Source organism: Moschus berezovskii, chromosome 12, assembly GCF_049115385.1.
Source record: "Moschus berezovskii isolate FMDL1 chromosome 12, NW_MosBer_1.0, whole genome shotgun sequence".
NCBI lineage: Eukaryota > Metazoa > Chordata > Mammalia > Artiodactyla > Moschidae > Moschus > Moschus berezovskii.
In genome coordinates, this window is record NC_142471.1 from 25,490,149 (window position 1) to 25,778,506 (window position 288,358).

Here is a 288,358-nt window from a genome sequence, read left to right on the forward strand (position 1 = left end):
TTTCTTCTGTTTGGGTAGATACCTCATGTTATTGTTTAGTTTCACACAATTTATTCAACCTTTATTTTCTGTTATAATTATCAGACCCCTTTTCTAACAGGTTCAAATGAACCAGATGTTTCTAGGGCTATGTTTTAAGTCTCAGATACCAAGGTGACTTTCATTGTCATCTATATGCTGATGACTTTCAAATTTGCTTTTCCAAGCTAAACCTCTTTTCCAAACTCAAAATTATCTCAGACTTGGTCATTGGAAGCTATCTATCCTGTTTTTTCCTTTGTTTTTAATGGACTCTTACTCAATTTCTGGTTTTTTAATTTAATTTTATTTTTTGGACATGGCATGTGGAATTTTAGTTCCCTGACTAGGGATCAAACATGCATTCCCTGCAGTGGAGTCTTAACCACTGGGCCACCAGGAAGTTCCAGTTTCCAATTTTCTACCATTGTGAAATACTGTGAAATTGTTTTGTCACCACAGATACAAACCCACCTTCAGGGCCTTTGCATTTGCTCCTTCCTAAGCATAAAATCCCCTCCAGCTTCCTCCCTAATCTCTTTCAGATCTATTCCATGAGCTGATTGCTGGATTTAAAATTGCAGCTTTCCCCAGGATTCAGTGTCCCCTACCCTCCTTCTCCCCCTTCCCACTCTCACCATCACCATCTGACACACTGTGTGTATTTGCTTTCCAGCTTTTATTTTCCTTGCCCCCACTCCATTATCGAATGCAAGCACCACTGAAGAAGAGGTTTCAGTTTGCTTCCTGCTGTTTCCCCAAAGTACGAAACTGTGCCTGGCACATGGTATGGACTCAGATAATGTTTATGAAACGAAGAGAATAAGCATTGCCTTGGCCATTTCTCTATATCTTTGTGTGATTTTTCCATCTCAATAGCTTTTTTTCCTTTTTCTTTTTTAAATAATTTATTTGGCTGCGACATGTGGGATATTTGATCTTTGTAATAGTACAGGGAATCTAGTTCCCTGACCAGGGATCGAACCCTAGCCCCTGCAATGGAAGCGCGGAGTCTTAGCCACTGGACCAGCAGGGAAGCCCCTCAATACCTTTTTAAGTAAATCATTTCAATTAATTGACAAAAGCCAGGATATTGCTAGTTCATGATAGCCTTTCTCCCTTTGTTCTTTAAAAAAATTAAGTTTTGAGTCAAACTCTCCCAACATTCTTTTCATTTCAGTCCTAGGAGATTGTTTCTGACAAGATACTGACAATTAGGCTTTTGGAAACATTGAGAAGAGTGGCATTTTTGCAGGTAAGTTTTATTTTAAAAACCACATTTCTTTCTCCAATCAAGGTATTTATCTGACTGCAGCCCTGAAAATACTGCAGTGGAGCCATTAGTTTGCTCTGCTTGCAAACCTGGAATGTGTGCTCCTCCTGGGTAGGAAGCAAATTGCATTAAACTCTATGCCCAGCTCCTAGCTCAAGAATAAATTTGAATGAATCAATCAGTGAGAAAGGTTAGGAATCTTTCTCAAAAGAACAGTCTGGTTATGTTTATTAAAGCAGGTATAACAAAGAATAAAAATTATGTGCAGGATAAGGATAGAATGGTGTGGAAGGCAATAGAAGTAGTCTTTTCCCTTCCATTGAAATTTGATCTGGGAGGAATGATTTCTATGTTTCTTACCACTGTGACTCCATTAAAGATCTAGATTCCCATGTCTGTTTAATAACTGTCTGCTGGAAGCCCCATTCAGTCTTAGTTTTGGTATATTGCTACTGGTTATGCCTCTTAATGATGAAAACTTATTTATTCCTGTGCCTTCTTCATCCCTAAAGTGAATACCGCCAAGGTACAAAGGCAAATAACTAACAAAAATGTTATGATGACCCTTGCAGACATCAAGCTCTGAGTCAAGGGAACACAACCCTTCTCTGGCTTCTCTCTAAGGTACTGAGGGCGGTTTTCCATTGTTGGCGACCCAAATATTGCTCAATGGTGGCATCTCTGACCTCACATCCCCATTAACGTATCTATAAACATTCAATTCAGAGACCCCAAAACTTTTTTCTCAGCCCGAGAGTACGTCGTTAAAAAAAAAAAAAAAAAGGTCACGACAAGATCTTGATAACGTTTTCCCTCTCCAATACTCTCCTTTGACCTTTAAAAAAAAATGATTGGGAGAGAAGAGGGCCAAGGGGAGGGATAAGGGTCCAGAGGGGAGTCCTGCTCCAGTTTGGGGAAATCCAGCTCGCGTTTTGCCTCTCGCTCAGCAGAGCAGGGTCCAGGGAAGGCAGAGCCCCAGCTTCACTCCCTGAGGTCTGTCCTGGGGAGACAGTGCTGCTCCGGGGGGCTGACCTGGCGGGGAGTGGCAGCGCAGTCCGCTCCCGCGCCGCTTTGTGCGCGCAGCCGCTGGGCCCTCTGCTCCCGGGTCTGCCCCCCCGGACGCCCCCCTGCCCCGCCCCAGTCATGCAGCTCTACCTGCCTCTGCGCTGTGGACCTTTGGGAAGCAGCCGCCCACCCCGGGGGCTCGGGCCCTGACCCTGCCAGGCAGCCGGTAGGTGTCCTCCCGGGGCCCTCCCGCGCCCCTCGCGCCCGCCGGGGCCCTTGACTCCGAAGTTGTGGGGACAATCGCAAGTTGGAAAGTTTCCCCGAGGGCTGGTGCGGGCTTGGAGCCGGGGGGACGCGCGCAGCCCTCGGAGCCTGAGGGGGCCAGTGGTGAGCTGGGAGAGGGACAGAGGGCAGGGGTCTGGGGAGCCACACGCGGAGGCCGGAAGGGGTTGCGAAGGGCAGTGCGCGGCTGGGGCTGGACGTGGGCCGGGGTTCCGAGTCCGCGGGGTCGCGGGGGTCGCAGGGATGGGCCCACTCCCCGCGGCGACCCCCCACCCAGGGCCGCTTGGGGCGCTTTTGTTGCGGGTGGTAAACAATGCTCCCGGCCGGAGGACGCGGCCGCCAGCCCCGAGGCCGGGCTGGGACGCCGGGTGGGGAGAGTCGAGCGCCCCGGGCTAGGACCCCGGGCTCCGCTGGAACCTGGAGGATTGGGGGAGGGCAAGCGTGGCTTTGGGAGGGGGGTCCCCCGACTGTGCCCGTGACCGACGCCCCTCAGAGGAGAAACGGAGGTCCGAGCGCCTCGGGCGGAGGAGAGCGAAGAGTTCGGGCAAGTTTCGGGTGTGGAACCCGGGCTGTCCCACACTCAAGTGTACCCCCAAACGAAGTTTTCTTCCTCCCCCGTGCTAACACAGCGGGCCAGTTCGTTGGGAGAACATTTGGCACTTGCCTTCCCTGAGCTTTTCGGGGAGGAGGCTTCGGGGACGAAACTTTTGGAGTGGAGGTAGTAGGAGAGGCTTGCCAGAGGTTGACCCGGAGTTCCGCGGGTCGGGGAGGAAGGGAGTAGGGAATAGAATAGTGTTCTGTCAAAATGGCCTTCTAAAAACCCTCACGGGCGCCACTCGGCCGCCGAAAGCGCCGGCTTGCCGTCGCATCCCTAGCGCGGAATACTGGCGTGGGGCCCGAGGGTGGGAGACGTGCGGAGCTGGGTGCCGGGACACTTCGGACGGCACGTGAGGGGCCGGGTCTGGGGGTGCCAGGGACCGCCGCCACTTCACGTGTCGGGAAGAGACTGGGCTGGGTCTCTCTCCCTCTCCTCTCCCGTCCCTCCCTCTCACCCACACTCCCAAAGCGATTCAGCTGCTAAGGGCTGCGCGCAGTCCCTACGGAAAGCGGCCGGGAGGTTGCTGGCCCGTCACGGTACACCTCCCACTGAAATGGGGAACACAAATTGGGCATTCCTGACCCAAGAAAAATTAATGTATCAACAAGAGAATAAATATTACTTGAACTGGGAGTCTTTCCCCAGCCCCAACTCGCGCACGGCTTCTTCCTACTCCCCGGCTCCACTCTTGAGCACAAAATGAACTGCATAATACAGTAATGATCAGTTTATGAATACATGTTTGAAAAGTGTTTCAAGACTTTGAGCGAGGAGTCGATTAGGTGCACAGTCTAGTGCCGGCGGAGTGCGCTGAGCGCTGCACCCAGCCCTGTTAAGGGCGGCGCTGCAGGGCAGCAACCTCAGGTCCGCTCTGAACCTAAAAGTGCCCATCCTTTCCACCTCCCCCTCTCCTCAGTGTTATAAAGTGAAATAAAAAATGTCGGCCTCCTTAGGCCTCACTCAGGATGCCAAAATGAGTTTGGAAAATGTGCTGGTGAACCGGTTAGGGCGAGAGCTTTTTAAGACATATTAGGAATTTATGCGTACAATTAAACAAGGCGGGTATGCAGATAAGGAGAGGTTTGGGGATTAGTCAGCGTTGTTTCTAAGAACTAAAAGCCTCAGGTAACGTTGATTTTGAGTGAATTTCCTGATTTTACTGGTTTGCGTTGGTTACACAGGTTGAAACCCAAGTGCCCTCACTCCCCAGTTAAGAGATCTTAATTAGCTTAGTTGTCAATGTATGACACTGTTTAAAACCATGTTATGATTTCAACTAAACTTCAGAATCAAGCATGAGAGTTATTAGTATCCACTGCCCCTATCTCTTTGCAAAGACTAGTAGTTCACATTAAGCACTCCTGGATCGCCGCTTGCCGTTTAACCGAGGGCTGACTGTGGCTCCCAGCCCTAGTCTTCTGGAAGTGATGGGTTGGGGTTTTGGATCACCTCTCCCTGCCCTTTGTTCCCTTCCTCCTCCAGTCTTCTTTATCTTGTTGGTCCCTCCCCTCCCCCCACCTTCTTCTTTGCCTCTGTCTTTTTCCTTCCCTCTACTCTTCAAGTTTCTCTTTTCCCACCCCTCCATCTTTCTAACTTTAGTCTTGTGTTTTGATCCAGTTGTCTTTTATATTCTAGCTTTATTGCTACATGTTTCTTCCCCCTTCCTCTACTTTTTTGCTTTTTTTCCCCCCTCCTTTTTAGACATTTTCTTCCTTCTGCTTTTCCCTCTGCTTCTCAACATGTTTTATGCTTTTCTTGTTATTGGCGGGGTCATTCTCTTTCCATTTTAACTTATCCCTTTCCTTTCTGTGGCCCTTTTTGGCTTTTTCCCCCCTTGCTCTCTGCAGGGCAGCAAGGGTGTTTTACATATGGAAGGAGCCTTTGACTAAATCTGCTGGCATTCTAGTGAGTTTCCCTCCAGAGTCTTTCCATGTGCGGAGAGCTCTCACACTTCCTGTGGTGGAAAACTATCTAGGAACTACAAGCAGCCCGCCCACCTCCTCTTCCTTCAGAACTTAGTTACTGGAGGAAACTAATCGAAGTGGTGCCCTTTAAAAAGAAATGCTGTTTTTTTAAGTCTTGTATTTCTCAGTCAAGTGCAGTAGCCTTTAAATTCTAAGACGCTGAATGGAGTGACTATGAAATCAGTTTCTTTCAAAACTAGCTCTATGCAAATACTCACCACTTTTTTGGCCACTGCTGGTGGTGGGAAGGATTGCAGTATAATTTTAAATTGACATGTGGGCTGGATGGTTACATCAGTTCAGCCACTTCCTGCCCAGGGGACTGGGAGATCCAGAAGGAGGAGGGATGTAGGTGGGAGAAGATTTTTCTATCACAGTACTGTCAATATTGTCCTTTACAGACAACTGATACAGTTTCGGAAGACAGCTTTTCAGTTTCTAGGCAAGGTGATTGCATCAGAAATTGTTTTTGCTTCTCCCTCCCCCACTTTTTAAGGCTGTTTAGGGAAAGACTACTTAGTAAACTCAAATAATACTGAGGCAGAAGTCTGATCCTGTTTATTGATCAATTTGGTTAGATATGTTTAAATTATGTGTGAATAATTAACAGATACATACATAGGCCCTGGGACCTGATCTAGCCTCTTTTCCACTTTCTCTGTAACCTTCGATTTTCTATTTGGGGGTAGAATCTCTTTTCATGTTTCAAATTATAAGTTGACCCTTATCTCCTGGGCAGTAATGTTTAGATCTCATGTACTACTCCAACTCCAGTCCCTTATGTCACAAGAACACTTTGGGGGGGGGGGAATTATTATGGATTGGGGAATCTTGATGACCTCTGGTGAAAATACTAGTTAACCAAGTGATGCTTTGCATCCTACAGTTGTTGGAAGTTTTGCTTGTTTGTTTCATTTTGCTTTATTTTCTCCTCCAGGAAAATAAGGGCTCACCAGATAGTATCAATTAATTGCATGTAGGCCCCCTCTGGGACCTACTATATATGTTTGATAACAAGGACATTATTCTCTTATTTTCTGTTCCATTCATGTTATCCTGTAGCTACCTCCATGCACTCAGACTCTTGAATATACTTTACAATAAAGTGGATTTTTGAGAAATACTGAAATGTCAGTTTTCGTCAGAAATGAAAAACGGAAGTGGAATTAGTATTCAATTGTAAATGTATTTTTCTATGACTTAAATACTCTATAAAAAATAAAGCACCCAAAAAAGGAAATAAAGCATTTAATGTTTATAAATTAATAAGGAAAATAAGATGTGTAGAAAATTCCATATTTAAATATGAATCTATATAATAGAATAGGTTCCCTCCCTTTCCCCCACCCCCCAAATTTCAGAAAAAGCTTACTGCCTCTTTTCTCAGAGTTCAGCCCTGGGGATAACTTAGTTTATCACAAAAGGGGTTACACTTCAACAGTGGAGCCAAGGGTGATAAAATTAAGATCTTGTGGGAGTCCTTATTTTGTTTCTGATTGTTTCTCTGGCTGAGTGGTACCCAGTGGTTTCTTTCCTGCAGTTGGGTTTTTAGGGGTCATTGGCCTCTTTCAGGATCTCATAAAAAGGCTGTTACCATTTAAAGAGGCCACATCTTTACAGTCCATGTTGCTCATACCTTTTCCATTTCCTTGACAGGCTCTTTTTCAGGAGATAAGGTTTGAATGGTAAACATTATCTTAATTACAAGTCTGAATTTCTAAAGCACTTCCATTAAAAAAATATAAAAGAATATATAAGACAGAGATCAAGTTATAAACTGCTTTCAAAAGCAGATCCCATGACACCCTCTGGCATATACAGATTACTTGCCTCAGCATAAAAATTTTAATTTTCATGACTGATTGCAGTACTTAGATTATATGTCCCTAATAATTTTTAACCATGTAATCCTGATATAAGACATAAAGTATGCTTATACCGATATCGTTGAATTTCTGAATTTCTAGTGAATGGGGTGGATTGCTTTTTGTTATCTGAAAATACATCCTTATAAAGATTGCTGACTTTCTAGAGATTAGAATTGGAATGTCTTTGTTTTCTAAAAATGGTGGTGTGAAAACCAGTGGTCTTTGGGGAAAATATCCTATAGCTTTTCACAGCAAAAGAGCTAGTGTAGCCAAACTTTTTTTTTTTAAGAAAAGAGGAAAAACTGTAAGCTTAAATGCCAGAAATTCAAGTGGATTTGTATTTAGCCTAGTATTTGTATTTAGCACAGATTTATCAAAATGCTGTTTTTATTGTGGTTAATGTTATCGCTAATGTCTATTTTAAAAATCTTTCTTAAAGGCTCAGTGCTTTGACTCTAAATGTTGTGCTCTGAGATCTTTTATTATAGTGTGAGGCCTACAGTGTGTTAGTTGAAGACAGAAAAAAAGAATTAGATATTGTTTTGCAGGATATGGCAGACTGAGGATTAAATTGGTTCTATAATAATGATAACTACTATTAAACTTATTTTCTCTCTCTTTTTTTTTTTTTGTATGTTGGAGTGTAGGCAGACTTTTTTTTTAAAGCTCTCATTTATAAAACATTTGTTGTATGCAAGCTCTGTGCTAAGCCTTTACATATATCATCTCATTTTATTCTCTTAGTAACCCAGTAAAGTCAGTACTGTTATGCTTTTGTTTCCTCCTCTACCCCAAGGCATGTGGAATCTTATTTCCCTGATCAGGAATCAGACCCATGACCCCTGCATTGAATGTGTGCAGTCTTAACCACTGGACCACTAGGAAAGTTCTTATTATGCTTCTTATTCTAATATACATAAGTAAACTGAGGAATAGAGAGACCAAGGAATTTGTCAAAATCACATGGCTGATAATGTTTTTGATCTAGAAACTGAACCCACATCTACTTTCAAAGTCTTTGTTCTTACCTCAGATATCAAAAGGATGAAACCATTACCACTAGGTTTTCCCCAGAGAAGCCCATTGGTCCCCCCAAACAACCTCGTTTCAAACACAGGAAACTTGACTCCTGTTAAATGAAGGACACAGCTGGTGATCACAGCTTAAAACTGAGGGTTTTCTAATGCAACACCATCTCTAGCCACAAAACCAAACAGTGTACCCCAGGATTACCTGGATCAAAAAAGTACAACCAAAACAAAACCAAAATTTGAGGATGGTAGAGGACTGTCAAATTTTTACTGTGCCAGATAATAATTTTAAAAGAAAACAAAAAACCTATATCCACCTTTTCACAAAAAAAGGACTTTTATTACTTTTTAAAATTTTTATTTTGGCCATGCAACTTGCAGGATCTTACCTCCCAGACTAGGGATGCAACCTCTTCCCTTTGCAATGGAAGTACATAGTCCTAACCACTGGACCACCAGGGAATTCTCTACTTTTTAAATAAATTTTACTTATTTAAGAATAAACTTTAAATTTTAAAAATTTATTTATTTAAATAAATTTTATTTATTTAGGAATTTAAGAATGGGTCTTCATTGCTGTTTGGCTTTTTCTCTAGTTGTAGGAAGGGGGGCTACTCTCTAGCTGTGGTGCTAGGAATTCTCATTATTGTGGCTTCTCTTGTCGGGAACCCAGGCTCTAGGGTGAGCAGGCTTCAGTAGCTGCTGCTCATGGGCTCAGTAGTTGTGACTCTTGGGCCCTAGATCACAGGCTCAATAGTTGTGGCAACAGGCTCAGTTGCTGCGAGACATGTGGGATCCTATCAGACCAGGGATCGAACCCATGTCTCCTGCATTGGCCGCCACCACTGAGATACCAGGGAAGCACTCTATATATTTAGAAAGGAAATTTTAATGAGAGAAAAAGGAAGACATTAATTAAATTAATTCAGACTTAGGAAAAACTTTACATGCCTTTTTTTACTTCTTTATTTTTAAAATTGAAGTATAGTTGATTTGGGTTTCCCTGGTGGCTTAGATAGGAAAGAATCTGCCTGCAATGCAGGAGATCCGGGTTCAGTCCTTGGGTGGGGGAAGATCCCCTGGAGAAGGAAATGGCAACTCACTCAAGTATTATTGCCTGAAGAATTTCATGGACAGAGGAGCCTGGCAGGCTACAGTCCACGGGATCGCAGAGTCGGGACATGACAAAGAGACCAACACTTTCACTTTTTCACTGGTTGATTTACAATGTTGTGTTAGTTTCAGGTGTACTCAGCCTCTCTTTTTTTTCTCATTTCGCCACAGACTGATGATCACTTGGTTCGGTTCAGTTCAGTTCAGTGGCTCAGTCGTGTCCGACTTTTTGCGACCCTATGAACCGCAGCACTCCAGGCCTCCCTGTCCAACATCAACTCCCAGAGTTTACCCAAACCCATGTCTGTTGAGTCAGTGATGCCATTTAACCATCCCATCCTTTGTCGTCCCGTTCTCCTCCTGCCCTCAATCTTTCCCAGCATCAGGGTCTTTTCAAATGAGTCAGCATCAGGTGGCCAAAGTGTTGGAGTTTCAGCTTCAACATCAATCCTTCCAATGGACACCCAGGACTGATCTCCTTTAGGGTGGACTGGTTGGATCTCCTTGCTGTCCAAGGGACTCTCAAGAGTCTTCTCCAACACCACAGTTCAAAGGCATCAATTCTTCTGTGCTCAGCTTTCTTTATAGTCCAACTCTCACATCCATACATGCTGCTGCTAAGTCACTTCAGTCGTGTCTGACTCTGTGTGACCCCATACATGGCAGCCCACCAGGCAGCCCTGTCCCTGGGATTCTCCAGGCAAGAACACTGGAGTGGGTTGCCATTTCCTTCTCCAATGTGTGAAAGTGAAAAGTGAAAGTGAAGTTGCTCAGTCGTGTCCGACCCTTAGCGACCCCATGGACTGCAGCCTACCAGGCTCCTCCATCCATGGGATTTTCTAGGCAAGAGTACTGGAGTGGCTTGCCATTGCCTTCTCCATACATGACCACTGGAAAAACCATAGCCTTGACTAGACGGACCTTTGTTGGCAAAGTAATGTCTCTGCTTTTTAATATGCTGTCTAGGTTGGTCATAACTTTCCTTCCAAGGAGTAACGGTCTTTTAATTTCATGGCTGCAATCACCATCTGCAGTGATTTTGGAGCCCAGAAAAATAAAGTCAGCCACTGTTTCCATTGTTTCCCCATCTATTTCCCATGAAGTGATGGGACTAGATGCCATAATCTTTGTTTTCTGAATGTTGAGCTTTAAGCCAACTTTTTCACTCTCCTCTTTCACTTTCATCAAGAGGCTCTTTAGTTCCTCTTCACTTTCTGCCATAAGGGTGGTGTCATCTGCATATCTGAGGTTATTGATATTTCTCCCAGCAATCTTGATTCCAGCTTGTGCTTTCTCCAGCCCACTGTTTCTCATAATGTACTCTGCATATAAGTTAAATAAGCAGGGTGACAATATACAGCCTTGATGTACTCCTTTTCCTATTTGGAACCAGTCTGTTGTTCCATGTCCAGTTCTAACTGTTGCTTCCTGACCTGCATACAGATTTCTCAAGAGGCAGGTCAGGTGGTCTGGTATTCCCATCTCTTTGAGGTCAGGGTCGGGCCATTTGAGGAGACAAAAGTGCAATTTGATGATGGCTCTTGGCCAGTCCCCTTTCATTTTCTCTTTTCTGAACTTTCAAATAACAGTTGCTTGATTTATTGTTCTTTATTGTTGTATTATCTCATTTTCTCTTTATTTCCAATTTCTTTGCTTAGATATTCAGCATGAAAATTTTGGAACCCTTGGTAGAAGAGCTTTAGAACCAGCCATCTTTGTTTCTTTGGAATTTTAATATTTATCTACTTATTTGGCTGCACTGGGTCTTACTTGCAGCATGTGGGATCTTTAGTTGTAGCTTTCAGACTCTTAGTTACAGCATGTGGGATCTAGTTCTCTGACTAGGGATCAAATGTTGGCCCCCTGCATTGACAGTGCAGAGTCTTAGCTACTGGACCACCAAGGAGAACCTAGAACCAGCAGTCTTTGGATTAAGTTGGGTGAAGGAAGAAAGAGGGACATCATTTCTGGATGTGGACAGTCCCCATGACAATGCCTTCCTTATACTGAGGAGGTACTCAGATATTTGTGGACCCATGAGTTCTATTTGTAACCTAATCTGGTGATACTAACTCCCCAGATTTTATGCTGTTTTTGTGTGCATGTATACAACTCAAAATTTGTAGATTCTTAATTAAATGTATTTATTTTTAAATGAATATTTTTAATGATAAAAAGTACAATTCACAAAGAAGATAAACTTCGTAAGCCACTAGACACCTAACAACAAAGAAACAAAGATAAATAAAGCTAAATAAGAAGAAAAACAAGGGAAAATAAATATATGTATAATCATAATGAAACATATTAACATTTCTCTGAGAATATTTTTATCAGTTGTAGAAAAAAATGAGAAGAGGAGTATCTTGAATGATGTCATTAATAATTTAAATATAATAGATTTCTATTTATATTAATCTTATATCCTACACAAATATATTTAAAATTTTGTATCTCATATGTTGCTATTAGATGTCCATAGAACATTTAGAAAAACTGGCAAAAATATAAACATTACTAACTTTCAAAAAGTAGAATTCTTTTTTCATGGTTCAGTTATATGTATACACATTATTTTTGAAGTTATTTTCCATTACAGATTATTATATGATATTGGCTATAGTTTCCTATGCTATACAGTAAACTTTTGTTGTTTGCTGCGTGTCTATTTTAAATTAGAAATCTAGCATTCTATTTATGCTAAGTCAAACAACTGGACTCAAAATGTTATAAATTTATTAGGTAAAAATTCATAAGTTTTCTAAAAGATATACATGTATAATTTATATATATATACATATATATATACACAAGAGCTTTTCTACTATGCTTGTTAAAGGCTTGAAAAAGAATATTAAAAAAAAGAAGAGATGGAGAAATTGGAAAACATAAACCAAGTGAAATGGGAGCTGCTGCTGCTGCTAAGTTGCTTCAGTTGTGTCCGACTCTGTGCGACCCCATAGATGGCAGCCCACCAGGCTCCCCTGTCCCTGGGATTCTCCAGGCAAGAACACTGGAGTGGGCTGCCATTGCCTTCTCCAATGCATGAAAGTGAAAAGTAAAAGTGAAGTCTCTCAGTCGTGGCTGACTCTTTGCGACCCCATGGACTGCAGCCTTCCAGGCTCCTCCGTCCATGGGATTTTCCAGGCAAGAGTACTGGAGTGGGGTACTATTGGAGCACCAAATATGAAATAGAAAAAGTGCAACAAGCTAGATAAAAGATCCTCATATAGTCAACTTGTTTTTTATTTTTTATTTTTTTTTCAATTTGTTTTTTAAACATGACTGCTTATTAGAAACATATCTGAAAATTTAGGTTGTTAATTGAAATATGTTATTAATACTATTGGATCTCCAAGGAGTAGAGTTTCTTGGATAATGTAAGCCTCTTCTTCCTCTGGCTTTAGCAGCTTTACTGTCCAAAAGATTTACCCTGCTTGGGTAATGATGAGCTGAGAAAAGGGTATAAGAGATAACTTTTGGGGAATTCCCTGGTGGTCCAGTAGTTAGGATTTTGTGCTTTCACTGCTGTGGCCCTGGTTCCTCCCCTCGCCACCTGGTTGGGGAACTAAGAGACAGAGAGGTAACTTTCCAGTATTCACATTTGTAAAGATTAGATTTGAGCTTTAAACTACTTGTAACTACAGTAGTTGTGGCTTCTAATTTAAAGAAACCCCCATGCTTAGCTTATTCAAAGAATTTCATTAACCTAATCGTCACAGAAATTAAAGGAGCTTTATTTGTGAATCCAAGGTTTAAAGGGTACTTTAGTATGTTTTGTGTCTATTATACTTTTGTTTTGTAGCAAATATGATCAGTTTCTTAAGTTTAATTAATAATTGCTAGTGATGGCAAGCCACTCCAGTACTCTTGCCTAGAAAATCCCATGGACAGAGGAGCCTGGTGGGCTACAGTCCATGGGGTCGCTACTAGTCGGACAAGACTGAGCGACTTCAGTTTCACTTTTCACTTTCACACATTGGAGAAGGAAATGGCAACCCACTCCAGTGTTCTTGCCTGGAGAATCCCGGGGACTGGGGAGCCTGGTGGGCTGCCGTCTATGGGGTCACACAGAGTTGGACACGACTGAAGCGACTTAGCAGCAGCAGCAGCAGCAGTGAATATTCCATTTCTTTTTTAAACATTCTTTTGGTTGTGCTGGATCTTTGTTGCTACTCACAAGCTCTCTCTAGTTTCAGCAAGCAGGGACTACTCTTCTCGAAGTGCACAGACTTCTCAATGGGTGTCTTCTTTTATTTTGGATCATGGGCTCTAGGCACACAGGCTCAATAGTTGCAGCATATGGATTCTAGAATTTGGGCTCAGTAGTTGTGGTACATAGGATTAGTTGCTCCAAAGCATGTGGAATCTTACCAGACCAGGGATCAAACCTGTGTCCCTTGCACTGGCAGCCAGATTCTTATCTACTATAACTCCAGGGAAGTTTAAATATTCTATTTCAAATGAGAGACTGCATAGAAAAAAGACTCATTGCCAATGTTTTTTTATTTCAGACCAAAACCTCGTGCAACTGAGCACAACCATGGTGCATGAAGATTCTCCTCTGAAGTGAGACTTTCCAAAGGACCAATGACTCTGTCCCTCGTGCCCTTTCAGATTTTCCTACTTCGTAGTTATGTCTCGATCTCGCCACGCAAGACCTTCCAAATTAGTCAGGAGGGAAGATCTAAACAAAAGGAAAAACAACCAACTGAAGAAGGGATCTAAGCCAGCCAACAAAAATGTGGCAACTGTCAAGACTGTGAGCCCTGGAAAATTGAAGCAATTCGTGCAAGAAAGAGATGTTAAGAAAAAAACAGAACCCAAACTGACTGTGCCAGTCAGAAGCCTTCTGACAAGAGCTGGAGCAGCACGAATGAATTTGGATAGGACCGAGGTTCTTTTTCAGAACCCAGAGTCCTTAACTTGCAATGGGTTTACAATGGCTCTGCGAAGCACCTCTCTTAGTAGACGACTCTCCCAGCCCCCAGTGGTCATAGCCAGACCCAAGAAAGTTCCACCACCTAAGAATCTAGGAAAGCAACTTGAGTGTGATCATAAGGTACTTACAGACATGGGAGTAAAACACTCAGAAAATGATTCAGTCCCAATGCAAGACCCCCCAGTACCCCCTGATATAGAGAAGCTAATTGGCATAAAAAATGCATCTTTCATTAAAGACAAGAGCCAAGAGACAGCCCAGTATTGGTCCCAAGGAGTCAAGGATTCCAAAATAATTTGCTCTCCTCCTAGTGACCCTGCAGCAGAGATTCTTTCTGGGTCACTGGAAGGGATATGTGGTGGAGAAGGACTATTCTCTAGAGAGACATTGAATAATATCAGTGATTCCCCTAGAATGTTTGCTCAGGACACTGTCTGTGTTCCTTTGCTCCAAAGAGCAGCCCTCAAGGTTACCTCTGAAGGAAACCCCAGCATTCAGTTAGAAGATTTGGGTTCACGAGTAGAATCTCTTAAGCTGTCTGATTCTTACCTGGATCCCATCAAAAGTGAACATGATTGCTGCCCCACCTCCAGCTTTAATAAGGTTGTACCTGCATTGGACCTTAGAAACTGTTTGTCTATTGGTGGGTCAATATATCCTACCTCATTAATAAAACTCCTTTTGGCAGGTTCAGAACAAGAAACCCTTGGTGCTAAACCAGATCATCAAGAGGTACTCAAAGCTACCCCAGGTCAACAGGAAGTTCCTGATACCACCCCTGTCCTAGGACAGGCCTTTAGTGCTGTCCCACATCAATGGGAAGTTCCTGGTGCTAACCCAGTTCATGGAGAGCCTTTGGGTGAGACTCCAGACCCACCAGAGATTCCTGGTGCTATTCCAGTCCAAGGAGAGGTCTTTGGTGCTATCTTAAATCAACAGGTCCTTGGTATGGGTGGTGGTACTGCCTCAGACCCACCTATCTTTCTTCCTGCCCCTCTTAACCCAGTTGCTACCTGTAATGCTCTCCCAGCATGGCCCAAGCCCCAGGGCATCGTTTCATCTGGGCTTGAGGTCCCGGACACTATGCAGATTTTGCCTTTGGGCTCAGGTCACACTCCTCAACCATCATCAAACTCAGAGATAATTTTAGTACCTCCTGTAATACCTATGAACGATATGGAAAATGAGAAGAAGGTTCATATAAGCTTTCTGCCAGCTCACACTCAGGGCTTCACATTAGCCCCTGAGAAAGGACTCCAGCCAGCTCCACAGGGCATTGCCCAACTCTCCCTGGTGAGTCCCAGCACATTGGAAGGAGGGAGCTCCCAGATCAGCACCACCAGCATGGTTGACGTCAACACCACAGTGGTGTCTAGGCCAGTGCCACTTGCTAGTACCTCTTCTCCTTCCTACACAACTCTGCTACCTACCTTGGAAAAGAAGAAACGAAAACGATGTGGGGTCTGTGAGCCCTGCCAGCAGAAGACCAATTGTGGTGAATGTACTTACTGTAAGAATAGAAAGAACAGCCATCAGATCTGTAAGAAGAGGAAATGTGAGGAACTGAAAAAGAAGCCATCCGTCATTGTGTCTTTGGAGGTAAGCAAATACCCAAAGGGCTGGGGACACCTGTGAAGACTGGTAGAATGATCTGTGGAGACTATTTTTTAAAATAAATTTTTAAAAATTTGTTCTGTTTTGGTGTGCTGGGTATTCGTTGCTGCATGCAGGCTTTTTCTAGTTGCAGTGAGCAGGGACTATAGAGTGCGCCAGCTTCAGTAGTTGTAGCACTTAGCCTTAATTGCTGCATGGCATGTGGAATCTTCCTGGACCAAGGATTGAACCCTTGTCACATCCACTGGCAAGTGGATTCTCAACCACTGGACCACCAGGGAAATCCATGTGGAGATAGTGTGCTTCAGTATCACTTTCTTTTGCTTTGGTAAAATGTTGCTTTGAGTTATCTATAGGAATTTGAGGAACAACCTGAAGCATGTCTTGCACACTGAGTGATACATTAGCTTATTTTTAGAATTTGTCTCAGAAAGCTAGAACATAAAGTTTTTCCATCATAGGTTTTGATGGAGAATAGGGAAATTGTATGAAATGTCGTTTTGGAAAGATTTCCACTGTGCCTTATTTTAGTGTGTCTTATTTTGAAAGCTACATTTTTAAAAACTAGGAGTGGAACAAAGTCACTAAATGCCTTGCATCCTGAGGAACCAGAGGAAATAAACTTCTTTTCTTTTGAGAGAATAAAACTGTCTCTATCTTTTATCTTGAAAGTTTGCCTTGGAGGTAGAATGATAATAGAATTTTCACTTCAACTTTTGGCAGGTGATTTCCACTTGCTCTACATATCTCACAGGATTGTTGGGATTCAATGGTAATCAAAAATTGAAAATGTAAAGTCCAAAGTGATATATACATAAAAACACTCATTATTACAGTTACAAAACTAAGGTAGTCAAAGTATTCATTGACTTAGACTTTGTTTAAAGGAATTTTATGGAGCTTGGTTAATACTCAAACTTGCTTAAATTAAAATACCTGTCAACTATGGTGTTTTATGATTTTTAGATTACTCACTTGAAATTTTTTGAGTCTACTATGAATATGAGTATAGTAGAACAGATTAAAATATTATGAACTTAAATTCAGTCAACCTTTTCTATTTCATTCTGGACTTACATTATCTGTTCAAAAATGCTGACTTCCTGTTTGACTAAGCCATTATAAACAAGAGATCAGACATTTAAACCCTTGTGTATCAATGAAATTTAAGGTATTTTGTTTTAAATATTTATTTATTTATTATTTATCTGGCTTTGATGGGTCTTAGTTGTGGCAAGCAGGATCTTTAGCTGCAGCATGCAAACAGTTGTGTCAGGTGAGATCTAGTTCTCTGACCAGGGATTGAACCCAGACCCCCTGTATTGGGAGTGAGAAGTCTTTACCACTGGACCACCAGGGAAGTCACACATTTAAGGTGTTTTTAAAATACTTTGTTATTACAAACCTTACTGCAATGAATAATCTTTACTTCTCACTTCACACATGTGGGAGCAGATCAAAATGTGGCCAGTAACTTAATAGCTTACAAACTTATCTTTAAAACACTTTGTAGCAATAATTTTGTAACAGAAAGATCTCACTTGTAAGCTCCTGATTTGTAACATTGCCAAATTTCATTGTTGCCAAAGGTTCAGTTCAGTTCAGTTCAGTTCAGTCGCTCAGTCGTGTCCGACTCTCCGCGACCCCAAGAATCACAGCACGCCAGGCCTCCCTGTCTATCACCAACTCCCGGAGTTCACTCAAACTCATGTCCATCGAGTCGGTGATGCCATCCAGCCATCTCATTCTCTGTCGTCCCCTTCTCCTCCCGCCCCCAACCTTTCCCAGCATCAGAGTCTTTTCCAGTGAGTCAACTGGTCGCATGAGGTGGCCAAAGTATTGCAGTTTCAGTTTTAGCATCACTCCTTCCAATGCACACCCAGGATTGATCTCCTTTAGGTGTAAACACATTTGCTCATTTCTAAACTTGCTCCTCTTCTGGCATTACACATTTGGTTCAATTGTTTAAATCTACATGGTCACCCCAAATGGAAAATTCAGTCATCTTTAATGGCCTTTCTCTCATTCTTCTAGTTATCTCTTATCTACAAGATAGGCGCACTCCTATCTCTCCATTTGCTTTGCTCCAGCTGTTGAGGCATTTATCTCTTACTGGGACAATTTCAACTTTCTCTTTATTATTGGCAAGTATTTATGGCATTTCTATTCTGGGATGAACATACCAGCCAGCTGGGAAGTCAGGATGTTGAACAACAAGCTCTCCTTAGGTGCAACTCAAGTTTTCTTTCTTAATCCAATTAGTGCTTTTCTGTATATGGGATTCATCTCACTCAAAACAATGGAAAATGCTGCTGCTGCTAAGTTGCTTCAGTTGTGTCCGACCCTGTGCGACCCCATAGATGGCAGCCCACCAGGCTCCCCCGTTCCTGGGATTCTCCAGGCAAGAACGCTGGAGTGGGTTGCCATTTCCTTCTCCAATGCATGAAAGTGAAAAGGGAAAGTGAAGTCGCTCAGTCATGTTCAGCTCTTAGCGACGCCATGGACTGCAGTCTACCAGGCTCCTCCACCCATGGGATTTTCCAGGCAAGAGTACCGGAGTGGGTTGCCATTGCCTTCTCCAATGGAAAATAGCGTCTTCCAATTATAGGTGAAGCCTAGATTCCTTAGCATGGAATATGGAATCTTTAGGATCCTGACATCACTGACCGCTTCTGTCTTGTTGTATGTCACTTCTTACATTATACTTGAACTTTCAGCTGTATCCAGCTGCTTCTGCTTCCCCAGGCTCACTGTGCATGGTCCTGTCTCCATATTCATGCTCATGGTACCTATTCTTCCTTTTCCCTGCCTGACAAAACCCTACCCGTTCACTCACCCTTTCCTGCGCAACACCTGTATCTGTCCACGTTCCTCAGGTTTACTTCCAGGGAACTTTTTCTTGTGCATTCTAGCCTTGTTACAGTGATGGGTACAAAGTAAATACTTTTTAATTGAATGAAAAGAATATATTTGTAACTTAAATAATCAGGTTTAGAAATTTAGACAGTGTGTGTTTTATTTCTGTAGACTTGCTCTGACAAGCAAGTGTGGCCACTGTGGTCAAGGTCTGTCAGGGTGGAAATACTAGTATTTGTTAAGGAATGAATGAATATATTGGCTATTGCTCACACTCTCCTAAGCACCACATTCTTTATTTCTAAAAACATAAAAATCTTTTCAGTTCAGTTCAGTCACTCAGTCATGTCCAGCTCTTTGCGACCCCATGGACTGCAGCACACCAGGCCTCCCTGTCCATCACAAACTTCCAGAGCTTGCTTAAACTCATGTCCATCGAGTCAGTGATGCCATCCAACCATCTCATCCTCTGTCATCCCCTTCTCCTCCTGCCTTCAATCTTTCCCAGGGTTTTTTCCATTGAATCAGTTATTTTCATCAGGTGGTCCAATACTGGATCTTCAGCCTCAGCATCAGTCCTTCCAGTGATATTCAGGACTGATTTCCTCTAGCATTGACTGGTTTGATTTCCTTGCAGTCCAAGGGATTCTCAAGAGTCTTCTCCAATACCACGTTCAAAAGCATCAATTCTTCAACGCTCAGGTTTCTTTAGAGTCCAACTCTCACATTCATACATGACTACTGGAGAAACCATACCTTTGACTATATCGGCCTTTGTCAGCAATGTAATGTCTCTGCTTTGTGATATGCTGTCTAGCTTTGTCATAGCTTTTCTTCCAAGGAGCAAACATCTTTTAATTTCATGGCTGCAGGCACCATCTGCAGTGATTTTGGAGCTTAAGAAAAGAAAATCTTGTCATTGTTTCCATTTCCATTGTTTTCCCATCTATTTGCCATGAAGTGATGGGACCGGATGCCATGATCTTAGTTTTTTGAATGCTGAGTTTTAAGCCAACTATTTGCCAATAAAACTGACTTTGGCAGTATTTTCTCACAAATCATTAACAATGCTATTTTGCTTCCACAGTCAAACCTCTATCTTTCCTCTCAAATGCTCTTTTCAACTACTGGTCTTTAGCAGGTCAGTAACATGAATGGCAGGATGCTTTATGTGATCCACTCAGCAAGCAGTAAGACACCAAGAAAGAGAAGATGAGGAACTATGAACCTGAAAATCTATGAAAAATGTAGCTCTCACTAAAGCTACCAATCACCAAAATCTCAGTAGTTTCAGCTAACTTCTCAAAACAGATTTTGTACCTTTGTTTCATAAAGAAGCCACCCATGAAAGCACAGCACTCTCTCATCTTGGAATTTAGCCTCCAGGTCCTGCTTCAGAGTCATTTATAAGTGATTCACCGCTGCCTCCTACTTCTCCCCCAACTACCTAGACACCACTAACTCTACATCCTGGGTGAGATTTGCTAGCACCTGTAAACCTCCCAGCACCACAACCCACACCAACTGCTGGTCCAGCTGAGGGCTGCCCACCCATGGTCTTCATTTTTTTAGTGTTGAGTTTTAAGCCAGCTTTTTTACTCTCCTCTTTCACTTTCGTCAGGAGCCTCTTTAGTTCTTGGCTTTCTGCCATAAGGATGGTATCATGTGCATTTCTGAGGTTATTGATATTTCTCCTGGCAATCTTGATTCCAGCTTGTGCTTCATGCAGCCTGGGATTTTAAATGATGTACTCTGCATGTAAGTTAAATAAGCAGGGTGACAGTATACAGCGTTGATGTATTCCTTTCCCAATTTGGAACCAGTCCATTGTTCCATGTGCGGTTCTGTTGCTTCTTGACCTGCATAACAAACTTTTACTTTGCATAATTCAGATTTATAGAAAGATTACAGTACTGAGCATTTAGTTTATCTTTCAGCCAAATGATAACATTTCCTGAAACTGGAGGATGATTGCTTTACAGTGTTGTGTGGTTTCTGCTGTGCATCGACCTGAGTCAGCTATAAATAAATATGTATTTCCTCCCTCTTGAGCCTCTCTGCACCCCACCTGCTATTACACCCCTCTAGGACATCACAGAGAGCACTGAGCTGAGCTCCCTGTGTTGTACAGCAGCTTCCCACTAGCTATCTGCTTTACACATTTGATTCTTTTAGCATTTTATTGTATTACTTTAATTTTTTAAAAATAATTTTTATTGGAGTATAGTTGATTTAAAATGGGTTAGTTTCTGGTGTATAGTAAAGTGAATCAGGTATACATCTATCTACTCTTTTTTTTTCTTTTTAACTTTTTTTAAATTTAATTTTTTGGCTTGCCCCATGCAGCTTGTGAGTTCTTATTTCCCCAAACAGAGATCCAACCCATGTGTTTTGCAGTGAAAGCACACGGTCTTAACCACTGGACCACCAGAGAAGTCCTTCCATTCTCTTTTAGATTCTTTTACCATTTAGGTTATTAGAAAGTACTGAAAAGATTTCCCTGTGCTATCTCTTTTTGTCTCCTCCATGATGGTAGTTTAGTTGCTAAGTCATGTCTGACTCCTGCGACCCCATGAGCTGTAGCCTGCCAGGCTCCTCTGTCCATGGGATTCTCTAGGCAAGAATACTGGAGTGGGTTGCCATTTTGTTCTCCAGGGGATCTTCCTGACCCAGCAATCAAACCAAGGTCTCCTGCGTTACAGACAGATGATTTACCAACTGAGCTATGAGGGAAGCCCTGTCTCTTCCAGATATGTCTCCTCCATACACATAAATAGTTTTTCTGAATTAATTGAGACTAAGTTTTTCATAGACATGATATTCCTTTATTCTGACATACCAGAGAATAAATTTCCTGAAAACGAGTATATTCTCACATATTATTATCAAAATTATGAAATTAACAATGAACCATTGTTATTATCTAACCCACGGACTTTATTTGGCCTATAAAAAATATCATTTTGGCCTCTGTTAATTTGTAGTAATTCCTTAGACTTATAAAACAACTTTCAGTTCAGTTCAGTTCAGTCGCTCAGTCGTGTCCGACTCTTTGCGACGAGTGAATCACAGCACGCCAGGCCTCCCTGTCCATCACCAACTCCAGGAGTTCACTCAAACTCACCTCCATCGAGCTGGTGATGCCATCCAGCCATCTCATTCTCTGTCGTCCCCTTCTCCTCCTGCCCCCAATCCCTCCCAGCATCAGAGTCTTTTCCAGTGAGTCGTCGCATGAGGTGACCAAAGTATTGGAGTTTCAGCTTTAGCATCAGTCCTTCCAATGAACACTCAGGACTGATCTCCTTTAGAATGGGCTGGTTGGATCTCCTTGCAGTCCAAGGGACTCTCAAGAGTCTTCTCCAACACCACAGTTCAAAAGCATCAATTCTTCGGCGATCAGCTTTCTTCACAGTCCAACTCTCACATCCATACATGACCACGGGAAAAACCATAGCCTTGACTAGACGGACCTTTGTTGGCAAAGTAATGTCTTTGCTTTTTAATATGCTATCTAGGTTGGTCATAACTTTCCTTCCAAGGAGAAAGCGTCTTTTAATTTCATGGCTGCAATCAGCATCTGCAGTGATTTTGGAGCCCCCAAAAATAAAGTCTGACACTGTTTCCACTGTTTCCTCATCTATTTCCCATGAAGTGATGGGACCAGATGCCATGATCTTTGTTTTCTGAATGTTGAGCTTCAAAACAGCTTTGTTGATGCTGCTGCTAAGTCACTTCAGTCATGTCCGACTCTGTGTGACCCCATAGACGGAAGCCCACCAGGCTTCCCGTCCCTGGGATTCTCCAGGCAAGAACACCGGAGCGGGCTGCCATTTCCTTCTCCAACGTGTGAAAGTGAAAAGTGAAAGTGAAGTCCCTCAGTTGTGTCCGACCCTTAGCGACCCCACAGACTGCAGCCTACCAGGCTCCTCCATCCATGGGATTTTCTTTTAATTGACATATAATAAACTGCACATATTCAAAGTATACAATTTGATAAGTATGATGTACATAAACTGTGTGACCATTACCACAGTCAAAATCCATCACTCCCCAAAATTCCTTCATAGTCTCTACAACCCTACCTGCATCCATTTTCTTCAGGCAAATATCTTTCCATCATTGTACATTTGCTTGTATTTTCCAGGGTTTGATATAAATGGAATAGTATAATACAAAGGTTTTGGGGGGAGTTAGAATATTTTTCATTTTTTTATGATATTACTATTTTTACAAAGTGCAGATTACTTATTTTGTCCCTCACTTTGGGTTTGCCTAATGCTTCCTCATGACTTCATCTGGATTATGCATTTTTGTTTGAATACCTTCTTGTGAAAAGGGCATGATGTCCTTTGTCCCACTATTTATTGTCTTAATTTTTATCACTTGGTTAAAGGTAGTGTCTCCATGGTATAGTCAGTAATTTTCACTTTGTATTTAATAAATATCTTGCAGGGACATTGAGGCTTGTAAATATACAGCTATCCCTCAAATTTTCACTCTTCAGTTTTAGTATTCACTGCTGATTTTTTCCTGATAGTTGTCAAAAGCTGATTCTGTTTTCATCATTTCTTCTAAATCTATTAATTAGCTTTAAACTCCAAGGAAGCAACAGTCAGAACTGTACATGGAACAACAGACTGGTTCCAAATAGGAAAAGGAGTACGTAAAGGCTGTATATTGTCATCTTGCTTATTTAACTTATATGCAGAGTACATCATGAGGAACGTTGGGCTGGAAGAAGCACAAGCTGGAATCAAGATTGCCGGGAAAAATATCAATAACCTCAGATATGCAGATGACACTACCCTTATGGCAGAAAGTGAAGAGGAACTCAAAAGCCTCTTGATGAAAGTGAAAGAGGAGAGTGAAAATGTTGGCTTGAAGCTCAACATTCAGAAAACAAAGATCATGGCATCTGGTCCCATCACTTCATGGGAAATAGATGGAAAAACAGTGGAAACAGTGTCAGACTTTATTTTTGAGGCTCCAAAATCACTGCAGATGGTGATTGCAGCCATGAAATTAAAAGACGCTTGCTCCTTGGAAGGAAAGTTATGACCAACCTTGATAGTATATTAAAAAGCAGAGACATTACTTTTCCAACAAAGGTCCGTCTAGTCAAGGCTATGGTTTTTCCCGTGGTCATGTATGGATGTGAGAGTTGGACTGTGAAGAAAGCTGATCACCGAAGAATTGATGCTTTTGAACTGTGGTGTTGGAGAAGACTCTTGAAAGTCCTGTGGACTGCAAGGAGATCCAACCAGTCCATTCTAAAGGAGATCAGTCCTGGGTGTTCATTGGAAGGACTGATGCTAAAGCTGAAACTGCAATACTTTGGCCACCTCATGCGATGAGTTGACTCACTGGAAAAGACTCTGATGCTGGGAGGGATTGGGGGCAGGAGGAGAAAGGGATGACAGAGAATGAGATGGCTGGATGGCATCACCGACTCTGTGGACATGAGTTTGAGTGAACTCCGGGAGTTGGTGATGGATAGGGAGGCCTGGTGTGCTGTGATTCATGGGGTCGCGGAGAGTCGGACAAGACTGAACTACTGAAATGAACTGAACTGAACTGAAACTCCAAGGAAGAGCTTTTTCTTCTTACTTTATTTATGTATTTATTTCAGTGTGAATTTGTAGATTTTTGTTATATTCAGTAGATTATACTTCTATATTATCATTACTTATTTTGATGCTCAAATTTCCTCAAATTTGGCCAGGGAGCACCTTCAACCATTGACAGAATAATTATTTTCTGTCACAAATGGAACATTCGATGGAAAATGATGGGAAATTTCTATTTCTCATCCTGCCCCAGATGAAATGACAGCTATCCAAGAAAACTTGGTTCTTTTTGGTAGAGAATGGTAATTAGAAACCAAGATCTTGGTGACAGGAAGTATTGCTGTTACTGAAATGTCAGTGGTGTGTTCAAAAGTTAGACTATGCATTTGTTGAATTAGTTGTGTTGAATTAGTGTTTCTTTCTCTCACACACAGTACTCTCACCCTTCAACATGGTTATATTGCTCATTTGAAATATAATTTTAATTAATTTATTGCTGTTCATATCTTATTTCAAAGTTTCCCTATCTTAGATGATATTCACATATCATCACTTGCTGTTTCTTGCCAAAATATCACCGTTTTCCAGACAAAGCTGATTCTGAAGATGTGTTGTGTTGTCCTTATACTGAACTCTCAACACTATGATAGACCTGCTCATCCAACAGTGCATGGAGAGGCAGAGAAGAAAATAGGGAACACTTCTCTGAGGGAAGTTCATTCTAACAGAGCAGGGAACAGTTGTACACTCTTGTTTATGGTCTCCTTTTCTTAATATTATGTTTATGAGACTCATCAATAGTCTTGCTTATAGTTATTCATCCTCATTGTAGTGTTGTTTTCCAGTGTATGTATATATCGCAATACAGAAATTCTATTGTTAAAATTATATATTAACAATATCTGTTCTATTGTTTTGTCATATATCATATTGCCTATCCATTCTATTGTTAATGGGCAGTGGAATGTTACAGTATAGAACTGAACAGGAGAATAAATGTAGTGCTACTATGGACATTTTTATGAAAGCCTTTTGGTGAATATATGCATGCATTCTATTGACTATATTCCTAGGAGTGAATTGCTTTGTCATAAAATATGCATATGTTTAACTTTTATTGATTCTGCCAAACTGCTGTCCCATCATGACTCTTTATAGTAGTGTATGAGAGTTCCACTTGCTCCCTATCCAACAGTTGGTATTTTCTGTCTTATTTTGTCTTAATAATTTCATTGGCTGTATAGTGGCATCACTACACTGCATTTCCTTGATGACTAATGAAATCGAGCTCTTTTTTTTTTTTGCCTCACTGTGCAGTTTGCAGGACCTTAGTTCCCTGACCCTAACCCCTGCAGTGGAAACATGAAGTCTTAACCTCTGGAACACCAGGAAAGTCCTAGTTTTATTCACTTTTAAATAGGCTTTTTACTATTAATTCATTAGTTTATTATGTTTTGTTGAAACAAATTCTTTGCTGAATAAATAATTGCTGATATCTTTATCTGTTTTATGACAATGTTTCCCTTAATTGTGCTTCATATTTTTTGGCCACACTTCAAGACTTGCAGGATCTTAATTCTCCAACCAGGGATCCAACCCAGGCCTGGCAGTCAAAGCCCAGAGTCTTAAACATTGGACCACAAGGGAACTCCCTGTACTTTTTAATGAACAGAAATTCTTTTCTTTTTTTCTAAAAACTGTTTATATATTTGGTTGCACCAGGTCTTAGTTGCAGCCTGTGGGTTCTAGCTCCCTGTTGTTCAGTCACTCAGACCTGTCCAACTCTTTGCAACCCCATGGACTACAGCATGCCAGGCTTCCCTGTCTTTCACCACCATCTCCTGGAGCTTGCTCAAACTCATGTCCATTGAGTCGGTGATGTCATTCTCATCCTGTCTTGCCCTTCTCCTGCCTTCAAACTTTCCCATCATCAGGGACTTTTCTAATGAGTCAGTTCTTTGCATCAAGTGGCCAAAGTATTGGAACTTCTGTTTCAACATCAGGCCTTCCAATGAATATTTAGAATTGATATCCGTTAGGATTGACTAGTTTCATCTCTTTGGTAGTTCCCTGACTGGGGATCAAACATGGGCCCCCTGCATTCAGAGCTCGGAGTCTTAGCCACTGGACCACCAGGGAAGTCCCGAATGAACAGAAATTCTTATCTTTAATGTAGTCCAGTTTACCACTCTTCTTCTTTATGGTAACTTTTTAATAACTTTTTATTTCCTGTTTAAGAAAATGTTGTCTATTTTTTGCAAATTCCAAGGTCATGAAGTTGTTCTCTTTTGTTTTCTTCTTTAAAAGCTACTTTTTTAAACCATTCACATTCAGCTGTATGAATATATGGAATTGACTTTTGCTTGTTGTGTGAGAGATAGGAGTCAAGATTCATTCTTCTTCATCTGGGTATCTACTTGACCAGCACCATTACTGAAATGACTGTACTTTCCCCACTACAGCATCAACTTTGTGACAAATCAGGTGATGGATTAATTCTGACTCTGTTTATAGACTGTTTTCATTGGCTTTTTTTTCTATCTTTGTATCTAAACTTGCATCATTATTAGGCTTTACCACTAGTCTTGCTGACTGGTAATATAAGTCCTTCAGTATTTTTTTTTTAATATTTATTTAGGCTATTTTGTTGTTGTTCTTTCATGACTTTTTTTTCTTTTTGGGGGACTGGGCATGCTTGCTTTGTCAGATCTTAATTCCCGGACCAGAAATCCAACCCGCCCTCGGCAGTGAGAGTTCAGAGTTCTATTCACTGGACCACCAGGGAATACCCAAATTTTTGAATCCACTTGTAAATTTCCACCAAAAGCCATGCTGAAATTTTTATTGTGTTTGTGTTGAATCTGTGTATCAGTTTTGAGAGACTGACATTTTTTACAATATTGAATCTTCCACTTCATGACCATAGTATATTTATGTCTTACTGTTTTTCAATATTTTATAGTTTCCAATATAGAGTTATTTAATTTGCTTTATTTTTAATGATCTGATACCAGACTTTTGATACTTCATATGCTTATCAATGATTTAAGTCCATTTACTTTGATAACTAAGAATATTGTTAAACAAATATATTTCATATGTTTGTTTGTTCCTCACATCAGAATTATTTTACTTATTATTAAGGGTTGGAGTGAGAGAGAGAATATACATTTATAGTTTTTAAATTTTAATATTGTTATTAGTGCTTATATGAAATAAATATGAATTTTAAAAACAGAATTATTTTTTCTTCTAAAATACACTTAGCCCCGAAAGGTATATGCCAGTTCCCAAGATGTTAACTAATAATGTCTGGGAGAAATAAAAGCAATTTTGATTTACTTTTTTTTTATCAGAAATTGCATTTTTGCCTCACAATGATTTATTTTAATTGTACAACAAGGTGTAAGACTAGATAGTCTTACCAGTGATATCTTTGGCCAAGAGATAAAGTGTTATTCTTCTACCTAATTTTGTTCAGTTCTCCATATTAAGAAATACAGATAATTAAAGCCACTAACTTTTAACTCATAGTCATCTAGGAATTTGCCCTTGGCTAGGTATTCCTTATATGTATTTGTGATTTAGCATATTGACACATATGCGTTATTCTATTTATTGAATAGTGAAAGAAGTTTACAAGTAGCGAGGGTGCTTTTTAGTATCAGATCTTTATTGTTCAGTTGCTAAGTTGTGTCTGAAGCTTTGTGACTCCATGGATGCAGCATGCCAGGCTTCTCTGTCCTTCACTGTCTTCCGGAGTTCACTTGAATTCATGTCTGTTGAGTTGGTGATGTTATCTCAACCTTTGTCACCCTCTTCTCCTATTCTCAATTTTTCTCAGTATCAGTGTCTTTTCCAATGAGTCTGCTCTTCCCATCAGGTTGCCAAAGTACTGGAACTTCAGCTTCAACATCAGTCTTTCCAGTGAATATTCAGGGTTGATGTCCTTTAGGATTGACTGGTTTGATCTGCTGTCCAAGGGACTCTCAAGAGTCTTCTCCAGCACCACAATTTGAAAGCATTAATTCTTCATCACTCAGCCTTTATGGTCCAGCTCTCATATCCATATGTGACTACTGGAAAAACCATAGCTTTGCCTATACAGACATTTGTCAGCAAAGTAATAATGGCTCTGCTTTTTAATATGCTGTCTAGGTTGGTCATAACTTTTCTTCCAAGGAGCAAGCAACTTTTAATTTCATGGCTACAGTTACCATCCGCAGTGATTTTGGAGCCCAAGAAAAGAAAATCTGTCACTATTTGCCAAATCCATCTATTTGCCATAAAGTTATGGGACTGGATGCTGTGATCTTCATTTTTTGAATGTTGAGTTTTAAGCCAGCTTTTTCACTCTCCTCTTTCACTTTCATCAATAGGCTCTTTAGTTCTTCTCTTTCTGCCATAAGGATGGTGTCATCTGCGTATCTGAGGTTATTGATATTTCTCCTGGCAATCTTGATTCCACCTTGTGCTTCATTCAGCTGGCCTTTTGCATGATGTACTCTGAATAGAAGTTAAATAAGCAAGGTGACAATATACAGCCTTGACGTACTCCTTTCCCAACTTTGTACCAGTCCATTGTTCCATGTTTGATTCTAACCATTGCTTCTTGACCCACATACAGGTTTCTCAGGAGATAGGTAAGGTGGTCTTGTATTACCATCTCTTTTTGCATAGTTTGTTGCGATCCACAGTCAAAGGCTTTAGTGTAGTCAATGAAGCAGAGATAGATGTTTTTCTGGAATTCATTTGCTTTCTCTTTGATCCAGTGGATGGTGGCAATTTAATCTCTGGTTCTCTGCCTTTTGTAAATCCAGCTTGAACATCTGGAAGTTCTCAGTTCATGTACTGCTGAAGCCTAGCTTGAAGGATTTTGAGCATTACCTTCCTAGCATGTGAAATGAGCACATTTGTATGGTAGTTTGAACATTCTTTGGCATTGCCTTTCTTTGGGATCGGAATGAAAACTGACCTTTTAATTACATGAATTGAATAATTGAATGACTAAGCACTTTGTGAATTGGTTGCCAAGGTGAAATAGTCTCAATATTTATTCCAGTTTTTTGTGTGTGATTGCATGTGTGTGTGTGTGTGCAGGGTTGTTGTTTTTTTTGCCATACCAGGCAGTTTGTGGGATCTTTGTTCCCAGACCAGGGATTGAACCCTGGCTACCATGGTGAAAGTTCTATGTTTTAACCACTGGACTGCCAGGAAATTCCCTACTCCAGTTAACATTGATTCCCCCCCCCCCCAAATATTAAAAGGTTATTCTATGCTTGGTTAAATTAATAGCTACTAGATAACACCATAAATGTGCTATTTGTTACCATGCTACCTTCTTAGCTAATAGAAAGTACACCTGGAAAAATAGCAATACCTGTATAGGTTGCACTTGAAAAGCTAAAAGTTAATATGATACAAATGGAGTGGATAGTGTGCTAACAGTGTGGTTCTGGAGATGTCTCTTCAGAATTGGTTGACATACTTGTTTAATTTTATTTTATCCATGTTAGTGGGAGTGGAGTGGGACAGGCCTCTCCTGGCCACTGCTTTTCTTACTGTTTTCAAACAGCCGGATTTCATTTTGGCATGTGTTATATATGGCATATGGAACAAATTTTTGCTACCAAGTTTTGCAATTGAGGGCAGATGTTATATGTCCTTAAATATGCCTTTAAGGAATCTCTTTGGATCACTGCTGAGTCTTCAGTAGCATACCTCACCACAGAGCTGACCATAGGAAAAAGAACCTTTGGTGTCTAGGAACCTTGCATGTTTAGAATATGTATATATACACATAAACTGAATCACTCTGCTGTACACCAGAAACTAACACTACATTGTATATTAAGTATACTTCAATAAAAAAAAAGATGTCTACAAAACCATGCTGATCTTGACTGATTCTGATCAGTGTATGCTAATTTCTGGAATCTTGTTAATATGGTTCAAATCTTACCTTGCCACTTTGTGTAGACCATCTTATCCAGAAAAAAAATGTGAAACTGACTTAACACTTTCATCTAATATCCATATTATCCAAGTTATACTATCACTTACTGGTGAACATTGTAGTTTGGTATGTTTATTTTGCTATAGAGCTTGTCTCGCCAGATCTTTCTGGTCAGCTTCTTGATTTTTATTTATTTTTTATTATTCCAGATTAGTGTTTCAAGAGTTGATTGTTTCAAAGCTTCAAAAGTCATTCTCTTTATAAAGTAGGCTGTCATTGTGATACTACAATGGATGTGGCACAAGTAAAACCAGGAATCACATATTTTTGCATGTGTGCGTGTGTGCTAAGTTGCTTTAGTCATGTCCAACTGTTCATGACCCCATGAATTGTAGCCTGCCAGGCTCCTTTGTCCATGGATTCTCCAGGCAAGAATACTGGAGTGGATTGCTCTGCACTCCTCCATGGAATCTTCCTGATGCAGGGATTGAATTATCATCTCTTCTATCTCCTGTATTGGCAGATGGGTTCTTTACCACTAAGTAACACCTGGGAATCAAATATTTTTGCATTAATTTCATATTAAAATAAAACGTGACTAACGAATCAAATTAATGTAAGCAATTCAAATCATTACCTTGATAATGAGACTAGGTGCTCAAGTCATGATTATCCAGAAAGTCTATGCTAATTAGCATCAGCTCATGTCTGCAAAAGAGTAAGCAACAAGAGAAATCTCGTTCTTTTCTGATTTATTTATGGCCCATTAATACTGATTGAACCCAGATCTCCCACATTGCTGACCGTTTCTTTATCATCTGAGCCATCAGGGAAACCCAAGAATACTAGAGTGGGTAGCCCATCCCTTCTCCAGGGGATCTTTCTGACCCAGGAATCAAACTGGGATCTCCTGCATTGCAGGAGGATTCTTTACCAGCTTAGCTACCAGGGAAGCCTTAAAAAGAAGGGGATCATGAGAAAGCAATGATTAGAGGTGAGATGTGTACTTCTAAAGCCAAAGCCCAGGCTAGGGAAGGTGCCAACACATAATAGGTGCTCAACAAATGTTTGTTGAACAAATGACTCAATGAATGAATGAAATCTCATTAAAAAATGTAAGATTCATTCACATACTAGTGTCTCTTTAAAAAAATGCACTGTAAACCATCATATTCCATATATACTTAATATATCATCTTAGCAACTAGTACTCCAAAATATTTTGGAGTTTGTCCTATATATGTCATTTTCAAGTACCAAAGATATTAGGATCATGACATATCTATAATAGAAATTTAAGAAGAAGACTTGAGAAAAATGTTTTTAGAAAGATAAACAGTGCTTTACAAATATGTTAAAAAAAAAAAAAGAGCAGCTGCTTGTTTTGTTTAAAATTACAGCCATGTTCATTTGCAGTTTGAGTTATACCAAGATGCAAAGTTTAGACAACTCAAAATTCTGAAGGAAAAAAGACCATGAAAACTCAAAATTGCATTTTTCTAATTGTAAATGGAATTTTGGAAAACAATTCTAGAAGGATACATACCTACCAAACAAAATGTTGGAACCATTTACCTCTGAGGACTCGAATTTTTGGATGTAGGAGGGATGTATTAAAAAATATGTGACTTTAAATTTTTGACTAATTTTTTCTAAAATGGTTTGAGTTTCTACATAAAGAACTTATGTTTTATTTAAAAAGTAATAAAACATACTAAATCAAAGTGATGTAATTTGCATTTAGAAAGTTTAGAAGAGGCAGTGCAGTGGTTAGAACTAATGCTTTCACTGCGAAGGGCACAGTTCCAATCCCTGGTTCCAGGAACTAAGATCCTGCAGGCCATGCAGCAAAAAAGAAAGTAAAAAGAAACAAATATGAAAAGATAAACTTTAATTCTATTATCTAGAGGCAATCGCTATGAGTATATAGTATTTTTTCTACCTTTGAAAAATACCATTGTTTTTAAATTTCTTTTTTTGTTTCACTGGCAAGGAAAGATGATGCTCAGTTTGAAATGTTAAAGGTATACAAATTGCCTTGTTGCAATAAAGCTAAACGTGTGCGCACACACACAGAAAAAATAAATAACATCGTTAAAGTTGATTGGGGCAAAATTTTTTCACCTTTTTATTTTTACTTAGTATATCATTAGCATTTCCCTTGTAAGTAAAAATCTGTAAAGGTTTTAAAAATATGTGTATAATATTCCTTTGGGATAATGAACATAACCCACTAAATCATTTTTCATTACTGGATGAATTATTTTATATTTAGTGAACTTTTTTATCTGTATAAATCTTGGTTCCCATTTCAAATTGTGTTCTTGACACTGGAATCTACTAGTCCTTTATGTCAAGCTAGAAGTATTAGTGTAACTGAAATTTTGGTATTTTGCTAATAATTTATGATTTATTATTGCCTAAATAAGGAAGCCTATTGGAGCTTCCCTGGAAGCTCAGATGGTAAAAAATCTGCTTGCAATGTGGGAGACCTGGGTTCAGTCCCTGAGTTGATAAGGTCCCCTGGAGAAGGAAATGGCAACCCACTCCAATATTTTTGCCTGATGAATCCCAAGGGCAGAGGAGCCTGGCGAGCTAAAGTACATGGGGTGGCAAAGAGTCTGACACAGCTGAGTGACTAACATACACAAACAGTTTCTTAAACCTTTATCACCTTTGGAAACCTGACATTTGTAGTACAGGTTTTTGTTTCTTTGTTTGTTTTTGGAAAATCAAGTGCATTTCCTTCTCAAAAAATGAGAAACTAAAGTTTCTGTTACATTCGTTTTGGTAAATACATCTTCATGCCCTCTCAAAGATGGAGCTTGAGCCAGCATTTCAGCATACCTCCTCACTAATGACTGGATACTAGCCAGATCAGACTAGGTACTTGGTGTATTTTTATCTACTATGGAAAAAACAGAATTTTTAAATTTATTATTATATTAGTGCTTTAGTCCTGCTAAAATTTCCACATATTTTTGGTTGCTAGACAAGAATTCCTGAGACTAATTTGATCCTAATTTCAATGATCCCAACACTTGTCTTTCATATAATGTTTCAAAAACGATAAAGTTAAAACTACAGCAGAGGTTTTTAATCTGGATGGACTTCAGTGCTCTGTGATTCCATCCCCTCAAAATTATATGCTTTCTATGCGTTTTTCTGGAAAGATGATCTTTAACTTTCATTAGATTGCACAGAAATGTAAATCATGTTTCCTACCCTCCAAGATATAAACAAGTAAGAGAACCACTCTAATCTTTTTTTAAAAAATTTTAAATTTTAATTGGAAGCTAGTTACTTTACATTATTGTGTTGATTTTGCCATACATTGACATGAATCTGCCACGGGTGTACATATGTTCCCCATCCTGAACCCCCCTCCCACCTCCATCCCCATATCATCCCTCTGGTTCATCCCAGTGCACCAGCCCCGAGCATCCAGTATCATGCATAGAACCTGGACTGCCGATTCATTTCACATATGATAATATACATGTTTCAATGGCATTCTCCCAAATTATCCTCTCCCACAGAGTCCAAAAGACTGTTCTATATATGTGTGTCTCTTTTGCTGCCTCACATACATGGTTATCATTACCATCTTTCTAAATTCCACATATAAAAAACAGTGGTTAGATGACATGAAATCGGTGGCAATGCCTTAACTGTATACATGTTGTCAGGCCCGAGAGCCTCTTCCGTCCTTGTCAAGGGGAGTGCTGATCTTCTCTCCTTACATACAACACCACATTAATCTTTTAAGGCTTGGAAAGAAGGAAATTGACAACTGTTACTATGATTAAATTATACTAAGAGTTCTGATGTTCCTCCATTGTGAAAATGGATCTATTTGTAACATTGTGATAGTCAGACCGGTGAAGCAAGGATGTCCCGAGGAGCAGTGCTGAAGTCTACAAAGGGTCTGGAAGAGTTCCTGCCACATATGGATGCTTAAACATGGTGGTTATTGTTTTATCCTTGTGGAGATTTGCCTATTCATTTCATTACTTTCACCCATTTCCCTCTTGCTATTTGACTCCGATTTTTTAGAGAAAAGTAGCTAAAGTCTGCAGAAGTAGACAATACATGCCATTTCACAGTATCTGCAAATGCATTTTTCCTGCTAGAGGATTAAGATACATTATGAATGAATTGATTTCACCATTCCCATGTGATACGGAATTATAGTTGTGGTTTCCGGCGAGGCAATGATGCCACAGTTATTTTCTTGTCTTTGGATAATGAAAGGGTTTTGGTGTTTCTGCTGTATTCTAGACATTCACACTATACAGCTTATTTTCATATCATATTTCATATGGAACACCATTTTGTGGTGAGTTTTCTGTTAAAGTGCAAAAGTAGGATCAAGGTAGGAGGAAGTAGGAGGTTAAGATAGTGGAAAAACACAGTTGATTCAAGTCATGGACTTTTTTTCTTTTTGGAGTATAGCTGCTTTACAGTGCTATGTCAATTGAATAGAGTTCCCTGTGACACACAGTAGGTTCTCATTACTTATCTGTTTTATACATAGTAATGCATATATATACTGAGAAGGCAATGGCAACCCACTCCAGTACTCTTGCCTGGAAAATCCCATGGACAGAGGAGCCTGGTAGGTTACAGTCCATGCGATCGTGAAGAGTCCAACACGACTGAGCGACTTCACTTTCACTTTTCACTTCCATGCATTGGAGAAGGAAATGGCAACCCACTCCAGTGTTCTTGCCTGGAGAATCCCAGGGACGGCGGAGCCTGGTGGGCTGCCGTCTATGGGGTTGCACAGAGTCGGACACGACTGAAGCGACTTAGCAGCAGCAGCAGCAGCAGTGCATATGTATCAATCTGAATCTCTCAATTCACCACCCCCCGCCCCGACTCCTTTCACCCACTTGGTGTCTATATGTTTTTCTCTATGTCTGTGTCTTTATTTCTGTTTTGCAAATAGGATCTTCTATACCATTTTCCTAGTTTCCACATATATATGTGAATATGTATTTGTTTTTCTCTTTCTGACTTAACTGCATTCTGTGTGATCCTCTCTAGGTCCACCCACATGACACCATTTTGTTCTTTTTTATAGCTGAGTAATATTCCCTTATACATATGTACCACATCTTCTTTACCCCTTCCTCTATTGATGGACAGTTAGGTTGCTTCCATGCAAGCCATGGATTTTTGGAGGGAGCTCATCCAGTTTAGGTTTAGAGAGAAAAGTGTGTATGTGTTTGTGTGTGTGTGTGTTAGTTTCCTCAGTTCTTGGCAGAGTAAGTGACTTGTTTAGGAGTTGATGCAGAATTTCAGGGAGAGTTGTCTACTAGGCAACATAAAATTAAATTACATTCTTTATTCACCTAATTTTATTTTCTAGGGACATTTCTGGTGTTTTTTTTTTTTTTTTGGTGTTTTATATATATATTTAAATACATATTATATTTATATAATATTTTGTATTTTTTATCTATTTTTGGCCACATGACTTTCAAGATCTTAGTTCCTTGACCAGAGATTGAACCCATGCCCTCTGCCATGGAACTTTGGTGTCCTAACCACTGGACCACCAAGGAATTCTTGGTCTTTAGTATATTTACAAGATTGTGCAACCATTACCACAATCTATTTCTTGAATGTGTTCATCACTCCCAAAAAGAAACCCAGTATAATTAAGCAGTGACTCCTCATTTTTCCCTCTGTCAGCTCCTGGTAACCACTAATCTGCTTTTTTGTCTTTATGAATTTGTCTATTCTGGGTATTTCTTATAAATGGAATCATACAATATTTGGTCTTTTGTATCTGGCTTCTTTCACTTTAGCCTAATGTTTTCAAGTTTTGTCCTTTTCATTGCATTTATCAGTACTTCCATGACTGAATATTTTTTCATTGCATGAATAAGCCACATTTTGTATAAACATTCATCAGTTGATGAACTTCTGAGTTGTTTCTACTTTTTAGCTATTATGAATAATGCATTTATGAACAAATGTGTACAGGTTTTTGTGTGAAAATATGTGTGGAAAGGCTAGGGAAATCTTTGAGTTGAAGAGGCTAGGGATCTCTCTGGAGCTGTCTATATTCTGAGGAGTGTAACTTTTGGGTCCTATGGCAACTGTATGTTGCCAAACTGTTTTCCAAAGCAGCCATATCATTTTAGATTCAACCAGCCATGTATGAGGGTTCTAATTTCTCCACATCCTCATCATAGCTTATTATCTGACTTTTTTGTTTTTAGTGGGTGTGAAGTGATACTCCAGGATGGTTTTGGTTTGCATTTCTCTCATTAATGATGTCAAGCATCCTTTCATGTGTTTATTGACCACTTGTGGACCTTTGGAGAAGTGTCTATTTCAAGTCTGTCCATTGGGCTGCTACAACAAAATACTGCAGCCTGGGTGGCTTATAAACAACAGAAATTTATTGCTCATAGTTCTAGTGAAGGCCCACTTCCTGGTTTATAACTGGTGCCTTCTCACTGTGTCCTCACATGGTGGAAGAGGCTAGGGATCTCTCTGGAGCTTCTTCTAGAATGTGCTGCTGCTGCTGCTGCTGCTGCTACTGCTGCTAAGTCACGTCAGTCGTTTCCAACTCTGTGCGACCCATAGACGGCAGCCCACCAGGCTCCCGTTTCTGGGATTCTCCAGGCAAGATCACTGGAGTGGGTTGCCATTTCCTTCTCCAATGCATGAAAGTGAAAAGTGAAAGTGAAGTCGCTCAGTCGTGTCCGACTCTTCGCGACCCCATGGACTGTAGCCTACCAGGTTCCTCCGTCCATGGGATTTTCCAGGCAAGAGTACTGGAGTGGGTTGCCATTGCCTTCTCCCTAGAATGCCCTAATCTCATTCAATTCAACGGGTATAACTTAAGTATCTTCCAAAGGCCCAACTTTCGAATTCATTATATTAGGCATTAGGATTAAAACAAATTAATTTTGAGGGGCACAAAAATTGTTTGGTGCTTGTCATTTGATATGCATCAAGCAAATGTTGGTCGAATTGAATGATACTAGTCATGGCTGTGAAAATGGTGTGTAGTAAACGTTGACATCCAAAGGGTTTAATAACAACTATTATGTATTGAGAACATACTAAGTGCTTTTAACTGTATTAAGAACTGAAATGCTCATTGTCTCATTTCATCTTTACAATAGTCCTATGAAATGAACATTCTTCCCCCAATGTATAAAATAAGACAATGAGGCTTAGATTGGCCAAGTAACTTGCCTAAGACTACACAGTTGATCTTGGATTAGGGCCCTTGGCTCATATGCTAAGGACTCATTTTAACCACCACGTCCTTGAGCAAGGGCAACAATCAAAATGTGAAGAACCTGGAGGGTTCAGAGAAGTGGGACCAAAATGTGGACTGGTTGAAGATAGCCATGCTGTTTATTGCTGCTATCTTAGGCCTGTGAAACTTCAAAAGAGATGTTGTATAAGAATCTTATAGGATTTTAACAAGAAGCTACTGTATAGCACAGGGAATTATATTCAATATCATGTAATAGCCTATAATGGAAAAGAAAAAATATATATAAAAAACCGAATCACTTTAATACGTACCAGAAACTAGCACAACATTGTAAGTCGACTATACTTCAATAAAAATTTTAACAAAAGAATTCTATAAGCTCATTTTACAAAAATATAATTTTTTGAGCGAAATCAAATATTTAAACTCTTTGAGTTTGCCAGTCCCACTGCTTCTATATTTTAATTTCAAGGTTAGTCTTTTTAATCATCTTTCTAGCTCTTTTTTTTTTTTTTCTTTCCATTTTTAGTTTCTACTTAAGAAACTTTTACTCCCCCCTGGACCTCATTCCTTTCTAAATCCTGGTCTGGTAATTCATTCTATACTATCATGGTAATTTTTCACTCTTCTCTGCCTCATGCAAATGTTTTTATATTTTGTATATTTTTCCTTTGTCTTCAGCAGTTGTTCCAAATTACCAATTCTATTACAACTGGAAGTGACAGTTTCACATTCTCTTCCCCACTCCCCACCACCCCAACACAGATTTTAGTGTCCTGAGCAGGGATTGATCCCAGGCCATAGCAGTGAAAATGCGCCAAATCCCAACCACTTGACGGCTAGGGGACTCCCTCATTTTCTTTTAAACTAATAAATGTAAGATTAGGTTATATTCTATGGTGAAATTAGCATGCCCTAACTCTATCAGAAATCTTGTTAGTATTAGACTTATCTGGGAGAGGTTCCAGTGTCCTGAAATACTGTTTGCTTAAATATTTCCATTTTTATATTAAATGAGTTTTTATTGCTCAATACCTTGTTTATTTGTACTTGTTTTCTTAATTAATGACAGACATTGTTCTCTCTTGCTGCAGAGGAATACCTAGAAGTCAGCTGCCATACCACAAGCTTTTTCATAGCCATTATAGCATTTAACCCTAATGTCAGCTTTGACCCTCATGGGGACGAAGTCTACGGGAGACTAACTTGATCAAGGTGACACAGTTAATAAGCATCATTGGGATCTGGATCCCATCAGAGGATGAGATGGTTAGATAGTATCACTGACTCAATGGACATGCATTTGAGCAAACTCTGGGAGATGATGAAGGACAGGGGAGTCTGGCGTGCTGCAGTCCATGGGGTCACAAAGAGTTGGATACAACTGAACAACCAAACAGCAACAACAACAGGGGCATATTGATCTTGTATAGTATCATATTTTAATAATATGTGTAAAATATATTATACTTTATAGATATTTTATTTATTATTATATTTTATTATATTATATAAATAAATTATATTTATGTGTAATATAACATCTTAAGGTGAACAGGGGGCCTGGAGGAAAGAATACTTTTGTTTCAAAAATATCTAACATAATTTCTGTCATCACATGCATAGCTACTATTAGGGAATTGTTAGGTATACTGGTCATTCCCCCCACCAAGTCACTAAGGCTTCATTATGATTATTAGCAAAAGTAGCCCTATAAAAATATGGGTATGTATTTCATAAAGTTAGAAACAATCACAGTAACGGTGAATGCAGTTTGACTTAGTCTCAAGTGGTGCACATGAAAGAATTGTTATGAGCAAGGAAAATATCAATTCATAGATTATAAATATCTAGTAAAGACATTAAGGACCATTTATTTTAAACAACAAGAGTTACTGTGCCTTTTGAATAATATTTTGAAATCAGGTAAATCAAACAGATTTGGGGGGAAATTGCATTTTCTCAACTGGCCGTTAAGAGTATCTATGGAAACTCCATTATAATCAGGTTAAAACATTCCTGAAAAACATAGGCAAGTTTTTCATTTAAACTTGCACAATTAACACAGGTAGAAGTTTGTGCTTCATACCTGTTATCTAAGGTGCACTGTAGTGAAAAATAATATTTTGTTTTCCTGTTACGATAAATATGTCTCCTTCTGATCCCACAAAGTATCCCTAAAGGGCTTTACATTGCAAAAGCTCAAAAGGATCCCCTCAGACAGTGAAATGGTACTCGCAAGTTAGAAAAAATATCTCTATTAAGAATATTGAGAATCATTTATTTTAAACAAGAATTGATGTGCCCAGTATTTGGGTATCAAGAAAGTCAAACAGACTTCAGAAAAATATTAATTTTAGGCATTCTATAATTGTAGATATTATAGGCTCCATGGCAAGTTTTCTGTGTTTTCTCTCTACCTGAGTTAAGTTCAATGGAAAAGTTATTCACTGAGTCAGAGATTCCACAGGTGTTAAGCAGTGTCTCTAATATAGTTGATGTTCTCTGTTCTATTTCTGGAATGAACAAAGGAAGGACTTCCCTTTCTCCAACCATCAGAAGCATCTGTCTAGTACAACCAGTTACCCAGATGAAAGAATGACATTTCTAGGCAAACAAATCTTTCTTCTCCATATGTTGTGTGGGACTCTAGTCAATTAGCTAAAAAGCTAAAGACATTAACCCTTCTGGAGTAACTGGCCTCATCTCAACAAAAACCTACATACACTTATTTTCAAAATATTGCTTTTCTTTGATTAGGACACTTAGTTATATGTGGGAGTTTTAGATAGGTAAAATACAAGGGTTTCACATCTGCGATAAACCAGGCATTTCTCCTTGTGCATGCTCAGTCATTCAGTTGTGTCCACCTCTTTGTAACCCCTTGAACTATAGCCCATCAGGGTCCTCTGTCTGCAGAATTTTCTAGGCAAATACGGGAGTGGGTTGCCATTTCCTCCTCCAAGGATCTTCCCCACCTAGGGCTTGAACCCATGTCTCCTGAATTGACAGGGGTATTGTGTATCACTGAGCCAGCTGGGAAGTCCTTGGTTCTCTCGAAAAGGTAGCTGATATTTGTAATGAACAACTTAACAGGAGTATCATTGTTGGCTTTTGAAGGGACCAATAATGGAAAGTTGAAGGTTGAAATAGAAACATTTCAAACTCAAATGGTATAGAATTAAAGGTTGATTACATCTCTTCATATGCACGCTTAATGACCAGCCGAAGATGGAGAAGCTCTAAACAGTCAGCAAAATCAAGACTAGGGGGCTCAGACCAGGAACTCCTTATTGCAAACTTTAGACTTAAAGAACGTAGGGAAAACCACTAGGCCACTCAGATACGACCTAAATCAAATCCCTTACGATTATACAGTAGAAGTGACAAATAGATTCAAGGGATTTAGATCTGATAAACAGAATGCCTAAAGAACTGTGGATGGAGGTTCGTAACATTGTACAAGAGAGTCAGACACGATCCAGCGGCTGAACAACAACATGCCCAAGTAGTAGTGTGTCTATTTACATACATTTGTCCCCACAGTGTGCCTGTCAAGAGCCACAGTGGGACTGTCAAGAGCCACAGTGTGACTGTCAAGAGCCACAGTGCTCCCAGGGTCCTTGAACATGTTACCCTCATCTGGGGCACACATCTTTCTTCTATGTTTAACCAACTTCTTACCTATCCTTTGGTCTCAGTGGAAATAAATGTCCCTCCTCTGGGGAGACTTCTCTAGTCTTGTATAGCTTTCTGGGCTCATCTCCATTCTATACTACTTTATAATTATCTGTTTATGTCTCTCCTGAGATGGTACATTCTGAGGGGCTGAGTGTCCAATGGTTGTTTTAAAAACAACACTATTCTTTTAAGGATTTTTGGTTATTAAATGGCGGAATTTCATTGTAAAAACATGAATTAACAAATGAACTTTATTTTCTTAAATTTAGGAGACACCTAGGTCTGACTTTTTAAAAAACAAGTTGTATGTGCGTAAATGCTTTGAGTTTCTCAGTGAAACAAAATATTTTTAAGATTTTGCTGTTAGGTAAAAAACTGAGGGTACAATGTTCTCTAGAGTCAACTTTCAGCTTTCTTGCATGATGTAGAGAAGGAGCCCAAAGGTACAGAACTTCCTTTAAAAACAAAGAAAGAAAAAAAGATTTCCAGAGTGTTGAGTTCAGTTCAGGGCAGCTTCCCTGTTCTATTAATTAAACTTTGGGACATTGAAACACAGGCTAGGAGGGATGGAAAGCATTACTCTATTCATATACTGCCTAGCCTACAGATACACTGCAAAAAATAAATAAATAATATTAATTATAAAATATAGGACAGACTAGCAATAATAAGAAGGAAACTTCAATGTATCACTCACAAAGAGGGAAATTTTTTTCTAAATCACAGCATCCTTTGTGATTTGATTTTGACAAAGAACATAGATGATGTTATTGGATTTCTCTGTTCAAATTATGGATCTAGACTGTAATAGAGGGAGTACAATAGTCAGTTTTAAGTTAGTGTGAAGAACTGTTGAGAAGAAATTGGGGTGAGGTGATATTTCAGCCCCATTGAGTCTTGGGCATTATGGTCCCCTTCATTGTCAACTGCCCTCGCTTGGCAACTGCAGAAGATCATTTTTTGTTCACTTGTTCCTTAGTTCTGGCTATTGAAGAGAAGTTATTTTTACCAGCACTAAGCAGGACTGCTAGAGAGAATGGGGTTGGATACTAGGCAGACCTGGTCCCTTAGAGAAGAAAAGGGCTACTGTAGATAAGCCTCAGAGAAGGAACTGGGGGAGGAAAGCACAGGGAAAGACTGTGCCCAGGGGGTTGACTCAATAATCCAGGAAGATCTCCAGTGTTAGCTGTTCAGGTTCTTACATTGCACATGAAATAAAATCAAACTGATTTTAAGATCTCCATTAGAATTGTTAAAGTATGAGTTGCACCAAGGTTCTGCTGCAAAAGCCATGAGTCTCCAACAGTACATAAGAAAAGAAATATAAAATGATTTCATGGGAGATGAGACAATGGCTTATATTAGAAGGATTTTGTGCTGCAGAGGTGTCAATATTGAGGAATAGTGAATAACTCTTGAGATTAATTTAGAAGACTCCTCCTAGTCAGTATTTGTATGTCTAGTTTCTTGTGGGTGCAGAATTGCTTATATTTAGAAATAGAAGTAGGATTTTGAAAATATACATAGATTTATCTCTGAGGGCAAAAAATACATTTTTTAAAAAGTACACCTGATGTAATGTTAATTTAAAATACTAATTAAAAATTTTTTAAATTATTTATTTGTTTGGCTGCACTGGGTCTTCATTGCTGCGTGGGCTTTTCTCCACTTGCTGTGCACAGGCTTCTCATTGAAGTGGTTTCTCTTGTTGTAGAGCAGGAGCTTTAGGGCACAGGGGCTTCAATACTTGCAGCTCCGGGACTCTAGAGCACAAGCTCAGTAGTTATGGCACATGGGCTTACTTGCTCCATGGCATGTGGGATCCTCCTGGACTAGGGATTGAACCCATGTCTCCTGCGTTGGCAGAAGGATTCTTTATCACTGAGCCCATAAGGAGAGCCCCTAAAATACTAGCCTTATTGAACTGCTGTTCTATGCTAGAAATGATGCATTTTTTAAAAAATATAATTGATTTAAAAAAATAGTTTATTTACAGTATTAGTTTTAGGTGTACAACATAATGATTCAATATTTTTATACTGAAGGGTATGGTTTCGAAGACAGTTCCTTTAAGGTTATTTTGAGATATTTATAAATGTCTATTGTTGAGTACTGACAATGAGAAGTTATAGAGAGAGCTGTATAAGATGGTTAGATTCAGGCTCAAGTTCTAACTTGCTACATAACCTGAGTTAAGTAATTTCACTTCTCTGGGTCTCACCCCTTAGATTTATCTATGACCTAAATTTTCTCCGATTTTGTTTGTTTATTTATTTGGCTGTGTTGAGTCTTAGTTGCTGTACGTGTGGTCTTTCTTCACTGGCGCGCATGGGGCCTCTTGAGTTGTGGTGCACAGGCTTAGTTCCCCCCTGGCATGTGGGACCTATGTCCCCTGCATTGTAAGGCAGACTCTTAACCACTGGACCACCATGAAAGTCCATTATATTCTTTTTTAATCTCTGTAATCGTGTGATTTTGGGGGGTGGGGGAGAAGGGTTTAAATATTTATTATTTGACTGCTCCGGGTCTTAGTTGCAGCATACAGGATCTAGTTCCCAGACCAGGGGTTGAATCCAGGCACCTGGCATTGAGAGCGCAGAGTTTTAACCACTGGACCCCAAGGGAAGTCCCAATTATGTGATTTTTTAAGAGATAGAACAATTTTGTAACATTTGAAAGAAACTAGTGCACTTGAGTTAGTTACAAAATTAAGTATCAACTCATGCAATGAGTTCCTTGTGATCAGGGTTAAGTTGGAATAAAAAATAGACTTAAGTAACAAAAATCAGTTCTGAATAAGTAGGACTACAACATCATGTTTCTTAGTTTCTGAATTTATCATTCAGTAAGATCTAATTGTGTGCATTTTGCTCTGAATAACAAGAGTGAAAATGGCTCTCTTGACCTCCACTTTCTCTGCTAGTAATTTCTGACTATTTTCTCCATCAAAGCTCACTATCACCTAAGCCTTGAGCTGAGACGGATAAATCGCTAAGTGTAGGATTTAGAACAGATGGTCATAACCAATAGAGGCTACCAATGCATTCTGTATTCAAACAAGTACAGATTTTCATGGTGTAGTATCGGTTGGATATTTGGAGTTAATGTTAGTTGTGATCACTTCCATTAACTCTCATTAGCTGGGATGAACTTTGGCTTTATTTATTAATTCATTTTACAGAACACTGCACATAGACCTTTGATGTTTATTTTGCTTAGGTTACCAAGTGCAGTATTATGCATTTTCACGAGTATCCCATGCAGTGAAAATGCCTGCCCATGGGGCTTTAAAAAAAACGAACTTCTCATCAGTGTGGATATTTAGTAGACCTAACACCCTGATCCTGATTTTATTTTATTGAGGCAAACATAATGGATCACACAGGTAATGAAATCATTTAAAATACATAATTATGGGAATTCCCTGGTAATACAGTGGTTAGGACTCTGTTTTCACTGCCCAGGTTCAATCCCTGGTCAGGGAACTAAGATCCCATAAGCCATATGATGGGGGGGCGGGAAATATATATATATATATATATATATATATCTCATGCTTACTCCTTGGAAGGAAATTTATGACCAACCTAGATAGCATATTAAAAAGCAGAGACATTACTTTGCCAACCAAGGTCCGTCTAGTCAAGGCTATGCTTTTTCCAGTGGTCATGTATGGATGTGAGAGTTGAACTATGAAGAAAGCTGATCGCCGAAGAATTGATGCTTTTGAACTGCGGTGTTGGAGAAGACTCTTGAGAGTCCCTTGGACTGCAAGGAGATCCAACCAGTCCATCCTAAAGGAGATCAGTCCTGGGTGTTCACTGGAAGGACTGATGTTGAAGCTGAAACTCCAATACTTTGGCCACCTCATGCGAAGAGTTGACTCATTGGAAAAGACCCAGATGCTGGGAGGGATTGGGGGCAGGAGGAGAAGGGGACGACAGAGGATGAGATGGTTGAATAGCATCACCAACTCGATGGACATGAGTTTGAGTGAACTCCGGGAGTTGGTGATAGACAGGGAGGCCTGTTGTGCTGCGATTGATGGGGTCGCAAAGAGTTGGACACGACTGAGAGACTGAACTGAACTGAATTGAATATATCATGGCCACTTTACTAAACAGTGAGCAATCAACCTGGGAAAATGTTCATGCCTTTAAAAATTTTTATTCAAGTATTCAAGGGGAAAGACACAATCTTTAATGGAAATAGAAAACACTTTAAGAAATAAATGTAGGGCTATCCTTGCATGCATTGTTGATGGGAATATAACATGGCAAAAAAAAAAAAAAGTGGCTTGGCTATAGAAAATGGTTTGGTGTTTCCTCACCCAAAAATTAATCAAAATTTTCATATGATCCACCATTTCTACTCCTAGGTATATACTCGAAAGAATTGAGAGCAGGGACTCAAACAGATACTTGCATAGCCAGTGTTATTCACAACAGAACAAATATTGCTTGATACTACTTATATGAGGTACCTAGAGCAGGCAAATGTGTAGAGACAAAATAGAACAGAAAGTTAACAGAAGTTAGGGAGTAGGGAGTAACTTCATGCATATAGAGTTTCTGCTTGGGATGATGAAAAAGTTCTGGAAATGAAAAGTGGTGATACTTGCATAATATTGTGAATATAATTAATGCTACTAAATTATACACTTTAAAATGGTAAAAAATGTAAAATTTTTGGTTTTGTATATTTTACCACACACACACAAGCCTCCAAAGAGAAAGAAACATAGGGCTAAAAGTTTTGCACCCATTTTCAAATACTGTTGTATTTGGTCCTGTTTTTGACCCATTTCATGTTTGCTTCATTCCCCACAGAGAGCTTTTTAGTGTGGGCTCAGTGTGCTTGAAGTTGCCGTGGTGAACGTGGTTAGGTCACAATCCACTGGTTTTGCTTGCTTCTTACATTTGTTAAAATTTTTGAGGGTGGATGGGTGGGGGAGAAGTAGTTTAAAGCGGGAAAACAATGCATGTTGGATTTCCCATTCCAACAAGAAAAGCGTGCTTTTGTGGCAAACCGAAAGGCTAGGAATCAAGGGTGATGAAATACAGGCTTTCCGGCCCTCACTCTGTTCCTGATTTCTGGTTGTGGGAATCTGTTCCGAATCCAACTGCAAGTGGAAAACCCATCTTTGGCTGAGCAGCTAGAGAGGCCCTCCTGCCAATCCCCCAAATGTGCTGCTGAGACTTTGGCCCTGTGAGGGTGGAGCTGAAGCTGTCTTCCCAAGATCTGTGCAGCTGTCAAGGTGGCTGTGATGGCACTGTGACTGGCCTCTGCACCGAATTTTGGCAATGACCTTGAGACCTGCCAGCTCAAACAGCTGTACTGGTTCTTTGTCTATTGCCATTATTACTTGTCCACGGGGCTGAAGGGAGGGGCTAGATTGCTCTGGCTCTGTCATTCCCAGAGTCTGGCAAGTTCCAACTGTGGTGCCTTGCTCTCCCAGTGCCTGCCACCCACTGGGCATGGGGCGGGGGGAGCGGGGGGTGACGAGTCCAGGTGTGCTGAGTGTGGGTGGCTGCTTTTTCCACCTCTGGCTCAGCTCCCAGTCCCTGGGAACCAAGTGGCCGTGTCTGATCATCAGCCCGTGCACAGACAGGCTCCACGTGGGGACCTGCTTGGCAGCTTTGCGGAGAGATGCTCGGTGACAGTTGAAGATCTTGGAAGGTAGAGGAGCCAAAGGTGCTTCTTATGTCCCAGAAGTATGAGTCCACTTTCTGGAAGCGATTAATTTCTTGAGGGAAATGAAGGTCATCAGAAACATCCAGAGCAAGAGAGAGAAAGCTTTTTGAAATCGCCAGCCACTCAGAGTGGCAAGTGTATTCTGAAAACTCCTCCCCCTTTCCTTGTCCTCATCCTGTCCTTTTCCTTTTAAGCGGCTTTATTATTATTTTTTAATCTGCCTTTGTCATTGGACATTTATTGACAGAAATCAAATTGCTGTGTTTCTGGGCAAAGCGCCGGCTGCAGAGAGGTGTGGTTCCCGAGGAATGAGACACGCAGCCCAACAGCTGAGCCTACAGTGTCCTCACATAACCTCCCTGCCTTAAATATCGCCAATATTTAGCCTTGCCTTATAAAGTAAAAATGCACAATACCTTCCAGAGTTTCAGCAAGCCCAAATGCCCCCCTCAGCTCAGTTATATCTCCTGTATGTTGGAGGCAGGGCCATGCACCCCCCCAACCCTAACCCACCCCCACCCCCACCCCCCCGCGCAGACCTGCCCTCGGAGCCTCCAAGAGGTTACTAATCAGGGAGACTCCGCCATCGATCCGATGGTGGAGACCTGGGGATTTGTGTGCATTGTTTTTGCTGAAGCCTCCTGTGATTTCGGCGCGACCAGATCCTCTGCAGCGAACTCCATGTCGCAGCTTGTGGCTGCCTGTGTCCTGTGGTGAGAGCGGAGCCGCACAGGAGATCCTTTGTCTAGGAAGGCTAGGCAGAGAAGATCACTTTGGAGTTGCTAAGCTCTGCATTGCCATTGGCTGCACTCTTTGTGGGGCTGTTTTTGCAAAAGGCATGCCCAGCACGTCTACAGTGCTGGCAGGCCAGGGCTGCCTTTAAACACCATGATAATAATACCAAAAAGCAGTTTGCAGAACTGTTCCACTGTAGAGGCTTCCTCTGCAGAAGCAAGCAAGATGGCTACCTCGTGGGCTTCGCTGTGAAGAATGCAGAGGCTAATTAAGACAGACTTTAAGGGGAAAAAAGGGTATTTCCCTACTTCATCTTTATGCAAGGCTTTTTTTTCAGTGACTTTTAAAGTATACATTTTACATAAGCTCTTTAGGTTCTGCCTAGCAAACATGTTGATGATTTTAGATGGGATAAGTAGTTTTATAGAGAAATAGCCAAAAAAATTTGGGAGGGGGTGGGAGCTAATTTTTTTTTTCTTCTCTTAAACGGAGGCTCATTTTGCAATTTGATTTTTTTTAGGTTGTAAAGGAAAACAAGAGGCCCCAGAGGGAAAAGAAGCCCAAAGTTTTAAAGGTAATCAGCTATTGATTAAATCATATTTAATTTTTTTTCAATTTCATATAGTATTTTTCTGTCACTGAGGGGTAAATTTGGAGTACAGTGGATATGAGTTCTCCCAGATTTTCAGTAGATAAATGAATTTTCACTCAACTAAAGTGTCTTCTCTCTTGTTCTCTTTCTTTCTCTCTTTTTATATGCTACATAATATGCATATTAGCATCCTTTATTTTCAACTCCACACAAGTCTGCAGAAGGAAAACTTCATATTCAAAGTATTGTGAATAAAATGTGTGGCTTTTCTGGTAGCTCTCTTTGTAGCATCTGCATTTGTGGTGTTGCACCAGTGTATAAACTTCAGCTCTTAAGGAGAAAGACACTATTTAAAGTTGACAGCTATGAACCATTGTAGTTTTAATAGACCTTCCATTAGACACTATTTTAAAATGTGTGATTTTTCTAAAGGAAAAGATGCTTAGAGGTTTTATTTCCATTTCCAATGTGTAAGCCATTGAGATTTTTACAGCCAAATTACAATTGCTTCATCCCAAATTCTCATTATATCATCTTTAATTTTGGCATTCATGAAGCTGTAGGAATGAGTATGTTTCCTTTATTTTCTGTAATTTGCCTAATGAGTATTTAGTAGTTACCTAATTCAGTTATAAGCTAGCAGTCTGTGTTATGAGCTTTGTCTGGTATTTAGCAGGGTTAATTTAAAATCATATACATTACTAAAAGTTCAAGGCTAGCTTTAGTCTAGTAAATAGGTGCTTATGTGTTAAAGGTTATGTGTTCAGGTAGTATGTTGCTGTTCTGAATGTGAGTATCTTGAGCAGGCAACCTTTTTAATTCAAGAAGACATATTAAGCAATGAAATGACTGGTCTTTAAGATTATATTGTGTATATATAATTAAAACGATCTTATCCTAATCTTAGTTTTTCTTTTGCAAATAAAGTGTTGGCATTCAAACAGGAAGAACATGTTTGAACTATGGATGTGGCACATTTTTTTTTCTCATCTGTTTCCTCAGTTGTGTACCTTGAAAATGCTATCGACATGCAGAACCAAACCTTGCATTGCTTTCTAATTTGTCTGACCACTTCAAGTTTCTGTTTCCTGTGTGTACACAGCATTGTCACATACATTTTTCATCAACCAACAAGTATTTATTTAATATTTACCACACAGTCAGTTGTGTGCTAGGCACTGTGAAATGAATGAAATTGCTTGCTACAAATTCTCACTGGGCTTAGACAAATAGAATACTGGTTATTTTCAAGGTAAATTAAACCCTTCTCTGTTTTTCTTCTGCATATTGATCCACCTGCCTCCTTTTAATTTTTTCTCCTCCCCAAATTATAGAAGAATATCATTAAAATCCCTAAATGTATACCTTATTCTCTTTTCACACTTGCTGTATTGGGTATATCCATCTATTTTGTCTTAAAATCTTCAAGTGAGAAATAATTTTAGTCTTGCTGTTATAAATGGCTCTCAGATTTGTGTGTGTGTGTGGGTTGGGGGGTGAGGTGGGGAGGCAGGTGAGGGCGGGCAGGTTGAGGGTGGGTGGGAAGGGGGCATAGAAGAAAAGGAAGGAAACTGCATGGTCAAACTAATATGGTCTAATCCTGGTAGCTAAGTCATTACCTCCCTTTGCTATGAGGTAGAATTGGGCCTTGGGAATACTCTTGAATTCTGTTTATTTTGTTAGTCTGTGGGTGTCCTGTTACCTGAAGTAAATTCCAGAAGTAAATATACTGTGTATTGCTTTTTTGAATCGTGGCAATGAACTCTGACTTTTAAAAAGAAATAAGTGCCTGTGTGTGGCTGATAATTCATGTGCCATAACAAGCAGAACCAAATTGTGGCTCACTTCCTCTCTAGTTATCAGTTGTTGTACAAGAATAAGGAAATGCTCTAAAAAGAAAAAAATTAATGATTTTCTGATGTTGACATTTTAAAATGTTTTCTTTAATTTTCTGTTGGGCATACTTTTTTGTTCTTCTCCAAAGAAAGCTTTGTTTCTCTGAACCACAGAAGAAATGCTAAGATACTTTCAGATTTCAGCTTGATATGTGTAAAATACAGTTGAGCAAGTGTAGAAATTTCTTTTTTTTTTTGGTAATGGCAAATTATTTAATGTCTGTAAGTGTGCCTCACCCTCCCATTCCTGTTTTGATTCAATAGCCTCTCCAAACTGGATGTACCAGAGAAAACATGGGCACTTTTTCCCAGCAGAGTTCGAAAGCCATTAAGGCCCTGGTCCACTGGACTCTGAAATGATTGCAGGTGCAGTCTTTCCACAGCAGGCCTTGGGCCTCTCTGCTCAAGGAAAAAAGCCCACCCATTCTACAGGGCTCCCGTGGTCTTCTGTTCTTCTGCAGCCTGTCGCTGGGAGCTGTGCCGCTAGAAATAGTGGTAGGCTCAGACACTGCAGAAGTAGCCCCCGTACACAATGAGGACCATCATGGAGGCGAAGAAGGTCTTGCAACCAATGTCAGCTAGTTGCTTGGCAGTTGGCATGTTGTTCCCTGGATGCTGCTGCTCCCTCCTGTCAACTGAGGGCTCCAGCCTGCCTCAACCTCCTAGCGCAGCTGGAAGCAGCACCTGGACTGGACCAGTTCAAGCATAGAATATTATGTAACCCTTACGAAGAAGGCAATGGCAAGCCACTCCAGTACTCTTGCCTGGAAACTCCCATGGACAGAGGAGCCTGGTAGGCTGCAGTCCATGGGGTCGCTAAGGGTCGGACACGACTGAGCAACTTCACTTTCACTTTCCACTTTCATGCATTGGAGAAGGAAATGGCAACCCACTCCAGTGTTCTTGCCTGGAGAATCCCAGGGATGGGGGAGCCTGGTGGGCTGCTGTCTGTGGGGTCGCACAGAGTCAGACATGGCTGAAGTGACTTAGCAGCAGCAGCAGCAAAGGAGATGTTAAGAAAACTAAATCTGAATTTTGGGAGAGAGGGTGGAGGAAAAGTAAAACTTTCCATTTAGGATTTTATGGGTGAGGACTTAACATTACAGTCAGCTGCTACTCAGGGATCAGTGATGGGAATCTTCAGGTTACAGTTTTGCTTTTGGCCTTATGCCTGAGTGCTACTTTTCTTCCTTGGACTCTGGCCTCTAAAGTCTTCAGATCTCTTCAGTCCCTTGCTCTTGGTCAGGGTGGCTGCTACCTATAAGCATCCTGACTGATTTTCATCTTCATTATCTATTAGGAAATAGTTGGATAAGTGAAGAGTCTGACTAAGGAAACTGGGAAGCCTGTCTCATCCTCCTGTGAACCTGCTAACTAAATCCTGAATCCAGTTATGGGTTAAAATTGCCTGATGTGTCTCACACCTCTAATCTTTAAACAATCTGTTTGAATTGGTAATCTGTATTGTTGTTATAATTCAATAGTTAGAATTATAAATAGTGATCTCACATTCCTGATTAAAGAGAGCATTTTCCTCTAGCTGAAAGCACAGTTTCTGTCCAGAGTACTCTCATGGCCAGAATGGTTATCAAATGACTGGGGGGTGAGGTTGGGGTACTTAGCACAAACTCCTTTCCTACTGGTACTGGGGGACCACGTTTCTGCCTTAACTCACTGGAGTTGTAGATGACAGCTTATTAGCTGTGCTTTAATTGTTCGCTTTATTCTTGAGAAAGGTAAATGTATGAGATGATTTCAGGCCATGTTTCATGAATGTGTACTTATGAGTGGCATGGTTTGGAACTCCTCTTGGCAGAAACATTTATGTAAATAATCATTACTTTATGTTTTGGGGTAGAAGGATATATACCCTTAGAGAAAGTCAATTCAAGGTAACATCACTTTGGTTAGGTTGTCAGTCATTGTCTCTGGAGAAAATCAGATTGCACAGTTAGTTGGAAATATTGGGGAGAATTTAAGAAAGGAATTTTTCTTTTTTAAGGGTGAGGGCAGGGTTTGGAAAAATCTAGGGATGACAAAGCATCCTAGGGCTAAGGACAGCAGACATATTGCCACTCCTAGGCCTGAAGGGATAAGAGCTTGGGAGCAGAAAGTCAGGTAGAATAGCTGTCGCTAAATAGAACAGGACTATTCTATTGTGTGGCCTATGGTAGTGGGATCTTTCTTCAGCAAGAAAGTCATGGGGCAGTGGGTATGGAAATAAATACTCTGCCCTCCAGTTTCTTGCTGCTTTCATTGGTTTATCCCAACCAGAACCCAAGAGGAGAAAGGGAGTTTACTTATGAGATATATCTTGGTCAGCCACCTGTGTCTTATAAGAGGGTGCAGAAGATGGAGTGGGGACCTGAAGGGACAAACAAAATATATTCAGCATCACTAAATGACCACAGGGACAGTATGGTAGGGTCAAAACAGAACCATGATTATGTAAGAAAGTAACACTGACAGGGTTGGGTAAAGTTTATATAAGAACTCTATACTATTTTTGCAACTTAACTGAAAACCTAAAATCATGTCAGCATTGAAAAGTGTGGGTATCCCTGAGAGTGAACTGCATTTATACATTCTGTAATTTCTTGACTGGTAAGAAAGATTTTCTAGCTATTTGGTTATAAAATATCATCAAAGTATTATATTTTGAACAAATACGAAGAAATATCAGGGGATATTAAACCAGGAAATTGTCTACAAATGATTTAGAAAAGGAAAAAAAAAAAGAAAAGAAAACCAAGTGATCTTCCTGCTAGCTTCTGTGCTGGCAGCCCAGCTCTTCACTGTTTCCTTCCTTCCTTGATGATGCTGATAAAAGAAGAAGTGGTTGAGGGGGCAGGGAGGTATGGAATGAGGGGAAATAAGACATGTCTCGCTAAGAGAAGGACAAGATAATGACGTGTAGCTATACTGATTAGTCTTTTTGAAACATGTTTTAAAAGGAGAATCAAATCATAAATGAATCATGTTTCATATGTGATCTTGATTTACTTGACAGTGATATTCAAAATATTTAGTACCATCATTGCCTGTCACACAGTTAATGCTCAATGAGTCTTCTTTCTTGAAAAACAGTATTATTAACATTCAGTCAATACTATTTTCGCCCATACTAAATGCTGGGTTACAATGGTGTATAAATCCAAAGTGATCTCTGCCCTCAAATAGATTGAGGGGGGGGAAAAAAGACAAATTAATAAATTACAAATTGTGGTATATACTTTGAGGGAAAAAAACAAACCAAAAAAATTTCCAAGAGAGAGCGAAACACCCCCTAGGGAAATTTACCTCGTACCTTTGGAAACTATTTCCTTCATTTGTAAATTGTTACATATACTAGGGAGGGTTCAAAAGTACCAAATTACATACAATTGAGTTACCTTGTTTATCTTAAAAACTCATTAAGCTACTAGAAATGAAAGATAACAAGGTTACTAAAGCTTTGTCTCTGCACATTTACCTACAACTTTGTTTCAGTTGGTTAAATCATTGGTAAAGTGATAAACTTTTCTTAAGTCCAGTTATAGAGTAACTTTCCATGACTTATAGCAGCAACATGCTGCAAATTTTAGTGACATCCTATAGACTCTTGAGAGTCCCTTATACTGCAAGGAGATCCAACCAGTCCATTCTAAAGATCAATCCTGGGTGTTCATTGGAAGGACTGATGCTAAAGCTGAAACTCCAATACTTTGGCCACCTCATGGGACGAGTTGACTCACTGGAAAAGACTCTGATGCTGGGAAAGGTTGGGGGCGGGAGGAGACGGGGACGACAGAGAATGAGATGGCTGGATGGCATCACCGACTCTGTGGACATGAGTTTGAGTGAACTCCGGGAGTTGGTGGTGGACAGGGAGGCCTGGCATGCTGTGATTGGTGGGGTCGCGGAGAGTCGGACACAACTGAGCGACTAAACTGAACTGAACTAATAGTGATCTTGATGGTTATTGGGTGCAGGGAGAGGCATAGTGATAGGTTTTTTGTGTTTTGTTTCTGTTTTAAATTTTTTGGCCATACCACATGGCATGTGAAATCTTAGTTTTCTGAACAGGGAACTGAACCTTTACCCTGTGCAGTTGAAGCTTGGAATTCTAACTACTAGACCACTGGAAAGTCCTATGATAGTCTTACATAGTCCCAGGCAAGGAATCCCAGATATCTGAATATAGCAGACCATCGGGGGGAAAAATTCAGAGTGAGTGATAAGTGTATCCAAAAAGGGATACCAGCTTTAAAAACAACAACAAAAGAAAACCCCACAAACATATATATATATTAGAAGAAGATAATCTTAGCATATAAGGTGATCATATAAAACTTAAGAATGTAGCTTTATGATTCAACAACACATGGTCCTTATTTTCCTCCTTATGTCATGTGCTGGCAAAAACTATCAAAGATGTGTGCTCATTCATCAATGTTTATTCACACGCTCAAAGGCACACATGGGGCTTCTGGTTTGCATATCCAGAAATTGTAACATAGCATTTTGCCCAGGGATGATGAGACTGGTTTCAGGGCTGAATTCTCACTAAGCCAACTCACACACAGTCAAATCATTCATTTATCACTGGAACATGAGCATTTCCAGTGATTCAAGACTCATGTCCATTTTGTAATTTCTAGGAATGATCCCAAACAGAATGAGAGTGAATAGAAGCCAAGTAGGGTAAATAGGCTTGAAGAAAATCTCATTCAGGCTACAAAAAAAGTCTGTTGAATTCTTCTGAGCTCAGAAAAGAACATATGCTTTGTGTCTTGAATCCTTATGCTCATTTGATAATGTGTTTGTGTTTTGATAGTGCTAGATTCATACTGTTTTCTGATGTCTGCCTTCTTTACCATATAACTCTCCGTGTATTGGCTAGAATATCATCTCAACAGATAGGGGAAAAGAGCCAAAATAGGAACTGTTAGTTAAATTTTTGTTAAAACCTTACTAGTGTCTGAAATCATCTTCAAGTCGTAATTAATTTGATAATGGAATGCCTTTCAGTAGTCAAAGTGTGTCATAAAAATATGTTTTTAAAGAAGTGATGGCAAGATTTGCCCACTGTAGTGGCTTGTTCAATAGAAAGATTACAGTGTCACTCTTTAACCTGTTCTTGTGCTTCATAGCTTTAAATACCAACTTTTATTCCTCTTTGAACTAAACACAGGACTTTCTGCACTTGAAAAATTTTAAGGGAAGAGATGGTACGGTTTTATTATGTCTATAATTTAGTGATATATGAATTTGATCAAAGCATAGGTTCTTTTCATGGTTTTAGAGAACCAGATGTTAAATAATAAAACTTATTTTAGGAAATTAGTTATTTTTAAGTAGCAAAACTATTTATTTTAAACATTACATTGTGTGTTGTTTAATTTTAAATTTAGTACTCAAAAATACACATAGGATCATAAGATAGTTACAGACACAAGCAAATTATTTAATACATGTTACATTGCTTAGGATAGCTGGACACATAGAAATTTCTCAATTAGTGGTATTATTATTAAACCTAAAAATATAATTTATCCTACTAAAAATATTAAGTGAGCCTTTAAGAAAATGTGTATTTTTTTTACCAATGTATTCATTTTCTTTATATCCCCCAAAGCCTTTCCTTTCTTTTTAAAAATATCATTTCTGCTTTTTGTAAATGAGAAGTATCAGAAAGAAGACTTTAAACCTTGAAAATATTAAATTTCTCTTTCCCCCTTTTTTATATGTATATATTCTATAGAATCAATAATTCTATAATAAAGACTAGAATATCATCAGTATGAAAAATAATCTCACAGTTGGTGATTAGTTTCTATTACAGAATTCATCTGTGCAATGGAGATAAACATAGAGAATAGACTTGTAGACACGGTGTGGCAGGGAGGAGACGGTGGTATGCATGGAGAGAGTAACATGGAAACATACATTATCATATGTAATATAGCCAATGGGAATTTGTTGTATGATTCAGGCAAAGTTCTGTAACAGCTTAGAGGGGTGGGATGGGGAGGGAGGTGGCGGGAGGTTCAAAAGGGAGGGCACATATATATACTTATGACTGATTGATGTTGATGTTTGGCAGAAGTCAACAGAGTATTGTAAAACAATTATCCATCAATTAAAAATAAACAGATTCAAAAGACTAGGATGAGCACTTGAAACAATATATAAGTTATAGTGTTGTTTACAAGTTATGTACCTTAAGCATGATTTCTTCTAGATAAGAATCACATGAGAACATTCTCACTCAATTGTCACAAAGTTTAAATATCTTAAATATCTGAATACATTTTTTTCTTGGAAAAATATTTTTATTCATACTTATTATCTTGGGTATTCATTCTACTTTAGAAAGGGGGAAATCTAATAACTGTTTATTCTACTTCTTGAAATCAGTTTAACTACTGTTATTTTAGATGTCACTTCTCTGATAGTAGAAAACACAAATCTGAAATTTTCTTGAGGTTTATTTTTTTTATTTTTTGCCACGTGGCTTCTGGGATCTTAGTTCCACTACTAAGATGTAGTAACTCCACTACCACAGTACTGTTCCTCTACAGTAGTTCATTGCTAAGGATGCAGCCTGTGCTCCCTGCGTTGGAAGCATGGAGGCGTCACCACTGGACTTCCAGGAAGTCCCTGAGTATTTATATTTTGATATGGTAAGGTATTTAGTGCTTTCGATTGCTTTTCATTTTAAAATTTAAACTGTGTTTTTTTTTGTGGTATCAGCAGTACCCAAAGCAAGGTGCTTGACTGAAGGAAAGTTAATTGAACTCTCTGAGAACTGTTTTCATTGTCTTTAAAGGGGGAGCAATAACTAATCCACAGGGTTGTCTAACAGATTACATAATTTTAATTTTACTAAATTTATCCCATACAGAGTGAATGTTCATTAAATGATAGCTATCAACATCATGACTGTTTTTGTTATGACTGTTAACATAAAATATTAATCCTTTATAGAGTATTGATGTGTTTAGATTTTTAGTTGCTTTTATTATTCTTTAAGCTAGATTGCAAAACTCTTAAGTTTAGAGCAGCATTCAACTTTGTGTTCTGCAGTCATAGGGTAATATCTTCTACCTACAACTCAATAAGTGTTGGTTAAATGAATGATTGAATTAATGCATTTTATGGTCTAACTTTAGTCAGTTAGGTCTGAACTGCTGAAATTATTATAGTGACATCTAGGTATGTAAGGGAAACCACTTTCTGAAATCATCAGGCCAGTCTTGGATAGTATTGATAATTAATTGCTATGGAAATCAGGAGATATATATATATATATATATATATATAATATTTTAAAATTTGATTAATTCTTTTTTTGAAAAAAATCAGACCTACAAAAAATGAAAGAGTAGCACATTGTGCATCAGTACTCTTTCTTTTTTTTGCTGAGCCATGTGACATTTTACCTATAAATACCGCAGCATGCCTCTCCTTAACTACAATACAATGATCATACCGAAGACTTTTAATGATTCAGAGGATACTTTCCCTTTAAAAATCTTCTCAATTGTTCCTCCCCTCCTCCCAAATTCTTTTTAGCTCTTTCCTCCTGATCCAGCCTGTAATCTTAGATCATGTCTTAGATTTGTTTGTCTTGCCTCTTTGCACTCCTTTATCTCCTCTTCCTACCATTGTGTGTTTCTTCATTGGTGATTTTGAACACTACTTCTCTTTCTTTACACTTTTGTAAAATGTTTTGATTTGAGGATCAAGTCATCTGGGTAAATTACAATAAATTTCAGGTTTCAGCTAGGTTATCCAATCTACATTAACTACTGGGGCCTTTGTTGGAGACTGTCCAGTGCTTCCTGGATTGGATCCTAAATTCTTAATTAGAGGAGATTAGCAGATTGGAAAACTAAATGTGGTTGGCTAAACTCAGAGATTAAATTGACCTGCCACATCTATACCAAGTGGTAGCAGGGAGTGGAAGAGAAAGGGATGCCTTAATTATTGGCTAACTGAAATAAAGAAATGAAAAAAAAAAAAAAGTAGCAGTATTTATAGAGCCGGGGGAAGCACTTGTAAAAGTACTATTATTGGCTTGAAGTCAGGGTATTGATGAAACTTATAAAATTCTGAATGTTATTTGCAGATTAAAATAAAAGGAAGCTATTTCAAAAGGATGATTTTTGTCACTCTACACACTTGAAATCTAGTTTATGTCTCACTTAATGGACAGTATAAAATAGCTGCACTGTAGGTTAAAACATTTCATCAGAAATTTAATCCAGGTATCCAGGGTTTATTTAAAGCCTCTGATATTTGATCACTTCATTAAAACAAGTTGGAACCATCAGAAAGCTGAGTTACCTGGGCCACATTTTCTAAGATACTGTGCAGCATGACATATCATAGTTATATAAGGGTCAGTCTAACTTCTGCTCAGTATAATTTCTAGTGAAAAATTGTCAAGACTAACTTATGGGCTTGGGCTCAACATTCAGAAAACAAAGATCATGGCATCTGGTCCCATCACTTCATGGGAAATAGATGGAAAAACAGTGGAAACAGTGTCAGACTTTGTTTTTTTGGGCTCCAAAATCACTGCAGATGCTGATTGCAGCCATGAAATTAAAAGACGCTTGCTCCTTGGAAGGAAAGTTATGACCAACCTTGATAGTATATTAAAAAGCAGAGACATTACTTTGCCAACCAAGGTCCGTCTAGTCAAGGCAATGGTTTTTCCCGTGGTCATGTATGGATGTGAGAGTTGGACTGTGAAGAAGGCTGACCGCCGAAGAATCGATGCTTTTGAACTGTGGTGTTGGAGAAGACTCTTGAGAGTCCCTTATACTGCAAGGAGATCCAACCAGTCCATTCTAGAGGAGATCAATCCTGGATGTTCATTGGAGGGACTGATGCTAAAGCTGAAACTGCAATACTTTGGCCACCTCATGCGACGAGTTGACTCACTGGAAAAGACTCTGATGCTGGGAAAGGTTGGGGGCGGGAGGAGAAGGGGACGACGGAGAATGAGATGGCTGGATGGCATCACCGACTCTGTGGACATGAGTTTGAGTGAACTTCGGGAGTTGGTGATGGACAGGGAGGCCTGGCGTGCTGTGATTCATGGGGTCGCGGAGAGTCGGACACGACTGAGCGACTGAACTGAACTGAACTGAACTGAACTTATGGGCTGCCCATGGCCAGAATAAAAGACAATCTAAACAATGTATTTTCTATTTTGATTTTCAACTAAGAAAATTCAGTAGTATTTGTTGGTCAAACCATGTAATATGCTCAACTCCAAAATGAGAAAGCATCTCATCTTCCTACTTCATTCTTGTTAGCTTCATTAAAATTAAAAAAATACCTTGACATAATTTCAAACAACAGAAAAGCTGTAAGAATACTACAAAGTAGTCTCATATACCATTCACCTAGTTTACTCATGTTAACATTTTATCTTATTTGCTTTATGTTTTCTTATGTAGATTTTCCCCCTTGAGCTATTTGAGAGTAATTTCAGGTGTGAGGTCTCTTTACCCCTAAATACTAAAGTGTGTATTTCCTATAAACAAGGACCTCTTCTTGCATAGCTATAGTACAATGATCAAAATTGGGAATTAACATTGATACAATACTATTACCATCTACTGATCAAAATTCACCATCTGTCCTTAATGCAGTCCATATCAAAAGATAATCTCAGATTATGAATTGCATTCAGTTGTTCTATCTCTTTAGTCTTGTCAGCCTGACATTTTCAAAGAGTATACCTCAGTTAGAATGTCTCTTAATTTGGGTTTATTTGATGTTTGCTCAAATGCAGTGCTTGGATGCAATCTCAAAAACGACAGAAAGATCTCTGTTCATTTCCAAGGCAAACTATTCAATAATCACAATAATCCAAGTCTATGCCCCGACCAGTAATCCTGAAGAAGCTGAACAGTTCTATGAAGACCTACAAAGACCTTCTAGAAATAACACCCCAAAAAAGATATCCTTTCATTATAGGGGATGGAAGTGCAAAAATAGGAAGTCAAGAAATACCTGGAATAACAGGCAAATTTGGCATTGGAGTACAGAATGAAGCAGGGCAACAGCTAATAGAGTTCTGCCAAGAGAATGCATTGGTCATAGCAAATACCCTCTTCCAACAACACATGAGAAGACTCTACACGTAGACATCACCGGATGGTCAATACCAATATCAGATTGACTATATTCTTTTCAGCCAAAGATGGAGAAGCTCTATACAGACTGGGAGCTGACTATGGCTCAGATCATGAACTCCTTATTGCCAAATTCACTTACACTGAAGAAAGTAGGGGAAACCTCTTCAGTTCAGTTCAGTTCTGTTTAGTCACTCAGTCGTGTCCGACTCTTTGCGGCCCCATGAGTCACAACACGCCAGGCCTCCCTGTCCATCACCAACTCCCGGAGTTCACGCAAACTCATGTCCATCGAGTCTGTGCTGCCATCCAGCCATCTCATTCTCTGTCGTCCCCTTCTCCTCCTGCCCCCAATCCCTCCCAGCATCAGAGTCTTTTCCAGTGAGTCAACTCTTCGCATGAGGTGGCCAAAGATTTGGAGTTTCATCCTTAGCATCAGTCCTTCCAGTGAACACCCAGGATTGATCTCCTTTAGAATGGACTGGTTGGATCTCCTTGCAGTCCAAGGGACTCTCAAGAGTCTTCTCCAGCACCACAGTTCAAAAGCATCAATTCTTCGGCGATCAGCTTTCTTCACAGTCCAACTCTCACATCCATACATGACCACGGGAAAAACCATAGCCTGACTAGTCAGACCTTTGTTGGCAAAGTAATGTCTCTGCTTTTTAATATACTATCAAGGTTGGTCATAACTTTCCTTCCAAGGAGTAAGCATCTTTTAATTTCATGGCTGCAATCAGCATCCTCAGTGATTTTGAAGCCCCCCAAAATAAAGCCTGACACTGTTTTCCACTGTTTCCCCATCTATTTCCCATGAAGTGAGGGGACCAGATGTCATGATCTTTGTTTTCTGAATGTTGAGCTTCAAGCCAACCTTTTCACTCTCCTCTTTCACTTTCATCAAGAGGCTTTTGAGTTCCTCTTCACTTTCTGCCATAAGGGTGGTGTCATCTGCATATCTGAGGTTATTGATATTTCTCCCAGCAATCTTGATTCCAGCTTGTGCTTCTTCCTGCCCAACGTTCCTCATGATGTACTCTGCATAGAAGTTAAATAAGCAGGGTGACAATATACAGCCTTGACATACTCCTTTTCCTATTTGGAACCAGTCTGTTGTTCCATGCAGGTATGACCTAAATCAAATCCTTTATGATTATACAGTGGAAGTGACAAATAGATTCAAGGGATTAGGTCTGATAGACAGAGTGCCTGAAGAACTATGGACTGAGGTTAATGACATTGTACAGGAGGCAGGGATCAAGACCATCCCCAAGAGAAAGAAATGCAAAAAGGCAAAATGGTTGTCTGAGGAAGCCTTACAATTAGCTGAGAAAAGAAGAGAAGGCAAAGGAGAAAAGGAAAGATATACCCATTTGAATGCAGAGTTCCAAAGAATAGCAAGGAGAGATAAGAAAGCCTTCCTCAGTGATTAATACAGAGAAATAGAGGAAAATAATAGAATGGGAAAAACTAGAGATCTCTTCAAGAAAATTAGAGATACCAAGGGAACATTTCATGCAAAGATGGGCTTAATAAAGGACAGAAATGGTATGGACCTAAAACAGAAGCAGAAGATATTAAGAAGAGGTGGCAAGAATACACAGAAGAACTATCCAAAAAAGATCTTCATGACCCAGATAATCACAATGGTGTGATCACTCACCTTAGAGCCAGACATCCTGGAATGAGAAGTCAAGTGGGCCTTAGGAAGCATTACTACGAACAAGCTAGTGGAGGTGATGGAATTCCAATTGAACTATTTCAAATCCTAAAAGATGATGCTGTGAAAGTGCTGCACTCAATATGTCAGCAAATTTGGAAAATTCAGCAGTGGCCACAGGACTGGAAAAGGTCAGTTTTCATTCCAATCCCAAAGAAAGGCAATAATAAAGAATGCTCCAACTACTGCACAATTGCACTCATCTCACACGCTAGCAAAGTAATGCTCAAAATTCTCCAAACCAGACTTCAGCAGTAAGTGAACTTCCAGAAGTTCAAGCTGGATTTAGAAAAGGCAGAGGAGCCAGAGATCAGATTGCCAACATCCACTGGATCATCAAAAAAGCAAGAGAGTTCCAGAAAAACTTCTACTTCTGCTTTATTGACTATGCCAAAGCCTTTGACTGTGTGGATCACAACAAACTGTGGAAAATTCTTAAAGACATGGGCATGCCAGGCCATCTGATCTGTCTCCTGAGAAATCTGTATGCAGGTCAGGAAGCAACAGTTAGAATTGGACATGAAACAACAGACTGGTTCCAAATTGGGAAAGGAGTATGTCATGTCTGTATATTGTCGCCCTGCTTATTTAACTTATGCAGAGTACCTCATGTAAAATGCCAGGCTGAATGAAGCACAAGCTGGAATCAAGACTGCTATGAGAAATATCAGTAACCTCAGATATTCGGTTGATACCACACTTATGGCAGAAAGCAAAGACGAACTTAAGAACCTTTGATGAAAGTGAAAGAGGAGAGTGAAAAAGTTGGCTTAAAGCTCAACATTCAGAAAAGTAAGATCATGGCATCTGATCCCATCACTTCATGGGGAATAGATGGGGAAACTATGGAAACAGTGAGAGACTTTATTTTGGGGGGCTCCAAAATCATTGCGGATGGTGACTGCAGCCATGAGATTAAAAGACGCTTACCCCTCAGAAGAAAAGCTATGACAAAGCTAGGCAGTATATCACAAACCAGAGACATTACTTTCCCAACAAAAGTCCATCTAGTTAAAGTTTGGTTTTTTTCCAGTATTCATGTATGGATGTGAGAGTTGGACTATAAAGAAAGCTGAGTGCCAAAGAATGGATGCTTTTGAACTGTGGTATTGGAGAAGACTCTTTGAGAATCCCTTGGACTGCAAGGAGATCCAACCAGTCCATCCTAAAGGAAATCAGTCCTGGGTGTTCATTGGAAGGACTGATGCTGAAGCTGAAACTCCATTACTTTGGCCACCTGATGCGATGAACTAGCTCACTGGAAAAGATCCTGATGCTGTGACAGAGTGAAGGCGGGAGGAGAAGGGGATGACAGAGGATGAGATGGTTGGATGGCATCACTGACTCAATGGACATGAGTTTGAGCAAGCTCCAGGGGTTGGTGATGGACAGGGAAGCCTGGCGTACTGCAGTCCATGTGGTCGCAAAGAGTCAGACATGACTGAGTGACTGAACTGAACTGATGTTTGCTCATAATTAGATTCAGACTATGCATTTTTAACAAGAATGCCACAGAAGTGAGTTAGTGGTGTTTTGGTTTTTATTGTTGTTGGTTGTTTTGTTTTTGCCTGTGCTATGTCTTCACTGTAGTACACATATGGGCTCATGCTTAAACCTGGGTTCCCTGCATTGGAAGGCAGAATCTTTTTTCTTTTTTAAATTTATTTATTTTTAATTAGGGGATAATTGGTTTACAATGTTTTGTTGGTTTTTGCCATGCATCAACATGGAAGGCAGATTCTTAACCAGTGGAACATCAGCAAAGTTCTTTGTTTTCCTGTTTTTTTTCAGTGAATCATATCTGAAAGCACATAATGTCAGTATTCCATTACTGTGTTCTTAACATTGATCTCTAGGTTAAGGTGGCATCTGCCAAGTTTCTCCTAAGTTACCCTTTTTCCTTTTGTAATAAATTTCTCCTGTAGAGATGCTTTAGGACTGTGTCAGCATTGTTACTTCTTCGTTTTTAGTGTCCATTCATGTTTCTTGTCTGATATAATTATGATGGACTTCATTTTAAGCTGAACATTTTATTTTGTATTTTGTTATCTTTAAGTCATCTTAACTTTTCTTTGGACATAGAAATGGCACATATTTTAAGTTTTGGAGGTTAAATGAAAGAAGCTTTTCAGTAATATTGAAAAATGCCTATGACTATTTAATGTCCTATTGCACAGTGTAACCAAACGGTTCATTTTGATTGATAAAGTTGGATTCAGGTCACTATATGATCAAATACGGGTATAGTAAGTATCTGGGAAATAGATGGAAAAACAGTGGAAACAGTGTCAGACTTTATTTTTTGGGGCTCCAAAATCACTGCAGATGCTGATTGCAGCCATGAAATTAAAAGACGCTTGCTCCTTGGAAGGAAACTTATGACCAACCTAGATAGTATATTAAAAAGCAGAGACATTACTTTGCCAACAAAGGTCCGTCTAGTCAAAGCTATGGTTTTTCCCGTGGTCATGTATGGATGTGAGAGTTGGACTGTGAAGAAAGCTGATCACCGAAGAATTGATGCTTTTGAACTGTGGTGCTGGAGAAGACTCTTGAGAGTCCCTTGGACTGCAAGGAGATCCAACCAGTCCATTCTAAAGGAGATCAGTCCTGGGTGTTCATTGGAAGGACTGATGCTAAAGCTGAAACTCCAATACTGTGGCCACCTCATGCGACGAGTTGACTCACTGGAAAAGACTCTGATGCTGGGAAAGGTTGGGGGCGGGAGGAGAAGGGGACGACAGAGAATGAGATGGCTGGATGGCATCACCGACTCTGTGGACATGAGTTTGAGTGAACTCCGGGAGTTGCTGATGGACAGGGAGGCCTGGCGTGCTGTGATTCATGGGGTCGTGGAGAGTGGACACGACTGAGCGACTGAACTGAACTGAACTGAAGTATCTGGGATGTTGAAAAACTCAAGTGAGAAGATGATGAGGCTAAGTAGGCTTAGGATTGGAAGAGAATGTGACTCAGACTTCATTCCTTCTTTATATTGGCCTTTCCACTCTTACCTTCTACACAACCCTATCTTACAAAAAAACTCAATACAAAAGAAGTCTAACTCAGAGGAACTCAGTGGAGACAAAGTAAAATAGAAGATAACCAGTCAATCAGTAACAGCTTATTCCCTCAATCTAAGACAAAGTAGCATTAAAAAAATTTTTTTTTGTTTTTGAGCTAGATAGGAAATAAATGACATTAATCATCTTTAAGGGTGTGTTTAAATTATAAAACTTACAAAATTAACTCTAGGTGACATTTATAGATTATCAGAATAGCAGCCGGAGAAGGCAATGGCAAGCAACTCCAGTACTCTTGCCTAGAAAATCGCATGGATGGAGGAGCCTGATAGGCTGCAGTCCGTGGGGTCACTAAGGGTCGGACACGACTGAGCGACTTCACTTTCACTTTTCACTTTCACACATTGGAGAAGGAAATGGCAACCCACTCCAGTGTTCTTGCCTGGACAATCCCAGGGACGGGGGAGCCTGGTGGGCTTCTGTCTCTGGGGTCGCACAGAGTCGGACACGACTGAGATGACACAGCAGCAGCAGCAGAATAGCAACAAAAGTATACTAGCACCCGAGGTACAATTAATGATCTGAGCCAAATATTAAAGTGTAGTCAAAATTTTGTTGAGCAAGAAAATACAAACATCAGTATGATTTAAAAGGAAATCCAATGAACTCATTTAAACTAGTTTTAAATTACAAAAAAAGAATAATCGTGAAGGAAATGTATTAAGAAGCAGAGGATAGGCCCCCTCAATCTATGGGAGACGTGAGCAGAGGACAGGCTTCCCAGAGACACCAACAGAGGACAGGCCCCCCTCAACCTGTGGGGGACTTGAGCAGAGGACAGGACCCCCAACGGGAGACTCTATCAGAGGTCAGGGCCCCCTCCATCTGCAGGGGACCCAAGAAGAGCACAGGCCTCTGGGTCCTGGGGCTGCATGCCACGCCTGGTGCTCCATTCCACCCCTGTTGCTCAGCTACTGCCCCTACAGCTGAGTGACCACACCTTGCTTATGACGTGGTTGTGGCCATACAAGATCTGTCACATGCTTTTTAACCATCTCCCTGGCTTTAGGACTCTGAGATACTAGAGAAATCTAGCCACACTACAGCTGTCATCTCTGCGTCCAGGTGACCCCACTTGGAAGAAGTCTCTGGGCCCCTGGCCATCCCCAGGGACTTATAGCCTGCCGGCAACCCCCAGCCTCTGCAGGTTCAAAGCCTCAGCCCTCTGGGCCATACTCACCTCCCATGCCAGGAGTGGCTGGGATTCCGTGAAACATCCTGCCGGTTCTGAGTCAGGTGACTGGGAGAGAGAGCTGCAGCCACTAGAGGGGTGACCTGGGGAAGAGAACATACAACGTAAGCTCTTAAGAAAAAAAGCCCCAGCATGTCTTCGCACAAAGAATAAATTTGGAGGAACAGAAAAAAAAAAAAAGAAATGTATGAAGAAAATGAAAAATGTTCTTTATATTCATTGTCCCTCCCTTCTTTAATCATCCTTACTCTCACATCTGAAGGGTAGATCCTCTTAGTAGTTTTGTGGGTATTAAATAACAGCCTTATTTATTTAAATGGCTGTGCCAGATCTTAGTTGCAGCATGTAGATTCTTTAGTTGTGTCATGTGAGATCTAGTTCCCTGACCAGGGATCAAACCCAGGCCTCCTGCATTGGGATCATGAAGTTTTAATCACTGGACCACCAGCTTCCCTGGTGGCTCAGATGGTAGAGAATCTGCCTGCAATTCAGGAGACCCAGGTTTGATCCCTGAGTTGGGGAGATCCCCTGAGGAAGGGAATGGTGACCCACTTCCCTGGAGAATTCCATGGACTGAGAAGACTGGCAGGCTACAGTCCATGGGATTGCATGAGTGAGGGAATAAAACTTTGATTTTCACTGGGAAAGTCCCTAGCCTTATTTTTTGAAATGTATTTTATATACAGTGAAATAGCCAGGTCTTAAAAATATTACTCAACCAGTTTTGGTGAATGCACAGTAAGACATCCATCTTCTCTGTCATCTTAGCACCTCTTCCTAGGTAATCTGCTCCCCCTTCAAGCAACTGCTGGGTTTATTTCTATCACCATAGGTTGATTTTGCCTTTTCTATAGTTTTTTCACATATGGAATTTTATAGAATATATTTTTCTGGGAGTATTTAGTGTACTCACAGTTGTGCATGGATCACCACAATCAATTTTAGAACCTTTACCTTATCCCCCCAAATAATCTGTTTCACAGAAAAAGAATCATGCTTTATAAGTGGTTTCTTTCATTTAGCATAATGCTTTCAAGATTCACTCATGTTGTAGCATGTACCCTTCCTCCCTTCCAGCATAATATTCCATTGTATGTATGCAGTATGTTTTACTTACCCAGTCATCAGCTGAGATCCATTTGAGTTATTTCCACTTTTTGGCTCTTCTGAACAATGCTGCTATATGCATTCACTACAAGTTTTTATGTAGACATGTTTTTATTTCTCATGGATACATACCTAGGAATGGAATTGCTCAGTCATATTAATTTTATGTTTAACTCTTAGAGGAACTGCCAGTGTATGAGAGATCCAATTTCTCTACATTCAAGCCAATGCATTCTTATGCAAGGGCTTTTTTTGTGTGTGAACATATATTTTCATTTATCTTGCATAAGGAAAATTTGAATTGCTTGTAGGGTAGGTGTATATTTAATATTTTATGACTTTCACTGAAATTATGAGAATATTAATTGTTCTGCATCTTCTCCAGCATTTGGTGTGTCAGTTGTTTCATTTAACCATTCTAGTTATAGCTATGTTCTTGTCAATTGTTACCCATTAAATGGTTCTATAATAGCTGCTTTAATTATAACGATGTATTCATTTTAAACATTTTATTATTTATTTTTGGTGCACTGGGTCTTTGTTGCTGCATTTGGGCTATTTTCTAGTTGTGGTTCATGGGCTTCTCCTTTGGCAGCTTCTTTTGTTGGGGAGAATGGGCTCTAGGTGCATGAGTTCAGTAGTTGCAGTGTGCAGGCTTAGTTGCCCCCTGAGGCATGTGGAATCTTCCTGCATCAGGGATTGATCCTGCGTCCCCTGCATTGGCAGGCAGATTCCTAGCCTCTGGACCACCAGGAAAGTCTTGCTGTAGTTTATTTTTGAATAATAGTCTATATAATACCTAAAATAGTAGCATTATCAAATTACAATAGCATTGTCAGGAAAATATTATTGTTCAGGAGAAATAATTGGCTTCTGCTTTTTCATCATTATAATATTGCTAAAGTAAACATATTTGATTGAACAAAGATTTTTAAAGATGTTATGTAATTATCTTTTTAAAGATGTTATATAGATTATAAAGATGTTGTAATGTCAGATAACATTAAGCCTATAATAACAATATAAAAAAAAATAAAGTTAAAGGTGACATAAGTTTTTTTGGTAAGAGTTTGAGTCTAGTTTTGTTAACTGTAAAGAGGAGACAATTTATCCTGTAGCTTTGCTGTTTATTGGCCTTTATTCTTTAGATTAAAACATAGATAGACCATATAAAAGAGGAATTGAAGTTCAAGATGTTTCCTGATAGCATGAAAACCTCATGCTTGGTCTAAAAAGAGTTGAAATTTCTAATTAAAGTAGATTACATCAGATAATACTGACAGTAGTTGTAAATAAGAGCACTTACAAATAACATCAGTAAGATTTATGATGTTATGGGGAACGAAAGAGGTTCCTGAAAGTTTAAAATAAAGGAGAAAAAAACTTAGTAAGTTGTCAGCTTCACAAAAGAAGAAATATAAATGTCCAAGAAATAAGTTTTAAATGGTCAGCCTTTATAATAAGTTGAAAAGCATACATTATTCTTTTTTCTTTCCATATGAATTTGGAAAGCTAAAAGAACATGATTAGAAAATATGGAAAATTTGACTTAAAATGGGACAATCTAGGCACTCTGTGAGAAAATACATTGGTACTATCTTCCTTCTTCTCAGGTGCTGAAATGGTAAAGAATCTGCCGGCCAATGCAGGAGACATCGGTTTGATCCTTCGGTCAGCAAGATCCCCTAGAGTAGGAAATAGCAAGCCACTTCAGTCTCCTTGCTTGGAAAATTCCATGGATAGAGAAGCCTGGCAGGTTACAGTCATGGGTTTTCAAAGAATCAGACACTGAGCCACTGAGCACTACCACTGTCTTTCTGGAGATCTATTTGCATAGTCTTGACAGTGTATGGCTACTTCGGTCTAAAGAAAGGACTCATAGCCCTTTGTTTTATTCTATGGAGTATAATCCGTAACTGATATATAACTAAAGGGTTAAGGGAGACTTGCCATATCAGGTTCCCAGGATAAAGTAGGACTGATGGATGAAGGGTGGGACGAAACAGCCTACTGGACAGTTTCTTGTTACTGTGAGCACTTAAGCAGAGCTTGGTGGATTGCTTGATGAAGTATTGCAGATAGTTCGTGCCTGGCTTCACTAGATGGACCCTGTGCCCTTGAAAGTCTCTTCTGACCTTGAGATCCTCTCAGCAGCTTAAGCAGAAAACACAGATGGCCACTTCATAACTTACTTAGCCACTAAGCTTGTGTAGTAAGGGTTTTATATCAGAGCATGGTTAGCCTCTGGTGTATCTGTCCCATAATTAGTAAAACCCAGCTGGCACTGCAGGCAAAGGGTAAGATGCATAGAACTTCAATGTAAATAATCTAAAAATGACAGATGTGAAAGATTCCACTATTTTTATGTACTGGGTTCTCACTTCTTAGAACTAAATATAATGATGTGTAAGTTTAGCTCACGGTAACCCACTCCAGTATTCTTGCCTGGAGAATCCCATGGACGGAGAAGCCTGGTAGGCTATAGTCCACGGGGTCGCATAGAGTCGGACACGACTGAGCGACGGAACGGAACGGAAGTTTAGCTCAAGGTGAATTTTTCTTGGGATGTGTAAAGGAGATTATTGCATTTGCTGGTATCATTGTGTTTCCTACTACCAAGTACATTGTTTTATGATTTGTTGCCTACTGCCACTGCAAATCCTTTTTTATTACTTCTTCAGAATTTCAGCTTTGGATTTATTCCCGCCAGACATTTTCATATTTTTCAGATGAATTCTATACTTGTCTTTATTCCCATGATAATTCCATGAAGCAATATAATAGTTTTAACAAACTTATTTTTCTTGTTTTGTGTTTATTTATTTTACTATACAAAAATATCAAACTTTATTTTTTTTTAATTAATTTTTTCCACCCTGCATTGAGATATAATTGACATAACACTATACAAGGTTAAGGTGTGTAATGTGATAATTTGATATATGTGTATGTTTTGAAATAATTATCACATTTTTATGTTCTTTTGAAATCAGTGAACTTTTCTTCCGTTTTAGTAGTTTGTAGCATTAGCCTCATTTATTACCGGCTAAAATTTTGCTCTTTGCTGTGTTTTTAAATTAATTGTTAGTTAAAAGGTCTTAGATATCATTTGATATCTATCTGTACTAGACAAGTATTGCTTGTCCCTGGCAAAAGTCCTTTGTTTACCATATTTAATCTAGTCTTTAGTCCCTCTGATTGCTTATCCCCAAGCTGGTTTGTCTGAATCACTTTTGCAAGTAGAATACCAAGAGACCTTGTTGGAATTGCTTCATTATCAATGTGCAAATGTATAACATCTGCTGAAGTTTCTTCCTGCCTGGAGCCTTGTGTTCTCAAAACTCCCATTAGTTTCCATGGATGTCATCTCATTTGTTAGCAAGCATCAAACTGGTTTAAGAACAGACCACTAAAGGCTAGCTGGAAGCTTTCCAGAGAGGTAAATTTAGGGTCAAGTTGTGACTTTGTAATCCTTAAAAGAGAGGTGAGAAAAATTCAGCAGTAACAAAAAACCATCAGTGTTCACAGACTAGGAAATCATTTTCTGGTGCTCTTTTTGTTTACTTTTATTAAAAGCCTTATATTTGATTGTCATTCTTTACAACCATACTTAGTGGATGATATTAAAACTTAAGGATTTCCCATTTCATCATGTAATACCAGTCTTTTGGAAACTGTAAAATTCAGAATCTTTTTTCTGATTTATGATTTTATTCTTGTGTTCCTTTTCCTTTATTTGATTTATATTCTATGTTTAAGATGTTTATGAGGATTTAAAAAGTAATGGAGTTGTAGATTTGAATTTGCCTGTTTATAATTATTAAAGAAATACTTAAAAGGAAAGGGGAAAATGCAGTGCCTTCCTCTATGTGATTAAATGACTTCTAAATTATTATTATTATTATTTGTAAAGTCCACATTTCCTTTGTAATGCCTTCATTTTTACCTATGACATTTTGTTTGCCCTATGAAGTACTTGAAATAATGATGGCAATGCCAGTGCTAATGTTTTATTTCAAATAATATGTGTCCAAGCAGACACTTAAGTATATTTTCCTTTAATTGTAAATGTATTTGCTGTGGACTATGAGCCTCCTTCAACTTACCCAGATGGACAGTATTAACATTTGTCTCATACTCTTTCAAATCACTTTTGTTACATATAATAGCATACATACAGAGAGTGGTATCATATAACATTTTGCCATAAGCTTTTTCAATTTCATTTCTGAAATAATACATGCAGAGTTCATGTAAGACATTTGTGTACTTCAGAATTATTGCAAGAACAGTCAATCACCAGTCAAGTGGTTAAGAAATAGAATATTGCCAATACTGCAACCATCTGTGCATATCCTTCTACCATCGCATCATCTTCCCAACCCCCAGGAGGAAATTTCTTTTCTGCCCTTAGGATAATCATCTCTTTACTCATCTATATAAAGTTTTGTCATTCCTGTATGCATCTTCAATACTATAGTTCTTAAGGGTAAATTTCTACAGAATAAATACCTAGGAAGGAGATGAGAATGTAGTTAAAGGAAAATTTTTTCTCTTGAATAAAATTATTTTTTTCTCATTACAAGAATGTTTCCCCAGTCACTAATTCCATAGCAACTAATAAACATTTGGTTTATGTCCTATAACTACACTAACATTATTTATGATTTTATAAAAACTAGATTGTATTATATTACTTTTTTGAGACTTCATTCTTGTAATATTAAATTTATGTAATTCTTGTTGGGTCAGAGTAAGTAGATCTCTATCATGATTTTAATAAATTGAGAAATATGAATTTAAGAGTACTATTTAAAGACATAAAGGGAGTCAGTCATAAAATCAAAATAGTGTATCTTTTAAATTAATGGAGTAAAAGAAAGAAAAATAACCCATTTACCAAATATAGACCCAACCTAAAAAAAATCCCACAGACTGAATAAATAAAACAAAATCTAAATGATCTATTGTTCACAAGACACAATCCTAAAAACAATGTGAGTTGAAATGCAATGAATGGGCAAAAGATTTTCCAGAAAAGTGTAAACAAAAATAATGTACTTCAGGTGTAAATTGAAATTTTTTGATAGTTATTTTACTCTAAATTTAAACTTAAACCAAGAGCAACAAGTTTATCACCTCTAGATTTTATCAATCCTTATTCTTTATAGTCTCACATTTTTAAGTGATTACATTATTTTCATTTTTAAAATTATTACTGAGTTTTTTTCAGCCTTATTGAGGTATAATTGACAAATAAAGGGAATTTCCTGGTAGTACAGTGGTTAGGACTCTGAGCTTTCACTGCTGAGGGCGTAGATTCAATTCCTGGTCAGGAAACTAGGTAGGATCCCACAGATTACCTAGTGTACCTTTCCCCCTCCACCACCACAAAAAAATTGACAAATAGATTTGCAAACTATTTAAAGTGCACAATGTGAAGGGTATTCCCTCCATTGAGTTAATTAGTATGGGTTTATCTTTCCCTTTCTCATAGATGTACATTTCTTTTTCATTTTTCTTACTGAAAACATGTAAATCCTACTCTCTTGTTGTTATTCTTTTAATTACTAAATCGTTCTGATTTGTTTGATACTCCATGGACCATATCCCCCCAGGCTTATCTGTCCATGGGATTTTCTAGGCAAGAATACTGGAGTGGGTTGCCATTTCCATCTCAGGATCTTCCCAACCCAGGGATTGAACCCAAGTGTCCTGCATTGGCAGGCACATTCTTTACCACTGAGCCACCTGGCAAGCCTTCTATTCTTTTAGCAAATTTCAGTTATATAGTACATTGTTATCAACTATAGTTACTAAATTATAAAGTTAGGACCTCAGACCTTATTCATTGTATAACTGAAAGCTTGTACCCTTTTACCAACCTCTCTCTGTTTCTCATGCCCAAGCTCCTAGCAATCAATTTTTACTCTGTTTCTGTGAGTTTGATTTTTTTTCTTAAATTCCATATATATATGATACCATGCAATATTTATCTTTCTCTGTGTAACGTATTTCTCTTAGCATAATGCCCAATAGTCTCATCCATGTTGTTGCAAATGATAGGATTTCTTTCCTTTTAAAGACAATATGTGGGGGCCACCCAAGATGGAAGGGTCAGGGTGGCGAGGACCCAAGATGGAAGGGTCAGGGTGGCGAGGTCTGACAGAATGTGGTCCACTGGAGAAGGGAATGGCAAACCACTTCAGTATTCTTGCCTTGAGATCCCCATGAAAAGTATGACAAGGCAATAAGATAGGACACTGAAAGATGAACTCCCTAGGTCGGTAGGTGCCCAATATGATACTGGAGATCAGTGGAGAAATAACGCCAGAAAGAATGAAAGGATGGAGCCAAAGCAAAAACAACAACCAGTTGTGGATGGGATTGGTGATAGAAGCAAGGTTCCGTGCTGTGAAGAGCAATATTGCATAGGAACCTGGAATGTTAGGTCCACGAATCAAGGCAAATTGTAAGTGGTCAAACAGGAGATGGCAAGAGTGAACATCAACATTCTAGGAATCAGCAGACTAAGATAGATCGGAATGGGTGAATTTAACTCAGATGACCATTATATCTACTAGTGTGGGCAGGAATCCCTTTGAAGAAATGGAGTAGCTGTCATAATCAACAAAAGAGTCCAAAATACAGTATTTGGATACAATCTCAAAAATGACAGAATGATCTCTCTTCGTTTCCAAGGCAAAATATTCAATATCACGGTAATCCAAGTCTATGCCCTGACCAGTAACGCTGAAGAAATTGAACAGTTCTATGAAGACCTACAAGACCTTCTCGAACTAACACCCAAAAAAGATGTCCTTTTCATTATAGGGGACTGGAATGCAAAAGTAGGAAGTCAGGAAACACCTGGGGTAGCAGGCAAATTTGGCCTTGCAGCACGAAATGAAGCAGGGCAAAGGCTCATAGAGTTCTGCCAAGAGAACTCACTAGTCATAACAAACACCCTCTTCCAACAACATAAGAGAAGACTCTACACATGGACATCACCAAATGGTCAACACCGAAATCAGATTGATTATATTCTTTGCAGCCAAAGATGGAGAAGCTCTATACAGTCAGCAAAAACAAGACTGGGAGCTGACTATGGCTCAGATCATTAAATCCTTACTGCCAAATTCAGACCTAAATTGAAGAAAGTGGGGAAAACCACTAGACCATTCAGGTATGATCTAAATCAAATTCTTTATGACTGTACAGTGGAAGTGAGAAATAGATTTAAGGGACTAGATCTGACAGAGTGCCTGATGAACTACGGATGGACGTTCATGACACTATACAAGAGACAGGGATCAAGACCATCCCCAAGAAAAAGAAATGCAAAAGAGCAAAATGGCTGTCTGAGGAGGCCTTACAAATAGCTGTAAAAAGAAGAGAAGTGAAAAGCAAAGGAGAAAAGGGAAGATATACCCGTTTGAATGCAGAGTTCCAAAGAATAGTAAGAAAGGTAATGCAAAAGAATGCTCAAACTGCCACACAATTGCACTCATCTCACATGCTAGTAAAGTCATGCTTAAAATTCTCTAAGCCAGACTTCAGCAATACGTGAACTGTGAAATTCCAGATGTTCAAGCTGGTTTTAGAAAAGGCAGAGAAACCAGAGATCTAATTGCCAACATCCGCTGGATCATCGAAAAAGCAAGAGAGTTCCAGAAAAACATCTATTTCTGCTTCATTGACTATGCCAAAACCTTTGACTGTGTGGATCACAATAAACTGTGGAAAATTCTGAAAGAGGTGGGAATACCAGACCACCTGACCTGCCTCTTGAGAAACCTGTCAGGAAGCAACAGTTAGAACGAGACCTGGAACAATGGACTGGTTCAAATTGGGAAAGGAGTACATCAACGCTGTATATTGTCACCCTGCTTATTTAACTTATATGCAGAGTACATCATGTGATATGCTGGGCTGGATGAAGCAAAAGCTGGAATCAAGATTTTGGGAGAAGTATCAGTAACCTCAGATAAACTAATGACACCATTCTCATGGCAGAAAGCAAAGAGCCTCTTGATGAAAGTGAAAGAGGAGTGAAAAAGCTGGCGTAAAACTCAACATTCAAAAAACTAAGATCATGGCATATGATCCCATCACTTCATGGCAAATAGAAGGGGAAATAATGGAAACAGTGGCAGACTTTATTTTTGGGGGCTCCAAAATCACTGCAGATGGTGACTGCAGCCATGAAATTAAAAGATGGTTGCTACTTGGAAGAAAAGCTACGACCAACCTAGACAGCATATTAAAAAGCAGAGCATTACTTTGCCAACAAAGTTCCATCAAATCTATGCTTTTTCCAGTAGTCATGTATGGATGTGAGAGTTGGACCATAAAGAAGGCTGAGGACCAAAGAATTGATGTTTTCAAACTGTGATGTTGGCGAAGAGTCTTGAGAGTCCCTTGGACTGCAAGAAGATCAAACGAGCCAATGCTAAAGGAAATCAACCCTGAATATTCACGGGAAGGACTATTGCCAAAGCTGAAGCTCCAATACTTTGGCCACCTGATTCGAAGAGCAGAGTCATTGGAAAAGACCCTGATGCTGGGAAAGATTGAAGGCAGGAGGAGAACAGGACAACAGAGGACAAGATGGTTGGATGGTATCACTGACTCAGTGGACATGGCTGAGGAAACTCCAGGAGATAATGAAGGACAGGGAAGCCTGGCTTGCTACAGTCCATGGGGTCTCAAAGAGTCAGACATGATGGAGTGACTGAACAACAACAAAACAAGTAAGTGCAATCAGTTGATGTGTTAAATATGTGTGCAGAGATAGTAAAGAAAGGAGTGTTCAGTTTTATCTGAGGGCATTAGTCCCTCAGTCATGTCCGACTCTTTGCAACCCCATGGACTGTACCCTGCCAGGCTCCTCTGTCCATGGGATTCTCCAGGCAAGAATACTGGCATGGGTTACCATTTCCTTCTCCAGGGGATCTTCCCAACCCAGGGACTGAACCTGGGTCTCCTGCATTGTAGACAGATTCTTTACCATCTGAACCACCAGGGAAGCCCCTTTTATCTGAGTGAGGCAGGAGGATAAGAAATAATTGATTCGGAAAAAAAAAAAATATTTGATCCGGGATTTCCTTGGCAGTCCAGTGTTGAATCTGGGCTTCCAGTTCCGGGGGAAAGTGTTTCATCCCTGTCTGAAAGATCAGATCCCTCGTGACTTGTGATGTGGCCAAAAAAATAAAAACACCACCACCAACAGCAACAAGAAAACATAAAAAGCTGGGGAATTAAGAAATACTTGATTCCACAGTGTCACATTTCCTCTAGTTCTTTATTAGAGGCAAATTGGAGGACCAAAGAGCTTTCTATGTTAAGTTCTACTTGAAGATAGAGCTGCTTAAAATAGCCTAGAGGAAGCAAGACTGGGGGTAGGGCTGGGTAGGGGAGTATGGTTGGTTTAAGAGACATTCTGTAAAATATGGCCCAAAGGTAGGAACTTGGAGGCCTTGCTTGCTGGACTGAAAAATGTGAATTTTGCTCTGAGGAATCTTGGTTCCCTCTTTCCTTTACCAAGCTGTTTTTGAGTCTTTATGGCTTTTTAGCTTCAGATCTAAGGGAACCAGGCAGGGGTTAGTTTAGAATGTGTGGTTTCTAGAACCCCCTTGGGTGATATTGTTGTTTAGCCAGGTGCAGTGTGGAATATAGCCTAAAGCAATTCGATTTGCATTTCAAATGAATTCCATAAATAACTGCATTGTCTAATAATTTGAAATTTGGGTAGGACAACTGAGAAACCAATTTTTATTTTATTTTAATTTAAAAATTTTAAATACAACTTTATTTTGGTACCACTACATTTTCCTTCAGTCACTGAATATTTAGCATTGAATTGTGATTCATTAAGTATAAAATATACACTAAATTTCATAGGTTTTATGTAAAAACCTATGGAAACTATCTGATAATTTTTATAATAATTCCATGCTGAAATAATATGCTTGCTATGGTGACTTAAATAGAAATAAATTTTATTTTACCTGCTTCTTTTTACCTAAAGAAAATACCTCCTACAAGCTTTGAAATGATTTCTGTAGCTCACATTGTGTTTACATTGGACAGTGTTTCCTTAGAACAGCATGAAGGTTTGGGAGTGCTATATTCTGCAAGCCAATCCGAATTCTGAGATTAATCCACTCAGGGTAGCTTAGGTTCTGACAATGTTTGCTATCTAACACTCATTAAAAGGTGAGCTCCATAAGAACTGGTCCTTTTACTTTTGATTGATACATGCCTTGTCGTTGATCTCTATAAGCATTTGAATGCATGTACCAAGGCAAAGAAGTAGGAATGGGAAACACAGGGATAAACAGAAGGGTCTACTCAATGGCTTCTCAGAAGACTCATGGGTCATTAGATGGATTTGGGGGTTAAAGCAAGCCCAAAGAATGAGGTAATTCATTAACTTTTAGACATGAAAGTTTTAACCACTTAGTTCTGTCTGACACTCTGCGACCCTATTGACTATAGCCCACCAAGCTCCTTTGTTCATGGAATTCTCCAGGCAATAATACAGGAGTTGCCAGCCATACCCTTCTCCAGGGGATCTTCCTGACCAAGGGTTAGAATTTGGGTCTACTATATTGCAGGCAAATTCCTTACCATCTGAGCCATCAGGGTAGCCCTTTTAGACTTGGTTCAGTTGTAATTGCCAGGTGAAGATGTCCAGTTAGTGGATAAATGAATTTCACATTCAGGAGAAATATCTTTTCTTGATGTGAGAATCAACAGCAAGCAATCATAGACTGAAGGGCAAGTGTGCCAATAAATGGGGCAAATGGAGAGGAGACAAAGGGAAACATATCCTTTATATGTGGGCAAAGAAGCCAACCAGGAAGACTGAAATGATGGACTCAGAACTGAAAAGAAGATCTTAAGTGAGCAATTGGACTTCAGTGGTGAATCTTGGGTAGTTTCACTGGGGTAGTGGGAGCAGAAGCCTAATTATAATGGGTTGAAGGTACATGATAGGTGATTGCAGTTTGGATGACATTCTTTGTGGACAGGGCAGTAAGGTAGGGTGGGAGCTAAATATTTCTGGAGGCTTTTGTTTTCTCAAGACAAAGGTTTCAGTTTGTCCTAGGCTGTGGGGAAGAAGGTAGCTGGGGAAGATTTACAGATCTTTGACTCCAGAATGCTCTCTGATTTTTCTGTTCAGTTCAGTTCAGTTCAGTCGCTCAGTCGTGTCCGACTCTCCGCGACCCCATGAATCACAGCACGCCAGGCCTCCCTGTCCATCACCAACTCCCGGAGTACACTCAAACTCATGTCCACAGAGTCGGTGATGCCATCCAGCCATCTCATTCTCCGTCGTCCCCTTCTCCTCCCGCCCCCAACCTTTCCCAGCATCAGAGTCTTTTCCAGTGAGTCAACTCGTCTCATGAGGTGGCCAAAGTATTGGAGTTTCAGCTTTAGCATCAGTCCCTCCAATGAACATCCAGGATTGATCTCCTTTAGAATGGACTGGTTGGATCTCCTTGCAGTATAAGGGACTCTCAAGAGTCTTCTCCAACACCACAGTTCAAAAGCATCGATTCTTCGGCGATCAGCTTTCTTCACAGTCCAACTCTCACATCCATACATGACCACAGGAAAAACCATTGCCTTGACTAGACGGACCTTGGTCGGCAAAGTAATGTCTCTGCTTTTTAATATACTATCAAGGTTGGTCATAACTTTCCTTCCAAGGAGCAAGCGTCTTTTAATTTCATGGCTGCAATCAGCATCTGCAGTGATTTTGGAGCCCAAAAAAACAAAGTCTGACACTGTTTCCACTGTTTTTCCATCTATTTCCCATGAAGTGATGGGACCAGATGCCATGATCTTTGTTTTCTGAATGTTGAGCTTCAAGCCAACCTTTTCACTCTCCTCTTTCACTTTCATCAAGAGGCTTTTGAGTTCCTCTTCACTTTCTGCCATAAGGGTAGTGTCATCTGCATATCTGAGGTTATTGATATTTCTCCCAGCAATCTTGATTCCAGCTTGTGCTTCTTCCAGCCCAGCGTTCCTCATGATGTACTCTGCATATAAGTTAAATAAGCAAGGTGACAATATACAACCTTGACGCACTCCTTTTCCTATTTGGAACCAGTCTGTTGTTCCATGACCGGTTCTAACTGTTGCTTCCTGACCTGCATAAATACCTCTGTGCATACCATCACCAGCTAAGTGCTGAATAAATAGTCAGTATTCTTGGAGGTTATGTTATTATTCTTAGAAAGTCTAAACTGAAATAGACATATTTTCTTCAAAGGAAAATGTTGGAAGAAGGGAGCAGAGACCCAAGGCATGTGGGCCATGAGCCTGGATGTGTGTGCATGGCTAGCCATATCTGACTTTGGGACCACCAGACTCCTCTGTCCATGGCATTTTCCAGGCAAGAATACTGGAGTGGATTGCCATTTCCTTCTTCAGGGGATCTTCCTGACCCAGGGATTGAACCTGTATCTCCTGCATTGGCAGTAGAGTTCTTTACCACTGTGCCACCACTGCATGCATGCACATGGGCGATGTGGAAAGCATCAAAACTAAAACCTTTCTTGGTTCCTCATAGGATCAGGAATTAGCTAGTTATCTGATGGCCTATGGAGGGAGTTGGGTGAGGCAAGGTCTTTGAATATTATCTTTGATCATGAGGGAACATTCCAGATGGAATGACTTGACAGGGGTTAAACCCTAGTGGAATACAGGATTACTAATCTCCTGAAATCTTGAGGAGAGTTTAAGTGCCATTAGCATACAAACCCAAAAAAGTGCGTGTAAACTGCATTTGCAAAAACTCGTGTGGTTGGATTAAATAATCTGCAATTTATATGTTCTTTTGTTTTTAGAATTAACATGGCAATTCATATTATGGTATTACTTAATACCAGGAAGTTTTCACCGTATCTTTTTCTCCTAATTATATGAAACTAACAAATTTGAAGAAAAAGTTATACTAGAAAGTAAAACATACCAGGGTTATTCTGAAGAAGATTTATAGGCCAAGGAATATTTGTGGGAGAAATAGACGGTGACCTCTGACTGCTTCCTTAAGAACTAGCCTCTAAATTGGGTCCCAGTTTCACTCCTTTCCTTAATAATTTGTGAGAACCTGGTGTGAAAAGTCAAAGTGTTAGTCTCTCAGTCTTGTTTGACTCTTGATTCCATGGACTATAGCCCTCCACGCTCCTCTGTCCATGGAATTCTCCAGGCAAGAATACTGGAGTGGATTGCTATTCCCTTCTCCAGGGGATCTTCCTGGCCCAGGTACTGAATCTGGGTTTCCTGCAAAGCAGGCAGATTCTTTACTATCTGAGACACCAGGGAAGCCCTGTGTGAAACCTATGTGCATATACTGAATTTGGAGATTAAGTTATGATATTTTATTTAAAGAGCAATGCTGTTCTGCTATAACTCACAGACAGATGAATAGATGTAGTATGTACTGTGCTATACAGTAGTTATTTATCTTTTTAAAATTATTTTATAAATCCTGAGAAATTATTATTTTTTTATTTTAAGTATAGTTGTTTTGAACTGTGAAGTTGGAGAATACTCTTGAGAGTCCTTTGGGCTCCTAGGAGATCAAACCAGTCAATCCTAAAAGAAATCAATAGTGAATATTCATTGGAAGGACTGATGCTGAAGCTGAAACTCCAATACTTTGGCCACCTGATGAGAAGAGCTGACTCATTAGAAAAGACTGATTCTGGGAAAGAGTGAAGGCAGGAGGAGAAAGGGACGACAGAGGATGAGATGGTTGGATGGCATCACTGACTCAAGGAACATGAGTTTGAGCATGCTCCTGAATATGATGAAGGACAGGGAAGCCTGGCGTGCTGCAGTCCATGGGGTCGCAAAGAGTTGGACAGCAACACCAATAGTTGATTTACAATATCATGTTAATTTCAGGTACAATTCTTTTTTAGATTCTTTTCCCTTATATGTTGTTATAAATTATTGAGTATAGTTCCCTGCGCTATACAGTAGGTCCTATTTTACTGTGTGTGTAGCTGAGTTATCGTAAGGAAATTTTTTTTTTTTTTTATCGTAAGGAAATTGAGATGCAAAGGGGATCTAGAGAGCTTTATGCTATGTGGTTGGTAAGCAATAGAATGGGAAGTTACCAGTTTCATTCTGGGAAAGCTTACATTATTAAAAATATATGAAACAGTTAAGGTATGTAAAAAAGCATAAAGAATAATACACTGAACATCAGAGTTCGTTATTAATTTTAAGCTTGGATAGGGTTCACGAAAAGTGTGAAGAACAAAAAGGCAGTGGATTTAGAATCTTCTAAGGAATAGGCTTGGGGGACACTCCTACAGCCAAGGGACAGACATTCAAGAGTGAGGCTCCAGGGGAGAGCTAGATTTTAGTTTCATTGGAGAATCCCCTTGGAGATCTACAAAAGAGCAGAGTAGGTGTGTAATATCTAAGGAATGTTTGGATTTGGCAGTTCAGAAGTCATTTATAACCTTGAGGGGTAACCCCTGAAGATACTTGAATGAGGAGGGAATTTAGTGGGTTGATAGCCTGAGGCAGATTTGGAGTCTGGGTTTTTTTGTTTTTGTTTTTTGTCTTTTGTTGTTTTTACATGAATTAACACATTTATTATAGGCTAGCAATACTTTGGCCACCTCATGCGACGAGTTGACTCACTGGAAAAGACTCTGATGCTGGGAAAGGTTGGGGGCGGGAGGAGAAGGGGACGACAGAGAATGAGATGGCTGGATGGCATCACCGACTCTGTGGACATGAGTTTGAGTGTACTCTGGGAGTTGGTGATGGACAGGGAGGCCTGGCGTGCTGTGATTCATGGGGTCGCGGAGAGTCGGACATGACTGAGTGACTGAACTGAACTGAGCAATGTTACAAATGGTAGACCTTCAGTTACTTCAGTCAAACTATAGCATGATAGAAGTGGTGCTGTAGGTTCGGGAATTACCTGCCACCTTTTCAGGAACAACAGAACCAGATCCCCAAATTTTATTTTGTTTTTGCCACCAGAAAAGCAAGTGTACTTGGCGGGCTGGCTGATTTCGATTTTCTTCATTTACCTGAGGGAGGTACCATAATGGGCTCTTATTGACTGACTGACAGTGCTGGCCTTGGTGCTTTTATTTATTTATTTATTTTTTTTGCCTTTGTGCTTTTAGCCTTGCCACCAGAGAGGAGGTTTTATCTTTCTTTCCTTTTTTTTTTTATGTCTTACATACTTTTCTTTTTTTGCTATGCCGCAAGGCATGTGGGAACTTTGTTTCCTGACTAGGGATTGAACTTGAGCCCTGTGGACTGCCAAGGAAGTTCTGGGTTTTTATCTTTTTGACTAGGAATAAATTATACTGGCTCTTAGCTTCTGAGGAGGTGGTCTAAGACAAGGTCATCTATGACTAGAGAGATTTAGCTCTCAGGTCAGTTTTATACTTTTGGAACTCATTTGCAATTAACTTGGTTTTTGACTAAATAGAAGTTGTCCCTCCCTTTAGCTAAGTCTCCTCCTTTGCCCCACCCCCAAGTAAAGGATTTACTGTGGATTCTAAAACCCTGTGGCCAAATGAGGGTGGAGTTTTGGGGGGTGAGAATGAAAACTTTAGGAAAGCTTTTAGATCCGGCTTCTGGATCTGAAGGAGAGAATTGAGAAACATCTGTAGTTTCTTCCATGGCTCCTATTCGGCACAAGCTTGGAAAAACCATAAGGCCCTGTGGCACCAAGGTAGGACAGGTTGGGGTGTATAGTCATCCAGTCTCTATGCTCCCCCTCTTCTGGCTGACCCAGCCCTGCCTATCTGTGGCCTTTGCAACCCCTCATTGGGTAGCTGTAGGCAAACTGGAGAAACAGATAAGAGGCAAAACTAAAAAATAATTTAAGGTTACAAATCTTGGTAGGGCAGGTATTCCTTTTTTATGCCTAAAAAAGGAAAAGGGGAAATTAATGGCTGGGATTCTGGAGTAGATAATTTCACTGCTCTCCAGTGTTCTTGCCTGGAGAATCCCAGGGACGGGGGAGCCTGGTGGGCTGCCGTCTATGGGGTCGCACAGAGTCGGACACGACTGAAGTGACTTAGCAGCAGCAGCAGCAACAGTAAAATAAATTAGATCCCCTTTGAAGGAGGATATTTTTGATATATGTGTGTGTTAAATGCTTATTTTAGAATTTCCTTAGGTGGATCTTTGGTGAGTCACTGGTTCATCTTTACTTTTGACTTAAATTTGATTTTGTTAGCAAGCAGTTGTGGTGAGCATTGTTTGGTGATAGGTTGGAAAGCAGGACTGACCTCTGTGAGTCTGTTCCAGAAGGGAATGTGAGAGGGGGAAATACAGTATCAGGAATGATTGTGTCTTCTTAAAATCAAACTTAAAGGAGGCCTCAGTGGTTTTCCTTTGGATTTTTCTTCACATGCTCAATTTTCAGGTTGAGAAAGCAGACTTGGAAGATATCACTTCTGATTAGGGATAAATACACTGTGGGCTGCTCCTGCTGCTCTACTTGTTGGTTTTTAAAATTGCTTTTTCCTCTAAGGAGGTGAAAAAAATTGGTTCTTGGTAGGGGAGGGGTTGAAAAAACTTAAGATATCACAATGAGGTCTTCGTATGTAAACAGATACACACTGTATCTATGATATTACGATCTTCCGGGGAGGTATTAAGATCTTCTGGGGAAGAATATTAGGGAAAAAATGTTTTAAAAGACTTTTGTAATAAGGGGTGGGAAAAAAATGAAAAGTAGGTTAAGAAACAAACATCTACCTTTGTAGTAAAGGTCATAGTCTTGTTGGACCAAAGCTCTGAAAATGCTTTGAAAGTTTTCATTTTTTCATGTAGTCTGGGTACCTGTTTCTGGATGTAGGAAATGCAGCATGTATGGAATGTGAGCCTGTGTTGGGAGGGCTACAATCAGATCCTGTTCAAAGGGCAGAGTCAAAATTTTCAGAATAGAAGGCCTCTTTCCTACTTCCCTGGTGGCTCAGATAGTAAAGCGTCTGCCCCCAATACGGGAGACCCTGGTTCCATCCCTGGGTTGGGAAGATCCCCTGGAGAAGGAAATGGCAACCTACTCCAGTATTCTTGCCTGGAAAATCACATGGACAGAGGAGCCTGGTGGGCTACAGTCCACGGGGTCGCAAAGAGTGGGACACGACTGAGCGTCTTTACTTCACTTCCTCAGTACCATTTGGCTCCTGCAAGAGTAGGTGTAAGAGTGTCCTGAGGACAGGAATGTGGAAAAATGAGAACATGGCAGTAGCTTGGGAACTATTGGATCCAGATCATCTAAGGAGGTCAACATTCCTGTTAGTTCAGAGTGTGTGCAACCTGTAATCTTGGGATGGGTATTGAATGGAAGACAGACAAGTAGGGGACTTGGAAATAATTTACTGTCCTTTAAACTGTGCCCTTGGGTCTTTTTGGAGTAGTAGAGTACAAGAATGGAACTGGGGGGGAGGGGCTTGGGTAGGAGGAGAAGAGATACAAACACAGAGTTATTTGGGTTTTGCTGCAACAGACGGCTTCCAGAAAAACCCAAAGGAAATTTTTGTCCAACCCAATAATTTGCACTTCAAGGTGGATGTTCAGGAAATAAACTATACTTAGGCAGATTAAATGCCAATAAAATCATCATTAAAAAATTGTAGCCACTGGGGCCTATTTCAAGTAGCTGGATTCACGCTCTCAGTAACGTCATGGAAACAGGTCCTTCCAGCTGATCAGGTGTGTGCATTTCTTCCCAACTCTTGCTTAGTTGGGCAGTTTGATAGTGGATTGGCACCACAAAAATTGGCCAACCCTACAAAATAGGGCTTCCTCCCCACCACTTCCCAAGTTGATTGTTAAATGTTTATCAGAATACCACTGAGTAGTTTGTAAAAGACAAATGTTGACTGTTTTATGTAGCCTTCCTAAAATATCTTAAACAAGTATTATAAAAAAATATGTACTCCGCACTCTTCCTCATGCTCTAATTTTTTTGTAATTTGATACTACATAAACTATTCTGCATTTAGAGTTCTTTCACTTATTATACCTAGAAGTCTGCATAGAGTGCTTTGTCAATTTTGGTTTACTTTTAAGGGAAATATATCAAAAAGTCAAAACAGCTTTTAATCATATCTGTCCTAAATAAACCTTTGCTGTTTCCTCACTATAAAGTATTGCTCCTAAACTCTTTCTATTCACCATTAGTTTCTTCTGTATTCTTCGAGTAACTTTATGCAAATATGAATGTGTATATTATTTCTTTTTATACAAAATGTATTTCACATATAATCTTTTCTTGTTAGCTATGGAATTTTTTATCCTTTTTTGTGGTTGCAAGGCATTATATAGCTATGTCACAATTGAATTATCCTGCTACAGATGGACACTGGAATCTTTTCAGCTATTTGTTTAAATATACAAAGCTGTCAAAACATGTAGTTATATGCAGGTATAACTGGGATAAATTTCAAACTGCTGTATTAAAGTTGCACTTAATTTTGATAATTATTGCCAAATTGCCTTCCATAGGGATTGCACCATTTTGTACTTCCACCAGCAATATGTGAGTTTATTTCCCCACAGCCTGCCCAAGGGTCTAGGTAGTCAAACTTTTTAACTGCTATTCTAACAAATGAAAAATGTCATTTTAATTTGCATTTCTTTTAATGTTGAGCATCTTTCCACAGTGCCTATGTCAGGGTTGTATGAAGATTAGTTGAGTTATTGCAAGTAATGACTATATTAGAATACAGCTAATGGCTGTGGAATTATAACTGTGGTGATGAAGTTGTACTCTCTCTGAGTGATAGCTCATTGTCACTGTGCTCTTGAGTCAGTTATTATCTGACGTAGTTATCTCACTTAATTACCATCACAATCGTATATGATCTCTTAAAAAGAGAAAACTATAGTTAAGGTTAAGTAAATGGCAACCCACTCCAGTGTTCTTGCCTGGAGAATCCCAGGGACGGGGGAGCCTGGTGGGCTTCCGTCTAAGGGGTCACACAGAGTCGGACACGACTGAAGTGACTCAGCAGCAGCAGCAGCATATCCTGGGTTGTACAATTCCTAAGGATTGCTCTCTTTCCTTCCCCATGTTAGTATTAAGATTAAATAGTAATGGCAAATAAATTGGTTTCTTTTCAACACTTCTTTTTAGAAACAAACCTATATATACTTTATTTAGGTTTTATCTATTTAAATGCATTGATTTTATGTATTTTTTAAATTGAGGAATAGTTTATTTAAAGTAATAGTTTCAGGTATATGATATAGGATTCAAAAATTTTATATAGATTATTTGCTTCATTTAAAGTTACTATAAAATATTGGTTACAAAAGAAGAAAAAAAAAACAAAAAATACTGGTTACATTTCCTCTGCTGTATACTAGGTCCTTTTAACTTATTTATTTTTATACATAGTAGTACCTCTTAATTCCCTACCCCAGCTTGACCTTCCCCCATTCTTCTCCCCACTAGTAACCACTAGTTCTCTATATCTATGATTCTGTTTCTGTTTTGTTAAATTCATTCATTTTATCTTTTAGATTCCAGATATAAGTGATATCATATAATATTTGCCTGTCTGACTTATTTCACTAAGCATAATGTTCTCCAAGTTCATCGATGTTGTTGCAAATGGCAAAATTTCATCCCTTTTTATGGCTGAGTACATTCCAGTTTATATAATAAACCAACATCTTTATCCATTTGTCTGTTGATGGACATGTAGGTTGTGTCCATATCTTGGTTATTTAAATAATTTCTGCTATACATTTAAACTGCAAGAACGGGCTGCTTCAGCAGGCAGCTTTCTTCATTTCTGAGGCGTCCTTGCCCCTCCAGGCCTGGCAGTGCTTGCCTCCGCCTTTAGCAACCTCGTTGGTCCCACACGGTCCTGCTGGGTGGGCGGGCAGGCTGGCTCAGGCTGCCTCGGGCGGGTATGTTTGCAGAGTTCCTCAGGGGGTCTGCGGGATGCAGTGTAAGCTGCTTGGCGCAGGGCTGAACCACCGCGCCCCGGTGATGGTGGGCAGCTCCGCGCCCCGGCCACTGGCCCGCTAGGCGGGTTCGGCGCTAACACTGCAGCGGATAGTGTTCCAGGAGGACTAGGAGAACATCACCCCTGAGAAGGAGGCACCCGCCCAGCAGTCCCCGACCGGGTGGGCTGGTGGTACTGAAGGCCGGAAACTCGCGGGGTCCAGCACCCCAGAGGCCTAACACCTGACGGGTTGCACCTCTTAAGGATCTTCCTATAAATGATGAGCATATCACTGTTCCTCCCTGGGAATTAAACAGTAAACAGCCTGCCTTTACCATTCATGTGGATGAAGCAGAAGAATGCAAAAGAGGCCAACTGAATCTAAAAAAGCAGAAAGTGCAGATGTCTTGGCTGTTACTTTACCAGGTCCAAGAAAACCACCAGTACCTCTTGATTACCCAACGGATGATAGTTTGGAGTCACCACATACTATGGACACATCAATTGTATTGGAAGATGAAAAGCCAGGGAGTATTAATGAAGTCCCACACTACCATGAGGACATTCACACATACCTTAGGGAAATGGAGGTTAAATGTAAACCCAACATGGGTTACATGAAGAAACAGCCAGACGTTGCTAACAGTATGAAGGCTATCCTCGCAGACTGGTTAGTTGATATAGGAGAAGAATTCTGTTCTGTTCCATCGCTCAGTCGTGTCCGACTCTTTGAGACCCCGTGGACTGTAGCCTACCAGGCTTCTCCGTCCATGGGATTCTCCAGGCAAGAATACTGGAGTGGGTCACCGTTTCCTTCTCCAGGGATCTTCCCGACCCAGGGATTGAACCCGGATCTCCCGCATTGGAGGCAAACGCTTTAACCTCTGAGCCACCAGGGAAGCCCAGAAGAATATAAACTACAAAATGAGACCCTGCATTTGACTGTGAACTACCTTGATAGGTTTCTTCCATCGATGTCTGTGTTGAGAGGAAAACTTCAACCTGTGGGCACTGCTGTTAGCCTCAAAGTGTGAAGAAATAAGACCCCCCCAGAAGGAGCACAATTTGTATACAGATGACACTTATACCAAGAAACAAGTTCTGAGAATGGAGCACCTAGTCTTGAAAGTCCTTGCTTTGGACTAAGCTGTACAAACAATAAATCAGTTTCTTACCCAGTACTTTCTGCGTCAGCCGCCTGCAAAAGGCAAAGCTGAAAGTTTAGCAGTGCTTTTGCGAGAGTGAAGTTTGATAGACGCTGCTGTTGCAAAGTTGCGTCAGTCGTGTCCGACTCTGTGCGACCCCATAGACAGCAGCCCACCAGGCTCCCCTGTCCCTGGGATTCTCCAGGCAAGAACACTGGAGTGGGCTGCCATTGCCTTCTCCGGATAGACTGACTCGTAGCTAAAATATTTGGCATCGGTTATCTCCGCTGTGGTCTTTTGTTTAGCAGTCTGCACAATCATAAGGCAAAGCTGGCCTGACTCATTCGTATAAAAGACTGGATATCCCCTGGAAATTCTAAAGCCTTGTCTCATGGACCTTCACCAGACCTACCTCAGAGCACCACAGCAGGCACGACAGTCAAGAAGAGAAAAGTACAAAAATTCGAAGTTTCATGGTGTTTCTCTCCTTAACTCACCAAAGATACTAAAGGTGTAACAGTGAGAGACTACCTTTGTTTTCTAAGATGTAAAGACTACACATGGCCATCACCAGATGGTCAACACCGAAATCAGATTGATTATATTCTTTGCAGCCAAAGATGGAGAAGCTCTATACAGTCAGCAAAAACAAGACCAGGAGCTGACTGTGGCTCAGATCATGAACTCCTTATGGCCAAATTCAGACTTAAATGGAAGAAAGTAGGGAAAACCACTGGACCATTCAGATATGACCTAAATCAAATCCCTTATGATTATACAGTGGAATTGAGAAATAGATTTAAGGGACTAGATCTGATAGACGGAGTGCCAGATGAACTCTGGACGGAGGTTCGTGACATTGTACACGAGACCGGGACCAAGACGATCCCCATGGAAAACAAATGCAAAAAAGCAAAGTGGCTGTCTGAGGAGGCCTTACAAATAGCTGTGAAAAGAAGAGAAGCGAAAAGCAAAGGAAAAAGGAAAGATGTAAGCATCTGAATGCAGAGTTCCAAAGAATAGCAAGGAGAGATAAGAAAGCCTTCCTCAGCGATAAATGCAAAGAAATAGAGGAAAACAACAGAATAGGAAAAACAAGAGATCTTTTCAAGAAAATTAGAGATATCAAGGGAACATTTCGTGCAAAGCTGGGCTCGATAAAGGACAGAAATGGTATGGACCTAACAGAAGAACAACATATTAAGAAGAGGTGGCAAGAATACACAGAATAACTGTACAAAAAAGATCTTCACGATGAAGATAATCACGATGGCGTGATCACTCACCTGGAACCAGACATCTTAGAATGTGAAGTCAAGTGGGCCTTAGAAAGCATCACGACGAACAAAGCTAGTGGAGGTAATGGAATTCCAATTGAGCTATTTCAAATCCTGAAAGATGATGCTGTGAAAGTGCTGCACTCAATATGCCAGCAAATTTGAAAAACTCAGCAGTGGCCACAGGACTGGAAAAGGTCAGTCTTCATTCCAATCCCAAAGAAAGGCAATGCCAAAGAATGCTCAAACTACCGCACAATTGCACTCATCTCACACGCTAGTAAAGTCATGCTCAAAATTCTCCAAGCTAGGCTTCAGCAATATGTGAACCATGAACTCCCAGATGTTCAAGCAGGTTTTAGAAAAGGCAGAGGCACCAGAGATCAAATTGCCAACATCCGCTGGATCATGGAGAAAGCAAGAGAGTTCCAGAAAAACATCTATTTCTGCTTCATTGACTATGCCAAAGCCTTTGACTGTGTGGATCACAGTAAACTGTGGAACACTCTGAAAGAGATGGGAATACCAGACCACCTGACCTACCTCTTGAGAAACCTGTATGCAGGTCAGGAAGCAACAGTTAGAACTGGACATGGAACAACAGACTGGTTCCAAATAAGAAAAGGAGTACGTCAAGGTTGTATATTGTCACCCTGCTTATTTAATTTATATGCAGCGTACATCATGATGAACGCTGGGCTGGAGGAAGCACAAGCTGGAATCAAGATTGCCGGGAAAAATATCAATAACCTCAGATATGCAGATGACACCACCCTTATGGCAGAAAGTGAAGAGGAACTCAAAGGCCTCTTGATGAAAGTGAAAGAGGAGAGTGAAAAGGTTGGCTTGAAGCTCAACATTCAGAAAACAAAGATCATGGCATCTGGTCCCATCACTTCATGGGAAATAGCTGGGGAAACAGTGGAAACAGTGTCAGACTTTATTTTTTTGGGCTCCAAAATCACTGCAGATGCTAATTGCAGCCAGAAAATTAAAAGACGTTTACTCCTTAGAAGGAAATTTATGACCAACCTAGATAACATATTAAAAAGCAGAGACATTACTTTGCCAACCAAGGTCCGTCTAGTCAAGGCTATGGTTTTTCCAGTGGTCACGTATGGATGTGAGAGTTGGACTGTGAAGAAAGCTGATCACCGAAGAATTGATGCTTTTGAACTGTGGTGCTGGAGAAGACTCTTGAGAGTCCCTTGGACTGCAAGGAGATCCAAGCAGTCCATTCTAAAGGAGATCAATCCTGGGTGTTCATTGGAAAGAGTGATGCTAAAGCTGAAACTCCAGTACTTTGGCCACCTCATGCGACGAGTTGACTCACTGGAAAAGAGTCTGATGCTAGGAGGGATTGTGGGTGGGAGGAGACTGGGACAACGGAGAATGAGATGGCTGGATGGCATCACCGACTCTATGGATATGAGTTTGAGCGAACTCCGGGAGTTGGTGATGGACAGGGAGGCCTGGCGTGCTGTGATTCATGGGGTCACAAAGAGTCGGACACGACTGAGCGACTGAACTGAACTGAACTGAAAGCACTCAAAGTATATGGTATACAGATTTTATCTTAGATTTTAATTTTACAATCATTTCTGAATACAGAAGTTATGGTCAAGTACAAATTATGGTATCTATTACTTTTTAAATGGTTATACTTTGTATATCTTTTGTGCATGTAATTATCTTAGATATTTGGCTAATTTTAAGTGGTTTCTATTTAAGTATTAATGATGCCAGCTGTCAGGATAATAATAAGTTGATTTGAAAAAAAAATTCTACTATAAACATTGAGGGTATATGTATCTTTTTGAATTCAGTTCAGTCATTCAGTTCAGTCGCTCAGTCGTGTCCGACTCTTTGCGACCCCATGAATCACAGCACGCCAGGCCTCCCTGTCCATCACCAACTCCCGGAGTTCACACAAACTCATGTCCATCGAATCGGTGATGCCATACAGCCATCTCATCCTCTGTCGTCCCCTTCTCCTCCCGCCCCCAACCTTTCCCAGCATCAGAGTCTTTTCCAGTGAGTCAACTTGTCGCATGAGGTGGCCAAAGATTTGCAGTTTCAGCTTTAACATCAGTCCTTCCAATGAACACCCAGGATTGATCTCCTTTAGAATGGACTGGCTGATCTCCTTGCAGTCCAAGGGACTCTCAAGAGTCTTCTCCAGCACCACAGTTCAAAAGCATCAATTCTTCGGCGATCAGCTTTCTTCACAGTCCAACTCTCACATCCATACATGACCACTGGAAAAACCATAGCCTTGACTAGACGGACCTTTGTTGGCAAAGTAATGTCTCTGCTTTTTAATATGTTATCTAGGTTGGTCATAACTTTCCTTCCAAGGAGTAAGTGTCTTTTAATTTCCTGGCTGCAATCAGCATCTGCAGTGATTTTGGAGCCCCCCCAAAAAATAAAGTCTGACACTGTTTTCCACTGTTTCCCCATCTATTTCCCATGAAGTGATGGGACCAGATGCCATGATCTTTGTTTTCTAAATGTTGAGCTTCAAGCCAACCTTTTCACTCTCCTCTTTCACTTTCATCAAGAGGCCTTTGAGTTCCTCTTCACTTTCTGCCATAAGGGTAGTGTCATCTGCATATCTGAGGTTGTTGATATTTCTCCCAGCAATCTTGATTCCAGCTTGTGCTTCCTCCAGCCCAGCGTTCCTCATGATGTACTCTACATATAAGTTAAATAAGCAAGGTGACAATATACAGCCTTGATGTACTCCTTTTCCTATTTGGAACCAGTCTGTTGTTCCATGTACAGTTCTGACTGTTGCTTCCTGACCTGTATACAGGTTTGTCAAGAGGCAGGTCAGGTGGTCTGGTATTCCCATCTCTTTCAGAATTTTCCACAGTTTATTGTGATCCACACAGTCAAAGGCTTTGGCATAGTCAATGAAGCAGAAATAGATGTTTTTCTGGAACTCTCTTGCTTTCTCCATGATCCAGCGGATGTTGGCAATTTGATCTCTGGTGCCTCTGCCTTTTCTAAAACCTGGTTGAACATCTAGAAGTTCACGGTTCACATATTGCTGAAGCCTGGCTTGGAGAATTTTGAGCATGACTTTACTAGCGTGTGAGATGAGTGCAGTTGTTCAGTAGTTTGAGCATTCTTTGGCATTGCCTTTCTTTGGGATTGGAATGAAGACTGACCTTTTCCAGTCCTGTGGCAACTGCTGAGTTTTCCAAATTCTTTAGATAAATATCTAGGAGTGGAATTGCTGGATCACGTGGTAATTCTATTTTTACTTTGTTGAGGAAACCTCAATACTGTTCTCCATAGTGGCTGCACCAATTTATATCCCTACCAACAATGTATAAGAGTTCCCTTTTCTCCACATCTTCACCAACATTTGCTATTTGTGGTCTTCTTGATGATAGACATTCTGATGTGAAGTGATATCTCGTTGTGGTTTTGATTTGCATTTCTCTGATTAGTGATGCTGAACATCTTTCATGTGATATCTTTAGCCATCTTTTATTTCTTCTTTCTGTCTGATTGCCATGTCTAGGACTACCAATACTATGAAGAAAAGTAGTAAGAGCAAGTATCCTTGTCTTGTTTCTGATCTTACAGGGTATGCTTTCAGCTTTTCACTGTTGAATATGATGTTAGCTATGGCTTATGGCTTATTATAATGGTCTTTATTATGTTGAGGTATGTTCCCTCTATATCCACTTTGTGATGAATACATTATTTGGATGTATCTTTTGTTTTACCATGCCAGCAAAGCTTGTGAGATCTTAGTTCCCTGACCAGGGATTGAACCTGGGCCAAGGCAGTGATAGTGCTGAGTCCTAAGCATTGGACTGCCAGGGAATTCCTACTGTTTGTATATTTTAAATTAAAAGAGATATTTTAATTTATCATGTTATCACATGTTATTTTGGGTTAATGATATATTATGAATATCTTGCCATGCAATCACTGGATTGATACATAGAATAATGACTACACATTAATTCACAGTGTGAATATATGAGGGTTTATTTCATACTTTCTCTAAATGTTATATTGTATTATGATTTGCTTACATTTTATTTTTGCAATTTGGATTGCATTTATTTTCATTTTCTTCTGGTAAGAAGTTGGATAGATTTTCATCCTTTTGATTTCCACCTAAGTGAATTACTTATGCCTCTTCTTTCCTCAGTATTCTGTTGAGTCATTTTCCTTTTTAATTTCTCAGGAATTTTTTTTCATTAAGAACAGTAACTATATATCTTATATTTTTCCAGTCGATTTTTTAAAAATTTCAATATAAAAATTTTTCAATAAAATTTTCACTTTAATTGTGACAATGTTTCTCCTACCTTTGTAAGTAACTATGCATATCAGGCAGTGAATACAGTTTACATCATTATTCAGTACTTGGACAAAAAAACCATACATAAAAGATTTTTATGATAATACTTATCTTTACTAAACATAGTATACTTGTTTTTCTTTAATATTCTATTAAAAACCATTTGTTACAAAGCATGAAGTTGGTATTGGGACTCAGGTTGTGATCAGCAATTTAAAAAGCAAATTATGATGTCTTTGCCTTTCAGAGTGTTAATATTATATGTAATCAAAGGAGTCTGTCTTTTTTATGCCTTGCCACTTTTTGTTCTTGCTTTGGAAGATTTTTCCTACTTTCTAAATTTTCTTCTATTTAAATTATTAATATATCTGGAATTTTTGTTGTATGTTATAAGGATCAAACTTCTTTCTTGTCATTATTAAGAAATTGATAATTTTCTCTGCTGCTTACAAATGCCAGCATTTTAACAATAATATTAAATGTTATTGAACTTAGTCTCTTAATTTGTTTATTTACCTGGAATGCTTAACTTATTATTCCTTTTAATATTAAAATTTTATATACTGCTTTTTTTAAAAAATTGACTATCTTTTTTTTACAAAGTTGTTATGTGTATGTAATATACATATAGGATAATGTATATATGATATTGCATTTTTAAAATGAATTTTGACATGTTAAACATTGCCTATGTAACCTGTACCCTGACAGGAAATTAGATACGGCCCTTCTGAACTCTGAATCTTTTTTTCTTTTTAGTCAATACTCTTGGTTTTTCTATTAGAGTCAATTATATCATAATTTTTTCAGTATTTTTATAATTAGATTTTACTGTCTTTCAGGCATTGACTAAAACATCTATCACCATGTTAAATATAAAGATTATTTTCCATTTGCTCCTGACAGAAATGTCCCCTCTTGTGTCATCCTGTGGTATAACTTTGGATGAGCACTGTGCAGCAGTCGGGATCTTAGTTTTCTGACCAGGGATCAAACCTGTGCCCCCTTGCATTGAGAGTGCAGAGTCTTAACCACTGGGCTGCCAGGGAAATCCTTGTTTCAAGGTTTACAAAAAATAGAGATTAGAGAGGGTAATCGGAGAAGGCAATGGTACCCCACTCCAGTACTCTTGCCTGGAAAATCCCATGGACGGAGGAGCCTGGTGGGGTCGATAAGAGTTGGACATGAATTCACTTTCACTTTTCACTTTCATGCATTGGAGAAGGAAATGGCAACCCACTCCAGTGTTCTTGCCTGGAGAATCCCAGGGACGGGGGTGCCTGGTGGGCTACTGTCTATTGGTTCGCACAAAGTCGGACAAGACTGAACCGACTTAGCAGGAGCAGAGAGGGAAATACTGATTCCTTAATGAGTTCAATGTTTCACTCAGAAACAATGGCAGTGTTCGGGAATTAAAGGTGATTTTTGCAAAATATTGTGAATACAATCATAGAATTATACAACTTTAAATGGTAAAATGATGAATTTTATCTTACGTGAAGTTCATCTCAAAAAAATTTTAAAAATTGATATCACTATCCACTCACCAGAATGGTTAATTTGTTAAGACAGAAAATGCTAAGTTTTGATAAGAATGTGAACTAATTGTTAACAAAAATGGAAACATATTAACAATTCTTGTGGGAGTATATATCGATAATCACTGTAGAAAATTCTTTGGCCTGTCTCCTAAAACTGAAGGTGTACGTACATATATATTAATACACACACTGAATGATCCAGCACTTCCGTCCACCCCATGTATATATAAGTTCACCAGAAGATAACAGTAATATGTTATAATGTACTTTGTTGTAGCCAAAAACAAAAATGAATGTCCATCTACAGTAGAATTGAAAAATACATTGAAAAAATAGAAAAAAGTAGAAAAAAATATATTCAATCAATGAATTACTGTATAGCAGGAGGAATCAATGGGTTAGAATTATACTTTACAACATGGATGACTACCACAAATATAATTTTGAGTAAAAGAAAATCAGTGGTATAAAATATGGAAATAAGCAAAAGAAATCTAAGATGTCAAATCAGTGGTGTGATGGAGTGATGATGATAAGTTTTTTTAAATTAACTTTTAAATTTTTAAATCAAAATATAGTTGATTTGCAGTGTAACTGCTGTACAGCAAAGTGTTTGTTATATGTATATAAATTCTTTTTTATATTCTTTTCCATTATGGTTTATCATAGGATATTAAATATATATGTGCAATGATGTAGGACCTTTTTTATTAGATGTAAATTTCTTGGTGGGATTTGGGTACATAGCAGTTTTGTGAAAATTCAGCAAGCTATATAATTATTTATGAGTTCAGTTCAGTCGCTCAGTCGTGTCCGACTCTTTGCGACCCCATGAATCACAGCACACCAGGCCTCCCTGTCCATCACCAACTCCCAGAGTTCACTCAAACTCATGTCCATCGAGTCGGTGATGCCATCCAGCCATCTCATTCTCTGTCATCCCCTTCTCCTCCCGCCCCCAATCCTTCCCAGCATCAGAATCTTTTCCAGTGAGTCAACTCGATATATTTTTAAATTTATTTAATTGAAGGATAATTGCTTTACAGTATTGTTTGTTTCTACCAAACACCAACATGAATCAGCCATAGATTTACCTATGATGATGTATGATTTTTTGTATGTGAGTGTCTCATTACAGTTTACATTGAAATAGTAGGTATTGCTCATTGAATGACACCAATTGTGAAAATATTTTACAATTTTTTTTAATTGTAAAAAAATTTTATTTTGGAAAAAATGAATATACCAAAATATTAACAGGCATGGGATTAAGATGGTTCCTACCTTTCTTTTTTCTTTTCCCCTTATTGATTCTTTATAACTTATTGGAAAATATAAAAAGTGAAAATAAAATGTTTTCAAGGATTTCACATTTAGTTGCTTTTAAGTTGTAGAGTTCTTATGACTCTTCCTCAGATATTGGAGTAGATTATATGAGTAATTTCTGTGTTTATTTTATAGGCAAATTTTGACAACAAACTAGTAAATGGCCCCAAGTCAGAATCCATGGAATACAGTAGTTGTGCTCATGAGGAAGAACAGAGATTGGAAGTGAATTCATGTCCCTTAGAAAATGTAACTAAAAATGAAGAAAGTATGACAGGAATTGAAGTGGAGAATTGGACACAAAACAAGAAGTCACACTTAACTGATCATGTCAAAGGAGAATTTAGTACAATTAAAACAGAAGTTGAAAATTTGAAAAACTCTGAAGATGACAGGAAAAAAATTCTACTTACTGACCTCCTTGAACCTCAAAAATTGTTTGCACAAACTGTAAGAAATGGCATTAAAAATGTACACTATTTACCAACTGAAACAAATGTGTCTTTTAAAAAAATCAACATTGAAGAACTTGGCAAGGCATTTGAAAACAATCCTTATAAATTCCTGAAAGACACCGCAAACCATAACAATGTCATGAGCACCATTGCTACCAGTGCGAGCTGTGATCATCTCAAGGGGAAGAGTAATGTTCTGGTTATTCAGAAGCCTGGCTTTAATTGTAAGTCTTTCCCGGATCCTGTGAACTGCAACTTAAATAGTCATACTAGTATACACAATGAAAGTGATCAACCAAAATCCCTAGAAATTATAGCAAATAGAGAAGTAAAAGGAGGATCTACACTTCAACCAAGTCTCCTATCCCTAATGAAAGATAGGAGATTAACACTAGAACAAGTAGTGGCCATAGAAGCTCTCACACAACTTTCAGAAGCCCCATCAGAAAATTCCTCTCCATCAAAGTCAGAGAAGGATGAAGAAACAGAACAGAGAACAGCTAGTTTGCTTAACAGCTGTAAAGCTATTCTGTATTCTGTGAGAAAAGATCTCCAAGACCCAAACTTAAAAGGGGAGCCACAGAGCCTTCATCACTGTCCGTCTTTGGAAAAACAAAGCTCATGCAATGCTGTAGTGTTCAATGGCCAAAATATCATTTCTAAGTCACACAACAGCTCACCTAGTGACCAACCATCCACAAAGGCACAGCAAAATTCAACGGTCACAAATTCAATATCACTTTTTATATCAAATTCATCTAAAACTGATACCAATAAAAATATTGCTCAAGGTAGGATTACTCTTGACAGTTCTAGGAATTTGCAGCAGTTGACCACAATAACTAGCAAATCAGAGTATTGTAACCAGTCACTGGACAACAGCATCAAGTTGGATTCAAAGGATGATTCATCATGTCAAGATTCAGTTCATAGTAAAATAGAAGAAGATGTTGCCGCACAGTTAACACAACTTGCATCAATGATTAAATTCAATTATGTGAAACCAGAGGACAAAAAAGTTGAAAATACACCAACAAGCCTTGTTGCATATAATGTACAGCAAAAGTATAACCAGGAGATGGGCACAACACCACAGAAACCAACTTCCAGTGTACAAACTAATCAAGGCTCATCAGTAACAAAGCAAAAGAACACAATCCAGAAAAAGACAAAATCTACTCCATCAAGAGATAGACGGAAAAAAAAGCACATGATCATAAGTTGTCAAGCAAATGACCAGAAAAAGCAGGAACAGTTGTCATATGAGTATAGTAAATTACATGACATTTGGATAGCATCTAAATTTCAAAGATTTGGTCAATTTGGTCCACATGATTTTCCCATTCTATTGGGAAAAATTCCTCCCCTAACTAAAGTATGGAAACCACTAACTCAAACAAGTTCAGCATTAGAACACAAAAAATTATTTCCTCCACTCGCTCAGATAAAATTTGAGAGATATTATCCTGAATTAGCACAGGAAAAGATGAAGGTTGAACCCTTGGATTCTATCCCCATAATCCAGTTAAAAACAGAATCCAGTGGGCAGGCGTTTACAGAAAATGCATATACTCAGGTACAGTCAACAGTGAATGTCAATCAGAAAGCTCATCCTTTACTCCAGCCAGCCTCTCCAACCAACCAGTGTGCTAATGTCCTGGATGGCAGTGACCAAAGACAGTTCCAAGAGGATGTTAAAGACCAACCCATGCATCAGAGACTGCCAACATTTCCTGGTATCTCTCATGAGACCCCTTTACCAGATCCAGCACAAATTCTCAGGAACCTAAACGTAGTATGTTCAGGTGGAATTACAGTGGTTTCTACCAAAAGTGAAGAGGATGTCTGTTCATCTAGTGTTGGAACATCAGAATTTTCCCCAATAAACAGTGCACAGAAAAGTTTTAATGATTATGCGATGAACTTCTTTACCAATCCTACAAAAACCCTGGTGTCCACAACGAAAGATTCTGAATTGCCTACTTGCAACTGTCTTGGTAAGTGCATGAATGTGTGTTTCATTTTTTTCTTGCCTTAATTGCCTCAAGTCATGATCAAATAAAGTTTGATTTATGTTTTTATATGTGACATTTTGGCCCCATTCATATTCTAGCTAGGATGGACTAAGTAATTCTATACCCATTTTTCTGTGGGACCTTATTGACACGGGTCAGATAAATGGATCATGCAACTGGTAATTCAGAAAGTTTCTTAAGTGGAAAATTTGATTTCGCTCAAGCTAGATGTCTCTCAAGTTGTTTATTGTGCACATCATAAGAATGAATTCCATTAATACTTTATCAGTTTATTCTTCCTATATTCAGAAAAATTTCAACCCTTAGGCCTTTTGTTTAAAAATATGTATTTAAAAAATAATAAACAAAAACATGTATTTTTAAATTGTATTTTTTAAATACGTATGCAGAGAACACAAAATATATGTATAACTTAAATAACCATAAGAAAAGTATCTGTGTAATTGCTAACCCAATCAAGAAGAAAATGATTCATTGGTATATTCCAGAATGGGCAGTTAAAGGATTGACTGGAAGGATGGAGTAAGTATATCATTCTGATATACTTTTTTAACCACAATAGAAAAAATAGTGAAGTATAACAATTACTTTCAGTTCTTGATTATTCAAAGTGCATTTAATATTCTGAAATGAATCCTTCCATTTTTCTGTCCATCATTCAGCACTGTTTTGACAACCTACCTCATGCCAGGCACCAAAGATAGGTTCCTCTCAGAATGAAGAGCCTTTTAGAAGGGTCGGACAGTCTGAAGGGGTGACAGTGCTGTCTGAGTGGGGTTGAACTGAGAAAGAGAGATTCTCAGACCAAGGACAGAAGAGTGTAGTAATGATAATGGCTCCAATTCCAAAGCTTTTCCTGCAAGTCTCATAACTGCTGCATCCTTGACTTGTGATATTAACAAAAACCCACCAAAGGGAAGGCTCATTATCCCCATTTTACAAGTGAAGAGATTGAATCAGAGAAGTTCATAGTTAGTAAATGATTAAACTGGAATTCAAAGACAGACATTCCCAGCTCCAGAGGCTGTATTTGTAACTTCCACCCTCTGTTGCATCAAAAATCTGGAAAAGAGACCTTTTTTCAAAAAAATGTCATTGAACATGGAAAAGAAGTCTTTATTTTTATTTTTTGAAAAGAAGTCTTTAAAATGCCATAAATTTATATAGACCTGAGCTAGTCTAATTTAACCCTATACATAGTTTCGATAAGATGATTAGCTAGTTTGAAAACTCTTTCCTTATACATACTATCTTGTAACATTGTAGAAACTGAGACAGCCAGGCTTTCAAAGTTTATTCAGTACCTGCAGTGGATCTGGAACTATGTAATAACGCACTGTCAGTTACATGTTTTCCTATAATTGTTCCATTTGAGATTATTGTGTTCATTGTGTAGAGATGGGAATTTAAAAAGAAAAACAAAAGAGCAGACTCGGAAATCATCCCAAGTGAGGGTAAAGTATCCCAATCATATACAAGGGTGTAAAGGATTTCTAAGAAAGTGTTATGCCCTAGCAAAACTAGAGTAGTTAGTGTTCCTCAAATTTATTGGCATTTTAGGTGGGGTTTGAATGAATTCCGGGAGTTGGTGATGGACAGGGAGGCCTGGCGTGCTGTGATTCATGGGGTCGCGGAGAGTCGGACACAACTGAGCGACTGAACTGAACTGAACTGAATTATTTGCTATCTGTGTGTTTGTTATCTATTGCTTTATCTGTTGTAGGCTGTTTAGTGGCATCCCTGGACTCTTCACTAGCTAGCAATAACACACACACATACATGCATACAGTTGTCACAATTCAAAATATTGCTAAATATCCCCTTTGGCAAAACCATCCCTGATTAAGAACCATTGCTCTAGATTTTTGTGTTATTTAATCGCAAAGTCATGTCCAACTCTTTTGCAACCCCATGGACTGTAGCCTGTCAGGCTCCTCTGTCCATGGGATTTCCCAGGCAAGAATGCTAGAGTTGGTTGCTGCTTCCTTATCCAGGGTATCTTCCCGACCTAGGCATCGAACCCATGTCTCCTGTATTGGCAGGCAGATTCTTTACCACTAAGACACCTGGGAAGTCCTGCTTTAGATCACCAATAAATTAAAAATTATTCACTGCTATCTTGCTTAAGTAGCCACAAAAATAATCCTATGTTGTATTGGATATCCAATTTAAATGGTAAGTAATAACCTTTTATTGGAGAAGGAAATGGCAGCCCATTCCAGTGTTCTTGCCTGGAGAATCCCAGGGACGGGGGAGCCTGGTGGGCTGCCATCTATGGGGTCGCACAGAGTCGGACACGACTGAAGCGACTTAGCAGCAGCAATAACCTTTTGGTGTAGGGAGACATGCATTCCCCATTGATTCTAGTTAGACATGATTCTCAGAGGCCAAATTAAAAATAACATTTTCTAAGAAGTACTTAATTCATATTCACAAAAACTCAAATGATACAGAAATATGGTGCAAGTATCTTTTTCTAGAGGAAAACGGCTGCTACAGTTTTTCTATTAATATTGTTAGTGGTTTTAATTTTTGCAAAATTTTTTTGTAAAAATTTTTACAAGTTTTACAAAATTTAAAACTTTTAAAACATACTCCATTTGCAGCTTACTTTTTAAATTGGATTTTTCAGTGTCTGTAAATGCTATTTTTTTAATAGCTGTATCATATTCTACTGTACAAATAACCTCAAATTTAAACTATTACTTAATTGAAAGATTCAGTGTTTCTCTCTTTTGACCTTACATATTGTAACAATGAAGATTCTTGTGTACATGTGCATTATAAATAGTTAGGCATGTGTGTAATAAAATAAATTAGCAGTGCAATTGTTGGGCTCAATTTGGGGGGAAGGCTCAATTTTAATAGAATTCTGAGGCAATGCTTTTAAGATGTATTGCTCTAGGATAAATTAATTTCGTACCTCAATTTTTAAAGATCTTTTTTTAAAGCAGAAGATCTGAGAATAAATGCTACCCAGAACTTAAAATATGTTTTTCCTTCTCTGATTCTTAGAGAAAGAATGGATTAATTAGAAGCAGAAAAAAGGGATAAGTTACACTCCAGGGCCTATTGACATAGTTTTTAATTACTAAAGCTTACCAAAATCTTGTCAAGATTCATTGTTCTGAATTAAAAAAAAAAAAAAGTAAAAATAGCTCTTCCGTGCCCCTATGCAATTCTGTAAAGCTTTGGGTCTAATAATCTTGTTCCTTCCACAGATCGAGTTATACAAAAAGACAAAGGCCCATATTATACACACCTTGGGGCAGGACCAAGTGTTGCTGCTGTCAGGGAAATCATGGAGAATAGGTGAGGAAATATGTTTCCCTGTTAAAATCATTCATTATTGGGGACCTAACTCAATGCAGAGATATGATCTCTGGGAACAAACAGGAGGTTAATGGAAAAACTTCAGGAATATGAGTTGGATGTTTCTTAGGACCCAGGAAAAGCCCAGTGTCATGGTGTCCCTGCCAAGTCATTCACACGAGCCACTGGGAACTCAATAAAGACCCTCATGAAGCAAGGCTGTCTTTGTTAAATGCAGACATACTTATTTTTATATTATTGTATAATCGTAGAAATAGTTAAAATTACCTTTGTCAACACTACATTCACATTGGTTTTGCTTGTCTTGGAGCCAGGCCATTTTTTTAAAAAGAGTGATCCTTAAGGACAAGTAAATAGAACTGGACAACCAAAATATCTGCCACACACAAGTAAATTTTTAACAAAGTTATTATTATGAGGAGTGTTTGATTTTTGTGCTTCTGTAAATCTTTATCTTATGCCCATAAAGATGTTAAAAGTTTATTTCAATGATTTTCCCTTCACTGTGTTTCATACTTAGGTATGGTCAAAAAGGAAATGCAATAAGGATAGAAATAGTAGTGTATACGGGGAAAGAAGGAAAAAGTTCTAATGGGTGTCCAGTTGCTAAGTGGGTAAGTATTTTGTACTTACACATTTTCCAAAATGTATTTACTCTACATAAAAACTAAGTTAGTTAATTTTTTCCATGAAACATTGACTAGGAAAATACCCACCTCCGTTATTCCCAGGGAAATAAGGAAGCTATTTGTCTTAGCCTGGGCTTTTTATGTTAATGAACAAAAGGGTATGGCATTCCTAGTCTGTATATAGTGATCTAGAGTCATCATTCTTACCAGTTTTTTTTTGTTTGTTTGTTATTGTTGTTACTTTTTAGAGAGTATAGAGTGTGCTTCTAATTAGACAGCATAAATAAATAGTAAATAAATATATATGTATGTGCTTTACTTGCTCAGTCATGTCTGACTCATTGCAACCCCATGGACTATAGCTTGCCAGGCTTCTCTGTCCATGGAAATCTCCAGGCAAGAATTCTGGAATGGGTTGCCATTCCCTTTTCCAGGGGATCTTCCCAACCCAGGGACTGAACCCAGGTCTCCTGCATTGCAGGTGGATTCTTTACTATCTGAGCCACCAGGGAAGCCCAAGAGCACTGGAGTGGGTAGCCTATCCCTTCTCCAGGGGATCTTCCCAACCCAGGAATCGAACCAGGGTCTCCTACATTGCAGCCGGATTCTTTCCCAGCTGAGCTACCAGGAAAGCCCATTTGTTTCATGGGGCCACCTTAATGAAGGTCATGCAATATTGAAAGCAAAATAAAAAATTTACAACATATTTCCAAAATTATTTCTATAACTACTTTGAGTTTTCTAAAACTGTGGTGCTATCAGAGGTAAGAACTGGACTTAGCTTCTTTTGAAAGTTCTCAACAGAGAAACAGTGTCATTACTTGCCTAGCCAAATGTATATTTTCAGGAGGAAATTCACATTCACAAGTATGTTGACCAGTTTCTTTGGAAATTTTCACTAAAGGATCAGTTGAGACCGTCTCCTATTTGTTTGTAATGATGACTATCATGATGATAATAAATAATAACAGTAACGACTACCTTTCATTAAATATCAGGCACCATGTTAAGTACTTGACATACATTGCCTCATAAATCCCCACAGAGGGACTCTTAAGATTTTGGAAAAGGAAAAGTCATTATTTTTATGCCCAATTCAGAAGAGCAAAAAAAATTAAAAAAAAAAAAAACAACCAAAAAACAGAGGGTTTGAACCTGGCTATTCCTGAAGCAAGACGATTGGTGTACTTTCTTTTGTTCTAGCAAACTCTATGTCTTTGTTTGTTTTGTTTTTATTTTTGATCTGGCATGTGGGATCTTAGTTCTCTGACCAAGGATCGAACCTACACTCCCTACAGTGGGAGCACAGGGAATCCTAACCACTGCACTGCCAGGGAAATCTCTATTTTGGTTATTTTTCAACCAACCTCTGGAAGGTGACAGCAGTGATAAGCACAAGAACTGGGCATGAACACTAAATGTGTCAGAATACTTTCAGTTTCTTCAGTCTATTTGGAGTGCATAGTCTTATCAAAATATCAAGTGATTCTCCACACATATAACACTACCCCAGACAGCGAAGTAAATCTTTGTAGCTCCCCTGAAGGCTCCTTTGCCTGCTCCCCATTGGTAACTCCATGTATAATAACCACTATTTTAACCTCCATGTCTATAAAGATCTTTTAGATAATTTCTATATCATTAGAACCATACAGAATGTACTCTTTTGTATCTGTCTCCTCCCTCATCATCTATAGAACATGGGTTCAATAGTTGGAGATACAGAAAACATGTGAAACTATGAATTGACTTGATAATAGAAGATATGTGTTAAGATGAGGAGATGAAAGGAGCCTGCATCTCTGATACCAGTAGAATTGCTGTACGATCTAGTTTCCTGATCAGGGATTGAACCTGGGCCCCCTGTTTTGGGAGCTTGGAATCAACCTCTGGGCCACCAGGGAAGTCCCATCCTCAGGCCTCTTAAACCTGGATTTCTCTAACATAACAGAATTTTTTTTCATTTCTTTAAAACCTATTAGGTAGTTTTCTGTTTTGTGCAATAGAATCGAGTCCCAAATAAGATACCTGCCTTTAATTTGTTCAGTGTGAGTGAATTTGGAAGATAAATAGAATTTTAGGATGAGAAAGGTAAGTGAAGGAACTTGTGTTTATTGAGAATTTTTCATTGGCAGGCTCTGGGCTAGATACTGGGGATACAAGTGTGAATTAAAGTTTATCAGTCATTTCATTGTGTAGAAGGGAAAAAACTGGCCCTGAGTCATATCAGCTATCACAAACGCATTTTAGACTAAAGTTCGCTTACTCTATAATAGTCACATGAATGTTTCCTGGTGTCATCTTGCTTCTCAAGAACTAAAATTTTCTGAAATGTTCCCTAGAAGCATAAAATTTTCCCTGAAGTTTCCTTCATTTTAGTATTTGAGGTGACACTTGGATCGGGGTGGTGTCAGTGCTTGTGAAGTACTGTTTCCCAAGGATCAACTTCTTGTCTTACTGTGTACAGTCCTGTCAACTCAACTGTGAAAGTTACACGGTTTCTCAATTTCCACAACATAAACCCAAACAAGCCAATCACCACATGTAAGAGTTTTGGTGAAGATAAACCTAAACACTGTTTAGTGATCTTTATTTTTATATTTTATTCACTCTTGAAAAAGTTGTTTCAAAACATTTTAAAGTAAGAAATAATACACATTATCCATTTTTTTCTGTTGGGTTTTTTGGCTTCTATTGATTTTTATAGAAGGTTCTTTAGAAAATTAATCATTTGTGATAAGTTGCAAATGTTTTCTGTTTGCTTTTTTTGTTGCTGTTTTTTAATTTAGGGGATCTTAGTTCCCCAACAAGCGATGAAACTCATGCCCCTTTCAGTGGAAGCATAGTCTTAACCACTGAACAGTCACAGGAGTCCTTCATTGTCATATTTTTTAACATTCTGATTTTTTTTAATGAGATGAAAATTTAAGTTAAATTTTTAATGAAAAGCTTTGCTTTTATGGCTTTCAGTTCAGTTCAGTCGCTCAGTTGTGTCCGATTCTTTGCGACCCCATGAATCACAGCACGCCAGGACTCCCTGTCCATCACCAACTACCTGAGTTCACTCAAACTTACCTCCATCAAGTCGGTGATGCCATCTAGCCATCTCATTCTCTGTCATCCCCTTCTCCTCCTGCCCCCAATCCCTCCCAGCATCAGAGTCTTTTCCAGTGAGTCGCATGAGGTGGCCAAAGTATTGGGAATTTCAGCTTTAGCATCAGTCCTTCAAACGAACACCCAGGACTGATCTCCTTTAGAATGGACTGGTTATATCTCCTCACAGTCCAAGGGACTCTCAAGAATCTTCTCCAACACCACAGTTCAAAAGCATCAATTCTTCGGCACTCAGCTTTCTCCACAGTCTAACTTTCACATCCATACATGACCACTGGAAAAACCATAGCCTTGACTAGATGGACCTTTGTTGGCAAAGTAATGTCTCTGCTTTTTAATATGCTGTCTAGGTTGGTCATAAATTTCCTTCCAAGGAGTAAGCTTCTTTTAATTTCATGGCTGCAATCAGCATCCGCAGTGATTTTGGAGCCCCAAAAAATAAAGTCTGATACTGTTTCCACTGTTTCCCCATCTATTTCCCATGAAGTGATGGGACCAGATGCCATGATCTTAGTTTTCTGAATGTTGAGCTTCAAGCCAACTTTTTCACTCTCTTGAGGTGGCCAAAGTATTGGAGTTTCATCTTGAGCATCAGTCCTTCCTATGAACACCCAGGACTGCTTTGCTGCTGCTGCTGCTGCATCACTTCAGTCATGTCCGACTCTATGTGACCCCATAGACAGAAGCCCACCAGGGTCCCCCATCCCTGGGACTGCTTTAGTGTATCTTAATTAGAAAAAATTTTACAACTTCTAGCTTATAAATATTTTGCAAATTTTCTTTTTATAATATTTGAATGGTTTCATTTTTCTTTTTTTATTTCATTTTCTTACACTTACCTATTTTATTCCTCTTGTATGTAAAATGTTAGTCACAACTTATAGTTTTTCAACGGACTACCCTACTTACGTAGGGTAAACAACACTACTTAGTAAATAATTGTTCGTCTTTTTCCTATTTATATATATTTTCAAATTTAGATTTTATATTCTACCACATTGTTATGTTTCTCCTGCATCATAATCAGCTTACTCTGATTATTTGGGTTTAAAAATGTATTTCATATCTGATAGAGTTAATCCTTCAGCAATTTCCTGACTCTTCTTGCCTTGTTTATTTTTCCATATGAGTTTATAATCACCAGTATCTTTGTAAGAATAAATTTCTTTTGATATTTTGATTGAAATCTTTAGAGTTTGGAGAATTTACAGTTTTGATATTTAGTCTTCTTATCCTACATGCTATCCTTTTCCGTTTGTTGATGTCTTTCTTTGTCCTTCTGTAGTGTTTTTTTCCTATAGTTTACATGCTTCCTGTTTTTCAATTTATTTCTCTTTATACCTCAGGTGTACAATCATATAATATATAATGACAAATTTATATTCCCCTTTAAAATTTAAACTAGTAAATTCTTTTTTTCATTTAATACAGTTATTCTAATAAAGTAATTCCAAATTTAAATTTCTTTAAACATGGTCTACTTATCTTTTTCCTCTCTTTGGGAGAGAACTTTTAAGCTGAGAAGTGAGTGACAAGAAGGAGCCTTGTATGCAAAGAATACCCCTAAGAGCACAAGGAAGAACATTCCTAGGCAGAGAGAAAAGCAAGTACAAAGGTCGAGGAAGAGAGTGCATTCTTTAATAATCAGAAATCTAGTGAAGTAGAGGAGGTAGAGAATGGAAGCAAGTGAATATAAAATGGCAGAATGTAAATTGGCAGAAACAGTAGCCTAAGTGGTTTTATTAGGCCATCATGAGTTTTAGTCCATGAATATGAAATCTTTGAAGTATTTTAACTTGGGATATATTAAAATCCCTATGACTTCCCTCATGTTTCAGAGGTAAAGAATCTACCTAAAATGCAGGTGTTGCAGGAGACCCGGGTGATTCGGTGGAGAGCATGGCAACCCAATCCAGTATTCTCTTTTTTTTTAACTGTTTATTTATTTATTTGGCCGTACCAAGTCTTAGTTGGGGCATTTGGGATCTAGTTCTCTAACCAGATATTGAAACTGGGCCCCCTGATTTGGGAGCATGGAGTCTTAGCCACTGGTCCACCAGGGAAGTCTCCACTCCAGTATTCTTGCCCGCATAATCCCATGGCCAGAGGAGCCTGGTGGGCTACAGTCCATGGGGTCTCAAAGATTGGGACACAACTTAATGGACTGAGCATGCATGCACACGCACACACACACACATACACATGTTATCTATCTGGTTTATGTTTTATAAACAGCAATCTGAGGAGAAGGAAATGGCAACCCACTCCAGTACTCTTGCCTGGAGAATCCCATGGACAGAGGAGCCTGGTAGGCTACAGTCCACGAGGTCACAAAGAGTCAGACATGACTTCACTTTCACTTTCAAGCTTATCTAATTATTATTCTTGATGAGCTCTATTGTTGATGTTTTACAGATTACTCAGATTTAGTAGCTTTGAGCAACAAACATTTATTATCTCATCAATTTTGTGAGTCAGAAATCTGGGTAACTTAGGAGGGTGCTTCCAGAAGAGATCTTTATCATTTCAGAACTTGACGGGAGCGGGAGTTGCTAGAGAGTCTATGTCCCATGTCATGTGCAGGAGGCTTTAGTTACTTTTTTAATTTGGATATGTTGGGTCTTAGTTGTGGCACTTGGGATACTCGTTCATGTGGAATATTTCGTTGCAGCGCTCAGACTCTCTAGTTGTGGCATGAGGGCTTAGTTGTCCTGTAGCATGTGGGATCTTAGTTCCCTGACCTTTGATGGAACCCAGGTCTCCTGTACTGCAAGGTGGATTCTTTTTTTTTCCCCCAAACTTTGAACTTTTTATTTTGTATTGGCATATAGCTGATTAACAATGTGCTAGTTTCAGGTGAACAGCAAAGGGACTATGCCATACCTATGTGTGTATTTGTTCTCCCCCAAACCCCTCTCCCTTCCAGGCTGGTGCATGACTTCGAGCAGAGTACCATGTGTTATGCAATAGGTGGCTAGAAGGATTCTTAACTACTGAATTGCCAGGGAAGTCCCAAGACTCACTTTCTTATCATGGGACTTCTTAAAGTGTTTTCTCAGTCATAGCAGCTTATTTTTCCCCAGGGTGAGTCAGTCAAAATATAACAAGGAAGCCACAATGTCATTTATGACATTTAACCTCAGAAGTTGCTACATAGCTGACCCTTATTTAGTGTAGGACGGGACTATGCAAAGACAAAAATATTAGGTGGTGGTGATGATGGGGGGCATTTTGGAGACAGGCTATTCATAAAATTCAGTATCTCTTTTTCACTAAAAATATCAATATGCTAAGTGAAAATGTTAGTCACTCACTTGTTTCTGACTCTGCAACCCCATGGACTGTAGCCCGCGAGGCTCCTCTGTTCATGGAATTCTCCAGGCAAGAATACTGGAGTGGGTAACTATTCCCTTCTCCTGGGTATCTTCCCAACCCAGGAATAGAACCCAAGTCTCCCTCATTGCAGGCAGATTCTTTAGCGTCTCAGCTATCAGGGAAACCCACATCAATATGTTAAAGATACTATATTGACATTATAAAATGTAACTATCTTCCTTATCTCTAGCTTCTCTAAAGGCAGAAAAACACATTAATTTGTAGATCTTAATTCACAAAATAATGCTGTTAAACATCAACATTCTTCATTATGAAATATTTCAAGAAAAAAGATCATAAAGTTAGAGTTTGCCTATAATTATAAATTGAATACTCATCAAGCTACTACCTGGAGAAGGAAATGGCAACCCATTTTCTAGTATTCTTGTCTTAAAAATCCCGCGGACAGAAGGGCCTGGTGGGCTACAGTTTACAGGGTTGCAAAGAGTCAGACACAACTGAGCAGCTGAGCACACAAGCTACTACCTACGTGAAAAATACAACATTGCTAGGTTCTCAGGGACCCTAAGAACCATCTCCCCACCTTATATATTTCCTTAGGATATGGTTACTGTTCTTTTGTGTTTTGCCCCTACATAGTACCTTGCACATTGGTAGAAATAAGTGGTAGGGATTGGTTCCCAATATTTGACACTGATAATTTACATAGGTTTGTTAATCTATATCTGTTTGATATTTCCTACTCTTTTACTTATTTGCCTTTAAGTAACAAAGCATGGGACCAGATGCCATGATCTTTGTTTTCTGAATGCTGAGCTTCAAGCCAACTTTTTCACTCTCCTCTTTCGCTTTCATCAAGAGGCTTTTGAGTTCCTCTTCACTTTCTGCCATAAGGGTAGTGTCATCTGCATATCTGAGGTTATTGATATTTCTCCCAGCAATCTTGATTCCAGCTTGTGCTTCTTCCAGCCCAGCGTTCCTCATGATGTACTCTGCATATAAGTTAAATAAGCAATATACAACCTTGACGTACATCACTTCATGGGAAATAGATGGAAAAACAGTGGAAACAGTGTCAGACTTTATTTTTTTGGGCTCCAAAATCACTGCAGATGCTGATTGCAGCCATGAAATTAAAAGACACTTGCTCCTTGGAAGGAAAGTTATGACCAACCTTGATAGTACATTAAAAAGCAGAGACATTACTTTGCCAACAAAGGTCCGTCTAGTCAAGGCAATGGTTTTTCCCGTGGTCATGTATGGATGTGAGAGTTGGACTGTGAAGAAGGCTGATCGCCAAAGAATCGATGCTTTTGAACTGTGGTGTTGGAGAAGACTCTTGAGAGTCCCTTATACTGCAAGGAGATCCAACCAGTCCATTCTAAAGGAGATCAATCCTGGATGTTCATTGGAGGGACTGATGCTAAAGCTGAAACTGCAATACTTTGGCCACCTCATGCGACGGGTTGACTCACTGGAAAAGACTCTGATGCTGGGAAAGGTTGGGGGCGGGAGGAGAAGCGGACGACGGAGAATGAGATGGCTGGATGGCATCACTGACTCTGTGGACATGGGTTTGAATGAACTCCAGGAGTTGGTGATGGACAGGGAGGCCTGGCGTGCTGTGATTCATGGGGTCGCGGAGAGTTGGACATGACTGAGCGACTGAACTGAACTGAACTGAACTGAACAAAGCATGAGGAGAAGGAAATGGCAACCCACTCAAACTCCTTTATTTTTGCCTGGGAAATCCCATGGACAGAGGAACCTGGTAGGCTACAGTCTATGGGATCTCAAGAGTCAGACAAGATGTAGCAACTAAACCACCACCACCAGCAAAAGCATGAATGTCTACTCATGGCAGCTGGCTTCCCCTTGACTAAGTGATCCAAAAGAGCAAGGTGGCTGGCTAAAGTGGTAGGATTTTGGATGATTCTTCCTTTCTTTCATCCCTTCTCTAGCATAACAGTAATTCAGTTCAGTTCAGTCACTCAGTCGTGTCTGACCCTTTGCGACCCCATGAACTGCAGCACACCAGGCCTCCCTGTCCATCACCAACTCCCGGAGTTCACCTAAACCCATGTCCATCAAGTTGGTGATGCCATCCCACCATCTCATCCTCTGTTGTCCCCTTCTCCTCCTGCCCTCAATCTTTCCCAGCATCAGGGTCTTTTCCAATGAGTCAGCTCTTTGCATCAGGTGGCCAGAGTATTGGACTTTCAGCTTCAACATCAGTCCTTCCAATGATCACCTGGGACTGATCTCCTTTAGGATGGACTGGTTGGATCTCCTTGCAGTCCAAGGGAGAATATATATATATATTCTGCAAAGCAACCTAAAAATTCTATCAGTGATGTTGGAGAAGACTTTTGAGAGTCCCTTGGAATATATATAGTATTGCTTTAAACTTACTTTTCATTTTGCATAGTTTACATTTGTCCTGTATTTGATATTAAACATTAACCTAAATCAAGCATTTTGTGATTTGATGTATATTTTCTCATGTGTGTGTGCAGACCTATGTGTGGTAATAGTGGTTGAATTCTTTTTTAGATTATTTATTTGTTTATTTTTTATTTGGCTTCACTGGTCTTAGTTGCAGCATGTGGGATCTAGTTCCCCAACCAGGGATCCAACCCAGTCCCCCTGCATTGGGAGCATGGAGTTTTAGCCACTGAACCACCAGGGAAGTCCCTAGTGGTTCAATTCTATTCTACTTTTATCATGCTGTACTTGCCTTCTTTTCTTGAAGGTAGTTGTTAAGGTTAGGTCACACATAGGAAGCCTAACAACATATTCTGACTGGGAGCAGAACGTTCTAAGCCAGTCTGACTATGTTTTGCCTTTGTTCTTAAAACAGTTTTAATCTTTTCTCCAAAATCTTTCTTCTTTACCGGGTGGTCTTTAACACTTTCCCATAATTGTTAATTTTTGACAGACATTTCTAACTCTTCCTGTTATTTTGTGTCTTGGCAGGGGATTGTTATATCTTGTTATTCAGTAAATTTTGATGGAAAGGGCAATATAGTTTCTTTAATACACTAAGCTCTGTTAACTCCCTTTACTACAGATGACTCCAATGCTGAGAAATTCACACCAGGCCCAAGTTCATGAGTTGCCCTACCTAGGATTGTTATTAGTCGGTAGAGCAGGTGTGACAATGTGTACAATTGAATGTTTTATTGCCTACTTTGGTGTGAAGTGACCAGAGTTTTTAGGGTGTTTTGTAAATGAAGCTGATGTATCTAAAGGTTTTAAACCATCTTGCCTTGATTTATACACATATCTTCTAAGACTTCCCATTTTATGAATTTCTTTCTTCTAAGGAATTTGACTCTTACCTTCCTTGATTGTCTTCAAGCTGCACCATAGTGCTGCTTATGTCTGTGCCCAGATCAGGCACTCTATGTGTATAACATGTCAGAATAATAAACGCGCAGTTATGGGCTGGATTCCTGTCTGCAAAATCTTGCTAATGTGAAAAAAACATTTAATACTTCAGTGATTAAAATTGGACAAAAACCAGAGGGGTTGGTACTGACTTACCTTTTCACTGTTCTTTCTTTTTTTGTTTTAAAAATTTTTTCTTCACTACTGTTTACCAATGTACCATTAGAACTACTTTTATGTTTGCTTACTTGCTTATAGTATAGTAAGATCAAATTACCAATGTCTGTTGGATCAAAGAAAATGCAAGAGAGTTCCAGAAAAACATCTACTTCTGCTTTATTTACTATGCCAAAGCCTTTGACTATGTAGATCACAGCATACTGTGGGAAATTCTTAAAGAGATGGGAATACCGGACCACCTGACCTGCCTCCTAAGAAATCTGTATGTAGGTCAAGAAGCAACAGTTAGAACCAGACCTGAAACAATGGACTGGTTCAAAATCGGGAAAGGAGTACGTCAAGGCTGTATATTGTCACCTTGCTTATTTAATTTATATGCAGAATACATGATTGGAAATGCCTGGCTGAATGAAGCAGAGAGAAATATCAAGAATCTCAGATATGCAGATGACCCCTTCCTTATGGCAGAAAGCAAAGAAGAAGTAAAGAGCTTCTTGATGAAAGTGAAAGAGGAGAGTGAAAAAGTTGGCTTAAAACTCAACACTCAGAAAACTAAGATCATGTCATTTGGTCTCGTCACTTCATGGCAAATAGATGGGGAAACAATGGAAACAGTGACTGAGTTTATTTTTTGGGGCTCCAAAATTACTGCAGATGGTGACTACAGCCATGAAATGAAAAGATGGTTGCTCCTTGGAAGAAAAGCTATGACCAACCTAGATAGCATATTAAAAATCAGAGACATTACTTTGCCAACCAAGGTCCGTCTAGTCAAGGCTATGGTTTTTCCAGTGGTCATGTATGGATGTGAGAGTTGGTCTGTAAAGAAAGCTGAGTACCGAAGAATTGATGCTTTTGAACTGTGGTATTGGAGAAGACTCTTGAGAGTCCCTTGGACTGCAAGGAGACCAAACCAGTAAATCCTAAAGGAAATCAGTCCTGAATATTCATTGGAAGAACTGATGTTGAAGCTGAAACTCCAATACTTTGGCCACCTGATGCAAAGAATTGACTCATTGGAAATGACCCTGATGATGGGAAAGTTTAAAGGCGGGAGGAGAAGGGGATGACAGAGGATGAGATGGTTGGATGGCATCACTAACTCGATGGACATGAGTTTCAGCAAGCTCTGGGAGTTGGTGATGGACAGGGAAGGCTGGCATGCTACAGTCCATGGGGTCACAAAGAGTGGGACACAACTGAGTGACTGAATTGAACTAATTGACTTGCCTTATAGAGTTCAGTTTTTAAGGAAAGTTTTTATTGAACTATCATAAGTGTGCAGGCTACTGAAGTTTTACAAAATCAAACCATCCAGATTAAGTAATAAATCATCATACCAACCCAACACCCCTCATGTATCCAATCACCACCACCCCTCCAAAAATGGGGTTGAAGTTCATTAGCTATAATATATAGGACATATTTAAATTATTATTTTTTTTAACTTCTTACTTTGTACTGGGCCTTCCCTGGTAGCTCAGACTTTAAAGAGTCTGCCTGCAATGCAAGAGACCCGGTTTCAATCCATGGGTTGGGAAGATCCCTGGGAGAGGGGAATGGCAACCCACTCCAGTATTCTTGTCTGGAGAATTCCATGGACAGAGGAGCCTGGTGGGCTGCAGTCCATGGGATTGCAAAGAGTAGAACACAACTGAGCAACTAAGTATAGCACATGGCCAGTTAACAATGTTGTCGTGGTTTCAGGTGAACAGTGAAGGGAAGGAAGCGAAGAAGGATTTAGATGGTCTTAATCAGTGGATGATTTTGGGTTTTGAGAGGTAGGGATGGCCTGTATCATTTTGTATTGAAATTTTAACTAATTTTCTCTCATGGTTACAGATAAACTCAAAAAGTGATCTCTCTTGGGTAATATAAGCCACACTTGACATAAATGTTCCTCCTAGCTTTAGCTGTAGTCTATTCTTCTGCGGAGCGCCGATTTTTGTTGGAGCTAATGCAGGAGCCTAGTTACCTTCGCATCTTTACTGCTAAGGTTAATATTACAAGGACTGTTTAATTTCCTTTTTTTAAATTGTAAAATAAAAATAGGGGGACATAACGTATTCTTATCGCTTATTCACATTGTTTGCTGGAAGCCAACACAATATTGTAAGGCAATTATCCTCCAATTAAAATTTTTAAGAAATTTAAAAAGAACAATAAAATAAAAGTAAAATTAAATGCAGTGTTAATTTGTATCCATGTAGAAAATTAAAACTCCATATTAAATTTCAAAACAATTAAAATTTTTAAAACACATCTTAGTTTTCCCCTTTAGAGATAATGATCTTTAGCAATTTTGAGTATACCCAAATGAAGAGTTAGGATGTTAAAAATCGGGTACCTGCTGAAGCATGTTAAGCAGAAGATTGAAGTCAGTATATTAATAATTCTCCAACTTCCTAAATTTCAAGAATGTTTGATTAAGTGAACATAGGATTTTTTTTTTTTTAGCAGAACCTACTCATGAGATTTTGCTTCTCTGAATACTGAAATTGAATATAAAGCTAAATTCTTCAGGAGTGGTTTGAATTCACTATTAGAAATTATTTTTTTAAAAAGGCATCAAAGAACTAGTTTAATGTAAGAAAATTGCTGTAAATGGATAAATTTTTCCCCATTAAAAAAAAATTTTAATTGGAGGATAATTGTTATACAAGGTTGTGTTGGTTTTCACCATCACCAAATTCTTAATTCATGATAAAGAATAAATCTCTTTATTATTGTTGAAAGATTTAAATAGAAAAAATAAATTAATCTACTGGTGAAAATCTATTTTGTCATTGTTAACTAGCAATTAAAAATAACTACCTTGATTAAATTTGCATTTTAACTAGTAAAATTAGGTTTCTTCATATATTTTTTAGCCATTTTTATTTCTTCTATGAATTCACTCTTCATAGCCTTTTTTTGTTGATGTTATTTTTGTATTTTTGTAAATAACACTTTATCATATATTTGCTGTTATCTCATCCTAGATTTTCTTTTAGTTTTAGTGATTTGACTGTTATCTTAGTATGAAAGTAAAAGTGTTAGCCGCTTAGTTATGTCCTATTCTTTTGGGCTGTAGCCTGCCCGGCTACTCTGTCCATGGAGTTCTCAGGCAAGAATGCTGGAGTGGTAGCCATTCCCTTCTCCAGGGAAATCTTCTCAACTCAGGAATCGAACCCATGTCTCCTGCATTTCAGGCGGATTCTTTACCCTCTGAGCCACCAGGGAAGAGTATTTCATAGGAGCTTGAAATACTTAGCAGGTCAAACTTGCGTCACTTAATACGTGCCTTAAAGATTTTCATCTTGCTGTGGAAACTTTTTCCAGCCTAATGCTATAAAAATAGTGTCTCCTGTATTCTTATAATTTTATGTATTGACTTAGTATTTGGTTAAAAAATTTTGTGGGTTTTTTTTTTTTTTAATTTGGTTGCACCTCACTGCATGTAGAATCTTAGTTCCCAGACCAGGGATTGATCTGGTGTCCTCTGCAGTGGAAACTTGGAATCCTAACCACTGGACCACCAGGGAATTTGCCCCAGTTTTCTGTTGTTGGTCATTGGCCCATTAGGGAAGACCATTCCAAGGCTGGTACTATGTTTTTTGTTATAGCTTTGCAGAAAACTTTTAAATTTAAAAGGACATTTATCTTTAATATGTAAAAAGTCTTTTTCATGACTTAATATTCATTTATTCTTTCATATGAACTTTTAGAACTAAGTATATGTAGAATGGGGAATAGATTGGTGACTAAAATAAAATCTTTTAATGTCTGACCTTCCAACTAGGAACAACTTAAGATTTACTCACATGCATTTCCGTTAAGGTAATCCTCACAGCTATATTTAATTTAATGTTTAATTTAAGCTGTAAACCAAATTTCTATTTGATTATTGAGTGTATATATTAAACCTTTGAGTCTTCAAACTTGATAAGTAGCCACCTGTGTTATTCTCTTTAAAAATCCAGTAAAGTTTTGCTTCTCTTGAGTTTCCTAGGAGGACTCAAATCTATAAAAAGTAATTTTCTCTCAATTATAATAATACTTGTTTTAAAAGTCACCTTTAATTCTAGTTTTCAGAAACAATAGTTTGATTAGCCTTTGTTCAGATATCTGCAGGTACCAGGAAATGTAGTAATTCTGACCCAACAAACACAATGCTATGTTTCCAAAAGAACAGTTATATAATTATTAGTCTATACTGTAAGGTAAATTAATGATTATAATGGAAGGTAATTAAATGCAAACATACTATTAATCAACATTATGATTATTTTATTGTTTGTGCAAAGCAAGAGTGTGTATATCTAGAATTCTCTGGATTTTGGAGTCAGGGGGATAAAAATCTACTTAGGTAATTCCATTACCCATTTAAATGTACTGGGGCTAGAAGTCAAACTTTACTCCTATGTAGAAAGTGCCCTCCATTTTTTAGATTCTTCTTTCCATATATTTTTTTCTTCTATGTCTTAAGAATATAAAAAAATTGTTACCTACAGCTGCTTCCTCATAAATTACAACATTAACTTTGTTTCTCAGAGCAGTCTTCTCTCTCCAGAGTGGCCTTAAACCCACTAGATGGTCAGAGGTTATATAGACTATCTGAGATTATCTTGTTGATCATAGTCTATCATGCCTCAAGAGCTCCCAGTTTAGAATTTAAATAGGTTATCCCATCCAGACCAAGTTAACAGAAATAGTTTAGAATGTACAATGTACATAGATAGGCTGTTGAAGCAGAACAATTGATATTCCAGAATAAGGGGACTCCATCAGAGGAATAGGAAATCTTTTCCTAATGATCATCAGACTGGTCTTTTATCACCACTTCTGGAGATATTCAGTAATATCCCAATGATTACTACTGATAACTTTAACTGCCAAAGAAAGTCTAGATCCTCAAAACCTTTCCGAAGGTTCAAAGTACTGGTTCTACTCCCTCTTCTGGGAAGTTTCGCCTGGTTTTTAGGGGAAAAACAGGTTTCCTCCATCACTGTTCACCAACTCAAGTCAGGCTGTCTATAATATACCCTCCTAGGTGATCTTGTTCATGACTACAAGCATCATCTATGTGCTCGGTAATCCCCTATCACTCGCCTGCTTGAGGATGGCTTTTAGAGGGAGCAGAGAGGGAGGAAACAAGAGCACCTTTTGGTGGGTTCAGGAAGGACTTTAATGAGCTGTTGACCTTTGAGCTACATCTTAAAAACTGAACAAGAAGTTATCTGAGAAATTAAACCAATTATGTATATTAATTTAATGAAGGGAGTTTTATAATCACAGGGTCCATTTGATATGACTGCAGGTGGCAGAATTCTTCCTTAAATAACACCTTTACTTTGTAGACTAGTTTTCCAAAAACATTAGAATTGCCATTGTATTGGCTTGGCCAAAAAGTGCTTTCAGGTTTTTCCATGTGATCTTACAGATAAACCTAAATGATTTTCTTTTTTTTAAAATGCCAGTCCGATACTAGCTTGTTTCTGGTGGCAAACTATTTTTTCAGTTTTTTAGGAAGGGTAATATCCATGAGGGCTTTCCCTGAGGGCTTTTCCGTAAAGAATCCGCCTGCCAATACAGGAGATTCAAGAGTCGTTGGTTCGATCCCTGGGTCAGGAAGATCCCCTGGAGTAGGAAATGGATACCACTGCAGTATTCAGTATGGGGTATGTGTTTAGCACAAGTATTAAAAGAATGTATGATGTTTCATATGATATAACCATTGCATGTCATGTAATATAAGACTATTAACAAGTGACAGGACAGTAGTCATGAACATTACATTACTCAGATTTTGGACATATCATTTACCATCTAAAGTGATTCTGGGGACTCCCTTGGAGGTCCAGTCATTAAGGTTCCATGCTTCTAATGCAGGTGGCACAGGATTCCATCCCTAGACAAGGAACTAAGATCCCACAAGGTGCTTGGCCACGGTAAATAAATAAAAAGTAAAGTGAATCTGTTGTGAGACCCTGGCTTCAACCACTTACCAATTAATATTTTGTTCCAGTTACCCAAAAATGTGATTTTTGCCAAATGTTTTAAAATTTGGACTGTTCGTTGGACTGTTTCTGAAATGAGAGATTCTGTCTTATTAATAGCATAACTTGTTTTTGAAATTTTTATAAAATCCAACCACATTGGGTTTTTGTGGGTTTTAACCATTCGCTCAACAAATATTTAATGAGAGTCTTCCATGAGCCGAGTTCTGTTCTCAGGAGCCAAGTATGCATTAAAAAAGCAAAAAAACTTAGTGGCTAATATTTATTAGATCCTAGGTCTGTGCTGCTATAGAAAAGTTAAGAAACTTGCTACAGTGTCATGAGCCAGTAAGTGACTAAGCAGTTTCTGGTTTTTGTTTTAAATTTAGATTAAAGTACACTATTTTAGTATGTACAGAAGACTTCAAAAATTCTTCGATCACAAGTTTTCTAAAGTGCACACACTTGTGTAACCAGCAGTCAGTTTTACTTGCTCCTCTGAATCACTCTCCTGCCCTCTACTGTTATTGATTGTGAGTGAAGTGAAGTGAAGTCGCTCAGTCCTGTCTGACTCTTTGTGACCCCATGGACTGTAGCCTACCAGGCTCCTCCGTCCGTGGGATTCTTCAGGCAAGAGTACTGGAGTGTGTTGCCCTTTCCTTCTCCACTGTTATTGATTAATCCCGTCTAATTTGAACCTTATGTAAATACAGTCTTGCAGTATGTAGTCTTCTGCATACATCGGCTATCTGATAGCATTATAATTGTGAGACTAAGCAATGTTTTTTGTAAGTGTAGATCATTCTCATCTCATTGAGCTGTTCTCTGGTGATTAATGTTTGGGTTGTTACCAGTTTGAGGTAGTCATGAATAGTGGTGCTGTCTTTGGGAAATACAAAAATATATTTGTTTGTTTTATACCTATAAGTGGAATTGCTAGGAGATGGTGGGGGGTCGCATATGTGCAGCTTGGGTCAATACAGTTTTCCAAAATGGTTATGTTTTTGCATTCTCGTGGATAATGTACAAGTTGCTCTACATCTTTCTCAACATGACATTTTCTTTTTCATTTCTTTCCTTCCTTTTTTTTTTTTAAAAAAAATTGTGGTAAAATAGCAATAATAAAAAATTCACCATCTTAACCATTTTTGAGTGTACAGTTCAGTGTTATATATTCACATTGTTTTGAAACAGATCTCCCAAACATTTTCTTGCAAATAAGAAATTCTATCCCCATTAAACAATTCTCTATTTTTCTATCACCCTTGCCCCTAACACCATTCTAGTTTATGTTTCTATGAATTTGACTACTTTAGATAACTCATAAAATGTTTGTTTTATTCATGACTGTTTTATTTCATTTTGAATTATGTCCTCAAGGTTCATTCATTTGCAGTGTGTGACAGGATTTCCTTCCTTTTTGTGTCTGTTCCTTTGTGTGCATATACAATATTTTGTTTATCCTTTCATTTGTTGATGACCATTTGGGTCACTTTTACCTCAGGGCTCTTGTGAATAGTGATGAAATGGACATGGGAATGCAAAGATTTGTTTCACACTTTATTTTCATTTCTTTCTGATATATATTCAGAAGTGGGATTACTGGGTCATTTGATTGCTGGTTCTATTTTTAATTTTTTGAGGAACTTCATACTGTTTTGCATGGCAGTTAAGCCATTTTAAAACCCCATTCACATATGTAGTGCTTTTGAATTTTTTTATTTTGCTAGATGACTAGTAATGTTGAGCATATTTTCATATGCTAATCATCTGTTTGGATGTTGTCTTGTATTTGTTTAACTTTTTTGGCCAATTTTCTGTTTTGCTTTTCTTACTCATTTGAGGAAGTTCTTTATATATTTTGGGTAAGAATAGTTTGTTGTTTATATATATTGCAGATATGTCTCCCATTGTATTGATTTCTTATATGCTTTCTTAATCTTTTACTAGTTAATATTTATCATAAATGAGTTCTCAATATATTCTAATTTCTTAACATTTTCCTTTAGAATTATTAAATTTGGTGATCTGTTTTAAAATATTATATCCACTCCAAGGTCATGAAGGTATTTTCTTCTAAAAACTTAATGTTTTGTCTTTTATAGTTGGATCTACAGTATAATTTGTTACTGGTGTGAATTAGGCATCAAGATTCATTTTTTACCCCCCATATGGATGTCTGTCCACTACAATTTATGGAAAAAATTACTTTTGCATTGGACTGCAGTGTCCATTGATCTCCTTATCTGTCATTGCACCAATACTAAACTGTCTTAATTATCATATCTTTGCAATCAGTCTTGATACCTGATTTATCATTTTTTCTGTCTTTGTTCCTTTTTTCCCACTTCTTGGTCCTTTGCATTTCCATATAAACTTTGCAGAACGTTTGTCCATTTCCATGCCCAAACATTCTAGTAGGGCTTTGATTGGAATTGTATCAAATCTAGCAACAAACTTTGGGGAAATTAACATCATTATAATAATTGCTATTCCATGAAAATAGTATGTCCATTTATTTAGGTCTTCTTTAATTTCTTTTAATAATATTTCTATAATTTTCAAACGTCTCATACAAGTTTAATATTTGTCTTACTCTGATTAGACTACTATGGGAAAATACCAGAATGGATGGGTTATAAACAGCAAATTCATTTCTCACAGTTCTGTGGTTTTTAAGTTGAGGATCAGGGTGCCAGCATGATTGGTGGGTCCTTTTTCTCCCTGAGTCTTCACATGGTGGAAGGAGCTAAAGAGACAAAGGGGTCTCTTTTATAAGAACACTGATGCCATTAGTGAGGGCTTTCTCCTCATGACCTAATCATCTCCATCTCCCAAAGGCTCTATTAATACCATTGTTTGGATTTAGGATTCATTATATGAATTCTGAGTGAACATAAATATCCATAACATGTTATGGATATAACATGCTTAGTGATACTTAAGCAGCTTATTGAAACTTTTAGAGAATCGTTATGCTTAATTTTCTTTCATTCACTGAAAGAGCTATGGAAGATCTAGAAAAGGCACAAATACAATGAATAAATAGCATTTTAGCATTTCCTACATAAAGACTCTATCACTATAACTTTGTTGATTTGACAGCATGAAGATTATCTGGTGTGACTTTGTTTGATACAATATCATTTTGTATTTGAGCTTATTTGGAAGTAATGTATTTTTTGGCTGTAAAAGGGCATAAAAACATAGAAAAAAATTTTAATGTAAATAATTGTGTTTAGGGGGAAGGTCCTAAAGCCAACTCTACTCAAGGGATGCCTTGGTAGCAATGATTGTTAACCATCTGGAGTGACAGAAGAAAGTGATATTGGGTAACTAACATCTTAAGAAGTTTCATCTCAAGTTTTTGTAATATTATAGCAACAAAAATGGAATATTAATTATGCTATTGGATGCTCCATTGTTGTCACAGGGGTGGGCAGTTTCATCACTTACTGATTACATACTGATTGATCTAATTAGTCTCTCTGTAATTTGTGATATATGGAAGGAGTTTTAAGCATAGTAATTAAATGTAATTAACAAAAATAAACACTAGGACCACTGGACAGTATTTTAAATACTTAGGAATCTTTTTTAAGCTACCCATGTGTATGATGCAGTGTAAGATAAATGGTTAAATATTCAAAATTACTTATAATTTGTATTCTCTGTCAGCTGGAACATATTAATCTTAAGATGGGTATGATAACTATATGTGGCAGCATGGAAAAAATTGCAGGAATATTGCTTTCTGTACGTATGAATTGTTTTTTATATGGCAGAACCATTTGCCCAAGGAAAATATCCATAATTTTTGTCAGATGCTAAATATCAGTGCTCAGAGTTTATTTTTAATGTTGGGAGTACTAGGTTATTTCCATTTAACTAGATTTGTCCTATTGTGGCAATTATGGAAGAGCAGATGAGTTAAATAGGCTCTTTTCCATGGGATTCTCTGTTGTCTGTTTTGCAATACTGTGTCAACAGTGAAATAAAACACAAACTGTTTCCACAGATTTCTGTTCAGCCTGTTGTTTGTTAGTCAAGTAACCTTGGATACTCTGTGATGAGTTATATGGAGGCAGCTAGTCTAACAACTAAAGGTCTTATAGGCGTCAATTCTTTAAGAAATAGTAGATTTAAAAAAGTAGAATGTAGTGATAAAGAACTTTAAAAGCAATATCCACTGTGTTTGACATTAGGTTGCTTGTTTTCCATAAATGTATGCATTCTATTTTGGCAGGTTTTAAGAAGAAGCAGTGATGAAGAGAAAGTTCTTTGTCTGGTTCGACAGCGTACAGGCCACCACTGTCCAACAGCTGTGATGGTGGTGCTCATCATGGTATGGGATGGCATTCCTCTCCCGATGGCTGACAAATTGTACTCACAGCTTACCGAGAGTCTCAAGTCATACAATGGTCATCCCACAGACCGAAGATGCACGCTTAATGAAAAGTAATCAAATCTGTTTTGTACTGTTTTAACATCAGTTTTATATCTTATTAAATTGACTACCAAATAATAGACATATATGTATTATAGGTGAGGACAGAATTTTAGAATTATGCGACTGAAAAGAATGAACATAGCTTAAAAGAGAGACTTTATTTCATAGCTAGTTAAGGCCATTTTAGGATATTCTCCTTAATTCTTTCCTTGTTTCCGTTTTGATACCTTTTCCTTCTCAGCCCTGGAGTCCGAAAGAGAGATTTTTCTGTAAAGGATCAGCTCCTCCATAGGAATTGTACCATTTTCCATTTTCTCTAGCAATATAAGAGAATATCCGTTTTTCTATAGCTTTCATTGTAGTCAAACTTGAATTTTGCCCATTTAATAGGGGATATATGTCTTCAATTTCCTTTGATTTGCATTTTTTCTATTATGACTGAATATTTTTTCATATGGTTAAGAGCATCTGCCATTAGTTTTTTAGTTTTTTAATTTCATTGAAGTATGGTTGATTCACAGTACGTGTTAATTTCAACTGTACAGCAAATTGACTTAATTTTATATGTTCAGATCAGTTCAGTTGCTCAGTTGTGTCTTACTCTTTGTAACACCATGGACTGCAGCACGCCAGGCCCCCCCTGTCTTCCAGCAACTCCCGGAGTTGACTCAAAACTCATGTCTATTGAGTTGGTGATGCCTTCCAACCATCTCATCCTCTGTTGTCCCCTTCTCCTCCCACCTTCAATCTTTCCCAGCATCAGGGTCTTTTCAAATGAGTCAGTTCTTTGCATCAGGTGGCCAAAGTATTGGAGTTTCAGCTTCAGTCCTTCCAATGAATATTCAGGACTGATTTCCTTTAGGACTGACAGGTTGGATCTCCTTGCAGTCCTGGGGACTTTTTTTAATGTAATTTATTATATCTCTTTTCCCTTACTTGGAAGGAAAGTTATGACCAACCTAGATAGTATATTGACGAGCAGAGACATTACTTTGCCAACAAAGGTGCGTCTAGTCAAGGCTATGGTTTTTCCAGTGGTCATGTATGGATGTGAGAGTTGGACTGTGAAGAAAGCTGATCGCTGAAGAATTGATGCTTTTGAACTGTGGTGCTGGAGAAGACTCTTGAGAGTCCCTGGGACTGCAAGGAGATCCAACCAGTCCATTCTAGAGGAGATCAATCCTGGGTGTTCATTGGAAGGACTGATGCTAAAGCTGAAACTCCAATACTTTGACCACCTCATGTAATGAGTTGACTCACTGGAAAAGACTCTGATATTGGGAAGGATTGGGGGGGGGGAGGAGAAGGGGATGACAGAGAATGAGATGGCTGGATGGCATCACCGACTCTGTGGACATGAGTTTGAGTGAACTCTGGGAGTTGGTGATAGACAGGGAGGCCTGGCGTGCTGTGATTCATGGGGTCGCAAAGAGTCGGTCACGACTGAGTGACTGAACTGAACTGAAGACCATTTTTCTTTCACATGAGCTCTAGAATAATTCACCCATGTTTTCTTTTATTTCTTGTTGAAATCAGAAATTTTTAAAACAGATATCATTTAAGATTTATGCTGGACAGAAGTGAGAAGAAGGGATCCATTTCTATTCTTTTTTCCGTTTATCATAACCCTACTTACTAAAGAATTCTTTCCCCCTTGACTTGAAATACTAACTTTATACAAAACTCAAATCCTCTCTCTTATGAATTCTGTATATTATAGAGCCATTATACATTTTAATATTTAGTAAGACTAGCTTACCATTCTTGTTTTTTCAAGGCTTTTTAAAAAATGTTTCTGCTTTCAAATGAACTTCATAATCAATTTGTCTAGTTTTAAGATAAATCTAATGGTATTTTTAATGGGATTACATTAAATTAGAATAAACTGACATTACTCTGATGTTGAATTTTACAATCCCATTAAAAGATTTTTCTTTTCATTTATTCAAGTGTTTGTGTTCTTCAACAGTGTTTTGTATGGTTTTCCTCAAAAAGATCTATTTTTTTTAAAAAAAGAAATGTTGTTACACAAATTATAAAATATCCCCTCTCTAACTTCCTCACAGGATTGTTTGTGTATATTCCAGAGTATTTTTTTATGCTTAAAATCATTTCATTATATTTTTATTATTTTTTTAATGCCAGTAAATGTATATACATAATTTTAATATCTATTTTATTATGTGGCTTCATAATAACAATAATAATACCTCTAATATAAAGAAACTGTTGTAAATTGTTTACATATAAGCTTGTTTTTCCCAATAATTCATAAATAAGTTTTATGCTATTTCACTCAATGTAGATCCAGCCTATTTTTTTAAATTTATATTTACAGAAATGATGCAAGAATACTTCAGTGAGCTCTTACCCCTTCAGTTCTGTTCAGTCGCTCAATCATGACCGACTCTTTGCGACCCCATGAATCACAGCACTCCAGGCCTCCCTGTCCATCACCAACTCCCTGAGTTCACTCAAACTCATGTCCATCGAGTCGGTGATGCCATCCAGCCATCTCATTCTCTGTCATCCCCTTCTCCTCCTGCCCCCAATCCCTCCCAGCATCAGAGTCTTTTCCAGTGAGTCAACTCTTCCCATGAGGTGGCCAAAGTATTGGAGTTTCAGCTTTAGCATCAGTCCTTCCAATGAATACCCAAGATCGATCTCCTTTAGAATGGACTGGTTGGATCTCCTTGCAGTCCAAGGGACTCTCGAGAGTCTTCTCCAGCACCACAGTTCAAAAGCATCAATTCTTCAGCGATCAGCTTTCTTCACAGTCCAACTCTCACATCTATCCTTACCTATTTGTGGCATCATTATTTCTGATTCCACAAATAATCACACAATACACATAAGCTTACATGTCATTATCATTACTGCTTTTTTCTATACTTTCTTCTGGATAATTTGTGAAGTAGTTGCAAACTTTTACTTCTAAATAATACTTCAGGTAATGAGGACATTCCCAGTACAATTATCAAAACCAGTCTATTTCATTTGGATAAAATGCTATTCTCTAATTCAAATATCATCTACTTTCCTGTAATGTACTGCATACTAATTTTCTCCCACCCAGGATTTGATGGAATAATTTATTTTGTTTTTTGGGTTTCTTAGTACTTTAACTATCTTTTTTTCAGTGTTTCATAGCACTGTGTTTTTGAAAGGGACAAGCTAATTTTGCAAACTGTTGCTAAATTTTATTGTCTTACTGATTCAATTCAATTAAGGAATTATTGGCAAGAATACACACTCAGTTCATAATATTAAGAGCTATGTTAAAGTCTTTTTGTCTCATCATCGGTGATGTTGACCGTTTAGGAGAAAATTTTAGGTCTCATAGTTAGTAGCTAAACTACATTCTCAGTTTGGGAAGATCCCCTGGAGAAGATCCCCAGGGAAGCCAGTATTCTTGTGTTTCCCTGGTGATTCAGACATAAAGAATCCACCTGCAGTGTGGGAGACCTGGGTTTGATTGCTGAGTTAGGAAGATTCCCTGGAAGAAGGAATGGCAACCCACTCCAGTATTGTTGCCTGGAGAATCCCAATGGACAGGGGAGCCTGATTGCCTGCAGTCCATGGGGTCGCAGAGAGTTGGGCACAACTGAGTGACTAAACACAGTACATTTTTCTACTTTTTTTACTTCTTTGAAATTCTTCAATTTAAAGTTTGTCTTTTTTGATACTCTTTGGATCTTATTTTTTTTCTTTTCAAGTAATTGTAATATTTTGCTCCCTTTAAAGTATATGTTTTATCTTAGTGAAAGTTAGAATAATTGAACTATCCCTCCTTCATATTTGGCATTTTCCTGACTTTCACAACTAAATATAGTTTTTATTTCAAATTTCTATATTCTTTTATTTATCATTTTTCAAAAATGTACTTTTTAATTGCTTGTATTTTTAAGTCCAATGAGGTGCTAAAATTTTCAACTTCTGATAGGAAACTGATCTATGATTAAAATCCAGGCCCTTTCTTTCCTTCCCTTGGATATCTCCAAATCAAACAAGGTTATATATATTTCAGATCTGTATAGTTTCTTGCCTTTTATTGGATTTACAATCTTGAACAAACATTTTAATTGAAGCTTTAGTTACATTCAAGTATTATTAGCTTTGTGTTGTTAACACTACCTTAGATAAAATAAGTAATGAAATAGGTATGTTAAAATAATTTCATTATCCATTCTTGCTTATATATATATATATATATGAAACCTGAAATGTTCTGTTTGAAGTATTATCCTACTTTATCAGTTCATTCCCGTACAATTATCATCTTACAGTCGTACCTGTACATGTCAAGGAATTGATCCAGAGACTTGTGGAGCTTCCTTCTCTTTTGGCTGTTCATGGAGTATGTATTTCAATGGCTGCAAATTTGGTAGAAGCCCAAGTCCTAGAAGATTTAGAATTGATCCAAGTTCTCCCTTACACGTAAGTGTCCCTATGAATTACACTTTTTAATATATAAGTACGTTTGTTTAAAAATTTTTTAAATTGTAAAAAATTAATATTAGAACATAGTGACAAAATAGTAACTATATGTGTGTGTGTATATATATGTATATATATATAAGAAAATAGTTTAAAATTCTAAATAATGTAGGTAAAATCTTTAATTATCAACCCAAATTCCAATTGTCCCTGACTCCCTCCTTCCCTCACCCTAAAGAGAATCACTGTTAAAAAAAACCTAGAATTTTATACCCAGCAAAAGTAGGAACAATGAATAAAGCTATTTGCCAACATTTCAAAGACTCAGTAAGTTTACTACCCACAGCACTACTATGAAAGAATTACTAAAGGACGTAATCCAGAAAGAAGATATATGAAACCGGAACCAATCTGTCCGGAACACGAGGCCATGGTGAGCAAAGAAATTAGTCAACCTTATTGTTAAGTTTAAATTAAATAAGTTAAGTACTTACATTTTTTAATTGAAATAACAACCTATAAGTATAATTCAATACTCTTCTCAAATCAGGGGTGGGTAGGCAGTGGGAGGGGGTGGGGGACCTATATCAATTAAGTGTGGCAATGTTTTATGATTTGTTTGGAGTGGGGAGAATTTAGATAGTGATTAACTCCAAGATCAGTGTTTTTCAAGCTTTGTGCTGTGACCAAGAGTATAAAAACATTTTATACTACAAATAAATATTTGGGAAAATATATCTTCAAATGAATAGATAAAACTATCACAAAATAACATTTAGCTTTATTACATATAACAAAGATAATATTTAAATATTAAAAAGTTAATATCTGATAGTTATTGCTGAGGATCACTATAGTGCAGCAAAACATTTTTTTTAATAAAATTTCATTTATTTAAATTCTAGTTTTGACCTACCAAACTGAATTCTTAGCCCACTAAAGAGTCATGACCCACAGCTTGGAAAATACTGCTCTAAATATTGTCAGAAAAACGTATTTGAGAAGTGTATATTTAAAAATTTTTAGATGAATACAAATATAATTTAATAACCTTTGAACTAGTTGTGGAAAAAAATCTATTCATCAGTCAGCAAGTTTAGTTTAAAAAATCTAACTGAGATATAAGATAATATCTAATTGGGATATAAGATAAATAGGAAACACAAAATAAAGCAGCAGAAATTAATCTAATTGTATCTGTAATACAAGGAATGTAACATCTTTCAGGAAAGCTCAGAATAAGTAAACGATCCCTTTAAAGAGTAATCAAAATTATTTGTTTTCTCTAGAGTTCCCATCTACTGTAATAAAAGAGGGAAATCACTCTAGAGAGCACTGTCTTTTGCAGATAAAATAACTTAGAAGAAATCTAACAAGAAGTTTATCAGACCTTTAGGGAGAAAAATATACTAAAAAGACATATAAAATACCTGATAATGAGAAGGCAGCATGTTCAAAGATCAGAATATTGGATAATGAGATGTGAATTCTTCCTTAAAATAAATTTTTTTTCTAAATAATTATCTGATGAAGCTGCTATATTCTATGACACTCATATAATAAATGGACGATCAGTTTTTGCTTATGGTTATTATTAACAATGAATAATGTTTATGTAGTGTTTATAATACAGGAAGAAGCATTCCTCTTTTCAGGAACTGAGAAAAGACCAGTGTGTAGCTCAGCAGGCTAGGGAAAGTGAGGTGCATATAGTGGCCTTTAAGAATATTGGATGATCATTGAAGAATGTTAAAGCAGAGAGTAATATAATGGTACTTTTTTTTTTTTAAATGGGATGTCTCTGGCTGCTCTGTGGACTGGAGTTGAACAAGAGTTCATTTAGCAAGATAGTCTAGCTATGAGAATAGTCCAAAGAAGGGATAGTAGTGACTTAGAATATGGTTGTGAGGGAAGAAATAACTAGTAGCTCTGGACAGGTTGTTAAAACTAGGTGCTATTCCTTGACAAAGGGTGTGGTGAAACAACACTAGGTTTACAGAAGACAGATTATCGATTCAGTTTGGATGCATTGGCTTGGAGATTCTTAAATCCAAATGAGGCTGTCTGGCCATTAATAAGAACCTCAGGGTTAATATCTGATCCAGGTGGTAGTTGTAGGCATTGATGTGGAGACGATGACCCAAGAGATAAGGTATAGGGTGAGAAGGGCAGAGGGATGTAGGGCGTGAGCCCCATTATGTAAAGATCTAATAAGAGATCTCCAATATACCCACTGATTCTAGTGAAACAGTTAGAAAGTAAGGATTCTTATAATATGGATAAAGAACCTGCATTCAATAATAATCATCTATTTAAGTTTTAATTTTTTCTATTTACCTGCTTTATTTCATTTGTTTACAAGAAATGTTACTTCATAAGATAAAAAATTGCTCAATCTGACTAGTGACACTGAATGATTCATAACATTCTTCTAGCAGTAAAACACAATTTACGCACACAATTTACGCTACCCAATATCTCAAGTGCGATAAAATATAATAAAGTCTTTTAACTAGGCATTTAAATAGTAATTCTGAAGTTTTCCTCAAATTATATGTCAGTATAGCCAGGAAGGATTTTTGTTGTTGTTAGTGGTCTGACCTCCGTGACTATATTTATGAAACTACATTAAGTAACAGATATATAAGGAGACAGATGAAGAGAAGAGAACAATTTAGATATAGACCCTATGTATATGAATTTCCTTTTCAATGAACATACCAACTGAAATGAGTAGGAAACCAAAAGGATTATCACTGGTGCTTTGCAATTGCCAAGACTGAGTCTTGTCATAAAGCACTCAAGAATTAACTTCCTATGTCTACATTGCTATGTGGCTTTGGTTTTTATAATAGTTTGTTGCATACCAGAGGTGAACTGATCCACAAGAAGGTTTTCCTTCCTCATCTACCAGATCACAAATGAGACAGAAACCTCCAAACCTCTGAAGTCCTTCATTGCTGTTAGTTCTTCATCACTTGTCTTTTGTGACTGATCATTTGATTTAGGATTCAATCATCTCTGAAAAACTATCACAGTGTTTTTCCAGCTATTGTTACTAAAGGCTCCTTTCTCTCCTCCATACCTCATACTGTCATCAGTGGCGTTTTTACTACTCTTGTCATGACAGTTTTTCTTCAAAAAAGCCTTACATGTTTCTACTATCATTAGACCCCAGAATCTTGATAAAGTGTTAAGGCTTCTCCACAGTTCTATCAAATCTTCCTCATTTGGTAGACATTACTGTGTAGAAAAGAAAACACTGGATTTAGAAAGCCTGTTGCCTACTTACTATATCTGAAGCTCTTAGCATGGGGATCTGACACACAGTTTGTGCCTTCTATGTGTTGCTCTACCATCTCTGTTTATAGAACCTTGTTTCACTGTGAGAGTTCTTCCTCATCTCCACTTGCCACCAGGAAAGTTGTCTTGACTTACTTCAAGTGCCCTCTTCAGTTCAGTCCGGTTCAGTTCAGTCGCTCAATCGTGTCTGACTCTCTGCGACTCCATGAATCACAGCACGCCAGGCCTCCCTGTCCATCACCAACTCCCGGAGTTCACTCAAACTCATGTCCATCGAGTCAGTGATGCCATCCAGCCATCTCATTATCTGTCGTCCCCGTCTCCTCCCCCAGTCCTTCGTAGCATCAGACTCTTTTCCAGTGAATCAACTCGACGCACATTGAATAAATATAAAATATGGTTCTTGTTTTGACATGAGTAGCTTTGTAACTTACCTCTAACACCAGTTAGATGTCTCATTAGCTGATAACATAGACTTCTAATTTCAAAAGACTAAATCTAAGCATAACAATGACTAATAATTTAGATTTTGTGATAGCAGTCATGTCATTTTCTATGGTAGCTTATCAGGGTAAGTATGAACTGTGCACCAACAACGAACATATCAGCAATGAGGTATAATTCATTTTCCTATGTTGTATAAATTCATCACTTATATGTAATTATGAAACAACTTTTATGGACTGTCTTTTCCTATAGGAAAAAAACCTTGAAGATAATTTACAGAGTTTGGCTACAGAATTAGCTCCAATTTATAAGCAGTATGCTCCAGTTGCTTATCAAAACCAGGTATGTTTTGGGACCTTATATAGAACCTTTAAACATGGTTGAAATTTACATCTAAACAATGTCTTCAGTTCAGTCGTTCAGTCGTGTCCGACTCTCTGCGACCCCATGAATCACAGCACGCCAGGCCTCCCTGTCCATCACCAACTCCCGGAGTTCACTCAAACTCATGTCCACAGAGTCGGTGATGCCATCCAGCCATCTCATTCTCTGTCATCCCCTTCTCCTCCTGCCCCCAATCCCTCCCAGCATCAGAGTCTTTTCCAGTGAGTCAACTCTTCTCATGAGGTGGCCAAGTATTGGAGTTTCAGGCTTTAGCATCAGTCCTTCCAATGAACACCCAGGATTGATCTCCTTGCAGTACATGGGACTCTCAAGAGTCTTCTCCAACACCACAGTTCAAAAGCATCAATTCTTCAGCGATCAGCTTTCTTCACAGTCCAACTCTCACATCCATACATGACCACGGGAAAAACAATGTCTTAGTTAACAGAAATTGTTTTTCAAATTTTACCTCAACATAGATCTTTTATTGACAGTTTAAAAAATTATCTAGTGTTTTTTTTAAAAAACAGTATTATGGCAATTGAGGACTTCCCTGATGGCTCAGATGGTAAAGGGTCTACCTGCAAGGAAAGAGATCCGGGTTTGATCCATGGGTTGAGAAGATCCCCTGGAGAAGGAAATGGCAACCCACTCCAGTACTCTTGCCTGGAAAATCCCATGGCTGGAGAAATCTGGTAGGCTATGGTCCTTGGGGATCACAAAGAGTAGGAAAGGACTGAGCGACTTCACTTTCTTTTCATGGCAATTGAATTAAATATCCACAATGAGATTTAATTCATTTGGGAAGTGGGGGAGATCAGGAGATATCAGCCAAGGGGTACAAACTCCCAGCAATAAGATAAATAAGACCTGGTGCACAGCTTGTTGGCTATATTTAATAATATTGTATTATATTTAAAAGTTTTAATTATGTCTTAAATGTTACCTCTACACACCAAAAATTGTAATTATGTTTAACTAACCTTATTGTGGTAATCATTTTGTAATATATACATGTATCTAGTGACCACATTGTACACCTTAATCTTACATATGTTATGTATGTCAGTAATATCTCAATAAAACTGAGGTGGGAAAATACATTTTTTAAAGAAAAGAAAAGGATAACCATACATTGGGAGAAAATAATAATAAATCGTATAGCAGACAAAGTAGAAGTAAGTGTAAAATACCTTTTAAATGTAACCAGGGAATTCCCTGGTGGTCCAGTGGTTACGATTCCTCACTTTCACTACTGAGAGCGAAGGTTCTATCTCTGGTCAGGGAAATAAGCTCCTGCAACTAGAGCAACTAGGCCAAAAACAAACAAAAATGGAAAAGATAACCAGGGGTGCATATTTTTAAAATATATGATAAAAACTAAAATATTTATTTGTATTATCATGAATGAGAAGGTCTCTGTTAAATTCCATTTAATTTTTCATTTTATTTATTTGTTTGTTTCTTTATTTATTTGGCTAGGCTGGGTCCCGGTTGCAGCACATGGGATCTTTGATCTTAGTTGCAGCATGTAGGATATAGTTCCCTGACCAGGGATCAAAGCTGGTCTCCCTGCACTGGGAGCTGGAGTCTTAGCCACTGGACCACCAGGGTGTTTCTCCAACCTTTCATTTTAAACAGTTACAAATTGACTTTCTATACTGGTTTTATAGACCTTGAAAACTGGATGCATGATCAAAGCACTATACTAGTCTTTTCTCCGAATGAAATATTTCAGGCTACTCTTCTTATTTATCCACCACCAAGTACTAATGTGCTCCTATTACCTTCAGTGATTGTCATTTTAATTCATGTAGTCTCAAATTCTTTACCCTGAATAAACTACACAATCACTATGATAATCTAAATCTCTGAAATAATAAGTGTAATTAAGTTATAAACTTGTCATAAAGTGATCTTTATTGAAGGTGATTCTCTTTGTCTCTTAAAACGGTAATTCATTACTCTTCAGGTGGCGCTTGAACGTATTGCCCGAGAATGTCGGCTTGGGAAGAAAGAAGGTCGTCCTTTCTCTGGGGTCACTGCTTGCCTAGACTTCTGTGCCCATCCCCACAGGGACATTCACAACATGAATAATGGGAGCACAGTGGTATGTACCTGGGTACCTTAATTCTAAAGACTCTGTCAACATATTCTCAAGCTGACATCCTGATATCAACAGTGCTCCCCAAAAGTTATAGAACCAGCCTGAAATATTTTGTTGAATATCTCAAATTATATATTGTGGTAGGTTTGTTGGGATGGATGGACATGGTTATTCAAAGCTACCATTCTGTGCTATCAAACTGATATGTAGGAAGTTAAGCAATTTAATGTTTCTTTTTTTGCCGTCTGTACTTCGTGGGTTTTTTGTTTGTTTCGGCCCCACATCACGGGCTGCAGGACCTTAGTTCACTGACCAGGGATAGGACCCCATCTCTCTTGCACTGGAAACGTGGAGTCTTAACCACTGGACCACCAAGGAATTCCCCTGCATTTCAGGGTTTTTGTGAGGGAACTGTGTGCCAAAATTTTAATGTTGGTTCTTAATACTAGTTTGTAGGAATATTTAGAAGAAATATTTGCACATATATGTGCTTGTTATGTTTACAGCCATGGAAAACAATCACATTCTTATAGCATGAAATCAATTAAAATATATTTAAAGTAAGGAGGAGACCTCAGGAAAGATCATGCAATAGTCCTTTTATAAGGGAAATGAGTTTGCTTCAAGTAGATGTCTTCTTACCCAGTAAAACAGAGTGGTTGCCTTTATATCTGAACTATACCAGTTTGGCCTCTTTGAAGACAAGAGCTATGATTGTTCCACTTTGATTGAAAGTGTACCGTCTGATATATCAAAATGCAGCCTTCCTTCCTTATTTGGTCTATGCGGTCTGTCAGCAATAGATTAAGGAGCAAAAATAACTTTTTTTTGGTCTATCATGCCTTTTCACTGATTTTGACTCTGGCCTCTGAGACTAATGTTATTTTCAAATGTTGAAATTTTACAAATCCATCCAGATGAATCTTAGCTGAAGAGTAGTTCAACATCTTGCTTAGCTAGTACATTTTCCATGAGTTCCTTCATTAGAGATAATTTTAAGTGATCAGGTTGGATTAGGTTGAGAATCAAGCTACATTTTGGTTCCCCTTCTCTTCTTATGTATCATTCAGTGCTTTTTCTTTGCACTCCTCTTATTGGTCATGCAATGAGGTGCATACCTAGAACTTGGCATGACGCTAGATTTCCCTATCTCTGAAAATGTGAACTCCTGAAAGTTTTCTGCCAACTCTTCTTCTTCCTTGTTTCCCTGCTGCTGCTGCTAAGTCGCTTCAGTCGTGTCCGACTCTGTGACCCCAAAGACGTCAGCCCACCCGACTCCTCCGTCCCTCGTTTCCCTGGTCTTTGTAATTATGTTCCTGCCTTGTCTTTGTCCCCTTCGTAGCCTCCCTGTGACTAAATAAATTGAAGTAAACATTTATAAGTGAAATATTCTAATTTTAAAGATGATTATTTTAAAATTATTAACAAACTACACCAAAAAGAGTTCAGTGTTTCAGGCCTTGATGGTAAATGTGACTGTAGATGTTTAGAAACAAATGTGACTTTAAAAACCTTTAACATACTTTATCATCTGTATCCATCAAGTTCTATCAACTTGGAGAAATCAAATCTTGCAGTTTCCAGTCTTACAACATCTTGCTGTCTTAGAAAGAGATCTTAGTTGTGGAAGAAATGTTTTAATGAAAAAGAATGAGATCATTGGATATATTTTTGATGGATCTTTAATGACATTTGAAGATTAATTTAAAATATTAATTTATGATAAATATAATTTTATGTGTCAAAGTCAGGAATTTCCTACATTTCCCTGTATTTTCATTTCTCTACAATGAATAGAAATAACTTAGAAAAAACTTTATTTTCAATTGGAGAATAATTGCTTTACAATATTATGTTGGTTTCTGCCATACAGCAACATGAATCAGCCATAAGTAAACATATGTCCTTTTCCTGTTGAACCTCCCTCCCACCTCAAAAATAACTTATAAAGTAAAGAGAAGGCTGAGATTGGCTATATTCAAGACAAAATTTTTGTTTTTTAAATTTGACTTTTGGTTGTGCTGGTCTTCCTTGCTTTGTGCTGGCTCTCTAGTTATGGTGATTGGGAGCTACTCTTGATTGCAGTGTGTGGGCTTCCCATTGCAGTGGCTTTTCTTGTTGTGGAGCACAGGCTCTAAGCACAGAGGCTTAGTTTCTGCTTGGCGTCTGGAATCTTCCTGGACCAGGGATTGAAGGTGGTGGCCTCTGCATTGGCAGGTGGCTTCTTATCCACTGCACCACTGGGCAAGTCCAAGGCAAAATTTTCTTAAGAAGTCCTATATTACATATAAGAAAAAGACAGACTTACTGTTATACTCCTAACTAAAAGCAAAATGGAGCAGAACAATTCTTTATCCAGATACAATATTTTAGCTAATTTTTAAAAGTATTGGGGTATATAAGTCCTGCTAGAAAATGAAATTTCTTGGGCTTCTTTTACTTCATTAATATCTGTCAATTTTTTTAATGAAGAAGAGAAAAACTCACCTTGACAAACAGGGCAGGGTAAAATATGTGTAAATAAATTTCACTTACAAGCAGAAGTGAAAAAATCATAGAGGATATCACAGCAAATTAGAAAATTCTTCATGATTTAGCCACCTCTAACCAAGGAATGTGACATTATTCAAACAGTAAGAAATAGTGTGATTTGTAGCTGGAAGTAGTATCTTTTATTCGTTGCTTTTAATATGATGATAGTGAACAATTCAGTAACTATTAACTGTGGAACAAGATGGAATATAACAAAGAAGCCTTAATATTGAAAATATCATAAAATGCATAAACATGTATAATATGTACTTAGAAAATCAACTAAAAATTAACACTGGTCTGCTTAAAAACAATTGATAAGTTACTCATATTGAATAGCGTTGAGTAACTTGATATATAAAATATTTTTCCAAAATGAATTAACATATCACAGTAACCAATTGAAAAGAGTTCCCTTTCACAATGGCAACAATAAATAGGCAGGAATAACTAAGGCGGTAGGAATAACCGATGAATGTGCAGGATCTCTAGTTCCCATTTCATGTTTTCTTCCTATCAGGTCTGCACTTTAACACGAGAAGATAACCGCTCATTTGGTGTTATTCCTCAAGATGAGCAGCTGCATGTGCTTCCTCTTTATAAACTTTCAGACACAGATGAGTTTGGATCAAGGGAAGGAATGGAAGCCAAGATCAAATCTGGGGCCATCATGGTCCTTGCGCCCCGCCGGAGAAAAAGAATGCGGTTCACTCAGCCCATTCCTCGATCTGGGAAGAAGAGAGCAGCGATGATGACAGAGGTTCTGGCGCACAAGATAAGGGCTGTGGAAAAGAAATTTATTCCTCGAATCAAGCGGAAGACTAATTCAATGACAAACAGTAGTAAGGCTTCATCACTGCCCCTTTTAGGTAAGATTTATGAACTCTGATAATTTTCTGTGCACAACTTTCCTTGGCAGTTGCGTTTGCACTTGGCCTTCGCATCTTCATATTTGCTACTCTTTTGAGAGTGAGGCATTATGAAAAGAAAACTTTAGATCAGATACCAGTCAATCCAATTAGCTAATTATTTTTATATAGTTCATTTAGAATCCAAAGGAAGATACAGTATATTTCCATATTCTTGCCAGAATTATAAGTCAACCAGAAAGTGACCTATCAGTATTTTTTGGTATTTTTTCCCCCTCTATTTATACTTTTTTTAAAAAGGTACAAAACCAAAGCATGTTCTTATTGTTTGTTCCCCAGCTATTGTGAACCAATAGGCTGTCTCAACACAGATAAAATGACATCACTTCCTTGAAGTCTTACTTTGTCAGCTTCAGCATCAGTTTAAGTAGTTCATTCAATAAATATTACTGAGCACTACTTCAGACTGCTCTAGGAACTGTAGCAGTGAATACGAGGAGAGTTGGTGCTCTGAAAGGATTCCATTTGAACAGGGTTGTCATAAAAGGATTGACTGAGGAATCTGTGTAAAGTCCTAAAGAATATGAGAATCAGCATGTTTTTATTTGGAGAAATAGCATTCCAGGGAGCAGCAGTGGCAAATGCAAAGTTTAGGAGAGAGGAATTTACCTTGAATACTTGATATAAGCAAAAAAGCCAGTATGATTGGAGCACAGAGGGCTTCCCAGGTACCTCAGTGGTAAGAAATCCACTTGCCAATGCAGGAGACTCAACAGATGTGGTTCAGTCCCTGGGGCAAGAAGTCCCCTGGAGTAGGAAATGGCAACCTGCTCCAGTATTCTTTCTTGGAAAATTTCATGGGCAGAGGAGCCTGGCAGGATACAGTCCATGAGGTTGCAAAGAGTCAGACACGACTGAGCACATGTATGGTTGGAGCAGGGTGTGAAATGGGTAGAATAGCAGGATATGAGATCAGAGAGGTAAGAGGGACATCTGAGCAGTTCACCTTGAGCTTTGTAGATTGCTGTAAAACTTTGGCCTGTATTGTGAGGAAGAGGAAGGTTTCTGGATATTTCATCATAGAGAAGGGGCTATGATCCAATTCAAAAATAACATTCCAGTTACTGCATTGTAGCTAGAATCAGATGGGGCAGAGAAATATTAAGGTGTTGATAAACAAGCTATCCTAACAACTTAAGAAAGAGACAATGAGGGCTTGGATCAGAGTGGCTAATGAGGAGGACACAAGAAATGTCTAATTCTCGATGTTTTGAGGTAGAGTCAATGGGATTTCTGATAGATTTAAATCTGGAGTGTGGACCAAAAAGGTGTAAAGGTTTACCCTGATGAAACCTGAAGCTCACTTTTGGACATGGTGAAAGTTCAAGATACCTGTCAGACATTCAAGTTGAGGTGTTAGGAAAGCAGTTGAAAAAGAGTATAATTCAGAGAAGATGATTCTTTTGTCATGACCCTGATTGTCTTTGATAACTTCCTTCATTTTCTGTGCTGACAAGATGTTCCAGGCTCCTCTTATATAATCCTGCCCCATATCTAAAATCTGCCATTCCTCTAGGGAGCCTAAAAAAAAATACTATGAATTTAAACTGATACTCAAAGTCGGAGCTTCAAGGTATTCTTTAACTTCTTCGATTTTTTATTTTTAAGAAAAGTCATTTGTTTTTTTTAAGATGAGAGAACCGATAGTGCAGACTTTATATAACACTGGGAAAGAGTCAACAGAGTTAGGGAAGAGGCGAGGAAGAATTATCATTCCTTTATGCTTGTAGCTCCACTTTACAGATACTTAGATTTATTTTAAGATTCACATATCTGGTTCCATGCTGCTTGTTTATTACAATCATAACATTTTCATCTTTGTGTCATTTCCCAATTGCATCTTTACATGTTATTCTTTTAAAATATATACTCTATTAGTAGCCAAATGCATAATATTTGCCCTATAACTTCTTGTTCTTTTGTAATATTACCCATGAGAGCTTTTTCTTCTTTTTTTATTGTTTTAAAATAACACCACTTTACTTTTGCTATTTTTTTATTCTTAAGATCTACTGCTTTTGCCTTTCAAACTTTTTTTTTTTTTCCTTTTGCGACCCCATGAACTATAGCCCACCAGGCTCCTCTGTCCATGGGATTTCCCAGGCCAGAATACTCGAGTGGGTTTCCATTTCTTTCTCCAAGGGATCTTCCTGACCCATGGATAGGAACAGGCAGGTTCTTTACCACTGAGCCACCAGGGAAGCCCCACCTTTCAAGCATTTTGCTAGAACTTCTGAAAGGGAGAATGTCCTCAAGAAAAATGTTTCCATTTGATATGAGATTTGCATGGATATGTCAGTGGATGGCCCACATTTTGGCCAATATCATAATAATAGTATATTGCTACCTACTTTGTGAGCAAGAAATGCAGCTTAAATACACTTGTTTTGAGGTTACAAATAGCTTATTTATGTTACTTCCCTTTGCCTAATAATAAACTTTGCCAGTTATGATGCTTTTGCTATCCAGAAATCTTTATCAATTGTTACCTTACTTTAACTTTTTCAAAAATTTGATCATGCAATATCCAAAATGTATCTAAACAGTTCTTTGGGTAGTGAAATGCTGCTGTCCCCATTTTATCATCTGCACTGCATTCTGATGTATTAATATTTACTTCATAGCCAATTAGGGTCATTTCTAGTATTGTATCATTTTAGACAATGGACATCCTGCTAAATTTGTGAACTTTTTAAATGATTATTTCCAAAGTAATCAATTCTAAGTAAAAATATATTGAATGAAGAAGCATACCCAAACCACCTACAATTTTTAATGTGTGCATATGTCGGACTTAAAGTAAATAGAACAAAACTGGCCATCATTGCCATCATCTGGTTTTATTCTATTCATCTTTGTAAAAAGACAACAACTACCAAATTAGTTTATCTTTACATTTGGTGTCCTTTTCTCTGTTTAGGAAATAAAACAGAGACTGCACAACCTGAAATAAAAAGTGAAACTGAACCCCATCTTATCTTCAAAGGTTCGGACAACACTAAAAGCTACTCACCAACCCCGTGTATTCCTCACCCGGTGAAAGAGGCAAACCTAGCTCCAGCCTTCTCCTGGTCCTCTAAGACTGCTTTGGTCACAACAGCTCCTTTTAAGAATGATGCATCACTTTCGTACGGGTTTTCAGAAAGAGGTAGCAATCCCCACTGCATAATGCCTTCTGTAAGACACAGTGGTGCTAACGTACCTGCTGGGGAATGCGCTGAAATTGCACAGCCTGGTGAAATGGTTCCTCTTCCCATCTTGTCTACTCCTATGACCAATTCCCTGGGTTATTCTGAGCCTCCCATTGGCCCATCTGAGCAGCTAACTTCCAATCAGCCAAACCAGCAACCTCCATTCATCACTTCTCCTCATGAGCTTGCTTCCTCTCTGGTGGAAGAAGATGAGCAGCCTTCTGAAGCAGATGAGCCTCCATCAGACGACCCCCTGTCGGACGACCTCTTGTCACCTGCTGAGGAGAAACTCCCCCACATCGTTGAGTATTGGTCAGACAGTGAGCACATCTTCCTGGATGCCAATGTTGGTGGCGTGGCCATAGCGCCTTCCCATGGCTCGGTTCTGATCGAGTGCGCCCGCCGAGAGCTTCACGCCACGACTCCTGTCGAACACCCCAACCGAAATCACCCCACGCGCCTCTCTCTTGTCTTCTACCAGCACAAAAACCTGAATAAGCCCCAACACGGTTTCGAACTAAACAAGATTAAGTTTGAGGCGAAAGAAGCTAAGAATAAGAAAACTAAAGCCTCCGAGCAGAAAGACCAGGCAGCTAACGAGGGTATTGAACTGTCCACAGAAGTTAATGAATTTAGCCAGATTCCTTCTCACAAAGCGTTAACATTAACCCACGACAATGTTGTCACTGTGTCCCCTTATGCTCTCACACATGTTGCGGGGCCCTACAACCATTGGGTCTGAAGGCTTTTCTCCCCTTCTTAATGCCTTTGCGAGTGCAGTGTATTTTTTCAAGGTGCTCTTAAAAGAAAGTCATGTTGTCGTTTACTATAGCTTCATCTCACCCATTTGAAGGCTGAGGTTAAAAAAAAATTGGGGGTGGGTATTTCTTAACTGTGACTATATTTTGACAATTGGTAGAAGGTGCACATTTTAAGCAAAAATTAAAGTTTTATAGTTTTAAATACATAAAGAAATGTTTTGGTTAGGTGTTAACCTTGATAGAATCACTCAGTTTGGTGCTTTAAATTGTTTACTATGAAACGAGTCATTTTTAGAGGATTTTAACAGGTTCATGTGCTATGATGTAAAATTAAGACACACAGTGTTAACTCTACACAGCTCCTGGTGCTTAACCACATCGACACAAAAATAAGCTGATTTATTATTTCATGGTGCCATTGTTCCAACATCTTCCAATCATTGCTAGGAAATCGGCATATTCCTTTGAATAAAACCAATGAAGTGTTTTCTCTCTTAAAATATTTCTCCTGTATAAAATAATTCATTATTGTTAGTAATGGTTGGAGGCTGTTCATAAATTGTAAATATATATTTTAAAAGCACTTTCTATTTTTAAAAGTAACTTGAAATAGTATAGTATAAGAATCCTATTGTTTATTGTTTGTGCATACTTGCATACAAGAGAAATCATTTATTCTTGCTGTGTAGAGTTCCATCTTGTTAACTGCAATGTGTATCCTAATCATGTGTATGGTTTGTGTTTTTTAAATGTGTTCTTTCTCATTCAAAGGTTAGCTACTTATATAAAATAGTTAGATCATGCAAAAATTGTTAATTCTCTGTAAAATTGGAATTAGGAAGCATATCACCAATATTGATTAACTTTTCTTTGGAACTAAGTAAGAGTGGTCTCTTCTGATTGAGCAACAATGGCCCTGATTTACTTTTACCCCAGCTTTGCAATATAATCCATAGAAGATGTTTCCAAAAGGAGATGAGACATAAGATGATTCTGAAGAGTCAAATGCTTCTAAAGTTTCAAGGTGATAAAGTTAAAAAATTAAGTGGCAAGAACCTTATCTACCCCTTATTCATTCTGAAAGTCATTCTGGTTCAGAAGACAAATAAAATTCCTGTAGAAATTTTTTTGATAGTTAATTTCCTATCATCATCATCACACACCACCCCCCTCAAACACACACTAAATAAACAGTAGGGATGGTATCCTAAATATGGTTTGTCCGTTAACAGCTAATCCAAAGTAGTTTATCTAAGTATATTGTTTTGGGGAAATGTTAACTCATCTTTTTCTAGGTAACAGGAAAATAGGCATTCCAGTTATTTTAGCCCTCCCATTATTTTTCCCATTGTTTTATTGACTCAATTTATAGCAAAGCAAAAGTGATTTCCCAATCAAAATGTTTAGAACAAGAGGAAATTTCAATGAAATACTTGATTCTGTTAAAATGCAGAGGTGCTATAATATTCAAAGTGTCAGATTCCTTGGGAGTATGGAAAACCTACTGGTGCTTCTCCCTTGGAAATGCCATAGGAAGCTCACAACCGCTAACACTCAAACATTTCTGGTGCAAAAGCAAACAGTTCCAACAAGCTATCTAAAGGAAAACTCATTGTAACTTATATTAAAATAATATATGGTGCAAAGTATCAGTTTCAAGCTTTTGACTAATTTTGACTAAAGGAATATGAAGGGATTGTAAATAACAAAATGTCCGTTGATAGACCATCACCTTGTCAAGTAGATTTCTGCTTCCTGAATATGTAAAATAGAGTAAATCATTGACTTGTTTTAGTATTTTGTGTGCCTTAGATTTCTGTTTTAAAACATGTATATTTTTGTGAGCCTAAGGTTTCTTATACATATAAGTATATAAATAAGTGATTGTTTATTGTTTCCGCTGCTTCAATAAGATATTACTAGTATTAGACTATCAGGAATACACCCTTGTGATATTTTGTTTTAGACTTTAGGCCTTAGCTCCCACTAGAAATTATTTCCTCAACAGATTTAATGGATAAAGTTGTGAGAACCTTTATCCATCCATCCATCTATCCATTCTCTATTCAGTTCTCATTGAATGTCTGCCAAATTTAAGTATTAGCTTTTGTTTTTCTTTAAGTCACCACCCTGACATAGTAAACTTGAAGAATTAAAATCCCAAAAGGTACTGTTTTTTTCAAAAACAGATTTCCTTCAAAACAATCCACTGTAATACATCTGCAGCTATTCAAATCAGTTTGTCACTAAGTTTGAATAAATTCCTTAACAATCTAAACTTGAAACACCATTGTTGACTTAGGGGAACATTCAGATCTGTGAAGTTAGTTGCAATTTACCAAAACGAATACATGAAAATACCCTATCTCAACTAAAATATTTCCATTCTCTTATTGTAAGTAGCACCATGAATGGCTTGCCTCAACTGACAACCCCTTGGTGGGAACCACATATGATTCCTATCTTGTTGAACTCTTTATTTCCCAAGTTTCACAGTGTACCATCCCATTGTGTGCCCTGTGATTTTTTTTTTTTTCAAAGCTCATGCTTATTATATGTCCTGCAGCATTGTGATTGTATGCTGGCTCTACTGTTTTTAGAATGCTCTTTATCATGAAGCAAGGAAATAAATTTGTTTGAAATGACATTTTCACTCAGAAAACTGGTCATCTAACATTATTTCTACACTTCTGTTATGTTTTACTGTAAAACCTTTTGTTTTACCTCTTATAGCCTTATGCTTAATCTTCTGCCTTTGTTCATGGTATGATAAATGATTTCATTTATACTTGGCCCTTCAGTTAGCCCAACCTGTTCATCATAGTTACAAAGTTACCAATTACAATGAGAGAATAACTCCTGCTTGTTGTAGAATCCTACAAAATGTCATGCTGCCCTTCAGTGTCTCTTTAATGGCTCTCAGGCCATTGATGAAAACAGTTTTCTCTTGTGCCTGTCAGCCTCACCATCATCTTTACAATTCATCCACGAAGTACCAAATACTTCATACCATAAACCTGATTGAAACATATTCTTATTGAAAATTGAGGCTAGCTGAAAATGAATAGCTTATAGGTAAAGTTTTGCAAAATGTTTGCATCTTAAATATCCTTCCACATCTTTATTAAGCAATCTGCATGTGGATGAAATAATTTCATTTGTTAAATATAGAATTTCAACTAGATGAGATTCATAAGCAATTTACTTAAGACATAACCCCAATACATCATTAATTGAATGCATACCCCTGTGTAAATGAGGTACCGAATTCATATGAAGTAACCTACTTTCTAATGTTACTACTTCAGTGGATTCCTACTGATTATCATTTATTTCATGACAGCATGTATGAAAATAACCCCAATCTATTTAAATTTAGTATTCTTAAAACAAATTATATCTTTTATCTCAAATGAACTTGACATTGCATGACAACTTCCACCAATAATGGGCACAGCATTTCCTTTGAATGTGCCCAGTAAATGAGTAGCTGTATGTGACCTTTAATATATAGCTACCTTCTATTTCACAACTTCCTGATGCATGGAAATCCTTTTTGTCTAGATTTAGTACAACTGGGAATTTTGATCTTTTGTAGAAATTTATGATTAGAATTGTGAAATAAGGTAATATAGTGGCCTCTCACAGCCCTGGAAGATATCCTAGAAGTCATATCCAAGTCACCGGGGCCTAGACAGATGTCAGTGTCGGTGTTCAATTACGTTTGGAAATAAAATTTAAACAGTCAAATGAAGGCCACTTTTTGGTTAAGAGGACTGTAGGAAAACTTGATCTGCTCACCCACAGGGGACTTTATCACTGTAAAGTAATCTTATTTTTGGTACAAGTCAAAATAAAATGGCTTTTGGGTTCTTTTTCTGAGCAATTCAGGGTAAAACGTGAAATTGAATCAAGATTTCCCTGCCCGTAGAGTTTTGTGGGCCTTTTGTGGGAAATCTAGCTGACTTTTACCTATGAAGCTGTCCTGTTAATTCATCTCACAAAATGTGGCAATTGTCCTATTTGCTATTTCAATAAATGAAAATCAAGTACTGATAGAGTACAGGTTTTTATTTCCCCTGGAACAAGTGTTTGGCATATAAAGGGAGTTATAAAAGACTGAATGGTTGGAATAATTGGGGAAAGTATATTTCCATTGTATATATTCCCTAGCCATAGTTGTACAGTCTATTCACATTCTTGCATAGTTGGCCTCACAACTGAGTCCTAGACTAGTTATTTTGATGGGACTGTCTGTGTGTTAGAATACTGTTTTGTTGTGCACAGCTCCTAAACTTGCCTGTAAATGTACTGAACTTGTGTAACTTCGGTATCAGTGATATGGCACACTTAACCAAAATAGAATTCAGTGCCCTGATTTCTGAAGAAGTCTGGATTTATTTAAACCAAATTAGGCTCCATGTTGAGCTTTCTTCTAATGGTTTACAAAATGATGCCAGGAACTGTCCCTCAGAACTATCTGAGAGACTGCCTCCTGGGCTTGAAGTCCTTAGAAATTTTGCTGAATAAAACATAATTCTCAACTTAGCAAGCGGAAAAAGAATAAAAAAAAAAAGATGCCATCCATGGCTCTGAAATACAATTTGGAAAGAATCAGTATGTTCTTTATCAGAAGTGGAATTTGTGTATATTCTTGGAATATATTGAGAATCATTGGAATCTTTGCTTTTCTCTAGTGTATAAAATAAGAGTGTGAGTTCTTATGTTAATTTTGGAGATGGTGGAGCTGGTTTTAATGCACTACATCACTCTTCTTGTCCACAATGAACTTGACAAACTAATTCTCTGTATTCCAGTATCTGGACGACTTCCCTTCAATGCCTGTTTCTTCTCACTATCGAATTAAATACCATTGTTCGCTTCAAAGGGCATGTGTTTTGTTCCGTCAGGCAATCCAGGTGTATTTGTCACTGCTTATTTTCCCTTCTGTGAGGGTCTCTCTCTGTGTTTCTCTTCTGCTAGTATGCACTAGTATGTTTAATATCTCTTGCTGTAAAAGTCTAACATTAATCATTTCTCTGTTGGTTGTACTCCTTTCCCATCCCTACTGTGATGTTCATGATCTTCCTTGGGTCATAAATTTTCTTCTAGTTTGCTCAGCCATAGATGTCCCTTAAAGTAAAATAAATCTTAGTCTAATGTAAATGTTATATATAATTGGATTTAACCCCTTTATGTTTGAGTGCAACTTTGGAAACCCTTGGTTAAGAGTATAAACCTAGTTTTCCTTAAAAAAAAAGTCCTAGTAACTTAACGAAAAGCATTCTCTCAATCACCAGAAAAAAAAAAAACCAACAACAACAAACAACACATCAAAAAAGAAAACAAAAAAATCTCAACTCTCAGAAACAGTTTCATTTTTGGAGAAATAATATTGGAAAGTAATTTGGTTTCTTCTCCATCTGGCTAGGTATAAACTTACATCTTTGAGAAGAAACTCTGGTATTATTTTTCTTTTCTCATTTTACTGAAGCTACATTGTCACTAAGTGTACTTTCATTCTTTTTGCAGTTTTTAATCCTTTAGGACTCTTGCTTCCACCCTCTCTGTTCTATCTTCATTCCCCCATGTATGTCCCTTACACAAATACACATGGTTCATTTTAAGAATAGCAGTGAACTTGATCACTTGTCTTTTCCTGCCCTTTAAAATCACTTCATCAATCCTTTTTGGGATGATACCAAAAAGGATTAAAAGCTTTTAGTCAGCCCTTTTGGTTAGAGGCAAATTCAGTGTTTAGGAACCCCAGATTAGCATCAGGTGCGCTTTACCTATCCCAGTGATGTTTGACCTTCAATTCATTTGTTAGTGCTTGAATGTTTTACAAAAAGTTGTATGAGAAGTTATATATTCTAGCACTCTGGCTTTGCTGTTTCTGTGTAACACATCATACTAATTATCAATTTTCTGACCAGTGACTTTGAATCAGTGGGTGTGATCTATAGACTAGATTGTATTTTCTTTTTCTGCCTGTTTTCTTCCTTATCTCCCAGCTCAATTTTGTGGATTGTTTCTGTTTTCTAAGGTAGACTTATTCCTTTGGAATTTGGTTGTTGGCAATAATAGGAACTCTTTTATAACCTGGATGAGAAAAGTTTTTTTAAAAATGGACTGAAAGTAATCCAAAGAGTTCTTAATTCAATCATCAGAAGTGCTTTCTTCTGAGCACAGGTGGAGGAAGTTAAGGGGCAGAAAGGAAGAATTGTGTTCCTATAAGCAGCCTGTGGGTTCACCTACCAGCTCAAAACCACGCTTTAATGTTTCTACTCCTCACTACATACCAGTTTCTTTCCAAAAAATAGCAACTCAAAAATGAGGAACCCTTTTGAAAGAAAATATGGAAATAAGAATTATAATACTTTATAATGTTTTAGGCTATCAAACTCTTTCCTATCTGCCACTTTTTTCTCCATAATGCTGTTTGGACAGAGAACAATGTTCCCTCCTTATTGGTGATAAAGCTGCAGATTTGGCAAGAAAAGCAAATGACTTTCTCCAAATCACAAAGCAAGTCAACTCATTTGAGATTAAGGTAATAATGGCAGACTGCTGAACAGATTTCTTTGCCATAAACTATGACTTAGAGAGTGTTACTGAGTGGATATTTTGACAGATCTAAGAATAATACAAAGTCTACTTATTGTACAGAAAATATGCTTCTGAAGTATTTTGTTTCCACTATTTATTTTAGCCAGCTATTTTCTTATGCATTTATTGGAAGGTCTGGTCAGATTCATAGGACTTCTGTATTAGGGCTTAGATTAATGAAGGTTTATTTTTACCCGTACAAAAAATTTTTTGTATTGGTTTGTTTAAAGAATGTCCCCATACTACTGAAACAAAGGGAAACAAGGTCAACAACTCATAATCAAAATGTAATGGTTTTGTAATTTGAAATGCTTGAAGGGAATGTTCTGGGTAAGCTGATTATTTTAGTTCCCAGGCACTCATGGTAAACATGTAAAATTGTTGACATCTCTAAGAGATAGCTCTGTCTCCCACTTATTTGAATTTTTTTTTGTTCCACTTTTCCAGCCATGTAAAATCTCTGTGTCAAAGGGTAAATATACCTTTGTTCAGAGAGTTAAGAAAAATAATAAGATGTACTAGTTTTTAGTAAGCTCTTTATAAAGAGAAAAGTTGGGCTACTTCATCAGTATATTATGGGCTACTAACAAAAAACATAGTCCAGACTTCTAAAAATAGTCAAATGACATTTTTGGTGATTCAGTTCAGTAACTGCCTACCCTAATGCTCCTCTGTGATATTGCTAAATAAATCCCTGATGACGTAAGACTTTACAAAAAGAGCTCTTTAAAAAAAAACAGATATATGGGTTTTTTTTTTAACTTTTATGAGCTAACATTGTGATAGGTGCTTTAAGAGAAATATTTTTCCAGAATGATTTTGTAGTAAAAATAAAGGGCATCTTTTGTATTGTGATGTCTGGGTGGATAGTCATCTTTGGGTTACTAAGAAATCATGAAGTGTTCCCTATAGAGAAGCTCAAAAATCTGCTTAGCAGAAAGAAAAGTATTGATTACCGGTTTCTTCATTTTCTCTTATGCTATGTGGTGACCTACCAAATAGATTCACAGGCGTATCAATATCTGTTTGAAGGAGACCAATCATGCTTATCATTAGTGGGAACAAAATATTCAGATTCTTCACCATGGTGAAGTAGAGAAGTACTAAATTCCCAATAGAGAATTATCAATTTTACAAAATAATATTTCTGTCTCCAGCTGACTTTTTCCTCTCTTTGGAGTGTATTTACTATTTATTTTGTATCTTTGATTTCTTTCTTTGGAAGATTTTACCTATTGCTGTCCTACTGTATTAAATATCCCATACAATGAAATAGGTTAGTAAAGATTTTTAACACCCTACAAATATCCATTTTTGGTTCTTAACACATGGGGGGAACAGTTTTTATAAAAGCACTTCAACATGTAGAAGGGAAAGATAATTATGATGATTTCAATTCAGGATCAATAGGTAGTGGCTCTGCAAACAAGGGAACACTTACTAGCAGTACTTGAAGACTTGTGAGTTGGAATTGCATGTTACTTGAAAGACCTAATTAAGCTAAATTTTGGTGCACAGCAGTTGTACATGATTTCATGTTTATGTAGCAAAATGCTTTGAAATGTACTAGTTTTGAAAAATACATGTAAAGATAGTTGTGAAAATTGTCTATTATATTTTCCTGTGTGTCTCATTTATTTAGAGCATAAAGTTTCTTTTTTAGTTGTTCTAACTGAATAAGGCTAAATGAATACTGTAATTGAAATTATATTTTAAATCTTTGTCATGAGTTTTTAAAAAAAAAACTATTGCAAATTGTATCATTCCTGATTACACAGAACTTTGTGGGTGGTTTTAAATAAATTTTATACTTCTATTTTGCACCTGGTGGTCTAATTTTTCTTTCCTCTTCAAAATAATATTTTTTACATTTACTATCCAATAAAAATCATATATTTTTAAGTACACAGGACTATACAATTTACTTGGAGATGACCAAATATATGCTTTGGGTTCAAAACCAAATCAGGATGGCTGTAGCAGAACCCTTGCATTTTAAACTATTTAATCCCCAAAGTGATGATATTAAGTAAGGGCTCTTACCAACTCCACTTTACAGATCAATTCAGGAACTTAAACTGGTTAAACTCACACCCCTAGTAATTAGCAAAGCTGTTAATCAACCTTGTTCTATATTGACTCATGCCCTCTCTTGGATTTATCATTATTTTAATAAAACTTAATCCTGAACACAGAATGCTAACACTAAAGTTGACAACCTAAAAAGTAGCTCAGTCATGTCTGACTCTCTGCAACCCATGGACTGTAGCCTGCCGCTCCTCTATCCAAGGAATTCTCCAAGCAAGAATGCTGGAGTAGGTAGCCATTCTCTTCTCCAGGCCATCTTCCTGACCCAGGGAAGGATCCCGGGTCTCCCTCATTGCAGACAAATTCTCTACCTTCTGAAATGAAAAAAAGAAAAAAAAACCACCAAATAGGTTTTTAGTGATATTCCAACAAATATAGAAAAACGTTACTTTAAATTCATCTAGTTTGAAACCCCGGAGAAGGCAATGGCAAGCCACTCCAGTACTCTTGCCTAGAAAATCCCATGGATGGAGGAGCCTGGTAGGCTGCAGTCTGTGGGGTCGCTAAGGGTCGGACACGACTGAGCGACTTCACTTTCACTTTTCACTTTCCACTTTCACACATTGGAGAAGGAAATGGCAACCCACTCCAGTATTCTTGCCTGGAGAATCCCAGGGACGGGGGAGCCTGGTGGGCTTCCGTCTATGGGGTCACACAGAGTTGGACACGACTGAAGTGACTTAGCAGCAGCAGCAGTTTGAAACCCATCTCTCTGCAGCATCCCAATAGTCTTCCTTCTAGTGACAGAAACTACTCCACTGGCGCCCACCTCCCCTTCCCCACCTCCTCTCCAGGTTTAGCTGGGTAGCTAGAGATTACATTTTTTACATCCTTCCTGACTAGTTAAAAGGGAGACATTAGAGATGCTGAACGTACAAACACACCTTAGCAACTCTCTAGGGGATGGGAGAATAAATAGCTCAGCTAATATCCTAACTCGACAAGGTACCCTACAATACAACTATCAGAAGTTTTTTTGAGTTTTCTCTAGGCCAAATAGACACTTCCTTCACTATTCCTTCAGTGAAACGGTTTCTAGATCTTTCATCTTAGTTCCCTGACCAGTGACCAGGGATTGAAATCTGGGCAGTGAAAGCACTAATTCTTAACCACTGGACTGCCGAGAATGCCCTCCTTTATTGATGCTCTTTTAGACAACAACCTGAATAATCCTTTAAAACAGTTATCTTTTAATAACAGATCTTGTGGGTAATTCCTTGACTGTCCAGTTTTAGGGTGCCATACTTCTACATCAGGGTTCATGGGTTTTATCCCTGGTAGGGGGACAGATCCCATAAGCTGCACAGTGCGGCCAGAAAACAGAAAACAAACAAAACACACATGTTGGGTCATGACGTTCCCCAGCTTAAAACATCCCAGTGCAGTGACTTCCCTCTGTACTTAGTATGAAACCACACTCCTTACTTGGTCATTTACCAAGTGTGAAGAACAATGAAATAGTTGGTGAATAACTTTTATTTACTCAAGGAGATGCAAGGGAATTTCCTGGTGGTCCAGTGGTTAGGACTCTTACGCCTCCACCGCTGGTTGATCTCTGGTTGGGGGAAGAAGCTCCATCAAGCTGCAGAGTGCAGTTAAAAAGGGGGAAAAAGTGTGAGAAATTGAACTGTGATATCTGTAATACATGCTGAAATAAGACATAAATAATTGGAAAGATATTTCATATTCATAAAATGGATACTTAATGTTGTTCAGTTCAGTCGCTCAGTCGTGTCCGACTCTTTGCGACCCCATGAATCACAGCACGCCAGGCCTCCCTGTCCATCACTAACTCCCGGAGTTCACTCAAACTCATGTCCACAGAGTCGGTGATGCCATCCAGCCATCTCATTCTTGGTCGTCCCCTTCTCCTCCTGCCCTCAACCCTTCCCAGCATCACAGTCTTTTCCAGTGACTCAACTAGTCGCATGAGGTGGCCAAAGTATTGCAGTTTCAGCTTTAGCATCAGTCCTTCCAATGAACACCCAGGCCTGATCTCCTTTCGAATGGACTGGTTGGATCTCCTTGCAGTCCAAGGGACTCTCAAGAGTCTTCTCCAACACCACAGTTCAAAAGCATCAATTCTTCGGCGATCAGCTTTCTTCACAGTCTAACTCTCACATCCATACATGACCACGGGAAAAACCATAGCTTTTAATCGTGGGAATTTAAACTCGTGTAGAGTTGGACACGACTTAAGTGACTTAGCAGCAGCAGCAGCAGTTACTGTGAAAACAAGTTCTCAATTCCTTAACAAGTTAAGCATAGAATTTCCCAGAATCGCACTACTAGGTATAATCTAAGAGAACTGAAAACAGGAGTTTAAACAAACACTCGTATATGAATGTTCACAGCAGCATTATTCATAGTAGCCCCAAAGTGGAGGCAACCCCAAAGATCAACTGACAAATGGATAAACAAAATATGGTATTATTCATTTAAAGTAATCGTTTTAGCTATAAAATGAAATACTAAGGCACGCTACAAGAGGAAACTTGTACACCATACAGTAATCACACAAAAAGCCTGTATAATTCTTCTTTTTTAAAAATATTTATTTGATTGTGCTGGGTCTTACTTCTGGCCTGTAAGCTCCATTTCTCTCACCTGGGATCAAACCCCAGGACCCCAGCATGGGTAGCTCGGAATGTTAGCCACTGAACCACCAGGCAAGTCCCAGTATAATTCTATTAACAGGAAAAGTCTAGGCCATGCTAATCCACAGAAAGAAAGCTGATTAGTAGTTGCCTGGAGCTGGAGGGCGCCGGGATTAAGGAGGGACTGCGTAACCAGTAGTTCTTTTCAAGGGTTGGAGGCATGGTGGTTGCACAGCTTTATGCAAATGCTAAAAGCCTCTGAATTGTACAATAAAATACTTAAACGACGGAATTATATGTTAAGTGAATCTCATTTCAATTTTTTCAAAAAGTTAGGAAGATGACACTGGATATAGTCATTCTCCCACGTACCTGAACTACAAAAAAAAAAAAAAAGGAGGACCCCCCCCCCACAAAATGGCGGCGAGCTAATGGATCACATGACCCCCGATTCTTTCCTTCCCACACTTTCCTTTGAGCGTGCGCAGATACAGACAGTTGGCTCATTGTTATATAACGAGCAAGGTACTCGGACACAACTGAGCGACTGAACTGAACTGAAGCCGTCTTAGGCAAGCGCCGATTCCAGCTGCGCAGTGAAAGGAGTGAGCGCATTGCCAGCCGCCTCGGGAGCGCGCACGTAGAACGTAATCCCGTCTGCGCCGTTCCTCAGAGAGATTGGGGAGGGGGGGAGAGGCGCGGAGGAAGAGGGGGAGGTTGACGCATGCGCTTAAGCGCTATGGGGTTGAAATGGCTTCGGTGTTAACTGGGACCGGATTCAGGTGAAGGTTTGGTCGTCGCAGTCGGAGCGGTGGGCGGCCCAGCCGGGATTCCTAGCGTCCTGTCGGATCCGCCGGAGCGCCGGGAGCGGCCGTTCTGGTAGCACGGCGTCCGTAGGCCGGCGACGGTGGGGCTCTCGGGGGACTGAGACGGGAGGGACACGGTCCCTTTTGTGCGGGTCTGAGCAGGCCCGGCGCGGCCGGCCCCTCCCCCACCGCCTCGGTGGTTTTTTGTTTTTTTTTTCTCCGGCGGCCCCTCCGGCGCCCCCGGCAACCCTCGGCCTCAGCCTCTGCCTGGCAGGCTCGAAGGGGCTGCGGGCCGCCGTTCCTCGCTCTCCAGCCGGTGAGGCTTTATCCTCCTGGCTTCGGGTGGGGGACGTCGGAGCCATTGCACGTCGGCACGGGCTTTGGGGAATGGAGGGTTCTCCTCACCGCTGGGGGCTTAAGGGTACCGGAGCTCTCGGTATCCCCTTCTTTGCATTTCGTCTAGTCTCCGGCACGGAGGATTCCCTCTCCCCTGGTCTGCGGCTCGCGAGGAGCTGGGGCTGGAGGAAGATGGATGGCACAGCTCCGGCCCCTCCGAGGTGTGGGGGGAAGGGAGTGCGCGGGCTGAGATCTTCGCCTCTTCTGGCTGGGTTTGGGGGGGAGGGGTCTTCGCGATGGTTCTTTAAGGGGCATCCGTTGTTTCAACTGTCATTCCCCTCGAGGAAGGGGAGAGAAAAGGAGCCCCCAGTTTCTTCCCTAGTCTGGAAAGTAAGGAGATGTTCGTTATTTAAATGATATTCTTGAATACCTTTCTTCGATGTCTCGGCTCAATTTCCGATATTGGTTTTTCCACTTTTAGCCCCCAGCCCATTGACAAAAGAAACAAGCAGGCTATTTTTCTGTTGAATGTAAAGCTGTGTGTTTTTTCCTGTTAAGAATTGGGTAGAAAACGGCAGATGGTCTTCTGTTTAAATGTGACAGTTTGTAGTCGATGAAGGAAGTGCGTTTCTTGTAAGTCGACCTCTAATGCCATGTATTGAAATTGGCTGCTTTTGTGAACTATTTGATGTAAAATGTTTTTGCTGCATATCGGACATTCACGTGCCCCTTGTTATTTATAGTTGGTCTGCGAAGATGTCCTTGACAAGCATTTCTTTAAAATAAGACTTTTGTGATGGTTGTAGTTTGGTTGAACTTTAAACTGTGGATCCTTTCTTAATAGATCGCTGCTGTAGAAGACAAACAAGCGAAGGTCCCTGCCTCCCCTTTTGTCATGGCTCAGTTTGGAGGACAGAAGAATCCGCCATGGGCTACTCAGTTTACAGCCACTGCGGTATCTCAGCCAGGTCAGGCTTCCTCTGAACACATGTGCTATAGATGCCGGATTTGGGATATCTTTTAACTGTGTGCATTAATCTATGCGTGATATTGTTAATATAAATTTGCAAATTAGCCTATGCATAATATTGTGAATATAACTTTGCAAATGATGTATCTTTTAAGATTATCTGTGAAGCTGCTTTTAAAAATTCATAGACCAGCTAGCGAAATACCTGCTTTACACAGCAGTTTGGACGGTTATATGTAGTCTTTTAAACGTTAAATTGGTTTAGTTATGTTAGAGTTTAGCAGCCACTCATTCATCCTAGTTTACCTCATTTGGCATGTTAAGGTGTCAGTATTCATAAGTTATATTTAAAATTAAGTGTATTCATACTTTATGAAAAATTATAAGACTGGTTTTCAGGTATTTGAATTTAAAGTGGAAAAACCAACTCTAAAGAATTTATGAAGCAAAGGAAAAGAATAAATAGATGTAAAGGAAAGGAGCAAATATTTACGTATTCAAAATAAAGCCTACAAAATGTCATTTTCAAAGTAAGGTAACAAAATATGTCATTAGAAGTGTTTATTTCAGCGTTTCTTCCTATTGCTCTTGGGAAGACTTTTACCTTTTTTGTCATTTCTTGACAGGGTTTGAATCTTCAGTTTACAAAATGAAATTTTGAGTTTCTCTGAATACCCAGAAAAGTTGCAACTTATCCTGCTAATTTGAATATATTTTATTTATGATATACTTGATATTAGTTTTTGCTGCATTTTACTTAAATTTTTGTTATTTGAGGTCAGTTGCAGAGACACTGTGATCTTCTAACTCTGATGTTCTAAATTTGATAGACATGATTATCTTGTTATGTAGGTGACTTTTCTCTTTAAGGAAATGAGTATATTAGTGTTTTTATTTTAGTTAATTTTGATTTGAGGTATTAAATGAGCAACAGTTGATTGATCTAAGGGATTAAATGAACAACTGAATATAATATGAAATAATAGCTATAATTGGTATCCAAGTATTTCTTCTCTGTGTTAAATAGTGGGGAACCTGATAATGACTTAATTTTGATAAAACAGGAATTATTAGCAAATACTGTGTATCCAGAAACAAGTGATGTGTACTGGTATTTTGGTAAAGAACATGTTTACCTGATTTCCTGTGTACAATTTGCTTTAATTTCTTATCTGTATTGTTCCTATAGAATAGCTGTTACGGTGAATTTCTGTTGTCTATAGTTCTTAACATCTGTATTGTAATTACTTAAATATGCACTGTACTTTTGTTTTTATTTTGAACCTGAGCAAAGGAGACACTATAAAGGTTTTAAAACTTGTCAAAGTCAGTAGTAATTGTAGACCTCCTTTTCCATATTTGACAATAGAGATTCCAAATGTAAATAATGGGATTAATGTAAACAGTTTGTGCTGTAGGAAATTATGGATTTTTCTGGGACCTGTCATTAATAGTTTTTCAAAGTCTGATATTTTATTGATGCATCATGATTTCAGTAACTAGGCAAGTATTTTGTTAGCATCTATGTTTAGTTTTCCTACAAAAATCCTGGAGTAGCTTCTCTAGTAAGGGTTTTTATTAAAATGTTGAAATTTTTATGTTCTATAGTTGGTAAAGAATATGCCTGCAATGCAGGAGACCCCGGTTTGATTCCTGGGTCGGGAAGATCCCCTGGAGAAGGGACAAGCTACCTACTCCAGTGTTCTTGGCCTTCCCTTATGGGTCAGTTGTAAAGAATCCACCTGCAATGCGGGAGACCTGAGTTCGATCTCTGGGTTGGGAAGATCCCCTGGAGAAGGGAAAAGCTACCCACTCCAGCATTCTGGCTTGAAGAATTCCATGGACAGTCCATGAGGTCGCAAAGAATCGGATAGGATTGAGTGACTTTCACTTTCATATTTTGAGCTATTTCCTGAAAGCTTGATATTTTCTAGCTTTCATTTTCAAGCCTTTGTGACTAATCATTATCTTATTAGAATTGATTCTCAGAGCTAAGCTAATTTCTTGTCAAATTTGAATTTTTTTCAACTATAAGGCAATTATGATTTGTTTTATTTACACCTCATTTCAATGGAGAATTTCAGCATAGTGTATATATATATATATAAGGCTTTACATTTTCTCCTGCAAGCTTCAAATGCAATTTGATCTAAAAAAATTTCAGCAGAGGGCATCAGAAGAACTTAATCAGGATAGTAGTGTAGGTGCCTATTTCTAGCAAAAAAAAAAAATGCATGCATTGAAATGTGCCAGATATATTAGTATCAGAGGTCAATGTCAATCAAATGGTGATCACACACAGAAAAAGGTTAACTGAAAATTCAATTCAAATGAAAATATTTTGATCTTTGTGCCTTAGTATCTGACTCATTTTCTCCTGAAAGCAATATAAAAAATTACTGCTATTTCCTTTAGTATATGACTTCAGGTTATGTTCAGTTAATGGCTATTTCATTTCCTAGCAAGATTGTCTTGCATTTGTACTTAACTCTGGAATCAGCTAACAGTGATTTGAACATTTCAGTACATTAACACAGATGACATATGTAAGATTAAAAACTTCAGTAAAAGTAGCACTAAGTACACTAGCACTTAATTGCTGAAATCTGTCATACAGTTGAAGATCAGTATTTGAATTATTTCTGATTAATTTTAATGCTGTTTTTCAATTGTGTCTGTGCTATTCGCTCAATCGTGTATGACTGTCTGCAACCCCATGTAGTGTAGCCACTCCTCTGTCCATGAGATTTCCTAGGCAAGAATACTGGAGTGGCTTGCCATCCCCTTCTCCCATGGATCTTCCAATCATCTGGGATTGAACCCTGCTCTCCTGCGTTGCAGGCAGATTCTTTACCATCTGAGCCACCTGGGAAGCTGTTCAGTTAAGGAGTTAATAATTTCGAGTTTGTCATCTTTATTCTTTTCCTTTACTCCCCATATTCAAACATATATCAAACTTTGACTTTCTTCTCCAATGAAAATGCTTCAAATGTATTCCTCTCGTTTACTTTGTACTTCTGTACTTCACATTTGGCTGACTGCATCCATAACAGCTTTCTCTTGCTTATATAAGCTGTGCCAAAGTCTCTCACCTAACTTTCAGGCTCTTCCATACCCTTCCCAAAACTTTATACCCTGACCTGTAATGTGGGCTTCCCAGGTGGCATTAGTGGTAAAGAACCTGCCCGCCAATATAGGAGACTTGAGATGCAGGTTCGATCCCTGGGTTGGGAAGATCCCCTGAAGAAGGAAATGGCTAGCCACTCCAGTATTCTTGCCTGGAGAATCTCATGGATGGAAGAGTCTAGAGGGCCCCTGTCCATAGAGTCTTAAAGAGTCAGATACGACTGAGTGACTAAGCACATGATTTACCATAACATTCACTTAAGTAAGGATGCTCTTTTCCCCATCTGTCATTTGGTCATACTCTATATTTATGATTCTTCATTAAGTTCTAACTGCTTTAATTTGCTTTCCTCTTTTACTCGATATGATACTTACTATTTCCCCATACCTCCAATGTGTCTGTCAGATGTGATAATTATTCCTAAAGCATGATTTCTATCTAAATTACAGAATTTTCGAAAGCTGAATGGGCCCTGAATTAGAGTCTGCCTCAGCATCTTTCTTTAACAGATAAAGAATTTGAGGCCCAGAAAAGTGATGAAGTTTATAAAGAGAAAGTCACAGAAGAGTCTATTGTTAGGACCTCAGAATTGTGGTTCGTTGCTTCTTCCATTACTGTGTTCTTTTCAGTTCAGTCGCTCAGTTGTGTCCGCCAGGCCTTCCTGTCCATCACCAACTCCCGGAATCTACCCAAACCCATGTCCATCGAGTCGGTGATGCTATCCAACCATCTCATCCTCTGTCGTCCCCTTCTCCTCCTGCCCTCAATCTTTCCCAGCATCAGGGTCTTTTCCAATGAGTCAGCTCTTCTCATCAGGTGGCCAAAGTGTTGGAGTTTCAGCATCAACATCAGTCCTTCCAATGAACACTCAGGACTGATCTCCTTTAAGATGGACTGGTTGGATCTCCTTGCAGTCCAAGGGACTCTCGAGTATTCTCCAGCACCACAGTTCAAAAGCATCAATTCTTCGGCGCTCAGCTTTCTTTATAGTCCAACTCTCACATCCATACATGACCACTGGAAAAACCATAGCGTTGACTAGATGGATTCATCCTCAAAAATGTCTTCAAGAACTTTAGAATACAGTTCAAACTACTTGAGATGGTATTTAGGGTCTGTATTTCCAGCCTCGTTTCTATATTTCCTGTACTGAAATACTTGTTTTTTAATATTTACCCTTGTCTTTAAAATTTACCCTATTTTCCACTTCCTGGCTGAAGTGCTGTGTTATATATTCAGTGACAGTTATAACTGGGACCAGAGCTTTGAGATATGAAAGTTTAACAATTTCTATCGTGTAAAGATACATTGAGAGGGATAGCTGGTAAATCACTGATTGAATCTTTAAATATCCTTTAGATAAATTATAGTGTAGACGGGTATCTTCAGTATATTTGACTCAAAATATTTGCATATGTATATGCATATAATTGCAACAGTGTTAAGATGTTTGGGTGGATTTAGCCAATTCCAGGACATATTTTCTCACCATTTCTTTGACCATTTGTAAGGTGGTGACATTCTGGCTATAGACAAAGAAATGAACTAGTTCAGGAGTTAAAGTCATGGTGATTATGTGATGCTCTAACAGGTGAAGCTAATACAGTTGTTTTAAGTGTGACTTTTTTTTATACAAACTATTTATTTATGCTGTGCCACACAGATTGTGGGATCTTAGTTCCCCAACCTGGGATTGAACCCATGCATTGGAATCATGAGTCTTAACCACTGGACCCTCAGGAAGTCCCCCCTATACAAATTTTATTAAGATCACACTCCATTTAAAGTTACTTCAAAATACTGACTTTATTTCTTGTGCTGTAGTGTGTTAGCTTATCTTACACCCAGTAGTTTGTATCTCCCACTCCCCTCCCCTGTCTTGCCCCTCCCTCCCTCTCCTCAGAACTAGATACTAGTCTCTGTATCTGTGACTCTGCTTTTTTGTTACATTCACTAGTTTGTTTTATTTTTTAGATTCCAGGTATATGTGATACACAGTATTTTTTCTTCTGCCTTTTTTTCACTTAGCATAATACCTTTCAAGTCCGTCCATACTGCTGAAATGGCAAGATTCTGGATTTTTTTTTTTATGGCTAAGTAATATTCTGTTGTGTATATATATGTATCACACATCTTTATCCATTCATTTGTTAATAAACACTTAGGATGCTGTCATAAATATGACCCCTTTTTAATCTGTCCCAGTGGTTGTCTTAAAATCCCCTTCTCTTGAGTCAGGAGCTCACATTGTTAAATTACAAGATTCATGGTCTTTTTCAAACAAATAATGTGCTATGTACACTTGCATTAGTTATCTCTTGATAGAGTTGGACATATCCAACTCATTTGGTAGAAATCGAAGATTGCAGGAATTCCCTGGCTGTCCAGTGGTTAGAACTCAGTGATTTCACTGCCCGGCTCCCCGGTTTGATCCCTGGCTGGGGAACTAAGATTCTACAAGCCAGCATGCCTTCCCCCCACCCCCTGAAAAAAAGGTGAGATTGCTGCTGGTGTGGGCTGCTGCTGCTGCTAAGTTACTTCAGTTGTGTCTGACTCTGTGACCCCATGGACAGCAGCCCACCAGGCTCCCCCGTCCCTAGGATTCTCCAGGCAAGAACACTAATGCTATGTAATAGGAAATTGTCTCTAAAACATTGTTCTAAGAGTAAAAAAAAATGTACATAAAATCTTACGCTCTTTAGTATGTATTTTTTCCTTCGTCTCTGAGCATGACTTGTGCTCTCATCCAGTGAGTGTTTTTATTAACATACTGTAAGCTACTCACCAGTGAGGGCTCCATCCTTCTATCCTAAATTGAGTGGGCAACTCATGTTTATGAATTAGTGACTTTCCTTGAACTATTTGTTTTATGATCTGGGAAATAATTTTGGTCTCTTACAGCTGAAAATGTTTTGGAAGTGACTTTGAAAGTTTGAGTACTAACTTTGGGTAATAGAAAACTCATTGAAAGAAATGGAGTTGAAAACTAAATTTCAGAGTCATTCAAGGATGGAAGAAATCATGTGACATTACAGATAGTGTCTTTAACTTCCTGAGAGGGTTGAGTAGTAGCTAAAAGAGACTGTGGCCAGGATCATTAAGCATCACTTCATGGGACTTCAAGAGAGTGAAGAGCTGTTGTCTGCTAGAGTATTAATCTTAATAGAGACTCCAAGAACCCCATATAACTCTGACTTATTTAAGGGTTTTACCTCTTCCTTGTAGAACAGGTTTTTTTCACTAAGTATAACTTTCTGTGATGGTGGACATATTCTGTGTCGTCGTTATCTAATATGGTGGGCACTAACCACATGTAGTTGTTGAGCCCTTGGTGCTTGAAATGTGGTTAATGTGACTGAGAGATTGAATTTCTCATTTTGTTTAATTTTCACTAATTTAAATTGAAATAGACATGTATGGCTGGTGGCTGCTTATTGAAAATGTGATTAGTATAGAAGACTACAACATTTAGAATTTAAAATACTATTTTATGCCTCAGTTTTTTATATATGCTCATGGCTTATTTATAACTGGAAGTTTGTACCTTTCACTGTCTTAATTTCTTATTCTTAATGCCTTCTGATTCTTTAAAGATAATGAAGGGGAGAAAAGGTAATGAATATTTCCAGTTACTTGCGTATGTTATGGGCTTAGAATAGAGTCTCAAAAGCAACAGCAATACATCGACCAGTGAGTATCTGTGCATGGAGACATCAGAAAGGTTTTTGATTTCTGTGAGCATTACTTTTTAGGAAGGATGTTGAGTTGAAGATGACATTTAGCAGCCTTGTTCACTTGATTTAAAATTTGGGTTTATATTGTTTTAGTAAATCCAGAAGTTATAAGGGGAATCTTCCATGTCTTCTCCCACATTGCTTTTTCTCTCCATAAGGTGTAAGATCGCTTTTGAACATATATTGATATATGGTAATTTCAAAGGATGAAGCATTGCTTGACCAGAGCCTTAAATAATTTTGTAGAAGGTGAGAGAAAATGAAGCTTCTTGGATCAGTTTGAAGTTTTTTGTTCCTTTAATGCAATTTATTAAGGGTGTTTTTTTGTTTTTTTTTGCCTGAGGTTACTTCTAAGTTATTTTATTTGACCTGTAGTTAATATACAGTGTTGTGTTTGTTTCAGATATATAGCAAAGTAATTCCATTATGTGTATATTTATATATGAAGTTTTGAACTTTATTATTTCGGAAGGGTGACTCATTTTAGTCAAGATAGGTATAAAGATAATAAGAATTTTTAAATTTGTGAGTTTGATAAGATAAAGGGACAGCAAACAGGACAGGTTTCTCTTACGTGTTTTAATGGTGTGTTCCCTGGAATTCAATATGTGATAACTACTGGTATGTCATAAAGTGAATACTTCAGTCATATGAAACTGATTTTACATGAAAAAAAATAATATATTTTACATTTGTTCTGTTATTAACCTCTGGTAACCTTTGGTCATTTAGGGCTTATTTCATAGGTCTGTGGAAGTATTGATACATGGTTTTAAGTGTATCTGTTTCAGATGTATCATGAGACCTTCAGCAGTCATAATGAATCAGGTACAGATAAATGAACAGACTGTTCCAATGTGGATAATTGGAAAAAATCTTCAACTGATAAGTGTTAGGCCACTTATGGAGAGAGAAAGATTAAGTCAGAGAGTCATACCTTTGTTCTTTGCAAACTATAGAATTATCATGCAGAATATTGATTTTACTCAGTTCAGAAGAGTAGAGAATGCTATATACAAATATTTAAGGATAGCTTCTTAGATCTAGCTACAAAAAAGAGAAGTATTAATAAATTTTAATGAAATATACTTTATTGAGCTTAAAATCTCACACAATTTTAAAAAGAGCTATATTATATAGACATATAAAAGCCACAACCTACGCACAATGATTTCACAAAGTTTGAATTAACTAGCTAGTAGTGTGCAGCAACTACTAGAAGGTAAATTGCCTTCCCATAAATTTCTCCTAGCATTTGAGCCTTTCAGTACCTGTCAGTCTGCATTGTAGTTTCTAATTCATCACATTGACTGTCAACAGTGGAAAAGAGATTACCGATATCAGCTATCATCCCACCTACTTAATGCGGGGCTGCTATATGTTTTCAGAGTCTAGAACTCCTAGAAAAGCTGTAGGAAAAAGAGCAGTTTGTGAGATACTGGCTGTGAGCACTTTTACTATGACAGCTAATGATACTTTCTTGTGTTTTGGAAATTGGTACTAGCAGAGTGAAACAGCAGATCAGAGGTCAGAGTTCACGTAGGGGAAGGAGATGCAGGCATGATTTGAATCACAAGAGGTTACTTTTGTCAAATGCAGAACATCCAATTAAATTTTAAATGCTAGTAATTTTTCCTAGGTTCTTTACCTGTCTTGTGTTTACATGAGAATTTTGCTTCTGTTATCCTAGAAAAGGGGTTCTTAAGCTTGTTGGGATTTCTTACCCTTTTGAAAATCTGATGAAAACTTTAAACTTTCTTATCTGTAACTTTATGTACAGTTCCAGAAGTTAACAGGATCTACTGGTTAGAACCTGTGCTGTAGTGTTGTACGTTTTTTTCCATTCTCAGTGTAGTTAACCTCATTTTGAATTTGCATTGGTGTTAAGACATTCCCCACTTCTATTTAAATTAATTTTGTTAGTCTTGGTTTCTCCTTTTTACCCATCTATGGCATCTGAGTTATCTTAAAAACAGAATAAAATATTAATGTTGTAAGGGTTTAGAATTGTATATTCAGGAAATCCAGTAGGTTTTCCCCCCCACCTTAGATTCTCTTTTTTTCCCCCTCATTCTTTTTTAATTTTTAAAAATCATGTTTTGTCAGGGAGTAATTTGTAATTTATATGAATTCCAAACATGATTTCTGGGATTTGCTTGTTTTTGCCTCAATTTGTTGTTGGTTTGCTTTATTTTTAAGTAGAATTAATCTGGACTCTTAAACAAGATTGATGATTAACTTCACACTTCTAAAGATTCTTTGGTAGATTCTAGACTAGGTGCTTTGGTTAATTCATAATTGGTCTCTGTTCTGTTCCTGTAAGACACAGTATTTTTCTTTCTGTATGGTTATTAACTAATAGCTGTTGAGCAGCATTTTTTCAGGTTACTCTAAGATACAAGCAAGATGCTTTGGAAAAGGGAGTGTTACATGAGCAAATACTGTTTTATGGTGACCTCTTTTGAGATTCACAGTGCTTAGTGGCATATTAAATGTTTTGAGGATCCTTGCATTAAAAATATATACTTAATTTGCTGTTGTGTTAACTTTTAAAACCTTGGACCCCTTTTTCCAAACTTGATGTCCTGGGGAGCTAGTCATCATTCTAGGAGATAAAGTTTTGGAAAGTGTAGTGCTAGACTGCAGTTTAGCTTTGTATTTAAACTGTTCCTATCGTCTGTTTGCTAGTTTTACAGTTTTTTAATACAGAGTAGAAGTACAAGAAATACATGAAAACATCCTTGATAGTAGGATGTTTTAAGGGTGGATCACTTCCAGCAACACTATATTTAATGTATGATTTTAATCTGCTTGAGGGTAAAACAATACATTCTAGATGAGTAGAATAAGATAATATATTTTCTGCTCTTCCTGAAAATATTTTTTGAGGGTACTTTAGCCTCTTGGTCTAGCTGGGGTTGGTTGGGTTCATTCTGTAGTTTAATTTTATAGATTAATGTTTTCTTGTATTTATCATGACTTGAACAAATATTTAAAGCCATTGGAATCTGAGATGAGGCATTACTGAAATTTTTCTTCAGGTTTTTTTTTTCCCTTCACTAAGCAGTGGCAGACTGTAATGTATAACTAAGCACTCACTGAAAATTCCTATAAAGGATTCAAATAATCTTGATTATCTTTTTTTTCCTTCCCCTCCTTTTTAATCTCATTTTAGCTGCATTGGGTGTTCAGCAGCCATCTCTCCTTGGAGCATCTCCTACCATTTATACACAGCAAACTGCCTTGGCAGCAGCAGGCCTTACGACACAAACCCCAGCAAACTATCAGTTAACTCAAACTGCAGCATTGCAGCAACAAGCCGCAGCTGCAGCAGCTGCGTTGCAACAGGTGAATGTTTAGGTTTTAATATGTGACATAGAAAACTTACAAATCTGAGTAGCCAAGGGTAGGTACCTGTACATTTTAAGGAATGAGTAATTGTGGAGTTGGATTATGCTAATTTTTTTCTGATGATAAGAATTATTTATGCCCAGGACATAACAGAAGTGTAGCTGCAGAGTCAATATTCTAAAGTCCTTATATCTTAGTTATTTGAATAAAATTTCATTCTTGACGAATCCGAAAGTATAAATAATCACTGTTTTATTTTAGATGAAGTGTAGCTGTTTAGAAAATTCCTTTTTAGTGTAATGCTGGTTATGTATTTGAATGTATATGTGTGTATATTGTTTTTTGAGAATGACTAAAACTAACATCCATTTTTTTCTTTAAAAAATCTTTTTTCCAGCAATATTCACAACCTCAGCAGGCCTTGTATAGTGTGCAACAACAGGTTAGTTTATATTTTTCTTGTTAAAAACTGATTTTTTAAAAGTCATTTGTTCCAACTAAACTTATATAGATTTTAGTTCCCCTCAGTAACCTTAATGTGTGATTTGAATTCTTCTGGAGTGGAAGAAATGTGATAGGTATAAAGAAATGTCTCCAAGGGAGAGGAGGATAGGAGAGAGGTCCTGAAAACTCAAATCCTCAACCAGCAGCCAGTCTTTGTCACATGTTTTTATGAAAGCATGTAGAAGATAATCTGGAAAGAATCACTCTAAATGAATCTTTGGCCCAATACTCCTGTTTGAAACCTTCAGGCCTTCTGTCCTGTACTAGACTACATGTCAAAATGAAGAGCTCCTTTTTCCCATTAGAAGCCTAAACCCTAGACACACTATTGAATTTCAGGCTTTATTTATTTAAAGCAACGGAGCCCTACTTTTTTTTTCCTCCCTAATCAAATTGTATATTGAAATCCAGTATGTAAAATATAAAAATAGTGTTGAAAATGGGAGGAAGCCTCCCGTTGTAGTTCCCCTATTCCCAGGGCACAGTTGAACAATTTGAAAGCTCCATACTTGGACTAAAATAAGTTTCTTTGGCTCCTTTTCCCCAAGCTCATACTCTAATCATCATCTTCAAGGGTATTATATCTGTGCTGGTAAGAAAAACAGAACCCAAGGAGAAACATATCAAGCAAAGTAGAAAGTCTGCCTTTAGACTTACTTTAGTACTGTTAGGAAATACATTATCAAAGCCTATGTGTTGTTTTGAGCCACATCAAAATGGCAATACTCAAATGTTTTTGCCCTAAAAACTGTCATTACACATCCATTCTTAACTTTCAGAAAAAGAAATTTGATAGATTTAACATTTATACTGTTTTGAGTTAAAATGTCAAATAGATTGTTTTATCATAGCTTTTTAAGTCTAGTAAGGATTTATTGGGAAGTTTATTAGTCACAGTGAATAAAAAGTCATGAACAGAAGAACTGAGATCTTCAGGTTCTACCATTGGGCTTAAAACACTGGTTAGAAGCTAATAAACATTAATGATGTCCCAAGAGAAATCTTACTTAATCCCAAATCTTACCCTGCTCAGGATATCCACAGCTCAGAAATGATGCCCATGCCTTCCTCAGACTGCTTACCTAGCCAGTAGGAAAAAAGACCTTTCCCTCAAGCTATTAAGCATCATCAGGAGATACCTGCTCTTCTAGCTATATACTCTTTAGTAATGTTGGGGCACTAGTGCATGATAAGACAACTCCAGGCTGGGCAGCTTATTAAGAATGTTGAAAAATGACAGGGAGAAGGAGCACCAAGGATAGGTATTTCTTTGGAGACCCTCCTGATGGTGAATAAAAAACACAGTGCTGAGGCTTCATAAGGTTACTTCTCTTCCACAGAAGAAAAATTTTAAATTTCTCCCTTCCCACCAATTCCTTTTGCTTTCTGGTAATGTTATACTTTGTTATTGCCGTCAAAACTCTATGTCAAAATGTGTGGTCCTTTATGGTCCCCATGCCTTTGGCAAATCTGACTGTGAGGAGGTGCTTCTCATTTTATGGAGATACATCTATATATTAATTAGACATCTTGCCAGTAATATTTTTGATAGAGATAGAATATTGATGATATTGAATCATTTCTGTAGCATGGTAATTAATGTGGGGCAGGACCAGAAGTTTTCCCCACTAGGGACTTGTGGGTTTTTTTCTGGGTGTTATTCCCAAGAAATAGCAAAAATAATGTCTTGATCCTTGTTGAATGAGTTAGTTATATTTAAGGTTTTCTGCAGTTGTTACAAATACTTATAGGAAAACTTACCTTCTGTTACTTTTTATCTGTTTCTTAGTTAGAAATTAATCATTTAATAGAAATTTTTCCTTTTGTAAAGCATCTGTGAAGCAGCAATTCCAATTGATCCTTATCTTTTTTTCTTTCCTGTTTTTGTTTTTGTTTTATTTTTAGTTACAGCAACCTCAGCAGACCCTTTTAACACAGGTTAGTTTGGTATTACTTTATTTCTTTTGAATATCTGAATGCAGAGTAGACTAAAGTTTTATTCCTATTCTGGGTTTTCTTTCAGCGCTTAAAAATGAATATTTGTTGGATTCACATAATAGTTTAGCAATATAATGTTCAATAAAGCATGTTTTTGCTTTTTCTTTTATGCTGTTTGATTGCTGATCCTATTGTGATCTCGTTTGAATAAATATGAGGCCTTATTTTAAATTTACTACTGATTTTTTGGCTTTCACATTTTCTTTGTAGCTTAAATTTTTAGGGATTTTTTTTTTTGTATATGTTATATCTTTTCATTTGACTTTAGTATAGGAAAGTTATTGTAATGCATTATCAACTTAATTTTTCAGCAGCATTAAAAAGTTTGTGAACTTTTGATACATAATGCTACTTTAGGCTTTGTGGACCACTTATACTCTATGTTGCATATTTTTTTCCTTTTATATAATTCTTTAAAAGTGCAAAACCAGGAATTCCCTTTTTCCAGTGGTTAGGACTCCGTGCTTTCACTGTTGAGAACTCAGGTTTCAATCAGTGTTCGAGGAACTACAATCCCACAAACTGCATGACGCAGTTTTGAAAAAAAATTAAAAATGTAAAAACCATCTTTGGCTAATAAGTTGTATAAAAATCATAAGCTGTGGGCTGGATTTGGTACTTGAATTGTACTTCAGTGGCCCCTGGTGTATGCAGCTGTTAAGCAAGCAGAACCTGTAATAATTGAGGACAAGGATTGCCCCATGGATAGGGAACTAGATGGCAAAGGAACTGGAATAGAGAAACTTTTTACCCTGTAACCTTTTGTACCTTTCACATGTTGAATCTGTTAGTTACTTTTAAGAAAGTACACTTCAATTGAGAAATTAGCCTCACTTTGTTTTTATAAAGAAGCTAAAATTGGGACTTCCCTGTTGGTCCAGTGGTTAAGCTGAGCTTCCACTTCAGAGGTCACGAGTTTGATCCCTGGTCTGGGAACTAAGATCCCATTTGCCCTGCAGTGCAGTCAAAAAAAAGAAAAAACACAGCTAAAATTGATTAACACGTATGTCCTATTTTCGGTCTTCAGTAGTAGAATTTCCAGACTAAATAGAAAAGGTGTAAAAGTTAGCTTCTTCTTAGAGTGCTGTGCTTACTCGCTAAGTTGTGTCCAACTCTTTGTGACCCCAGGGACTGTAGCCCACCAGTCTCCTTAAAAGTGCAAAAACCCAGGAATTCCCTTTGTCCAGTGGTTAGGACTCCGTGCTTTCACTGTTGAGAGCTCAGTTTTCAATCCTTGTTCGAGGAACTACAATCCCACAAACTGCATGGCGCAGTTTTGAAAGAAAAAAAAAATGTCTTAGAATGTTAAAGAAACGTCATAAGAATTTTGTGGGTGTAGTTTTAAGAGATGCTGAGTTCCTTTACTAATTTTAGGACTAGACTCACCTTTTATTTTTTTAATTATAGAACATCAAGACTTGCTTTATTGGGAACGTGTAAAATGAATTATGGAATTTGAGTTGAATCATGATTATTCCTTTATTTTTAATGATTTTATTTCTGTTTCTATATAGAAATTTTAGTCAATAATATGTTGTTATTCATGCTTGATTATGCCAGGAAAGACCAATGAAACTGTTACCTTGTCCCTCGAGTTTTATTGAATTATAATTGACATATGACATTGTATTAGTGTAAGATGTACAGCATAACCTAATATCATATATATGTACAGTGAGATGATCTTCGCAATCAGTTAACATGTATCACCTCACATAAGTGAATTTTTCTTTTTCTTATGATGAGAACTTTCAAAATCTACTCTCTTAACAAGTTTCAAATGTATGATACAGTATTGTTAACCATAGTTACCATTCTATACATCTCCAGAATTTATGTTTAACTGGAAGTTTGTTCTTATTGATCACTACCGGTCGTTTTCCCCCAGCAGACTCGCGTCTGGCAGCTACCAATCTGTTCTCTGTTTTTATGAGTGCTGTGATGCATGGGGTCGCGGAGAGTCGGACACGACTGAGCGACTGAACTGAACTGAACTGAACTTGTTTTTCTAGATTCCATGTATAAAAGTGAGATCATACATAATTGTATTTCTCTCTCTGCCTCATTTCACTTATGTAGGACTTTCCTGAGTCTTTGTTATGCTATTATGGATTTTGAATTTCTAAGAGGGGGCTAGAATATGCAGTGTTTTTTGAAACTCATTACACTATGGTGGCTTTTTCCCCTGAAACTTCCCTGTAAAAGCATTCATCTAAGGGAACTTAATCATGAAATTGATTTTACAAAGTTTTTTTTCAAACTTGAGTTGCGTCTTCAAGGTGTACCTATGTATTAAATTGTTCTTAGAATTTTGAGTTTTAAGTAGTCAGTTTTTATTTCTAGACTACTTGTAATCCTTACCTTAATTTGATGTTGATTTTGTTTTATAGCCAGCCGTTGGACTGCCTACAAGCCTTAGCTTGTCAACTCCTCAACCTGCAGCTCAGATAACTGTATCATATCCAACACCAAGGTCCAGTCAGCAACAAACACAACCTCAGAAACAGCGTGTTTTTACAGGGGCGGTCACAAAACTACACGATACATTTGGATTTGTGGATGAAGATGTATTCTTTCAGCTTAGGTAAACTTAATTAGTTGTTGGCAGATGGCTGCTTGTATTTAGCATTAAGTATTTTGATAAGACACCTGCTTAACTGTGGCATGGAATTGTGGTTTAGCTATAATTTTCTGCTTTAATAATTTAACCTGTACCTGTGACGTTTTTTGATGGAGAATGTGATGGAAGATAACTTTTGATTATTGAACACTAGTCATTGTGAATTCTTTATAAATGTTTTATAGGGATGAGTTTACATTTCTAGTTATTAATGAACAGACTTACAGTAAGGTTTAAGATTAAAATAGTCATATACTTTTTAAAATTTAATCTTCTGTTTGACATACCTAATGATAATATATATGTAAAATGTTTTAGCTTTCCTGGTGGCTCAGACGGTAAAGCGTCTGCCTGCAATGCAGGAGACCTGGGTTTGATCCCTGGGTTTGGAAGATCCCATGGAGAAGAAAATGGCAACCCACTCCAGTATTCTTGCCTGGAAAATCCCATTGGATGGAGGAGCCTGGTGGGCTACAGCCCATTCGGTCGCAAAGAGTCGGACATGACTGAGCGACTTCACTTTCACTTCACTTAGTTGAAAAAAATAATAGGATTAAATGACTGATAAACTAATGGATTTGAAATAGTATTTTTGTTCATGTAGTGGTGGTTGCAGGGAATATGTATTTCCTTTGATATTTCAAATGTATTTCTAATGAACTTCCTTAGAAGTACTTTGAAATATTAAGTTTAATTACTATGTAAGATTTTTCTGTTTAAATGGGTCTCCTGTTTTCTATATTTTCTGCTTAAGTCTCAGAGGTGTATCTACTTTTTAAAAGAGATTTTCAGGTTTCCTATTTCTGAAGTACTTTACAGTGTTTAGTATTAACATGTAAATCTTTTTTAGAAGAATTTCTTCTAATAGTGTTTGTATTTAATTTTTTTTTCAGTGCTGTCAAAGGGAAAACCCCCCAAGTGGGTGACAGAGTGTTGGTTGAAGCTACATATAATCCCAATATGCCTTTTAAATGGAATGCACAAAGGATTCAAACACTACCAAATCAGGTATATAAAATAGTATTAGGTTTTATAAAAACTTGGTGATTGGGTCTTCCAATATACAAAGATTTTTCTTTGTTTTTTAAAATGTCATTTCTTTTTGTTAAGAATCAATCCCAAACTCAGCCTTTACTGAAGACTCCTCCTGCCGTACTTCAGCCAATTGCACCACAGACAACATTTGGTGTTCAGGCTCAGCCCCAGCCCCAGTCACTGCTGCAGGCACAGATTTCAGCAGCTTCTATTACACCACTATTGCAGACTCAGCCACAGCCTTTATTACAGCAGCCACAGCAGAAAGGTATTACAGACTAAAACATAACTGTTCAATTATTAAAATAATGAGAGTATGCTATTAATTTTAAAAAAAGTAGGGACTTGCAGAATACCTGAAAAGAAAGTTAAATATCTTTTGTAGAGAATTTCTACTTGTATAGCGATCAGGAAGTGTTTTTATTTTATTTATAGAGGAAAATGTATTGAGACTTCTTATGAACATGACTTACATACATACATGAATATGTATGTAGAATCTGGTGGCAGCACCTCACTCACTGAACCACAGTGCATCAAATAAATGAACTGTTTTAAATTTTCTGAAGCCAATTGATAATTTGTACATTTTTCTTACCCCAAAATACTAAAAATGATAGTGTTAACTTTTGCAGACGTCTACTTAATTGGTATTTTTTTAAATGTAATTGTGGCATTTTCTGCTTTATTGTAAATTGGCACAAACATAACATTTATTAAACAGATTACAGTGAATTAATTATTATTAAATAAACACCCATGTAATCATTACTTGGGTAAAAAAGTACATTATTAGTTAACTCCTTTTCTTTTTTAACAGATTTTGTTCATTATATTTTAAAGTTTTTCATACTTACTTGTTTCATGTGGCTCTAATTTCTTTGTTTTCATTGTTGCATAATGTTCCATTGTATAAATATTGTACAGTTATGGTTTTCTTTGGTAAATGTACTATTTCTAGTTTTTCTTTTCTGACAACATTGCAGTGAATGTTCATGATGGTAGGCATTTTGACATTTCACCCATTAACGTAAGTGTGCCTTTCCTTAAAGAGAATCTTTTCCTATTATTACCACAGTCTATTGTCACTTCTAAGAAAAAGCATTTAAATACTTTATTTATATTTACACACCCCCAGTTGTCTCCCAGATGTCTTTTAAAAAGGTTTTTTGTTTCCTGAACGAAAAGGTAGTCAAGTTTCATGTGTTGTATCTGGTTATGTTACTTTGGGCTTCCCAGGTGGCTCAGTAATTAAAGAATCCTCCTGCAATGCAGGAGACAGCGGGTTCGATCCCTGAATCAGGACGGTTCCCTTGAGAAAGAAATGGCAACCCACTCCAGTATTCTTGCCTGGAAAATCCCGTGGATAAAGGAGCCTGGCAGGCTATAATCCATGGGGTTGCAAAAGAATAACTAAACAATAGCAAGAACTATTATTTAGTCTTTTTATTCCAAAATAGTTTTCCATTTTTTCTTTCTTCCTTTATAGCATTGACTTTTTAAAATATTGGTCTAGTTGACTTGTAAATTCTTTTGTAATGTTATATTCTGGATTGTGTGAATTCCTTATGGTATTTTTACCTTGTTCCTTTTTCTGCCATGTAAACTATAAAGTAAAAGTTAAGTTTAAAGACTTTTGGCACATTTTAGGTGATGTTTTCTAATTCGTATTGCATCATACTAGGAGGCACATGTTGTTAGATTCTTCCAGTATTATAGGTGGTAGATTACTTTGTCAAAGTGATGGCCATAGATCTCTTTTTATAAAGGTTTTTCTCTGTGTAGAAAATGTCTGGATGATACTCTGGTGCTGTGACAATGTCTTGTGTAGCCAACAGCAAGGGTTTGTTGTATTTTAATGTCTTTGGTTTAATCTGTAGGTCAGAGATTGGCACATTGTAGCTCTAGGATTTGATCTGTGGCCTGGTTTTGTGTGGTCCCTGAGCTAAAAATGGTTTTTACACTTTAAAATGATTGTTTAAAAATATACAAATATGCAAATAATCCCTGACATTTACCATATATGGGTTACAAAACCTAAAAGCCAAATTTTTCTATATAAAATTTAACCGAATGATGCTTTTAAACTTCATTTAAATAAGTTAAAATATATTTTTCTGTATCTTTTAAAGCTGGTTTATTGCAGCCTCCTGTCCGTATAGTTTCACAGCCACAACCAGCAAGAAGGTTAGATCCACCATCCAGATTTTCAGGAAGAAATGACAGAGGGGATCAAGTGCCCAACAGAAAAGATGACCGAAGGTATGTTTTTAGAAGTATACTTTTGATGGTGGTGATGGTTGTACAGTGTGAATGAATGCACCTAATGCCACTGAACTGTAAACCTCAAAATTGTTAAAATAGTGAGATTATTATATTGTGTGTATTTTACCACAGTGTTCAAGAACTTATTTAAAAATGTACACCGTGGAATGTTGCTTATATTTATATATATGTTTATACATATTAAATTTACTTCATTAAAGAACCCTTTGATAATGCTAGAAAAAGTAATTTTAGAAAAACTTGCTTTAAGTCGTGAAAGAGAGAGAGAAAGACGTAGATCCAGAGAACGATCTCCACAGAGAAAACGTTCCCGAGAGAGATCTCCTCGGAGAGAGCGAGAACGGTCACCTCGGAGAGTCCGACGTGTTGTCCCACGTTACACAGTTCAGTTTTCAAAGTTTTCTTTAGATTGGTAAGTTCTTTTTTTCCCCATTGTTTTCTTAAATTACTAATTTTGTACTTTTTGTAATTTGGAGGAATATGTTACATTGAGAGAGGTTTTTTTTTTTTTTTTTTTTTACAATTTTGATTTCATAACATTTAGTTCTTAGTTATATAAGAGCAGAAAGGCAATTTGAATTAGCATTTATGTTCTTTTCAGGATTGCATTATTTTCATACACTCATTACAGGTGCTAGCTATTGAAAAAGGCAGCCCCTCTGTAATGAAGTTGTTCCTTAAAAGTAAAATTAAATATTTAAGATTCTAGTTTATTGATGACTTTATTAAGGTCAGAAGTAACTGGAAAGTTACCAAGAATTTTTGAGCTTCACTTGTGAAATGGAAATTATATTAACTATCAGAACTAATTGTGAGGTTGTGTTGATTTCATATAAGTAAAGCACTTAATCCAGCGTATGGCAGTTGTAGATAGTGATGGTTGGGATGTGGTGGCCAACTAGGTAATAGGTGCAAAATTGTAATTCATAAAGAGGCATATTGATAAATGACTACTCTAAAGGAAAGGAAGAATCCTCTAAAAGCCTTGGAGCTGGTAGTTGTGTATAAGATAAATTAACAGGTGGTAAAAGCAAATTTACAGTAAAATGAGAAAAGTGAATCAGCGAAAGTGTTTAAAACTGTTTGACATAGGAACAAATAACTGTGCAGTTCAGTGTCTTGAGAGGGTATTGCTCCATTCGACAAAGTATTCCTAATACTGACCTATAAAAATTACAATTTCTATTCAGTTTTATATTGAGTAAACCAGTGTACTGTTCACACTACTCCATGCCCCCCAAAATCTTGCTTGATGAGTTTGCATGGTTGTAAGGTAGTTGTTGTTCATTTACTCTTGCATGTGGTAAAATCACTAACGATTCTTAATTTTTATTAGTTTTCTTGTTACTCCTGTTTACTTGTATATTTAAAAAATATCTGTCTGCGTATTTCAGAGGAATTCATTTGAAATAAAACCACATCTCCAGATATTAACTAGAGCAGCTCTGCTCTGCTCTGTTCTAGTCTCAATTGCTATTCTGGGAGGAATTGATACTTAGGATGTAATTTGAGCACCTGTCTTTATCCTTCCAAGTTAAATCTTCACGGTATCACTTCATCAGTCTGAAGTGAATTCCCAGATATCAGAGAAACACATTACAAATAAAAGTTATTTTAAAGTTTCCATATTTCTTCTCATCGGTAGTTGTGGAAATCAAGATTTTCTTGTAGCAGTGTGATTATAATAGGGAATATATGCCAAGAAGTGGTGATGTTTTATTCATTTATAGATTTTATTCCTATGGGATAAAACATGACTTCAGAAATTCTAGTGATGGAAAACTAAAACTATTATTGTTTGTAACACTTCTTTTAAAAAACAATAACAACACTCAAATAACCAAATTTTATCCATATTTTATCCAAATATGTCAGCAACTGTAATGACAAGCTTATAATTCTATATTTTAAGTTTCAAATGAAAAGACATCTCTGTGGATACATAGAGCTCACAATTTGTACTTTTTGTTTTTTAAAAGGACAGTGTAATTAATCTTTTTATCTTATACACTATTGGTATTTTCCACTTTTCATTATGTTTTTAACATATCTCTCAGCCTTTTTGCTAGATTGATTTACTTTTGAGTGTCTCTCCTTTAAATGTTCTGTTTCTTAGGAAAAAGGAAATCATCCTTTAAAAATAAATTCAGTATGTCACACTTAAAAGACAAGAAACTTATCCTCTCTTTACATAATAAATCGGGTATGGATCTTAATCATTAAATAGAGAGGTATAGAGATGCGAAGAAATAAAGGTTTTATTTTTTTCTACACTGTATAAGCCTGATGGAGGAGCTGTCATACTCATTGGTACTATTCTTATCCCTGCTTTGTATTCATTCTGTATGAACCATAATTTTCTCAAAAATACAGCTTCAACTGAAGCAGAATTGATTTTGTTCAGATCTTCTCTGGAACTTGGAAGTTATTTCAGAGGGTCTTCTCTAAGTGAATTTTAAGCTGCACACAAATAATAAAGAAGGTAACACGTAGGTGTTGTTTATTCAAAACTGTAAATCAACATATTTGAAAACGACATTTTCATATGCTTCTATGTAAATGTAAAGCTCGTTAATAGTTGACTATTCATTTTCAGCTGGCTTTTAACTGTGTCAGATTATACATTTATAGCTTTAGAATTGAGTGAATCTTTGCATAATCTTTGGTGTTAGGGTACTTTATTGACTACTTATGTCTGTTTTTCAGTCCTAGTTGTGACATGATGGAACTGAGGCGCCGTTATCAGAATTTATATATACCTAGTGACTTTTTTGATGCTCAGTTTACATGGGTGGATGCTTTCCCTTTGTCAAGACCATTTCAGCTGGGAAATTACTGCAATTTCTATGTAATGCACAGAGAAGTAGAGTCCTTAGAAAAAAATATGGCCATTCTTGATCCACCAGATGCTGATCATTTATACAGTGCAAAGGTTTGTATTCTATGATACACAGCTAAAATTTCTGAGCACTTACTCGTATTAAGAGTGTATGTGAAGTTAATCTTCAGAAAGTATTCATTATGTTTAAGACCTGAAATCCTGTGTTTTCTTGTCTGCTTGATTCTGTTTGGTTGTTTGGTAATTTAACCTCTTTTTTGCCTTAACTCTTGAGCTGTAAAACTGATATTGCTTCAATATTTTGAACCTTATAAAATGTGAAGATGAAGTTCATTTTATTGAGCTTTTTGAAGTGTTCTATGGCTTCTGATAGATCCAGATAAAATGTTTTGTTGGGTAAATGCACCATATTTTGGTCTTCAGGATAACATTGAATATATTGCTTATGGTCCATAGTTTTCTGCTATTTGATAAACATGGATCAAAATGCCTTTCTTCCAAAGTTAAAACTATATAATTATAAGGTATCCAATACCATTTCTGCTGTAGCATTTTCCATTTTTACAAAAAAAAAAAGAAAAACTTCAGATAACTGTTTTGGAAGGATTATTAGTAGTGCTTCTCATTTTTTTACATTACTTTAGACTTTTGACAGGATTGAATTATTTGACTATAATAGGTAATGCTGATGGCTAGCCCTAGTATGGAAGATTTGTATCATAAGTCATGTGCTCTTGCTGAAGACCCACAAGAACTTCGAGATGGATTTCAGCATCCTGCTAGACTTGTTAAGGTAAACTGAAAGATTTATTTTAACTTTAGGTGTATGTTTACTTTGCTTAGTCTGTCCATATATAAAATTTAAAAATACTACCTTTAAAATTTTGTTGATTTGTTTTATAACTTATTTTAATATAGCAGTCAATGATGTAGGTGTTTTTCTCATTGCAGATTATGGCTGTATCTTATTTATATGTCGCTAGTTCATCTGTCGTTTTGATGGTATATATTTGAAGCATAATAAAATCTTAGTGGATTTAGTGTATCTGGATGCTCTTAAAGTTTGAATTATGGCTTGTTTCTTTAAAATAACTTTTTATCTGAGGAAATATTTTAGAAGGATGAGTTATGATGTGTAAATCCTATTCCATTGCTGAAATGCAGTGTGGAACATGATGAACTGAACTCTTCCTTGACTGACTGATACCAGAGGTAGTAAAAGTGGTATTGGAAAGGTTCGTTCCTTTCCTTTTCGAGTATTTAATTTGTAATTTGACAGGCTACATAATACATGTAAATGATTCTTTGTTTTAAATTAGTTTTTAGTGGGCATGAAAGGCAAGGATGAAGCCATGGCCATTGGAGGCCATTGGTCTCCTTCGTTGGATGGACCAGACCCAGAAAAAGACCCCTTTGTGTTGATTAAGACTGCTATTCGTTGTTGTAAGGCTCTGACAGGCATTGATCTAAGTGTATGCACGCAATGGTAAGTACTAATTCATTTCTTGATTAGAAATGTTTTTCTAATAGTTTATGTAGATGTTCTTGTCCATCAGCCTTCTCCCACCCCCACCCCCCATATTTTAGCAATCTTGATCATGCAGATAATCTCAAAGGAGAATGCTCATTTGTAGTAAAAGTTTATTTGGTGCCAAAAATGTTTGGGGGAAAAGGATTAAGAACTAATCAAAGTAAACTGAAAATATTAATGTTTTGTTACGCTGTGCTTTGGAAGTTGGATGTATGTTGAAAATATTTTTCATTTCATGCATAGCTGGAGAAGATCGTCAAGAGAGAACTTCATTTCATTATAATTCTTTTGTTATAAAATGATGTAGTTGCTGATTATTTTTGTTCAGCCATATTTTCTCTTGAGGCTTATTTGTCTTGTGTATTTTAGTGTATTTCTTGTGATTTAATTGAGAACATTCTTTTTTTAGCACATGAAATCTGAACAGCTATCCAGCTTCTTCAGGTATTCTCTAAAATATGGGTAGCTCTGTAATCAAACTTGACAATGCCTTGGGGAACATATTCTTCTTTTAACCATAAAATATTTTACAAATGTACCAAAAGAGGAACTATGGCTTCTATAATTTTTTTTTCTTTAGACCAACCTCAAGTTCTTGCAGCAAAATTTCTTTACTTGATGTGCTACAAGTGAACTAGGGTCTTTAAAATGTATTTTAGAATTTTTTTTCCAACATGCTTCTTCCCTTGCAACAGGTACCGTTTTGCAGAGATTCGCTACCATCGCCCTGAGGAGACCCACAAGGGGCGTACAGTTCCAGCTCATGTGGAGACAGTGGTTTTATTTTTCCCGGATGTTTGGCATTGCCTTCCCACCCGCTCAGAGTGGGAAACCCTCTCCCGAGGATACAAGCAGCAGCTGGTCGAGAAGCTTCAGGGTGAACGCAAGGAGGCTGATGGAGAACAGGCACTGAACGCTAATCCCTTTTTCTATTTCCGCTTCTCACAGGCACAGGAACACAGGCACAAATGCACACCACACACTACATAACAAACACACATGGAGGAACATAACTGGTAACAGCGACTGGTAATCCAGCTTTCAGCAGTATAGTTGTATGTTCTTTTCTCTTTAAAAAAATTTGTCTATTACGCTAACTTTAAGAGTGCTGAGACCTCAAAGGTAAATAAGTTGTGCTTAAATTGCACAGAATTTTGTTTTTATCATAGGTCTAGTTGCTGGAATCTGGGACCAGTTGTTGAGCAAGATTCAGTATTAAGCCATTTTAAACATTTTGCCATTTTCTAAAATTTAAAAAATTTTCTCTTTCACGGTCATCATTTCTAGTCATGGATATTTGAAATTGGACAACCACAAGTCTGAGAGATTTGAAATTTCAGGCTATGTGGCGGCATCTTTGGTACATTTGAAAGGTCTGACTAAATCAGTCTTAACTTTGGGTGGTTTGAAAATTGGGGCAAGATCACACACTGTGTGGTTAGTGGAGAACCGGCAGTGTTTGTGCATCCCTGATATCCTTTGTGTTGTAATTTATCACCCTTTTGTGTTTCACAGATCTGGCTTTGATTGGCTGATGAGTGTCTTTGTGATCAGTTAAAAGTGGTAGAATGTATGTACGTGGACTTGCCTAAATAATAACTTTAGGAGAAGACAATCTGAAACATTTGTGACCTTGCACAGATCAGCAACAGACTTTTAAAAATAAATTAACCTTTATTTTAAGGTTTCAGAATAGTAATTCTGTTCTTAACTTTGTATGTCAGGATGAAGAAGAGAAGGATGATGGTGAAGCTAAAGAAATTTCTACTCCTACCCATTGGTCTAAACTTGACCCAAAGACAATGAAGGTAACTTTGAAAGTAATGATATTTAATAGAAATCTATGGACAGGAATAGAAGATATTGTAGACAGTAGTTTTTCAGATATAAGTCATTAAAAATTAAGTCCGCTGGTTATATATAAAATTCTGTGTTGTGTTTGTGTGTGCAAAAATTAAATAGTTCAGCCAGTATCTGTTGAATGTAATATGCATATGTGTATGGTGTGAGCAATATTGTTTTCTGATTTGGGAACTGACCAACAGTTGGAATTTCTGCACTTAATTAACTTAAATTCCAGGAGAAGGAATGAAACATAGAAAAAGATTATCCAGTTTTTAAATGAATTTAAAAGTAAAATGTGGATTCATAATACATCTGAACTAGGAGGAAGGTAATATAAGACCCTGTTTTGAAAATCTTTGATTAATACTAAACTAGTTTTTCTTTGCTTCCCAAGGTCTTTGTACCTATTCTCTTTTGACAGTTTTGCATCTCTGGGTCTATACTGTGAATGTAGATTTAGAGAGTCACATACATAAATTCTATGTAGATTAGAAACTTGCTTGCTTTTGCAGTTTTCTGTTTATTAACACATAAAAACTGACCTTTTGGTTAACTTCTGTCCTTAGCAAAATCAGAGTTTTTCTTATTGAAACTATAGTTTTTAAGCCAACATTGGTTTTTAGTAAGTAGAGCATATATATCATAATTTTGACACTCTTGCACTACTCCTCAACATCAGTTTTCTTCAACATCAGGTTTAATATAGAATCCTATAGATTCAGAAGATTAGACTAAGCCTGCAGCCCCAAGAAATTTTTGTCTAACTGATGGCTTCTCTATTGTTTCTTAGTTTAAAACTTTTGTATTTCTTTGACTATAAATATTATGTATGCTTATTTTAAAAATTCGTGTATACATAAAATATTGAAGAAAAAATGACTCAAGCCTGTCACTCAAACACAGCAACCTTTCTTAAAAATTAGATGTATTATCTTCTGTTATTTTTCCTGGGTATAAAGTGTTTGCTTGGTTGGTTCTAATGTTGTATAAAAAAGTTGCCATCTCATCCTTTTCAATTAATAATAGTCTTTCCCATGTAATTTGTTTTTAAATGTTTTATACTGTTCCATTCAAATGATGTACTGTTTTTTTCTTAGGTATTAATATTACTCTTTTATTGGATATTTTGATTCTTCACATTTTTGGATGGAAGGATTATGACAAAGCGTGTATAAAAAGTTTACTTTCTTGTGTATAAGTTATTTTCTTAGGGTAAATTCCTGGAGACTAGAATTTCTAGGTCAAAGCATTAACTTCTTTGAAAGCATCTTAAAACATGTTGCAAATTACTTTAAAAATAATTCTGTCAGTTTGCATTTTTACAAAGATTTTATGAGCTGTACAGGGGTCCCTTTCACCAAAATCATACAGAAGATAATTGCATGATTCCTTATTTCATGATCCTGTTTCCATTTTCTGTGTTTTTATGCTGTGTTTATTTAGGTGAATGATCTCCGAAAAGAATTAGAAAGTCGAGCTCTTAGTTCCAAAGGCTTAAAATCCCAGTTAATAGCCCGACTGACAAAACAGCTTAAAGTAGAAGAGCAAAAAGAAGAACAAAAGGAATTAGAGAAATCTGAGAAAGAAGAGGAAGAGGAGGATGATAGGAAATCTGAAGACGATAAAGAGGTATATACGAAATCATTTCAATACTATTAAACTTAATATTGGTTTATAGGGTTCTTTGAATATGTATGTGTATATACTTCTATTAAGATATAATTTACATAATAGTGAAATTGATCCTTTTAGTGAACAAGTACAAGTTTTGACACATACATATGGCCGTTTAACCACCACTACAGTTATCATATATATAAAAAAGGTCTGTCTTCCTCTAAAAATAACTTATATTAATACCTCTTTGTAAGCATTTTCTTCTCCTACCTGGTCAGCCTACCTGTTTTCCTATAGTTTTGCCTTTTCAAGTATATCATGTAAATGGAATTATATAACCTTTTGAGTCTGACCTCTTTAACATAATGCATTAGAGAGTCACCCATTTTTACTGTGTTTCTGTAGTTCTTTTTAGTTGCTAAATAATATTCCACAGCATCAGTGTATCAGTGTTTATTCATTCTTCACTTGAGAGACATTTGAATGATTTCTATAAGTCAAGTGTTTTCAGTCCTTCCTCTTAAAAATGAATAATGTTTTAGATATTAAAAAATCAAAGAAAATTTGCTTGACAGAGCTATTAAGTTCAGAGATTGAGGTGTAGTGAAGCACTTGTCTGAGAATTTTGCTGCTTTAAAGCTGTGTGCTTGATTGCATCGTGGTTCTTAAGACTCAGAGGCCGTTTATTCACTCTTGTTTGTGCCTCAGTCTTATTTGCCCAGAAGAATAACTCCTGGGTGTTTTCTGAATTTGAAACATGGGGATGTCAGAGTGTGTTACACCAACAGTAATTGGATAAACCAACATTATGTGGGTACTAATGGAATGTATTGTGGAAGTACACATCATTATTAAGCTTTCCTACCATTTACCTTAATCTAATTGTAAGAAAACGGATTTAGAATGTATGAAATTTTGCAAAGCAGCTTGTCTGAACTTTTCATAAATGTTCATGTGATGAAAGTAGAAAAATGGTTTAAAGAAGGTTACTAATGACAACTGAATGCATTGAGTAAAACTTGACTGGACCCTGGATCAGGGTGGCAGGGGGGAAGCCATTAATAGTATTTTTGAGATAACTGGAGAAATTTGATTATGGATGTAATAGTAGATTTGATAGTGGAATTACTCAGAGTTGGCCAGCAGGAGGCATTTCAAGTTGACTTCTGTGTTCTTCGAAATAGCCCTGTGTCATCTTTTGAGGACTTTGCTTATTTTGCATTATGATATAAATTGTTTTAGTCTCATTGATTACTATCCCTGCCCTGTTTCTGAAGTCAGCCATTTCCCCAGGAAGCTTTGGTACCTTTTAGTGAAGAATGGTACATTGTATTTACTGTGGTTTGTACGTTGAAAGCGAAGAGTTTACACTGGAACTCCAGTTCTACTCCAGCATCACAGACTTCATTCTGGTTTTCTCTTTCCATGTATCTTAACTCCTTTCCCCAATAATGAGAAACATTCCTTCTGTTATGCTTCATGGACTTGCTTACTTCCTCAGTTATACATCACACTCCCTCTCCAGTCTGTATATCCTTATTCCACTTTAGTCTTATTTCCTGTCCTATGCTTTCTCTGTATGGATGCACTCCTTGCTTCATTTGGATATCAGTGCCTGATAACTGGGCAGCTCTTCTACTCTGGGCCATTGTGGCTCTAAACTTTTCTCATCAACCTCAATCCTGTGTAGACACCTACTTGCTTGTAGGAATTGCTTTAGAATTGAATTGTTCAGAACAGCAACAAAAGAAAGCAGATTTTCACTTTTTGATGTTCGTGGGCAGTCGTGCTCAAATCCTAAATCTGTTGATTTATTGAGGTTAAAAATGGTGGTATAATTCTTACTTTGTTTTCACATGTTCCTCTCATCTGCTGTTTCAGTTACACAGTGGTACAGGTTTGCCTTTTAGTAAATTCATGTAGAAGAAGGCAGGATCAATACTTGATTGCTTTCTTTCTTTTTAAAATATAGAATGTTGGGATTTCTCTGGTGGTTCAAAGGTTAAGATCTTGCTCTTCCACTGCCCAGGGCACGGGTTCAATCCCTAGTTGGAGAACTAAGATCCCATATATGGCACAGTGGCAAAAAAAAAAGGTTTCAGGAATTTGCATCATTCCTCTACCATAGTAATGTATATATGCTGCTCCATCAAGCATTATTTTGTTGTTGTTGTTTATTCAGTTTTCACAATAGTGAATTGGTTCCCTGCATCTTCACATGGTTACCTGTTTGTTTTTAAGCATTATGAATACATGGATTTGAACATTTTTAATGGGTTTCAGTTCCTTGTGATTCTTCTCCTTATTGAAGCTCAGTGGCAACTTTTTTTTTTTGGCCAGTGCTTGTATCTGCTTGTACAGATACACAATACAAATATAATATTAGTAGCCCCACCACCAGTATTAAAGTCTTGCTTACTTTAAGTATATTTTTGAATTTCCTGTTCCTGTACCTGCTTTCTCCCCATTTTTAAAATGTCCTATAAATACATTGTCCTAGCATGTAGCATACATACTGTACTGTCTTTTAATGCTCACTTAATTTTGGTTTTACTGCTATATACCTAATGCTTACAACTAATCTTTTGTCATTGTACCTGAAACTCATCTCTAGTAGATACCTCAGAGCTCATGGTAGCAAAAATACTTGTTTTTGCCTCTTGACTATTGTGAATAATGATGCTATGAACAAACAAGTTGTGTCAAGTAATAATTTTTTATTTGTTCTGTTGATTTTTGTTTTCTTTAAGAAATTTTAATGTCTTGTGTTTACCTTTTTTGCTTCCTCAATATTGGCCACTTTTTAATTTCTCTTTGATTTTTAACATTTCCATAGTAACTCCCTTTCTCTTTAAGGCATTATCTTTTTTTGGTTTTTTGGTTAATTTATTTTAATTGGAGGCTAATTACTTTGTAATATTGTGGTGGTTTTTGCCATACATTGATATGAATCAGCCACGGGTGTACATGTGTCCCCCCATCTGAACCCCCCCCTCACACCTCTCTCCCCACCCCATCTCTCTGGGTTGTCCCAGAGCACCGACTGTGAGTGCCCTGCTTCATGCATCACACTTGCACTGGTCATCTATTTTACATGTGGTAATACATGTGTTTTAGTGCTATTTTCTCAAATCATCCCACCCTCACTTTCTCTCACACAGTCTGAAAGTCTGTTCTTTATATCTGTGTCTCTTTTGCTGTCTTGCATATAGGGTTATCATTACTGTCTTTCTAAATTCCACATATATGTGTTAATAACTGTATTGGTGTTTCTCTTCCTGACTTATTTCACCCTGTTTACTAGGCTCCAGTTTCATCCCCCTCAGAACTGACTCAGATGAGTTCTTTTTTATAACTGAGTAATATTCCTTTGTGTATGTATACCACAACTTCTTATCCGTTCATCTGCTGATGGACATCTAGGTTGCTTCCATGTCCTGGCTATTATAAACAGTGCTGCAATGAACATTGGGGTACATGTATTTCTTTCAGTTCTGGTTTCCTCGGTGTGTATGCCCAGCAGTGGGATTGCTAGGTCATATGGCAGTTCTATTTACAGTTTTTAAAGGAATCTCCACGCTGTTCTCCATAGTGGCTGTGCTAGTTTCATTCCCACTAACAGTGTAAGAGTGTTCCCTTTTCTGTACACCCTCTCCAGCATTTATTGTTTGTAGACTAGTTGATGGCAGCCATTCTGACTGGCATGAAATGGTACCTCATTGTGGTTTTGATTTGCATTTCTGTGATAATGAGTTATGTTGAGCATCTTTTCATGTGTTTGTTAGCCATCTATATGTCTTCTTGGGAGAAATGTCTGTTTAGTTCTTCAGCCCACTTTTTGATTGGGTTGTTTCTTTTTCTGGTATTGAGCTGCATGATCTGCTTGTATATTTTTTACATTAATTCTTTGTCAGTTGCTTCATTTGCTATTTTCTCCCATTCTGAAGGCTATATTTTCACCTTGCTTATTGTTTCCTTTGTTGTGCAAAAGCTTTTAAGTTTAATTAGGTCCCATTTGTTTATTTTCATTTTTATTTCCATTACTCTGAGAGGTGGGTCATAGAGGATCTTCTGATTTATGTCAGAGAATGTTCTGCCTATGTTTTCCTCTAGGCGTTTTATAGTTTCTCGTCTTACATTTAGATCTTTAATCCATTTTGGGTTTATTTTTGTGTATGGTGTTAGAAAGTGTTCTAGTTTCATTCTTTTATAGGTGGTTGACCAGTTTTCCCAGCACTGCTTCTTAAAGAGATTGTCTTTTCTCCATTGGATATTCAAGGGTTTTTTTTGTTTTTCCATACAAATTGTGAAATTATTTGTTCTAGTTCTGTGAAAAATACCATTGGTAGCTTGGTAGGGATTGCGTTGAATCTGTAGTTCTGTTTGGGTAGTATACTCATTTTCACTATATTTATTCTTCCAATCCGGGAACATGGGATCTTTCTCCATCTGTTTGTGTCATTTTGATTTCTTTCATCAGTGTTTTATAGTTTTCTACATATAGGTCTTTTGTTTCTTTAGGTAAGTTTATTCCTAAGTATTTTATTCTTTCCCTTGAAATGGGATTGTTTTCTTAATTTCTTTTTGTTTTCTCATTGTTAGTGTATAGGAATGCAAGGGATTTCTGTGTATTGATTTTATATCCTGCAACTTTACTATATTCATTGATTAGCTCTAGTAATTTTCTGGTGGTGTCTTTGGGTTTTTCTTTGTAGAGGATCATGTCATCTTCTAACAGTGAGAGTTTTACTTCTTTTCCAATCTGGATTCCTTTAATTTTTCTCTGATTGCTGTGGCTAGGACTCCCAAAACTATGTTGAATAGTGGTGGTGAAAGTGGGCACCCTTGTCTTGTTCCTGATTTTAGAGGAAATAAGTCATTACCTGTTGAGGTCATTTGCTTTTTTATTCCTTTACTTTATTCTTAAATTTCTGGAACTATCTTTTCTGATTGTTCCCTAAATTCTGTCACCTCGTTTTCTACTTTTAAAATATTTACTCATGTTGTTCTTTCATATCTTGTAATATTTTCTTTATGTCTTTTAGCACACTTTAAAACAGTAAGTTAAGCTTCCCTGGTGGCTCAGAGGTTAAAGCGTCTGCCCCCAGTGCAGGAGACCCGGGTTCGATCCCTGGGTCAGGAAGATCCCCTGGAGAAGGAAATGGTAACCCACTCCAGTATTTCTGCCTGGAGAATCCCATGGACAGAGAAGCCTAGTAGGCTACAGTCCACGGGGTCGCAAAGAGTCGGACACGACTGAGCAACTGAATGGAACGGAATGGAAGGTTTTTTTATCTATCTTTTGGCCATGTCTTCTGGTCCTCTTTCTTTCATTGTCTGCTAGAGACGTGATTCTGCTCTTTATTGTCTCTCCCTTTTTTTTTTCCCCAATAATAACTTTGCATGGAATTTGACCAAAGTACCTTTGTGTTGCTCATTTTTATGTGAATGTGGTTTTTCTAAAGTTTTTTAGAAGGAGGTTGCTTCAGATAGCTTTTCTGACTTTATAGAGTTCTGTGTTCTGTTATTTTCTTGTTCTGCCAAAAAATACAGTGGCTTGCTGAGATTTCTATCTTTACTGCCATCTGTCACTTTTTATCTGGACCTTCTCCTCCCACATCTCTATTCTCTCTGTTATTCTTGCCCTGTTCACTATGGATTCTGCTCCCAGAAGTTTTTCCTCAGTTTGGCCTGTGCTGAAAGGATGCCCTGATAAATCAGCTTTGCAAGTTCATAGGTAGGCCTAGAACACCTTGGCCATTTTAGATCTTAACACTGACCGCTTGTACTCACTCACCTTTTCCTAGTTTCAGCTACTATTCTTAAATTTACCTGCTGTTCTTCCTGTTGCCTGTTTTATGGTTTTCCTATTCTTAGATTCAGCAGGTAACCTCATTGCTTCCTTCTGCTTCCCCTGTACACAGATGTCAGTAACACATAGGTGTTTTAGATCTTGTGACTTTCCCCCTCCTACTTGTATATTGGGGTTTGTGGAAATACCTTGTCATTTCATTTTATTGTGACTATACATGGATTTTGGTTTTGGTATCTAGATTATACTGTCTCTTTTTTAAATGTGGGGATTGCCACCATTTTCCCAGAATATCCTGATTTATATGATGGTAATAGAGGTTTGTGGGGTCTTTTCCCTCTTTAGAAGGCAGCAGCTTACCCTGGAAAATTAAAAAGAGAATTAGGAACCATAAAAGTGGCTATCTTCTTTAGTAAATTTGAACTTCGCCTCTTCTTAGCCCTTAAAGTTGGTATTATCATTGTTAGAAATTCACCCTTTTTCTTTTGGTATGATACATAATGTACGTGCAAGTTTAACCATTATTTAAAATTTCAAATATGTAGGAAGAAGAAAGAAAACGTCAAGAGGAACTGGAACGCCAGCGTCGGGAAAGAAGATATATTTTGCCTGATGAGCCGGCTATCGTTGTACATCCAAACTGGGCTGCAAAAAGTGGCAAGTTTGATTGTAGCATCATGTCTTTGAGTGTACTTTTGGACTACAGATTAGAGGATAATAAAGAACATTCATTTGAGGTAATGTTTTACGTTTGAATTGGGGTCCAAATAAGGCTCATATATTTTGATTGGTCAGTATATCTCAAATCTCTTTTGAGTGCCTCCTTCATTGTTTCTGTTTTTAAAATTTTCCTTGCAGTGTATTTTTTTATGGCAAAAACAACCAATTGATGTTTCCTGCAATCCCACTTTTGCTGATTGCATTCCTGTGGTATGGTTTAAATGTTTGGCTTCTCTGTTTTCCATAAATTGATCCGTGGATCTAAAATCTCAGTCCAGTTCCCATAAATTGATACTTGAATCTAAAATCTCAGTCCAGTTCAGGTTCAGTCATTGTTTTTCTTCGACTGCTTCACAAGTAGTGGTGTGCTTTTCGTTTTTTATCAGGATATCAGGAGTCATATAATACAATAATGTCTAACTACCACTCTTGGGAATGTAGCAGCACTTTATTATTTACTGTAGAATTTAAAATAACATTTAGTGGGATTGGAACTTTTACATCTGACTGATTTAGGTGTAAGATAAAATAATTGATATTTATCTTTTCAGTGTGAATCTGTTACTTTGTATCATTACTCTAGAGCAGTTTTACAGCATAATTTGTCATTTTCAAAATAGTTGAAATGCACTTCTGTTTCTGTGTTAGTGACTGGTTCATTCTTTAAACAAAATGGTGTAAAATATGAGTTTTGTAAATAGCCTATATGAAATTATAGTTGTGTACAATTATTGTATCTTATCAATCAACATATTTCACATTGTTTCATTTGATAAATTATATTGTAAAACTCAGTCATACCTACTCAGAAGGTCATTCATTGTCCACCAGATGGTAAGATAAAAATGATGTTTGCAAACAAGTATAGAGGGCTACTGAGCTTATTAAACATGAAGTGCATTCCTATTCATCTTGATGCAAAGTATGTTAAAAATATTAAAGTGTTTACAGTTTTTGAAACATTGAAAATTCCGGTAAATCAGTGTCCTTAAACATCATACACTATATGATTTTATTTTTATTACCAGTTGCCATAAATGTAACTCTTAATAGTTCCTCTCATGCAGTAGTCATTTAAAAAATAAATTAATGAAAAAAATAGTCTTTGATATCTCTACTTATAATGAATATACTGTATATTTAATGGATGCTGTAAGAGGATATCAAATTAATGCGAAACAGTGATTTGAGAAACAGACATCTGCTAGCAAAATGTTGCTTAATTTTTTTCTTCTCCATCTAACATATCCCCTTAGTTAATTTGCTTTTAATCTATCATTAGAATGTAAGTCATTTTTGTACGTGAATTTAACATCACTTTTGAAATGTCACTTGATCAGGAAGGCCATCTCTGGCTGTACTCCTATTACTCTATTACCTTGCTTGTTTTTATTATAATTTGATACTGATTTTGTTACCTCATACTTTGTCCCCCTAGATTAGTTATTTTATGAGAGATGGGATTTTTAATCTGCTTTGTTCACTTCTGTATCCACATTGCTAAGAACAGTCTTGATACATAGTAGGCATTTCATAAAAACTTTTAGAGTACATTTTGTTGATACACATGATAAAGTCATGCAGTTATTTTTTATACTATTTGGTCAAAAGTATACTAAACACAGTATTTATATCTTCAGAAGAGTTTTTGAGGATTTTGAGGCTTCTTGGCATCATTGACATTAATTATTATAATTTATTGTTAGTACACATTAATTGTTGGATATGACAAGTCATCGTATGATAAATTACTGATTTGCTGAATTTGTTCACTGTTTCTATCTAAGTTGGCTGGGTTACTGTTTGTCTTTTTATAGGTTTCATTATTTGCAGAGCTTTTCAATGAAATGCTTCAAAGAGATTTTGGTGTCAGAATATACAAATCATTATTGTCTCTTCCTGAGAAAGAGGATAAAAAAGAAAAGGAAAAGAAAAGCAAAAAAGATGAGAGAAAAGATAAAAAAGAAGAAAGAGATGATGAAACCGATGAGCCAAAACCGAAACGGAGAAAATCAGGCGATGATAAAGATAAAAAAGAAGATAGGGATGAAAGGAAGGTCTGTAATTATTTCTATGACCAGCAACTTGATTTAGTTTTCTAATTAGTCTTCTGTAGTGAGCGGAGAAGGCAATGGCAAGCCACTCCAGTACTCTTGCCTGGAAAATCCCATGGATGGAGGAGCCTGGTGGGCTGCAGTCCGTGGGGTCGCTAAGGGTCGGACACGACTGAGCGACTTCACTTTTCACTTTCACACATTGGAGAAGGAAATGGCAACCCACTCCAGTGTTCTTGCCTGGAGAATCCCAGGGACGGGGGAGTCTGGTGGGCTTCCGTCTATGGGGTCACACAGAGTCGGACACGACTGAAGTGACTTAGCAGCAGCAGCAGCAGCAGTGTAACATAGAACAATAAATTTCATCAGAATAGTGAAATATAAAAGTCAAACTAAAAAGTTTTAGTGTATTATAAGAAATTTAAGTCTTTTGAATTAAGCCTATATAAGCATGTATAACTAGTTTTGTTTATTCTATTTTTAAGTTTGAGGTGTATAGCATGATGGCTTATTTATGTAGGTTGTGAATGATAAAAGTATATTATTATAAGATATTTATAATGTGATACTATTTCAAGTAAATTCGGTGAATTTAATTTTTTTGAGATCTTGCTTAATTTTAAGACATTTTAAATTATAGAAAGAAGATAAAAGAAAAGATGATTCTAAAGATGATGATGAAACTGAAGAAGATAATAATCAAGATGAATATGATCCAATGGAAGCAGAAGAAGCTGAGGATGAAGAAGATGGTATGATTCATTTATTTCCCAAAAGGATGAAAACTACAATTTTTGTTTGGTGACCTCATATCACTGAAATGTATAATTATAGTAATTTTTAGAATAGGGAAGGTAAAATATTCTCTGGTGAAAGTATGTTATATTAAGTACTGTTAATATATTAACTACTATTTTACTAATTTTCAGAGCATTGTTTAAGAAATGTTTAGTTTTGACGGTCATATGTTCCACATATAATTAATGTTTATTCAACTTGAGTAAAAATTTCCCTAAAAACAGTGTTAAAGTGTGCCATGAAAAAGTTATAATCTTCCTTTGAAAACTAACTCTAGTATTTTTTTTAATTATGAAGGCTATCATCTAAGCAAAAGAGTATATCTAACATTCACATTGAGTTTAAAGACTAATAATAAACACTTGCATATCTATTACCCAAGTTTTAAGCAATAGACTTTTACCAGTAGTAATGATACTCAAAATGCTTTATAGTAGGTGTCTTGACTAATCATATATGCCAGCTCTATGGTACATATGGAGTACCACTGAATACTGGTTTCTATGTAGATTTGGGGCTTTAAAAAAAAATTTTTTTTTTCTCAAATCAGAAAATCATAAGTTTTCTTTGTAATACCTATCTCTGAGAATTATTACTACTTAAGGTATTTTTGGTTTGCCTCTCCATTTTTTTCTTGTTGCCCTAGCATTTTAACTTTCTTTTAATTGATGAAAATATTCAAACATACAAGAAGCTGAAAGAATGGAACACAAAAGAAGTTGAACACCTTATACCCAATAGTTGATTCATTAGTTAATAATTTATCTTATTTATGTTATCTTTGTATTTGTATGTGTTTCTGATCCATTTGAAAGTAGAAATTCTTCAAGTTGCCTCAGAAAAAAATTCAACTGAGTAGCAGTGATATACATTTATCAGTTTCTTTTATCTTCATTACCTGCTTTGCTCAGTGAAGATTAACCCTTTTTACAATCCCATTTTTTTCTCCCCCATTCTCCCAGTATTGTTTTAATCACTGCTTTACTTAAATCACTGAACACTGTTCTCATTTTCTTTTGTGTCAGAATTCCCTGACTCTCTTTAGTTGTTTTCTTTATTCCTTTTCTACTGTGTAACTCCCTTTGTGGTGTTCTTTTCTATTCTCCTGACTTTAAATATTATCTACCTGTATTGACAGTTCTCAAATTTATATCTCAAATCAGGCGTCTCTTATTCTTCCATATCAACTGCCTATTTGTCATTTCCACTTACCTGACATTTAAAAATAAACATGTTTAATACTGAACTTCTGCTTTTCCTCTTCACCATAAAGAAAACATACAAATCCTCTGACCTCTGACTCTTGATGGCTGTCTCATCCTTATAGTTGCTTAAGCTAAAATCTAGGAGTCATCCTTGTTGTTTTTTTTTTTTGGTCATATTCCATTTCTGTTCTATCAGGAGGTCATATTGCCTCTGTCTTCAAAATATACCCAGAATCAGACCATTTGTCCAACTTAATAGGCTTTCCTGATGAATCAGATAGTAAAGAATCCCATCTGCAGTGCAGGAAGCCTCGGTTTAATCCCTGAATTGGGAAGATCCCCTGGAGAAAGGAATGGCTACCACTCCAGTATTCTTGCTTGGAGAATTCCATGAACAGAGGAGCCTAGCGGGCTACAGTCACTGGGGTCACAAAGAATCGTACATGACTGAGTGACTAATATTGTCACTTTCACTTCTGTTTTTTTCACTGGTGTAGTGCTAAGGCAGCCCATGCCTGGATTATTTTAATAGCCCCCTACCCGGTTTCCCTTCCTATACCCTTTAAAGTCTCTTTTCAGTACAGTTGCTAGAATAACTTTTGTGTAAAACAATAGGGAGTTATTTAAATGCATTTTGACATAGACATGCAGTTAAATTCTGTGCAGTCATTGAAAAAGTAGGTAGGGGATAGTGATGTGGAAAAGATTACCAAATAGTTTTTATATGCAGCATGTTCTAAGAGTTGAGCAGTGAATACTTGGAATTTTTAAAAATGTTATAAAATTAGATTTCTGGAGAGATGGTTTTGAAAGTCACACCTTTCAAGTTAAACACTCAAAATAGGTCATGTCTGTAAAATGTGAATAAGTGAAAGAGAATACTTAACCATTTCATAATTGAGGAAACTGCAGCTCTTAGCAGAAAATTAATTTATCCATGGTAATAAAACAAGCAATTAAACCACTCTGTACTTTACATGAAATAATTAGGTTCAAAACACATAGTGTTTCTCTTTTTTAATACTGCCTATTGCTGTTCTAATATATTTCACAAACTCAGGCATTTTAAATGTATGTAATTTAGTTTAATAATTTAACAATATAATAATTCCTAGTAACTATATGGAATTGTGAAACCATCACCACAAGCCAGTAGTTTTAGAACATTTGTCTATTTCCCTTTATTTTTTAAGATTTATTCATTTGTTTTTATTTTTTGCCTATGGTGTGTTTTTGTTGCTACACATGGGCTTTGTCTAGTGAGCAGTGTGTGGTCTTATCGTGGTGGCTTCTCTTGTTGCGGAGCACAGGGTCTTTGCACACAGGCTTTAGTAGTTGCAGTGTGTCAGGTTAATAGTTGTGGCTCACACAGGTTAGTAGTTGTGGCTCACAGGCCTAATTGCTCCACTGAACATGGGATCTTCCCTGAACCAGGGATTGAACCGGTATCCCTGTGTTGCAAGGTGGATTCTTAACCACTAGACCATCAGAGAAGCCCACTGTTTTTTTTTTTTTTAATAACAACTTAAGATGTAATTTATCTATCAATCATTTCACCCACTTACAAACATGCAGCTCACTGGTTTTTTATATATCCATGATTTTGGATAGCATTTTGTATAAATAGAATCATGCAATGTGATTTTTTTTTTTTTTTTTTGGTGACTGGCTTCTTTTCACTTACCATAATGTTATCAAGGTTCATGTGTGTTTTAGCATGTATATTCTGTTTAATACAAAGTTTTCTCTACATTGCTACTGTTTGCATACAACTCACTTAAGACAGTCCTTCCCAGAGTGTTTCAAAATATTAACTGGTATTAAGGTTAGTAAAATATTCTAGGGTCAGATAAATTTGGGAAACTTGGGCTAAAAGCAAAGGTTTACATGTTTTACTACAGAATTTCTTAGCTGCTTATTTACATTGTGTATGTTCAAGAAGAGAATATAGTGTGAAATTATTTATGAATATATGCTCTGTAATATCTCAAGGACTAATCAACTTCTCGTGTTTACTGTATCTTGTATTTTACCAACAAACCCTTTGTTACTCTGGGCTTTCTGATGGAGATCCGTTTGAAAGATCCAGAAACCTCTAGAACTAAAATTTCTCTTTTAAAATTGATCATTAAATATCTGCAAAAAAAACCCTTTAATTTTGAAGGCTAAATCTAAGATGAAAGAATTAGTTGGCTGGGTTGGTTTCTTATGAGGACTGTGAGGAAAGGTTCTATACCAGGCAGCTCTGATCAGCTTCTAGATAGCTATCTTTTCCGCATATTCTCATATTGCCTTCTGTCTGCATGTGTCTGCATACAAATTTCTCCTTTCTGTAAGGCCACCAGTCATTGAATTAGAGCCCTCTCTGATAATCTCATTTTGATTATCTCTGCATAGTAATAAGGCAACATTCTGAAGTATTAGGGGCTTAGTACTTCAGCTTAGGCATTTTAGGAGGTAAGGACTGAATCCATAAGTAGATTTATTCTTTATATTACCTGGATATCAAGCTGGTAATGGTATTTACCTGAGGGTGGTGGCCAAGGTCTTCAAGAACCGGGTAGCCTATGGATAGGTAAGAGAAAAGAGTTTACTTTTTTGTCACTTTTGTTTGTTTATTTATTAAGAAGAATTTATTCAATTTCCTGGGCTTCCCTGGTAGCTCAGATGGTCAAGAATCTGCCTGCAGTGTGGAGCCCAGGTTTGATCCCTGGGTGAGGAAGATCCCCTGAAGAAGGAAGGGAATTGCAACCCTCTCCAGTGTTTTTGCCTGGAGAATTTCATGGACCGAGGAGTCCGGCAGGCTACATCCATGGGTTCGCAAAGAATTGGACACAACTGAGCTTTAACTTTCATCTGATTTCCTGTCTTTTATCATGCAAATCTGGATATTAACATTGTTCAGTTCAGTCGCTCAGTCGTGTCCAACTCTTTGCAACCCCATGAATCACAGCACGCCAGGCCTCCCTGTCCATCACCAACTCCCAGAGTTCACTCAAATTCATGTCCATCGAGTCGGTGATGCCATCCTGCCATCTCATCCTCTGTCGTCCCCTTCTCCTCCCGCCCCCAATCCTTCCCAATATCAGAGTCTTTTCCAGTGAGTCAACTCTTCGCATGAGGTGGCCAAAGTATTGGAGTTTTAGCTTTAGCATCAGTCCTTCCAATGAACACCCAGGATCGATCTCCTTTAGAATGGACTGGTTGGATCTCCTCACAGTCCAAGGGACTCTCAAGAGTCTTCTCCAGCACCACAGTTCAAAAGCATCAATTCTTCGGCGATCAACCTTCTTCACAGTCCAACTCTCACATCCATACCTGACCACTGTCTTCTTAATTATGAAAAAACATTTCAATTCTCACGTACACTTTTATTTTGCAATTATGCATCTGCAGTTAGAATTCCTATATTGGCTGTTTCTCCTTTAAGAAAATATACTTGCTCTTTTTAAAAAAAAATTTTAAGTTTCAATCTTTTAGTATTAAATCCATTCATTTTTGGAAACTAATTCCCTCAAATACTTACTGAATTAAGTCCTTGTATTTAAATCAGTAAAGTCCGCTTTCTTCTTCCCTCTGGTCTCCTTATAAGTTTCTTCCTGTTCAAGTCTATTTTATAATTGTTTCTTATAAAATCCGAACTATTTTTCTTCATTTATTTCTTTGCTGTTGTATCTTATGAAAAGTGATCAGTAATAGAAAAATATTTTCAATCTGTGTGGTAGTTGGGAATTTATCCACTAAATGAGTCTTTTGCTCTTGTATTTACTGTATAGATCGAGATGAGGAAGAAAACAAACGAGATGACAAAAGAGATATTAATAGGTACTGCAAGGAGAGGCCCTCTAAAGATAAGGTATGTATTAAATACTGAAGTATGTTTGACATACATTATTAGTTTCTTATGTACAACACAATAATTTCCATTTCTTACATAAAACATACTTATTATTAAATGTAACACAGGATGAACTTTATTGATCCTTGTATATCTATATAGTACCACTCAGCAGAATTCAGTCAGTTGTATTTTGGTATTAGTGGTTATGTCAGATAATCAGTGGGCTTCCTAGGTGGCTCAATGGTAAAAAAATCTGCCTGCCAATGCAGGAGATGTGGGTTTGATCCCTGGGTTGGGAAGATTCCCTGGAGAAGGAAATGGCAGCCCATTCCAGTATTCTTGCCTGGAAAATCCCATGGACAGAGGAGACTGTTGGGTTATAGTCCTTGGGATCTCAAAAAAGTCACACAACTTAGTGAGTAAACGGCAACAACACAACAACAGATAATCAGTATGTTTTATTTATTTCTTCATACACGTAACTAGATCAACTCACTTTAGCGAAGATGAGACAAAGATCTTTTCATATTTTTGGTATATTATGGACACAGTCTAATTTTGTCACTTTCAGGGGTTAAAATTATGTACTACATCTTCTTCATTTTCTTTAGGAAAAAGAGAAGACTCAGATGATCACGATTAACAGAGATCTATTAATGGCATTTGTTTACTTTGATCAAAGCCATTGTGGTTACCTTCTTGAAAAGGATTTGGAAGAAATATTTTATACTCTTGGACTACATCTTTCTCGGGCTCAGGTAATCTATCTTACAAATATTTGAAATGAAAAGCATTTTTAAATTACTCTCTTTTTAGTATCTTTGACTTTTTGAAATATAAAACCAAATACAGGCTCATAGTAATACAGTTAAACAATATTGAAATAAAGTGTAAGAAGTTAAAAGTCTCCTCTCCCTCTGTCTAATTCTACTCCTTTGACCTAGTTTATAAACTTCTAGATCTTTTGTAAGCAAATCATATGTGTTTATATATGATAGCTCCAGTTTTATAAACAATACATGAAATCATTCTAGCGATATCTGAGACTTTTTTAAATTTAATAATGTATCATCAGCATTCTGCCATGGAAATAGAGACCCATTTTGTTCTTTTTATTACTGCATAGTATTCCATGGTATAGGTATGCCTTTATTGCCTTAACTAGGCCCCAGTTGCTGAATGGCTCTCATTTTTTAGAACCACAGACTATGCTGTAATATGTGTGTTTGTACATAAACTTTAATGTATGTGTTAGCGTTTCTTTCAATGTTGCTTTTTTTTTTTAGAAATTTTTTTTCAAGTGATAATTTGAAATTTAGGTCTCTAGAGAAGACAGTTAAAAACGTAAGTGCTCTAATTGAATGGTAGTGGATACCTGAGAAATGCTATTGATGTTCATCATATGTGAAAATTAGACCACAGATGTTCAAGGAGAATCAAAAACTTATTTTTATCTTTTTAATTTGTTTACTTTCTTGCATGACAGGTAAAGAAGCTTCTTAATAAAGTAGTACTCCGTGAATCTTGCTTTTACCGGAAATTAACAGACACCTCAAAAGATGAAGAAAACCATGAAGAATCTGAAGCTTTGCAGGAAGATATGCTAGGTTTGAGTATATTATTTTAAGATCATGACATTTTATAACTGTATTATTAATTTGAAAAGAAAATAATAAACTATGATATCTTTTTAAGTATGGTATCTTTTAGGGATTTCTTGGAGGTCAAGTGGTTGGCACTTCATGCTTCCACTGCAGGGGGTATGGTTTCAATCCCTGGTCGGAGAACTATGACCCCACATGCTGTAAAATAAAAGTATCTTTTATATTACAGGAAACCGATTGTTACTTCCAACGCCAATAGTAAAACAGGAGTCAAAGGACGTAGAAGAAAATGTTGGCCTTATTGTGTACAATGGTGCAATGGTTGATGTAGGAAGCCTCTTGCAAAAATTGGAAAAGAGTGAAAAAGTACGAGCTGAAGTGGAACAGAAGCTGCAATTACTAGAAGAAAAGACAGGTAAGGAAAAGCATTGTTATGTTGGTATTTTTAACACTCTACTGGGGTATATATGTGCACACATATATACATACCTATCCACATGCATATCCATACTTTATAGTGTGGATGCATAATGTAACTTTACATTTGGCTATTTCTGTTAAAGGTTGTAAAATTGCTTAGCTTAATAATGAGAATTAGTCTTAGATCTTCATGTGTATTTTCAGGTTTGATTGTTCTGTTGTATCCTTTAATTCCTCCCATAGTTCTGCTTAGTTTTCACCAGTTCCTGCTACTTTCTCTAGTCTGTGCAATCATCTAAAAAATGGAACTTGGTTTTAGAAGTAATACTTAGGTAAAGCTTAATTTAACTGAGTATTGTGAGTGAAAGTGAAAGTCATTCAATCATGTCTCACTCTTTGTGACCCCATGGACTATACAGTCTATGGAATTCTCTAGGCAAGAATACTGGAGTGGGTAGCCATTCTTTTCACCAGGGGATCTTCCCAACCCAGAGGTCGAACCCAGGTCTCCTACATTGCAGCTGGATTCTTTACAAAGAAGCATTGGCATTGTGCTTTTTAACTATTGAAATAGACACTTATGGCCAGTTTAAGGAATTATATACACTTAAGTCTAATAATAAGTCTATATACACTTATTAAGCCTAATAATACACTTAGTATTATTTAAGTCTCCTAACTTAAATATTTTGAACCTCAAGGTTAAATTGGAAATATTAAGTGGTAAGATGGTGAATTTTGAATTTGATTTTGTTTTGTTTTTTTTCTTTTGACAGATAAAGATGAAAAAACCATATTAAACTTGGAGATTTCTAACAAAAACCTCTCTGGTGAACTTAGAGAAGTTAAAAAGGACCTTAGTCAGTTACAAGAAAACTTAAAGATTTCAGAAAACATGAATTTGCAATTTGAAAACCAACTGAATAAGACAATCAGAAACTTATCCACAGTAATGGATGAAATCCACACTGTTCTTAAGAAGGTTAGCTATTTTTTACCTTCAACATTTTCATAGTTTATTCTTTTTCGAAAAGCCTATCTCTGGAAAATTTAATATTATTAAGCTCTTAGTGGCTTTTCTAACAGAAACTAGTGGTAGCATTCTGTCCTTTTCTCCAAAGATAGTATTTTCCTAGCGCTTACTTCAGATGTCAACATGATTTATGTTTGCAGACTTCTTTATAAACAAGATTTACTCATCTAGTAACTTAGTGCCATTGTAAACTAACTTTAGTAATTGAGAGACCTTTAACCTGGGTCTCACTCAGAGAACAAGGGAAGAAAAAAATCTCCACTTCAAGGACTGTATTATTGTTAGTAATGTATTCCTAAGAACCTCTGAGTTCTTAAGACTTATATGGCTTTCTCAAATACTAAAAGTCATTCTGCACAGAACTGAGAGATTTCTTTTCCATAGATGGTGAAATGGGCTATCTGGAGTATCTCTTGTTTATTGATGGTATTATTTTTAAAGTTACATCTAAGAGAATCTAATAAAATATACTTTTTCTTTGTATATTTTATAGGATAATGGGAAGAATGAAGATAAAGATCAGAAATCTAAGGAGAATGGTGCAAGTGTATGATAAAATACGTGTAGTGACAAAGAATGGTGATAAATAATGTAATATATAAAATCATGATACAAGAATGAAAGTGATGCACGTTTGATCCTAGTAGTATAAATATCTGTTAGTTCAAATGATGTATAAAGTTTCATGAATGTGAGTCTTTGCTTTTGAAAATTGCTTGTAATTCCTGGCATCCAAATTATTAAACACTCCTTGAGTGAGATAATTTTGCATTGCAAAATGTTTTAGGATGAACTTTGTTATAGTTTTAACCCCAATAAAGTTCATCAGTTTAATTGACAATAGTATTTAGTTACAGATGTCATTTATTAAAAACCTGGAAAGATGTGATTTTATTTATAGCATTATCATTACTAGTTTTTAAGAAAGATACTAGCCTTTTAAAAACCTCAATATAAATCATAAAATAGCATGACACTTCAATTTTTCAAGTTTTTTGGAACACACTTTTTTTTTTACTTGTTCTAAAATCCTAACTAGTCTCTAAAACCATTTATTAAAAATGTAATTCATCCAAAAGACAGTACATCAAAAACTAAGAAAATAATAGATAATTATCAGTGTTATTATATATGTTAGGCTTTACATAAAACATAGTTTTGATGTTAATGTTAACTGTTTTAGTTTCCCAGAGTAGCATGTATATTACTTTTAATTTTGAGGGTCTCTTTTTTTTTTTTAATGTAGTATATGTCACATGTACAGTTTAGTACCAAGCCAGTGGATGTCAGTATGATACCTTAAGTCTTATTTAATTAAAAATATTATTTTTATTAGTCTGTGTACCTCCTTCGGAATTTTAGATACATAAGAGTTTATTAACTAATTCAGTGAAAAGGTTGGAAATGTGGTGATACACTCTAAAGCAATGGTACTCAACAGGGGGTTAATTTGCCCCAAAAAGGTATTTAACAATGTCTGGAGACATTTGTACCTGGCCCAGCTGGGTGAGTGCTATTGGCATCTACTTGTTAGAGGCCAAGAATTTTGATGAATATCCTACTTTGCATATCCTGCCTGCTGCTGCTGCCCACTCCCCCTCACCACCCACTCCCCAGCAAAGACTATCCAGCCCAAAATGTCAGTAGTTGAAAAACTCTGGTCTAAAGGAATGTAGGAATAAATTCTGGTCTTTTGCTTGCCAGAGGGCATGCCATACAGTGTGTGGGATCTTAGTTCCCTGAACAGGGATCAAACCCTTTACCCCCTGCATTGGGAGTGCAGAGTCTTAACCACTGGACTGCCAGGGAAGTCCCCAAAATGACATGTCTTTGCAGTAACACTAAAAGCTGAATTGCAGTTTTAGCAAATAATCAAGTTTATTTGTATATGAATAACCGTTCCTGGAATGTTTCACTGGCATAGAAATATATACTAGAGTTTTTTTTTTTTTTCTAGAATAATGATTTGGTGTTACTACAGTTTAATATGAGAATGTAAGTGCCTTGTTACATATTAAGCTAAATGTAATCCACATAGCTCTTACTAAGAAATAGATTAAAATACCTGAAATTCTTTCAAACCAATTTTTTTTTAACCATAAATTACTCTTTCCGCTCCTAATGGTTTGTTGAACTTCTGTGAAGTTGAATCACTGATTGATCTGTAACTGTACAGTTATTTTATAAGGGTTTCTTTATGGTAAGATAAATCATTATAGAATAGCTAGAAAGTTTTTCTCAGGTGGAAATCTTGGAGATAATTTTTAACTAAAAGACAGTGAAGAATATAGTTCTTTCATTCATAAAGTCTACTTATCAGACTTATTTTTTTCAGAGATAGTTAAATGAGAATAATAATGGGAGAATGGAGAAAAAAATATAAATCTTTCCATTATATTATTGCTTAAAGGTAAGTTGGAAATGGAAAGTGAGAAATTGTCTTTAGTGAAAATGAGGTAAAAGGAACTTGTTTTTGTCTTTCTAAACTCTTTTGGGTTTTTATTCAGAAGGAAACATGCAATCTATTCTTAAATTCTACCAACTGACATTGACCAAACCAGAAAAATTAATCAGGTAACAAAATAAGTCTGTGATAACATTTAATTTTGTTTTCCCATCTTTTTTATGTTCTTGGATACGTTTTTGCATTTGTAATGCTTGGTTCAGTCATTTTAAGACACTGCAATTTTAAGATGTTAATTTTTTTTTTCTGAATTTTCCCCTAAGTCCTAGAAATTACTCTTCAAAATGTAACAGCACAAAAAATGCTTTTTAAAGATAATTATAGCAATAGTTAGACTTTATACACTTCTCACTCTCAAACATGTAAAGACCCTGAACTGGGTAGGCTGCAATAGGTGGGACAGATTAGCTGATGTCCTTTTCATGTCCCATGCTGTGCACCCTAAGGGCTTCTCTGTAGCATTTCATCTGTTACCATACATCTGCACCTCACCCCTTGACTTGCAGAGAACAGTTCATCAATTGTGTACCCCTGGTCAATTCATCCTCTTTTAAAACCTCAAGAGTGGACAGGATATGGAGTTATACCTTTGCTAAGGGACCAAGCTTTGGGGACTTTGGTCAAAAGTAGACTCAGGAGGAAAGACATTTGAAGATGCTTTTACATTTCTGGTAAATCTTAGGATCTGTTTTCAGCACCAGTGAAGACATGAACTTTTACACAGGAGCAAAGAACATGACAATCTGAAGAGTTGTAGCTCTCGGGTACCTTGCCTATGCTTCAGGTGAGAGTAAAATATTACGTGCCTGTGTTTTATGAGCCACAGAATCTTAGCTGAGAAAAGGAGGAAAAACAGGGATTTCTGTCAGTGACAATTGTGTTGTGCTGTAATACAGAGGCAGTCACTTCTTTCTTGTCAGAAAAGCAGCATTTGTTTAGAGAACAAAAAAAAAGTTGGGAAATTTCTAATTTTCTGCTAAAGAAAGACATTTGAAATACATTAAAACATGGATGAGTTTGCTTATTAAAATATGGGTGAAATTTATTGTAACTGTATTAGGGGATTTACGTGTGGATATCTCTTCTCACAAGGCATTAAAGAATTTGGTGGCAACAGATAATTTTAATTGTACATAGCAAATAATAAAGACATTTTGTTTAGGTACCTAAATAGAATAGCTGACAAGTCCAACAGAAAAGCTATATCTTCAGTGGTTGGAAGAGACCAGGCTAACCTTAGTGAGTTCTCTCTCATCCAGGTGATAATTGACCCTTGAGAGGCTACTAAGAACCTGAATTGTCTTAGCTGCTTGGATCTGTAAGTGGTGACTAGAATTCATCAGAAATATTACTGTGGAAACTATGGGGTTTGACATAATACTGAAGGGCTTTCATAGCATTCTGCTAGTCATATTAATAGTGTAGAAGGGGCACTTGTTCCTGCTTCCTCCTATATGGCCCTTCTAGCCCAGCATACTCATACCACATCCGACCTTTGCAAGTCCACCAGTTAACGCTGGGATGGCATTGAATGAATCTTTTTGTGGGTCTGAGATAGCCTGAAGTTGTTTTCATTGGTAGAAGCCATGTAGGTTTGTTTGCAGTGATGTGAAGTCAAAGTAGGTACAAAAAGTAAGTCTTGATTTTAGGCAAAAGATTGAAGTGAGCATGACTGGAGGCACCAAAAAAGGCCCCTAAGTAGGACATGTGGGCAGCAAACTTCCCAGTGTAATTGCACTGCAGTTGCTATGTCTGGGTTCTAGGAAAGAAATTTGTTCCACTATAGTTTTGTATTTGGACTTTTGGAAGTTAATAAAAACTAATATCTAAGAACATCTTTACAAATTGTTTTTGTCTAATGAAGCTTACTGTATTGATGAGAACTTTTTAGATATCATTATTAACACATTTTACTGCTTCTATGTTTTATTAACATTCTGTCACTAAGAATAGGTGATACTTAGATCCTAAACGGGGAACGTTTTGCAAGAAGAGCAGAGTGCCAAGAATAATTATTAATGTATAAAGACAAACTGTAAACCAGTCTAAGACAAACTGTTAACTTATTTATTATTCACCTTATGGGTAAAATTGGCCTGCTTTTAGTGTTCACTAGTTTTGGGTTTTTTTGTTTTGTTTTGGCCACAGCTTGTGGGATCTTACTTCCCCAACCAGACATTGAACCCAGGCTCCCCTGTAGTGGAAGCACAGAGTCCTAACCACTAGACTGTCAAGGAATTCCTTGCTGCTCACTAGTTTTACAAGCCTCAGGCTTATACATATATGAAGGTTAAGTCCCAAAATACTTTTGACCATAAATTAATACACTTGGTTTTTCCTATTATAGAGAGGACATATAGGGTACTACTTAAGTCACTGAGTCACCTCTTTGTTTAGTCCTATTAAGGATAGAATCTGAATGTGATCACTGGGCCTAAACTAAGGCAATGGTTCTAAAACTGGTGAGTATCAGAATCAACTGGGATTCTTGTTAAAACAGATGGCTGGGTCCCATCCCCAGAATTTCTGATGGAGACAGTCTGGTAGGGCTCAAGAATTTGCATTTCTGACAAGTTCCCTGGGTTAGTACTGCTGCTTTTCTAGGTTAACATGCTTGGAAAACCTGTAACCCAAAATATACACAGCAGTTTTTTCTACCAATACATGATTTTTAAAACTCCAAGAAAAGCAGCAGTTGTTGTGGAGATATCTCTTGAGGATTTTGGTCTTTTTGTAGGGGTAAATTACTTCTACATTGGATATAGTAGATACTGAAATATTTGTTGAATGAGTAAATGCAGGTCTGATAACCTGCAGGATAGTCACTTTGAGAAGCTACTTTGAAAAATCCCTTATGGGAATGGTCACAGTCGCTTATACAACTGAATCTTTATCATTTTACTTTTTCGTCTTTATCATTACATTAGTCTTCATCATTTTACTTTTTTCTTTTCCACTTCTCATCCTCAAGCTGACGTGACTGTAATTCTTTTGTGAGCTATCAAATACTGAATGTAATCTAAGTAGTGTGGAATGACACTGATTTGTCCAAAGGTCTGTCTTTTGGGTAGAAAGAGTAAAGAGGGTGAAAAGATGATAATCTTTTAGGCTGTGTTAGTATTACTGAAAATCAGGCAAATTATAATCTTAGTTCCAGGGAAAACTGATCAGTTAGAATTAGACCTCAACCAGTGTCAAGCTCATGAAGACAGAGCTTGTTCATCCAGCCCTGAAAGAAGAGATTTTGCAGACTGTCAGGATCCCAACCAACCACAGAGGCAGGATTCAGAGCGGGGGCCCCATGTTCTGTGAACGAAGTAGAAGCCAGGAAACATCTACACATATTTTAATTGAAGACGAGTTTTGTGAGGGTGGCGGCATTTGCATTCACACTGTATTTACGGATTAAGGTAATAAATCCTATCTAGTGGTGTTATTAATCAAAAATATCTAACCATTTTCATATATTTAATATATTTTGTTAGTGTGAACCATCCTAATTTCAAATTGAGTGGAATCAAATCCAAGGTAAATCTGGATTTGAAATGAAAAAAGAACCCTTCTAAAGCTCAACCTTCAGCTCCACAGCTAATTTTTCTGTTTCAGAACTTGATCATGCTTAGCTCTTTGTTGCCTGGGACCGCAGTCTGCAAATAAAGATCACCTTAGGAAACAAGCCTCTGGAAGTAAAAGGTGTGATCCACAAATTTCTTGCTATCCCAGGCTTTCATCATTGCTCCAGCAGTACTCTTGCTTTAAAAGTAAACTCAAGATCAGAGGCAAAACCGATGCTTTTAAAGAGATACTGAGTTGTTGTGAAACGATGTATGAAGAGATTTTGTGCATGTAAAGTGTATAAATCAGGAGAACTTAAGTAGATATTTAAAAACATCTATATTTTACTAAGTTATTTAAACTTTAAAATATTTTGAAGTCTAGGTCTAGATATTTCAATCACCTTTTAAATATTTGGATCTTGGCATTGTTTTACAGTGTCTTGAGAGTAGATGGCATTCCACTTCACCAGTTTTAGAACCCATGTGCCCTGGACCTAACATCAAAGAATGCCATATAATCACTTTAATTTTTATCCTTTATTGCAATACTGCAGTTTCATTATTGTTAACATGTGGTTAAGATGGTACCTCTTTATATGAAGTTTGTTCTAGATTCTCAAATTTGGATTAATTTAACTTTAGAATTGAACTTTCTCAAACATTTCTTTTAAAATTAGCATTTATTTGTGTTCATAGCCTCTGCCCTAAAAATTCTCTGGGGCTACTAATAAGGTGCAAGTTTTACCTTTGGTCCAACAACAGTTGATACTTTGCTGTTGCTATAGCAGTTCAGGCAAATGAAGCATCATAAAGAGCAGGTAACAATTTTAGTGATCTTTAGGAAGCCATCATATAGAGGTTATTACAACGCTGATCAAAACTTTCTCACATCTAAAAAGACAAAATATGAGGAATTTGCATGCTGTGTGGTTCATGGTCATTCTAAATTTTCAGATTCAAGATAAACGAAAAACAAACTTGGCTTGGGTTTAGTTTGCTAGGATAGATTCTTCTTTGCAAGGGTCATATAAGGGTTTGAAAAGTCAATACAGCAGTTATTAGCCTGTGAAAGTGTTAGTCGTTCAGTCATATACAACTCTTTGTGACCCTATGGACTATAGCCTCCAGGTTCCTCTGTCCAGGAATTCTCCAGCGAGAATACTGGAATGGGTAAGCCATTCCTTTCTCCAGGGAATCTTCCTGACCCAGGGATCAGACTCCTGTTTCCTGCATTGCATGCAGATTCTTCACTGTCTGAGCCACTAGGGAAATCCCAGTTAGTAGCCTATGCTTCAGCAAAGAAATTGATTGTTATTTTTCCCATTCTAAAAGTTAGAAAATTCAACCAAAAACAATGTAAAGTTATTTCTTTGTGGTCCCTAGATAAATAATAAAGGGTTTAATATTTCACATTATCTGGCCTCATATAACCCTCATATTCACTTAAATTGAACCTAGCCTCTTAGTATTTCCAGATTCAGCTCACTGGTTATCTTTAGCCTTTTTATCTTCCTTCAGGCAGGGAAAGAACAGAATCTACTTCCAACATATAAATATTTAATGTTCATTCATTTTCTTTCTTAGACCTTTTGAAAGCCAGTCCCTAACTGCACAAAGACCACTTGCTGTTTCTGGCTATAACATAAATATTTAATTAAAACCTACTTTGAACCATTCTTCCTTAAGGTATAAATCAAGTACACTAGCCTTGGGCTGCACTTCTGCCGTTTCCCAAATCCATCTGTTATTTAATCACAGGGTTTTTACCAGCTTTGCAAGTTCAGGAGGCATTCACCTGGCTGTTGGAAATGTTTCTAGGAGGTGAGTTTTCAACCTTTCAGCTAGTGCTTTCAAAATAGAACCAGTCAGTCTGGCTATTATGAATAATGCTCCTATGAACATTGATGTACCAAGTTTTTTATTTATCTTGGGTATATACCTGGGAGTAGAATTGCTGGGTAATCCATTGAGTTTTTTTTCCTTTTAATATATATATTTAAAAACTTGCCCCCGGTTCTATTAAGATGATGTACACCACTGTATTTAAGGTGACTTACAAGTATTGTGAAATGATTACCAAAATTATTTTTATTAATTTAAAATTTTTGACTGTACTGTGGGGCTTGTGGGATCTTAGTGCCCTGACTGAACCCATGTCCTCTGCAGTGGAAGCAGTCTTAACTACTGGATCGCCAGGGAAGTCCCATCTCAATAATTTCAGTTAATTTCATCTCATAAATACAAAAAGAAAAAGATTTTTTCCTTGTGACGAGAACTTGTAGGATTTACTCTTTTTAACAACTTTCCTACTGTTACAACTAATATAGATAATGTGATTAACGTGGGGGTTGAAGATATCCCCCAAGGTTTAATAGTTATTATTAAATGGGAAGAATACAGAAAAATTTGTCTTGTCCATCTTCTTGATACTAATATTTTTAATCTAAAATGTGATATATAGTATGATTCCATTTTTCTAAACTTGTTTCTTTCTGTCTATATTTACCTGAAACAATGTTTGCCCTGTTGTTAAAGATGATCATTTCTGGATGATAGAATTTCAAGTTAATGTTTTTCTTTTTGTACTTAAAATCTTTAATTAGGAGGTATGTCATTTTTCAGAAAAAATAGAGGCATTCTTTAAAAAATAAAAAGTATGGGATTTGGAGGAATATTGGGAGATATTAATGTCCCCAAAGAAATGTCTGCAACCTAGTGTGTGTGTGTATGTTAGTCGCTCACTTGTGTCCTACTCTTTGCGACCCCACGGATTGTAGCCCACCAAGCTCCTCTGTCCATGGAATTCTCCAGGCAAGAATACTGGGGTGGGTTGCCATTCCCTTCTCTAGGGGATCTTCCCGACCCAGGGATCAAACCCTTGAAAACCTAATAAATCCCCTTTTTGAGTGGTTATAATCAGTTTAAAAGAATTTTTATTTTTCTCTTATCCTCTAGTGTGATTTACCTCTCTCTCTTCACCATTTGACAATTTGAATGTCCAAGAGGGACAGCTTATTGGTTTAAAAAACAATTCTTGGCTTCAAATTCATTTGAGGAACATGGACAGTATGGGTATATGTGCCCTCTTAACAGTCAAAATGTTAATATAATAGTATTATAAATATTATAAAAGGCTACATTGACAAAAGAAACCATGACATTGTAAATGTAGTGATTGCCACTGAATTGTTCATTTTAAAATAAACAGTATTGATTTATTTAAACAATTTATATTATGTGAATAGCACATCACTTTTTGAAAATTAGGAATTCTTTCGAGTAACTATGTAGTCTCCAGAAACAAGTTGTTTTTTTTAAATGAAGTGATCCATCAAAAGGTTTTAAGAAGTAAGCTCTGCTCATCTTATTAAAATATTACAATGTGCACATAAAAATTTATTCACAGTAAAGGTTTAGGCAATCTAGTACAAAACAAAGTTGCCTATAAAAGAATATTTTCACTTGTAAGAAATGCATTTTGAACACTCACTGGCCCCTGGAGGTGGGTCAAGTGGAAAACCTAATGCTCTTGAATTCCAAGGAAGCTGATCACTACACATGGCTCTAATAAAGTTTTGTCATAAACATCTGTGGGAAATCTGAGAGTAATCTTGTGGAGGGATATTAAATTTGCAGGGCCTATTGGCTGTTTACCCCTGTAGTGTTAGGTCCTTTTGTGATAAATGAGGTAAATTCTTGGACACTTTTTCCTAAGGCGTCAAGAGAGCTCTAGGGCTTTGTAAGAAAGGCTGCCTTTCACTTTTTAAGCCCTGGTTTGACTCTAACCAGGTTAACCTTGTGACCTTGAATTGTTGTGTGAAATGAGGTGGAGATCTCAGTTCTGCCTTAAGGAAATGCCTTTCACAGAGAAATTGGCACTAATTGGTTTCCCTGTTGACAGGGTTAGCTGAGAGGCTCATGATTAAATGGGCAGTGAGAACAGAAACTAAATCCCCCCACCTCAGCTCAGCATGTCAGCTTGCCAGAGGACAAGCAGGGGCAGCTACCAATTCCCCCTTCTTCCAGCAGCATCCAACATGCAGAGCAACTGGGTTGAACCAGGAGGCCTACCATTTGTGCACTAAGAATACTTTCCATATGTCTGGCCCTGTTCTGTGAAGCAATCTTGACGAATAGAGCTCTAAACCAGGATTCTGCAGTCTTCTGTAAAGGGCTGGAGAGGAAATATTTTAGGTCTTGCAGACCATACAGTTTGTTGCAACCACTTAACTCTGCTGACAAGAGCAGCCATAGAGAATGCATAAATGAAAGAGTGTGCTGGTGTTCCAGTAAAACAGTGGACAACCCAACATTGTAAGTCAACTATGCTCCAGTAAAATTTAATTTAGAAAAGCGTAGTGGCCAGAAATTTGAATTTCATTTAATTTTCCTGTCAAGAAATATTATTTTTCTTTTGATTTTCTTCAGATTATGAAGTGTTTTGACAGAACAGATGAAACAAAATTCCTTTTTAGCTATATTATTAGATTTCCTGATTCTATTACAGGAGAAGTCAACCCAAGCAATGTTATTTTATGTATGTGGAATGGAAATTAGTTTATTTTTGGGAAACAAATCTTAATATATCCTCAGTGTGAATCTTTGTCCTAATTTGAGGAGCAAAGTCACAGCTCTGATAGTAAGATAAAAATTTGTAGCCTCCTAACTCTGTCCAAAGGCTTATTCATACCACTTCTATTTTTCCAGTGCTATTCTTTCCTTTTGTTGTTTTTTTGGTTTGTTTGGTTTGTTTTGGTGAGTGAAAAGAATACAATGCCATTAGAAAGTAGACATTTTTCTCCTTTAAAGATGTTACTTAAAAATACTAATTTTTTTTTTTTGGTCTTACTGGCAACTCTTATTTTACAAGCACTCAGCTACCTAGATGTACTTTGTTGTTAGAGGTGATGACTGAAGGTTGGTAATAATTTTTACTGAAGAGCAGGAAAGACAACCACCAACTTATTCAATGAATTGACATACATATTTAAAGGTGAAGATATTTTAAGAGCATATTTGTTTCTTCATAAATCACATTTCACGTGTCCCTTCATTTGTCCTTTTATTCTTATCAAATATCCAGACAGTGTTTGTATCATGTTTCATATTCAATTTGTTCAAAGTGTTCAGTAACCCAGATAAGGTCCACACTTTGTTGCTTTGGTTGGCCTGTCTCAAGTCTTTTTTTTATTTTAGCAGGGGAGGGCTTGCCACATGGTATGTGGGATGGGATCGAACCTCTGCCCTGTGCACTGGGAGCATGGGGTCTTAACCACTGGACTGCCAGGGAAGTCCTTTTAGCCTCTCCTCCCCTGCTTTGTTTTTCTTGTCATGAAAAGAAAAACGTTAGATTGTAAACTACTTGAAATAATGGAAATGCATCCTTTATGGTTGTATCGTCCTCTTTATTACCCAAAGCAGTGCCTGGGGTTCAGCAGGCTCAGTATTTGTTCTTGTATTATAGATGCTTCTATAAAGCTTCATGTTTTATTCAGCTCTTCTGTAGAATGTTCAGTGAGTTACATCTATTTAGGCCTAAAGCAGGGTTGATTGGTACCAACTTGAACTAGTTCTCTGGTGCCACACTTTTGTTCTTTATCATCTTGTTCAGGGATGTGTTTCCTTGCTTTTGAGGAGAGCTGTGGGGGCATTCTAGAGGATACATAGATGAATAAAAGGTAATCCTGGATTCCTGCTTAAACAACTGGTAACAGGTAGACTGTCAGAATGGGGAAAGCAACACTTTGTTTCACAATCCATGATGATTTCAGTGGGAGGGAAGTTAGCATCCTTCTTCCCCATAAGAAAGCAGAGAAGAGAGACTTGTACCTGGAAGGCAGGGGCCTCACTGGAAACAGTTCGTTTGAAATTTGGGCACCTGGAGTGAGGACAACTCATTTTTTATCAGATCTGCATGTAAATAGTGGGATACCCAGGCGGCACAGTGGTAAAGAATCTGCCTGCCAAGCAGGAGACATGGGTTTGATCCCTGGGTTGGGAAGATTCCCTTGGAGAAGGAAATGGCAACCTGTTCCAGTATTCTTACCTGGAAATTTTCATGGACAAAGGAGCCTGGCGGGCTACAATCCGTGGGGTCACAAAGAGTCAGATACAACTGAGTGCACACACAGGCAGTCTCCTATAAAATGCCTGAAACTGAATTTGGCATCTTGCCTTGGGCCGCCATACTTTATTTTTTGGTGTCAGGGAAATAGTTAATCTGATTTTCCGTGTTTCAAGTAATGGGAATTTTGCTGACTGGCTTTGGCTGCAGGGCACTTAGTTGAGATGCCTTTTTGACAGATTGCTGTTCCAGCTTTGTTTCCAGAAGTAATGTTTTCCAGGTCTGAGACCTGCCCTCTGACCCCAAGTTTAATGGGGAGGTGGAGTGATGGAGTCGGCTCATTTTGGTTAGAAAACTTACTGGTTTTAATGGACCCAGTGCAGAAGAGCCAGCTGCCTTTACTTCCTTTAACTCAAAAATTATTGGGGCCTCTTTTTAATTGTAGAATTTTTTGAAAGTATAGAGAAGCTCATAGAAAAATTGCTTGTAATCTGTCTACAAATAATTTTTGTTAACATAATTATTTCAGTTGTCCCCTCCCCAAACAAAAATGGGATTATGGGGCGTTTTAAATGCTTTATTAATTCCTTTAATGAAGTAGGGAGGGGCAGAGTGATGGAAAGTTTTGTACTGGCTCCTGACAAAGATGTTCCTTGACCAAAGTATACAGTCAGTTCTTTATGAGCCCTGTTGTTAAATTTTTATTTATTTATAGTATTTATTTTTATTAAAGTATAGTTGACTGATAATGTTGTGTTAGTTTCAGGTATACAGCATAGTGATTCAGTTGTACATCCATATATATTTTTTTCTCCAGATTCTTTCCCATTATAGGTACTACAAGATACTGAATAAGTTCTCTGTGCTATACAGTAGTAGGTTTTTGTTGTTTCCTCTGAGTCTTCTTTTTGACTAGGCCCCAAATTGGGCCTCATCTTAATCTTCTGCCTGCCCTGCCCAAGAATATTGCTAAATCAGGTTAGTACAAATCCTTTAACTGATCAAGTTCTGCATCCCCCACCCCAGTGTATAAATCCTTGAGGTTTAGCAAGGATTCCCCATCCTTGATGTCTCCTATCAGTAATTTTCTATCCACTGACTTCCTCACTCTGCTCCTCGGCAAAAATCCTCAGCTTCTTTGCTGTGTTTGCAAAGATAGATAGCTATCTTTGCTATCTAGACTTTGCTATAGCCTTGGGCAAAATTTTCCTTACCATTTTAACAAGGACCAGAATAGTTTTTTTTTTAATCATTTCTCACATCAGAATTATGGAGTTTCTGGTATTCTTAACCTCTTGGTGTTCCAAGCTAAGGATCTTTTTTCTCCAATGTTTATTTCTTTTTTTGACCTCTTGCCATTGAGAAGATGTTTAAATGTTTAAAATGTTTAAAGGCAGGCTTCCCTGGTGGCTAAGGGATGAAGAATCCACCTGCCAGTGCAGGAGACATGGGTTTGATCCCTGATCCGTGAATATCCCACGCCTGAACACCACAACACTTGGGCCTGTGCTCTAGAGTCTGGGAGTCACAACTGCTGAGCCTACACGCCCTAGAGCCCATGCTCCACAAGAGAAGCCACCACAATGAGAAGCTAAAGCACACCACAACTAGAGAGTAGCTCCTGCGTTCCACAACTAGAGAAAAGCCTGAGCAGGCAAAAAGACTCAGAGCAGCCAAAAACACACAAATAAAAACAATTTTAAAAATAAATGTTTAAAGGCAAATCTGAATCAACTTGGGGATATCTGGCCCTCAGGCTCTTTTTCATCTCTTAGGACCTCATGAGGCTCAATGATTACCAAAACTGCATTAGGGTTTCTACTGTTGGGAGTGAAGGTGGAGCTGCAGAATTGTGAAGCTGCAAGGGAATCCAAGAAATCTCTTAGGTCAGTCAAGTGTTCTTACTGTCAGTTTACAGACAAAGCTACTGTGGCCCAGTGTCTTGCCTAAATAAAACTGCTAGAATAAAGGTAATGTTTTTCTTTAAAAAGAAATGTCATTAAATGTCCTTTGCCTGCTCCCACTTCCTTTTTTCTGTCCTTGAGTCATCACAGTTGCTTGGGAAAGCCTCACATTTCCCTTTGGGAAATAGAAACAAAAGTCACTATGGCTTTTTTTCCCCCCTCTGATAAAGGAAAGAAATGTGCTGTAGAAGCAGAAATGGTCATAATAAAGTGAACCCAGAAAGAAAATGCTCTCTAAATCAGCCTAAAGTGTCAAGGCTTGATTTTCTGAGTTAAGGGGAAGGAACTTCAACTTGATGAATTTTCGTGTGCAAAAAATTTTGAGGTAGTTAATATTGAGTATAACGTGTGTCATAAAATGACCAGAGAAACAACTGAACTGCAGATTCCTGGATGCGTGGAACCTGGGTGCATGTTCCTTGAGGCTTTGACCTTGGCATTGACTGTTGGACACCAAGGTCTTCCTGTGATTCACCCTCAAAACAGAATGCTTCTGTGTGTGGTGGTGACACCAGGCTAGCAAGAAAGCAAGAAAAACAGGGTTATCCTGGATCAAGCACTAGTTAAATTAGATTTGATTCAGATGAAACAAATCTATAGCCCAGGTACTGGGCTATATGATGGATCACAGAGATGAATCAGACAGAAGCCTGGCCCTCCAAGAATCTCAAGTTGCCTAATGAGACAGGTAAGTAAATATTATAACTTTTAACACACAGGTATTATGAGAGGGTTAACAAAGCTCTAAGTACAGATTTAATTTTCTTGGATGTGTCACAGGTTTTATGAGCTGGCCTTTGTAGTATACCACCTGATGGAAAGGGGAGAGGCCTTCTAGGCAGAGGAAATAGTGTGAGCAAAGATGTGGAAGCATATTTGGGAAGGTGTGTAATTTTGAGTAGCTGCAGCATAAGATCCTTGATGTGGATTGGAGGAGGAAGGCAAGGATGGAAATGGAGGACAGGCTGGATAAGACAGGCTGGAATCAGGGTGTGAAGAGCACTGAATCAGGATTATTGAACTGGATCATCTGTCCTAAGATAGGACAGACACCAGGCAGGTGTGAGCATCAAATGACCCAGTTCATCTTTTCTAGCAATTATAGTGTAGCAAGAATGAATCTGTTACCCTTCAGTTTTCTAAACCAAATAAGCTCACAAGTTCCATTTGCCAGAGTTGGCTGTGTCTTGACCACGTTTCGGGAAGTCTACCCCTTGGAACTGTCACAAACAAAAAAACTTGGGGGTTTACATGATACCCAGAAAATGAGGAAAACAGGGCTTGGTATTTTTCCTGGGGTGCTCATTCAGTTACCTCAGCACCTGCTGACACACAGTACTGATGTCAGTGTCACTTGCACTCACCACCACGTTTGTTCAGAGAGGTCCCAGCAATGGTCTTGACTGCATTGCCTCAGAGAGCTTGTCACTGTGGTTCTCAAGGATGATGCCTTAGAGTGTAGTCTCTACAAGTGTCCGAAAGCATCGCTCCATATAGGGTGCTTCCATAGTGCCTCTCCCTCAATTCAATCAAAGGCACTGGCTTCCTGTTCCCTTCTCTCTAGAATAAGCCATCTCAATCTTCCTAATGGTCTTGAAGCCCAAAAACTCTTTACTGATCCTATGGCCCTGTCCCATGAAATGCCACTGTATTTTTGCAGACATTAGCAAATTAGATGACCTAAATCTTCACAAAAAGTAAAAATGGGAGACACAATGAATGTGCTTTGAGACTCTGGAGACATAGTCTTTCTAAGGTGGGATTGTACTGGCAGAATTTCAGGCCTGATAATGTGGGCAAGAGAGAGATCATCTGGAGAAAGGAGAGGGGAAAAGTGAAATACATTTTTGGCAGTTATTTGCTCTGGAGGGAAGATGGGGCTCAATAATATTACCCCCTTTAGATGGTTAATTCTGAGAATAAAATTACACATGTCAAATTCTCAATACAGTTATAGGTAGAGTGAGCTGAGTATAAACGGAAATCATCATTATCATGTCATAGATACTAGAAATATAGAGATATCATAGACAATGTAGACATTGTCATAGATGCTAGATAGAAAGATTAAAGTCATGGTTCCCCAGGTTGGGAAACACAGTAATGTCATCTCACAACAGAGAGGAGGAGCTTGGCTATACAGACAGACATTTAGTTCATTTGGGCTCATTTATCCATCTATCCATCTCAGTCAGAAATGAAATGTGAGATGGTTGTCTCATGTTTGTCTGCTTATTTAAACTGAAAATTGCATCAGACTTAATTTGTCATAGGGAGCCCTGACTTGGAAGTTGTCTGACTCCATTTCTTACTATCTGTATGACCAGGAAGTGCTTCTGAATCCAACCTAGCTTCAGTTACCTTATCTGTTAAAAATAGAGAGAGGGAGAGATACTAAGAGAAGTTAACGTGGAGTTGTGAAATTAAGGCCTCCAGCATACAGTGTTCAGTATATGTTAGCTCTAGCTATTAACATCCCCTATCATTTACCTTGATAATGACTCACTAGGAGCAAGGTGAAGATTATCTCAAATTATTGTAGTTGTTACTGATAACTGATAAGCTGAGGGAGTGGGAATCTGGACTGACTCCCAGGTCTCCTCAAGCCCCTCTGTCTGCTCCCTCTTAAAGTGCTGATTATATAGACTGCCTTCCATTCCTTTCTGTTCTTACCCCCAGGAGCTCTCACCCAGTGCAGCAGTCAGGATTCCAGCCTTCCTCCTCAGCATCTGAACTGTCCCTCATGCTGCGAGGCACTAGCTAGAGTCTGCTGTGACAGATCGATCACAAATTTCTTTCGGTACACTCCTGGTACAGATTCTTGTCTGAATCCCCATCCCAACCGAGGCCTGAATCCCACGGATTTCATCACAGCGCCTTGCCAGCCGATCGAGATGGAGCCTCTGGATCATTTTTTTTTTTTTTTGCCCTTTAACGCTTCAAGTGAATGGGATAACCCAGGAACGGGACCAGACACTGGAACCTCAGAAAGTCACGAAAAAGGAGGTTCTTAGAATTGAGTCCCAACTCCTTATTTTACTAGAGAGTAAACGGAGGTCACAGAGGGAAAGTAACTTATGCAAAGTGATTAGAAGCAGACGGAGACCTAACTCCTGACCCGAGGGAGTCCACCCCTCGTGGCGTCTTCTTGGGGGCGATCCCAAAGCCACGGCCAAGGCGGCCATCCTCGTGCTCCGGGCTCTGCGGAACCCTGACCTGCCGTTCGCGCCGCAGTTGGAGGGAGCTTGGTTCCTCGAGAGCTGCGGGTTCCCCCCGCCCACCGGCCGGATAAAGCCCCAGTGACGGCCCATGGGGGAAGAGGAGCTCCGGGTTGCCGGGAAGCAGGGAAGCGGAGAGTCCCCCGGAGTGCGAGTTGGGGATTGGTTTGGGCTATGGAGAAGGACCTGGGAATTCAGCACTTGGAAACCCCTATTGGCCGCCTCTCGGGTGAGAGCAGTGGCCGTCCCCAGGCTGCGCGTTCCGCCCCACCCCCTGCCCGGCGCTCACATCGACCCCGCCCCCTGGAGCCCCGTTCCCCCGGCAGCAGGCGTCGCGCACAGTAAGCCGATCCCTCCCGCAGACGGCGGCCCCCAGCGCACCGAAGCTGCGGGCCCTCGCCGCCGAGGCAGCATGGCCCGGCCAGTGCAACTGACGCCAGGTTCCTTGGCGCTGGTGCTGTGCAGGCTGGAGGCGCAGGAGGAGGCGGAGGGTGCGGAGGAGCCTGGCGGGCGCGCTGTGTTCCGCGCCTTCCGAAGAGCCAACGCGCGCTGCTTCTGGAACTCGCGGCTGGCGCGCGCCGCCTCGCGGCTGGCCTTCCAGGGCTGGCTGCGGCGCGGGGTGCTGCTGGTGCATGCGCCTCCCGCCAGCCTGCAGGTGCTGCGCGACGCCTGGTGTCGCCGGGCCCTGCGCCCGCCGCGGGGCTTTCGCATCCTGGCGGTGGGTGAGTGCGGGGCCCGGAGGGGAGAGCGTCCGGCGCGAGCTGCCGGACTGAGCCCCGGCCTTTGGGGCGGGAACTGGCGGTGGAGGGTGCGGGTTTGGGAGCGCAGACAGAGTGGCTGGAGACGGACTGTCCTGAGACGTTCCTTCTTGCTGGGACACAAGAGCTTCCACCTTCAACAAGACATGACTGGACGCTGCCCTGGGCCAACTTTAGGGTGTCTCCATTCCTCAACTCTTTGAGGCAGTGAAGTGCACAGGTTCCTGATCGAAGGAACTTTCAGTCTGGAGAAGTGATGTTTTAGGGAGAGAGGTTTAGGGCCCGGGGAGCCGGAGCTGTGCGGTCAGGAGATAGCGGCCTCAGCCCCGGCTTCATGGATGGGGATTGTACACCAGGAGCTGGCCAGAATCTGCCGATTGTGAACTGGCTGATGTTTGTTTTGTTTCAAATTACACGCTTGAAGCGGACAACAGGCTGTGGTTTTCCTGCCCTGCTGTACTGGGTGGTGTGGTGGTCTTGGAACAGAGCCTAGTGGAGGGTTTGGGGTCGTTAACTGCTAGGGAAAAAGAAACGACAAATGGCGTTCTGGACACATCCCGTCGCATTAGCTAAATAGAGAGAATTCCCCCTTTCCAGTCTTTTCAGAGTCCATTTGTTAGAAGACAGCAGCTTTTTGCTTGTGTAAAATAGCTTCTCATTAAGAACATAAGCCACCACATCACTGAGTGGTCTCTGTTACCCACTAAACTCATGTGGGTGTCAGCTCCCTGTAAACAGCCTGGTTCTGTCTGCATTTATGTCGGGCTGTGAGTACCATTTGATGGTGTGCTATTGACAAGTCACCAGTTGTTCCAGCCCTCAATTTTGACTCCTACCAAAGAACCCTTCTCTGTCTCAACCCATAAATCATCCTCGGAGGAGGAGGAGAACAAGGAACAGCAAATAAAATACATTTGTTTTAGTCCCCAGGTGTAAGGGAGCAGGATAGCATGAGGTACTTGATGTTGTGTATCATCTGCTCAGAGGTGATGTCTCTACATCCTAGGTCAATGAGGTTGAACCTTGGCTTCTCACCTCCATGCATCCAATTCTGTGTGGTACCTCTACCCACCCCCACTTTTCTTCCCTAAAGAGCTCATTTGCTAAGCCACATACACACATTTCATCTCCTTTTACTTGCAGGAAGGAGTGAAGAAAATAGGTTCCTGGCTTTGATAGCAGTGAACCAAGTAGCCAAACCAAAATTCTCAAAGGGGAAGGGGTCTTTCAGACAGGCTGGATGAAAAGCTCTTTTCAGTCCTGTGTCCTCGGTTTTTCTGGTTTGAATTAGCGGCTGCATTCTCTGGTTCCCCCATCCCCCTTTCAAAGGGTGAGCACAGAGCATATTGCAGAGAAGGAGTGGATGGAGTTGGGGTCTGGACCTGAGGGTGAAATAGAGAGGGCTTGTGCTAAGCCAGAGGTAGCTGTGATGTTGCCACCCGGGGTGTAGCCAGCAGTGGTGACCTGCTAGATAGTGCTGCCTCATTGCACACTTCAGGATATGATGGACACTGTATTCTATAGAGTGTGCAGCACAATGGTATTTACTTTGGGTCATCTTCCCTGATGGGGGGCTCCTGGAGGGAATAGTTTTGAGGTTATATGCTTTTGAACTGTGGTGTTGAAGAAGACTCTTGAGAGTCCCTTGTACTGCAAGGAGATCCAACCAGTCCATTCTAAGGGAGATCGATCCTGGGTGTTCATTGGAAGGACTGATGCTAAGGCTGAAACTGCAATACTTTGGCCACCTCATGCGACGAGTTGACTCACTGAAAAAGACTCTGATGCTAGGAAAGGTTGGGGGCAGGAGGAGAAGGGGACGACAGAGAATGAGATGGCTGGATGGCATCACTGACTCTGTGGACATGAGTTTGAGTGAACTCTGGGAGTTGGTGATGGACAGGGAGGCCTGGCGTGCTGTGATTCATGGGGTCGCGGAGAGTCGGACACGACTGAGCGACTGAACTGAACTGAACAGAATATTAATAAGAATTTGAACATAATTTGTACAAAACCACCTACTGGGATATTTTGAGGCACAAAACAGGGAAGATCTTGTTTGATGCTGGTCAGTGGATACACATGGGGAGAGAGGTTTGTTTAAATGTATTCGCTAATTACTAGTCTAATTTGGGGGTCCTTGGGTCAGATTGCAGGAGAGGCGGCATCAAGGCAGCTCTTGGGCCACCTCAAGAGTCCCAGAAGGTGGTGAGCGGAGGAGGAGTGGATTTCTCTCAAAGATATTGGAAATTTCAGTCCACTCGCTTTCACAAGTCTGGCAGGTCTGGCTTCCAGAAGCTAAAATGGGCTTCCAGGAAGGCAAGGAAGAGCGGCTGAGAACTAATGCAGGTTTTCACTCCACTCTCAGTTCCTGTGGGAAAGAGCAAAATGTTAGAAAAAGACACAAAGAATCAATTTGGTCAGATCAGTTTGGTCTCTGGTATAGATTTTTCTTTGTTGTTTTGTTTTTTGAGGCTCATGTACTCCTATATAAGAGGTTCCCTGGTGGCTTAGCGGTAAAGGATCTGCCTACCAATGCAGGCGACGTGGGTTTAATCCCTGGGTCCATGGGAGAGGGAGTCCCATGGACACAGGAGCCTGGCGGGCTATCGTCCATGAAGTCACAAAGAGTTGGACATGAGTTGGCAACTAAACAACAACTCCTATATAAGAGCATTTGGGCTTAGGAAGTGTTGCCAACCGGCTCAGACAAAATGCAGGGAGGAAAGGAGGAACGGCCCTCAGTTTTATAAACACACTGTGCTCCATGGGTCCCTCTCCTAGGCTTCCAAACCTGAGGCTCATGGTGCCTTGTAAGATTTGAGGAAGGATTGCTGTGGCCAAGCAGACAGGAGTCACCTGAACCCCAGGGACGGATTTTAATTCAAGGCCTGCAGAGTTTGTTTCTCCCATGTTTTGTGCATCTTCTTTCCCTATTCACTATCTCTACCCCAGCTTTTATCTGGTGAGAAAAATAGTTTCCAGGCTGACAGTATTTCCCTGTGGGGCCAAGGGTCTTTAGCAGGATAACCAGGCGCTAACTCTTCTTTTGTGCTCTAGTCCTCAAGTGTCTTCTGTTTCTGTTCTTTTTTAAAAAAAAATTAGCAAATGACCTTAACAACTGATGGGTTGAGCTCTGGAAGCTTCCCAAAACTGCAGGTGGTGGAGGTGGGGGACACCTGTGTTTGTTTGGATGAATCAGTTCTTACTCGAGGACCACACCCACTGGGGAGTTGAAAGGTTAATGATGGCCTCCTGGGGTAAGGGAGGGGAGGCCACTTGGCCAAACCAGTTTGTTTTCCGAAATTGATAGTTGAGGTATCCCAACTCTTTCACACCCAGTGTGGCCTTTCATCTTTTTCATTGAATGAGAATGAAAATAAGAATGCCTGTGGGGAGTTCCTTGGTGATCCACAGTGGTTAGGATTCTGGGCTTTCACTGCTGTGGCCAGGGTTCAATCCCAGAAACCAAGATCCTTCAAGCTGTGCAGCACTGCCATAAAAACAAAACAAAAAAATGCCTGTGGCTTTTTCAAAATACTTGCTTCATTAATGTATTCATATGCTAGGTACTGTTCTAGTTTTTTTTTTTTTTTTCTGTTTTAGTGTACCTTTCACTCAGGGTTGAGTGTGTTCAAGGAGAGAATGGAGTCAGCCTGTGTATTTCATATTTAGTTCAAGCAGGGAGAGCTGAGTGGGAGCCTGTGTTCTGGAAGCTGGCTGGTTCACACACAGTCTTCTGCATCCCACAGTGAGATGTGGGCACTGCAAGACCTGATTCTTGCAAGTCTCTGATTCAGCTGGACAAGAGTACCCTGGTATGTGCTTTGAAGGGTACTAAAGATCAGACTGTCAGGTTGGTGAAGGGGAGGTGATGGGAGGATTTCCCCACCTATCCTCATGTCTCTCTTACCTGCTCCTTGAAACGTCTCTGAGCACAGAGGTATCAAGGTAAAATGACAAGTGCTCCTTCTGAGTAGAGTCCAGCCAGTAATTTATGCTAGATGTAAATGTCAAACTTTGTTCTGGGATCTTATTTGGGGGAATAGTTCAAGGATACGTAGGCCCTGATGGTACAAGAGTTGGGCAAACATCAGAAATGGTCTGACTTACTTTATTTGATTTTGGGAATGGCTGGGGGCGGGGTGGGGTATGGAGAGATGGTGAGGAGAGAGAATGATCCAACTCCTATTCTTCCTTGTTTCTGGAGTCCTGTCGTGAATTGGCAGTAGGGCCTCTTGTTGGGTTCAGTAGCTAATGGAATTTTTAGATGAAATTAACACTTAGTGAAATTCCCAAATCATAAATGTAGCATTTCATGCATTTTTCATATAATATACATGAGTGTAACCCAAATTTCCAACAGAGTTTGAAAATTACCATTACCCTAGAAAGTTCCCCTTCCCAGTCAGCTCTGACCCCACCCTAAGAAGTAACCACTTTTCTGTGTAAACCATAAATTAAGTTTGCTTGTTCAAACACTTCATATAAGTGAAATCATAGACTATATACTCTTTTGTGTGAGGATTCTTCATTCAGCCCAATGTTTCTGAGATTTATCTCTGTTGCATTATTAATTTGTTCCTTTTTATTGCTCAGTAGAAATCCATTTTACTAATGTCAGTATATCACGGTTTATTCATTTATCCTTAGATGGACTTCTGGGATGTTTCTAGTTTATGGCTAATATGAAAACTTTTATGACTATTTCTGTACACTTTTTTTATGCTTTTATTTCTTCTGGGTCCTTACTTAGGAGAGGAATTGCTGACTCCTTAAGTAGGTTATGTTTAGTTTTATGGCACCTTTTCCCAAAGTGGTTGTACCATTTTACACTCATTTTATATTCCCCAAAGATTTTCTCCAGTGTTTTCTACTAGAAGTTTTATGGTTTTACATTCATGTCTATAAGCCATTCTATTTATGTGAGTTCTCTAGTGGCTCAGTCTGTAAAGAATCCGCCTGCAATGCAGGAGACCTGGGTTTGATCCCTGGGTTGAGAAGATCCCCTGGAGGAGGCCATGGCAACCCCTTCCAGTAGCCTTGCCTGAAAAATCCCTGTGGACAGAGGAACCTAGAGGACTGCAGTCCATGGGATCACAAAGAGTCAGACATGACTGAGCAACTAAGCACAGCACACAGCACATGAATGGTATGAGGTGTAGTTTGAAGGGTTTTTTTTTTCTTTTTGCATATGGGTGTCCAGTTGTTCATGACAATTTGTTGAAAAGACTAACCTTTCTCATTGAATTCCATTTGTAACTTTGTGGAAAATCAATTGAGTATATATGTAAGGGGCTGTTTCCATTCATCTTGAGTCTGTCCTTTCACCAATACTATACTTATTGTACTTTATAGTAAGACTTGAAATCAGATGTTATGAGTCCTCCAACTTTGTTCTTCCTCAAAATTGTTTTGACTACTCTAGGTTCTTTGTTCTTACACATACATTTTAGAATCAGCTTATCAATGTCTTTTTAAAAAAATACACCTGGAATTTTAATTGGGATTGTATTGAAACAATAGATTAATTTGAAGTTAGATGAGAAATTAATCCTGGTTTTCCTCAAACTGCTCTGGTTTCAGAAATGATAGTCTTGCATCTTGGGAACCCCCTCTATCCCAGACAGACTGGGATGCTTGGTCACCCTTATCTGGGGAGAACTGACATCTTAACAATTTATGAACATGGTATCTCTCTGAGTGGTCTTAATTTGTCTTGGCAGTGATTTGTACTTCTAAGTGTTTAAGTCCTAAATATCTTTTGTTAATTTATGTCCCTGAAAACAATTTTGGATTCCATTGTAAATAGAATTACTTTAAAATAAACTTTTTATTTTGGAAAAATTTTAGATTTACAGAAAAGTTGCAGAGGTAGTACAGAGTTTCATATTCATTACCCAATTTCACATGTTTTACCTTACTTTAAAAGAAGTTGAGTTATGATTCTCATAACATAAAATTAACCATTTTAAGGTGTACAGTTCAGTGGGTTTCATATATTTACAATTGTACGATCATTCCCATTATCTAATTCTAGAACATTTTCATCACCTCCAAAGAAACTCTGTACCCACTAGCAATTTCTCCCCATTCTCCCCTTGCCCAAGCCTCTGCCAACCAGTAATCTACCTTCTACCTTTATGAATTTGCCTATTCTGGACATTTCATGTAAATGGAATCCACACAATATGTGGTTTTGTGTCTGGTACATTTTACTTAGCATAATGTTTTCAAGGTTCCTTCATGTTATGTCTTAGGTACTAAGTTTTTATGGCTGAATAATATTCCACTGTATGGATGTACCACATTTTGCTTATCTGCTCATCAGTGGATGGTTATTTGAGTTGGTTCCACTTTTTGGCCACTGTGAAGAACGCTATGAACATTTCTATGCAAGTTTGTGTGTAGACATATATTTTTATTTTTGGGTAGATCCCATTTGGTTATTTTTTTAAAATAATGGATGGGAAGTTGTTTTATTATTTGATTATTTATTTTTTGGTTGCCTTGTGAGACTTGTGGGATCTCAGATGCCCAGACCAGGGAGTGAACATATGTCCTTGGCAGTGAAAGAGCCAGGTCTCTAACCACTGGACTACCAGGGAATTCCCCATTTGATTATTTTTTAAATAATTTGTTTATCTAATGAGATTTCTAACCTGTTCATTACAAGTATGTTTTCTTTTTAAAAAAAAATCTTTCAGAATAGGTATACTAGCTTCTTTAAAAATCCTTGTATCCCCATGCTGCTGCTGCTGCTAAGTCACTTCAGTCGTGTCCGACTCTGTGCGACCCCACAGACGGAAACCCACCAGACTTCCCCGTCCCTGGGATTCTCCAGGCAAGAACACTGGAGTGGGTTGCCATTTCCTTCTCCAATGTGTGAAAGTGAAAAGTGAAGTCGCTCAGTTGTGTCCAACTAGTAGCGACCCCATGGACTGCAGCCCACTGTCCATGGGATTCTCCAGGCAAGAGTACTGGAGTGGCTTGCCATTGCCTTCTCCATGTATCCCCATACGGGCCACCAAAAAAAAAAAAAAAAATTCCTTGTAATTCTACCATCTCAGTCATCTCAGGATCAATCTCATTGGTTGCCTTTTCTTTGGAATGGCTCACTTTGTTTATATTGTCTAGACATAGATTGTATCTCTGACATTATGGATTGTCATTATGGATTATATCTCTGACATTATGAGTCATATGTTGTAGAGACTCTGGATTATTATTTCCTCAGTAGAGTTTGTTTGTTTGTTTATCAAGCAATTAATTTGGCTGTGCTCAAATCTCTGAACTCTGTCACCCCTGCAGTAAATGGCAGGTTGAAATCTCTCAAGGTAGGTTGCTTGTGCCCTCTGCATGCATAGTTCATAGTTCAGTCATGAGTTTATATTTAGAATTTGGGGTTCCACCTCCATGGCTCACTCCTTTTCAGCATCACTTTCCTGCTGCTGTTGCTGCTCCAAAGTGGCCTAGATTCTTAAATCCGGTAAGATCGGTTTTCTTCTTTTGGGTTTCTACCATAGTTTCAGTCTCCTGTCCTGGCTGCTAATGTAGCTTGCCTTTAGGTGAAGGACCATAAAAAATGAGAAACTTATGTATTGACATATCCTTCTGAGGACTGCCCTTCCAGTTTCTACTGATTTTGGTTGCTTTTGAGTACTTTCAGGTTAAAGTTTTTATATTTTGTCCAAAGTTTATGGTGGTTTTTTGCAAGAGGGTTGGTCTAATAGTATCTTGTCCACCATTATTAGAAACAAAACTTCATTAATGGGTGTTTTTAAGTCCTGCCTTTTACTCTTTTAAAACATCATGACCACAGAGAAATGAACGGTTATGACAAGATCATTCAGTGTTCGTCGCTCAGTTGTGTCCCACTTTTTGTGACCCGTGGACTGTAGCCTGACAGGCTCTATCCATGGAATTCACCAGATCAGAATACTGGAGTATTCCCTTCTTCAGGGGATCTTTCCGATCCATGGATCGAAACAGGGTCTCCTGTTTTGCAGACAGATTATTTAGCCAGTCATCAAAACAAATGCCTCTGTTCCATCTCTTCTTTCTCCCAAACAGACCTTGGTATCCAGTCTTTTATAGCTTGATTATTCTTTTTCTTCTGTTTAGTAGTAACCTGAAATAATTCTGCCCATTTTGCAGACAGGAAATGGAATGAATAAGCCTGTGATGTGGCTGGTATTGTTTGGGTTTCTTACCTTCCTCTCTAGTCACCACCAGTTCTTCCAGGTTTCCTGTAAAGACTCTGGTAATTTTGACCAACTAGTGCCCGGCACTCACTCTCCCTGTGAGCCTATCAGATTCCTACCAGGCCTTTGGTTCATTCCAAGGTTTGGGAAATGGCAGAAACAGCTGCTCTGACCCAGCTTTTGCTCTCACCTCCCTCCTTTATACCCGGGATCTTTCCAGCCATGTTTTTCTGGCTTTGTTCTGCCAGATGTTGCCTTTTCCCTTATATTGGGCAGGAGCAGCTGAAGGGTTTAGTTTGAAAGAGCCAAAGGGCTTACAACAGGGTGTCTTGTAGACATATTGCTGTTATCAAGCTGGGTGATCTGAATGTTGCATCTGGGTAGTTAATGAGTGTCCTTGGCTTCATGTTTTGATTTGGCAACTGGTGGATGAGAGGCAGCACCTCTAGTGGCCACTGTGTATGTTGAGATCCAGTGGGATGAAAAGTGCTGTCAATTTGAAAATCAACTTGGATTCTTCTTCTTCTGCTTCATCCCCAGCCAGTATGTCACCAGGTTCCATGAGGCTTACTCCTTGGTGTCTCTCAAACCCACCCCTTTCTCACCATTTCCACTGCTATGGCTTTATCCAACCAAGATCCACCATTTCCTACCTGAATTATGGCTCCGGCTTCCTCCCTTTTTATGGTGCTGTCTCCTGGCTGGCCCTGGACACTCCAGTTCATTCCCCATGCTCCAGGTGGACAGACTGTCAGCATCTAAACTGCAGATATGGTTCTGCTCTTTATCTGCTAGAGTCTCTTCTGCTTTTCTTATTATCTTTTCAGGAAAAGTCCAGAGCCTTTAACATGTGCTGCAAGGCTCTCTAATCCAAGTCTAGCCTGAACTCCCCCTCTACCCCATCTCGCTGTCTTCTGAGAGGTGCCTGCCTTTCTTTATCAATCAGGGATCAGTCAGAGAAACAGAACCACTGTGAAATATATATTAAGAGATTTATTACAAGGAATTGGCTTTGCATGATGGTGAGGGCTGGCAAGGCAAGTCTAAAATCCATTGGTCTGGCTATCATGAAAGTCAGGCTGGAACTCTCAGGCACATGCCCAGGCTGCTCTGCATAAGTGGACTGTCTTCTTTTGAGGAGCCTCAGTTCTGCACGTAAGTCTTTTCAACTATAGAAGCCTAAATTGTCAAGGATCATCTCTCTTATTTAAATTTTATTGACTTTAACCACATCTATAGTTTCAAAGTGAAGCCTAGATTACATCTGATTGAACAGCAGTGTCTATAGTCTAGCAAGCTGACATATAAGACTAACCGTCACTTCCCTTCAGCCAGACCTGGGTACTGTGTTCTGAACACACTGGGCTCTCACATAGGCTGTCTTTGCATGCTGTTCCCCCTGGGGTGCCTGAGATGGGTGCTCTTTGTTGTTGTTCAGTTGCTAAGTTGTATCCGACTCTTTGCAGTCCCATGGACAGCAACATGCCAGGCTTCTCTGTCCTTCGCTATCTCCCAGAGTTTGCTCAAACTCATGTCCATTGAGTCAGTGATGCCATCCAACCATCTCATCCTCTGTTGCTCCCTTCTCCTCTTGCCCTTTATCTTTCCCAGCATCAGGGTCTTTTCCAATGAGTTGGCTCTTTGCATTAGGTAGCCAAAGTATTGGTCCTTCCAATGGGTACTCAGGGATGATTTCCTTTAGGATTGACTGGTTTGATATCCTAGCTGTTCAAGGGACTCACAAGCGTCTTCTCTGGAACCACAGTTTGAAAGCATCAGTTCTTTGGTGCTCACCCTTTATGGTTCAACTCTCACATCCATACATGACTACTAGAAAAACAATAGCTTTGACTATATGGACCTTTGTTGGCAAAGTGATGTCTCTGCTCTTTTAATATGCTGTCAAAGTTTGTCATAGCTTTTCTTCCAAGGAGCAGATGTCTTAATTTCCTGGCTGCAGTCACTGTCTGCAGTGATTTTGGAGCCCAAGAAAATAAAGTCTTTCACTGTTTCCATTGTTTCCCCATCTATTTGACATGAAATGATGGGAATGGATGCCATGATCTTAGTTTCTTGAATGTTAGGTTTAAGCCAGCTTTTTCACTCTCATCAAGAGACTCTTTAGTTCCTCTTCCCTTTGTGCCATTAGAGTGGTATAATCTGCATATATGAGATTGTTGGTATTTCTCCTGGCAGTCTTGATTCCAGCTTGTGCTTCATCCAGCCCAGCATTTCTCTTGATGTACTCTGCAAAGAAGTTAAATAAGCAGACTGACAGTGTACAGCCTTGACGTACTCCTTTCCCAATTTTGAACCAGTCCATTGTTCCATGTCTGGTTCTAACTGTTTCTTCTTGACCCACATACAAGTTTCTAAGGAGGCAGGTAAGGTGGTCTGGTATTCCTATCACTCTAAGAATTTTCCATAGTTTTTTGTGATCCACACAGTCAAAGGCTTTAGCATAGTCAATGAAACAGAAGTAGATGTTTTTCTGGAAATCCCTTGCTTCTGTATGATCCAACGAATGTTGGCAATTTGATCTCTGGTTCTTCCGCCTTTTCTAGTGCCAGCATGAACATCTGGAAGTTCTCAGTTCATGTACTGCTGAAGCCTAGCTTAAAGGATTTTGAACATTACCTTGCTAGCATGTGAAATGAGCTCAATTGTATGATAGTTTGAACATTCTTTGGCATTGCTCTTCTTTGGGATTAGAGTGAAAACTGACCTTTTCCAGTCCTGTGGCCACTGCTGTTTTCCAAATTTGCTGGCATATTGAGTACAGCACTTTCACAGGATCATCATCTTCACAGGATCATCATCTTTTAGGATTTTACTTTTTTTTTTCTTTTTTTTTTATTGGAGGCTAATTATTTTACAATATTATATTGGTTGGTTTTGCCATACATTGACATGAATCCGCCCCGGGTGTACATGAGTTCCCCCTCCCGAACCCCCCTCCCACCTCCCTCCTCCCCTTATCTTCCCTCTGGGTCATCCCCACATACCAGCCCTGAGCATCCTGTAATATGCCTCGACCCTGAACTGGTGATTTGTTTCACATATGATAATATACATATTTCAATGCCATTCTCCCAAACCATCCCACCCTCACCCTCTCCCACAGAGTCCCAAAGACTGTTCTATACATCTGCGTCTCTTTTGTTGTCTCATATACAGGGTTATCATTTGCATCTTTCTAAATTCCATATATATGCGTTAGTATATTGTATTGGTGTTTTTCTTTCTATCTTTTAGGATTTTAAATAGCTCAGCTGGAATGCCATCACCTTTACTAGTTTTGTTCGTAGTAATGCTTCCTAAGGCTCACTTGACTTCAGACTCCAGGATATCTAGCTCTAGGTGAGTAACCATACCATTGTGGTTATCCAGGTCATCAAGACATGTTTTCTATAGCTCTTCTGTGTATTCTTTCCACCCCTTTTTAATGTCTTCTGGTTCTATTAGGTCCTTGCCATTTCTCTCTTTTATTGTGCCCATCCTTGAATGAAATATTCCCTTGGTATCTCCAGTTTTCTTGAAGCTGTTTCTCCATGCTTCCCCAGTAAGCATATTGGACACACACTGATCTGGGGGGCTCATCTTCCAGTGTCAAATCTTTTTGCCTTTTCACACTGCTCATGGGCTTCTTGAGGCAAGAATACTAGAGTGGTTTGCCATTCCCTTCTCTGGTGGACCACGTTTTATCATTGCTTCACTGAGTGTTCTTCTCCAACACCACAGTTGAAAAGCATCAATTCTTCAGTGCTCAACTTTCTTTATGGTCCAACTCTCACATCTATACATGACTACTGAAAAACCATAGCTTTGACTAGACAGACCTTTGTAAAGTAATGTCCCTGCTTTTTAATCTGCTGTCTAAGTTGGTCACAGCTTTTCTTCCAAGAAGCAAGCATCTTTTAATTTCATGGCTGCAGGCACCATCTTCAGTGATTTTGGAGCCCAAGAAAATACAGTCTGTCACTCTTTCCATTGTTTCACCATTTATTTGCCATGAAGTGATGGGGTCTGATTCCCTGATCTTTGTATTTTGAATGTTGAGTTTTAAGCCAGCTTTTTCACTCTCCTCTTTCATTTTCAAGAGGCTCTTTAGTTTCTCTTTGCTTTCTGCCATACAGGTATCATCTGCATATCTGAGATTATTGATATTTCCCCCAGCAATCTTGATTCCAGCTTGTGATTCATCCAGCTCAGCATTTCTCTTGATGTATTCTTCATAGAAGTTAAATAAGCAGGGTGAAAGCATACAGCCTTGTCATACTCCTTTCCTGATTTGGAACCAGTCTGTTGTTCCATGTGGAGTTCCAACTATTGCTTCTTGACCTGCATATAGATTTCTTAGGAGGCAGGTCAGGTGATCTGGTATTCCCATCTCTTTAAGAATTTTCCACAGTTGTTGTGATCAACACAGTCAAAGGCTTTGGCATAATCAATAAAACAGGAACAGATGTTTTTCTGGAACTCTCTTGCTTTTTTGATGATCCAGTGGATGTTGGCAATTTGATCTCTGGTTCCTCTGCCTTTTCTAAATTGAGACTGAACTTCTGGAAGTTCTTGGTTTGCATACTGTTGAAGCCAGGGTGGGAGAATTTTGAGCGTTACTTTGCTAGTGTGTGAGATGAGTGCAATTGTGCAGTAGTCTGAGCATTCTTTGGCATTGCCTTTCTTAGGGATTGGAATGAAAACTGACCTTTTCCAGTCCTGTGGCCACTGCTGAGTTTTCCAAATTTGCTGGTATATTGAGTGCAGCACTTTCACAGCATCATCTTTTAGGATTTGAAATAGCTCAACTGGAATTCTATCACCTCTACTAGCGTTGTTCATAGTGATGCTTCCTAACGCCCACTTGACTTCACATTCCAGGATGTCTGGCTCTAGGTGAGTGATCACACCATCGTGGTTATCTGAGTCATTAAGATATTTTTTGTATAGTTCTTAGGTGTGTTCTTAAATCTATTCCTCACTTCCACTGTATAATCATTAGGGATTTGATTTGGGTCATACCTGAATGGTCTAGTGGTTTTGCCTAATTTCTTTAATTTAAGTCTGAATTTGGAAATAAAGAGTTCATGATTTGAGCCACAGTCAACTCCTGGTCTTCTTTTTGCTGACTGTATAGAGCTTCTCCATCTTTGGCTGCAGAGAATATAATCAATCTGATTTTGATGTTGACCATCTGGTGATGTCCATGTGTAGAGTCTTCTCTTGTGTTGTTGGAAGAGGGTGTTTGCTATGACCAGTGCGTTCTCTTGGCAGAACTCTATTAGCGTTTGCCCTGCATCATTCTGTACTCCAAGGCCAAATTTGCATGTTACTCTAGGTGTTTCTTGACGTCTACTTTTGCATTCCAGTCCCCTATAATGAAAAGAACATCATTTTTGGGTGTTAATTCTAGAAGGTCTTGTAGGTCTCTATAGAACTGTTCAACTGCAGCTTCTTCAGCATTACTGGTTGGGGCATAGACTTGGATTACCGTGATATTGAATGGTTTGCCTTGGAAACGAACAGAGATCATTCTGTCGTTTTTGAGATTGCATCCAAGTACTGCATTTCGGACTCTTTTGTTGACCATGATGGCTACTCCATTTCTTCTAAGGGATTCCTGCCCACGGTAGTAGATACAATGGTCATCTGAGTTAAATTCGCCCATTCCAGTCCATTTTAGTTCAGTGATTCCTGGAATGTCTACATTCACTCTTGCCATCTCCTGTTTGACCACTTCCAATTTGCCTTGATTCATGGACCTAACATTCCAGGTTCCTATGAAATATTGCTCTTTACAGCATCGAACCTTGCTTCTATCACCAGTCACATCCACAACTGGGTATTGTTTTTACTTTGGCTCCATCCCTTCATTCTTTCTGGAGTTATATATCCACTGATCTCCAGTAGCATACTGGGCACCTACCGACCTGGGGAATTCCTCATTCAGTATCTTATCATTTTGCCTTTTCATACTGTTTATGGGGTTCTCAAGGCAAGTATACTGAAGTGGTTTGCCATTCCCTTCTCCAGTGGACCACATTCTGTGAGACCTCTCCTGTATGACCCACCCGTCTTGGGTGGCCCCACACGGCATGGCTTAGTTTCATTGAGTTAGACAAGGCTGTGGTCCATGTGATCAGATCGACTAGTTTTCTGTGATTATGATTTCAGTGTGTCTGCCCTCTGATGCCCGCTCGCAATACCTACCGTCTTATTTGGGTTTCTCTTACCTTGGGGGTGGGGTATCTCTTCACGGCTGCTCAAGCAAAGCGCAGCCACTGCACCTTACCTTGGATGAGGGGTATCTAGTCACGGCCCCCCCTCCTGACCTTGAATGTGGAGTAGCTCCTCTTGACCCTCCTGTGCCTGCGCAGCCGCTGCCACTTGGATGTGGGGTTGCTCCTCTTAGTGGCCGCCCTGACCTCGGTCGTGGGGTAGCTCCTCTCGGCCGCTGCCCCTGGCCTCGGATGTAACTGGAATCAAAATTGCCGGGAGAAATGTCAATAACCTCAGATATGCAGATGATACCACCCTTATGGCAGAAAGTGAAGAGGAACTAAAAAGCCTCTTGATTAAATTGAAAGAGGAGAGTGAAAAAATTTGGCTTGAGGCTCAACATTCAGAAAACTAAGATCGTGGCATCTGGTACCATCACTTCATGGGAAATAGATGGGGAAACAGTGGAAACAGTGTCAGACTTTATTTTTTGGGGCTCCAAAATCACTGCAGATGCCAATTGCAGCCATGAAATTAAAAGATGCTTACTCCTTGGAAGGAAAGTTATGACCAACCTTGATAGTATATTAAAAAGCAGAGACATTACTTTGCCAACAAAGGTCCATCTAGTCAAGGCTGTGGTTTTTCCAGTGGTCATGTATGGATGTGAGTGTTGGACTGTGAAGAAAGCTGATCGCCGAAGAATTGATGCTTTTGAGCTGTGGTGCTGGAGAAGACTCTTTAGAGTCCCTTGGACTGCAAGGAGCTCCAACCAGTCCATTCTAAAGGAGATCAATCCTGGGTGTTCATTGGAAGGACTGATGCTAAAGCTGAAACTGCAATACTTTGGCCACCTCATGCGACGAGTTGACTCACTGGAAAAGACTCTGATGCTGGGAAGCATTGGGGGCGGGAGGAGAAGGGGACAACAGAGAATGAGATGGCTGGATGGCATCACCGACTCGATGGACATGAGTTTGAGTGAACTCCAAGAGTTGGTGATGGACAGGGAGGCCTGGCGTGCTGTGATTCATGGGGTTGCAAAGAGTCGGACATGACTGAGCGACTGAACTGAACTGAACTGAACTGAAGGATTAGCTCTCATTGCCTTGAGAACCCCATGAACAATATGAAAAGGCAAAAAGATATGATACTGAATGATGAACTCCCCAGGTCAGTAGATGGCCAATATGCTACTAGAGAAGAGTGGAGAAATTTCTCCAGAAAGAATGAAGAGATAGAACCAAAGTGAAAACAACGCCCAGTTGTGAATGTGACTGGTGATGAAAGTAAAGTCCGATGCTGTAAAGAACAATATTGCACAGGAATCTGGAATGTTAGGTCCATGAATCAAGGTAAATCGGAAGTGGTCAAACAGGAGATGGCAAGAGTGAACATCGACATTTTAGGAATCAGTGAAGTAAAATGGACGGGAATGGGCAAATTTAATTCAGATGACCACTATATCTAGTACTGTGGGCAAGAATCCCTTAGAAGAAATGGAGTAGCCCTCATACTCAACACAAGAACCATGCTCAGTAAATCTTTAATTGTCTGCTGATGGGTGGGGCTCTGCTCCCTCCCTGTGAGTTGTCTGTCCTGAGGTGACCCAGGTGAGCCTGAAATCTACAGGCTCTATGGTGGGGCTATTGGCGACACCCAAGAGGACTTGGGTCAACATGCACCTCCCAGAACTGTTGCTGCCAGTGCCCACGGGTGCTCTTTGGTTTCCCCCATATCTGCCATGGCTAGAGTCACCATAACTGTATGTACTTACATGTCTGTTGTTCTCCAAGGAAAAAACAAAGTCTTTAGTCATCCTTGAGTTTCAGATACTTCATTCTTACCTCTGGTGCTGGCTGAGGGATGAATGTCCCAGAAAATTTTGTGGTCATCTCCAGACTATTTGTTTTAAAACGTGATCATTTTCCTTCTTTTATTGTGCCATGTATTAAGCCTTTTAAGTACCTCTGTGAATCTTGCACACGATACTACCAAAGAACACCAGCATAAAATTATCTTCAGTTGCTGAATTATCTTCAGTCTCAGCAAAACAGAGACTTGAAGAGTCACTGAAAGCTGAAAGTTTCCTGACCATTTAGAACCACTTTGGTTAGTGGAGAAAAAGCAGGTTCAAATTCCTGCCCTGCCACTTACTAGCTCTGTGACCTGGAGAGAATTACTTAGCCCTCACAGCTCTATTGTCTTCATAGGTAAAAAGGAGGTTATAGTAACTTCTTTGCAGGTTGTTTTGTAGAGGTACCTGAGAGTACTCAGCCTATGGCTAGTCCAGAGTCAGAGTCAGGAAAACAACAAAGACATGGAATCTTTAGCATGGAGGGAGAAGAAAATGTATCTCTAGATTCTCGTTCTCGCTAGCCTGTCTCCACTGGGGCCTGTGTTGAATATTACTGGTCTGGCACATGACCATGTTCAAGATCTCTGTCCTTTTGTCCTTACTTCCTGTTTTACACCAGGCCCTTGGTGCCAGTCAGATACACAACCTTTTGAACCTTATCTCAGATCCAAAGGGTGCCTGGTGCTATAGAAAGAACCCTGAACTGGGATTTCAATACCTGAGTTTGAAACTAACCCTGCTGCTAAGTTGTAGGGAATCTTTAAGTCAGTCACCTCACTTCTCTGGGCTTCTGGGTGTTCAGCTGTGAATAGCCCACTGCTCACTTTGGCTTTGTTGACTGGCTTAGGCTTCCCAGCTCCTGGCTTGGTACAAGCTTGTCTGAATCAGCCTACCAGTCACCTATGTCAGGAGGCACAAGGAAGAACAGATGAAAGCTCACATTAAAGTTGCTTAAGTTATTTTCCACAATCAGGGATGTTGAACCTTCCCCTTATTCAGTTCAGTTCAGTTCAGTTCAGTCGCTCAGTCGTGTCCGACTCTCCGCGACCCCATGAATCACAGCACGCCAGGCCTCCCTGTCCCCTTATTCATTCCCACACATTTTGATTCTCTAAAGTATCCTTCTTCGCAAAGTGTCTGAAATCTCGAGGCTGTTGGAGCACTCCATGCTGGGCCTCCCTTGTTCACACAATCGTTTATTAGGTATGCACTGAGCCTTTATTATGTGGCTGGCCCTGTGCACACACGAGGGACACCTTAGGGAGCTTGTCAATTAGTGTCAGATGAACAAATAAGTGATACAGAATCATATGGAGGAAATAAAAAAAAAGAATCATATCGAGCAATAGAAGGACAGATAAGAGCCCCATAAGTATGTACACATGATTCTAGGAGAAAGTGATACCTGAACCAAGATAGGAAGAATAAGTAGATGTTAGATTGATGAGAAGCACACTTAAAGCAGAGGTCAGGGGAGGGCTTGTGTCCCTGGGCATGGCCCACGTGGGAGAGCCACAAGCATCTGAGCATAGCCAGAGCATGGAATAGGAGGTGGGCAGTGGCATGAAGGGCCTGGAGAGGGGCTGGCCTGTGACAGGCCTTGACTGCTATACTGGGGAATGTGGATTCGAGCCTGAGGCCACTGAAAAGTATCAAGGAGTCGAGTACATGTACGTGTGTCTGATTACTTTCATACTCTTAGTCAGCACAATACATCATAGATGTTTCCCAGCCTCATGTGTGTATTATCTTCCATAGAGATTGTTGCCTACACTCGTGGTACCTTTGACCTCTGTGGATCTACTGCAGCTTATGCCACTGGTGCTTGTTAAGTGGTTACTCTGTCATCTGCTGCTGCTGCTAAGTCACTTCAGTCGTGTCCGACTCTGTGTGACCCCACAGACGGAAGCCCACCAGGCTCCCCCGTCCCAGGGATTCTCCAGGCAAGAACGCTGGAGTGGGTTGCCATTTCCTTCTCCAATGTGTGAAAGTGAAAAGTGAAAGTGAAGTCGCTCAGTCGTGTCCGACCCTTAGCGACCCCACGGACTGCAGCCCACCAGGCTCCTCCATCCATGGGATTTTCTAGGCAAGAGTACTGGAGTGGCTTGCCATTGCCTTCATCTGAGTAAGGTCATAAAAAGAGCCCAAAGGCCATGCAGGAGACCCAAGATCTAATTCTCTGTCACTAACCAGATGAGTGACCAGCTTTTCACCTGGCCCTCTTGGAGCCTTGGTTGCCTTGTCCGTTGGCAAGTCTTCTACCTGCCCTTTATACTTCACAGCACTGGCATCAGGTCAAATGAGACACTATCTGTGAAAACATTTTGTAAAATACAAAGCACAGGCATCAAATTATCTTTCCATTAATTATCTTCCAAGAGTGTTTTCAGGCTCTCATGTCCTTAGCTAAATTTATTCCTAAGGATTTTATTCTTTTGATACAATTGCAAATGGAGTTATCGTCTTAGTTTCCTCATTAAATAGTTCCTTGTTGGTAAATAGAAATGCAACTGATTTTTTAAAAATTTTTTGTATGTCGATTTTTATATCCTGCAACTTTACTCAATTTGTTGATTCATTTTAACAGCTTTTATCGGGTCTTTAGGGTTTTCTGCATATTTTATCGTGTCATCTATAAATATATAATTTTAGTTATTTCCAATTTGGATGACTTTTATTTCTTTCTCTTGCTTAATTGCTCTGGCTGGGAGTTACAGGACTATGTTGAATAGAAGTGGTGAGAGTGGGTATCCTTATCTTGTTTCCGATCTTACAGGAAAAGTTTTCAGTTTTTCCCTATTGATTATGATATGAGCTGTGGGAATTTCATGTATAGCCTTTATTATGTTAATTAAGGTTAATTTGCAGCCCACTCCAGTATTCTTGCCTGGAGAATCCCATGGACAGAGGAGGCTGGTGGGCTTCAGTCCATAGGGTCACTAAGAGTCGGACACGACTGAAGTGATTTAGCAGCAATTTAAGGTAATGTTCATGGATTGGAGGGCTTAATATTTTGAGCTTTTTATTTTGTATTGCTAAGTCGCTTCAGTCGTGTCCAACTCTGTGTGACCCCAGAGATGGCAGCCCACCAGGCTCCCCCGTCCCTGGGATTCTCCAGGCAAGAACACTGGTGTGGGTTGCCATTTTCTTCTCCATTATTTTTGTATTGGGATATAGCAAATTAACAATGTTATGATAGTTTGAGGTGAACAGCAGAGGGATTTAGCCATATATATATATACACATGTATCTATCCTCTCCCAAACTCCCCTCCCATCCAGGCTGTCACATAACAGAGTTCCATGTGCTATATTGTAGGTCCTTGTTGATTATCCATTTTAAATACAGCAGTGTGTACATGTCCACCTTGTTCATGCTACCGGAAGTGATCTATGGGTTCAGTGAATTCCCTATCAAGATCTCAGTGGCAACTCTGAATAGCCAAAAGAGTCTTGAGAAAGAAGGACAAAGCTGGAGGTATCACACACTCCAATTTCAGACTATATTACAAAGCTATAATAATTCAAATGGTATAGTACTGGCACAAAAACAACGTAGATTATTGGAGCAGAATAGATAGCCCAGAAATAAACCTATGCTTATATGGTCAATTATTCTATTATTCTTGCAAAGGAGGCAAGAATATACAATAGGGAAAAGACAGTCTCTTCAGTAAATGATATTGAGAAAATTGGACAGCCATATAGCTTGTGCATATACACAAGAATCAAACTAGACTACTTTGTCATACCATTTACAAAAATAAACAAAAGGGACTTCCCTGGAGGTCCAGTGGTTAAGATTCCATGCTTCCACTGCAGGGGGTATGGGTTCAATCCCTGGTCAAGGAACTCTATGTGTGTATATGTATATATATTTGTGTATATATGACAACAAACAAACCTCAAAATGGATTAAAGACATAAGTGTAAGACCTAAAACCATAAAACTCCTAGAGGAAAACATAAGCAGTACACTCTGATATCAAAGAGCAATATTTTTTTGAATATGTCTCTTCAGGCAAGGGAAACAAAAATAGAAAATAAACAAATGGGACTACATCAAACTACAGAACTTTTGCACAGTGAAGGAAACTATCAACAAAATGAAAAGCAACCTGCTCAATGGGATATTTGCCAATGATATATCTAATGTGAGCTAATATCCAAAATATACAAAGAACTCATCCAACTTGGTTAAAAAGTGGACAGAGGACCTGAATAGACATTTTTCCAAAGAAGACATAAAGATTCCCAATGGACTTGTCAAAAGATGCTCAATATTACTAATCATCAGGGAAATACAAACCAAAACCATAGTGAGACATGACCTTACAGCGGTCAGAATGGCTATTATCCAAAAGTCAACAATGGGAATTCCTTGGCAGTCCACTGGTTAGGACTCAGCACTTTCACTGCTCAGGCCTGGGTTCAATCCCTGGTGGGAGAACTCAGATCCCGAATGCCACGTGATATGGACAAATTTTAAAACAACAACAACAACAAGAGTGTCGGCGAGGATATGGAGAAAAGGGAACCCTTGTGCATTGTTGGTGAGAACGTAAGTTGATACAGCCGCTATGAATAACAATAGGAGGTTCCTCAGATAATTAGAAATAGAACTACTGTGCCCTCCAGAAACTCTACTTCTGGGTAGTCATCCAAAGAAAGGCACTAATTAAAAAAAAAACAAAACCCAATAGCCAAGATATGGAAGCAAAATAAGTGTCCATCAATAAATGAATAAATGGACGAATAAAGAAGATGTGGTATCTATATACACACACACACTTATACACAATGGAATATTTATTCAGTTCAGTTCACTTCAGTTGCTCAGTCGTGTCCGACTGTTTGTGACCCCATGGACTGCAGCATGCTGGGCCTTCCTGTCTATCACCAACTCCCAGAGTTTACCCAAACTCATGTCCATTGAGTCGGTGATGCCATCCAACCATCCCATCCTCTGTCTTATCCTTATCCTCCTGCCCTCAATCTTTTCGAACATCAGGGTCTTTTAAAATGAGTCAGCTCTTCGCATCAGATGGCCAAAGTATTAGAATTTCAGGTTCAACATCGGTCCTTCCAATGAACACTCAGGACTGATTCCTTTAGGATGGACTGATTGGATCTCCTTGTGGTCCAAGGGACTCTCAAGAGTCATCTCCAACACCACATTTCAGAGGTGTCAATTCTTTGGTGCTCATCTTTCTTTATAGTCCAACCCTCAAATCCGTACATGACTACTGGAAAAACTATATAGGCTTGACTAGACGGACCTTTTTAGGCAAAGTAATGTCTCTGCTTTTTACCAGGCTGTCTAGGTTGGTCATAACTTTTCTTCCAAGGAGTAAGCGTCATTTTATTTCATGGCTGCAGTCACCATCTGCAGTGATTTTGGAGCCCAAGAAAATAAAGTCTTTCAGTGTTTCCACTATTGCCCCATCTATTTGCCATGAAGTGATGCCGTAATCTTAGTTTTCTGAATGTTGAGCTTTAAGCCAACTTTTTTGCTCTCCTCTTTCACTTTCATCAAGAGGCTCTTTAGTTCTTCATTTTCTGCCATAAGGGTGGTGTCATCTGCATATCTGAGGTTATTGATATTTCTCCCGGCAGTCTTGATTCCAGCTTGTACTTCATCCAGCCCAACGTTTCTCATGATGTACTCTGCATATAAGTTAAATAAGCAGGGTGACAATATACTTGACGTACTCCTTTTCCTATTTGGAACCAGTCTGTTGTTCCATGTCTGGTTCTAACTGTTGCTTCCTGACCTGCATACAGATTTCTCAAGCGGCAGGCCAGGTGGTCTAGTATTCCCATCTCTTTCAGAATTTTCCACAGTTTATTGTGATCCACACAGTCAAAGGCTTTGGCATAGTCAATAAAGCAGAAATAGATGTTTTTATGGAACTCTCTTGCTTTTTCATTGATCCAGCGGATGTTGGCAATTTGATCTCTGGTTCCTCTGCCTTTTCTAAATCCAACTTGAACATCTGGAATTTCACAGTTCACGTATTGCTGAAGCCTGGCTTGGAGAATTTTGAGAATTATTTTGCTAGCGTGTGAGATGAGTGCAATTGTGCAGTAGTTTGAACATTCTTTGGCATTGCCTTTCTTAGGGATTAGAATGAAAACTGACCTTTTCCAGTCCTGTGGCCACTGCTGAGTTTTCCAAATTTGTTGGCATATTGAGTGTAGCACTTTCACAGCATCATCTTTTAGGATTTGAAATAGCTCAGCTGGAATTCCATCACCTCCACTAGCTTTGTTCGTAGTGATGCTTCCTAAGGTCCACTTGACTTCTCATTCCAGGATGTCTGGTCTAGGTGAGTGATTACACCATCATGATTATCTGGGTCATGAAGATCTTTTTTGTACAGTTCTTCTGTGTATTCTTGCCACCTCTTCTTAATATCTTCTGCTTCTGTTAGGTCCCTGCAATTTCTGTCCTTTATTGAGCACATCTTTGCATGAAATGTTCCCTTGGTATATCTAATTTTCCTGAAGAGATCTCTAGTCTTTCCCATTCTATTGTTTTCCTCTATTTCTTTGCACTGATCACTGAGGAAGGCTTTCTTCTCTCTCCCTGCTATTCTTTGGAACTCTGCATTCAAATGGATGTATCTTTCCTTTTCTCCTTTGCCTTTCACTTCTCTTCTTTCATACCTATTTGTAAGGCTTCCTCAGATAGCCATTTTGCCCTTTTGCATTTCTTTTTCTTCGGAATGGTCTTGATCACTGCCTCCTGTACAATGTCACGAACCTCCATCCATAGTTCTTCAGGTACTTTGTCTATCAGATCTAATCCATTGGATCTATTTGTCACTTCCACTGTATAATCGTAAGGAATTTGATTAGTCTTGCATAAGTGCAATTTGGAGAAGGCAACGGCACCCCACTCTAGTACTCTTGCCTGGAAAAATCCCATGGATGGAGGAGCCTGGTCCGCTGAAGTCCATGATGTCGCTAACAGTCAGACACGACTGAGCAACTTCACTTTCACTTTTCACTCTTCATGCATTGGAGAAGGAAATGGCAACCCACTCCAGTGTTCTTGCCTGGAGAATCCCAGGGACGCGGGAGCCTGGTGGGAGGCCATCTATGGGGTCGCACAGAGTCGGACATGACTGAAGCGACTTAGCAGCAGCAGCAGCAGCAGTGAAATATTGGCCTTTTTTCTGGGGGTTTACTGAGGTATAATTTATGTACAGAAAAACTGATCCTTGGACTTCGCTGATGGTTCAGTGGTTAGGAATCTTCCTGCCATTGCAGGGAACACAGGTTCCAATCCCTGGGAAGATTCCACGTGTGCCACCAACTACTGAGGCCCCAGCACCCTAGAGTCCAAGCTCCACAAGAGAAGCCACTGCGATGAGAAGCCTGCACACCACAATTGGAGTGTAACCTCCGCTTGCCACAACTAGAGAAAGCCTGTGCACAGCAATAAAGACCTAGCACAGCCAAAAAAAGAAAAACTGATCCTTTTTAGATAAACAGGTCTGAGTTTTAACAAACGTAAACAGTTTGTAACCACAACCACAATTAAGATATAGAATATTTACATCATCCCCAAAATTCCCTAGTACCCTTTGTAATCATTCTCATCCTTCTATCCCTGATCCCTGGCAATTACTGATCTGATTTCTGTTCCTATAGTTTTTTCCTTTTCTGGAATGTCATAAGGACATCATACAGTGTATAGTTTTTTGTGTCTGGCTTCTTGCACTTTGGATAATGGTGTTGAGATTCGTCAATGTGTATATCATTAATTCATCCCTTTTTGTTACCAAGTAGTATTCCATCACATAGATGTTCCACAACATGTTAATCCACTCACCTAGTTGATGGACATTTAGGTTCGCTTTCAGATTTTAGTGATTATGAATAAAGCTGCAACAAACATTTGCTAACAGTTCTTGGTGTGGATATATGGTTTCATTTTTCTTAGGTAAATACCTTGGCATGGGATTAGAGAGCTATTTTGAAACCAAAGTGTACCATTTTTGTATTTTCAACAGCAGTGTACATGTATCCTATTTGTTTTGATGTTGTATTTGATTTGATTATTTTTGGCTATTCTAATAGGTAGATAGTGGTATTTCTTTGTGGTTTTACTTTGTATTTTGTTAATGCATCTTTTTAATAGCTTACTTGCCATTTATATCTTCCTTGAGGAAATAACTGTTCAAATCTTTTGCGCATTTAAATTGTTTTACTTTTCCATTATAGGAGTTCTTAATACATTTTTATATGTCTTTTATGAGATACGTGTTTTCTCCCAATCTGTAGCTTGTCTTTTTATTATTTTTTATCAGAATCTTGGGAAGAACAGAAGTGTTTAATTTAAATGAAATACAATATATCAGTTTTTAAAAATTGTATTTATAAAAAAAATTGTATTTATTGTGACCTAAGAAACCTTCGCTTAACTGAAATCATGAAGATTTTTATCCTTTCAGAAATTTTATACTTTTAGGTTTATGTTTAGATCTATGATGTATTTTGTAAAATTTTTGTATATGGTATGAGTTATTGGTCAGAGCTTATATTTTTTTTTCTATTTTCATTGGTATCTCCAATTTTTCAAGAATCATTTACTGAAAAGACTATCCTTTCTCCATTGAATAATCTTGACCCTTTGTCACACATTAGTTGGCAACGTGTGTTGGTCTATTTCTGGACTGTATACTGTTCTTTTGATCTTGATGCCTGTTCTGTTACCAATCCTATACTGTCTTGATTACTGTAGTTATATAGTAAACCTTGAAATCAAAGTTGTTGAGACTTCCAACTTTGTTTCTTTTTGTTTTTGCTGTTTTAGGTCCTTTGCTTTTCTATATAAACTTTAGAATCAACTTGTCAATTTTTACAAAAAAATTCTACTTGAACTTTTTAGGATTGTATTAGCTCTATGGATCAATTTGAGGAGAATTCACATCTTAACAAATTGAATCTTCTGATGTGTGGACACAGTATGTCTCTCTGTTAAATTTTCTCTGTTTCTGACTGTGTGCTACAAATATAAATTTTGACCTTTGACTTCTGGAGTCTTTGAAAGCCTGCTGTGAAACCAAATGCCTTCCAGATGCCAAACAGTAAGCAATGCAGGTGCACAACCTAAGTTGCTTCAGTTGTGTCTGACTCTTTGAAACCCTATGAACTGTAGCCTGCCAGGCTCCTCTGTCCATGGGATTCTCCAGGCAAGAATACTAAGGTAGGTAGAAAATGGAAACCCCAGAAGACCCATTTAAATTCTCAAGAGGCACAAAGGCACTGAGGATCAAAGACAGACAAATCCCTTGGGAAGAATTAGCAAATGCATACCAACTGAGAGGAAAAATATTTTGAAAGTCGACAAAAGATGACCCTTGTTTAAGGTTTAAGAGCATTAGCAGATACATGTTGGTTGGGATGGCTTGGGTTGTTAGGGATTGCATTGTGTCAGGTCTGGAGTGGGTCTGGGCATTGGAGGGCAGACATATTCTCAAGTCTTCTCTTCTGCCTACATCCTCCCTGGAATCAACTGAGGCTTTTCCTTTAGTTGTTGATCAAGAGCCATGCAGGGCAGAGTGAGGAGCGATGAGTCTCGTTGCCCTGTACATAGGCTGAGCACCATTTCCTGCACTGGAAAACATGTCTGTCATTTTTATATCTTCTTTAGGGCAAAGGCAAGGAACCTGCCTCTAGTCCCTGCTAATTATTCATAATTAAAAGGTGCTAGTTCCAGCCAGACTTCAGCCAGGTCAGGCAACACCCAGCTTCACTTTCACCTAAGTCCAAGTTGAAGGATCAGACTGTTGAGAACCAGGGCCTTCAAGGTGTGTCCCTGCATTGTCTCTGGATGGGTGAGTCCTCTCCCATCTGAGTGGGGTGTAAAACGGAAAGGGCAAGCTAGTCAGGGTGGAAGCTTAGCAGGATGAGGTATGTGTGTTTGTCCCTAGAATCTGTTTCATGATTGTTCTTTCATCCTTGTTCTCCAGGTTTTGGTTCCTGTTGGAATACAGCTTGAAAAATTACCTGCAAGGAGCAGCTTTGGTGTTTGCTTTATATTGTATATTTGTTTTTATTGTCGCCTGAATCTGTTTCTCTTAAACTTTCTATCAGCTGACTCTTCACAATCCTAAGAGAAGAGAATAAAGAAATGGTGTGCCCTTTCAGTGGCAGCTGTGGATCACATAAAATGGTCCATCTCTGGAGAGCAGTATAGCATTTGGTGATGATGCCTTTCAGAAATCCCAGGGGCCGGGTTTTGTCTTTAAACTGAACTTAATTGTCTAGCCCTGTAGTGGCCCATAGTTATATTTGCTGGTTGAGAGTCATGGTAATAAAAATAACATTTTTTTAAATATAGTATTCTAACTGGATCAAAGTGCTATAGAGGTGAGTGGCTACTTGGGCACTTCATAAAGAAAGCTGAAAACAGTCTTCTCAAGAGGAAGCCTGGTTCTCCACCTCAGGGCACTTCACAAGGACAGTGCCTTCTGTTTTTGATCTTACTCTTTCATCCTGCACAGTGGATTATGGCATCATTTAGGGCATTATTTCCCAAAGTGTGGCATGTACAGCATTGGTAGTGGTAGCACGACTTGATTTAGACATACATTTAAACATTCTCTTACTGACCTAAGGTATGTCTTCTCTTTAACAAATGGCACTGATTTTATGCTTACAGTAGGGACAGCAAGTTTTCTCAGTAATTATTTTAATGAAGTGGATTTGGAGATAAATACTACACATATGGATGGGTCCCAAATCTCAAAGGTGGCCCAAATGATTGATGTTTAGTAAATAGTGGACTAGGGTTTCTAAGACATTAACTTTTCAACTTCACTAAACTGCCAGGAAACCCTAGGTGGCTTTTGTGTTGCAAAAGCTCCCTTGGAATTCAATTCTGTCTTCAATTCAGTTCAGTTCAGTCACTCAGTTGTGTCCGACTCTTTGCCACCCCATGGGCTGCAGCACACCAGGCCTTCCTGTCCAACACTAACTCCCTGAGCCCACCCAAACTCATGTCCACTGAGTCAGTGATGCCATCCAACCATCTCATCCTTTGTCATCCCCTTCTCCTCTTGCCATCAATCTTTCCAAGCATCAAGGTCTTTTCAAATGAATCAGCTCTTTGCATCAGGTGGCCAAAGTATTGGAGCTTCAGCTTCAACATCAGACCTTCCAATGAACACCCAGGACTGATCTCCTTTAGGATGGACTGGTTGGATCTCCTTGCAGTCCAAGGGACTCTCAAGAGTCTTCTCCAACACCACAGTTCAAAAGCATCAATTCTTCTGGATTCAGCTTTCTTTATAGTCCAACTCTCATATCCATACGTGACTACTGGAAAAACCATAGCCTTGACTAGATGGACCTTTGTCGGCAAAGTAATGTCTCAGCTTTTTAATATGCTGTTTAGGTTGGTCATAACCTTCCTTCCAAGGAGTAAACATCTTTTAATTTCATGGCTGCAATCACCATCTGCAGTGATTTTGGAGCCCCCCAAAAATAAAGTCTCTCACTGTTTCCCCATCTATTTGCCATGAAGTGATGGGACCAGATGCCATGATCTTAGTTTTCTGAATGTTGAGCTTTAAGCCAACTTTTTCACTCTCCTCTTTCACTTTCATCAAGAGGCTTTTTAGTTCCTCTTCATTTTCTGCCATAAGGGTGGTGTCATCTGCATATCTGAGGTTATTGATATTTCTCCTGGCAGTCTTGATTCCAGCTTGTACTTCATCCAGCCCAGAGTTTATCTTGATGCACTCTGCATATAAGTTAAATAAGCAGGGTGACAGTATACAGCCTTGACGTACTCCTTTTCCTATTTGGAACCAGTCTGTTGTTCCATGTACAGTTCTGACTGTTGCTTCCTGACCTGCATACAGGTTTCTCAAGAGGCAGGTCAGGTGGTCTGGTATTCCCATCTCTTTCAGAATTTTCCACAGTTTATTGTGATCCACACAGTCAAAGGCTTTGGCATAGTCAATGAAGCAGAAATGGATGTTTTTCTGGAACCCTCTTGCTTTTTCGATGATCTAGTGGATGTTGGCAATTTAATCTCTGGTTCCTCTGCCTTTTCTAAACCCAACTTGAACATTTGGAAGTTCATGGTTCATGTACTGTTGAAGCCTGGCTTGGAGAATTTTGAGCATTACTTTACTAGTGTGTGAGATGAGTGCAATTGTGCGGTAGTTTCAGCATTCTTTGGCATTTCCTTTCTTAGGGATTGGAATGAAGACTGATCTTTTCCAGTCCTGTGGCCACTGCTGAGTTTTCCAAATTTGCTGGCATATTGAGTGCAGTACTTTCACAGCATCATCTTTTAGGATTTGAAACAGCTCAACTGGAATTCCATCACCCCCACTAGCTTTGTTTGTAGTGAGGCTTCCTAAGGCCCACTTGACTTCTCATTCCAGGATGTCTGGTCTAGGTGAGTGATCACACCATCGTGATTATCTGGGTCATGAAGATCTTTTTTGTACAGTTCTTCTGTGTATTCTTGCCACCTCTTCTTAATATCTTCTGCTCTGTTAGGTTCATACCATTTCTGTCCTTTATCGAGCCCATCTTTGCATGAAATGTTCCCTTGGTATCTCTAATTTTCTTGAAGAGATCTCTAGTCTTTCCCATTCTATTGTTTTCCTCTATTTCTTTACACTGATCACTGAGGAAGGCTTTCTTCTCTCTCCTTGCTATTCTTTGGAACTCTGCATTCAAATGGGTGTATCTTTCCTTTTCTCCTTTACCTTTTACATCTCTTCTTTTCACAGCTATCTGTAAGGCCTCCTCAGACAGCCGTTTTGCTTTCTTGCGTTTCTTTTTCTTGGGGATGGTCTTGGTCACTATCTCCTATACAATGTCACAAACCTCTGTCCATAGTTCATCAGGCACTCTATCAGATCTAGTCCCTTAAATCTGTCACTTTCACTGTATAATCATAAGGGATTTGATTTAGGTCACATCTGAATGGTTTAGTGGTTTCCCCCACTTTCTTCAATTTAAATCTGAATTTGGCAATAAGGAGTTCATGATCTGAGCCACAGTCAGCTCCCAGTCTTGTTTTTGCTGACTGTATAGAGCTTCTCTATCTTTGGCTGCAAAGAATATAATCAATCTGATTTCGGTGTTGGCCATCTTGTGATATCCATGTGTAAAGGTTTCTCTTGTGTTGTTGGAAGAGGGTGTTTGCTATGACCAGTGTATTCTCTTGGCAAAACTCTATTAGTCTTTGCCCTGCTTCATTCTGTACTGCAAGGCCAAATTTGCCTGTTACTCCAGGTGTTTCCTGACTTCCTACTTTTGCATTCCAGTCCTCTATAATGAAAAGGACATCTTTTTTGGGTGTTACTTCTATAAGGTCTTGTAGGTCTTCATAGAACAGTTCAACTCCAGCTTTTTCTGCATTACTGGGCGGGTCATAGCCTTGGATTACTGTGATATTGAATGGTTTACCTTGGAAACGAACAGAGATCATTCTGTCGTTTTTGAGATTGCATCCAAGTACTGCATTTCAGACTCCTTTGTTGACTGTGATGGCTACTCCACTTCTTCTAAGGGATTCCTGCCCACGGTAGTAGATATAATGGTCATCTGAGTTAAATTCACCCATTCCAGTCCATTTTAGTTTGCTGATTCCTAGAATGTCTACGTTCACTCTTGCCGTCTCCTGTTTGACCACTTCTAATTTGCCTTGATTCATGGACCTAACATTTCAGGTTGCTATGCAATATTGCTCTTTACAGCATCGGACCTTGCTTATATCACCAGTCACATCCACAACCAGGTGTTGATTTTGCTTTGGCACCATTGCTTCATTCTTTCTTAAGTTATTTCTTCACTGATCTCCAGTATCATATTGGGCACGTACCGACCTGGGGAGCTCATCTCTCAGTGTCCTAATTTTTTGCCTTTTCATACTGTCATGGGGTTCTCAAGGCAAGAATACTGAAGTGGTTACACTCTCATTTTAAAGTTGACACTTTTGTCAGTAGCTGAGATTCCACCACATCTTGTTTGTTTATACTTAGACTTTAATGTGGTTCTGCTTAGCCTCTTGCCATATGGAGGCCATGAGGAAAGGCTGTAGGACCTACTGACTGGGACTGCCAGTTCCAGTTACACAGGTTGGAGGCATAGAGAATGAGGGTTGAAAGCAGGAAGGGTGAGAAGTGTTTTTTCCTTCTGACACCTACTAATTCTCTGATTCTCTGACAACTGGGTGTTGCACAATTACCTCTGGGTAATTAGTGTCAGATTCCACAGGCTTCAGTGTTCAGTCCCACAATACTGTTGTCCCTTCAGATGTCAGTTGAAAGTATTAGGTCCCCAGGTTATCAGACTTCTACTTGCTTACAAAATCAATAGTTCTCACAATCACCCTCCCCAGGTTTAAGAATTTTCTTGAATGACTCAAATTTAGAAAAGAGCTTTATTTACTGTTACCACTTTATTGGTGCTTCCCACATGGCTCGGTGGTAAAGAATCTGCTGACCAATGCAGGAGATGTAAGAGGCGTGGGTTTAGTCCCTGGGTGGGGAGGATCCCCTGGACTAGGAAATGGCAACCCACTCTAGTATTCTTGCCTGGAAGATTCCATGGACAGAGGAGTCTGTCAGGCTGTAGTCCATGGGGTAAGAAAGACTTGGACACAGCTGAGTGACTGAAGACAGTTTATTATAAAGGACACAAGTCAGGAAGAGCTAAACGAAAGAGTTGCATAGGACAAGGTGTAGGAGAGAGGTTCAAGGTTTCATGGCCTCTCCAACACCTGATGTATTCACCAACCAGGAAGCTCTCCTAACTCTATTGTTTAGGAGTTTTTATGGAGGTTTCATTACATATACATGATTTTTTAAGTTATTGGCCACTGGTGATCAGTGAAGTTTCCAGCCCCTTACCCATTCCCATAAGTTGGAGAGTAGGCTGAAAGTTCCAAGCTTCTAATCAAGGCATGGTCTTCTTGGCATCCAGCCCCCATCCTGAGGCTCTCTAGGGGCCTGCCAATTACCTTTATCACTCATGAAATTCCACAGGTTTTAGGAGCTCTGTGCCAGGAACTAGGGACAAAAACCACTGTGAGATGCTAAGGGGGAACAGGTTTCCACAGCAAGTCAAATGCAACTCCATCCTTCCAAAAAGATGGAAGAGGGAGTCTCAACATTCTAGGACCTTTGAACACACCGTGAGTAAACTTGATCATCTGGGTCTTAACTCACTTTCTAATATTGTTGTTCTCCAACTGTGGCAGTAAAGAGTCGTTTGACTTTAAAATATTTTGACTAGAGCACTGTTGGTTTCTTATTTTTTGATATAGTTATTTCGCTGTACCGGGTCTTAGTTGTGACATGCGGATCTAGTTCCCTGACCAGGAATTGAACCCAGGCCCCTGCACTGGGGACACGGACCTCTGGACCACCAGGGAAATCTTGCATAGTTGGTTGTCTTTTCTTTTTTAAGATGTTTATTTATTTGGCTGCAGCAGATCTTGTTTGTGGCATGTGGGATCTAGTTCCCTGACCAGGGATTGAACCCTGCATTGGGAGGGTGGAGTCTTAGACACTGGACCACCAGGAAAGTTCTTGTTGGTTTTTTAATATCCATCTTTATTAATTTTATCTAGAATTCACACATGACAGTATTCTGGGTCAAAGATTATTCTTTCATCACTTTAAATATGTTATCACACTGCTTTCTAGGGTACATTGTTTCTAGTGAGGAGTCAAATGTTAGATCTATTTCGGGTTCCCTTATATGTGATGGATAATTTCTTCATTCTTTCAAGATTTTTTCTCTCTGACTTTCAGTTTTCTTTCTGATGTGTCTGTGTGTATAGTTATCCTACTTGAAGGTTTTTGAGCTTCTTGGATGTATAGATTGTTTCTCAGCAAATTTGGCAAGATTTTACAACTATCAAATTTTTTTTTTTTCTGCCCCTGTCTCTTTCCTCCTTACACATAGTCTGATGACTTTAAAGGAGTCTTACAATCCTCTGAGGCTCTGGTTCAAATTTTTCTTAATTTGTTTTCTGTTTTTAGAAAGTCAGTGTAATCTCTGTTGATCTAATTTCAGGTTCACTGATTCTCCTACCAGTTCAAATGTATTAGCCCCTCTAATGATTTTTAAGTTTTCATTATTGTACTTTTCAGCTCCAGGATTTTCATGTAGTTTTTTATAGTTTATCTTTGTCAATAATCTCTATTTGGCAAGACATTGTCTTCATACTTTATTTCTATAAACACAGTTTCCTTTAGTTCTTAGAACATAAAATGGCTACTTTGAAGACTGGGCTGTATTAGTGATATCTAATTTCCCTGCAGCATGAAGCCTTTGATATCACTCCTTCGAGTCTGCAGCCTTGGTCATGCACACAGTCTCCACGTGATGACAGTGGTTTTAGCACAGCTCTCTTTTCCTGATCTCTTAGTTATGATGTCTGCCTCATTTGGTATTATACCACTTTTTTTTTGTCAGGCTCCATGGTATGTGGGATCTTCAGTTCAGTTGTGTTCAATTCTTTGTGACCCTATGGACTGCAACACAGCAGGCTTCCTTGTCTCCATCATTAACTCCTGGAACTTGCTCAAACTGATGTCCACTGAGTCAGTGATGCCATCCAACCATCTCATCCTCTGTGATCCCCTTCTCCTCCTGTCTTCAGTCTTCCCCAGCATCAGAGTCTTTTCCAATGAGGTAGACCAGCTCTCTACAGACAAGGAACTGATAACCTTCTGGGGAGACAGGTAATAGTGAAAAATTACAGAACAGATGGGGCTTCCCTGGTGGCTCAGTTGATAAAGAATTCTGCTCCAACGTAGGAGACCTGGATTTGATCCCTAGGTCAGGAAGATCCTCTGGAGAAGGAAATGGCAAAGCCTCTCCAGTATTCTTGCCTGGAGAATTCTATGGACAGAGGAGCCTGGCAGGTTACAGTCCATGGGGTTGTAAGAGTTGGACATGACTTAGCGACTAAACTACCATCACCACAGATATCAGTATAAAGGAGAGGAAGTTCCTGGGTCTGAAGTAAGATGGCCAGGATTGGAGTCTCAAGTCTGCCACTAGCTTTGAGCCAGTTACTTAGTCTCTATGAAGCTCAGGTTCCTCATCTATAAGATAGAAACTGTAGAAGTAGCAGCATCTTGGAATGATTTTGAGTTAAAAATCAACAGACACAAAACACTCAGCACAAGGCTCATCACTTGTTGTTGTTCAGTCACTCAGTCATGTCCAACTTTTTGCAGCCCCATGAACTGCAGCACTCTAGGCTTCCCTATCCTTCACTCTTTCCCTGAGTTTGCTCAGACTCATGTCCATTGAGTTGATGATGGCATCCAGCCATCTCATCCTCTGTCATACCCTTCTCTTGCCCTCAATCTTTCCTAGAATCAGGGTCTTTTCCAAAGAGTCGCTCTTTGCTTCAGGTGGCCCAAGTATTGGAACTTCAGCATCAGTCCTGCCAATGGATATTCAGGGTTGATTTCCTTTAGGATTGGCTGGTTTGATCTCCTTGCTGTCCAAGGGACTCTCAAGAGTCTTCTCCAGCACCACAGTTTGAAAGTATCAGTTCTTTGGTGCTCAGCCTTCTTTATGGTCCAACTCTCACATCCATACATGACTACTGGAAAAACCATAGCTGTGACTAGACGGACCTTTGTTGGCAAAGTAATGTCTCTGCTTTTTAATATGCTGTCTAGGTTTGTCATAGTTTTTCTTCCAAGCAGCAAGTGTCTTCTAATTTCATAGTTGTAGTCACCATCTGCAGTGATTTTGGAGCCCAAGAAAATAAAGTCTCTTACTGTTTCCCCATCTATTTGCCATGAAGTGATGGGACCGGATGCCATGATCTTAGTTTTTTGAATGTTGAGCTTTAAGCCAACTTTTTCACCTCTCATCTTTCACTTTCATCAAGAGGCTCTTTAGTTCTTCTTCACTTTCTGTCATAGGGGTGATATCATCTGGGTATCTGAGGTTATTAATATTTCTCCTGGAAATCTTGATTCCAGCTTGTGCTTCATCCATCCCTGTATTTCCCATGATGTACTCTGCATATGGACTTCCCTGGTGGCTCAGACGATAAAGCGTCTGCCTACAGTGCAGGAGACCTAGGTTCAACACCTGGGTTGGGAAGATCCTCTGCAGAAGGAAATGGCAACCCACTCCAGTACTCTTGCCTGGAAAATCCCATGGACAGAGGAGCATGGTAGTCTACAGTCCATGGGGTTGCAAAGAGTCGGACACAACTTAGCGACTTCACTTTCACTTTTCTACTCTGCATATGAGTTAAATAAGCAGCGTGATAGTATACAGCCTTGACGTACTCTTTTCCCAATTTAGAACCAGTCTGTGGTTCCATGTTCGGTTCTAACTGTTGCTTCTTGACCTGTATACAAATTTCTCAGGAGGCAGGTAAGGTTGTCTGGTATTCCCATCTTTTTTTTTTTCAGTTTGTCATGATCCACACAGACTTTGGCATAGTCAATAAAGCAGAGGTAGATGTTTTTCTGGAACTCTTGCTTTTTCGATGATCCAGCAGATGTTAGCAATTTCATCTCTGGTTCCTCTGCCTTTTCTAAATCCAGCTTGAACATCTGGAAGTTCATGGTTCATGTACTGTTGAAGCCTGGCTTGGAGAATTTTGAACATTACTTTGCTAGCGTGTGAGATGAGTACAAATGTGCAGTAGTTTGAGCATTCTTTGGCTCCCCAATAAGGGGAACCTGCACCCCCTGCAGTCGGAAGTGTGGAGTCTGAACCACTGGACATCCACCAGGGAATTCCCTTACACCATTCTTATTAGGCTCTAATTACCCGCTGATTTTTCTAGTAGTCATTTTTGGATGTGAAAGTTGGATCATAAAGAAGGCTGAGTGTGGAAGAATTGATCCTTTCAAACTGTTGTGCTCACAGAGAAGACTCCTGAGAGTCCCCCTTGGACAGCAATGAAACCTGTCAATCCTAAAGGAAATCAACCCTGAATATTCATTGGAAGGATTGATGCTGAGGCTGAAGCTCCAATACTTGGGCCACCTGATGCAAAGAGCTGACTCATTGAAAAAGACCCTGATGCTGGGAAAGATTGAGGGCCAAGAGGAGAAGGGGACGACAGAGGATGAGATGGTTGGATGGCATCACTGACTCAATGAACATGAGTTTGAGCCAACTCAGGGAGATAGTGAAGTACAGGGAAGCCTGGCGTGCTGCACTTCATGGGGTTGCAAAGAGTCGGACACCACTTAGGGACTGAGCAACAACCAGCTGATTGCTGTGTGGATCAACAATACTAAGGAGCAAACATGCTAACCAGTCTGGTCCAATTAAATTGTCAGGGATTGTTTTTTGAGGTCAATCTTTGAGGTTTTTTTTCTGACCCCAGGGGGACTCTTCTTAGCTGAGCTGTCTTCACAAGCGCCTTTGGGCTTGAACTTTCCTAAACACTTTTCAGATAACGCCCATTCCTTTGAGTAGTGCTTTGGAACTTTTTCTTATGAACCCCCTCTGCACTCTGGGCAAACGGAGCCACTGCTTTGGCTGCTGCACACAAGTTGAAGACCAGCTTGCTCTCCTAGGTCGGAACTCATGAGTGAGATGAGGTAAAGGTGGTTGGAGTCTCAGTATTCTCGGACTGTGGCTCCTGGGATAGAGCCAGGGGTGGGTAAGTTGAGGCTGTGGAGAGGAAGGGAACCCCAAATCTCTCAGCCACACTCACCAAGAATTTTAATTTAGCCTCTTTGGCTTGGAGTTGGAGGGGATGGAAAATTCTGGCAGCTTGTCCCTCCCAGCAAGATATAGTCAACCTTGATTGGGAGCTGAAGAGAGGGAGCCCTGACGTCTTGGCCATATTTGCCTGAAGTGGGACTTTCGTCAAACTGAGCTGAAGTGGAGGGACACGTTGGGGAGGGAGAAGGTGGTGGTTCAATTTCCACAGAATCTCATGGCTCTTAACAAGTTGTATAAGATTTTCTTGAATAAATGTTTCCTTGTTTGGTGTATACCGTTAGAAAAATTTCCAGAGACTTGGAATAGTTGTTCTTATAGTTTCCACCAGCTTTGTTTTGCTAGGAAGTGGTTCACAGAGTTCTTCACACTGACATCCCAAAGTGGAACCAGATTGATTATTCCTTACCAGACAATATCAGTCCTGGGGTGACTCCATGAGAATTAATTAGAGAAACCTCCCACACTAGTGGTTGGATATTCCATTGGTGTAGGAGAGAAACACTGATTTTTCTCTCCTTTTACACAGGAGAAGGCCAATTGCCCTTCCTTCATTTCTTGAAAGGAGAAAAACCTTTGCTTTTGTTCTTTGGAGACAGGATGAGAAGCACTCTGATTCTCTAACTTTTTGCAGTGCGAACACATCTCTCTAGGGGTCAGATAAACTTCAGCTTTTTGACCTGGAAATGTCTCCAAGGTCCTGGATCTCATTTTCCCTTGAAATATAAACACATACCTCCGGGGTTGGGTGAATCTGGAGTTCACTATCTATATAGTTGCAGATTAATTTCCTAAGACTTGCTCTTAGCCCAGGATCCCAAGTTTTCAGCAGATTATTTATTTATTTTTTTGGAGCTTAAGTAATCCAATTTTAATTAGAAATCTATTCATTAAGCAACTGAAACATCTATGTGAATCACCATTAATTTCATCAAAACCTAATGAATCTTTTAAATTTTTGATGTTACTTCATTCCAAACATTCTTCTTTTATTTATTTTTTAGAAAACTGAATTTTACAATGTGTTTATATCACTCACTGAGTACATGACATTTAAAAACAACATCATTACAGAAAGATAACAAAAATACAAAATCTTAAAACCTACGGGATATGGAAAACATTATCCACTGAGGCCTTAAATGTAGTAGACTTTACATAAAAAGGAAAAGCAATGAGTATACAAGTATACAGCCAGTTTAAGAAGTTAGCAAGATAAACAGAATAATCATAAAGAAAAGAAAGCAACTAATACATACCAGGTATTAATGCAATAAAAATAAAGATAAAATTAAGAGGCTCAACAGAGTCAAAGCTGCCTTAAAAAGCTTCTCTAAAAAGGGAAACATCAGGTAACAATAATCAACAAGGAAAATCTTGCAAATAAACAATATTCAAAATGGGAATTATTCATAGAAGCATTAAGAATATAAATAGAAACAACTTTATGCCTATTCATTTGAAGCTTAGGTGTCTCTTATACAGGGTTATCGTTACCGTCTTTCTAAATTCCATATATATGCTTTAATATACTGTATTGGTGTTTTTCTTTCTGGCTTACTTCACTCTGTATAATGGACTCCAGTTTCATCCACCTCATTAGAACTGATTCAAATGTATTCTTTTTAATTGCTGAGTAATACTCCATTGTGTATAAAAAGCAGATTTTTTAAAACGAACAAAAGCCCCAGCTCTGCAGAAACACAAAACTGTTTTCTCTCTATCCCGCATTTCCACCTCTTATGTTTTTCCATGGTTCAGTTTAGTTCAGTCACTCAGTCGTGTCCGACTCTTTGCGACCCCATGAATCACAGCACGCCAGGCCTCCCTGTCCATCACCAACTCCCGGAGTTCACTCACACTCATGCCCATCGAGTCAGTGATGCCATCCAGCCATCTCATTCTCTGTTGTCCCCTTCTCCTCCCGCCCCCAATCCCTCCCAGCATCAGAGTCTTTTCCAGTGAGTCAACTCGTCGCATGAGGTGGCCAAAGTATTGGAGTTTCAGCTTCAGCATCAGTCCTTCCAATGAACACCCAGGATTGATCTCCTGTTGGCACCTGGTAAATTTTCCCATAATATGCCTCTCTATTGGTCATTTTGTTTTAGTCAGACCAGTGGGAGCTAGGACCAAATCCATTGGGTTTGTCTTAAACAGCACTTACCCAGCAGGACTCCCAAGGGCAGGATAAGGTCAGTCCCACTGTATTGGTCTTAGTCCCTGCCTCCAAGACTCCTCCTGGTTTTAGTCAATTGAACTAATCTCATTTTCTGTGAAGTCTATAGGGCTTCCCTGGTAGGTCAGATGATAAAGAATCTGCCTGCCTTACAGGAGACTCGGGTTCAGTCCCTGGGCCAGGAAGATCCTCTGGAAAAGGGATCCCACTCGAGTATTCTTGCCTGGAGAATCCCTTGGACAGAGGAGCCTGGCGAGCTACAGTCCATGGGGTCGCAAAGAGTTGGACACGACTGAGCAACTAACACACATACACACAAAGTCTACTAGGTGGTGCTAGTGGTAAAGAACCCTCCTGCCAATGCAGGAGACATTAAAGGAGTTGCAGGTTCTATCCCTGGGTTGGGAAGATCCCTGGAGGAGGGCATGGAAACCCACTCCAGTATTCTTGCCTGGAGAATCCCATGGACAGGATCCTGGTAGGCTACAGTCCATGGGGTTGCAAAGAGTCGGGCGTAACTGAAGCAGCTTAGCACGCACACTGCCTGGTGGCTTCCTCAGGTTTCTTCACTAATCTTGCCTACCTGGGACTGAGGTACACACCCAGGTAAAGCTGGATATATTAATACTTTGCACAGACTTTGCCATGACCTTCAAGAAGGAAATCTGTGACAAATTCTATCACGCATATACCTGGCCTCAGTGAGTGGAAGCTGCCATGAATGCCTTTGAGGATGAGGCAGGGTTATGAATCACTTCAGTTAAAAGTCAGGATAAATTTCATACCATTTTTCTATTTTTTTTTAAATACCATTTTTCTAATGGAAGAGCTCCCATCGTAGGTAAGCTTCCCACAGAGTACCTGTCTATCTGGGTATTTCCTTAAACCCTTGAAAGTTTCTGATAACCACCTGCAGGTGTAAGTAAGTGTTTTTACCAGAGATAAATTAAGTGCCTGCCTTTCATACATCCAGCTGCAGAGGGCACACAGGGCACCCCTGAGAACAAGGAGTTTCCAATTATGAGGGCTCCCAAATTGAGCTGTACATCATTTCGGCAGCACAAGTGGGTAGGATCCCTACTGGGGCCTCTGACCTCCCTCCAGTGGACACATCTGGGGACTCTGCACTTCAGCCCAGATAATTCAGGTCAGTTCCGTTCTTGTTTCCAGTGTAGTCTGAAGGAGTCCTGCCATCAGTTCATCTGTCCCTGCAGTGTGGGAGATATTTGGCGGTATTCTGCATGGGAACGCCTGTCTGGTCAGCATCAGGCAGTGGTCAGCTTGAATTTGGGAATGTTCACAATAACACAGAGGGCTGGGAGGAAAGGGGTCGCAGGGCTGCTAGTCAGGAGAACCCAGAGGCGTGGCTTTGCCCTGGGAGGGGGGCTTCAGGAGCAGATTCTGAAAAACAGAGGTCATTAATCTCTGCCCCCACCCCTCTATCTTCCCAGACCTCAAGTTTTCTCTTGCCTGGAGCCTTGCTTTTTGCTTTCCCTCCATTTTTATAAAACCAGTGTTTGTCATCCCTTCAACTTCACAGGTTTATTCCCCCATCCTCCTGTCTCACCCAGACCTTTCCTCCAGGAGGGTGGGTGCAAGAGAGGCAGAAAGCCTCCTCACAGAACATTTTCATACAGTTCAAACAGACTTAACTATTAAATCTAAATCTTTCTAGGACCCTTTTTAGGCACATCAATCTGGGATTGTTGTTAGGGGACAGAAAGGAAGCTACTTTATGTTCAGGACAATGGTCAATTTTTAATTAAAAAATTTTTTGAAATAGATCTGTATGGCCCTCACCCTTGTCATCCTAGAGTGATCCAGTGGAGAGATTCAAAAGTGGATCTGAAATCATTTATCTCATATTGGGATTCGAACCCAGCCAAAACCCAGTTTGGGACTTAAACTCACATGGCTGGGACTCAAACCCAGCCAAAACCCACAGTACCTGATTTCGGGACCTAATGAAGCTCAGATTCTTGATATCTCATCACAGAAAGAATTCAGTGAGAGACAAAGTGATAGGTAAGAAGTGAATCTGTTTAGATACAGAGAGAAGCACACTCCACAGACAGAATGTGTCTGGACCTTCGCAGAGGGTGAATGCGGCCTCGAAATTTGGTGTGGTTAGTTTTTATCAGTTCAGTTCAGTTCAGTCGCTCAGTCGTGTCCGACTCTCCACGACCTCATGAATCACAGCACACCAGGCCTCCCTGTCCATCACCAACTCCCGGAGTTCACTCAAACTCATGTCCACAGAGTCGGTGATGCCATCCAGCCATCTCATTCTCTGTCGTCCCTGTCTCCTCCCACCCCCAACCTTTCCCAGCATCAGAGTCTTTTCCAGTGAGTCAACTCTTCTCATGAGGTGGCCAAAGTATTGCAGTTTCAGCTTTAGCATCAGTCCTTCCAATGAACACCCAGGATTGATCTCCTTTAGAATGAACTGGTCGGATCTCCTTGCAGTCCAAGGGACTCTCAAGAGTCTTCTCCAACACCACAGTTCAAAAGCATCAATTCTTCGGCGATCAGCTTTCTTCTCAGTCCAACTCTCACATCCATACATGACCACGGGAAAAACCATAGCCTTGACTAGATGGACCTTTGTTGGCAAAGTAATATCTCTGCTTTTTAATATAATTTAAGGTTGGTCATAACTTTCCTTCCAAGGAGTAAGCGTCTTTTAATTTTCTGGCTGCAGTCAGCATCTGCAGTGATTTTGGAGCCCAAAAAAATAAAGTCTGACACTGTTTCCACTGTTTTTCCATCTATTTCCCATGAAGTGATGGGACCAGATGCCATGATCTTTGTTTTCTGAATGTTGAGCTTCAAGCCAACCTTTTCACTCTCCTCTTTCACTTTCATCAAGAGGCTTTTGAGTTCCTCTTCACTTTCTGCCATAATGGTAGCGTCATCTGCATATCTGAGGTTATTGATATTTCTCCCAGCAGTCTTGATTCCAGCTTGTGCTTCTTCCAGCCCAGCGTTCCTCATGATGTACTCTGCATATAAGTTAAATAAGCAAGGTGACAATATACAGCCTTGACGTACTCCTTTTCCAATTTGGAACCAGTCTGTTGTTCCATGTACAGTTCTGACTGTTGCTTCCTGACCTGCATACAGGTTTCTCAAGAGGCAGGTCAGGTGGTCTGGGATTCCCGTCTCTTTCAGAATGTTCCACAGTTTATTGTGATCCACACAGTCAATGGCTTTGGCATAGTCAATGAAGCAGAAATAGATGTTTTTCTGGAACTCTCTTGCTTTCTCCATGATCCAGCGGATGTTGGCAATTTGATCTCTGGTGCCTCTGCCTTTTCTAGTTTTTATAGGCTGGGTAATTTCATCTGCTATGAGAAGATTATTCAAACTAGTTTTGGGGAGGGGTGGAGATTTCCAGGACTTGGGCCACCACCCACTCCTTGGTCTTTTAAAAGTGCCCTGGAACTGTCATGGCACCTCTGGGTGTGTCATTTCATTTGTTGATTGAGGATTAAGGTCTACTCTTGTCTGCCATCTTGGTCCCATTTGATTCTAATTGGTTTATGTTGTGTCCTTGGGCTATGTCATTCTTTCAAAAGTTGTGCCCTGCCCCTTTCCCTCCTGTTACAGATCAGCCCTCCTGGTGAAGGCTGTATTGAATGATCAGCTGCCTTAGGAGGCATAAGGTGAAAGGGGAGTCAGACCAGCAGCTGATTGGTAGTGGCCTCAGCCTGAACCAGAAAAGGCACACATTGCCCTGACAGCAAAAATCAGAAAGGCTGAAACCAAAAAGCCAACATCAGTACCACCTTCCCTAGTGGATGGATGGGCCGTGCTTCTCTTGATTGGACCTTCCTCAACTCGCAGCTTCCCTAGGAGCCCTGCTGGGCAAGAGTCAGGCTTTCCTGATGGGCAGTGACCTCTTCAGAAAACAGGCGTTTCTACAGGCTTCTATGCTCATGCTGACAAGTCCATCAGCATTCATGATCTGTCTTCCACAGCTCACGGCCCCACAAAAGGGTGTCTTTCAACAGTTTCAGAGTCTAAGTTCTGCTCAGGGAGCTGGGTGATGACACCTGTTTTTAGTTTAGCAAAGCTTGAAGCCACAACAAGCATCGGGTGAGCCTGACCCAGGCAATTGAGGGAAACCTTGTGAATCTGTGATTCCCTCTGACTAGCCAGTCAACAAATCAGCAGCTTTTCCTTGCTTGGGGCAGCAGAGGGGATAGCTGCCACTTTATTGGGCAAAGCTGAAACGCCACCTGGCTAGCAGGACTTTTCTTGCATGTATTTTTTTTAAAGCTCCTTTCACCTGTCTGTCATATGAGTTGACTCATAACTTCATGATATACAAATGGGCGATCTGATTTGTGCAGGAGTTCCTCAGCAAGCTTAAAAGCCTCTTTTCAAAAGGACATGTGTCTAGTAACCATGTCAGAAACTTCTAAAGTGTACCTTAATCTGGAAACAGCCTTCCTTCTCCTGCTCTCTTGGCTAACTACTACACCTTTCCTGACTGAGGCAAACCTCTAGCCAAAATTCAGTACAGGGACTTGTTCTGTGTCCTACACCTAGAGTCCATGAAGACTGCAGGCCTCCTTGCATCTTTCTCTGATCAAGAGACGATCCCTCTCAAGCACTTATGACAAGCATATAACATCCAAATCAATTTCTGCCATACATTCAGATGCAGTAGCCCAGAAAACCATGCAAAGCCTTTTTTAAACTCCTCTTTTTTCACACTGCAAACTTTTGCACAAACTCCTAGCAGTTAAAGTTAGCATTTACAGGGATAAAAGTCACAGCTGCAAGGAGAAGCAGTTTTCCTCACTGCCAGTGGGGGAATGCAGAAGAGAGGCAAACTGCAGGCATTTAGAACAGCCCAGATTTCACCCTCTGGCCTGTGTGAGGAGACTCTGGCACTGTTCTGCTCACTCACTGAGGTTTTGCTCCGTCTTCCTCAGTATCTTCATTTACCCTCTGTTTTGTGTCCCCTTCTCCACATGGCTACATGGTGCTGGCGTCCAATAGAGCTCCCAGCATTCCAATCTTGGACGATCATTTCTGGGGTAGGAAAGGATCAGAGGGGAGCAGAGAAGTGTCTTCAAGACTGTGATGCAGACTCCATCCCTGCAGTTCTGGGCAGTGCAGCTCTGTAGTTCTCCTAGATTTGCTGTGGCCGTGGAGCTGCCCTTGTGGCTCAGCTGGTAAAGAATCCGCCTGCAGTGTGGGAGACCTGGGTTCGATCCCTGGGTTGGGAAGATCCCCTGGAGAAGGGAAAGGCTACCCACTCCAGTATTCTGGCCTGGAGAATTCCAAGGACTGTACAGTCCATGGGGTTGCAAAGAGTCGGACACGACTGAGCGACTTCCACTTTCATTTTCACATTCCCACTTGAAGGCCACCTTTAAGAATTTCAGGGTCCAGCAGGAGGAGAGAGCTAAATCCAAAAGTGCCATTAGGCTGCCATTTTCCAAGCCAGACTCCTGATAGCTGGGCTATCAGGATCTTCTTCAACTCCTGCTAACCAGCCTCAGGTCTCTCATTTGTCTCTCCCAGCATGCCACGAGACACACAGGATCCCGTCATTCTTGCCACCCGAGCTGTCAGGCTTTTAATATTCATCTCTATTCATTTTATTTTTAATGCACATAGGTATTTTGATCAGAGACAGGTTAGTTATTATGCAGTAACTTAAAAGTAATATTATTATGTAAGTAATTATACTGTATCAAGACCCGTGCCTCAATGCTTACCACTGGGGTAATACGATGAAAGCCAGACAGAAAAATCTCCAACGGGGGTGGTCAGACACTCCATAGTTGAGGGGTGGAGAAAAGTGAATTTTCTTTGCCTGTGTACAAGAGAAAGAGACAACAGCTTGCTTCTCTCCCAGAAAGAGGGGGGAAAGAACCTTTGTTGCATGGAGACAGGATGGAAGGATCCTGGGTTCTCCCTCTAAACTTTTGGAAAATAAATACATCTTTGAAGCAGCCCAGATCAACCCTGGTGACTCAAGTTTTTATGACTTAGAGCTGACTCTGTCTTGAGCCTCATTTTCCCCTGAAATCTAAACACACCTTCAGAGTTAGGTAAAGCTTTCTAGCTTCCTCTTACTAGCGAGTTGTCAGTTAACCTCGCTGAGGATTCCAAGTTTTCAGCGTCATTTATCCAGAAAGCCCCGGCTCTTGAGAGTCAGAGAGCAAACTTCTCTTGCTAACAGTTTGCTCCATTGGGCCATGCTGGGAGCAGGATGGATGCACGACTCCTGAGCCCCAGCGGTCTGTGCTGCTGCCACAGGCATATCCACAAGAATTGGCTTGGCTCTCTTGCATCTGAGCTTTGGCACCATGCTTTGGGTTGCTAGGCTAAGGTGGGAAGTGGCAGCGAGAAAGGGAGGGGTTGGCTTTGGCAAGAGGGTTGGTGAGTGAGTAGGAGCTGAGAAAACCTTTTGCGCGTGGGTAGTGGGAATACTTGGTGTGCAGCGCTTGAGGGAGGAATATTTCATGAGTAAATGGAGAATGTTAGTCTTAGACTCTTAGAAAGGAAGAGGAGGGGCCTAGGGACGTATCAAGCTAGGAAGCAAGTGTATTTAAGAGATGTATTGGAACCCCTTTTCTGGCTGAAACCCAAGAGATGGAGGAAGAGAAAGCATGGGCATTTGTTCTATGTGGGGTTGGGGGGCCCTGTCTGTGTGGAAGGCAAAGAAGGGATCAAGTAACCTCTGCAGATGGACCCTAGAGGCTTCTGCCTGGACAGCCTTACCACACAATGTGCACAAACCCATATTCTTTCTCCTAGAATGTAATCTGAGAAAAACCATCTGGGTGCCTTGGGTCAAAGGTGCACTAATTGTTGGTTTAGTGTGAAGTAGGTGGTCAGCTCCTAGAAGCAGTGACCAGATGACCCTCCCATGTAAAGATCACTGGTAGTGAGCAAGACCTTCAGCCTCTTTTAAGATTTCTCACGGTGGTGAACTTTACATTTTCATTCCTAAGGCAATGACCTTGTAGAAATACACTGAAGTTCCCATGGAGGTACAGTCACATTTGCCCAGATGTAAGATGAAGCCTTCTGTGCTGAAGAAAAAGAAACTTACAATCTTAAAATCAAAACATTTATGCCTTAAAGTTTCTAACAGCTGAGAAGTGCTTCTTAGTAAAAATACATTTATGTGAATTGTATTCCTGGAGTGGCTTTTATCTTTTAAAAAGTTAGTATTTCAGGAGGCCAAAAGAGAGTCTGTAATCAACTTGAAAGCAGCTGGAGCATAGCAGACAGTCTGAGAGAAGTGAAAGAGACTGTTGATGCAGAAACTCAGTGATGCTTTCCAGATTTGGTGGGAGAGCAGCCTGCTTGGGGGCCTTGGGAAACACCTGTGGACACTGATAAGCCTCCCTGGATTCTCGGCAGATCCTGTTCATTATTCTGAGTCACCCAACCCCCACCACTTTCAGTAGGAGAAGAGCAGGCAAGGCTGCAATGTTTGTGATGTTTTTTGGTAAAGTGTGTGTGTGTGGGGGGAGGGCTGTGGTAAAAGGCAGCACTATGTGTGTTACATAGTAGAACCCTCTCCCAGCTCCCTTCACACCGCAGAACCCATCCCTCTCTTGAGCAGGAGGCCTCTGCTGGGTTTAGTCCACCACCTTGCAGACCCAGGGCCTCTGTGGATCTACGCCCAGAGACAGATTTTGTCAACAAAGACAGAAATCACTCACCCATCAAGTCTAAGTGAGGTTATTCATTATTTGCCTCTTTAAATCCTGAGTTGATCTTACATTGATATTAATGGTGATACTGACTTACTGGCTCTATTTCACAAGACTTCCTTTCAGGAGAGATTAAAAGGCACTCCGTTCTTAAGGCTGTAACTGTAGATACCCATATTTTGAGATCAAGGTGTATCAACTGTGACATTTATCTTCCCCTCTGTGATTTCTCCATGTCATAAGGATAGCCTTTTTCATCTACAGTAGAGAGCCCATTGTAACCTTTTTAAGTACAGTTAAAAATGAGGGAAACTCACTAAAGCTTCTGTGTCTCTTCTCTTGGCATGTTTGACTTGACCTGATAGGGGGAAAGCAGCAGGAGCCCTGACACCTTTTCTGTAAATACCCACCAGTGTGGCCTTCTAGCTTCATAGCAGTTAAGGTGTTGAGGTAAAAACATCCGACTGGTATAAAACCCAGAAGCTTACTCAAGCCCTCAACAAGACAAACATTTTGCCCACAGTAGGAAATATGAGGAGGTAAATGTCAGATGCCCTTGACTAAGTATTGGTTAGAGATGTGTTTTGTTGTAGATTATAGAAAATCTTCTAAGAATGGCATGAACAAATAAGGAGTAGATTTGTCTCATCACAAGAAGTTTGGAGGAAGGTAGCCCCCTGGGCCAGCACAGTGGCTCAGCAAGGCTGTCAGATACCAGGGCTCGCTCTTTCTACTTTGTTTTCCTTAGCAGCTGAGGGTTTTTGACATCATGCTTGTCACCTCATGGTCACAAGGTGGCTGTAGTCTCTTCAGGATGCAGGATGGAAGAAGAGTCAAGAATGGACAGGTAAAAGATGAAATAAAGACCTTTTCTCTATGAGAGCTCATCTCCTGGCACTGGTAGCTGGCTGCCTTTATCTTGTTGACCACCATGATATCACATGTCCGCTAGTTTTAAGTGAGGGTGGGAAACTAGGTATGTAATATGCTTTTCCTGCCTCCATAGTAGAGAAAGGTGATTCGGAATGTGGGTTGAATGAACCAGCTTACAATGTCTACAAGGGGTCACAAATAAAGTGTTAGTGAATAGAAGAAAGCAGGGCTAGCAGTAGACTTTACCTACATAAATTGTTTTCTCCTAGGCTGGGCTTCCCTTGTGGTTCAGACAGTAAAGCATCTGCCTGCAATGCGGGAGACCCGGGTTTGACCCCTGGGTCAGGAAGATCCCCTGGAGAAGGAAATGGCAACCCCACTCTAGTACTCTTGCCTGGGAAAATCCCATGGATGGAGGAGCCTGGTAGGCTACAGTCCATGGGGTCCCAAAGAGTTGGACACAACTTAGTGACTTCACTTTCACTTTTTACTTTCCAGTAGGGAGAAGGTCATGGTCAAGACTGGTGTCTGATCAAATTGGCTCTGGAAGTTAGGAAAATAAAAGTCAGGATTGGCTAAGTAATTTATCCATGTGTAGAACCAGTGCCCTCCAAGAAGCCTTCAAAGTAATAATAATTACATGGAATAAGAGACGATCAGTTTAATATCCCTAATTTGCAAAGAGAAGTTAAAGAGTACTAATATTGGTACAATTGATGTGTGTCAAATCTTATTCCAGGTACTTTTGGATGTTTTTCTAGAATAACATCTGAACCAAATAGTGTTGGTTGAACAGTAATTATTTCTTGAAGAGGGCACTTAGTAAGTGGAAGTGGAGGATCTGAGCCCAGGTCTGCCTGACCAATTCCAGGACTCTCTTTCTTACCCCAAGCTGTCTTAGGTAACCCAAGGCGACATAGGGACTCATCTTCCTTTTGATGGTCAAGCCCAGGCTCCACAAACTTCTGAGAATGGCATTCAGGAGTAGAACCCAGGAATACTGAGTCCCAGTCCTACCAATTATAGCCCTCATGTTGGATTATGATTGCCTCCCACCACTGCTCTTCCACTAGAATGGGAGCCCTCTGAGGGTGAGGACTGTGTCGTGTTCACTGTCATATCCCCATTAACTGGCATATGGTAGGTACTCAATAAATATTTGCTGGACAAGGAATGATTGAAGGACTGTGCCATCATAACATCAGTGCGTTTGGCATGTTGGATACCATGCCATGGTAGCTACTGGTTAGATATTTCTTAAGTAGTCCGTGTAGGAAGGAGACTGTATCTCCAACTGATGGAATTAGAGAACAGTTCACGGGAGAGTTAGTCAGTGTTTGAACCAGTCTTTGTGGCAGAATTTTGAAGCACTGAGGTGTGGGGAAAGAGTGCTCTAGGTGGAGGAAATGGGGACAGTCATGGAGATGAGAAAATATAGACTATTCAGAGAGAGGCCAATTGGAATGGAGAGAAGTCACAGCTGAAGGGTAGTAAGTACTGGAGTAAAAACTGCTGCCAAATATGATTGGAAAATATTGAGTTAAACAAGCTAGGTTTTGTGTTACTGTTCTTGGAACCGTTAACAATGTCCCTGGGACTTTGGGGTTTCTCAAACATTGGCCTTTAGCACCCTTTTCCTGCAGAGCATTTCATGGAATGAATTTTCCATGGAACGCATTTTGGAAAATGCTGATCTAGTTCAGCTCCACACTTATAGACAAAGAAACTGAGGCCCAGAGAAGAGAGGTGGCTTATTCAGAGCCACATAGCAAACCTGGGTTAGAACCCACATCAGATGGCTTGCCTCCAGAGTAATGCTCATTTGTAGCATGAAGACGATGTGCATATTAAAAGGCTGCTTCTTCGTTACAGGTAACTTTTATTTATCTATTATTCAAAGAACATCCTTGGTGCTAAATTTCCCCCAGTTTTGCACAGTGGTATTTTATATCCATCACCATGATGCCGAGCAAAGATGAGAATTGCTATCATTGCCTGTGCAGCTTCTAGACCCTTGGGAAGAAGGTTCATCTTAAATCAGCCCCAGGTTTGCCTGGAGGGCAAAGAAAGGAAGTTTTTCTGCGCACCCAATTTTAAGAAGATGCAGGGACTGTGGGAGTTTACAACCTGTGCTCTACTCAGCTTATTGTTGTCCCCAACCCTTATACCTGCTGTGGTGGGCAGAATGGGCCCCCCAAAGATGTCCACATCTGAATCCCTGGAACCTGTGAATATGTTGCCTAACGTGGCATAAGGGACTTTGCCATGTAATTAGGTTATGGACTTTAGGGAGATTGCTACTGCTGCCAAGTCACTTCAGTTGTGTCCGACTCTGTGTGACCCCACAGACGGCAGCCCACCAGGCTCCCCTGTCCCTGGGACTCTCCAGGCAAGAACACTGGAGTGGGTTGCCATTTCCTTCTCCTTATACAGCCTTACTCAAAAACAATTTTAGGAATCTTTACTTAAAAACAACCTTATCTAAAATGGAGTAACTTTGGTTCTATGAGCAGCAAGCAAAGTACAGAAGCAAAAATGCATTACAGGAGCATTAAGTTTTACATTAGGTTACAGCATCTAATCTGAAATCACACCCATAATATCATTTTTCAGGGTATCTGGGAAATAGTTATTTCCAAGGATGTCTGACATAGCTACTCTATTTTGACTTTTAATTGTAAAATTTTTTTAATAGCCAAAGCAGATGTCACCATTAATGACATCAGTGTTTTTCTAGGTATGAGAAGATGCAAGAATTGGAACTCATAAAACCTTTTTCTGAAAAGATCTGACTATCTGAAGGCCTGTTCTGCCAGTTTTTTCAGAGGACAGATTATCCTCGATTATATGGGTAGGCCCAATCTAATCACATGAGCAGAGAAATTTCTCTGGCTGGAAGCAGAAGCAAAGCAACAGAAGGGCACATGAGAGATAATGGAAGAGTAGAGGAGACCCCATATGGTCTTGAAGCTGAAGGGGGCAACATAACAAGAAGTCCGAGTGGCTTTAAGTTGCTGAGAAAGGGCTCCCATCTGACAGCCACTGAGGGAATGGGACCTCAGTCCTACAACTACAAGGAACTGAATTCTGCCAAAAACCTGGATGAGCGTGGAAGCAGATCCTCCCCCAGAGCTTCCAATCAGAGCCCAGGCCATGAGTCCTACAGCAGAGGAACCAGTGGAGCCCACCAGACTTCTGACCTATAGACTGTGAAATAATAAATTTGCAGTGTTTTAAGCCAATCATTTATTTAGAAAACTAACTCATCTGGGTAAAGTCATTAACATACCCCAAGTGGAACCTGAGAAGGGAATAGAGGTTAGGGAAGGGTACCACCATGCCTGAGGGCTTTGGGGCTGAGTGTGAATTAGTTTTAGCATTTTTTAACAAAAGATCAGCTGATTTCAGTCATTCACATCCTTCCCTCCCAGCCAGGCATGCCTGTATCTCTATAGAGGAAGGCTACTGGAAGCTCAAAGGGCTCCCTGATAGGGCCAGCTATGTGTCTTTTCAAGCATATCCATGTGCTGTGACAACCAGATTCTGAGGTCTCCATCATAAATGGCCCAAGACCTTTGCAAGTCCACTGCTGGTTAGTATCAGTGGACATGTCACTTGAAAAGAAAGTGCCTTCTCATTTACTAATCCTGACAGGTTGAAGTGCCATTAGTAAAGATAGCACTAAGGATTCCTGCTGGTGAACAGCCCAGGCTTCTTTTCAGGGAAGCCTGTAGCTTTTCAACAGAGGGCATTTCCCAGAAGGGAGCCATTTGTCTGAGACTCCAAAATAAACATCACTGAGCTGGAGAAGGAATTTCAGCTTCCATGGTAGATAACTTGACTACTCTTAGCCAGTTTCTGAGTCATGGTCCTCTTTTGTTTCTAACTGTGGAGGAAAGTGTTTGCTTTCTTTCATTTTTGTAAAATAAAAGGGAGACATGGAGAGGGGTTTGGCTTTGCTGGCTTGAAACCTTTCTTCTTTTTGTTCCCATTTTGTTTGATTTTCTGAACCTATTTAAGTGTTTAACTCAGTAGATCTAATTACTGAAAGTCATGGAAATTTTTGCACAGCATCTAATCTTGGCTGAGGCACTTTGTTACAGATTACTTTCACTTTTTTAAAGTTCAGGATTAATTTTATTAAAGAAATTTGGAAATTCTGTACTGGATAAAAGCATAGTTTAAAATCAGGGAAGCTTCTTGGATTACTTAGGACAAGACATCCTTTTTTGTTAAACCTGAGTGTATCTGCAGGCTGGTTTTTTTTCACGCTCTATTGTCATCTCTAATGCACATGGAAGATATTTTTCCCACAGTGTCATTCAATACAAGCTCCCAAAAAGATGCTCTCAGATTTCATTTGTCCAGGTAATTAGCTGAGTTTGAGCAGCTCAGTTAAACCGTTTGAAGGTCAATAATGCATGAATTTCTGGCAGACTGCCTAGTATGGAGTCCATAAACACACTTGTATAGGGACTAAACATGTTTATAGTAGAGAAAACTTTGTGTTTTAAATACGAAATAATGTTAAGATTAGTTTTGCCTAGAATTTAATTTTGTGGCCAATTCATGTTTTAGTGTTACCCAGAAAAGTTCTAATGGGACGTGCTTTCCAAATTTCCAAAGATATATTTCCTCTTTTTTTCATGTTTGGTAGCAGCATCTTCTTATGCCCAATGTCAGAGCATAAAATGTCAGAGCTTAGATTCCACAAGGAGGCCCTCTTGGAATTTGTTTAGGTGCCTTAATTAAAAGCACAAGATAAATGTAAATATTGTATAGTAATTTCCTTCTCCTAAAGGGAACGTTTTTATGGAAAACTAATTTTGTCCCTGAAATCTAACTAGAGCATTCAGATATCAAAATAAACACATTCAATTTTGATAAAGATGCTTTTACTTCCAGTGGACAAAGCAAATTCAAGTTTGGGATAGGCAGTTTGTAACTTGATTTTGGTTCTGCCTTTCTCACTTGGAGAGTACAAAGTTTAGGCTTGTTTTAATTTTACTAAAACTTTTTTTTTTTTTTTAATTTTACTAAAACTTTCAACTGATTGTCTATACTGGCAGATTTGGGAGTCTTGTGTTCCTGGGTTGACCATTTCTCCAGTACCACAGCTCTGTAGAGGTGGCAGAGTGGGGAGGTTAGGTTGGTCTACTCCAGCTGCCTTCTGGTGAAAGGCAATCTTGCTGTGTCCATATTTGTCATGAATCTGCCTCTTGCTATTTTTCACTGGGGCATGAATATTCATGCCTTATGAATTGTTCAGGAAGTAGTTCTCTCAGCCACTTCTCTTTACTGTTAGAAAACAGCCAGAAGAGGGTTTTCTTCTAGGGGATTTCCAACTGAGGCATAGGGAGGAGGCCTTTGTGTCCCAGCATAAAGAAACCACCTCCTTTTTCCTCTGGATTTTGTTGAGGTCTTTGATTGCAGCAGATTATTGTTGAGTGATTATCACTAACTCCAGGAACAAGCCACACTTTCAGAGTTCTGCTCCTATTGGCCAGGGGCTTCCTAGACCACTATCATTAGGCACCAGGGAACAGGAATTGATTGTCTGAGTCTATATAAATTCACGTCCATCACACAGGAGGCTGCTTCTAGTCACAGCTTTAGGACCGCAAGCCCCAAAGAGCCTGGCTCTGGAGTTTACTGGATGTCTGTCTGCTTTTGATAGTTTAGGGCTTCAATTTTCATTTTATCTACATGCTACATACGTTTAATTTGCCTTGCATTGTTTCTTTGTTCCCTAAAAAAGTGGACTTTGAAAGAATAATCTTTTTAAAACTCATAATTTGCCTCATTGTTATAAGTTGGATTTTTAAAAAAATTTATATAAAAACTAAATTCTTTGAGAATACAGCATGCTAAAAAGAAAAATGTCCTGTGCAGAAAAGGTGGTATTAAATGTAGCAGGCACTAATCTGTATGGTTCTACTTTTTTGGTAGTTTTTGTGAAACCAGCCTTTTGGCATAAATACTTCTCCCATTTCCGTGGCACCCAAGAGTATAGGACTGTGTAAACAGAGAGAACATTGTTGTGAACTGTTTACTTTGGCCGGCAAGCTCTCCTAGCCTTCTGATCCCTGCTCCAGCTCAAGGGTCAGAGGTCCATAGCAGGCCTGGACTAAAGGTGCTCTTCAATTACTCCAGTTGAGGATAAAGACAAAGGGCTGGCTTTCTTTTACTGTGAAATCTAATTACATCTAAAAGAGGAATCCTCTGCACAGAATGTTAAGTTTTGGTGCAAAACTCTAAGGGTCATTGCATTCCAGAAATCCAAGTGCAAAAGTAACTGAAACAAACTATGGCTGCAGCTGGAAAATGATTCCTACGTCTATCACAAATGTTCCCATGTCAGGGTTCACCCTGCTTTCCTGCACAAAAAACTCTTGATGATTTATGCACCTGAAGACGTATCTTAGCAACAGCTGTGAAAGGAATGTACTGAGAAACTTTCTCTAGGGTTTGTCTATAGGGAGTTCCAAAGCAGAGGATACATGTGATTCAACATGTTTTCTAAAAGGCAATTGACATATAACTGTAGTAATTAAAAAAAAAAAAAAAGGCATTCATCTTTCTAGTGGGTAGTGTATTTGTTTACTCTTTTAAAATATACATCCCCACACTATGGTAGGAATTACGAATAAAATTTCCAAAAGTATCTTTGGATTTGGCAAGCACTGTTGAGATTAAGAAAAAATTGCTTGGGATGTATGAGAAACATATACTTCTTGTTAACAAAAAGTAGTACTTTCTGAAAAATCTTTTTAACTTTTGTTTGGAAATCATTATATACAGGAGATTACAGAGAAATGTACAGGAACATCCCATGCATGTCTGCCCCCAGGGCCATAAAAAAATCCATTTTGATATTCATTTTCCTATGAAAAGAGGAAACAAACTTAAGGGTTGAACTAGAAAATGGGCTTCTTTGGGTCTAACCCCTTTCCTGGACCCTAGTACAGCTTCCTTGTTTCTTGTCTACAGAAATGGGCAGTCACTGGCAGGGGGCACAGCAGGGGCATCAAACATAAACTGACTTTCTAGCCACTCATCTCTAGCCTTCCCTTCCCTCCCACTCCCCCCTGTCTCAAAGTTCAGAGTGACTGGATTTAGGCCAGGGGTGAGGTGAGGTTTGAGTGTGTATTGTGTGGATGAGCAAATCCTTTTTAGGTTTTGCCCTCTACTTCTCCAACACTCCAGCCCATATCTTTCTAGCAGAGAAGAACTTGTCCCTCCTTTTTGGATTAAGGACTTCTAAGTCCACATGAAGTGGGGCCGGTAATCAATTTAAGTCACATACAAGAAAAAAAGTCACTAAGAGTGACTTTGAAGATGGGGAAGAGAGTTATATAAGTTTGTTTTAAATTAAACACATAAAGTTATGTTTAAGAAGCATAAAAATATGTGAAATTGTATTTTAATTCAATATTTGTCCGGTTGAGGAGGGAAATGAAAGAGAAGAAAGTAAGTCTCACATGCGGAAAGTAAAAAGCAAAGCAAAGAGGGGATGAAGATAGGGAGAAAGGCTTATTACCCTTAGCTCAGAGGTAGAGTTTCTAGGAGAATTTTGAGTTTTAGGTCAGTTAACCTTCCGCTTGGACAGTCAGTTTCATAGCATCATCTCTTATCACCACCCTTTGAAATGCTAACTGATTAGCCATTCACTTTAGCTTCTCAGAATGCTATAAGCATCTTAGCGTCACCCAATGGAACAACACCTGGCAGGCCAAGAGGAGATCCTTCCCTCTGCTGCCAAAGCAGACAGCAATTCTGCCCTGTGTTGTGACCTTCCAAGGTCAAAGATGCCCCAGCCTGCCAAATAGAGAAGCTTAAGTAAACAGGGAAACAGATCAATGTGATCTTTAACAGCAAATGGCTTATCAGTTTCCTGATGGAAGAGGTCCTTTATCTTTCATGCAGATACAGTAAGTATTATGAGCCACTTACCAACTTTGGCTACAACCCTTTGCTCCTGGCCAATCCTCATCACTTTCTTTCCTCCTCAACAAACAGTGCAATATATTGGCTTCCTCACTGATACTAGGAGAGTCAAATGCAGGGTTATAGCCAGGTTTTCTAAATTCTTTGGCTTCTCTTTGGCTGGAGTTGACTCCCATGCTGCCCTGGGGCCATGTTTATTTGTTGACTACTTTAACACCCTAACCCTCTACCACTCTAAAGAGCTGTCCTCAGAACTGCAACATGAAATATCACCTGGGAGGTTGTTAGAAATGCAGAATCATAGGCTCAGTTTCAGATCTTCTGAATCACACAGAATCTGTACCCTAGCACAATCGCCCGGTGATTCTAACATGCACATTAAAATTTTAGAAACTAGTAGCCTCCCTGATTCCCATCCTTTTTGATTTCAGATTGCTTCATCTGCCAGAAACCACACTTAGGAGACTCAGAGCTTCTTCATAATCTTTGTGTTCATTTTTAAATTTCCTAAGGCATTCCATAAGAAGTGGAGTTTGATCTCAGAGTTAGGATTAAGGAGGAGTTAGGAAGATAGAGGAGGAGAAGGCAACGGCACCCCACTCCAGTACTTTTGCCTGGAAAATCCCATGGACGGAGGAACCTGGTTTCAGTCCATGGGGTCGCAAAGAGTCGGACACAACTGAGCGACTTCACTTTCACTTTAAATTTCCTAATGTACCCTGAGAATATCTCCCCAAACTCCCTCCTTCCTACTCTTTACCTCCTCAGTCCCATTTTCTTTCCTCCCATCTCTATTTTCTTTCTTCCTTTCTCACTTTACAGAGATCAGATGACTTTGCTGTACTAATATTTTTTTTTTCCTTCCATGCCTCATAGTATTTCTGGTTATGTGCCACCTTATATTTTCTCAAGTTTCAGATGAAGTACAGTCTTTCTCATTTCTAAGATAGTTCTTCTTTTACCTGTGTCTTTTAGGCACTTTCCTTTTCCCTTCCTTTGGGATCTTGTTGTCTTCTCTTCTTTCTCATGGAATAATTTTCATCATTGCCACTAAGTCCTTCTTTTTGGCATCCAAATGTGCAAAGATCTTCTTTTAAGAAAATCACAACCTACACAGTCACATTCATTTGATCCTAATTTTTCCTGGTTTGTGTTCTATTTCTACTCTTTCACAATCAGATTTTTCCAACAAATGGTCTAAAACAGTGGTTTACAACTGAGATACTTTTGACACCCAGCCCCTTCCTTTCAGGGACATTTGGCAGTATATCTGGAGACATTTTTGGATGCTGCAACTGTGGGAGATGCTCCTGGCATTGAGAGACCAAGGATGCTAATAAACAACCTACCATGATCAAGAGAGCTCTCCACAGCAAATAATTCTCTGTCTATGGTGACCAACCATCCCAGTTTGCTTTCAACTTTCTGGTTATAGCACTGAAAATCCCGAGTCCCAGGAAACCCCTCAGTCCTTGCCACCCTTGTCATCTGGTCCCATTTGACATGTCATCATTTGTCAAAAGTGCCAAAGATGAGAAACCCTGCTTCAGAAGGAAAAGGAAGACTCATTAACTTCACTTTTTCCTCACCAACTCCCTTCCTTCAATCTGACATTTTTTTGTTTATTTTGGCTGTGTATTACATGGCTTGTGCTTTCAGATTCTTTGTTTGCTGATCCACACCCTCGGCAGTGAATCCTAGTTACTGGACCACCAGGGAATAAATACCTTAATCTGACTTTCTTTTTTTTAATGTGGCAATGGCTTTATTTGCCTGCACCACATGCCATGTGGGACCAGGGATGGAACCTGAGCCCCCTGCAGTGGAAGGTTAAGGAAGTCTTAACCACTGGATACCACTAGAGAATTCCTCATACTAATTATTTCAATTAGGAAATGGTGGAATGACCAAAATGTTGGATTGGGAGTCAGAAGACTGATTTCTGTCCCTTTACTTGTTTTTAGAAAAGCCAGAGGAATCAGAGATCAAATTGCCAACATTCGTTGGATCACATAAAAAGCAAGGGAATTCCAGAAAAACATCTACTTCTGCTTCATTGACTATGCTAAAGCCTTTGACTAGGTGCATCACAGCAAACTGTGAAAAATTCTTCAGAGATGGGACTACCAGACCATCTTACCTGCCTCCTGAGAAACCTATATGTAGGTCAAGAAGCAACAGTTAGAACCAGACAAACAACAAACTGGTTCGAAATTGGGAATTGAGTATGTCAAAGCTGTATATTGTCACCCTGCTTATGTAACCTTTATACAGAATACATCCTGCAAAATGCTGGGCTGGATGAATCACAAGCTGGAATCAAGATTGCTAGGAGAAATATCAACAACCTCAGATATACAGATGATACCACCCTAATGGTAGAAAGTAAAGAGGAACTAAAGAGCTTCTTGATGAAGGTGAAAGAGGAGAGTGAAAAAGCTGGTTTAAAACTCAGCATTCAAAAAACTAAGATCATGGCATCTGGTCCCATCACTTCATGGCAAATAGATGGGGAAACAATGGAAACAGTGAGAGACTATTTTCTTGGGCTCCAAAATCACTGAAGATGGTGACCACAGCCATGAAATTAAAAGATGCTTGCTCCTTAGAAGGAAAACTATGACAAACCTAAACAGTGTATTAAACAGAGACATCACTTTGCTGACAAAGGTCCATCTAGTCAAAGCTATGGTTTTCCCAGAAGTCATTTACGGATATGAGAATTGGACCATAAAGAAGGCTTAGTGAGCACTGAAGAATTGATGCTTTCAAATTGTGGTACTAGAGAAGACTCTTGAGTGTCCTTTGGACAGCAAGGAGATCAAAGTAGTTAACCTTAAAGGAAATCAACCCTGAATATTCATTGGAAGGACTGATGCTGAAGCTGAAGCTCCAATACTTTGGCCACCTGATGCGAAGAGCTGCCTCACTGGAAAAACCCTGATTGCTGGGAAAGATTGAGTGCAGAAGGAGAAGGACGCAACACAGGATGTGATGGTTGGATGTCATGTCCACCGACTCAATGGACATGAGTTTGAGCAAACTCTGGTAGATAGTGAAGGACAGGGAAGCCTAGTGCTGCAGTTCATGGGGTCCCAAAGAGTCAGTCACAACTTGGTGACTGAACAACAACAACTATTGGCACAATTACTGAGCTTTTTATGGCTGTGTATGTTATAAATAAATACTTCCATCTGTGCTTATCTCTGGTAGCTAATATGAAAAAATGCTTTGAAAGATGTGAATTGCCATATAAGCATTGTCTGACCTGAACTCCAGTAGCACTTTTGAGCTTTCTTATGGAAACTTATTATCTGTTGCATATAAAGTAGTGACAAATGTCACAGACTTCTTAAAAAGTAGAGACCATAGAGTAAGCTTTTTTTTCCTGTGGTCTTTATCCTTGTGTGTATAATGTTAACAGACTGATTAAAGACTTATGAAAGAAGAGCAGTTCCACCTGATATTCAGTCTTTATTCTTGATTAACTAATTTCAAATATTTTCTATGCTATATCAAATTTACCACTTTTTTTTTCAAATCTCCAATTTAGGTGATGTCTTTCCAGTGCAAATGAACCCACTAGCTCAATCTCAGTTTATACCTTTGGCTGAAGTTCTCTGCTGCACTATATCTGATATGAATGCTGATCAGATTGTAGTAACACAAGAATCACTGTTGGAACATTTGATGAAACGTTACCCAGGTAGAGTAACAAGTTTTTCTCTATTAGTTCATTGCGTGTGTTTGTTTTCTGTTTATAAATCATCTTAAACAAATAAACTGGGCAATATACAATTTTTTTCAAGGATTTTTTTTTAAAATTAATTTTTGGCTGTGCTGAGTCTTTGTTGCTATGCTTGGGCTTTCTCTAGTTGCAGAAAGCAGAGGCTTCTACTCTTCTTTGTGGTGTGTGCGCTTCTAATTTCAATGGCTTCTCTTGTTTCAGAGCACAGGCTCCAGGTGCTCCAGCTTCAGTAGTTGCAGTGCATGGGCTCAAGTAGTTGCCACTCATGGACTTAGTTACTCCAAGGCATATGGAATCTTCCTGGATCAGGGATTAAACCTGTGTCCCCTTCATTGGAAGACAGATCTTATCCACTGTACCAGCAGGGGATTCCCATTTTTTTTTTTCTATTATAGAAACTTATATTAGAGCCCTGTCAGAAAAAGTTCTGCATCAGCAAATTTATGAGTATTTCTTTTATCTTCCAGATAAACTTTTTCAAAAATAATGTTTATGGTAGTAATTTAATTAGGTCAGACTCTAAAGAAAGGAGGGCAAAGCAAAAAATTAAAGATTCATCTTCTCCCCATGCCTCCTATTTTTTTTTTTTTTGACTGTGCTCTGAAGTATGCAGGACCTTAGTTCCTCAACCAGGGATTGAACCTATGCCCCTGCAGTGGAATTGTAGTCTTAAACACTGTATCTACCACAGAGGTCCCTGCCTATTCTTAAATTGCCACTTCCCAGTGGTGACAACTTCTATCATTTATAGTTTCTCATGGACTCTTCATATATTGTATTTGAATATACGTATCCTTTTAAAGCAACAAATTGGATCATTCTATACTTTCTTTCTGGGCTTCCCAGGTAGCACAGTGGTAAAGAATCCGTAGGCCAACCCAGGAGATGCAAGATGCAGGATTCAATCCCTGAGGTTGGGAAGATCCCCTGGAGTAGGAAATGGCAACCCACTCCAGTATTCTTGCCTGGAAAATTCCATGGACAGAGGAGCCTGGTGGGCTACCGACCATGGGTTCACTAAGAACTGGACACCACTGAGCAACTGAGCATGCACATATACACATTCTTTGTATTCCTTTTCTTTTAAAAGTTAAAGACAGAGTTTTGATGTCTTTCTCTTGAAGCATATATCAATCTCATTCTTTTCATAGCTGCATGATATCCCAAATGCACAGTTACACAAGGGTAGTTTTCAGTTTCCCATTATAAAATATGCATATTGTAGAAAAGTCCAGAAAACATAGAAAGGTAATCACTTATAGTACCACTGCTCAAACAAAGGGCTTCCCAGGTGGTGCTAGTAGTGAGGAATTCTCCTGCCAATACAGGAGACATAAGAGATGCGGGTTCGATCCCTGGATTGGGAAGATTACCTGGAGAAAGAGGGCATGGGAATCCATTCCAGTATTCTTGCCTGGATAATCCCATATGCAGAGGAGTCTGCCACGCCATAGTCCATAGGGTCATAAGGAGTCGGACACGACTGAAGGGACTGAGCACACACTCGAAGGAAACCAATATTAACATACTGATGTATTTTCTTCCAGTGTGACACTTTTAAACATTGTTTTCACAATCTAAATATAATTTTGAACCCTGCTATTTGGAAAGGGAATTTCTTTAAAATTGTTAACTTCCTTGTTTGAAAAACTAACATAACCCAGATATTAGGTAGTTTGCCCTTACCCAAACACAGACTGATTTTCATTTTTTCTTTGGATTCATACTAAGATTTAAGCTATGAGATTGTGGTTTTCAAAAACTTCTGTGTTTGCTCTCAAGAAATCTTTTAATGAGATTGTTTAACTTGGGGTTTGTGTTTGAGTGAACTCATTCTTTTCCCTTTACTTAGCTGGTAGGTAACCTACCCATATATCTTTGTGTAGACCAAATTATATGCCTATTATTCAATTGAACTATCATTATTTTTAATGCTTTTTTGACATTTTAATTACATATATTAATTGGTTCATTCATTAAAAATATTTCTTATTCAGAATCTATCAGGGTAAAATTCTTGTTTGTTTTAGGCATTGCAATTCCATCTCGAGATATTCTTTATACCACTCTGGGAACTCTCATTAAAGAAAGGAAGATTTATCATACTGGAGAAGGATACTTCATAGTTACTCCTCAGACTTACTTCATCACAAATACAACACCCCAAGAAAATAAGAGAGTTCTGTCAGATGAAAATTCCCAGATGCCAACTTCCATTACATATCTGGTGAACGTGGAGAGCTGTGCAGAGTTAGCCAAAGAAAATGTGGCCCTCATTTCCCATTGTCAGTCTTGCCGGTGTTTCCATGATGTGTGCACTCAGGAACCACCAGCTACTGGAGAAGTGACTAGCAAAGGGCAGAAAGGTCTTGTGGAATCCAAATCTTTGGTACCCAATCAAGCAGTTTCAGTGTCTGAGGAGAATCACGTCTGTGAGAGCATCAAACCTTTACCACACACAAAAGACAGAGAAAAAGCCAAGAAATTTGGCTTTAACCTCTTCTGGCGCAATATATCTAGAAAGGAGAAGTCCAGAATAGAGCACAGCAGTTTCTCTGCTCAGTTCCCACCAGAAGAATGGCCCGTCCGAGATGAGGATAACATGGACAATATCCCTCGAGACATTGAACATGAGATAATCAAACGAATTAATCCCATTCTGACGGTTGACAACTTAATCAAACATACTGTCCTAATGCAAAAGTATGAAGAACAAAAAAAATATAATAGCCAGGGTACATCCACTGATATGCTGACACTGAGACATAAGTCTTCTTCAAAAGTGGGAGTTAAGAAAAGACAGGGCTGGTCTGTAAAGCCTCGAAGGCAGGGCTATTCACATAGGGACAGACACAAAGCCAGGAGTCAGGGAAGTGGGCCTCAGCCGGGAAATGTTAGACTGGAGAAACACTCCAAGTTCCCTGCTACACAGCCTACCTCCAGTATTAAAAGCCCAAATGAAGCAGTACTTCAGAAACCACTTGGTGAGAATCCATCAGCACTAGGTCCCCATTTGATTTACAAAAAGCGAATCAGTAATCCTTTCCAGGGTTTGGCTCCCCGAGGGAGCCCAATAACCAAAGGGCACAAAATCCAGAAGACCAGTGATTTGGAACCCAGTCAGACTGGACCAAAGGGAAAACATTTCGAAAGGTCAAGGTCTTTGCTTTCCTCAATAATCTTTGAGAGTGAAGCCAAACAGCTATATGGTGAACAATGTAATGATATACTGAGAGAAGAATCCACTTATGTGAATCACTCTACTGTCAAATCTATCAGCGATGATTTTAGAGACCACCTCTTAAATTACTCTCAATGTAATGTTTTGCAAAATGGTAGTAAGTGCTGTTCCTTCAGGGAAAGCATATTGAGATGCGATGTGTATGGTGGAGAAAATGAGGCAATCCCTGAAGTCTCAAGGAAGATTTATTCTCATTTTGACACATTAGAAGAGACAGAAGAAACACAGCATGTCCTGCCATCTGGAGGGTCCTCTTCTTTAGACCAAGCATCCTCTGCTTGTAGATTAGTTGACAATACAATACACCAGTTCCAAAATCTTGGTCTTCTGGATTACCCAATTGATGCAAAACATTTGAGAGAAAATGAGAGCCAGGCCCGAGACTCTAAAGAAACTCTAATGGGAAAGTCATGTGTCCAAGAAGCACAGACTGTGTGTCTAGAAAATGAAGGGCTTTCTGATGATGACCAGGCCTTGTATCAGAATGAAGTGGAAGATGAAGATGGAGCCTGCAGTTCACTCTATCTGGATGAGGATGACTTTTCTGAGAATGATGACTTAATTCAAATGCTGCCTGACAACATTCAGTTTTCCTTTCCAGAGGGAAACAAGTGGAATCATTTAGGAAAACAGAAGGTGACTGAAAGGTCTCTGACTGAGTATGACAGCAACATACAGAGGTTTGAGCCTCAGGTGCTTAAAGGAAATGAACATTACAAGCTCACTAACCCTGGTGAAAGCCAAAAACCCAACCTTTCTGCTGAAAACTGTATCCTCAATTTAGGAATCCAGTGTGGTTTTAACTATGAGGAGGAACCCAGTGTAGCTGAATGTGTACAGGCCTCAGCACCTGAGGATGGAAGTATATTTGATTACTACAGCACAGGGAAAGCCACTTCTGAGGCCGAAGCCCTACAAGTCTCCGTTGGTGATACTGGAAAGAAACCAGTTAGCTGGAGTCAAAGTGCTCAGAGTCAGGAAATGAGAACAGAGTTCACACATAAGTTGGAACTCTTCAACACTTCACATATGCCAGTGTTGGCTCAGGATGTCCAACCTGAACACAGTCTCTTGGAAGGAACAGAAAATCAGAGCCTGACAGGAGATAGTGGAATAGATTCTCCACGGTAAGTACACATATAAGTGACTAACCACTAAGCCACAGGAATTATTAAAATCAAGGGCATACTGAGTTATCTAGTGGGAGACTCCTGCATAAACTTTTAATAATAATTGCAGTTCTGCCAGCCTTTACTCAGTCAATTATATGAAGTTATAATGAAACTCTTACACAATAGGATAGAGTTCATTTTTAATGTGAACCAAGATTTGACTGTTCCACTACTAAAATCTTGAGTTATTTCTACAGATAGGAAGGAACTACCATAAACCAAGCACTTCCTAAAGTGAAGGTTGGAAATTTTCACTTACATTCCTGGTTCTATACAATATGAGATAGAGATGTAGCCATTTTCCACTAATCTTTTCCAAACCAATTTGTTTAAATAACATTGCTCAGAGTATAAACATAAAAGTAATTTGGTCATAATAGAATAGTTGAGAAATACTGAAAAGTATTTTTTTTCTTTCTTTGTGGCCTTGTCATGGAGAATGTGGGATCTTAGCTCTCTGACCAGGAATTGAACCAGCATTGAACAGGAATAGACCTCCAGGGAAGTCCCTGAAATTATTTTTAAAAGACACCTATAATCACTCTAACATCTAGATATTTTAAAAATCCTTTTTCCATTTGGTGTATTTATAACACTTCTGTCTGAACACATTGATCTGTATATTTTGTCTGTTGAACTCATACTATAGTTACTATTTTGCATGTTGCTTTTTCAATAAATATAATGAACATTTCCATGTTATTAGTTTTCTAAAAAGTCATCTTAAAATTTGGTATATATATATATACATTAGTTTTATTATTAAATAAAATCATGTACCTCCTTTTGAAACATTAAAGTAATACAGAAAAGTAAAACTAGAAGTCTCCATCTCCCAGCCTTTTCCATTCCTATTCCAAGGAGGTAACCCAAATATTCTTAGCAGTTTGGCATATATCTTTCAGACTTTTCCCCATGCATTTATAACTATAATTATTTTCTAACAACAGATTGTACAGAGCTTTGGCTTTCTTTTTTCACCTAACTTATCATGGATATTTTGCAATCAATACATATATATCTAGTTCATTTAAAAAAATGGCTGCTTAGTATTATATTATGTGGACTCTTGTTATTTATATAACCATTATTTTCCTTCCTTTGACATTTCAATTATTCCCAATTTTTTGCATTAATAACTCAATCTGTAGTAAATTGTTGTTATATAAATGTTTGCAGACATTCTTGATTATAACTTCAGCTAAATTCTTGGGAGTCTGCATTTTTTTAAACATATCTACTTTATTGGGAAATAAGATCCAAGATCTTTCTGCTTGAAATAGTAGTTTATATTGTCATTAAAGTATCAAAACATGCTGTCCTTGAGGTAAACAATGGTGGTATGAACCAATAACCCATGGGGTCCCCTTTTTTTCTCTCTCTGGCAAAAGCAAAAACAAAACCAAAAACAAATGCAAAACAGAGGGGAGAAATTGACATGCAATTGAGAATTTTTTTGCACTGGTTATTAGTTCCCCTACCAGGGATCTAACCCATGCCCCCTGCTGCAGAAGCATGGAGTCTCAACTACTGGCCACCAAGAAGTCTCTGAGAAACTGAATTTTTAAAAATTGCTTATAATGTGGTTTTCTGGAAAGACTTATTATAACTATAATCATTAAAGACACTTATAGAAAAAGAGAGGGGAAATAACATTTGGACATCAACTATGTGCTATAATTGTTATGAAGATTAGGGAGACAAAAGATGAACAAGATGTTGCTGCCTATAGGAAGCTTACAACTTAGTCTAAAAGACCAACAAATGAACAAACACCGAAGTGCAAACTCTTCATAACTGTCAAAGAGATGTGGAATTAAGAGTGCTGTGTGGGAAAGACACATTTGAGGCATCTCTATGTAACAGACAAGAGAGGGAGAGGAGGCAAGGTGGGAGAAGGGATTGTCAAAGGCAAAATGCCAAACCAATAATTGAGTTGGCTGAAGCAATACAGGTATGTTGAATAAGGGACTAACATAGCAGACAGCTCTTAGGAAAGAATCACTGTCAATATGAAAAATATTATAGTTGGCATTTCTCTACCATACAACTTTTCAAAAAAGAAACAAATTACACAAGAAGATATGGGTCACTGCAGTTGTATAGAAGAGTTTTTCAGGGAACTTACTATTTCTGACTAGAATATACTTGATACTAGGTCTAAGAACAGATGTTTAGAAAATGTGAACTTCTTAGAAAGCAACTGTCAAATAACTGAATTGCTTTTGGAAACCCTTTAAAATGTAAAAGAGCACTTTAGCGTTTTAAAGGTTAACTTACTTGGTAATTAGTTCCTGTTATTAAATGTACTGCTTCAAAGAGTAACAAATGAAGATATAATGCCTTGGTTAGAAATCCTTTTAAAGGCAATAATTTTGTTATTTTTAATATCTTTAGGACACAGAGTCTGGCATCTAATAATTCAGTCATTTTGGATGGACTAAAAAGAAGACAAAATTTACTGCAGAACTTTGAAGGCACAAAGAGCAGTCAAACACTTACATCCAGTTCCTTACTACAACTAACTCCAGTGATAAATGTTTAATTCTTATTTTTTTTGAAACTCTTGTAAAAATGTATAGCATTAATATAGTGTTTTAATCAACTGAGTTTATAAGAATTCTCTAAAGCCAAACATTTATATTATTAATCTCATTACATATTTTGTTGTAGTTAACTGGCTTTTTTCCTTTTTTGACATTGATTTTTTTGAAGCTTATTATAAATTTATTGGGGATATATAGATTGTTTACAATAAAAAAATGGAATAATTGCTCTCCTAATTAAATGTAATTAAGTTGACTATCAGACAGACATTTATTAGTTTTTCAAATACATAAGATGCTAATTTACTACCGAGTAGTGAATTTCTGTACTCACATCAATGATGAGTATTTACGGTAAGCAGATCTTACCAGATTTCAACACATAACTCTAGAAAATAGTGTTTTAGGTACATACATACTTTGTTTGCAACTAAAGTCTTTTATTATCATTAAGAATTTGTATAGATGTGCTGGGTACTGGTACTTTGCAACAAGAATTCCTTCTATCCAATCATTGCTGCCAAGGATATTCTTTGTGACCAGCTTTAACATGAGGAAATGGCTCTACTCTGTAATTGGATGACAATATCCAAAATACCTGTGGCAGTAGGCATTATGGCTCAACTGTTTCTCTGACTTCTCCCCATGTTTGAGTCTCTCCATAAAATGGTTTTGAGAAGTCAGGATGTTCTCAGTGGTGGAGATAGAAGGGAAGCAGCATGGCTTGTGAGTAAAAGGGAGGTTCTAAATTAAGAAATTTAGAGAAAAGTTGGAAGATGGCTGATAGATAATTTTCTACATTTGATCCTTTTTGTTCATCAACCTCGCCAGAATTTTTTCTGTCAGGTCTTTTCAGACCAAGTAGTAGAATGCTCAGTTCTTTCGGGTTTAGGAAACACACGAGGCAGTCAAGACTGGTTTCAGCATGTTGGGTAGATGATAATACTGACTTAACAGGTGAGGGGATGTTTCTTCTAAGAGGTTTCTCAGTTCAGTTCAGTTCAGTTCAGTCGCTTAGTCGTGTCCAACTCTTGATTATCAAAAGCCTTAAAGCTCAGGGATGACTGAATAGAGAATACTTTCCAGCTCTCACCATCCAGGTAATAGTGAAGGCTAGAATGATGAAGCTCAGCACTGTGGCTAGCTGCCTCCAGGCCCTGTGAGAGTGCAGAGGACCTGAGATCAGATGTGCCTCTGTTTCACTGTGGTTGGACCACTTACTCCTGACAGTTGGTTTTCGTGGCTCTGACCAATCTACCATGGCATTCCAAGATTAACTGTCATCACTGGGATATTCAAAAAATCCTGGGCGAAGTACCTAAGGTTACCTGGATAGAAAAGCCCTGTGGGGGAGGCAAAGATTTAGGGGATCTTACAGCTTGGAATCAGCACCACTGAATGGAAGTTAAGAGAAAAAAAAAATTCAGCTCATTATGAAGAACTTATCAGATAAAACTATCTGAAGATGAAGTAGGCAGCTCTGTAAACAAATGAACTTCCCACCATTTAGGACATTCAAGCAGAGGCTTGGTGATCCCTTGATGGGTATGTTGTAGAGGTATTTTCAGTACTTTTCTTAAAAGTATGACAGAACTAGACAATTTTGAAGATTCTTTCCAACAGTAGAGTGAAGGTTATATAAAAATATATCCAATTTTTTTAAAAGGGGGAAAAAAAGATTCACTGAGGACCTTGTGAAATACTGAACTCACTCAAAATTCCCAACTACTGCTTCCAGGTCTCCATGTCTGCACTTTCCCTACCAATCCTTGGTAAAAGGAGTACCGACTACTCTTCTTTGATCTTGGACCTGGACAATTTTCTTAATAGAGTGGGGAATCCAAAGTCTTTCGTGACTCTGGCCACATCTAGGGACCAACGAAATCTATCTAGTGTTGTCAGATACATTTGATACTCTCTAAATGTATTAAATGAAGCCCATTATGAAACCAGTAAACCTCCCTTCTGTAAAACACAACATATGACCACAGATATTCAAGATGAGTGTACACAGTGTTCTTAAATTCTTGTTTGGGAAATTATTCTCTACAATGGGTGACTTGAATTTTTTTCCCACTATTAATTTTTGTGTGTGGAAATTTTCCTTAATGATTTTCTTTCCCACTTCTGTTTGCTGAGAGAAAACTGTTCTCTTGAAACAGCGTCGCTGACCTGAGTTTAGGAGTCAGATAAGTTTAAATAGTAATTCCAGTCCTTCATAGCTGTATGATGGAGAAAGTTACCAAGCTTCTCTAATTCATTTTTTCTCATCTTTAAAGGAAGATAGTAGTGATATATACCTTATAAGAATTGTTGTAAGATTTGAGAATAATCTAAAGTGCCCAAAGCAGGAGGAACCTAATACTGTTACAAATACATGTGTGTATTTTTGTATATTTATTCACAAAACTCATCTATACATGGCCTACTATAGAGGTCTCTTGTTTTTGCCAGGTTGTCTGGAAATCATCCATTTAGAGTTCAGTCCTTTAAGATTATAGAAAAGTATCATTAACCAAAATCCAGATATTCCTGGGGGAGGTATCGTGCTTTTGACTAACAAGTTTTCAGTTAATTCCTTATGCTATAAATAGGAATAAAATATGCAAAGCATGGGCTTATTGTGGCTTGTCATATAATGTGAGATCATGTTCTTCCTCCTTTTTCATCTGGGATCTCAGACCCCTCGGAATCCTCAGAGTTGCTGGCTTCTGTAAACAATTTTCAATTTTTAAATAATCCTAACAGAAATCATACATACCCTTTGCCTAACTCCTTGCTAACTGAAATATCAGTTTCTTTGCCAGTGGCTAAAATTACACCTGCTCAGTAATGCAACCCTATCACATGCTGGTGTGACATTGTTAAGCTTCATTTGCATCTTAATCTTTTATTAGAATAATCATGAATCCATTATTACTAAATGCAGTTTAGCAGACAGAATGTTTCACAATGTCAGCTCCATGAGGAAGAGTAGAAAGAGCCATAGCAGGGAAAAAACTGGGATCAACTGCATTTTGAGCATCCATCCTACAGTTACCTGAGAAAGCTTTCAAGGAAGGGGAAGACTGATGACTAAAAGGAGTGTGGGAGAGACGTGAGAGTCATGAAGCAAGAATAGCCAAAGGATATATCAAAAATGAACTCATGACTATCTTGCTGGCCTTTACAGATCCTCATCTTACTTGAAATCTTAGAAATTTGTTCCCTTTTCAGTAGTGAAAGTCGCTCAGTCATGCTTTGTGACCCCATGGCCTATGCAGTCCATGGAATTCTCCAGGCCAGAATACTGGAATGGGTAACCATTCTCTTCTCCAGGGGATCTTCCCAGCCCAGGGATTGAACCCAGGTCTCCCACATTGCAGGTGGATTCTTTACCAGCTGAGCCACCAGGGAAGCCCAAGAATACTGGAGTGGGTAGCCTATCCCTTCTCCAGCTGATCTTCCCGACCCAGGAACTGAACCGTGGTCTCTGTCATTGCAGTGGGTTAGCAGTAGCTATTCCATTTCTTGGGGAATGGTGCCCTCTTCTGAAGAAACTGAGTGACTACTCAGTTTGAAAGTCTGATTCAAAGCTTCTACAAAGTAACTGACTAAAGAAACAGAAACTTCTTCCAAAAGTTAAACCTTTAAAAAGCTTTCCCAAATAATTTGAATTATGAGCTAGATGCATATATAAATATACATGTGCTAAATAAATATGTTCAAAGCTGTCTCTTTGCCAACACTGTAAAAACTTGAAGCTAAAAGAAATAGATGTACATCCGTTGTATTGTTATATCAGGGGATCCCCCCAATTCCTTGAACTATCAGCAGGAAAGGCATTTTGCCCCTACTTTACTAACTAAAAGCCAGGTTTTACAGTTGGCCAAGGTCATGTGGCTAGCAATGGTAGAAACCACCTTTTCTGTTCCCTCTTTCATTTTCTTACTTCTTAGTACTCTCCTTAACCTCTGCCTTCAACATCTCTTGATCCATTTGTAGTTGCCCCTTAAACTATTTCCATGTCCTAACATTTTTAAATGGTGGTTCAATTCCTCACATAATCTTGATATGAAGATGGCAAAATGGTTCTTTTTACCTTTTACTTTCTAACTATGAAATAAAAATTAAAATCTATCCCACTAAGGTTTGAGAAAGACCAGAGAGAGAAGCAAGTTTATAAATAATCATCTTGTTTTTATAGAGTTTAATGAGCCAACAAAACCAAGGCAAGGAAAATCTTATGGAATGTTACAACAGAGCAACAGATGAGGCTCTCCAACTCTCAGATTTTGAGAAATTGTATCAGGAACTCTGGCAAAATATTTGGAAAACAAAGATGTTCTAGTAATACTACGTTTTGAGTTACTTGTACATTTTAATTATTCATTCTACCCACTTTGTGTTCCCCCCAATAAATTTCATCATCTGTATAAACCTTTTGAGACAGGGACCAAATATGAAAAAATGAATTATCCATTCCTTCATCTCCATTCCCAACGTTTTCTTTTGATGCCCACTGAGCACACATATGTGCTCAGTGGTACTCCAATTTTTTTCAGCTAAGCCACACTTTGGTCAAGTTATTTGTGACTCAGTTTAATTTCCCCACAGTCGCCCTCTCCACCTGACATAGAAAGCAGTCAGAGTTTTGATTCAATGAGTTTGGTGCTTAGAATGGTAGGGTTTATAGAGTGTCCCAAATCATAGAAGGTCATTCTAGAAAATACTAATATACTTATTAGTCTCTTGCCTAGGGAGTCTCGAACAGTCTAGTCCTTTTTCAGACCTGTTGTATGACCTCCAATATAACAATGAATTCCAAAAACAGTTGAGGCGCTAAAGCTTTACTTTATCTGTATTTGATTTTCAGCCATAATAACAGCTATCCCTATGATTATCCCAATTTTGTACTGACATTCTTAGCCACATCCACTCCTGTGTTTCTATGCACATCATACCTTGTTGTAGGGCTACAAAGACTTCACAGTGGTAGAACTGGGAGTGGGTGTGAGAGTGGGACATAAAGGTTTTAGAAAAGCACCAACCTAGAGATGCATAGCTATTATGATTTAGGGAGAAACAAGCTTTTTTTTTTTTTTACCATCAACTGAACACCCCATTTGTTCACAGTACTGAATCCATAAGGTCACTTTAGATAAACGTATAGCCCCTGAAGGCAATGGCAAGCCACTCCAGTATTCTTGCCTAGAAAATCCCATGGATGGAGGAGCCTGGTGGGCTGCAGTCCATGGGGTCGCTAAGGGTCGGATACCACTGAGCTACTTCACTTTCACTTTTCACTTTCACACATTGGAGAAGGAGGTGGCAACCCACTCTGGTGTTCTTGCCTGGAGAATCCCAGGGATGGGGGAGCCTGGTGGGCTTCTGTCTATGGGGTCACACAGAGTCGGACACGACTGAAGTGACTTAGCAGCAGCAGCAGCATAGCCCCTGATTTCAGGCCAACCCATAATTATACAGAAGGCCTGTAGCAATCACAGATTTATCTTTGGCGTTTCAGCTATTTAGGAGGAATAATCAAACTCTAGGACGTGTCAGTTCAGTTCAGATGCTCAGTCTTGTCCGACTCTTTGCGGACATGCAGCAAACTGAAATGTTGCGAAGACTTAAATTTGATATTCATGTTACAAAGCTGGTGTGCTAGACATTGTAAAGAGGTTTGTTGAGTGTCCCTGCACCTACATCTCAATTTGTTTTTTCTCCACTGAAGAGTAGCTAGGTTGATGAGATCATGAAGAGATAAAAAGGGGCTGTGAAAAGAAAGTCAAAAACAAGCTAGCACCAGTGATTTAAGAAAAGGTATATGCCAAAGAGTTAGCCCTT

The 288,358-nt window shown here is 38.8% G+C and overlaps 3 protein-coding genes, 3 non-coding genes and 2 pseudogenes across 13 annotated transcripts; 6 read left to right on the top strand and 2 right to left on the bottom strand.

Moving 5' to 3' along the window:
* The first annotated feature begins 2,300 nt into the window (after nt 1-2,300).
* On the top strand, nt 2,301-150,165 carry TET1 (tet methylcytosine dioxygenase 1). 4 transcript variants are annotated; one of them, XM_055425598.2, is made up of 13 exons: nt 2,301-2,522; nt 13,667-15,693; nt 47,967-48,020; nt 96,890-99,206; nt 102,467-102,557; nt 103,099-103,192; nt 123,452-123,663; nt 127,942-128,092; nt 128,439-128,525; nt 132,095-132,184; nt 134,199-134,336; nt 137,386-137,734; nt 140,715-150,165. In XM_055425598.2, the coding sequence occupies exons 2-13, from the start codon at nt 13,789-13,791 to the stop codon at nt 141,725-141,727; spliced, it is 6,501 nt and encodes a 2,166-aa protein (XP_055281573.2). In that variant the 5' UTR covers nt 2,301-2,522; nt 13,667-13,788; the 3' UTR covers nt 141,728-150,165. The 4 variants fall into 4 exon arrangements, with proteins under 4 accessions (XP_055281573.2, XP_055281574.2, XP_088698057.1 ...); XM_055425599.2 differs by lacking the exon at nt 128,439-128,525; XM_088841931.1 differs by lacking the exons at nt 2,301-2,522; nt 13,667-15,693 and adding an exon at nt 47,273-47,424.
* Nucleotides 33,714-33,839, bottom strand: LOC129556059 (U6atac minor spliceosomal RNA). The gene has a single exon (XR_008685899.1). It is a non-coding gene; the product is annotated as a U6atac minor spliceosomal RNA (small nuclear RNA).
* On the top strand, nt 41,501-41,626 carry LOC129556043 (small nucleolar RNA SNORA36 family). Its single transcript, XR_008685883.2, has one exon. It is a non-coding gene; the product is annotated as a small nucleolar RNA SNORA36 family (small nucleolar RNA).
* LOC148775947 (cytochrome c oxidase assembly protein COX14 pseudogene) lies at nt 50,360-50,533 on the bottom strand (annotated as a pseudogene).
* Nucleotides 87,183-89,807, top strand: LOC129555779 (cyclin-A2-like; annotated as a pseudogene).
* Nucleotides 150,166-153,531: 3,366 nt separating the features above from the next.
* CCAR1 (cell division cycle and apoptosis regulator 1) lies at nt 153,532-199,967 on the top strand. 5 transcript variants are annotated; one of them, XM_055425593.2, is made up of 25 exons: nt 153,532-153,687; nt 155,027-155,150; nt 165,189-165,361; nt 165,762-165,806; nt 167,774-167,806; nt 170,257-170,450; nt 171,380-171,494; nt 171,597-171,789; nt 173,654-173,783; nt 174,058-174,219; nt 176,514-176,739; nt 177,326-177,439; nt 177,966-178,132; nt 178,873-179,083; nt 179,902-179,985; nt 181,466-181,651; nt 187,997-188,188; nt 189,989-190,228; nt 190,866-190,977; nt 196,005-196,084; nt 196,681-196,827; nt 197,556-197,676; nt 197,903-198,088; nt 198,870-199,075; nt 199,620-199,967. In XM_055425593.2, the coding sequence occupies exons 2-25, from the start codon at nt 155,078-155,080 to the stop codon at nt 199,677-199,679; spliced, it is 3,450 nt and encodes a 1,149-aa protein (XP_055281568.1). In that variant the 5' UTR covers nt 153,532-153,687; nt 155,027-155,077; the 3' UTR covers nt 199,680-199,967. The 5 variants fall into 5 exon arrangements, with proteins under 5 accessions (XP_055281568.1, XP_055281571.1, XP_055281569.1 ...); XM_055425596.1 differs by lacking the exon at nt 153,532-153,687 and adding an exon at nt 153,726-153,822; XM_055425594.2 differs by lacking the exon at nt 153,532-153,687 and adding an exon at nt 153,761-153,919.
* On the top strand, nt 177,770-177,834 carry LOC129556058 (small nucleolar RNA SNORD98). Its single transcript, XR_008685898.1, has one exon. It is a non-coding gene; the product is annotated as a small nucleolar RNA SNORD98 (small nucleolar RNA).
* Nucleotides 199,968-216,758: 16,791 nt separating the features above from the next.
* STOX1 (storkhead box 1) lies at nt 216,759-282,658 on the top strand. Its single transcript, XM_055424257.2, has 4 exons — nt 216,759-217,115; nt 275,376-275,528; nt 277,601-279,938; nt 282,381-282,658. Exons 1-4 carry the CDS (start codon nt 216,806-216,808, stop codon nt 282,526-282,528), a joined length of 2,949 nt encoding a protein of 982 aa, XP_055280232.1. The 5' UTR covers nt 216,759-216,805; the 3' UTR covers nt 282,529-282,658.
* Nucleotides 282,659-288,358: the final 5,700 nt, after the last annotated feature.

Bases quoted from the DNA above. Each gene is read 5' to 3' on its own strand.
- TET1 (XM_055425598.2), top strand. From the start codon at position 13,789: ATGTCTCGATCTCGCCACGCAAGACCTTCCAAATTAGTCAGGAGGGAA. The intron at 15,694-47,966 runs GTAAGCAAATAC...GATTTTTTTTAG, and splicing joins CCGTCATTGTGTCTTTGGAG to GTTGTAAAGGAAAACAAGAG. The intron at 102,558-103,098 runs GTGAGGAAATAT...TTTCATACTTAG, and splicing joins AGGGAAATCATGGAGAATAG to GTATGGTCAAAAAGGAAATG.
- CCAR1 (XM_055425593.2), top strand. From the start codon at position 155,078: ATGGCTCAGTTTGGAGGACAGAAGAATCCGCCATGGGCTACTCAGTTT. The intron at 165,362-165,761 runs GTGAATGTTTAG...TCTTTTTTCCAG, and splicing joins CAGCAGCTGCGTTGCAACAG to CAATATTCACAACCTCAGCA. The intron at 181,652-187,996 runs GTATATACGAAA...TCAAATATGTAG, and splicing joins AATCTGAAGACGATAAAGAG to GAAGAAGAAAGAAAACGTCA.
- STOX1 (XM_055424257.2), top strand. From the start codon at position 216,806: ATGGCCCGGCCAGTGCAACTGACGCCAGGTTCCTTGGCGCTGGTGCTG. The intron at 275,529-277,600 runs GTAGAGTAACAA...TGTTTGTTTTAG, and splicing joins TTTGATGAAACGTTACCCAG to GCATTGCAATTCCATCTCGA. The intron at 279,939-282,380 runs GTAAGTACACAT...TAATATCTTTAG, and splicing joins AGTGGAATAGATTCTCCACG to GACACAGAGTCTGGCATCTA.